The sequence below is a fragment of the Polypterus senegalus genome, chromosome 13 (genome assembly GCF_016835505.1).
Source record: "Polypterus senegalus isolate Bchr_013 chromosome 13, ASM1683550v1, whole genome shotgun sequence".
In the NCBI taxonomy this organism is placed as follows: Eukaryota; Metazoa; Chordata; class Cladistia; order Polypteriformes; family Polypteridae; genus Polypterus; species Polypterus senegalus.
In genome coordinates, this window is record NC_053166.1 from 123,040,572 (window position 1) to 123,327,767 (window position 287,196).

The following is a 287,196-nucleotide window of genomic DNA, read 5'->3' on the forward strand; positions in this document are numbered from 1 at the left end:
CAATTTTTCCTTTTGGTAGTTTTGTATTTATAGTTCAAATAAAAATGCAGCATCTATTGATATAACATATTAGTTTTTTCCTTTTGCGGCAGAGAAAATACTTGCAGAGAACTACTGTAACCTACAGTGCATCCGGAAAGTATTCACAGTGCATCACTTTTTCCACATTTTGTTATGTTACAGCCTTATTCCAAAATGGATTTAATTAATTTTTTCCTCAGAATTCTACACACAACACCCGATAATGACAACATGAAAAAAATTTTACTTGAGATTTTTGCAAATTTATTAAAAATAAAAAAATTGAGAAAGCACATATACATAAGCATATATTCTGCAGCTTAATTGGAGTCCACCTTTGGTAAAGTCAGTTGATTGGACATGATTTGGAAAGGCACACACCTGTCTATATAAGGTCCCACAGTTGACAGTTCATGTCAGAGCACAAACCAAGCTTGAAGTCAAAGGAATTGTCTGTAGACCTCCGAGACAGGATTGTCATGAGGCACAAATCTGGGGAAGGTTACAGAAAAATTTCTGCTGCTTTGAAGGTCCCAATGAGCACAGTGGCCTCCATCATCCGTAAGTGGAAGAAGTTCAAAACCACCAGGACTCTTCCTAGAGCTGGCCAGCCATCTAAACTGAGAGATCGGGGGAGAAGGGCCTTAGTCAGGGAGGTGACCAAGAACCCGATGGTCACTCTGTCAGAGCTCCAGAGGTCCTCTGTGGAGAGAGAAGAACCTTCCAGAAGAACAACCATCTCTGCAGCAATCCACCAATCAGGCCTGTATGGTAGAGTGGCCAGACGGAAGCCAGTCCTTAGTGAAAGGCACATGGCAGCACGCCTGGAGTTTGCCAAAAGGCACCTGAAGGACTCTCAGACCACGAAAAACAAAACTTTCTGGTCTGATGAGACAAAGATTGAACTCTTTGGTGTGAATGCCAGGCCTCACGTTTGGAGGAAACCAGGCACCGCTCATCACCAGGCCAATACCATTCCTACAGTGAAGCATGGTGGTGGCAGCATCATGTTGTGGGGATGTTTTTCAGCGGCAGGAACTGGGAGACTAGTCAGGATAAAGGGAAAGATGACTGCAGCAATTTACAGAGACATCCAGGATGAAAACCTGCTCCCGAGCGCTCTTGACCTCAGACTGGGGCGGCGGTTCATCTTTTAGCAGGACAACGACCCTAAGCACACAGCCAAGATATCAAAGGAGTGGCTTCAGGACAACTCTGTGAATATCCTTGAGTGGCCCAGCCAGAGCCCAGACTTGAATCCGATTGAACATCTCAGGAGAGATCTTAAAATGGCTGTGCACTGACGCTTCCCATTCAACCTGATGGAGCTTGAGAGGTGCTGCAAAGAGGAATGGGCGAAGCTGGCCAAGGATAGGTGTGCCAAGCTTGTGGCATCATAGTCAAAAAGACTTGAGGCTGTAATTGCTGCCAAAGGTGCATCGACAAAGTATTGAGCAAAGGCTGTGAATACTTATGTACATGGGATTTCTCAGTTTTTTTATTTTTAATAAATTGGCAAAAACCTCAAGTAAACTTTTTTCACGTTGTCATTATGGGGTGTTGTGTGTAGAATTCTGAGGAAAAAAATGAATTTAATCCATTTTGGAATAAGGCTGTAACATAACAAAATGTGGAAAAAGTGATGCGCTGTGAATACTTTCCGGATGCACTGTATGTACTGAATGTTTACACATGTGTTTCGACCACCATGTGTTCATCATTTATATCTCATGCCCTATAAGTATTCTGCCATGGGACTTGCCACCAAGCCATACTGCCACTATTGTTCTTTTATATGCACCTTGTACATTCCTTCACACATGTCCCCTGTCTGCTGCTTCTGTTTCTTCTCTCACAGCTCCCTGTCCTTGATCTTGTCTATTGACTGTCTTTTCTTTCCCCTTATATTTATTCTCATAGAATGCAGTGCTCTTACTCTCTATATCTGTGAGGACCTTTTATCTTTGGGCACTTGCTTATTTCTTGACAGTTCCTCACTATCATTCTACCAATTTCTGGAAGTCTTCTTTTTCCAATCTGATCATTTTTTATTTTTTTTTGTGTCATAGCTTAATGTGTCCTCTATCTCCAAAATTTATGGGTGTCTACTTTTCAGCTGATGGAAAGCTGGGTGACCAGTGGCCATTGGCAAGGAGATCTCAATTTCTTTATTGACTGTCTAACTTTTTATTTTTGGCCTGGTGGCCTTATGGTTCTCCAAGCACTGTCTGTTTTCTCCTCTCTTTTAATATCTGCCTCACTTTGTTGGGTAGGCAAAATTTTAAACTATTTTTCTTTGAAATATTATTTATTTCTTTCTACCATTTTTGTACCCAATAAAAATGTGATTAAAAAAAGAAAGAAAAGCCATGGATTGAGTCTGGCTAAACATATGTGGTGGCACAACCGGATGGATGTGGTACCCAGCCGGGACGCCTGAGAAGATAGGAGGAGGGCTGGTGCCTCCTCCAGACCTCGAGGGGGTGACCGCCCTGGAGGCCTCGGGTAAAGAGCTGGGAAGCTCGACCCTTTAGGGACCCGTGGTTACCGCCAGGGGGACCCCAATACCAGGAAGACCCTAGACCTCAGCACTTCCGCCACACCCGGAAGTGCTGGGGAGAAGAGAAAATGGGGACACCCAGAGTGCTTTTAAGGAGACAGCCGGCACTTCCGCCACACTGGGGCATGTCGGTGGGAGATTGCCAGGAACACACCTGGAGCACATCCGGGTGCTTATTTAAAGGGGCCGCCTCCCTGCAGAAGGGACAAGAGTCGGGTGGAAGAGTGACAAGGTCTGGAGAAGGCAGGAGGCTGCCTGAAGAAAAGAGACAGAGAGAGAAGGCATTGGATTGGCCTGGACTGAGGGGTATTGGGGGGCTTGAGAGTACTGAACTGGATCAAAATGATAAAAAATAAACGTGTGCTGGGTGACATGAGTGTGTCTGCCTGTCTGTGTCCGGGGCAATGTTCACAGTGGTCTTTTGGCAAATCATTGAAGTAAAAATGTGGCCGGGAGAGGCGTCATCCCTGTGATATCCGAAGTCAAGCATTAATAGATAAGGAGATGCCAGCCATTGAAAAGTAAACTCTTCATACTGAAAATGTTATCTGATATGGTCTGTGGAAGAAAAAAGCCTCAGAAAAGAAAATGCTATGTGTTTTTTTGCAAGAAGGGAGGAAACACAGGTGACTTTTTGCGATTGCAAAGCATTCAAAAAATGGTGTTGCTGAAATCAACAGTTATTTGCAGGAATTACTGGTCAAAGGGAAAGATTTTGTTTTTTTTATAGCTACTAGCCATGCTACCTGTGTAGAATAATTTAAAAATATTTACTATCTCATTTTTACATATACCTTCAGTGCCTTTCCTTTGTATCTGAATGTCTGAACCTCTCTTGACTGGCACTCCCTTTCTTAAGCACGGTCTCGTAAAGCCATAAAGTCATTATTTTCAAGGTGCCTTTCTTGCCTCCTGTCCGGTTTTATACTTCCCCTCTTTGTCGGCGACTCTCTTAATGTGCCTTTTATGCCTTTTCTCCTCCTTGTGTGTCTCACACTTGTCTTTTGATCACATCTTCAAAGCCAAACATTGCTCTGAGGGTCTGGACGCACACACAAACACTTGACTGTTTTATTATACAGTGGGATGCAAAAGTTTGGGCAACCTTGTTAATAGTCATTATTTTCCTGTATAAATTGTTGGTTGTTACGATAAGAAATGTCAGTTAAATATATCATATAGGAGACACACACAGTGATATTTGAGAAGTGAAATGAAGTTTATTGGATTTACAGAAAGTGTGCAATAATTGTTCAAACAAAATCAGGCAGGTGCATAAATTTGGGCACCACAAAAAAGAAATGAAATCAATATTTAGTAGATCCGCCTTTTGCAGAAATTACAGCCTCTAAACGCTTCCTGTAGATTCCAATGAGAGTCTGGATTGTGGTTGAAGGTATTTTGGACCATTCCTCTTTACAAAACATCTCTAGTTCATTCAGGTTTGATGGCTTCCGAGCATGGACAGCTCTCTTTAACTCACACCACAGATTTTCAATTATATTCAGGTCTGGGGACTGAGATGGCCATTCCAGAACGTTGTACTTGTTCCTCTGCATGAATGCCTTAGTGGATTTTGAGCAGTGTTTGGTCGTTGTCTTGTTGGAAGATCCAGCCCCGGCGCAGCTTCAGCTTTGTCACTGATTCCTGGACATTGGTCTCCAGAATCTGCTGATACTGAGTGGAATCCATGCGTCCCTCAACTTTGACAAGATTCCCAGTCCCTGCACTGGCCACACAGCCCACAGCATGATGGAACCACCACCATATTTTACTGTAGGTAGCAGGTGTTTTTCCTCCATGCATAACGCCCCTTGTTATGCCCAAATAACTCAATTTTAGTTTCATCAGTCCACAGCACCTTATTCCAAAATGAAGCTGGCTTGTCCAAATGTGCTTGAGCATACCTCAAGCTGCTCTGTTTGTGCTGTGGGCGGAGAAAAGGCTTCCTCTGCATCACTCTGCATACAGCATCTTGTGTAAAGTCACGAATGGTTGAGCGATGCACAGTGACTCCATCTGCTGCAAGATGATGTTGTAGGTCTTTGGTGCTGGTCTGTGGGTTGACTCTGACTGTTCTCACCATTCGTGCTTCTGTCTATCCGAAATCTTTCTTGGTCTGCCACTTGAGCCTTAACTTGAACTGAGCCTGTGGTCTTCCATTTCCTCAATATGTTCCTAACTGTGGAAACAGACAGCTTAAATCTCTGGGACAGCTTTCTGTATCCTTGCCTAATCCATGATGGTGAACAATCTTTGTCTTCAGGTCATTTGAGAGTTGTTTTGTGACCCCCATGTTGCTACTCTTCAGAGAAAATTAAAGGAGGAGGAAACTTACAATTGACCCCTTAAATACTCTTTCTCATTATAGGATTCACCTGTGTATGTAGGTCAGGGGTCACTGAGCTTAGCAAGCCAATTTGGAGTTCCAATAATTAGTTCTAAAAGTTTTGGAATCAATAAAATGACAACGGTCCCCAAATTTATGCACCTGCCTGATTTTGTTTGAACAATTATTGCACACTTTCTGTAAATCCAATAAACTTCATTTCACTTCTCAAATATCACTGTGTGTGTCTCCTATATGATATATTTAACTGACATTTTTATAGTAACAACCAACGATTTATACAGGAAAATAATGACTATTAACAAGGTTGCCCAAACTTTTGCATCCCACTGTATAGTAGATGAAAAACTCTTGACAAATATTTATTGATATGTGAGACAGACGAGCCATCAAAATAAGTTTTTAGTAGTGCTGGTTTGTTAAACCAAGAAAGTTGACATAGAAAGAGTATGTTGACTAATATTTTGTTAGTACTATTTATCACTACAGTCTATGCAGGACAAAATGTAAAAACATTTATTTTTTTAAGCTGCTTGTATTTTTTATTTTTATTTTTTTTTTTTGCTTGCAGTAAATCAGTGTGATACTGTTCCACATTACAACTTTTTCAATAAGTGTTTATTACTATTTGTTTCTGCTTTAAGGGTGGTCATTTTATTATAGAGTAGCAGGTTTACTTGGAGGTAACGGGATGAGGAGCACAAACCGGTGCTGCCTGAAGTGGGGGCATCAGTTAAATAAAAAAAAAAAAACATATCATATGATGCTCCCTTGTACAAAAATGAATTTGTGCAAAATTTGGTGTATATAGGTTCATTAATATGGATTTCCATACTGGACAAAGATACCTTAAGCATTATATACCCTGTATGTACTGTATATTACATTTTACTCAAAATAAAACTTATCATCCCACATGACATTCACTAACCAATTTGTTATAGTGCAGCTACCTCCAATTTTCTTTGATTCTTGCACCCCAACAATAAAACTGCCAATCACAATGATTATACACAGCACTGTTACAATAATAAAAATCCTACTTTCATACAGCTATAGTAGTGTAAAATAAAATGACAAAAAACATAATTTGTTTCTTTAATAAATTAACTATTTGACGTTAAAGAAAAACTCAACAAAACTGTTGTTTTTAGTTTTATCTTACTGTATTCCTTTTTGTCTGAATTGTTTATTAAATTGCATTTCAAAAGACAAGTGAAGTTTCTAAGTTAAGGGATAATAAAGTTTGCCTTGACCCTGAAGCCAAATTATTTTGGTTGTATCATGAGAGCTGTATGCTTGAGGGAGAAGGCAATAATGTTCTCATGTCAAAAAAGTGAACAAAATGTCATCATCATTGATGATGATGATGATGATGACATTCCAATTAATAGCACAAACACACTGCATTTTATACAGAATCGTTCTATACTTTCTGTACCAGGGTAATATATACAGGCCTTCTGTAGACTGAACTTGGAGGGTGTGCGACCCTCTTAATGTCCAGCAGTGTCTCAGTGGTGGGATTAATTTGGAAACCTTTTATTAAAATACCCATATAACTACTGCAAGTGAAAGGTAGTAAAATACAGGAAATAATGTAACTTTCTGTCTTTTGCCTGCTGTTCCCCATATTTAGAATCAACCATACTCTCCTAATGGGTGCAGTGCCTTGTATCTTCTGCCTTAAACAGATGCTACATGGCCATTCCTAAAGTCTAAATATAGTAAGCTCATTGGACATGTGTTTGCCATTTTATTCTCCCAAGGTTTCATTTCTAGTTCTACACTGAGCAACTAAATACTTAAAATAGAATCTGGTAATTGCAGGAGTCCTAGCATGATTGCACAGCATACCGACACTACTGTTTTGAAGAAATAAACATAAAGATAATTTAGCTAATTAACATATTAATCCATAAAAAAACTCATTAAAGTCTGTAATGAATGTTTTAAATTTGGCAAATGTATTATGAATATAATTATAGAGCTGGTGTAAGATGGTGCTTTATATCCAAGGCATTGATGGAAACTGTGGCTAGTTCAGATAAAATTTGCTTCATGAGCTCCATCTAATCACACAACCTGCATTGCATGTCAGCTTCTGTTGCCCTCATGGCCACACTGCTTTAGCAACAGGTTTAAACACCTGTACAGTGATGTGCGGTGAGGTTCATGGCTGGTGAAGCACAGACTCCTTCAGAGTCAGATTTGCAAATATATGAACCCAAAAGAGTAGCTTATTCATTATTCAATTGGCAGCATGCACATTGACTACTGGTTATGTTTCATGCCCAAATAACTCAATTTTAGTTTCATCAGTCCACAGCACCTTATTCCAAAATGAAGCTGGCTTGTCCAAATGTGCTTGAGCATACCTCAAGCTGCTCTGTTTGTGCTGTGGGCGGAGAAAAGGCTTCCTCTGCATCACTCTCGCATACAGCATCTTGTGTAAAGTACACCGAATGGTTGAACGATGCACAGTGACTCCATCTGCTGCAAGATGATGTTGTAGGTCTTTGGTGCTGGTCTGTGGGTTGACTCTGACTGTGCTCACCATTCGTGGCTTCTGTCTATCCGAAATCTTTCTTGGTCTGCCACTTCGAGCCTTAACTTGAACTGAGCCTGTGCTCTTCCATTTCCTCAATATGTTCCTAACTGTGGAAACAGACAGCTTAAATCTCTGGAACAGCTTTCTGTATCCTTCCCCTAAACCATGATGGTGAACAATGTTTGTCTTCAGGTCATTTGAGAGTTGTTTTGTGACCCCCATGTTGCTACTCCAGAGAAAATTAAAGGAGGAGGGAAACTTACAATTGACCCCCTTAAATACTCTTTCTCATTATAGGATTCACCTGTGTATGTAGGTCAGGGGTCACTGAGCTTACCAAGCCAATTTGAGTTCCAATAATTAGTTCTAAAAGTTTTGGAATCAATAAAATGACAACGGTCCCCAAATTTATGTACCTGCCTGATTTTGTTTGAACAATTATTGCACACTTTCTGTAAATCCAATAAACTTCATTTCACTTCTCAAGTATCACTGTGTGTGTCTCCTATATGATATATTTAACTGACATTTTTTATAGTAACAACCAACGATTTATACAGGAAAATAATGACTGTTAACAAGGTTGCCCAAACTTTTGCATCCCACTGTATAGTAGATGAAAAAACTCTTCGGCAAATATTTATTGATATGTGAGACAGACGAGCCATCAAAATAAGTTTTTAGTAGTGCTGGTTTGTTAAACCAAGAAAGTTGACATAGAAAGAGTATGTTGACTAATATTTTGTTAGTACTATTTATCACTACAGTCTATGCAGGACAAAATGTAAAAACATTTATTTTTTTAAGCTGCTTGTATTTTTTATTTTTATTTTTTTTTTTTTTGCTTGCAGTAAATCAGTGTGATACTGTTCCACATTACAACTTTTTCAATAAGTGTTTATTACTATTTGTTTCTGCTTTAAGGGTGGTCATTTTATTATAGAGTAGCAGGTTTACTTGGAGGTAACGGGATGAGGAGCACAAACCGGTGCTGCCTGAAGTGGGGGCATCAGTTAAATAAAAAAAAAAAAACATATCATATGATGCTCCCTTGTACAAAAATGAATTTGTGCAAAATTTGGTGTATATAGGTTCATTAATATGGATTTCCATACTGGACAAAGATACCTTAAGCATTATATACCCTGTATGTACTGTATATTACATTTTACTCAAAATAAAACTTATCATCCCACATGACATTCACTAACCAATTTGTTATAGTGCAGCTACCTCCAATTTTCTTTGATTCTTGCACCCCAACAATAAAACTGCCAATCACAATGATTATACACAGCACTGTTACAATAATAAAAATCCTACTTTCATACAGCTATAGTAGTGTAAAATAAAATGACAAAAAACATAATTTGTTTCTTTAATAAATTAACTATTTGACGTTAAAGAAAAACTCAACAAAACTGTTGTTTTTAGTTTTATCTTACTGTATTCCTTTTTGTCTGAATTGTTTATTAAATTGCATTTCAAAAGACAAGTGAAGTTTCTAAGTTAAGGGATAATAAAGTTTGCCTTGACCCTGAAGCCAAATTATTTTGGTTGTATCATGAGAGCTGTATGCTTGAGGGAGAAGGCAATAATGTTCTCATGTCAAAAGTGAACAAAATGTCATCATCATTGATGATGATGATGATGATGACATTCAATTAATAGCACAAACACACTGCATTTTATACAGAATCGTTCTATACTTTCTGTACCAGGGTAATATATACAGGCCTTCTGTAGACTGAACTTGGAGGGTGTGCGACCCTCTTAATGTCCAGCAGTGTCTCAGTGGTGGGATTAATTTGGAAACCTTTTATTAAAATACCCATATAACTACTGCAAGTGAAAGGTAGTAAAATACAGGAAATAATGTAACTTTCTGTCTTTTGCCTGCTGTTCCCCATATTTAGAATCAACCATACTCTCCTAATGGGTGCAGTGCCTTGTATCTTCTGCCTTAAACAGATGCTACATGGCCATTCCTAAAGTCTAAATATAGTAAGCTCATTGGACATGTGTTTGCCATTTTATTCTCCCAAGGTTTCATTTCTAGTTCTACACTGAGCAACTAAATACTTAAAATAGAATCTGGTAATTGCAGGAGTCCTAGCATGATTGCACAGCATACCGACACTACTGTTTTGAAGAAATAAACATAAAGATAATTTAGCTAATTAACATATTAATCCATAAAAAAACTCATTAAAGTCTGTAATGAATGTTTTAAATTTGGCAAATGTATTATGAATATAATTATAGAGCTGGTGTAAGATGGTGCTTTATATCCAAGGCATTGATGGAAACTGTGGCTAGTTCAGATAAAATTTGCTTCATGAGCTCCATCTAATCACACAACCTGCATTGCATGTCAGCTTCTGTTGCCCTCATGGCCACACTGCTTTAGCAACAGGTTTAAACACCTGTACAGTGATGTGCGGTGAGGTTCATGGCTGGTGAAGCACAGACTCCTTCAGAGTCAGATTTGCAAATATATGAACCCAAAAGAGTAGCTTATTCATTATTCAATTGGCAGCATGCACATTGACTACTGGTTATGTTTCATATCTCATCAGTATTCTTTACACACAGATAGGTAATGTACATATTTGGCTAAGAAAGAACGTTACATTTATAGCGACGAGAGAGAGAGCGTATTTGCTCTGTGCCCTCCATGTGTCCTAAATTTTCCATTGCAATTCCACAATTCATACTGTCACACACGTACACATGGGAGCCAGCCACAGGGACCAAAATAGGGGAATTCCATTTACTGCTCAGAGCACTTCTCAGCGAGCTCGCCCAGCTGGCCTGGGGACAGATGGTTAAAAGCATAGCCTCCCTAATCAAAATAATAGGGACATCACAGCGGTTACTTACAGGAGGAAACCAGACCCCTTGAGGTCACCTTTGATCCTCTCACAGGTCTGCATTTTCAGTTCAGATACACTCCGGCCACATTTAAAAGGGAGCAGTGGAATGATGACTCCCTCAAATTCGCTAAAAATGCAGTAGTTCTGATAGACTAGAATATACTATGCCACAAGGTCCTCACTTTGTGATAAATAATGATCTTTTTTATCGGGTATCTGAACATGAGGGGGAGGAACGGATCCTGTTGTTAATCCCCAAGATTTACCGGTGTCAGGTCTGTGAATTGGCACATACCCACCTCCTGGGAGCCCATCTGAGCCCCGAAAAGACACTCAAGCATATCAAGCTCAGATTCTTTTGGCCAGGAATCAATCAATAGGTCCGCTGTTTTCGCACATCCTGCCTGGAATGCCAACTATGACAGATTCCCAGAAGGGACCATGCTCCTCTCATTCCCCTACCCCTGACTGATGTCCCTTTCAAATGTATTGGGGTCGACCTGGTGGGACCTTTAGAGCCCTCGGCCCGTGGACATAAATATATAATGTTCCTAGTGGATTACACAACCCGATATCCAGAGGCTGTTCCATTGTGCTCAGCTAACTCCAAAACTATTACACAGGAATTGGTAGGGGTCTTTTCGCATGTTGGCATCCCTAAAGAAGTCCTAACGGACCAAGGGATGCCATTCACCTCAGAAACGTTCAGGGAAACTGCAAATCAAACATTTGGAAACCTCGGTGTATCATCCTCAAACCGATGGTTTAGTAGAGAGGTTTAACCAAACCCTGAAACAGATGCTACACAAGGTTGTCAGTGAGGATTGGAGGAAGAGGCCCTCCCTTCCACTAACATATTGGAGTATGTCGCGCAGTTAACTTGATAAGTTCGCTAAAATCCAGCCTATATTGAAAGGTCACTTGGAAAAGTTGCAAGCAGCCCAGGCCGGTTGTTACAACTGTGGCACGTCTCTTAGGGAGTTCCAGCCGGGAGATCGTGTTATGGTACTGGTTCCTACCTCACACTCTAAATTGTTGGCACATTGGCAAGGCCCTTATAAAGTTAAGGATAGGAAAGGGCTTGTTGATTATTTGGTAAAACAACAAAATCATCGGCCAATTGAGTGGATATAACATGTCAACCTGCTGAAACTGTGGAAGGACAGTCAAAGATGAGAACTGGAATCAGTTATCTTGTCTATCCCTGAGGTAGTGAGTGAAAACCCGGGATGGATTTCCCTGATTGCTCATGACATAATGACGGAACCCAGGGTAATCATCAGAGAATGCCTTTACCAGATTCCCGAGGCAAAACATGCAGAAGTGGACCTGGAGATCAAATGGATGCTGGAACTTGGTGTGATAGAGGAAAGTCATAGTCCCTGGTCCAGTCCCATCGTATTGGTTGGAAAGCTTGACGGGAGTGGAGGTTCTGCAATGACTTCCGTCTGCTTAACCAGGTCTTTTAATTCGACGCATATCCAATGCCATGAGTAGGCGACCTCCTTGAGTGGCTAAGACAATCTAAATTTCTGACCACTCTTGATATGACTAAGGGGTACTGGAAGGTTCCCTTAACGGATTCAGCGAAGGAAAAGGCCGCGTTTAGTACCCCTAGTGGACACTGGCAGTATTGTGTCCTTCCATTTGGGTTACATGGGGCACCCGCAACTTTCCAACGTCTGGTGGACAAAGTGCTCAATCCCCATAACGCATACTGTGCAGCCTACCTGGATGACATCATTTATTCCAGCACCTGGATGGAACACCTACAGCAGGTACAAACAGTATTGCAGGCACTAGGAGAAGCCCATCTACAAATTAACCCAAAGAAGTGTTTCTTTGGGTTGGTCCAAGCCAAGTATTTGGGCTACCTGGTGGGCTGGGGTACTGTAAGGACACGGTGTTCCAAAGTCAATGACATTTTAATTTGGCCCCATCCAAAAACCAAGAGGCAAGTCCAAGCCTTTTCCAGATTGGCGGGGTACAATCGCCGGTTTGTTCCCTGTTTCTCAGAGAGAGTGGCGCCCTTGACAAGCCTCACAAGGAAGAGGAACCTGAATTGTGTGGCATGGGATAATAAATCGGAAACTACATTTTGTGACTTAAAACAAGCCCTTACGTCAGCTCCGATATTGAAGGCTCCTAACTTCTCCTTGCCTTTCATCCTCCAGACTGACACTTTGGACATAGGCCTAGGTGCTATGCTGAGACAGAGTTGAACACCCCGTCGTGTCACAAGGTGGTTTTTAGATCTACAGCCTTACAAGTTTTCGGTCATCTACCATCGGGGTTCCCTGCAAACCAATGCCGATGTTCTTTCTAGGTGTCATGACCTCATGGCCAGATATCCCCGACCCGAGGGGTCTGGGCGGAGGGGGAGGGGGGGCTGTATCACACACATGCACAAGGGAGCTAGACACAAGGACCAAAAGAAGGGAAGTCCATGCCCAGCCAGTGGGTGGTGGGGTGCATTCAACCCTCTTTTTTTGTCTCCACAGACCAGACACGGGAAATTCCACTTGAATACGAAGACGTCACTTCCACCTCAGCTCTGAGGATGTCACTTCCTGTCCCGGTCCCGAGGACGGCATCACTTCCACAAACCTCCCTATAAAACCCCACTCCCTTTCTCTGTTGATCAGTTCTGTTTTGGACTCCGTTCTGTACATTATTGTGCTGAATATTTTGCTTATTTTGCAGCCAAGGTCAAGTACACAGGTCGCTGACACAAACCTTTGTTTTGCGTCAAGGCGCTTTATTTCACAATACTCATTCAATACAAATGAATGTATTGAGTGGTGTACAAAAAAACGGATATCAATTTTGACCTTAATTGAAATATTTAGTTGTTTTTAAAAGCTTTTAATTCTAATGTTTTAATCAATTTTAATACAGACTGTCCAACAAAAGGATAACAAGAAAAACAATAATATTTTATTTTAAGGTCAAAATTTTGTTTTTAAATATTGGATTGTTTTTTACTTTGTCAGATCCCATTTTTTTACAAAACTGAAAACTGTTTATGGTCTTACCTTTATTTGTAAATGAAGTCCATGTGCCTATCCTTCTCCACGAAAATCTCTGTCAATTTCTTGTAAAAGTCCTCCTTATTTTCCTTTAGTTTAAAAAATCTTAATCTTCCATTTTGGCAGTTAGTCTGAACAAAAAATAAAAATAAATGGGCTGCTGCAGTGCAGTTGACTTTCTGATATTGCTAACTTATTGGCACCCAGAACCTCTGCGCAGAAGAACAGCAGTAACAAACAGCTGTTGGGTGCACATGCGTCCCCATCAGTGCGGCACTGTACTGTCTGCCTCACCTTGTGCCTTTTCACTGCGGTTATATGTACAATCAGCAAGACTAAATATTTCACACACATTCATTAAAGATATTAGCCAGACTGTGGAAAGTCAGAGTGTATAATAAGCTTTGCAAACATGTCTGCAAACATTTTATTGGCGACATACAGAGAGACAGCAACAGGCAGGCACCAATTACATGCATCAACCGAGTGTGTGAGGGAGAGCATAGTCTGAGGTGAGGTGAGGTTTGTCGCTACCGCACCTCACGTTTCTCCCCTGTATTTGAACGGGAGATGCTCCAATTCAACAATTTTGAGTATAAAAATGATTAAAGGTATTGGAATCATACAGTGCCAGGGTTTGTTTCCTGCCTTGTGTCCTGTGTTGGCTGGGATTGGTTCCAGCAGACCCCCATGACCCTGTAGTTAGGATATAACGGGCTGATTAATGGTTGGATTGATGGAATCATACAAAAAACAAATTTATAGCACAGACCAGTGGACAAATTTATTTTATGTTATCATTATTAGTTTTTTTTACTTTTCATGATGACAGGTGAGGCTCTGCCTCCCCTGACCGCACGTCCCTGCCTGTACATAAATAATAAATAACATGATGACCATCAGATGGATGTTTCTAGAGCCTATTTAGACTGTGTGAGAGCATTTGGATTTTTCCTGATAGTGATATTGGTGGTAATACTGAAAAGGTTCTGGAAAATATTTGTTTAACTAATTACTTTAAGAAGCCTTCTTCTCTTTTTTGTTGTGAAATGCATGTGAAAGCTGTTATCCATTTTTTATGTTTTTTTACAATACTGAAGACAAATCTAAAAAAAATAGCATTTATTTCTGACAAATGGCAATAAAGCAACTAAACTGAATAAATTCATAAATATTTCTTTCAAGAATCATTTATAAAGGTTATTCACACCACTTTCAATCCATGTTTCCAGTATCAGTGATTTAGTTAATATTCTTCCCATATTTCCTACTGTTTCAAGTTTCTATTTAAAGAGAGGCCAAAAACCTTTTTTAAGTTGCTTGTACCTGCAATCTCATTCTTTCTGTCATTACAGAGCTCAGATCCACATGTGAGGACTGAATGTAGCTGGCCGGTACATTAAAAGCTGAGGGGAGCTGGCGGGCCCAAAAGGTAGCCACTGGTTTGAAGGCCAGATGTGTTTATGTGTGTGTGTGTGTGTTTGTATGTGTTATGATAAGGCCATTGAGATTTACTCACAACTCTTAAGAGGCTCTGGCACATCCCAAACAATATGCCCCCAGGTTGTTCTCTGCAGGGATTTGCAGATGTTAACTTCAAATGGAAAGGAGTAATTTGAGTATAACCCAAATCTTGGTGATAACACACACCTTGGAGGAGGCAATGCCACATATAATGGTTGAGGTTGGGTTCATTTTTGTAACTGGGGTTACAGTGGTGTATATAAACAGCTACATAGAAGAAAGGCTGTATGATAGATGAGATCTCTCCAGAAATGCTGAAAGTACTGGATAAAGTGGTTCTGTTTTGGTTAACATACCTACTCAGTGTTGCGTGGTAGGAACAGACTGTATCTGAAACACTGGAATAGTGGTCTCCTTTTATCAAAAGAGGAGTTATGAGTGTGTGTTTTAGTTAATGAGGTATCTCACTTCCTGGACTCCTTCAAAGAAGCCTTCTTCCAATGCTTGGACCTCTGACCCAAGAAGAACTGTGCGGAGTCTGTCTTGGCCAGCTATTTATCTTTCTATTTGAGGATTCATGCTATTTTCTCAGTCCTGTCTTCATGTGCTTTATGCAGTTGGGAAATGCTCAAGATCGTGGACCTCATTGTACCTTGTGATAGGTGTTTCAAGAGTATGGGGTTCTGGGACTAATGCTAAATGCTGAATGTGTAGTGTCCTTACGAAGTCAGGGTAGTATTCTCATGTTTTGTATTAAGTGAAGTTCATTCAGTGTGGCTGTGTGATTCTGCCAAGGGCAGTAGTTGTAGTAGTAGTTTTATTGTCGTGTACAAAGAACAAAAGTCTTTCTTGCATGTTTCTTCAACATAGATGATCATGTCATATCACCTCTCTTGTTTCTGATTTTTCTGGGTATGATGTTAAAGTGCACCTGAGGATTGGAGATTATCCAGTTTGGAAGACTAATGGTTGCATCTGTATTGTTTGAGGATGATGATGTCCTCTTGGCAACCTCAGACTCTAATCTTTGATTGCAGACGAGAATGGATTGCAGCTGAGTGTGTTTCAGATAAGGTGGGAATAAGCACCCTAATGGTAAGAGGTGAGTAGCTGTCCCACGTGAAGGAGTTTAAATAAGTCAGGGTCTTGCTCATGACTGAAAGCAGAGTTAATTGTGAGGTTGACAGATAAATTGGTACATAGTCTTTGCCAATGGTCTCAATTGGGGTGAAAAATAAAGCTTTTTACTATTTGTGTGAGAAATATACAATTATTTAGATATCTTTTAAGTTAATTGTGTAAATAAGACTGTGTTGTAAAGGTCATAAGAGAAGTCTAGCATTATTGTTGATTGTGTGTATTCAAACAGGAGTTTAACATGCAAGTGATTTTTTAGACATTAGGTTTGGTTATTGAGCATATGAAAATGACCTCATAGGAATTAAAGAGTGTGTGTCAAGAGGAGTAGGATATTGAGAGTTATACAAATGTAAAAGCAAATAGTGAAAAAGTGTTATAACTACACTGCTCAAAAAACACTTAAATCGCACGTTGGTTCTTGGTGAACGAAATACTCAAGTGGAAAATCATCACTGAGCAGTACTGTGTAATTTGTTGAAAACAAATGATCTAACAACGATCAATGGAAACTAAATAATCACCAACCCTTTGAATGGTGGATTCAGCATCACATAGAAAATCAAAGTCAAAAATTGAAAGCACATGCTGATCCACCGTGCGTGAACTTGCAGCTCATAATGTGACTAAGTAATGTGTATGGCCACGATGTGTCTGTATACACTCCCAATAACGTCTGTGCCTGATCCTGATGAGACAGTTGATGGTGTCCTAAGGGATCTCCTCCCAGACCTGGATCAGGGTGTCAGTGACCTCCTGGACAACCAGTGGCATTACATTGTGTCGGATCCACTGATACATAATATCCCAGAGGTTCTCAGTTGGATTAAAGTCAGCATAAGGTCTGACAATGGCCCTAACAGCAGTCAGGGTATTGTTGCCTAGCATGTAGAGGCCTATGTGACCTTCTAAGAATATGCCTTCCCAGACTGTCAATGACCCACTGCCAGACAGGTCATGCTGGATGTTGTTGCAGGTTGCATGACGTTCACTATGCCTTCTCCAGCATCTTTCATGTCTGTCACGTGCTCAGTGTGAACCTACTCTCATCTGTGACAAGAATGAGGTGCTAATGGCAGAGCTGCCAATTGTGGTAATCACTGGTGTATGCCAATCAAGCAGCATGGTGATGGACTGTGAGCACAGTTACCACGAGAGCAAGTTGAGCCCTCATGTCACCCTCATGGACTCTGTTTATGACAGTTTGGTCAGAATCATGTGCACACCAGCAGCTAGCCAGAGGTCATTTTGTAGGGCTCTGGCAGTTTTCCTTGCACAAATGAGCAGATACCGGTCCTGCTGCTGGGCTCATGCCTTTCTGCAGCCCTGTCCAGCTCTCCTTGTGTAACATTTCTTTTCCTGGTATCTCTTCCTTCAGTGCAAAGTTGCCAAGGTTTTTAATTATGCTGTTTGCCTTTCTAAGGCAGCGAGTGTTGTATATCACCTGTTCATTTAAATTTAATTTTGAGCCAAAGGGGGCAGGTCCCCCTGATGTCGCAGCTGTGGGATTGCCTTTGGTTTGGCCTATATACATTTTTGAACAAAAATATTGGCGCTGCTGCAGTTTTTTCAGGTAATGTACTAATTCTTCCACAAATGACATTACAAATGATTGGTTTTAACTTTTATATATTTCATTTATTTGTATTGGAAGAACACAAAAAGCCAAATCTAATCGTATTTCACACACAAACCACAAAATTATAGGTGAGTTTGCCTTAATATTTGGTGGCACACCCTTTAAAAAGAAAAACTGTAGTCAAGTGCTCCCTGTAAGTATGAATGAGCTTCTTGTACCTCTCTACTGGAATTTTTGACCATTCTTCTTTTTCAAAATGCCCCAGGTTTCCCAGTTCTAATGGATGCCCAGTCCCAATGGCTCTTTTCACTTCTCCCCACAAATGTTCCATGTCAGGAAGCTCCGACACGTGCGACTGTTATCCAGAGAAGCTGTGAGTGGGGGTCTTTGCAGAGTTTCAGTGGATAAAAGAGACTGTGCTATTAACGGTGGCACTCCAGAGGGGTATTGAGCCTGGAAGGTGATCCTTAGATCCCCAAGCGTGACAGTGTTCAGACAATAAAAAAGACTCATTGTGAACAACAGGCCACAGGCCTAGTTTTTTAGTCTTTAAGAAATTAAAGCACAACTCTCAGCCACAGGCAAGAAAGAAAAAACCCACTCCCCACTAAAGCCCTTGAAGAGACTTACATTAAAAGAACTCCCAAACAAATGCTGCCTTATGGTATCTTTAAATATTTTTCCTACTAGAGAGAGAGAGAGGAGAGGTTGGGTGCATGCACTGATACAGTGCATTGTTGCACCCACCACATGACAAAACACCTCAGGATCCCAAATTAGGACTCAAGTGCAGCCGTGCAATGGGTGGCACCTCAGCACCATGGTAGTTGTAGTGGAACAGTGTAACTTGGTGTCATAAGCACGACAAAGAGCCACAAAAAAAAAAGGTTTGGGGCAGCCACCCATATATTGCTCCTGGCTGCGATGGATAATTGTAAGATACTAATTGGTACAGGTTTGAGTCCACAACTGAACTGATCTACTGGCACAAAGATTGTGGCTTTAAGGGAGAGTGGAGGAAGTGACATCATCACTGGGGACGGAACTGAAAGTGGTGTCATTGAGACCCGGGACTGGAAGTAACATCATAAATAGGGCCAGAACTGGAAGTGATGTCATTGGGCCTGGGACCAGAATTGACGTCATTGGGGCCAGACGGAATTTCACATAACTGGTCTGCAGAGAAGTGAGAGAAAGAGTTAGTGCCACCCCCTGGTCTGGCATGGAATTATTCTCATTCAGGTCCTTTAGCTTCCTCCAATGCACACGTGTGTGACATAGGATACTATAAAAATATTCAAAATTATATCTTTCTGCTGTTAATATGTGTTGGTTGTTGGACATCATTACCAGTGTGGTCCTTTCAGTGTCATTGCTGTCTGTTTTTCTTTGAACTGGACAGTGTTGATTCTTTCAGAATTCAGATACAGGGAAATGGATTTAATTGACCCCATGTATTTGTGCAGTTTTTCCCCTCAGTCCAAATACATGGTGTCAGGTCAATAGTGACTCCTTCCTGTCTTTGTTGTAATCTGAGTTTCCTTCTGCCCTGTTCTCATTTCTGTACTTTATGTAATTGTGAAACAATTGTAAGACCTTTGTTTTTCATGGGTGATGCAATTTTGTGGTCATCCTTCATGTCTGTGTTCATATAGTTTGCAGTTATTATGCCTGTTGCCAGTCATGTTATGTGGAATTCTTGTGATGTATTGAGCTATTGAGTTCCATCTGTTTAAGATGGTGGATTCACTCACAAAACATAATATGCATATTTTGTGGTTTAGCTTGGGAAAAATGATTCAAGATAGTTAATGGACATGTTCCTGGCTTTCTTTTGACTGATTTTTTATTGAGCATTTGGCTTTGATATTTGGTACTTTTCTCCACTCTCTCTCTGTGTTATGTAACATAGGAAATTTGACAAACAAATGGAGACAGTTTATTCCATCAAAGCTCTTTGTTTTGTTTCTCTACCTGTTCACCAAATTAAAAAAATGCAGGCCTCAAAGACAAAAGTAAAACGGGTACTGTCACAAAGGTCTAAACAAAAATGCTAGGCCTCACCTCCAAACTGTAGATGCAGGCTTATGGCCTATTCAGCTCCAATAAGCCTTTAAAGACAAAAATGCTGAGATAGAATAAGAAGACCATTCAAAGAAAATCTGAAGCATTTGATATAAGTGGATTTGCCAAAAAAAACAAACCAAATTATAACAAAATGATTCCAAAATCCCCAAATCAGTAGCTTAAATGAAGCCAAAATGTCCATAAACTGAAGAATCCATCCAGTAACACATGAATCCAGAAAGTAAGCAGAAACAAATCATGAACAATATGAAGGGGCCCTTAAATACTGCTAAGGTAGTTCCCCAGTTGCAGACTTCAGGTCGCCTTGACCCCTAACTTCCACATAAAAAGAGCAAGTCCACCAGCAGAAGATATGTGAGAGGTACATGACCAGCGCTGACTAATAGGGTGGACAGAAGAGTGAAGAATGGGAGGTGTACTGGACAAAAAAAAAGAGATGGGATGACAGGAGGCATGAATAGTGAGCCGTGAAGTGGAAGGAGGAAAGTTTGGTGAAGCTCAACAAAAGTGTCATTAGCAAGCACTATAAAGCTCGAGTGCAGGTGCCAGGCACTGTGGCTTTGAGCGTATGTGTTGCTTCTCCAAGGGCACAAAGGTGAGAGGGAGAGATAAGTACAGGAGGATCTTGTCCTGAGGTCCAAGACAAGCCTGCAGCATTGATGTCCCTTGATCAGTGTAAATGCTAGCACAGAGCAGCTAATGGGTCTCTCATGGCCAGAAAAGAAAGGGGGTGGGCACTGTACATAGTTCATGAGGGTGCTTCTTTTCACATGTTCATTTCTGTACAATGCTGGAAATGTTCAGTTTATTGTATGAGACACATAAATGTGCAGCCTGTAAATGTGATTACTCTTTGTAATAAATTAACTTAACACAGTGTTAGAACTTAATTGTCTGGTTATGGTTTTCAGAGTAAATACAATTTAATGATAATATTAGAGTACTACATCTTAGATACCCCTTTGTCATTTGGTTACCATACAACTAGTAATAAACTGAAAAACATATTCTTAAGTGAATGAAGTAAAAACATGCATTTAAAACTGAGTTTAATTCAGCTGGCTTCCTACCACTGTGTTATATGCACTTAGTTTGCATTGAAAGGTTAGATTTGCGGTTTGCTGTAGTTTTTATTTGACTTTCCATTGTTTTCAACTTTGAAACTTTATTTGGGGTGAGTTTAATCTCTTATTAGGTATGAGGTAAACTTTTATTACCATACACCAATTCTCTTCAATTTCCACATGACCTTTAATGTAAACCCCCCCAAAACAACACTTTTCTGGCAAGTTATACAACCCCAAATGAGAAAAATTTGGGATGGTATGGAAAATTAAAATAATAAAACAAATACAGTGATTCTTAAATTTACTTTGACTTTTATTTAATTGCAGACAGTATGAACCCAGGATATTTAATGTTTTGCCTGGTCAACTTCATTTAATTTATTAATATACTTCCATCTCTACATTCTAGGACTGCAACACATTCCAAAAAAGTTGGGATGGGGGCAAATTAGGTGAATAAGGAGGTAAAATAATTAAATAATGATGTGAGTTCAAACAGGCGATGTCAACGGTTGATTGTAATCAGGATTTGGTATAAAAGTAGTATTCATGAAAGACTGAGGAGCAAAGAAGAGCAGTGGACCTCCAGTTTGTCAACAATTGTGTGAGAAAATTATTGAAATTTTTAAAAACAAAGTACCTCAAAGAAAGAGCAAAACAGATTTGCGTATTTCTCCTGCTACAGGGCATAATATCATTAACAGATTTAAGGAATCTGGAGGAAGTTCAGTGCGTAAAGGGCAAGTGCACAAGCCTAAGCTGAACACCCATGATCTCCGATCCCTCAGACGGCACTACATCAAGAACCGTCACTCAATCGCTGATATAACCACATGGGCAAGGTATTACTATGGCAAACCTTTGTCAAGGTTACAGTACAGAGTTACATTCACAAATGCCACTTAAAACTTCATTGTGCAAAAAGGAAGCCTCATGTTAACCAGAAGAGGCATTGACTTCTCTGAGCTCAGAGGCATCTGGGATGGACCATCACCCAGTGAAAACATGTATTGTGTTCAGACAAATCAGTATTCTAGATCTTTTTTGGAAGAAATGGACATCGTGTGCTCTGGACTAAAGACAAAAAGGACCATCCAGACTGTTATCAGCAACAAGTCCAATTTATAATTTATACTTCTGTGATGGCAACATTAATGCAAATAAGTCCATTGAGATTTTAGAGCAATATATGCTGCCTTCAAGACGACTTCTTTTCCAGGGATGTCCATGCATTTTTCAACAAGACAATACAAAATCTCATTCTGTACCCACTACAGAGGCATGGCTGTGGAGGAAGAGGGTACGGGTACTGGACTGACCTGACTGCAGTCCTGACCTTTTCACAAAGGAGAACGTGTGGAGAATTTTGAAATGAAAAATGTGACATGATGACCCCATATTGTTGCACACCTTAAGACATGTTTGCAGGAAGAATGAGACAAAATGACACCTGAAACACTTCATCGTTTGGTATCCTCAGTGCCAAAAAGAGAAGTAAGGATGACATTACAAAGTGGTTAATGCTTTACCATCCCAGCTTTTTTGGAATGCGTTGTAGGCCTGAAATGCATGAATATATTAACAAATGAAATTAAGCTGACCAGACAAAACATGAAATATCTTGGGTTTATACTGTCTGACATGAAATAAAAGTCAAAGTCATTACTTTTTTAAATTTTTTTTTACATTTTTCATACCGTCCCAATGTCGGTCTGATTTGGGGTTGTAGAAGATGGACTGGGATTCCTCCAGTTACTCAGAATAAGCCTCCATACAAATAGTGTGTGTCAACAAAGAAAACAAAAGCAAAAGAAGGTTTGTCGTGGAAGAAGTCAAAGGGGCGAAGCTGATGGTGTCTTGGCAGGAAGTTCAGTACATTCACCAGTAGTCTTCTGGGGATTTCTTCTACACTCCAAAATAAATGGAAATTAAGTCACAAAAAGAGCACTGAGGTATGCAGAGGAGAGAAACCAAGTGCATCCTGGTGTTATGAATTTCAGAAATGTAGTTTGTAAGGAGTCTTAGCCAGATCTTGAGTTTTATTGCCTGGGAAATATTGTTTGTATGGTTTGCTGTATCTTTATAGTATGCTTCCTAATTGTTTAGCGCAGTGTGAACATTGTACATCTCTTCTCTCTATTATAAAAAAAATTTTGGAAGGAGATGAGACGTGATTTTCTCTGAGAGACACTTTCACATCCCACGAGATTTTGTGCCAAGAGATTTAACCATGCCCGGGGCCAGAAATAAAAGACAAAGAGTAGATGTCAAAGTGGAATGTTGTAAAGAATTCAAAAACGTTGGCAGCAGTACACTTGCAGAGCAGGTTAGTGGTAATGGAAGATCAAAAATTTGGATGTCTCAAAAAAAGGATAGTAAAGATCCCATTAGCACAAACAAATCAAAATTATTCCTCTGTGAAGTAACAGAACATTGAAAAGAGATCAAATATATTGTATTGACTTGTAGACTGTCTAATTCGTGTTGTCATCAGTAGTGTAATGTTTCTTCCCAATGAAGAGGCTTATCCACGAGAAAGAGAAGATTTGTTGTTTGGTGAAAGTGAAATCCCATGACAGAAAATTTTAAGCCCCCCGAGACAAGAGCTTATGCAAAGAGGTTTGGAAAAGTCCTGCCCACATAACCACGCACACGGTTCAATCATTTCTCATTTGTGTGAATGCTATTGTCAGACACATTTCTTGTAGAGAGAAAGAAATGATATTCACTCATGGGCAGTTATACTTTGCATTGTCATGATGTAATTCCAAACACAGAATCAAAATTCAATGTGATATTGATGAAAAGGTAAAAGCAAAAAGAGATCGAATATATGGACATAGGTGATATGGCAGAAGTATGTAGATATTGTTTGGCTTTAAAGTTTAAGTTGGAATTAATAGGAAACTAAAAAAAACTCCACGGTGGATTAATAAAGATTTAAAAAAGAAGTTGCAAAGGAAAAACTGCTGTATAAGGCATATAAGACTAATGACTGCAAAGTGAATCGTAGCGCGTATGAGAACATGAGGGCAACCATTAAGAAGGATATCAGAGAGGCTAAAAGACAGTTGGAGAAGAATATAGCAGATAAGGCGAAAGAAGACCCCAAGAGATTCTTTCAGTATTTTAGTAGTAAAAGAACAGTTAAGGAGGAGGTCAAGTTCATCAGGAATAGTAAAGGGGAATTAAAAGATACAGACAATGAAATAGCAGATGCCCTAAACTTACATATTTCTGAGGTGTTCACAAGTGAGCAAGTGGATAACCTGCCAGAGGTAAACGCAACTACTAAGGAGGTACTGAGGGATTTGGAAATTGTAGAGGGAGAAGTGCTGCTCAGATTAAATAAGATGAAATCAAACAGATCACCAGGCCCAGATAATATTTATCCTTGTGTTCTTAAGGAGGCTAGTGATTACATATATAAACCCTTGACACATATTTTTAGGAAGTCACTGCGCACTGGAGATATTCTGAAGGACTGGAAAATGGCAAATATCATCCCATTATATAAAAAGGGTGACAGGGCAGATCCAAGCAACTATAGGCCAGTAAGCTTAACATGCATCACAGGAAAATTAATGGAAGGAATTATTAAGGATAAGATTGAGCAACACATGGCAAGGACAGGAGTTATTCTGAACAGTCAGTATGGGTTCAGAAGAGGAGGTCATGTTTTACTAACATGTTGGAATTCTATGAGGAGGCAACAAAAGGATACGATCAAAGTGGAGCTTATGATATTATTTATCTGGACTTTCAGAAAGCATTTGATAAGGTGCCACATGAGAGGTTGGGCATCAAGTTAAAAGAAGTGGGAGTTCAGGGTGATGTTTTTAGATGGGTGCAGAATTGGCTCAGACACAGGAAGCAGAGGGTGATGGTGCGAGGAACCTCATCAGAACTGGCCGATGTTAAGAGTGGTGTTCCACAGGGGTCAGTGCTAGGGCCGCTGCTATTTTTAATATATATAAATGATTTAGATAGGAATATAAGTAACAAGCTGGTTAAGTTTGCAGATGATACCAAGATAGGTGGATTAGCAGATAATTTGGAATCCGTTATATCATTACAGAAGGACTTGGATAGCATACAGGCTTGGGCAGATTTGTGGCAGATGAAATTTAATGTCAGTAAATGTAAAGTATTACACATAGGAAGTAAAAATGTTAGGTTTGAATACACAATGGGCGGTCGGAAAATCAAGAGTACACCTTATGAGAAGGATTTAGGAGTCATAGTGGACTCTAAGCTATCAACTTCCGACAGTGTTCAGAAGCCATTAAGAAGGCTAACAGAATGTTAGGTTATATAGCACGATCTGTGGAGTACAAGTCCAAGGAGGTTCTGCTCAACCTTTATAATGCACTGGTGAGGCCTCATCTTGAGTACTGTGTGCAGTTTTGGTCTCCAGGCTACAAAAAGGACATAGCAGCACTAGAAAAGGTCCAGAGAAGAGCGACTAGGCTGATTCCAGGGCTACAGGGGTTGAATTATGAGGAAAGATTAAAAGAGCTGAGCCTTTACAGTTTAAGCAAAAGAAGATTAAGAGGTGACATGATTGAAGTGTTTAAAATTATGAAGGGAATTAGTACAGTGGATCGAGACTGTTATTTTAAAATGAGCTCATCAAGAACACGGGGACACAGTTGGAAACTTGTTAAGGGTAAATTTGCACAAACATTAGGAAGTTTTTCTTTACACAAAGAACAATAGACACTTGGAATAAGCTACCAAGTAGTGTGGTAGACAGTAAGACGTTAGGGACTTTCAAAACTCGACTTGATGTTTTCTTGGAAGAAATGTAAGTGGATAGGACTGGCGAGCTTTGTTGGGCTGAATGGCCTGTTCTCGTCTAGAGTGTTCTAATGTTCTAATTTGTAGATCGTCTAATTCGTGTTGCCATCAGGGAAAAGCAGTGTTCCTTCCCAATGAAGAGGCCTATCCACGTAAATTAAAAGTTTTGTTGTTTGGTGAAAGTGAAATCCACATACGCAAGCAACAGTGAATCAAAGTTGCTGGCACGTAGCGCAGGCGTGGGGGTTGGTGAACGAAGTGAGCGGGGGCGAAGCCCCCTAATATTTATTATTTTTGTTTTCATTTGCATCTTCATGACTCCATTTTGTTTCATAAAAGATCTTATTTCACAATCTTGATTGCCTAAACTTCATCCTTGATAGCTTTGGGTGGTTTCATGTGTCACAATGCATGTCATCACAGTGATGGGTTAAATGCTTAAGTGATATTCCATCGTGTGTCCGTAATTTGGAAATTAAAAAAAACATTTCTTTTCATGTGGGCCTTTCTACCATTTCTTGATCTCAAATCCTTGTGTTGCTTTTTGGCTACGATTTGTTATTCATGTTTTGGTTTTAGTGCCACAGTAACTTTTTTGGTTTCAGCTCATTTCTGTCCCCTGACTGTGGCTCATTTCCTGCTCCAGTTCTTCCACTATTTTCTCACTGTTCAGTTCACAGGCAGTACTCCTGGAGTGAAGGGCACTTCGGAGACTTAAAGCTATTCAGACTCAAGCAGAGGAGACCACATGGGGATGTAATTCAGATCTTCAAAGTTCTCCAAGGTATCGGTAAAGTAGTTCCAGCCAAATTCCTTTGGCCTAATAGTGAGAATTCCAGTAGAAATTAAGGGGAAGTGCATTTAGGTCTGAAACCAGGAAGCACTTCTTTATACAAAGAGTTATGGGCATCTGGAACAAACTACTGAGACATGTAGTTGAAGCAGAAACCTTGACAACCTCCAAGAAGAATCTGGATGAGATATTGGGACAGCTTGGGACTGACTGGTCTCTTGTGAGCCAAATATCTCATGTTTTTAAGCATCTTACAATAGAAATGTTATGTTTTACTGTTTCAGTTGCTGATAAACTGTGGGGTATTTTATATTTGCTAGTCTGAGAAAGGTATAATTTAATAATACATTAAACTGAAAATGTGTGTGTGTGTGCATTTTTTTTAAGACAAATTAGAAATTAAGTCAAATTGTCCAGTCGGGAAAGTTATGTCAGGTCCATAATGAGTTAAAGCATAGCATGGGACACCTGAAGAGGATGTGAGGGGCAAAGGAGTGAGAGTGGATTCAATACTGGTGAATAAAGCCATCATCTAAATACCAGTGTAGGAAGGGGTGTAAATGACACCTTGAAAGGGAACACTTGCAGGGGCACCAGAGTGAGAATGAGTGGATGGGGCAGCAGGCCAGAAACTTGACATCATCCAGCATGTGGGACAGGTGGATCCTGCTGCAGTAGATACTTAACACAGGGGTCCCTCGAAATAAAGAATAGACACATGCCTGCTGGGATTGAATAGCATTTAAAGGCTGCTCTCTGCCAATAGCTAATTGAGCCTAAAAATTTATGAAAGGCACAACAGGTCAGGGAGGTAGCAGAGTCCAGCAGATAAGAGGGAATATGAATGTAAGTGAGTTGGTGTTGAGCCACCCCCACGTTGTTTTTTTATTACTTATCATTTTGCATTTCATTTGTTTTTACACAAACACAGACTTCCACTTTTATAGTGTGGCAATGTAAATATTCTGGTCACAAAGCAAATATTTACACATTCAAACAATGCACTGTTATTTCCATGTTTGTGCTTTCCTGCTATGCTCACCATTCCTCCATTGTCCCACAGGCTTGAACTTTGTGACAGAAAATTCTGCCATCTGCCCTTATTTTCTCAGGGCTCTGTGGTTAGCCAGCCAATGACCCTGAGCAGACCATCTAATCTGAATGCACTCCAGCCCTATGAAGTTTACTATTAAACCTAAAATATAACATAACCATTGTGTCTAGACATTTTACAGAATTGTTCATGTGAGAACAGAAAATGCAATCCATGGCCACTAGAAGTTGCTGTTGTTACATTTAACATACTGTACAGGTATATGTTCTGTTTCAATGGTCCTCATACTTGGTCTTCTGGCCGCATGTTTGTTTTTCACTGTAATGTGTTTATTAAATTAGGGTTCATTCAGGCTTATAATTAAACTCCTACTTTCATAATTTTTAAACTTGTTTTTTATATACTTAATATGCAAATGCAGAAACTACCTATCTGATTGTGTCTTATGTTAATATGGAATGTCCATCCATCCATTTTCTAACCCGCTGAATCCAAACACAAAGTCACGGGGGTCTGCTGGAGCCAATCCCAGCCAACACAGGGCACAAGGCTGGAACCAATCCTGGGCAGGGTGCCAACACACCACAGGACACACACAAACGGCCAATTTAGAATCACCAATCCACCTAACCTGCATGTCTTTGGACTGTGGGAGGAAACCCACACAGACACGGGGAGAACATGCAAACTCCACGCAGGGAGGACCCGGGAAGCAAACCCAGGTCTCCTAACTGCGAGGCAGCAGCGCTACCACTGCACCACCGTGCCGCCCTTAATATGGAATGTGGCATGGATATTGAAACACTGAATATAATCTGCTGTATCTATCAGAGAAAGAAAGCAGGGAGAGTAAATTTACTGACATAGAGCCGGATTACATAGCTGCTGTCTGGTACATCCTCATGTGATTCCATTCTTCATTAAATATTTCATCTCCTGTAGGGTACACTGGCTCAGTTAATAAAATAATAATAATAATACATTTTATTTATATAGCACCTTTCCCATGCTCAAGGCACTTACAGAATATAAGAAAGAACAGCAGGGTATACAGTATATAGCATAGTACAAACCAAATAAATAAATAAAGAAGATTAAGACAGTAAATTCAGAGAAAGCCTAACAGACAACATAATTGATGGTCGAGCACACACATTCAGGTTACATGAGCATCTTGACAGAGAGGTAAACTGAGAGAAGGGGAATGAAGTCAAGTAGAGCCTTCCTGAACAGATGAGTTTTGTGTTGTTTTTTAAAAGAATTCATGGAGTCAGATGATCTGATTAATACGGTAGGTCATTCCAGAGTCTGGGCGCTATGGAGCTGAAGGCCCTGCTGTCACCCATGGAGTGTAGATTAGTGTAGGGTACAACAAGATTGCCAGAATCAGAGGACCTTAGTGAGCAGGCAGGCACATAGTGAAGGAGAAGGTCACTGATGTAGTTTGGCGCGAGGTTATTTAAGGCTTTGGAGGTTATTAGTAGGATTTTATTTTCGATTCTGTAAAACACAGGGAGCCAGTGAAGATGGAGCAGGATGGGTGTGATGTGCTCGCTGTTGCTGGTTCGAGTGAGGACTCTTGCAGCTGAGTTTTGAATAAGCTGAAGGTGTGATATAAAATTAGAAGGGGCACCTGCCAGCAGCGAGTTACAATAATCGATGTGGGATGTGATAAAAGCATGGACACGTTTCTCAGCATTAGAAAAGGAGAGAAAGAAGCGAACACGGGATATGTTGAGGAGGTGAACGTAAGAAAGTTTCTTAATGTGATTTATGTGGGCAGAGTAAGAAAGGGAGGAATCAAAAATGACACCAAGATTCTTTGCAGTAGAGGCAGGTCTGATGAGATCACCACCAAGATTGACTGGGAAGGAGCTCATTTTATTAAGTTGCATTTTAGTCCCAATTTGCAGGAGTTCAGTTTTGTTGCAGTTTAATTTTAAAGAGTTCTACTCCATCCAGGTTTTAATTTCACTAAGGCAGGTTGGGAGCTGAGAAAGCTCTGATGAAGTCCCACTTTTAACATTGAAGTAGAGTTGAGTATCATCTGTATAAAAATGATAGCCCAGTCCATAGCTACGAATAATATGGCCAAGGGGAAGCATATAAATACAGAAGAGAAGAGGGCCAAGGACAGAGCCCTGTGGAACTCCTTGTGTGACTGGCGCCGAGCTGAATCTGCTGTTGACAAGACTAACAAACTCTTGTCTATCAGTCAGATAGGACTTGAACCACTGGAGGGCAGTGCCAGAGATACCCAGCATGTTCTCCATTCTGGACAGTAGAATGTCATGTCTGACCTGAGTGTCAAATGCAGCACTGAGGTCTAATGGAATTATTGTTGATCGGGCCAGACTTCCACCGAATCCACCGCTCACCTCACTGTGATGTTCTCTCCACTTCTTGTCCCACTGTGCTGCATATCTTCTTGTGCTTCTGCCTCTAATGCTCAGGGTCTTCAGTGTCCTCCATAGTAGTTGCCCTACATGACTCCAACCTCCACTGGTAGGCACTTCACTTTCCATCTGTTCTCTATGCACTCATCAAATAGCTCCTGCTATTTCCGCTCAAAAAGCTCCTTCATATGCTTTTCCCACGGGACTGTCGGCTCCAGGATAATGATGGTTTTAGCTGTTTTAGACCAGATTAACAAATTTTGGCTTTAGCTCTGTATTGACATTTGTCAATTTAGTCAAATACACTGCTATATGGCTAGGAATGAGCTGGCACCCTCCAGACTGTTTTATCTAAAATAATAAAAAAGAAGGGGCAAAGAAGAAGGCCAATAAACTATTAAAGCTTCCACGGAAACTGATGTAGATATTCACAGAGTCGAGACGTTATAATTCAAACTTCAAAAATTGTTTCTTTAATAAACAGCTATACATATAAAAGCCTGCCTGTGTGGTGGTATTTTGTTGTGGTATGTCTGATGGTGACCCTGCTTTCTCCTTTATTCTCTTCATTATATACACCTGACCAAAATGCCCCCAAGTTCCTGCTATAGCCCTCATATGTTGCACCACCTTTTATATCTGTGACATCAGGCAACAAGATAGAGTACCAGAACTGTCAAGAGGACAAGCTACACATTTATTCACCACATATAGATAATGTGCTCAAAATATAAGCAGAGTACAAATGTGAGTGATGGCAAAATAATATTAATTCAGCCTTGGTAATAATCTGTTCTTCTTGTTAAGGCTACCAGGTGGTTTTCTGTCATGGCCTCTGCTCTGGCTTGGTCCTGCATTGCCCTTGACACAGCATGCCATCTGCAGCGGGCAGCAGAAATGGTCTCTCCTCTGAAGGAAAAATGGCAGAAAGAGCATGGCCATGTACATGACTGAAAACCTAGATGTTTTGCCTTTCTCTCAGCCTTTAATTTAAGTCAAGACTTTTGCACTTGGCACACTTCTTGCTCAGGCAGACTCCGCGCCAATTCCAGTCCAGTTGTGGCATGCTCAAGTCCTGTCACTCATTATTCTCCAGTTTTCAAGGGTGTTTGAGTGTAGTTTCAGACAAACTAAAAAGAAAGGACATGCAGGCAATTCAATCATAAACTGTCCTTTTAAACCTGTTTCTCTTTCAGAGTTATAAATTTACTTGTCCCTCCAAGTCTCATAGAATGTGAAGGCCCACTCTGGTCAACCCTCTGCTTCCCTGTCACAGGTGACCAGAGCAAAACTAACAAAATGTCCTCTCTGATCTAGTAAAGGCTATGTCATTTTAGGCAAATTTTTTTATCAAAGTGAAGGCCATTCACGTAATGTAACATGCCCAGCAACTCTCTCCAACTCATCCAGGAATGGACTTGAATGGACAGGTTTGATTTTGTCTCTATTTGTTGGGTTGGGCTGTGTTTGTTTGAGAGCTGGCAGACAATGAATGCATAGAAAGTAGCAACAAAGGATAAGGAACCCGTGTGTTTTGAACCTTGAAAACAGAAGAGAGCCTCATCTTTCTGAAGTCTCATATTTTACATACAACAGAATGGAAAGTAGAGAGAAAAAGGGCTGAGACTGCAGCTGAGCTTGCTGTGGCCGTTAACTGATCTTACAGCATTGGCTCCATCAGGCAGCAGGTTAGGCTCTCACAAAAAAGGTGAGCTTGACTACACTAGAAAACTGGCACTCAGTCAGTAAAGTAGACAAGGGCAGCAATTTTCAGACATTTAAACTGACATGGCCCAGTGAGGGTGGCACGGTGGCGCAGTGGTAGCGCTGCTGCCTCGCAGTTAGGAGACCCGGGTTCGCTTCCTGGGTCCTCCCTGTGTGGAGTTTGCATGTTCTCCCCATGTCTGCGTGGGTTTCCTCCCACAGTCCAAAGACATGCAGGTTAGGTGGATTGGCGATTCTAAATTGGCCCTGGTGTGTGGGTGTGTTTGTGTGTGTCCTGCGGTGGGTTGGCACCCTGCCCAGGATTGGTTCCTGCCTTGTGCCCTGGGATTGGCTCCAGCAGACCCCTGTGACCCTGTATTTGGATTCGGCGGGTTAGAAAATGGATGGATGGATGGATGGCCCAGTGATGAGATCAATGACTGCAGTTGGCAAATCTGACATACCCCATGACAGAAGTTGGAATAATGTGACATCGGCTCAAGTCATAAATGTGCCAGAGCAGCAACTTGCTTAGCCGGCTTCCTTTCATTTTAAAATTCGATATTTAGTTACACAATTAACATCTCTTGCTGTTTAAACATTTATAGTGTTAGACATTAAGAATAAAATATATATATATATTACCAACCTGCAGTGGGGGAAATAAGTATTGAATGTGTCAGCATTGACCAGGGAGTCAGAAAGAGAGTAGCCAAAGAGCCAAGGACCACTCAGAAAGAGCTCCAGAAAGACTTGGAGGCAGCAGGTACAATTATTACAGAGAAACAATAGACAATGCACTCGACCAGCATGGTCTCTATGCACACTCACCCCGCAAGACTCCATTACTGAAGAAAAGGCATGTTGAAGCCCATTTGACATTTGCTACACAACATTTGGGCAAAACTGTGAAATACTGGGAGAGTGTAGTCTGGTCAGAAGAGGCCAAACTTGAACCTTTTGGCTGTCACACTACACACCATGTTTGGAGGAGAAATGGCACTGCACATACATTTACAATACAATACAATTTATTTTTGTATAGCCCAAAATCACACAAGCAATGGGCTTTAACAGGCCCTGCCTTTTGACAGACCCCCAGCCCTGAATCTCTAGGAAGACAAGGAAAAACTCCCAAAAAAATCCTTGTAGGAAAAAAATGGCAGAAACCTTGGGAAAGGCAGTTCAAAGACAAACTCCTTTCCAGGTAGGTTGGGCATGCAGTGATAAATACAATACAATGCACAGAACAGAACACAAGTAATCCTCAACACATTATAATAGTGCAATAGAAATACTGCAAGTATGGAGCAGAATTCAACGTAAGATGATATTATGTAATACGATTTGGATTTGTTCAGAGTCCTGGAGACCTCGGCCATCAAGCTGCCTCCAACTATTGGCCATTCCACAGCTCAGTCAGCACTGGGCCAGCCAATCTGATGAAAGGACCCCTCTACCCGACGACTCCTGCGATCCTCCATCAGAGATGACTTTACCTTACGCAGGCAAAACAACATGGCAGGTGGGCAGTGGCACCAAGTGCCACATTTGAGTACCGAGAAGAGAAACAGAATAGGTGAGGGTTAGTAACAAATTATTATTTATGTTTTACTGCTAATGACTAACAACAGAGATGCAGTCTGTACAGTTAATCAGCAGCTCTAGTCAGGGTGTGCTAAACTGAAGTGGTGAGTCTTTGAAAGCTGAGACTGAAGGGGCATCTCTTATAATAGCAGGCAGACCATCCCACAGTTTAGTGGCCTTGTAACTAAAAGCTCGACCTCCAACTGTTATTTTATTAATCCTTGGACTCATAAGCAGACCAGCATCTTGAGATCTTAATGTACGTTCTGTTTGTAAGTCATGATAAGTTCAGACATGTAAGCAGGGCTTTGGCCATTTAAGGCTTTATTTGTTAAAAGGATGATTTTGAAATCTGCCCTAAACTTAACCGGGACCCAGTGTAAGGATTTAAGAACTGGAGTTTTGTGTTCGGATTTCGTATTACAGTTCACTATACTGTAGAGGCCCCTATTTTGCCCTGGAATCTCCCCCCTCTCTCCCTCATTCTTTTTTATTTGATGTACAAGGCTGCCTTTGGTTACAAATTCAGTTTCCTACTTGCAGCACATGACCTTTTAAATTCTGTTATAGGGGAACATGCAGACCACTGCTGGGATCACTTACAGGGTCTGGAGTGGTTTACAATGGAGCAGCTCCACTCCAAACTTGCATTCATTTAAAGGTGCTGGCACCAATAATGACTTATGGGTTTAATGCCCTGGACCATAGATGTTAGGACTTACAGTATGTGTGGTCATTTAGTGTCCTGGTATAATAAGGCAGGTTTTCCTTTTCTCCCCTTTGTCATATCTCTTTCTGTTTTGATTCTAGAGAATTCAGTTTAGAGATGTGATCTAAATGTACACTGAATGTCACTCCCGGGGAGCTTCTGTCCACTTGGTTATCAGGAGACCCTTAAACTCCCTCTAATGGTATCCTTCATGTTGGGTGCTGTGAAGAAACACACGCAGAGATGGGCCAGTTATTCTCTTAACCAGCCAGGAGGCCAATAAGATGGAACAATGAAGGGTTGTACGGTTCCAGAAATATATGCCACCCCAAAGCACTAGATGGCAGCATCTCTGGAGGCAGGTACACTGATGGACAACTGTAGGGCATGCAGGGACTTGTAGCGCTGTGAGACGACCTTGATGGGGTCTGTGGGTGCCACCAGAGGGCACTAATGGGAGTTATGCTCCCTGTATTTAACGCACATACGATTGCCCCGGAAGTACTTTATTCTGGTTTTGTCCTGGCAGCGGAAGTACTCCTGGGACCAAGATAGAAGGAGCCGCTTCACCTCATATGAGTCTGGAGAGGAATAGTGATTGTCTTTGGAAAGGAAGGTATTGTGGATAATAAATATCCTGTATTTGAACCTGTGATTGTGTGTTTGTCACTTGTGTCTGGGGTTTGAGGCTCTGTGGTGGCCCCTATCCTTCACAGTGCACATCATAGGTGAACTAATAACATATTAAAACAGCCCCGCAAGTGATAAAATACTGCTTAACAGTAGGTAGAAACAGTGTCCACTCAGACTGACCACAGCACTCACCAGAGTCCACCCCAGTTACACAGAAAGGAATCAGCACATTATGGATGTGACCGTTATATCACTCTGGGGGGCTGTAAGGCTTTCTCTTTCTCTTTGCACATTCAAATGTTTCATGTTTTCAAATTTAAATCTTCCAGACATTTTAGATTCCTTTCTGCCATTGGCATACTTTATAACCATCTAAACGGCTAATTTTATATTCTGAAGCCCTCTATGTGTTCCCTGTCAGAGTGCTGGCTCCTATGAAAGCAGAAGGCCTCTCCTGTATGGGATGCCAGTGTAATGCAGGATATTTATTTTCAAGCACTCAAGCTATACTCCACCTTGACCCCAGTGGTTATATTTATATACAGTGGATTCAGAAAGCATTCAGAGCCAGTCAGTTTCCATACTTTTTGTATTGATGAGTTAATTCTAAATTGATACATCTGCCATTTTCACCCATTAATCTGCACTCAATAACCCATTAATGACAAAGCAAAAACATGTTTTTAGAAACTCCTGCAAATCGAAACCTGAAATCTCTGACTCATGTAAGTATTCAGATCCTTAATTCACCACTTTGTAGAAGCCCCTTTGATGGCAATTCCACCTTGAAGTCTGCTTGGGAAAGTCTCTACAAGCTCTGCACATCTGGATTTGGGCAGTTTATCCCATTCTTCCTGGGAGATCCTCTTAAACTCCTTTAGATTGGATGAGAAATGTCTGTAAACCTCCATCTTCACATCGCTCCATAGATGCTCTATGGAGTTTAAATCTGGGCTTTGGTTTGGCCACTCTAGGACAATCAGAGATGTATTCTGTAGCCACTCCAGAGTTGTCTTGGCTGTGTGCTTAGGGTCATTGCTGTGCCGAAAGGTGACCTGCTGCTCCATTTTGAGGTTGTGTGCACTCTGGAGCAGATTGTCTTCAAGAACCTCCTGTATTTGTCCACAGTCACACTTCCCTAAATTCTAACTAGTCTCTCTGGCCCTGTTGCTGAGAAACACCCCAAGTGCATGAAGATGACATCACCATGCTTCATCATAGGGACGATTGTAGGCAGATGATGAGCAGTATCTGGTTTTCTCCAAATATGGTACTTGGAGTTCTGCCCAAAGAGTTCAATTCTTGTCTCATTAGACCATGAAATCGTATTCTTCATGCACTCCAATTCCTTTAAATCCATTTGACAAGAGTGACTTCTCTCTAGCCACTCTACCATAAATGCTTGATTGATGGAGCACCTCTGAGATGGTCATCCTTCCAACAGGTTCTCCCATCTCAGCAGAGGACTTCTGAAGCTGTTTTAGCCAGGGCCATCTTAATGTATGGGCACAATGGGCACTAGCTGGTGGCCCCAGAAGCATAGGAGCCCATGATGTTTCTGATGCCTATGTATCTATTTTGTTATCAGAACAGGGGCCCCAGCGGACTACTTTGCCCGGGGACCTATGATGCTCTTAAGACAGCCCTGTGTTAGCATGACCATTGGTCACCTCTCTGACTAAGGCTCTTCTTTCTCATTTTGGCCAGATGACCATGTCTGGGAGGAGTCTTGATGGTTCAAGGTTCCTTCTATTTCACAATTATTAAGGCCAATGTGCTCTTGGGAACACTCCGAGTTTTAGAAATGGTTTCATAGCCTTTTTTGTGATCTAAACCCCACCACAGGTTTATCGCAGAGGTCTACAGAGAGTTCCTTGGACTGCATGGCTGAGCAAACACCGTGAATTTTGGGACCTCCTATACACAGGTGTGTGAATTCCAAATTATGTCCAATCACTTTGGTTTGCCAGAGGTGGACCCCCGATGAAGTTCTTGACACATCTAAAGGAAAATTAAAGCATACAGGACACCCCTGTCTATAATCTGGAGTGCCACAGAAAAGGGCCAGAATATTTAAAGAAATGAGAGATTTCAGTTTTAAATTTTTAATACATTTTACAAACCTTTCTGAAAACATGTTTTCACTCTGTCATTATTGGTAGCTGAGTGTAAATTGATGGGCAAAAATGGCAACTGCATCCATTTAAAATTACATCTACAACACAAAGAAGTGTACAGCAAGCATTTTCTGAATATTCTGTATCTAAGTGACCCATTTTATGTGCAGAGTTCCATGTTTATGAAGTAGGAACAGGGGCAAGAGAAGTATTCTGGCTAAAGTCAGATTGTGGGTGACTGGTGACATTGAACCAAGAGCCTTGTCTTTCACAGTCCACCACCAACACAGGGTCCATACTTCACGGTGGACAAACTGAAGGGGTGCCGCCCAGCCTTAAGGACCGAGACACTGCATCTTTAAAGGCCTGAGGTGAGTATTAAGGGCTGAGTTCTTCACGTTGCAGATTGACGGGTAACATCTCATGGAAAGCGTCATGCAGATAAAGAAAGAAAGAAAGAAAGAAAGAAAGAAAGAAAGAAAGAAAGAAAGAAGAGGAAAACGTCTTCTTTGCGTTATTTGTTTATTTCAAATTCTGTGTCAGGAAAGGATGTTTACACAGAGGAGCAGTTCAGCCCGTTTGGGACGGTCATGCACCCATGTGAGAATATGGTCACGACAAAGAGGGTAGGACACCACTGTGCTTGGTCTTACTTGGTCATTTTGAGATCCCTGAAATAAAAATCCTCCCGACTTTTCCTCCGTTCATTCCACAGCGCAGCATTTCCCGGAGCGACCACCAGAGGGCGCCGCACCACCGCCGCTCACTCTCACCGCCCGTCTGAGCAGGGCTGCAGCATCATCTTTAATCACAGGTGCCAAAAATAACTAAATAAATGAACAGCCCTTCATTTAAAACAAAAGCCCTTAAAAGGTAAATTAGTCTTGGTCTACTGGAGGAAGCGAGTGGGTGAATTGAGAGATCGGCATCTCGTCATCCACACTACTGCTGCGTGATATGTCCAAGTGCGAGGGAGAGTTTCAGACCACGGTTATCTCACAGTATTTAGTGACCAGGGCCGGGACTGGACACGGTTCCCTGCAATTTGTCTTAAATTCAGTCTTATTATTTTGTGCTGCTTTCAGTTGTATAATCGTGTGCTTTGTAAAACACCTTGTGATGGTGCTCGGTGTGAAAGACGCCGTATAACATGGAGATTGACTGAGACACAGAGTCACTCACAGTGGCGCGCGGAATTGTCAGGACACAGAGTCAATACGATTCTCAGACTCTAAAACACCAACAAACACGAAGACCCCAAAATATGGAGACAATAAGAAGCTGAGATGACAAGAAAGAAGGGAGCGACCATGAAATCACAGTGTTAATGATACATGAAAACTGTGAAATTCGCAGACGCCGAGACAAGCGATGCTGAAAATCAGGGACATTGTGACACGGAGGTGTGGAAACCGAAGCGAAGGTCCAGGGACGTGGTGACACATGGAGACTGGCAAGACGTGCAGACGTTTAAAGCACGACGAAACCGGGATGTCGCGAGGATGACATCAAAGGTGCTTCTTAAAATAAACATTGATTGGTCGATTGATGGACTGGAATGCTAATCTGATTTCTCAGAAGTGCTGCTCTGTCATTTGAGCCATACGAGAATTATCGGGCAGCGATGAAGTCCTTGTGCTACACCTCATCAGAATTCCAGTATAAACAGGATTAAAATGTCCGCAGTCTCGCCTTGAAACGTCCACATAACTTCAGGGATCTTCCCAAACCAGAGCACTACGTACACTGAAGTGAAGGTGACTTTGAGGTTCGTGAGAAGGGATATGTAAACCCTGACCTCTGGAGGGCTTTGAGCACAGAGCCAAGGAAAAGCGGGGGAGTGAAAATGAACAGGATAAAGAAGGAAGCACCAAGGGCTTAGCAGCTGGGCCACCAGGGGGAGCTGTGCCTTCTCACACCGGGGTGGTCCTCCTATTTGCAGGCTCTTTCAGTTCTTTGGCGAGTGAGTTCACCTGCAGCAATTCCCTGTCAGAGTTTCGAAGGGTTCCCATAGTGGATTTGGAGGGGTCCCGCGACAAAGTATACATGGATATGTCTGTAGACGTAGCTCCGGGGAAGCCTTTGCCAGCTTGTAGTGTATCCTGGGATTGTGGCTCGGTGGAACGTGAACTTGACCTCCGGCGAAATCTGTAGCGGTACGTTGGGATACGGCTGAAGATAGGCTTCTTAAAGAAGTCGGAGTGGGTCTTGGCACGGAGCTGCCGGTGCTTCTCAATGTACATGTGCACTGCTGTGACTCCCACCATCTCCGCGATGATAAAGGACAGAGCGCCAAAGTAGAAGGACCAGCCATAGGAGTAGCTCTTTTTGGAGTCGCTCTGCCCTAGAACTCCTGCGTTGGCCGAGATGTACACAATGATGCCAATGATGTTACTGAGCCCTGGAAAGATGAGAGGAAACAAAAGGTAGTAGAAGAGAACAGCACTACACCCGTTAAGTCCCATCCGGAGCTCTGTCAAGTGGCCTAAACAGTGAGGGTAACTTCCGGAACAACGTCATATTCCGGACATACTGCGCCACAATAGAGCACTCCAGAGGAAAACAACCCAAGTACATCCGTCACCGTGAATGGTGTGGTGGCCTGCCTAAAGAATGATGCTCGATTCTAGTGCTGAGTGGGTACACCGCTGAAGGGCTAACTAAAACCTTGAAGAAGGCGATTACACTCTTGGACATGGTGACTGTAGTCCTGAAAATGCGATTATATTTATAGTCAGTGAGGTGTTTTCTCGAAGAATGACGTTAAAATCCAGAACACAGTGAGCTATGAGCAGCGTGTGAAATAAACCTTAGTAATCAGGGGGTCCTGTTAGCTCTCCAATGGTGAAAGCACACTGAACTCTTACTCTGGTACTTTAGAATAGGCAATAAATGAGCTGTAGAGAGCTCTGTCATTTAGGACAGGCAAACCTTATACAGTAGATAGATAGATAGATATGAAAGGCATGATAGATAGATAGATAGATAGATAGATAGATAGATAGATAGATAGATATGAAAGGCACTATAGATAGATACTGTAGATATGAAAGGCACTATAGATAGATAGATAGATATGAAAGGCACTATATAAGAGATAGATAGATAGATAGATAGGGGACTGTATAATAGATAGATAGATAGATAGATAGATAGATAGATAGATAGATAGATATGAAAGGCACTATATCAATCAATCAATCAATCAACATTGATGGACTGAAAGCCAGAAGTCTACGTGACCATCATCATCAGGTTCTTCCATGAGAACCCTAAACACAAAGAGGACTGTTTGACTTATGTTAGGTAGATTGCCCAGAGGGGACTGGGCGGTCTCTTGGTCTGGAACCCCTACAGATTTTATTTTTTTTCAGTTTTGTTTTTTTTTTTTTTCTGTCCACCCTGGCCATCGGACCTTACTTATTCTATGTTAATTAATGTTGACTTATGTTTATTTTTTATTGTGCCTTCAATTTTTCTATTCTTCATTTTGTAAAGCACTTTGAGCTACATTTTTTTTTTATGAAAATGTGCTATATAAATAAATGTTGATTGATTGATTGATTGACTATAGATAGATAGATAGATAGATAGATAGATAGATAGATAGATGGATATGAAAGGCACGATAGATAGATAGATAGATAGATAGATAGATAGATAGATAGATAGATAGATAGATATGAAGGCACTATAGATAGATAGATAGATAGATAGATAGATAGATAGATAGATAGATGGATATGAAAGGCACTATAGATAGATAGATAGATAGATAGATAGATAGATAGATAGATAGATAGATAGATAGATAGATATGAAAGGCACTATAGATAGATACTGTAGATATGAAAGGCACGATAGATAGATAGATAGATAGATAGATAGATAGATAGATAGATAGATAGATAGATAGATAGATAGATATGAAAGGCACTCTTTTTAATGCTAATGGTCATTTCTTCATGGGAGTATCTGTGAATGAATTCCCCACCCTGCCCCAGACCACCACTGCCGCTCTATTCAGTTAAGCGCATGGAATGGAGAAGAAGGTCATTCTGAGGGCAAAGCAGTGCTGTGCTCCTTTGCAACATGAACAATCTCGATATGACAGCATCAGCAGTCACCATCACATTCTGTTACAAACACTTCAGTGTCTGTGAGACCCAGGCAGGCACTAATTTCTGTGTGAGGCTGGTCAAAAGATGTGCTTTAATGTACTGCTGGACAGGCTTTTGCCACTCAAACATCTAACGTGGCCCATCACATGCCAGTTAAACATCTAGACCCACCCATTCCAAAGTGATCACAGACTGCTGCCTTCGTGTCCTTATTGTCTGCCTGCTGCTGCACTATTTTTTCAGAAACTCAGTAAGGGGCACTGAGCGATTCACACCACCTTCATTTATTTTCAAGGACCCCCCCACAATTTTGATTTTCAGACTTTCAGGAGGTCCAAGCAGTTAACTAGAGGGTCCACACCCCTCCATGTCTATGTGTATTTTGCCTGTTGACTATGAGGTATCATTCTTGAATGTGACAACATAGCAGGTCAGAGATTCCCTCCTGGTAAGTTAGATGTTATTCTAAAACTGTGACATGGCATTCCTACAGAATGTTGCATTCCAGAAATGAATTCTTGAACTGTGCAGTGTTATTTCTTAAGAGCATTTTGGCTTTCCTAGAGAATGATGTCGCATGCTGGTTGGACATACAAGTAAGAATGTCACTGTACTGCGCTCATGGGACAATTCTACTACTACAATGGCTAAGACTACAATGTAGCGTCCATCAATCTCTTTAATTAGCTTAATCCAGTTCTCTAGTCACAGGGAGAGCCAGAGACCACCCAGAAAGAGTGAAATGGCGTGTGTTAGGAATACGGTTATACTGCAGAACAGTCTGATTAAATTCTAAAATAGTGTGGTGCCATTCTTTAAGGATATGGTGGCATTGCAGAAGCTAGTCATTATATTCCTGAAGCTTCATTTACAAAGCGATCTTGATAACTTCCATAAATGTTTCTGCGTTTGTGAAGTCTGATTATTATAAAAGGGTAGAAATACCTTCCATATTATTCTTAAACAGTGATTTAGCATTCCTACCTCAAAGTATAATTCCTAAAGCTATAACTTAGTTATGTTCCAGAACAGCGCCTATTTTTCTAACTATTGTGGTGGCATACGTAAAGAATACTTTCCACTCCAGATCAGAGAGGCTCTGCTCCTAATGAATGAGATGTTTCTTTAGCGTGCTGTTACATCCCAACAAAGAGAGCGTATATATTGTCAGGCACGGGAGACTGAGGTAAACAATACAACTTTAGGACAAAAGGGGGCGCTGTCACTAATGGTATCTTCTCTTTCACCTACAGCCCTGAGAAGACTCGGACTGAGGGCACCCAAACCCGGCCCTGGCACCCAGAGCTGGCCCCAGAAGATGGCTCCTCATTCATGGCCAGGAGTCGAGACGGAACGAGCTCCCATTCGAGATCCAAGGAAGAAAGAGATGAGTTTTATGTCAGCTGTCTTTCTGTTGTACCACATTGCACTTTTTTGCTTGTTTTTTGCTTTGCCAATTAAGCAGGGCTACCAGATTGGTAGCCCAACAATTTCTGTTGCCTGCTTCAGCTGCTTCAGCTGGTCACACCATATATATATATATATATATATATATATATATATATATACTGTACACACACATACATATAACGGATTCAGAAATTATAAAGATCTCTTCACTTCCTGCATACTTTATTGTGGCATAGGATTGATTTTAAATGGACAAATTTGTCATTTTTGCCCAGCAGTCTGCACTCAATAGCCCATAATGATGAAGTGAAAATACATTTTCAGAAAAGTTTGCAGATTTATAAAAAAGTTTGATTTATTTATTAAAAAAAAACAACACCTGGAATGTCTTATTCATGTGAGTATTCAGACCCTTAATTCAGTACTTTATAGAAGCCTTTTGGCTGCAATGACAGCGTCACGTCTCCTTGAATAGGTCTCTGTGGACTTGGGGAGTTTAGCCCATTGTTTCTAGCAGATAGTCTCATCCTTTGTTAGACTGGACAGAAAGCGTCTGTAAGCTCCCATCTTCTGGTCTCTCCTAAATGTTCTATGGGGTTTAAGTGGGAGCTTTGGCTGGACTGCTCAAGAACAGTCTTAGACTTGTCCTGAATCCACTTGGCAGTATGCTTTAGATCATTGACATGTTGAAAAGTGGACAGTCACCCCAGTTTGAGGCTGTGTGCACTACTGAACAGATTATCTTCAAGGACTTCTTTGTATTTGGTGGCATTAATCCTTCCCTCTATTCTGACTAGTCTCCTTGTCCCTGCCAGTGGCAAGCACCTCCATAGCATGATGATGTCACCAGCACGCTTCACCATATGGCATTAGGCAGGAGATGAGCTCTACCTGCTATTCACCAGACCTAGAGCTCGAAGTTTTGCCCAAAGAGTTGAATGTTTGTCTCATCAGTCCTTTGAATGCCATTTGGCCACCTCCAAGCATGTCTTTCACTGAAGACTGGCTATCATCAAGCCCCTCTACCCTAAACACTTGACTTATGGCCGTCCTCCTAACAGAGTCTGTCATCTCAGTACAGGACTTCTGGAGTCCAGTTAGATTGACCATTGGCTTCTAATTTATCTCCCTGACCAAGACCTGTCTTGCCTGGTTACTCAACTTGGCCAGACAGCCAACTCTAGACAGAGTCCTGGCGGTTCCAAACCTCTCCCATGTCACAATTATTGAGGCCACTGTGATCCTGGGGACACTCAAAGCTTCAGAAATGATTTAATACTCATGCCACGATCTATGCCTTTATTGCGGAGCTCTACAGAGAGAGTTCCTTGGACTTCATGTTCTGGTTTTTGTCCTTGCAGTGTGATTTGTGGGATCTTCTCCACACAGATGTGTCCCTTTCTAAATGATGTCCAAATATATTCAGTTTTCCCCAGGTGGACTCCAGTCAGGTTCTAGACACACCTCACTTAGCATTAAAGCAAACTGGATGCCCCTGACCTCACTTTGAAGTGTCACAGCAAAGGGTCTGAGTACTTCTATGAAGGAGAGATTTCAGTTTGTGAGTTTCATTACATTTATCAACCTTTCTTAAAACATATTTTCCCTTTGTTATTATAGGTTATTGAGTGTGGATTGATGGGCAAAAATGGCAAATGCATCCATTTCAAATTAAATCTGCAATTCAAAGTGTGCAGAAAGTGATGGGGTCTGAATACTTCCTGAATCCATTGCACATATATGTGTGTTGGGGGCTCAGAGCAAGACCACAAAACAAGGGTGGGTTATGTAAAGCCGTATGTCCTAACGGCCCGAGAGTGGAGGAGGAGCACTATGAGGACCCATGATGTCACCTCTGGAGGTCCGTCCCCTTCTGGAGTCAACCACAATCGCTGGAAGTTGGGGACCATTTTAGGATAACATGGGCTTCACTGGAAGCCTGACTGGGATTGACTCACAGCCAACCAAATGATTTACTTTTGTTTCTTGCCTCTTTCATTTGATTATCGATATTAGCCTTGTCTCGGGGAGACCCCAACATTTAACAGTGTATTGTCCTATTTATCCTTAATATACTTGTACACTGAAGTGCCTTTCCTAGATATTAAGTTGCCATTTGAGAAGAAAATACGGTAATCCCAAAACATGCTCACTAAATTCCAGAACTGCCATTGTTGATAAATACCCAAACAGAATGGCCATATTCCTGAACACTGTGATCTGTCCTTCCGTCTTTTTCCTTAACCTGAGTAATCTAATTCTAGGGAAGCCAGAAGCATCTTCAAACCAAATGATAACACGTGGTTACATTCCACAACTGTGTGGTCGTTTCCCTGAATAGTGTGGTCAGGGCCATCTTAACAGGATCAGAGGCCTCTGGACAAAGTAGTGTACTGGGACCCCCATTTTTATAGCAAAACAGAAACATACATAGGCATCAGAAACACCGTGGGCCCCTGGGCAGTGCCCATTGTGCCCATATGTTAAGATGGTCCTGAGTGGGGGCATTTCTAAAGGATGTGGTTACATTCTGGTAACTAGTGACAATATTCCTGAGGTTAAGTAATTCCCAAATAATAAGATGTCATTCCTGAAGGGTGTGTGCATTCAGAATTACTAATTTACACTGCCTGGCACATTCCTGATATTCCTTAAATATGTGACGTTGTTCCTGAACAGTGAGGTAACTTCTCAAGTGTGTGACTGTATATATGAACTCTGGAGTTCCTCCTTCATCTCATTACCTCAGCTTGCTTATTCAATTTCTAAGGTCAACGGGAGCTGAAGAAGATGAAGACTTTGTATTTATAAAGCACTTTTCAAGAGCACTTTACATAGAGAGGGGAGGGCCACTTCAACCACCACCAATGTGCAGCATCCACCTGGATGATGTGACATCAGCCATACTTGTGCCAGTGTGCTCATAGCTAGTAGGTGGTAAAGGGGTGATGGACATAGTTAGTTAGAGACAGGGGATCATCGGGGGCCTGAATGGATGAGGTAGTGGACACTGGGGCACACCCTACTATTTTGAAAAAAAGCCCAGGGATCTTTAATGACCACAGAGAGTCAGCACTTTGGTTTTACGTCTCATCCAAAGGACGGCACCATTTTTGCAACACGGATTCACCATCGCTGTTCTGAGACATTAGGATTCACACACAGACCACATGGTAAGCGCCCCCTGCTGGCTTCACCAGCACCTCTTCCAGCAGCAGCCCAAGCTTTTCCTAGATGGTCTCCCATCCAAGCACTGGCTGGGTGTGAACACACTTAGCTTCGGGTCGGTTACCTGTTCTGAAGTGCTGGTGTAAAGGCCATTCCTAAACACTGTGGAGACTTTGGTGAAGAATGTGGTGACATTCCAGTAGGGTGGCAGTGTGGCACAGTGGTCAAGGCTTTGGACTTCAGACCCTGAGGTTTTTGGGGTTCAAATCCTGATACAGACACTATGACCATGAGCCAACCACTTCACCCGCCAGTGCTGCAGTTGGAAAAACAAAAGAAACGTAACCAATCGTGTCTCCAATGTTGTAAGTCACCTTGGATAAAGGTATCAGCCAAATAGCGGTGTGTATATCTTGAAAGCAATAGCTCAAGAGATAAAAGGCAGCATTTTGACTTTCCTAGACAGTGGGGTGGCATTCAGTTTATTTTTTGCATAGCGTTCTTCACTGAGTGCAGGCGCAGAACGCTGTGACAAGTTCTCAAGTAAAATGCAAGTTTTAGGAATGACTAAATACAGACTCGATGCACATAAAGACATAAATACATTTTAAAACAGTGTGGCGGTGCTTCTTAATAATGACTTGGTGTTATTCGGCAGAGCGGTGACCCTCCTATAGACGGAGATTATATTAAAAAACATATGGTGGCTTTTAAAAACCTTGTGTTAACCTTTCTGAAGATTATGAAAAGGTGAAATGTGATATGAGATTGTATTCTTAAATAATGTGAATAAATTACAGAACAGCAGTGTGATGACTCCTGAACACTCTGGTGGAATTCCTAAGCAGCCTGGTGGAAATTCTGAACAATGTAGGAGGTAATGAAATTTCCAGAGAGTAGACGTACATAATAATTGCAATTACATTTCGCCTCTGATCCATACCTGCAGATACAAAGAATATGCCAGCACTGAGAATGATGTTATTACGGCTTTTGTAGAATTCACTGGCAGCGACGCAGAGTCCTCCACAAAACAGCAGCCCCACACTAAGAATCGGAAAAATGCTGGATGCACGCACGGCACCTGCAAAACAACAGCAAGATTAGCCTCTTCTTTCTGCTTTAAGAGGAAAAAAAGGTCAGAAAGTTCAGATTAGCCCCAGGAGAGGAACTTTAACGGAAAAGCCAGTGGGAGAGGAGCAAGGTCACATTGGAACTGCCACCTCGCTTCATGTTCCTATTTGGACCAAGGTCACCTAAGTAATATTAGCCCAAGAACATTTACTAGATTGTGCTACAGTGACACATGCCACGAGCACAATAGATCGATGACAGCTCATCATGAGAGGAAAAAGGTCGACAAGGTCACACGGGCTCATAGGGAGGTAGAGCTGCTATGTCAGTGTCAGAGGATCAAGGTCAGAGCAGAACATCCAAGGTCAGTGAGGTCATCCCAGTCCTCACTAGCCACACTGGAAATGAAAGGACTGCCAAGAGGACTCAATTAGCATTAAAAATCCTCCCTGCTTTTGCCCCACCCAGAGGTGCACAAGTTTAACCAGCCCCAATGCCATCCAGCCACTCAGACTGGAACTGAATCCATAAAGACCACCTGAACCTCTCTCTCAGGAGAGAAGCAAGGTCATCTCAGTTAACCGTTGAATACCTGGTGGCCTTTTTGCCCATAGCCGTCCCCTCCATGCCGAGCACGGTGCCCACTACTCAGTTTCTATGGAGACGCTCCTTCAGAAAGCACAAAACTGGAATTGAGGAGAGGAGACTTACGGAGGAGGTACTCGGCGGCGTCCTGCTCGTGCTCGGCATCCTCGGGGAAGTGGCTGATTTTTCTGCAGATGCCTTTGAAAGAGCCTAAGGGGGTAAACAATTGAATTTAAAATAAAAATGGCACGTTTTGAAGTGAGGGGCCAGCAGACGGAGGATGAAAGAGTCTCCATAAGAAAAGGGTTAAAAGAGACGGGGGTGGAGTTAGGAAAGAAGGAAAGGGGGCTGACGGGATGGAGTGGGCTGGTGTAGGAGGACGCCAAACACACACACACACAACTCCCGAGTCTCACTCACCTTCCAGGCAGCACGTTCTCCACAATCCCGAGTGGGTCATCACCTCCTCGTTTTTGCGGCTCGTGTCGTTGTCGCCGATGGATTTACTCCGGCAGACACCCCGAGAGTACAACCAGTAGTCTGTGCCGACAGCGATGGTCATCAGGCTGAAAGCGGCGAACGCGCCCACGGTAGTGAGGAGCATCTGGACTCCGCGGTTACACGCCCCCATTTCTCCTCATAGTGCGGGTACCACACACGGGGGCCCGCGGCAGGGGGCGGTGCACCTCAAGGCTGACATCACTTCGGGGCTGTGGGGGATCTAGATGGGGGGTGTCCAAAATGTCGCTCCCACTCGAAGAAGAACGAAGTCCACTCGCTGATAGAATATTCCGCCTGCTGGAATCAGTTCGCCCCTTCCTCATGAAAGAAATTGCCGCCGTGGTGCTGAAGTGGACAGCTCCCTCCGTCTCCGAGCGCCTCCACGCTTCTCTCGCGGATCCGCGCTCTGATTATTCGTGCAACTTTAGCATATTCTCTGCTCTACTGCCTGTTATTTTCAGGGTGTCCACTACCGGAAAGACGCTCATCCACAATGTGCCAATTGTTGATAAAGTAGACATTCTTGGTAGATCCGCGGCTGGTCAATTGGGCATTCTCAGAGTGAGGCGGCACTGGAAATCAAGCGCCCAGATGCTCGTCAAGCTCGCTCGCCTGGGCTGGTGACACCACACAGATTAGTTGTATTCAGCAGTGACCAGTCAGCCCTCTGCCTTCTTCTTCCTCTTCTTCTTCTCTCTTTTCCGTTGCGCTCTCACACTTACGATGTCTCCGCTGCCCCGCCCTCTCACGGTGCCCTGCTCTCTTCAGCGCTCCGTCCTGCGCTGATCTGTCCGGCTCCTCCGCTTCTCCCGACCGCCGCTCAGTTCTCGTGCTCTCTCAGCTCCGCTCTCTCCTGCGCCCTCAGCGCTGCCGCGGCGCTGAATGGATGAGTCGCTCCGTCATCCCGCCGCCTTCTGAGCGCCTCCGGCCCCTCCTTCATTATGCAAAGATATTGACGAGTGATGCATAAAGAATGGGACCCTGGAGGATGGTAGTCTCCTTAGAGGAACGTGAACTCGCGCCATTTAATGTCTTTTTTAAATGTCTCCTTAGTATCGCTCTAAGCATGTTGAAAACGGCTACGCCTTCTCTTGATGTGGCATCTCTTTCTCTTGACATTTGGGGGAAATCAAAAAGCCTTAGGACAGTTCACCTGAAGTCTTTTTAAGGGCTCGCAAAGGGACACGGCCGCCCGTGTAAAGCGTCAGATTGACAGGAAGGACTCATGTTAGCAGAACGCTTCATGGTGTTTGTTACTGTAATAAAGAGACCATGCAGCAGGTGAGAGACACGAGGGCTCGACTTGCTAATAATGTGAAAATAGCGACTCTGAACTGTTACTCACCTCCGGTGGCAAAGTTCTCTGAACAAGAACATCATCTTGGCATGGACACCAACAGTAGCCTATGTGTAGAACTGGCTTTAATATAGAACGTTTTCATTGGAATCAAACATTGTGATGTCTCCACGTGCATCTGTGAATCTTCTGAAACTTTAATGCCACTCCTACAGAACATCTCTCTACACTTTTAAAAATGAAGGTGCCAGAGTGGTTCCTCAGATTGATGCCATAAGAACCAGAAAGAACCTTTTGTTTAGGTCTGTAACAGGTTCCATAAATAACCAGGGGTAGATGACAGATTTGTGAAGTACCAGTGGGTTCCTGATTTTTGAAGTACTCTAGTTGCTTACAATAAAACAGGATATGTTCAGGTTTTTTTGGTCTGTTGGCATCCTGCTGGGTAGTCTACTGTACATTAAAGGTTTCTGTTTGATTCATATATGAACCTTTTCAAAGCCAAAAGAACCAAAGTCTCATTCAAAGAACCCCTCCCAGATGTTTCTTTGTCAAGCAAGAGGTTCATAAGGAACCAGACCACCCAGTAACGTGGCATTTAAAAACTGTTATTTTTAAGAATTTATACTAAAGCATCTCTGTGAACCTGAGTAGCATTGAAACACAACATTTATGATGAGACAATGTCCTTTTAAAAATTGTCCAAATATATAGATGCTAGATCTCCGGCTCTTTTATATGTGCCCATGTGAGAACTCAGGACCTTGAGATATGTGGAGTATTCCCAGACCTGTCAGTGCTGCAACTGTCCACTTGACAAGGTCCAGAGCTAAGCCCATATGAAGATGTTTAAGTTATTCTTTACTCCAGAAAATGGAGAAGCTCTCGAATACCTTGTGAGGTGTTCATTTGAGGATGCACACTGTGTTTAGTGTTCTGATGTCCAAAGACATGCTCATATCTGAAAGTGCAAATGTGCTTAGTGCTTCAGTAGGCTTCCATTGGTGGAGATACACAATATTTGCAGTGCCCTGAAATATCTGTGTGTATGTTCCCTGAGATACGTTCAAAGGACAAGCTAAAACCCCCCTCTCCACCTCCCAAACCCATTCCTGGAGATGAACCCATGAAGGAATATTGGAAAATATGTCTATATAATGATATGCAAACCCTATGATGTCCTGAGGTGCATCTGTCTGAGGAAGTGTAGTTTGTCTAGTGCTCTACAACAGCTCATTGGGAGACACACAGTTTATTTACTGCTGTGAAAAGTCCTAGTGATCCAAAGTAGGACCACCTCAGGATGTGGAAATTCTAGTGACCCAAAGTGTGACCATGTGACAGTGCAGAAATTCTAGTGATCAAAAGTTATAATCATTCGAAGATGTGAAATCTCTAGTGATCCAAAGCCTAACCTTGTGAGAATGTGGAATTTTAATGACCCAAAATGCGACTATTTGAGGATCAGGAGGATCTAGTCACAAAAAAGTGTGATGATGTGAGAATGTGGAAGCTATAGTGGTTTGAAGTGTGAAAATACACAGATGTGGAAGTTCTAGTGGCCCAAAGTGTAACATTGTGAGAATATGTACACTCTGGTGGCCCAAAATGTGAAAATATATCAGAACGTGGAAGTACTATTGACCCAAAATGTGAACATGTGAGAATGTGGAAGTACCAGTGACCTAAAGTATGACCATGTGAGAATGTGAAATTTCTGGTGACCTAAAATGTGGTCATGTAAAGCCATATGTGCTCTAGTGAGTCAAAGCATGACCATGTGAGGATGTGAAAGCTCTTTATGAGAATGCCCGAGGGTGTAAAAGTGCACATGTGATGATACATGACTTGTCCTATCACTCAGGATATTTTACTTTTTAAATGCCCTCACTTCAAGGACAGTCTTTGTGTGAGGCCATGCAAGTCCATTATTGTCCTTAGAACAGAGGTGTTTTCCAGCATGCTGTTGCTTACTTAGGTGTCTTAAGACTTGTTAGTGCGAGGATAAAGGTTCACTGATGGCTTCTCCAGGAGTTCTATTACTGACCTTTCTGGTTTTACATTGATTATGAAGGGACCACTGGATTGATCCAAACAGCCACAGTTTCATCTGTCGTACCTTCCATAGGCTGATTATTGTGGAAATCAATTTGCCCTGCGTGGGCTGCATGCTAACACCATTATGTTACTGTCACTGAGAGAAGCTTGCCTGCCAGAAATGTTAACATGTCACTGTCATACTGAGTATTTCTTGTGGATCTGAGATGGTACAAAGGTGGGGCCACACATGCAAACAAAGGGCTAGAAATGAAGGCACTGCTGAGTAGAAACGTGGCAGGTTTGACTGACCACTTGAAGGTGCTTCATCAGAGCACAAGTCATGTTTACAGTGGGGCATCCAAGCTGTTCTATGGCTCCAAGGCTGCATGAAAACCCAAATGAATCACCTCCACAGTTGTCATTTTATGGGTCTTGGGGGGCTTTTCAGGGATGCATACAATATGCTGGATGTTTATAAGGGAGCAAGTGAAATGTGTTGTGTGGTGATAGAAAATGATCATGGGTGGGGAGATGACTTCATGGCACACATGAAGAATCTTCTCTAGGAAGCACTGTCTTCTGGAGGTCAATTGCATGAAATTCAGTGCCAGGTAAGCAAACTGTATGAAACAGGGCACGTATTAGTGTGTAGAATTAAAAATTTGTCAGAAATGTTCTAGAGATTCAAATGGGAGTGGACCATTGTGAGAAATGCAGACTGGACTGCAAGACAGTGGAATTTATGACTGAAAATTTTAAGAAATTAAGGTCACATACCCAGACCTCACAAGTTCATGTCCACTCAGGTTCAACAGGACTGCTTCACACACAAAGCCATCAGGAAATTGAATAGTTGCAGTACTGTTGCTATTACATCTCCTTTCTTTGTGATGCCCCCTGCCGTTCAGACAGAAGGTTGACATGCGGTTCCAACCCCACACCCTCACCCTTTTGGCACCCTTTGAGCCACGTGCACAATAAAGACAAGTTAGACAGAGTGGCAGAGCATGGCCGGCTGTAATAGAGGACACTAAACAGAACATGCTACATCATCCCACTATGGGGGCCTCTGACAGTTAACTAACGTGTAGTATTCACTTATGGAAGCTCGAATCTTCAGGTAGATGTCATCTTCAGTTGTGCAGAGTGTCCATATTGGAGGGCCAGACCTGCAGATGAAGACCTTGTCAAAGTCCCACAAGGTTAGATGAGGGAGTTTAGGACAGCGGAGCTCCATCCACAAGCACAGCAGGAACAGGGGTGGACAGGGAGGTGGTTTGGAATCAGGTGTCCTCAGAATTTGCCCAGGCTAGGAGTTTGCCTGGGACTGAGACTTTCTGCACACAGTTTCATTTTTTTTCCAAGGTATACTTCAGGAAAGGTTCATGTCACATCAGATGGGCAATAAAAATGTAAAAAGACACCTGAGGTACCGATGTGAGGGAGTAGCCACTCCCATGGTGCCCAGTGCAGCTAACTTCAGTGCAGATCCGGGCTGGAAGACTGCCAGGTGCGACCCAATTCCACATCTGTGGGAACTGCAGACTGCCCCTTGAGACGGTGGCTTTGCTCACCTAGGGCAGATGCCACGTAAACAATAAAGGCATGCATAGAATGGACACTGAAGGCAACACAGTGGTGCTGGGGTCACCTGCAACAGCTGGTTAGACCCTCCCACTGGCTCTGTGCAATGGTAAAGGTGATCACTGAGTGAACTGAGACTGGCTGGACGCACCAGGTCATCCCTCTGAGCCTGTACACTGCTAAAGGAGGTTAGTACCATGACAGACACCTTGGCCTTTATGAATGATGGAAATTACCAACTTGAAAGTGATGGAAGGGCATGCAGAATGAATGGAAGTGGACATACATGCATTCCATTGTGCCATCTATCTTCTGCTTTGGACCAGTCAGTGTGAGAACTGTAAATGAGCATGCAACCCAATAGACTGTGTGAACAACACGCAAACTGGAAAGAGGCATGCATGAGCATGGACTGTATGGTCAGGGTAAAAAATAGAAATGGGCATGTATGCCAGCCATACAGTTTGGTTCCGTGGGTAAGGACAGGGAATGAACGTGTACACCTGGCTATTCCATTGTTTTTGCACACTAGTGAGGGTGGTCAGTGTCCAAACAGGGAACAGGCATGCAGGCCAAGTCAACCTCCAGAGTTGGTGCACTGGCTCAAGCAGGATGTTTGCCCCCAGTCTCTCTTGAGGGACCCCAATGTTCTTGGCGTTCAGGATAATCAACTAACTACATGCACCCCAATTAACAGGGGACGGCTCTCTGTTACACCTGAATAACAAACTCTGGGTTGGTGTAAGAGAAGCCAGCAAACTCATTCTGGTCCAGGTTCATGATGAACAGCTTGTCAGTGGGCGTCAGCTCCGTCGGTTGCTTTGTGAACTCTCTGTCGAAGTTGGCTGTGTCTTTCCGGTTTTTCTGTGAAAGGAAGAGAGCCGACAGGGATTGAAGATGGGGTTAGTACTGTCCCCAGTGATGCAGTAGGTGGGTTATTTTTTGGGGGTGGGTGTTTCTGAGGCACTGTCAAGAACAAGATGGATAGATGAACAAACCGCATGTGATCACTAGGGAGGAGGAATAATGGAATACTTGTGGATAAACCAAACACTGCATTTAAGAATCTGGACAGGCAAGGCCCAATCGGGGCCCTCCACATACTGTGGCCGTGATATTAAGTAATCCCAAGTAAAGGCAAGCTAGAAAGGCTGGACAAACCTGACAGACTACATATACATACCTCTGGGAAAGTTGAACACTGAATGGGAATGCTGGACGTTCAGGACCTTGGAGAGCTCCCATCGACATTAAGGACCTCGTTAGGCTCAAGTGAAGCTCCGTACCATGGAAAGCTTTCTTTCCCGTTTCAGGACCCTGGAGAGCTCTCATCAAGAGAGGGCACTTTCGACTTTCAGCACCATGGACAGCTCATTCTGGAAGCGGCTACATCTGCCTAGCACCCAAGAAACTGTGCCACTACCCTTCTGTGCCCCTGTCCGATTTGCACCATATATGCACTCCATTTAACAGTGCTTCCCATGTCCATGCTCAAACGTTTTATAGTATAATATGACTTGAGAATTTTTATAGGACTGTATAATGAAGAGTTTATTACATGTGCAAATATAGTTCTGCTAATGTCTTCCATTAGAAAGCTGCAGGCCACACAGACAAAAATATTAACATAGATATCAATTTCAAACACATGGTGAGGTTTACATCACCCCTTGTTAGATAAAACATTTTCTTTCAGGGCATTTTAAAAGCCAAAAGTTTTCATCTTTCAAACTAAAACTCAAGATAATTACTTATTAATAAAGACAAACACGATCTCACTACCAAACAACCATGTAATGTTGTAAAATAACAAATCGGACATCGTTGTAAAAAAATGGTGTACATGCATGGTGCAAATCGGGTAGGTGGGGCAGATAAACTTTGTGACAAGCTTAACTCAAATACAATGTCCCAATTTGACCTCTAGGGTTGGCAACCTCATCTGCTGTGGCTACACCTGATAAAAATTCTAGAAAGCAGTTCTGCCCTAAAGCTAAAGCACCTGGGGATGGTGTTCATGATGAAAGGCACTATACAAATATAGATATAAATCCATCCCATCCTGGCGAGCACTTGAATCATATAGGTAAATTAATTCAAGTGGAGCACCATACATGGCGGCATAAGCAGATTTTCTGCCTAACGCCAAAATCCTTCTTCACCCCTCTCCTCCACCACACCTTGAAAGGAACTGACAGCAGCGCAGGCCAAACTTCATTGGATGATCTTTGAATGACTTCAAGGTTTAAACAATGGCACCAGTGATTACTGGTGTTTCAGTAGATGGAGGTGGGGGTATTGGGGGTTCGAGTTGCTGTCATCCAAGCAGAGAGCCCGGAGGTTTGGCTTATGTTCAGCCGTGACCGACACTAAACCTCCTGCGTCAGCGGCACAGTGCATTATCTGCTGCTCTTGAATTTGGCTTTTCTATCTTCATTTCTAAGCGCTCCGTTGAATGGAGAGCGGATGTCTGTAATTCAGCTCAGCACCACTTAGTACTTTTACAGTTGCCATGGCAACAAAAATGCTCCAGGGCTTTCTGCTTAATGTGACGAGGAAATCGGATGCATTTGTGAAGCTGCATTGTTTTGCAGAGCTGAAATATGCAGCTGGATGTCCCAGTCATAGACCACACAGCCCTGAGTGAGGCCTTAATAGAGTTACATGGATCAGTATGGACTAGAAAGCTCGGAGATGTGGATGTAAAGGAATCACCGGAGCCCAGGATATCAAGAGCTGAATCAGAGACGACTTGCTGTTCAGAGGCGATGCACACCAAGTGCAGCTGTCAAGGCCGCTGTTACTTTAACCTTGGCAGGGCTGCATGCAGTGGTTGGGTGAAACTGAACATCTGTGAGTTGGGTTTTCCTGCCACCTGCCAATGATGTCCATTTTATGTTAACTGGCAATTTTAAATTTGCTCTGTGATGGTCTGGCTGACCACTTAAACATGCATGATGGTTCCAGGAAGGGCTCACGCCCCTGTGACCCTGAACCTAAGTAAGCAGGTTTGAGAAAGCCATCATATGTACACGCAATGGCCAGTTTATTAGGTACAACTGTTCAACTGTTTGTTTACGCAAATATTTAATCAGCCAATCACATGGCAGAAGCTCAATGCATTTAGACATGTAGACATTGTCGGGTCAAACTGAGCATCAGAATGGGGAAGAAATGTGACTTAAGTGACTTTGGACGTGGCATGGTTGTTGATGTGTCATTGGCTGGTCCGAGTATTTCAGAAACCGCTGCTCTACTGGAATTTTCACACACAACCATCTGTAGAGTGTACAGAGAATGGTCCGAAAAAGGGAAAATACCTACTAAGTTGTAGTTCTCTGGGCGAAAATGCCTTGTTGATGCCAGAAGTCGGACTGTTTTAGGCTGATAGAAAGGCAACAGTAACTGAAATAACCACTCGTTACAACCGAGGCATGCAGAAGAGGAGGTCTAAATGCACAACATGTTGAACCTTGAAGCGGATGGGCCAGAGCAATGGGAGACCACCCTGGGTGCCACTCCAGTTAGCTAAGAACTGAGGCTACAATTCACACTGGCTCACCAGCCTCGATTTCTGCTGCGACATTCAGATAGTTGGGTCACAATTTGGCATCAACAACATGAAAGCATGGATTGATCCTGCTGCTGCTGGTGGTGTAATGTTGTGGGGGATACTTTCTTGGCACACTTTGGTCCCCTTAGTGCCAATTAAGCATTGTTTAAATGCCACAGCCTACCTGAGAATTGTTGCTGACCAAGTCCATCCCTTTACAACCGCAGTGTACCCCTCTTCTGATGGCTACTTCCAGCAGGATAATATGCCATGTCACAAAGCTCAGATCATCTCAAACTGGTTTCTTGAACAAAACAATAAGTTCGGAGGCCATTTGACTATAGTGGACTCATGAGATCCCATAGAGCAACTTTGCCATGTGGTGGAACAGGAGATTCACATCATGGATGTGCAGCTAACTGTGTGAGGATATCATGTCAATATGGACCAAAATCTCTGAGGAATGTTTCCAGCATCTTGTTAAAACTATGCCATGAAGAATTATGGCAGTTCTGAAGGCAAAAGGGGGTTCAAACTGGAACTAGCAGGGCGTACCTAATAAAGTGGCCGCTGAGTGTATGCTCTCTACGTCTATTTTAAGCATATTATCTAGAATACTTGATGAATAAATGAGCAACTTTCACTCCTGCCTATTCAGTTACTTTGTCTTGTTGCCTGAAGTTATGAATATAAGGCGTATTACAACATATGAGGGCTATAGCAGGTATTGGGGGGCATTTTTGGTTAGGACAGGTAAGGAGTATAAAGGGGACAATAAGGACATTACTGTATACGACCTTACTATAACAAAATTGAGTGCAAAACGCTGAAACAGGGAAAGGAACAGCTTGTTAAATTTGGCCAGGAGTCCAATTAGAAACGGTAGTTGTTTGAGACAAAACTTAGCAGCCGCTGAGAGAATGGGTCACCTCTTAGGAGTGGTCTCGTTTCAGCTTTGTGATGTAAATGGTGGGGTAGTGCACTCACAGAATTTGTCCCAGGTTACTAGTATGGCAGGTTCCTAACATGGCAAATCAGACCTCCAATGCCAGGCTGGTGGAATCACAAGTTCTGGTAATGCTGCTCTCTCAGTATTTCATTAGAACACTCTAGACGAGAACAGGCCATTGAGCCCAACAAAGCTCGCCAGTCCTATCCACTTCTTTCTCCCAAGAAAACATTAAGTCCAGCTTTGAAAGTTTCTAATGTCTTACTGTCCACCACACTACTTGGTAGCTTATTTCAAGTGTCTATCATTCTTTGTGTTAAGAAAAACTTCCTAATGTTTGTGTGAAATTTACCCTTAACAAGTTGCTGTGTCCCCGTGTTCTTGATGAACTCATTTTAAAATACAAGTCTCGATCCACTGTACTAATTCCTTTCATTATTTTAAACACTTCACTCATGTCACCTCTTAATCTTCTTTTGCTTAAACTGTAAAGGCTCAGCTCTTTTAATCTTTCCTCATAATTCAACCCCTGTAGTCCTGGAATCAGCCTAGTCGCTCTTCTCTGGACCTTTTCTAGTGCTGCTATGTCCTTTTTGTAGCTCGGAGACCAAAACTGCACACAGTACTCAAGATGAGGCATCACCAGTGCATTATAAAGGTTGAGCAGAACCTCCTTGGACTTGTACTCCACAGATCGTGTTATATAACCTAACATTCTGTTAGCCTTCTTAATGGCTTCTGAACACTGTTGGGAAGTTGATAGCTTAGAGTCCACTATGACTCCTAAATCCTTCTCATAAGGTGTACTCTCGATTTTCCGACCGCCCATTGTGTATTCAAACCTAATATTTTTACTTCCTATGTGTAATACTTTACATTTACTGACATTAAATTTCATCTGCCACAAATCTGCCCAAGCCTGTATGCTATCCAAGTCCTTCTGTAATGATATAACGGATTCCAAATTATCTGCTAATCCACCTATCTTGGTATCATCTGCAAACTTAACCAGCTTGTTACTTATATTCCTATCTAAATCATTTATATATATTAAAAATAGCAGCGCCCTAGCACTGACCCCTGTGGAACACCACTCTTAACATCGGCCAGTTCTGATGAGGTTCCTCGCACCATCACCCTCTGCTTCCTGTGTCTGAGCCAATTCTGCACCCATCTAAAAACATCACCCTGAACTCCCACTTCTTTTAACTTGATGCCCAACCTCTCATGTGGCACCTTATCAAATGCTTTCTGAAAGTCCAGATAAATAATATCATAAGCTCCACTTTGATCGTATCCTTTTGTTGCCTCCTCATAGAATTCCAACATGTTAGTAAAACATGACCTCCTCTTCTGAACCCATGCTGACTGTTCAGAATAACTCCTGTCCTTGCCATGTGTTGCTCAATCTTATCCTTAATAATTCCTTCCATTAATTTTCCTGTGATGCATGTTAAGCTTACTGGCCTATAGTTGCTTGGATCTGCCCTGTCACCCTTTTTATATAATGGGATGATATTTGCCATTTTCCAGTCCTTTGGAATCTCTCCAGTGCTCAGTGACTTCCTAAAAATATGTGTCAAGGGTTTATATATGTACTCACTAGCCTCCTTAAGAACACGAGGATAAATATTATCTGGGCCTGGTGATTTGTTTGATTTCATCTTATTTAATCTGAGCAGCACTTCTCCCTCTACAATTTCCAAATCCCTCAGTACCTCCTTAGTAGTTGCGTTTACCTCTGGCAGGTTATCCACTTGCTCACTTGTGAACACCTCAGAAAAATGTAAGTTTAGGGCATCTGCTATTTCATTGTCTGTATCTTTTAATTCCCCTTTACTATTCCTGATGAACTTGACCTCCTCCTTAACTGTTCTTTTACTACTAAAATACTGAAAGAATCTCTTGGGGTCTTCTTTCGCCTTATCTGCTATATTCCTCTCCAACTGTCTTTTAGCCTCTCTGATATCCTTCTTAATGGTTGCCCTCATTTTCTCATACGCGCTACGATTCACTTTGCAGTCATTAGTCTTATATGCCTTATACAGCAGTTTTTTCCTTTGCAACTTCTTTTTTAAAACTTTATTAATCCACTGTTTTTTATTTTTTGGAGTGAGTTAGTGGGATAATCTGAGATTCCAATATGGTTGGTGGGCTAAAGTCCCTACTGAAGCCTGGTCTGGTCACCAGTGCAAGGCCACACATTCCACTCAACACCGCTCTGCATTATCAAAGACACCCCACACTCTGCACTGGTTTAGACAGAGGTGTTGGGCGAGAGGAGTCACACCCAAGTAAGGATGGCTTTGGCTTTAGAAGAAGTAGTGGTGTTAAGGCAAAGCTTTGGTGATCGAATATTTGGCACAAGATAACAGTACTTCAAAGTAAAAAGTGAGGTTTCGATATTTGACAGGAAATTTACATGAGCAAAATGACAACAGTGATGCCCAATGCACCGAGAAGACACCTCCTACATTGTCCTGTTGCATCCTCTTCCTTCATCCAGCATCCAAGGTGAGTGAGTAGTGAATAGAAAAAGCTTTGTTTTGCTGACAAATGCACGGCAGTACTCCACCTCAGGATATCTCAAGGAAATCACCTGTGGATGGGACCAAACAGTGGGCACACAATGTCAGAGCAATGCCAGGCACCTGGATGGCACAAAAGATTTGCAGTTGGAGTCCTCTGATTAACAACGTTCCGGCCATGGCAGACCTCACCGCGTAAATGAGTCGCCATGAGCTGTTTTCAGCATCAGTCTTTATTTTATGGAAAATACTTTGGCACAGAAACAGCAGTTTACAAACACAAGAGCCAATCAGAAGTGCGGAACAACGGCGTCTACACACAGCCACTCTCATGCACGACAGGGTGAGGAGGGATAGGGTAGGGGGGCTGTTCCTCCAGATCTAGAGGTGCGAAGAAGCTAAGTGAAGAATACCCCCAAAGTCTCTGTTCTGCTTGCACAACATGCATGCACTGGACACTTCCACTGTGCGGTCTGCACTGCGCTAGAGAACCTTACAAAAATAATCAAGCTCTTGGAGGTTTGGCAGAAATGAGAAACGATGATAAGTTGAGCAACGCAGGCTACTGGCTACCAACTGGTGAAAATGACGTGTCAGTGGTTTCCAGGGCGACCACTTACCCTGGCGTCCTACTGGCAACAATTATTCCCAGCAGGGCTCCAGATTTAGGAAGGTGCTATATGAACCTCTTCGGGACTCCCCGAGGGTGGGCGAGGTTTGCACAGCTCACTGGGCCTCTCCCCAGGGCCCACAGGCATCTCACTGCTCAGTGTGAGGTGCTACAGACATCAGTGGAAGCGCCCGAGAGTGTACTGGTATTTCACTGCTCCCTGGGTGCCTTGCTGGGATGTTGAGGATATCACCACTCCATGTGAGCTCCACAGAAGGCAGGCTGTTGTCTCATTGCTCATTGGGAGCCTAACCGTCCCACCTCCCTGCCCCAGGGTGCACTGTTTCTTCGCTGCTCACTGGGTGCCCTGTCAGTCTTACTCTCAGCACCAGTTCGCCCCTGGGAGCTTCTGCAGGGCATTTAGGTGCCTCTCTTCTACAAGGGCACATGAATATGCTGCCTCTTTGCCCACATGATGTTGCAGTAGTGTCACTGCTCAGCTGGAGATCTCAGTTATTATGGTGAATAGGCAGCTCCTTAGAGACCATAAGCAGCTGAATTTGAGATTTGGTTCCGTATACACCATCCACCCACCCCACTCCCCCAATCACATGCAAGTATACACACACTATTTCCCTAAATGTAAAAAAAATAAAAATAAAAATATGGACCCCTTAGCCCAACAGGCATACTCACTGCCATGTTCATGAACGATTACCAGCGGCCATAAGGTCAAATCAGTGGGGTAGACGGAGGGTAAAGCAACAAATAACGGAAGGTGCTTAAGCGTTCTCCCCCTCTTTATGCTACACGGACAGCATGGTGCACTAAATACAGACAAGGCTGCACCCAGGCACACCACGGTCTCTGTACAGAGGAAATCTGAAACCAATTGGGGACAGACATGGACACACCAAAAGGAGCACGACTGGTGGCAAAAGGGCACAAAGTGCAGAGTTAGCTGGTGAACACTGAGGAGCAGGAACAGAGACACCACGACAGGTCATCAGTGGGGAGGAACAGAGACACAGCAGCTGGATTCCAGAGGGGCAGGAATGAATGGAGACTTGGCAGCTGGACACCAAGTGGTTTGCCAGTTGCTCAAATACAGTAATAGCATTGCTTCTTCCCAGCCATGTGGTCACCCTGAGAGCGGTTATTTTTGTTCTTTGATATGACAAGAGGAAAATGGCAAGAACCCCCGAGGGCAGCGCCACTCCAGGCACCCAGGAGACAAGGCCTCGGCTTCTAACTCTTCACCTCGACATTCTTAAAGTGAGGGTTAATATAGGAGAAGCCCTCAAACTCGGCCTGGTCAAGGTTTACGATGAACTCCTGGTCAGGTGGTGTTAACAGTGGCGGATGGCGGGTGAAAAAGCGGTCGAAGTTCCCGGCTTCTCTGCCACACTGTGGAAGGGAAAAGAAAAGATGAGATGGGACAGGTGGCAAAAAAAGGCATACGTGCAGATATGACAAATTAATAAGGTAAATAATAAATAGGCAAATAAATAAATGGCACATAAACACAAACTCAAAAGATGAGCAGAAAAAAGTGAGTGAGTGGAGACGTAAAAAACAAACAAACACACGCACGCACACACAAAAACACACACACACACACACACACACACATAAACACACACACACGCACAGGCACAAGCAAAGAGATCAAACAGACAAAAATAAAGCAAAGCAGCATAAATTGCCTCCCATACACACAGGCGGGTATGTTAAGAGAAACAAGAAAAACACAGATGGGGAAGAAGCAAGAAACAAGAGAATCAAACAAAGACAAAGAGGTGTGAGAAATGGAAATAAAAGAGAAGAGCAGGACAAAAATACACATGTAGGTAAGGGGACGGAGAAAGAGAGAGAGGCAGAAAAAACACAAAATATACAAATTGATGCACAGACACATATATACATATATATATATATATATATATATATATATATATATATATATATATATATATATATATATATATATATATATATATATATATATATATATATATATATATATATATATATATATATATATATATATATATATATAAAGCATTAGGGTAGAGAAACGCGAACAAACACCACCACACATAAAGCAAGCTGAGAAAGAAGACAAACGACACATATAGAACAGGAGAAATACGTACAGAGTCAACAAACAAAAACAGCAGAGACTAAAGGAGAAAAGCATCAGGGAAATGAAGGCCAACACACAAACCCACCACAAGCATACATGTAGAAAGATAAGAAAAGAGGATTGGTGGATGCAATCAGTCACACATGCCCACACAAACACAGCAGAGGAGGCAAAAACGCACGCCCCGTACCCAAACTGCAGTAAAATAAAATAAAAAACAGAAACGTAATGGCAGCAGAATAAAGACAGACAGTATATACAAACACCCACATGCATGCTGGTGTGCGAACAACAAAATAACGAAAAACTTAAAAACTGTACTGAAAGCATGGATGGTCTTTGAAATGAAATCCAACATAGCGGCTTCATTAAAAGTGTCATGAAATGAAAAATGTCGGCCTTCTCCAGCGTGAAAGGGCTGTGTGGTGTAACTTGCCACAATGACCACTGGAAGAGGACTCAATACGATATACAAGCACAGCACAGTAACCAGACCTTTCTTCACAATGTGATAAACAGCGGTGAACCTTCACTGTGTGATACGGTCTAACTGACAGTCGCGTAAAGAGGCACACATAGCCTATCTTTTCATGAAACATTTAAAAGGCACCATTACCGTAGTGCAGGGGTCCCTCCAACTTCAGTCCTGGAGGGCCGCAGTGGCTGCAGGTTTTCATTCTAACCCTTTTCTTAATTAGTGGCCTGTGTTTGCTGCTAATTAACTTCTTTAATTAATTTTAATTGACTTGCCCTTGGAGACTCATACTCACTAATTGTTTCTTTTTTCTTAATTAGCAGCCAAACAATAATTAGATACAAAATGAGCCAAAACACAACCAGTAAACTGTGTCCATCATGCAATATCTGTAAATGAAGAAAGATGGAGGTCTCAGAAATGTTGATCTGCTTAGATCCCCAAAACATTTTAACACTCTTCTTAGAAAAGAGAAAAGCAACAATTTTGGAAATGCATACTGTTGCACAATAAGAGCAGCAACAAGTCAAGGAATTAAAGAACGGTTTTAATTAACGATAAGACTTGGCACGTAATTACGGAATTGGTTGGAGTTTGAGGCCCTGACTTAGTTGGTCTTCTCACTTCACATTTCATTTGTTTGGAGGCCATTTAAGGAAAGAAATGGAGCAATTCTGAGGAACAATGAAGACATTCAGTGGAACAAATCTTAAAAAACAAGACAAAATTAATTCAAAAGAAGTTAATTAGCAGCAAAAGCAGGTCACTAATTAAGAAAATCTGGTTAGAATGAAAACCTGCAGCCACTGTGGCCCTGAAGGACCAGAGTTGGGGAGCCCTGCCGTACAGTATAAGCACACAACAAAAACATGTACCATCGTATACACATCAACATACAGTCTGTCCTATACATACACATCCTCCTCCTATATATACTGTACTGCACAGACACAAATGCCCATACACAGGACAAGTGATGTAGTGGACTAGGAACTAAACTTGAAGTCTGCCAGCTCAGTTTCTCTAAACAAGGTACATAACTTGCCTAAGCTTGAAATTGCATTGGGATGGTGTCTATTACAGGAAAGCACTAAATAATATAAAGACATAAATACACTGATGGAAAAAAGAAACACAGTCTTTTCTGGAATGAGTATGGCTTTAGCTTGTATACTGTACCTTCTGATTAGCAATTTAGGCCGATTGCAGTTTGTGAGATTCAAGGAATGTGCATGTGAGCAACACTGGAGCACCACAAGGAACAGTCCCGTCTCCTTTTCTCTTCACTCTATACACCACACACTATAAATACAACACCAGATCATGTCACCTCCAGAAAGTCTCCTGACGATTGTGCACTTTTGGGGTGTATTGACAAGAGGGGAGCAAGAGAGCATAGGAGTCAGGTGGAAAACTTTGTTCTTGGTGCACCACAGTGCTTCAACATCTAATCACTATTTAGAGAACGGATGAAGAGGTAGTGCACTGCTACAAGTACTTGGGGGTCCACATCAATGACCATGTTTTAGCAAAAGAAATCTTCAGATTTTTGCAGTTGTGTGGTGTTTATGCATGAGTTTGGGTATATTATTGGTTGAACTGGTCTCATAGCATACACATAAAAAAGGGTGGAGAAGACCCTTTTTTAGCACACGTGAATAGTGAAATCCATTGCATCCTCTATAATTCTGTGATGGGTAGTACAATATTCTATACTGTGGTGCGCTGGGCCAGTAACATCACTTCAAAAGAGGCCCACAAAATAAACAAGGTGATTAAAAAGGTGGGCTCGGTTATGGGACACAATCTCCAGGCAGTGGTGGAGGAGAGAATGAAGACAAAACTGTGCGCCATTATGAACAGTGCTACACATCCTCTCTCTGTCACGCTAACACTGAGGACTTTCAGTCACAGAATCATTCAGGAGAAGTGTATTAAGAAATGCTATGCGGGCTCCTTTATATCAAAGGCAATACACCTGCAGAATGTCTTACTGTGACTGTGATGGCCAAGTCAGAAGTCTTCTTTTCTTTTTTTGTAATGTTCTTACTTTGTAGTTGTTCAGCAGTATATTTGAGAGGGGGTTGTTTTTATTGAGCTTCTGTAAAAAGACAAATACCTTCACTGGGAAAGATTCAACTTACTTCTTTCTTTTTCTATCCGTCTAATCCTAATCCTTATCTAGATATCTACCTACCTACCTGTCTGCCTATCCAATGAGGAACAAATGCTTACCAAACAAAAAAAAAAAAAAACATTAGGTATATTTTTATCCAAAAAGGTCCAAACTGAACAAGGGCCATTTTAAATCAGTCAACTTTCACAGCAGGACAATGGCTACGCATTTCATAATGCCTCAGATGTCACCCAAAGCAAGGGAGGAGGCCATTGGCATACTGTAGACACGTATGTCATGCACAAGCATTCCTGGACATCAGGGGTCAAGGTACACAATATAGTCTCATTAACAGACAAGGTTTCAGCAGATTGGCAGACTAGATAGATGATCAATCCAAAATATATTTGCCTTCAAGTGACCACATCAGAGCAGGACCAAGTCATCAGAAGATTTCATACTGCTAAAGAAACTTCCAGCAGACACTATGCCCTTGTCATTGGAAAATTAAGGTACCAGATACAGCTCCATGCTGGTGGCTTTAAAGTAAGACGACCCTGATACCTCAGACCCTACCACAAGACAATGGCAGGCCACAAGCATCTAGAGGAATGAATACAAGTGCTGCACCTTGGTGTCTCTTCTCTCCTGGCCTTAACCACACAGAGCACCTTTGGAATTCTGTGGATTACAATCTCCAGAGACATGTCCCTCTGCTTGTAAATGGGCAACTTTGTCAGGGCCTTCTGTACTAATGGGATAGCACCCCACTGCAGATTCAAGCATTGGTGGCTCCAAGAGGCATGTGATATTGACGGACAACAAGACGACTCTTTTTAATGTTCAGTTGAGATTGTTTTCCTGCTGCTTTTTTTGCTGTCTTGTGCTGTTTTCCTAGGATTCTCATTTGTTTGCAGCTATTTCAGGAATGAAGGTGGAAATTTCAGCCCAGCAAACAGTGTTGCGTTTCATTTTTTCCATCAGTGGAAACACACATTGCCCTATATATGCACACACAACCTCCCACATCCAAAGACATACAGCTGGCAATACTGCTAACATCAGTAACTAACTTTGTATCCAATGCAAGACACCCAGATGGTGATAAACAGCAAAACTGACACAAACCCATCACAGTAGGAAACATGGCCTTTAGTACAACCGGACAAGGCCTTATATGGAAACAAAAGCTTCCAATAAAATGGAAGACATGGAGGGTTAGAGAAAACAAACCCCAAACACAATGCAACGCTAGGCCTCTTGAAACAGAACACAGCCCTGCATGTGCCATCATAATGGTACTGAACTGTAATATAAAGTGCAGAGACTTGTACATCCTCCATCACAAGTCATACAGCCTACAAAAGAAGGAATTACCACTTTAACTGAGCGGTAAAGGCAGCCTCCAATACAGCAGTGACTCACAGCTAAACATATAATTTATAATACACCACAAAATACAGTCTCTAGGAGAGTGAGAGCCTAAAATATAGCTACACACACGTCGTCTAAAGCAGCCTGACACACAAGGCGTTCTCTAGTGTACTGAAAACACACAGAAAGCACTCACAAACAGTAAGGGTGCAAAGGAAAAGCAAATTTTCTATGTGGAGAAGTCTTCTATCAACGTAACACCAAGAGTAGAAACATGAAGGGCTCCCTATATGTGAGAGTACTGAACCTCAAATACAAGTCTTGCAGCCGCAATATAAAACACAGCGTTCAGCTGAGCTGATTGCACTCAAAAGGCACACAACCTAGAAAGAAGCAAGACACAGAGGAACTAGATACGCAAAAACACTGCCGTGCACATTGCAGCACCACCTTAGATGCAACCCCAGGGTGATAAACCACACACGAGGCCAAACACACAAGAAGCAGTAAAACAATCTGCAATTTACAAACAATGCCCATTAATATAGTTACAACATACAATCTCCAGCACACCAACGCTCATACCCTTACATACAAACATCTAGTAGAGCACAACTTATATCCTGAAATACATGCGGATGCACAAAACACAGTCTAAGACAGTGGCGACACAGAACCTGCGGCATGAGTCACCACACAAGGTTACGTATACTGTGAAGCACAAAGCCTCGAGTGTAGAGACTCATAGAGCCGTTAATGCAGAAAGACACATGGATGACATGGGGAACCGACTCAAATACAGTCAAACAGAATTCACACGAATAAAGAAAGGACATACAACAAAGCAAATTCAACCTGCAGCACATCAAAGACTAAATCTACATCTGAAGGAAATATTTAGTGTTTAATTTCTGATCCAATAAATACACTTACTGTCTACATTAAAAAAATAAACACACTCAGCCCTCACTAACAAACAAAACAGCCTCCAATGCAGCACAGCACAGCACCATGTTTAGTGTAAGACAGTGATGACACACAACCGCTGACATACTAGGACACACAGCCTCCAGCATGGCATGAAGCCACCAGTAAGTAAGAGTCACAGCACACGTTTAAATACAGCAGTACTCACAGCCTCAGATACAAACACACATAGAGCCTGTACTACAGGAAGACAGACAGACAGACAGAAGGCACCATCGTTTTACAGCGAGGACAAGAAAACACGCCGCCTCTAATACAGCAACACAACACATCCTGCAATACTGTGAGACATTTAGTTCAAAAATTTCACACTGTAAGACAAACAATATACACTCCAATACAGAAATGATACAGTAAGACACAAATTGCACATCATGGAAAGATGCGCTGGCTTCAATACAAGGAAGCACAGAAACACAAATCATTAGTGAGACATGCAGAGCACATTCTAACAAAAAGATACATAGAGCCTCCACTACAGAGAGACATTAAGCCTGGCAGACAACAAGACACAGAGCCCAGCCCAACCTCTAACACATATGCAGAGTAAGGTCCCAGCAGTCCCAAATGCATCTGTTAACACAGTGAAGTGCTCCCATACCACTTCCTATACCTCTCCTCACACTTGCAGCGCTTTTGAGTTTTTGATGGCTGAGTGGCTGTAGCTCACAGGAAAAACACTTTGTATGGTTTCTCTGTGGGATCCATAGAGGAAAGATCTTACTGCCAAACAGTCTGCCGTCTGTCACAAGCAGATCCTGATGAGTTGCTATGTCTACAAGCATCTTAAAGAAATTCTACACCAGGCAGCCAAGCTGTCAGCCTGAGGCACTTACTAGGGCAAAAGACATTTGCTTCCTCTAAAAGCACCAATTTCCGCTACTTCCAACATCACTTTCACCTGCATTTCATTTCAGCAAACATTACAGTGAGTAGCCAAATCTAGCTCCCTGAAGTCTGATCAGGTCTGCTCCTATCATCCCACAACACCTCCTTGCTGGATTCGGATTCTGTGACATCCTCTATTTTTGCTTAACAGGCATCTCGGCCTATCCACATTTACGTTAGGTGCCAATGAGGCTTCTGAATAAACAAAAGGAAGGCCTCTTAAATCAACCAATGGTCTGGTACATTGGTTGGTAGGGGGTGGGAGGGGTAATTGTTCACGTTTCAACAGTGAATTGCTGATGCTGTTTGTGATGGCTTCGTTCTGGATGAGTTCACCCATACCGAGGAATTCTTCATCTGTGGAAATGGCAAAGACAATGCAGTGTTTGGTTTAGTATTGAAAGCTGCCCAACTATTAGAAGTTGTGTGCCATTGTGCTTAATGCTGTGCTCCTCCCTCCTGATGATCTAAATGGGTGGAGAGACATTAAAAGCCTAAGTGGAGTCGAGACAGATCTCCACTGTCCTTGACAATGCCCGTCAGGAATGATCAGCGTCATGGAGCCCTGCTGCAGGGGGTTTGAGCAGGCTATTAATGATGTTCGCCCATCTTAGCCTGCTCAGAAGCAAGGTGCTGAGGAAGAAACCTATTCTCTAGACCAAGTAAATAGATTTGTTGCTTTTTCTTTAATTTTCAAGCACTAAAAGGACTCCTAGAGGTTGAAGGCAGGATTGCACACCATTACTTTCTTAAACCAGAAATCTCCTTTGATTTATTCAAAAACTAAGCATCATCATGATCACAGGTTCAGCTTCTCATTCCTAATGCATTTTCACAGCTTCTAAGAAGACACGGCTCAAAGTGCCAAAGGATGCTGCACAATGAGCCACAACAGAGACAGTGCACAAAAGGCACAGAGAGACACTAGACAGCAAGGACATGTGAAAGAATAGCAACAGGAACTCTCCTGCAGGAGAGTACAGGGTGATAGACACAAGAACAACTCATTCAGGGACGAAAGGCAGAGGACGGTGCACAGAGCTTGAAGCACAGTGCGTTACTTACAGCTTTTGGCTTGAAGGGTGGCTGCACTTCTTTGTTTTCCAATTTCTCCCAGTCCATGTAGCGGAAGAAGGAATGCTCCTTTATGTCTCGCTCTCCCTCTGGTCCACAGCCTAGCCGCTTTGCAGGGTGCTTAGTCATTAGCTGGAACAAAAGGAGGACAGAAACAAACAAAAGACCAGTGATGACCTCCTCAGTTTGGAGTTTTCCTTATTCGGAAAGTTCACTCTTCAGCAAGGAATGGTTTGGCAATTTTCTATCTTCTACTTTATAATTAAGTGTTTGCTCAGTACAACCTTGAGAAGCAAAACATTAAAAAAGCCCGCACAGAATGTGATACCAGAGGTACTCTCAGTGCACCACATCCATTCATAATTCTGACACCCAAGGAAAGCAATGTGAATGTGGGCTTTTGGAAATCATCTTACTGGATTTTCCTCTAAATCACTGAACACGATCAAGTTTTGAAGAGAAAGTGAAGTAGAAGTGCCACCTTAATCAACAGTGGAAGAGCAAAAGCAGAACTCAAACCCTGTATTTCTTTCAAGCAATTTCTAAGAAACAGTAGGTCATTCTCTAAAACATTAGAACCCAAGGAACCAAGCGGTAACTGTTGGCAACAAGAATGGAAAGAGAAGGCACCTTGATGTGTCAAACCTGTGGTCACTTGTGTCAACCAGACAAGGACTATAAACATTGAATCCTACAGTCACATACCCCTTTGCAGATCCCTACTGCCTCCTTGGACATAATTTTGGGATACGTGACATTGTGCTCCATGATGGACTGGAAAAGCTCATCCTCATCCTCACCATCAAATGGAGGCTGAAAAGAGAGAAAACTATTTATGCAGTGACAGGAAATAAACAATTATTTTGACAGAGAACCTTTTCTTGGGGAAGACCATCTCAGTTTGACTACTATAACACAATTCGTCATAGTGTTTATTTAGCTTTCGTACATACTCTTTATGCACCATTAGTTTAAGCTCCCATATTTCACCCTCTTGAAATCCACTTCTCTGCTCAGTGACTGCTGCAACTGCATTTCCTACTTCGTTTCCTGCATGTGGTAAACGTATCACCACTACCACAACAGATTTCTCTAATGCTCCTCTTGCTCCCCTTTCACCCTCTCATGTATCTTCAATGCCCATAAATTTTCATCCTTACATCTCTCACACCTCCAGTTTCAATCTTTTGTCTGGTCTCCAGTTTTATATTGCTTGGTTTCTGGTTTTCTACAACACATTCTTTCCCATCTCTAACATCCTCATTTTTTTCCCTTTATAATTCTAAATTACAACTTCTCACCTTACTTGTCCCCAATTCATCCCAATTTCTGAAAGCTATGAAGACAACACAGCGAGCCTTGCCAAGTGCACTGGAATGACAGACCGGCAGCTCACCTGACCTGCTAGCATCTCGTACAGCAAGACACCAAAGGCCCACCAATCCACAGACTTCCCATAAGGCTGATAAGCAATAATCTGAAAAAGAAACAAACAGTTGTTCATGGTGAAGTGGAATTAATGTACAACAGTAAAGGGACCCTACACTCCCACTAACCCGAATTGTAAAGGAAAACACAATTTTTGTGAATATCAAATGAAAGCTTACCTCAGGTGCAATATAGTCTGGAGTGCCACAGAATGTCTTGGTGGTTAGTCCATCCCACATGTGTTCTTTGCACATGCCAAAATCAGCTATTTTAATATGGCCTTCTGAGTCTAGCATCACATTGTCCAGCTTGAGATCCCTGAGACAAACAAAACAAAACATAAAAAACCTGTCCTCAGCATGAAATGTGGCCTACAAGACAGAACAACTTTTTGGAAAAGCATGGGAACACAATCAAGATTGCTACATGAAAGCATCTCTGAATCCAAGAGTTTTGTAGATCAGACTGAACCATTTTCTGCTCAAGCCTTTCACACCTTGATGAACTTGGCAAATTCTGTCTGTTTACAGTTCCTCCTTACTAGTTCTTTTTTATACTAGGACCCTCAATTTAGTGGTCTTCAGCCACAAGTCAAGAAAACAATGACTCTGAAACAGACAACTTCTTCAGGGATAACCCAGGACCCAACATTTCAGTTATTTTTATTATTCTTTTTTGATCTTTTACTGAATGTATTAAAAGCGTAACATTCTATACAATCAAGTCAAACTTAACAAAACTAAATTCAAATCCACCCCCACCTACGAGAAAGAGTGAAAAGCCAACAGCCAGAGCAAAACTGTTGAGTGTAGTAAAGAGAGAAAGGAGTCTTTTACCCCAGTATAAATGCTTATTCTAAAATGGTATTGATTAGTTCCTGCCAGGTTTTAAAAAAGTTTTGAACAAATCCTTTAAGTGAGAATTTGATTTTTCCCAATTTCAAATAGTATATAATATCAGTTACCCACTGACTTGAAAGAGGTGAGTTAGGATTCTTCCAGTTGAGCAAGATAAGTCTACATGCTAGTAGTGAAGGAAAGGCAATTGCAGTTTGTTTGTCCTTCTCCACTTTAAGCCCATCTGGGAGTACACCAAACACAGCTGTTAATGAATTAGGAGGGATTGTGACACTGAGGCTGTCTGAAATGCATTTAAAGGTTTTGGTCCAGAATTATGTTAATTTGGTACATGCCCAAAACATGTGGCCCAATAAGGCTGGAACTTGATTGCAACGTTCACAGGTTGGGTCTTGCCCTGGAAACATTTTGGGCAATTTTAAATGAAATAAACACGCTTGATAAAAGATTTTAAGTTGAATAATTGAATGTTTTGTACATATGAAACTCGAGTGAATTCTGTGTGTGGCTGCCTTCCACTCCGTTTCTGAAATGTTGAGTATGAGATCCTTTTCCCACGGTACTCTGGGATCTTTAAAAGAAAGGGACTTTAAAATGGTTTTATGTATCATAGAAATGCTGTCTGGGTCCCTAAGACTGATCAATATATATCTTCTGGAATAGAAAGAGGTGCGAAGTGAGGAAAATTGGGTAGATTTCATTAAGCAAAGTTTCCAATTTGGAAATAGTAAAAAAAATGTGTTGATGGGAGATTACATTTGGAGTGTAACTGTGCATAGGATACAAAGAAATTATTTATATACAAATCTCTAAATGATTTAATCCCATGCATTTTCCAAATGTTAAAAACTGTGTAAATTCAAGAGGGTGCAAAGAGGTGGTTATCATGTTGAGGTGCCACAGATAAAATATTCTCTAACTTGAAGTGTTTCCTACATTGGTTCCATATTCTGAGTGAATGAAGGACAATTGGGTTGTTAGTACATTGACAATAACTTGTATTTACTTGGGTATAAAGCAAGGAATATAAAGAAGTACTGCAGGATTTTGTTTCTATTGCAGACCAAGCCTGTGTGTGTTCATCTTTTTGTGTCAGTGTCCAGGTTTTTATAGCTTGTATGTTTGCCACCCAGTATTAGCATTGAAAATTAGGCAGAGCCATGCAGCCTTCTGATTTAGGTCATTGAAGTGTCGCCTTTTGAATGTGTGGATTTTTTTTGAATTCCAAATAAATGAGGCTATGATTTAATCTAATTTCTTAAAAAGAGATTTATTAATGTGTATGGAGATGTTTTGAAATTGGAACAGAAGCTTAGGGATATACACCTTGACAATGTTAATACTCCCTGCTGAAGTAAGATAGAGGGTAGACACTCTATGCATGTCTTTTTTAATTTTGTCCATGCAAACAGCAAGACTTTGTTGAAAAAGAGCTTTATATGTACTTGTTATGTTAACCCCTAGGTATTTAAACTGATCTCCAATGATGAAAGTGAAAGTCTCCAATCTAATGTTGCTTGCTAGAGAATTCACTGGAAAAAGCACATTTTTGTTCAAGTTAATTTTGAGTCCAGATACTTTTTGAAATTCTACTAGGGCTGTAGGCACAGAATTTTGTGGGTCTGATAAATAGAGTACCATAATATTTGCATATAGTGATATTTTCTGTTCAAGTCTTTCTCTAAAAATCCCCTTTAACTCTTATGTATTTTGAAAGTAAACAGCCAATGGCTCAATGGTAAATTGCAAATAGCAGTGGTGACAAGTGGAATCCTTGTGTAGTACCGCATTCTAGTTTGAAGTAGTCGGAGATGATGTTGTTACTATAAACTGAAGCTTCTGGACTGGTATACAGCAGTTTGATCCATGCACATATGTTTGGGTCAAGCCCAAATTTATGCAAAGTGGTGAACAGGTAATCCCATTCAACCATATCAAGTGTTTTTTCTGGATCTAAAAATAACATGATCTCCGGAGTGTTAGACTTTATGGGTGAATATATTACATTAAATAAGGCATTGAAAGACTGGAAGCCAAATGTCTACCTTTAATAAATCCGATTTGGTTTTGTGATATTACTGAAGGGAGTACTTTCTTACTCCTTCTAACTAGGGCTTTGGAAGAAGTGGGACTGGTCTGTATGATACACATTGTAATAAGTCTTTATTTTTCTTAGGAAAAATGGTAATTAATTACTTACCTTTCTTCCTGATTTTGATGCTTAGTTTGAATTTTAGAAGGTCATCTTGACAATATCAACATACTTAAATGCACTGAGTTGCTGCCATGTGATTGGCTGATTAGATATTTGCATTAACAAGCAAAGAGGGGAGCTAACTTAACTGACAATTTTCTATAAAATTCAGCAGGGTAGCCATCAGGACCTGTTGCTTTCCCACTCTGAAGTGAATTTATAGCGTCTAGAAATTCTGATAATGTCAGAGGTTTATCCAATTCCTCTGCACTTAAGAATATTCAGCTGTGGTATCTGTAATGTATCAAAAAATGCATTAGATTGTGTCTAGTGTTCTTTAAATTGAGCAGAACATAAGGACTTATAGTAGTCTCTAAATTTGTGCATTATATTTTCATGGCCAATGATTCTATCTCCGTCTGTGTTAGCGATTACTGATATTGCATTGCGAACTTCCTGCTTATGGATCTGTTACGCTAAGATCTTGTTAGCCTTCTCTCCACGTTTATAATAATGATGTTGTGATTTAAAAATGAGTTGTTCTGTTGGTTTTGTTGTCAAGAGGTTGAGTTCTGATTGCAAAGCCTCTTTTTTCCTAAAAAGTGCCTCATTTGGAGACCTGGCGCATTCTCGATCTATTGTGGTAATTTCACTGATTAACTCTGATGCTTTCTTAGTTTCTGATTTATTTTTGTGGGAAAGATATGAGATAATCTGTCCTCTTAAAAATGCTGTAAGAGTTTCCCAGATTATTCCTGCAGAAACCTCAGAGGATGCAATTGTCTCTAAAAAGAAATCATTTTGCTTGGATATAAATTCTGTACAGTTCTCATCAGCTAATGACAGGGGGTTAAGATGCCAGATGTGAGAGGAGTATGTGGGACATAGTGATCTGAGCTCCATGATCAGAGGGGCATGGTCAGAGATAACAATAGCGTCATATTTGCAAGATTAGATTATGGGCAAGAAATCGATAAAGAAATAATTAATTCTTGAGTAATAATTATGTACTATACTTGTGAGAAGAAGGAATATGCTCTTAAGTATGGATTTAGAAATCTCCATGGGTCTGATAAGTTATGATCAATTAAAAACTGTGTTATTATTTTTGCAGTGTTAGAGGTTGTCACCATTGTTGCTGAAGACTGATCCAGGCCTGGGTTTAAAACACAATTAAAGTCTCCGGGCCATTATAATTTTGTGAGTGTTCAATTTAGGAATGGATGCATCCACATTGGGTATCTATATATTTATCAAAATCACTTTACTATTAAATAATTACCCAAAACCATCACATATCACCTTTCAGGATCTGATACTACAAATTAAATTGTTCTGTGAATTCCCACAACTCTCGTTTTCTTTGTATAGCTGGAGTAGAATATTTGGCCAGTCCAGTCTCTTTGCAACCAAAATCGATTCTTGTTGATTAAGTGAGTCTCCTGTAAAAATACTATCCTGGCATTTAGACCTGTTCGATGAGAGAATACTTTCTTCCTCTTTAGTTCGTGATCGAAACCTTTGACATTCCAGCTCACAAAGTTTACTGTTTGGTCATAGAGACATTGCTTCTAAACTTTTGATGTAATTTCATCCATCCATCATCCAATTTGCTATATCCTAATTACAGAGTCATTGGGGTCAGCTGGAGCCAATCCCAGCCAAAACAGAGTGCAAGGCAGGAAACAAACCCCGGGCAGGGCACCAGCCCACCACAGGGCACGCACGCACACACACACATTCACACACCAAGCACACACTAGGGACAATTTAGAATCGCCGATGCACCTAACCTGCATGTCTTTGCACTGTGGGAGGAAACCAGAGTACTCGGAGGAAACCCATGCACACACGGGGAGAACATGCAAAATCCACGCAGGGAGGACCCGGGAAGTGAACCCAGGTCTCCTAACTGTGAGGCAGCATCGCTACCCACTGCGCCACTGTGCCACCCTTTGATGTCATTTTATAATCTTAAATTAAAGTTGTACATTATTATTAGTGATGAGCGAGCACCAAAGTGTTCGGTCCAAACACATCGCGATGTTCGTGTGCTCTACCGAGCACCCGTGTATAATGTAAGTCAATGGGAGACAACCAGGCACCCCCTGCTCTGAAGATGGGAGGGTGCCTGGTCCATTGGAAAAAGTCAGAAAGTGACAGAAACACCACCCAAATGGACCGGGAACAGCATGGGGATGATGTCTGGATGCATCTTGGACTCCCAAGTCGCTGCTGGGAACCAGTTTGTCCGAGTTGTACGCCACTTTTACAGACTGACAAAAACACGGCCAAAACCCCCCAAAAAATCAATTTTACAGGAAAAATGATGCTCTAAAACATTATATGTCAGTGCCTGCAGGTGAGCTAACGCTCTAAAACATTATATGACAGTGTCTGCATATATAGCACCCGATGACGTGTTCCGGCCAGCCAGTCACTGTAATGCCAGCACCTGACATGGCTACTGGCATTACAGTGAGTACAGTACTTACCTGCCCCTTGATTGGCTATCTCCATCTGTGGGGCGGAGACTTGAGCATGGCGCACGAGCACATGTAGTGCTCGTTTGAGTAGCGGTATGTTCCAAGCAAAGCGATACTCGAGCAAGCATGCTCGCTCATCACTATTTATTACATATGATAGTGTTAACCTTAATTTCCAATACTGCAAGGACATATTGTTATGAAGCCAATTGTTGTATTGGCAGTTACAATTATGGGGATGAAAAGAACAGATCAGAAATTATATAATTTTTTTTCTTCTCAAACGGGACTGTTTAACATCACATCCTTGGTTTATTGTATTAGGAGTGTACTACCATACATTATCTACATCTCCATTGGTACTGTTTAACATTATACCCTGGGTGTATTCTTTCAAGACTGTTTAAGATCACATTTTAGGCATACAATATTTGGACTGTACTGGCAATAGATATCTCTCTATTTCTTCTGCACCGCTGCTTGGGGGTTTGTTTTGCTCTGGACGTGCTCTGTCTCTAGGCATGTCAGTGGACTGGGACTCGAAGTGTGGTGGGGAGTTTGGGGGAGGATATAACAGTTACTTCATGGGTGCCCAAAGACCCATGCAGAACAGTCTCATTGAATACATTAGGTGAGTCATAAGCCACTGCCCTAGGAACTCACAATTGATTTGATGAGATGATCCTATTAATTGCATATGCAACACACATAACATGTCTAGACCCAGCTTTGTTCTACTGTGTGGATGGATGACTTGGACAAAAATTATGCTAGTGCTTTAACTCTCCAGTCTGAAAGTGCATTTTAAACAGTTAACGTACTGTATGTATAAAGTTCTCAGAAGGCACTCAATGATCTTGCCAAAGATTCATGTGTGTCTCTTTAGTCATAGAGGCAATTTTAATTAAAAAAGTAATAGCACATATTAATATTTTATTCCCCCGAAACAAGTTTGAACAAATTAGGCCCATGTAATAAAGTTGTGAAGATAGGTTTAGAGCTTGGATGAATCTATCTTTTTTGCAATCAGCCCCAAATCTTAATGTTTAGCAGCTAGTTCTTGAGCAGGCTAGAATTGCCCGACAGTTCTTATATTGAAGAAGACCCAGTACTCCCTCCATCTAACCCACTCCAGTCATTATGGATTATGGCAGTTACAATCAACCACTTCATTACTCCAGGAATTCTAGAAAGAAACACTTCACTTTATTTTACATCTACTTGTTCTGGTGAGGAATATTTTGTGGCAACACACCAATCTGGATATAACAGGCAACTTTACCTTCAATAACAGACTCTAACTCCATTTAGTCCATCCCAGCCCAGTCTAGGTGCCTGTGTGTTCTGGGACCTTTACAAGTAAGCCATGCCCAGTAAACTCCTGATGGAATTGTTCCAGAAGGCATTTTAATTATATAACCAAACTACCTATGCTGACTTACAATGATCAAGAGAATCAGAGGCTCTTCTCCAAGGTCCACCAGTATTGAGCTCCTCATGTTTTCACAGAAAGATACCCTAACAACCCTACACAGGAGCTTTGTTTTGGCTATCCATATCCATGATGTCATTTACGTTAGGACTCTAAGGTCATGATCATAGGGCAGAATGGAGAAGTAGACAGAATCAAAACCTTGTTCCAAGGATTTAACTGCCAAATTTACAATCACAGTCCAATACCCTTGTTACTGCTGTAAAGATTCTTAGGTCAATCCCAGGATCACCTCTACCTTACCTCTTAAATAAAATCCCAAGATACTTGAACCTCTCCTCCTGGGTGAACTGCTCTCCTCTTACCTGCATGGAACAAGACTCTCTTTTCTGGACGAGGCCAATGAGCTCAACCTTAGAGGCACTACTTCTCAAGCTGACTACAGCACACTCTACTGTGAACCACTCCAGCACGTACTTCAGCAAAGATAAAACACTCATGTCTCCAAATTGGATAATTAAGGATCAGCTTGAGCATAAAAATATTAATATAACAGGAGACATGCTGCTCTAATAATGTCCTTCAAGTTGTGGGCAGATTATCTTACCATTTGCACCTACTTAAAATGAAGACAGGATACTACTACTTGTATTACTGCAACTGCTGCCACTACTTCTACTGTATGTTTTCAGTACATTAAAAAAATTCTTGAATATGCAACTAGTTTAGAGTACATATATTATCAACTGCAAAGTTGCAGTAAATTGCTCATGCAATCTGCACACTGAGAGCAGAATGACATGCCAAGGTAAGTATGATTTGAAAAATGTCGTGCATTACTCAAGTAAGTGTCACTTACCGGTAGATGATTCCCTTGCTGTGAAGAAAGAAAAGGCCAATGGCAATTTCTGCTGCATAGAACCTGTAATTAAAAAAACAGTATATTAGCATTCCATAGCTGACTCTACTGCATCTGTAACATAGATTCTAATGTCCAAGAAGGCAAACGACTTCAGATCATAGTTCAATGTAAAGGTTAAATTCTGATCACAGCTGTTAATGTAATTCTGAAAATTAAGAAGTGAATTAACTCCTCCATTGACAATCAAACATCATGAATGAAATGAAGCCACACAATGATCTGATCAGAATACAGATTGTTAGAGGAATATACATATTACTCTTCAAAATGTGCAACAAACAAATAGGGATTTGACAATCTATACATTGAGTGATTGGTAACAGAATCAATTGTTGAAACAACTGGATGACCAGGTGGGTTAGAAAGATCCTTATGAATTTTGGGTTAAAAATACAAAATAATTAAGCGGGGATATAGTTTACATAAAAATGTTGCTAATTTAGTCTCTATTAATTTGGAAGAGCAATCTTTATTAACAACAGATGAAATCAAAGAGACAATGTGGGTAGGTGGGACCTGTTTAAGGCATTTATAACAGAGTGTATCGTTAAGTGTTCTTAGACCTGCTTCAACATATAAGAGGTTAGGAGGTCTCAGGCACTAAGAGACACAAATACCCCTCACTGTAAATGGAAGGGAAAAGTCTCCCCAATCCATCTGAGAGATGCAAATACATAACTATTTTTAACTACTATACAAATGAATCCACAAACTAAACATTCATTACCCACACTTCTATTCCATTGAGGGCATAATGATGGATTGCAGCTTTGTGAAACCATCATTTGACAACCAAAGCACATTCAGCTTTACAGTGAAGCTTAGACAAATCAAGCATCTATCTAAATGTTATTTGAAACGAGACAGTGTTGAGAATTGCACACTAGGTTGTTATGCGTCTCCACAATTCTGATACCTCACTAAAATATATGGACAATGAGGTACTTACACTGCATGGGGCTCCTTAAATTTGCCAACTTGCTGAATTTGATACATGAGGTCACCACCATTAATGTACTCCATGACGAAGAAGAGGCGGTCCTGTAGGAATAAGAGGGTAATATGAATGGGGTGCCAGTCTGCTTAAATCACCAACTATAAAGGGTCTAGCTGCAGACATTTGGAGCATTGTGATTTAGGAGGTTCGCTGAACAGCCAATCAGATCACATGTTTATGTCACATGATTTACACACCAAACAAATCAAAGAAGTGTCTGGCTGCAGCCCCCTGCACAACATCACACTACACATCATCTTGTACAAGATCTGTCTCCTTGACATTTATTACCCCTGAGTAAGAGAACTTTCACACAAACCCAACCTTAATGTGTAAGGAGAACAACATGCAAGGTATGCCTTTAAATGGGCATGTTGAGAAAGACGCAAACGATTACCTATGTTGTGTAACATGATTGATATATAACGCAAAGGTAGCTAAATGTTATTGGATGTGTGCAAACTGAAAGGTTTGGAAAAATGCCGCTCAATTCAACTTTACCCATTAGGAACATTCAAGCACAATATTACCATTGTCTGGAAACATGAATGGAGATGTGTAAGAAAGGGGGGTTTTCCAGAAAGAGCTAGCACACGCTTTTCAACCATGGTACATTCTACATCATCATCTTGAATCACTACATCTTTCTTCAGGATCTTGATGGCATAGAGCTCATCTGTGCCCTTCCTCTCTGCTAACATTACCTAAAGAAAACAGAATAAAACAATCTTGGAAACAACAGGTCAAGATGCAGGATTCAGATACCTTCAGACAGTTAGGAGGTTGAAGGTGTAGATATCACACCTTCCATAGCATGGCAATAGGCACAGAACACAAAATAAATGCTAGCTTCTGGCCATGACAGCGTACAATCTGTTTTCAAGCCTAGTTAATTGTGTGAAATCTGATCAAATTTTTTTTCTAGCTGGATGATACCAAGAACCACAAGACTCACTTTTCCAAAGCTGCCCTTTCCCAAGACCATAAGGAAGTTAAAGTCTGTTAGCTTCACACGGTCACGGTTCCCGTTGTTGTCAAATTTAGAAATTGCATTGGAGGAGGAACCATCTGCATGCTCCATACCTGGACCAATCTTTGCTCTCTAAAATACAGGGAAAGAGAAAATGAAATAAAGCTACATGGGTGTCCGTGTTTAGCACAGCCTTGAATTCACACATTAGCAAATACCTCAATATCCCAGAAACTTCAAGAACAATGGCTGTCAGCTTTCATTTCAAACAGGTTAACAATGCAAGCTAGCTTCTTTAATAAAATTCATGTTTAACTGTAATGCTTCTTACTTTATTTACAATTTCTGAACTTGAATACTAACATCTCATGGTAACAACAGTAAACATGTTCACTTTCCATGCCCTACTGTAAAATTTTTGTAACCTGGTTTCTATTTTAGAATTTTTTGTTAATGTTAACCCACAAAAACATGGAAGGCAAACAAATGTAATCTGTATGTTTTAAAACAGATTAGTAATTGAAATTATGTCTGAACTCATTTCACTTCCAATTTACAGCTCAGAACATAAAAGAAGGCTCCACTACAACAAAATGTCCAATAAATTTTGTTAACTAAAATATCAAAGGATTAAAGGAATCTGCTTTCATTCTGGTTATCTTTTAAACATGCTTCCAAGAACTTATAATGTAATTTCAATTTCAATTATTTACTGTCATGTGTACAAGTACAAGTACCATGTACAATGAAATGCTTGCTTGCATGTGCCCCTGCAGACAGTGAACATAGACAAAAAAAAACACAATAAATAAATGAATATAAATATGTAAATAAATAAAACCAGAATCCTAGGAATAAATAGAGGCAGTGGCAGAAGTATATGTGCAAATTTAAACATCACATGTAGAATGCTGCATATAGTATTGCAATATTTCCCTGCTTGAGCATTATTTAACAATGTATATCCTCAAGATGTCTTACAGGTAAACAGGTTAACAAAACACTGGCATAGCTGGAATTAGAAAGCACATGTTGTAATGGATCTGTACTTGTGTACCATTACAGCGTCTAATGAGTGCAGAGGACAATGTGTGTTTAGTTACGCGTGTGGTTTTAGACAGTGTACAGTAGCACATCCAGGGATGCTCAAGTGCAAGTTTAAGAAAAACTGCTATGTTCTGCTGGCACCAGTGTCTGAATCTGAGATCTGATTGAAAAATCAATAATTTCAGAAATAAAGATCGTAAGTTCCTACTTCACATAGCATTACTGCATTTTTTTTATGCCAGCACTGACTGAAATCCAGGGGCACCTTGCAAAATATACAAAATAACATTTCATCTTATTTGTATAATGAAAATTACTTAATTACTTATCAACAGCAAACAAGGTAAAAATTAAGCTGTGCATATCTTCAAAAAATGTTAAAACATAAGGAGTATATTGTTTCAAGCAAAAGTAAACAAGTTTCATATACAGCAAGTCAGTGGTGCTTAGTGTTTCAGATTAAAGATGAATTTACTAAAGTTGATAATACCATACATCAGACCATCCATGGCCATTAGTGACTTGTAAGTTTATTTCTGCTTTTTTATAGTTATCACATTCATTTTACTGAAAGTATAATCTGAAAAATAAATCCAATGTTGCTGGCTTTTCATTTTAAAGCTGCAGATTTTGACCAATCAGCCATAACAATCCCTAGGTCATGAAGATAGTAGAAAACCAGGCAGCAATTATAACAAGCAGACAGGACTAAAGCCACTAACTAAGATCTTGGAGAGCTCCAGTGGCTGAAGGTTTCAGTTCCAGCCATGTTCTTGCAAACTTTACACTTTACCTTAGCTTTACTTGTTTGCTTTTTAAAAGTCAGAATCCTAAGTGGTTTCTTTTTCCTTAACCGTCAATCAGACAATATAAGATGCAACCCTGCCAACAGACAACCAATGACTTGATTCCTTTTGCATCTCTGCATTCATCAAACAATATCTGTTTCAATGAAATACTTGAAAGAAACAAAACTGCAGCTCAGTCAGTTGTTTTCTAAACTGCTTTGTCTTGAATAGGATCACGGGGAGTGCTGGAGCCTATCCCAGCTAGCACAGGGCGCAAGGTAGGAACAAACCATGGATATGGTGCCAGTCCATCGCAAGGCGAACACACAAACCCAACCTCACACTAGGGCCAATTTAGTAACACCAATCCACCAAACCCACATGTCTTTGGACTGTGGGAAGAAACCCACGCAGTCACAAGGAAAACATGCAAACTCCACACAGGGAGGACCCCGGACATGAACCCAGGTCTCCATAGTGTGAGGCAGCAGCGCTACTACTGCGCCGCACCCAAAGTGAAGGCCTGAGAGATATTCATCTAGTCTGTCCACAAAATATTTGATGTGGCTCTCAGAAAAAAGAAAATCAACATGTTTGGAAATGTCTAATGTGGAAGAAAAAACGCACTAACAAGTTACAGAATTAAATAAAGCATTTCACTATCAGCAAGAGTTAGCTCTAATAAGAAACTTCTCTGAAAGATTTTAAACTCTGAATGCCAAAACATCTCAAACAACATAACACAGAATAGCCAGCAGTCAGTTGTTATCATGGCAAAAAGATCTGAAACACACATTCCCCCAATGCAGTCATTGTCACCATGCCACCACCACTTTACTACATCTTGTGGACCATCACTGACAACAGTTTACAATCTGATTTGCTAACGGTGTTTTTGCTAGCATTAGCCAGCTTGTCAGCTACCTAAATTAACCCATAAACAATACATAAACAACCACTAGAGAGATTAACCGTCTCTCACAATGTGTGTACATGTAATGCTTGGCTGATTGGTGCCACACCTGACAGCAATGTACCTATCTGTTTATTTATTTATTAAAGGCACTTATTTTAAATTTTTGCTTCCCCTCTTTCCAACTTCACAACATCACCAGCAGCACTTGAACTTCTGTGAGGGAAAAGTCTGAAAGCCTTGCAATACATCGGAGGTCATTTATAAGCATGCATTTCTACTTAAGTCATCTGAACTTGTGTTTTTGAGCGATTTCATGGTGGTGGGCTGTTGTTTCGGTGGTGGTGGTGGTTATTCTGCTTTGTGTTTGTAGTAGGATTGTCATACAATGGCTACAGCGAATGAGAGCAATTAAGATGTCAGCACACAAAGGTATAAAATGGGTATACATTGAGAAGCTTTTTAATTCAATATATTTATAAAGAATTTAGTATGAGTAAGACTGTCATTTATTAAATAAATGACAATATTGTGTTTAATTATGAGGGAAATTCGTGCCACTGCTCTTGCATTTAAAGTGGCAAGATTTTTATTTTTGCCCTCAGTTATTTTATTTGTTCAGACTCCAGTTCAATCTCTAGTTGGCATGTCTTTTTTACATTGAGTTTTGCTTGGCATCCTGTCCATCTTTGCTTCTTCTTTTATAAAAACAATGCTGCTGGGATAGGCTCTGGCATCTCATAATCCTGTAGAGGAAGCGTCTTTGTAAAATTAATGCATAGACTAAAATATATTTAAAATGTTGAATTTTTTTGGTCTTAAAATTGATAAACCCAAATAAATTATTTTACTCTCTATTTGGCATGCCTTCTAATACACATTGAAGAGCTTACTAGTATTTTACCTTATCCAAAAATTGTAATATACAAGTCTTCCACATACTGTGGCACAATGACTGGATATATAAACTTAGAACTGGAGTGTAATTGCAGGTGCTTTAAACCAAACAAGACTGAGGGAATAATAATAAAAAACAGTAGATCCATGCATCTTTTATAAGAAACTAAGAAAACTTTGTGACAAATCAGCACAGGGACTATCAAAGTGTTTATTATAATAATTTGGAGCACACTTGCACTATAAAGATACTGTATTTCAAGGTTTTGCTTTAATATCTTTGGCAGATTCAAGAACAGCACATTGCATCTTCTCTTTTGCTAACAGAAACAACTATGACTAAGAAAATTTGAGAACTTGGAGCGGAGCACTGTGTTTTCAATTCACCGTGTTCCTTTTGCCAGTTATTTCAAGTGATATTATTTTACAGACAGAGTTGTATGGGGTAACTTGTTTTTTTCCATTCTTTTGTGCTCCAATGTTTGTTTTACCGAAGCACATTACCTTATCTCAGTATTCTGGCTTCAAGGATATGGATATTGAGATTACATTTGTTTGAATCCAGGTAACATGCTTATCATTTGTATATTATTTCATATATTAATTTTCTCAACCAACGCATTCCAGTTAGCTGGGGCTTATTTTTCTAGAATTCTATACAGGGCTGTAAATAAACCATGGGCAGGAAAACAGTTATTTGAATAAAACACTCATATTCATACAGACCAGGCACATTTACAGTCAATGGCCAAACCAACCTGTACATCTTTAGTGGGAGAAATTCAGATTACCCAGAGAAAATCCTGCAAACACTAGCCAGGCATGTTGTCTCTCTCATTAACATATTCTAACGTAAAACTACACACACTTGGCAAAAATGACACTTTTCCCAGTCGAAGTTGAATTAATTTTACAATATGGATCAGAGGTTTGTGGGGTCAATATTGTCTCATGTATGTCAAACCACACTTGCACATGTTAACCACTATTCTTGCAACATGATCTACAGGAGTATTATTGCCTTTCTCAAAACTTGTCTCCCTTACCCAAAAAATCACAGCACAAAATGCACATGTGTACACGTGCCAGAACCTCTGCCTACAAAAAAACAATTCTGACTTAAGTGTATAACTTAAATATATACAGTGCATCCGCAAAGTATTCACAGCGTATCACTTTTTCCACACTTTGTTATGTTACAGCCTTATTCCAAAATGGACTAAATTCATTTCTTCCTCAGAATTTTACACACAACACCCCATAATGACCACGTGAAAAATGTTTACTTGATGTTTTTGCAAATTTATTAAAAATAAAAAAATTGAGAAAGCACATGTACATAAGTATTTACAGCCTTTGCCATGAAGCTCAAAATTGAGCTCAGGTGCATCCTGTTTCCCCTGATCATCCTTGAGATGTTTCTGCAGCTTAATTGGAGTCCACCTGTGGTAAATTCATTTGACTGGACATGATTTGGAAAGGCACACACCTGTCTATAGAAGGTCCCACAGTTGACAGTTCATGTCAGAGCACAAACCAAGCATGAAGTCAAAGGAATTGTCTGTAGACCTCCGAGACAAATCTGGGGAAGGCTACAGAAACATTTCTGCTGCTTTGAAGGTCCCAATGAGCACAGTGGCCTCCATCATCCGTAAATGGAAGACGTTTGAAACCACCAGGACTCTTCCTAGAGCTGGCCGGCCATCTAAACTGAGCGATCGAGGGAGAAGGGCCTTAGTCAGGAAGGTGACCAAGAACACGATGGTCACTCTGTCAGAGCTCCAGAGGTCGTCTGTGGAGAGAGGAGGACCTTCCAGAAGGACAACCATCTCTGCAGCAATCCACCAATCAGGCCTGTATGGTAGAGTGGCCAGACGGAAGCCACTCCTTAGTAAAAGGCACATGGCAGCCCGCCTGGAGTTTGCCAAAAGGCACTTGAAGGGCTCTCAGACCATGAGAAACAAAATTCTCTGGTCCAATGAGACAAAGATTGAACTCTTTGGTGTGAATGCCAGGCATCACGTTTGGAGGAAACCAGGTACCGCTCATCATCAGGCCAATACCATCCCTACAGTGAAGCATGGTGGTGGCAGCATCATGCTGTGGTGATGTTTTTCAGTGGCAGGAACTGGGAGACCAGTCACGATAAAGGGAAAGATGACTGCAACAATGTACAGAGACATCCTGGATGAAAACCTGCTCCAGAGCGCTCTTGACCTCAGACTGGGGCAACGGTTCATCTTTCAGCAGGGCAACGACCCTAAGCACACAGTCAAGATATCAAAGGAGTGGCTTCAGGACAACTCTGTGAATGTCCTTGAGTGGCCCAGCCTGAGCCCAGACTTGAATCTGATTGAACATCTCTGGAGAGATCTTAAAATGGCTGTGCACCGACGCCTCCCACCCAACCTGATGGAGCTTGAGAGGTGCTGTAAAGAGGAATGGGCGAAACTGGCCAAGGATAGGTGTGCCAAGCTTGTGGCATCATATTCAAAAAGACTTGAGGCTGTAATTGCTGCCAAAAGTGCATCGACAAAGTATTGAGCAAAGGCTGTGAATACTTATGTACATGTGATTTCTCGGTTTTTTATATTTTTTAATAAATTTGCAAAAACCTCAAATAAACTTTTTTCACGTTGTCATTATGGAGTGTTGTGTGTAGAATTCTGAGGAAAAAAATGAATTTAATCCATTTTGGAATAAGGCTGTAACATAACAAAATGTGGAAAAAGTGATGCGCTGTGAATACTTTCCGGATGCACTGTACATATGACAGCAAGTTATATATTTTTTTCTGTTACAATCCCATTCAGCTGCTTTATTATATGGTGTCACCCGTTATCTGTTTTGAAGTATAAAGGTGAAGAGTTTATTAAAGGAATAACAATGAAAGAAAACCGCAAAAATGCGTTTATTTCTTTTCACACGTTGTGTGACGTTTCTCTTCATGAAATACTTATTTATGTAACTCTTGTGGTGGATGGCCAGGACGTTCCCATAGTGGAAGGACCACGGGAGAGGACATTCACCGGGCACTACCTCCCCCATAGCACTAGATGGCAGCCCCCCAGGTTTGCAGCGGTACCTCGGATATCCAGAGGGCTTCATGGGAGTTGGATTTTGACACAGCTCTGTTGGGTTATGTTGGGTGTCGCAGGAACAGCAGAGCTCTACTACATTGGGCTCTCACCACAGTACTTCCAGATCATGCTGATGGACCACCTGGAGTGTTTCTGGGTGAAGCATAAAAGGGACCACTTCATTCAAGGAGCCAAAGTTGGAAGGGAGAGGGTGACACTTGCTGGGAGGAGCGGATGTGGAAGATAAAGAGAGACACAGAGACAAAAAGAGAGAGAAGACAAAGGGTGTGCTGCTTCCTGTTTCTATTACTGTGTTTATTGTGCTGTGCAGGTGGGGAACAAAGGAAAGAATCTCCTAGAGAGGAATAAAAAGCGTGTGTACATGAAAGACCCTGTGTCTGTATCTGTCTGTGTCAGGTTTGGGGAGTTGGAGCGCCCCTTGCACTCTGCACTCTACAATCTCACCAAGTGCTAGTGTTGTTTTCCAAAATTGTACAGCATGCTACTTCAAAGTAAAAATATTGAAACCAAACAGGGTTTTGATTACATATTGGGTATAATCATTGGCATTATATTAACTGAAGTAGGTGGCATAAGCTGGCCTGTGCTGATATGCTATATCTTTTCTTTTATCCTTTTTATTATTGCTGCTATTCAATTTTGATAAGCTTGTGATTAAGCAAAATAGAGAAGGTTTTTGTTCAGTGCCAAAACACATAACTTTATGTTCTATTTTTAGTTAATCAAGAAACTGAGGCAAACAAATAAATAATTAAATAAAATGTAAAGAACATCAACAGCCCCGTGAATATTTCACTTCTCAACAGAGAGAATCTGGTCATGTAACCCAGTGCTTTATTAATGCCTCGGATTTTGGAATTCTCTGGCACTTAGCATGACAATCCCAAAAAATCTGCGAGGCACAAAGGAAAGAAAGAAACATAAGTACATTAACAAGGATTTTGGACTTAACATAGTGTATGGTATGTTTAGAGCTTGTTTCACATAATGGAGTGTAAAACACAATCAACAAAGCTACAGAAAATGTCTGTTGCATAAATACTAATAAATGCAAAGAGAGACAAAAAGATTTGCTATAAAACTGAAGTCTTATAAAACCAGACAAATGAAGCAGAGTTAACAGTTGGGGAATTCTAGTCCATTAAAGCTTTGCAAGCAATAAACATTGTTCAAAAATAAATAAAAATAATATAAATAAAATGCATGACTGTAAATCCTGGATTTGCAGATTATTTTACACATAAAAACATTGAATTAAGCCTGAATTTTCATAAAAGCACAAAATCATTTGGTGTAGTATTTGGTAGGATTGGGATTCAACAGCCACGTTTTTGCAAAGATCAGAGTTGGGAAACACTGGAGACATTTTGCAATAAATTAATATCTAAAAAATAAAAACAAACTTTTTAAAAACCCCACTCCAGTATTAAAAGTACAGCTAACATACCCCACTGGTATGGGTTACAGCAATACAGAGGCAGCTTAGGAGGAGGCAATTGGTGTAGCCATTTCATAGAGACTATAGACTGAGGACATCCATACATCCCATGTTGACTAAATCCATAGAAAGCTTTGTAAAGTCACAATAAACAAAAAGACCAACTTAACACTGAAAAGCACAGAACACACTCAAGGTAGAGGGAACATTTTTCAACACCCATTCAAGTGCACTAATCTAGGGTTAAATTAGGATACGAGTTGTGCAACATGACCTTGTTCACCAAAGGTTACTCAAGTCGCTCCCTTAACTCAGGAACAGCTCTACAAAATATGATTGTGTTGTACCATATGCTTCTTCTGAATGGATTGCCAGACCATTGTACTTTAACATCATTTCACACGAATCCACTCCCTAGATCTAATGCAACACACAAAGCTTAACACTCTGATAATAAACATACATAAATGAGGACTCTGTTGTAAAAGAATAACATACCTTCCATATTAATCACCCATCTTCCTTCCACATTTACAGTGGAGGACCTTAAAATTATACATTTGATAAGACACATGTGTCAGATGACAGAGAATTCCCTTAAACCAGACTTAGCTAAACAGCATGAATCAAAACTCCTTATCCACAAACAGTCATAAAGATACCCCCCCTTAACCAGGGGTTCATTATAAAAACAATATCAATTAAGACACACACTTACGTCAAATTTCTGCCTGAGCTCTTCTCGGCCTTCTTCACTTTCAGGTGGAACTGGGACATTAAAATATTCACCCTCCTCCTGCCCCAGCAGCTTGAACCTACAATTAAATTGTCTTGTTATTGACCAAGTAAAGGTATGACTGCATGCCAGTCCAGTTACAGCAGTTTCCTAAAAGGTCAAAAAATCTTGAACTTCTTACCAGCCACTGACACCTAGTTTTTGTAGCTCTGAGATTCCGAAAGACAGTGCTCCCATGAAGTCATTCCGACTGGTGAGGTCCCAGTCCCAAATCTCAACTGAAAGCCTGCGATCTTTGTCGGAGTCTTTGAGGTGGCTGCGGGAAATTGAGCAAGAGAATCAACAACCAGCCAAGTACCAATTAGGCTTCCTCCATGACTATATACAGTACTACAGCACGTTCTAAAGTGCCTACTGTACCAGTCCAACTAACTCTGACTCAAAACAAGCATAAATAGGAGTTACTTACAAGGTAAAACTTTCATTCCATTTTGGGTTCAGAGAGCATTTGATGGTTTTAGTTTTTTGTTTGCTTTCACTTTTGGGGTCAGGAATGAGCTTCAGTTTAACATAGGGATCAGATAGTCCATTAGGGTCCATTGGCACCAGATTCTTGGCTTCTTTGACTGAAACAAAAAAAAAAAAACTTTCTAAGCATGGTACTTCACACCTAACTAGTTATGGCAATAATCTAAGGATGCACTGATATTACTACTCATGCCAGGCCAATAACACATTGTAAGTTATGTTACTTGGTGTCAACTCCATGATATAACTTTTTTCTCAGTACCAAACCCCAAGTTCAAGCAAAAGAAAATTACAAAAGGGACTGGGACAAAAATACAACGAGTTGCTATACTTTGAGGTACCTGCCACAAAATCAATGATAATGAAAATTATAGGTACAAAAAAAAAAAAAGAAATAAAAAAAGAAACGAAAAAAGAACGCTGGCTGGACTTGTCCGTTCCTGTGAATTAGTTTGTCAGGCGTAATGAGATGTTTAATGCAGAGGTGGCATATTATATAATAAACAAGATAGAGTCTGAGTGTTGAAATAATGTTAGCAGATAAAACAGCATCAAACAAAGCTGAAAATTCAAAAGACAAATGGGACATTATGGTTTTATTTATATAGATATAAGCAGTGCACAAGTGGGAGTGACAAAGTCAATGGCGATGTAAAACAATCTCTATTAGGTACACAGTGCTTGTGTACTAGTTTCATTTCATTAACTTGTGATTCTTCTTTCACTGGCAAGTTTATTCCAGGCATAGCAGTTTAATTCTACAGCGGTCTAAATCAGATTCCTGTTTAGAATATATACCTGAATTTCTTTCAGTTTAAACATTCAAAGTTGAGTTGAAAGTTTCAAGTCTCTTCACTCAGCTTCATGTTCCTTTAGATGCCCTTATCTGACATGTTTTATGTTTGTTCAGATGTCCAAAGAAGCTGCGGTCCTACTTCATGCAGAGACAACGCAAAAAATTTTCACAGTTTGTGTGAACATTCCAGTAACAACAATCAATGCATTACCTGTTGTCACAAACTACCCACTAATTCAGTAATTATAATGCAATGATTTTGTGCATTTAGTCTTTTTACACAAGAAATATAATGTGTAAATGAAAGCAAGCCATATAAGTATGTCACTTGCTGTACTCATGTGTTGTGGGAATTTTCAGAGTTGCCACTTGCAAGTTCCCACCTCCCCAACTCACTGTATTCATGTGAATTTCTGGTTGGAGAATCAAGGTCACTGATGAATATTTGCATATAAATCCACTAAACGAGAAAGTGCAGATCAGCTCAAATGTATTTAATCAAAATAAAAAGCCAACTAATATTAAGTGTGCACCGCATAGCTCCAAATACAACACAACCACAAAATGTCACATCTGTTGAAGCTGAATTTAATTTTATATAAAGAAATAAAACGCAAGGTCAGAGTAATACTGCCCCCCAGGTATTCTAAGTAACAAACTTCTCTATAGATTGTCCCAGTGGGGGCTACCCCTCAGGGAGTTATTTACATAAAAGTACCCACTGTGGAAGTTACGATTTTTACACAGCACCTGAATTAAGTATTAGGGCTTGCAGAGCTGCCAAACTCTGTGTGACGTATAAACTGGCCTTGGGCCAAAAAGACTGAAAAAGCAAAACTGAAAAAAACACCACAAAAAGTCAGTCCTGGTCATATTTAGCAAATCTGTTTTGGCTGCATGCTGTGATAAAATTACAAGCGATTCGATTCAGAAAGCATTTATTATTAAAATTGGTATAGACTGTTTTCCTTAGTTCCACTTGGGACCGGTTCACTACTCTTTTCATCAGTCAGGAATGTCCTTTCATAATGTACGTAAATACCAGAAGCAAAACTGCCAAATGTTATGCACATCATCTCTTAATGCTCCCAGAGCAGCTAAAATTCCGCTTACTTCACCTTTGATTTATTGCCAGTTGTACTTTATGTATGCCACACATTTTTGTAACTCTAAGTAGAAGAAGCCTGAGATGCAAACAAATTATGTCTGCTGTGTGAATGTCTCTCTAAATGAGAAATGAAATGAAACAGACTAATAGCAACGTAGCTAATATACTGCTGTATTATATTTAACAATTAAAAAGCCTAGACACATACAGCAGGTATATATTTATTTCAATAGTTTGCAATTATTAACAGTTTTTTGTTGCAATACATATTTGTAAAGAGAATGTCTCTAGTGTTAGCTAAATGTTTATAATATTCTCATATTTTATTGTTAATTTTGATAACAGTAATTCTTTAATAATTGATCAAAAAATAAGTTGCATTGACTGCACCTTATTAAATATGCTTCTACTGTCTCCTTCTTCTGCATTTCTACAGTTGAAAATCTAGCATCATTTTTTTTCTTTTTGAGTACTTGCATTGGTACTCGTTAATGGCCTACGCTGCTAATGAAGTAACAGACATTGGCATCAGCTGTCAAAAAAGGATATCACTGCACTCTTACTCTAGATGACTCCCTTCAGCAAATTAGTGTTTCAACCTGCCCCATTTAAAGTCCATCCTGGAATCATCCACAAGACATTCACATACATTTACAAATTGTAAATTAATAATCCACCTAAAATCATTATTTTCATTGGTTAACCTGAAAAATAGCACAGGACCTGACAATGCTGACAGTCTAGTGATCCCAAAGACCTCCTCTACAACTATCAACACTTGCTCAGTTACCACCACACCTCTGACTCACTGGAACACTTTTTCTAGCTCTGTGTGCGAGGCTCCCTCACATGCAAAGAAGCAAATTACACCTGCAAGTCCACCTTTTGCCAAAAGCACTGTACATCTGACATTTCCAAGAGTCTATATACAGTGTGTTTTTAAGTTGATTCTTGCATTTGCTGTCAGATTTCTGATATGCTGATGCCATCAATTCTAACTGTCAATCAATCTTTGTGTTCATTGGGGGTTCTGCAACCTAAACTTTTATTTTTTAAATCATCGGCTTATTTTACTTGCCATCTTAGTTTATGGGTTTACAGATATATAATTCAAGCTAATCACATGAATTTAAACTGACTATAGACATGAAATATAGTAATACTATACTGCTCAAAAGAATTAAAGGAACACTTTTTAATCAGAGTATAGCATAAAGTCAATGAAACTTATGGGATATTAATCTGGTCAGTTAAGTAGCAGAGCGGGTTGTTAATCAGTTTCAGCTGCTGTGGTGTTAATGAAATTAACAACAGATGCACTAGAGGGGCAACAATGAGATGACCCCCAAAACAGGAATGGTTTAACAGGTGGACGCCACTGACATTTTTCCCTCCTCATCTTTTCTGACTGTTTCTTCACTAGTTTTGCATTTGGCTACAGTCAGTGTCACTACTGGTAGCATGAGGCGATACCTGGACCCTACAGAGGTTGCACAGGTAGTCCAACTTCTCCAGGATGGCACATCAATACGTGTCATTGCCAGAAGGTTTGCTGTGTCTCCCTGCACAGTCTCAAGGGCATGGAGGAGATTCTAGGAGACAAGCAGTTACTCTAGGAGAGCTGGAGAGGGCCATAGAAGGTCCATAACCCATCAGCAGGACCAGTATCTGCTCCTTTGGGCAAGGAGGAACAGGATGAGCACTGCCAGAGCCCTACAAAATGACCTCTAGCAGGCCACTGGTGTGAATGTCTCTGACCAAACAACCAGAAAAAGACTTCATGAGGGTGACCCAAGGGCCCCATGTCCTCTAATGGGCCCTGAGCTCACTGCCCAGCAGCATGCAGCTTCGCCATAGAATACCAGAATTGGCAGATGCACGACTGGTGCCCTGTGCTTTTTACAGATGAGAGCAGGTTCACCCTGAGCACGTGACAGAAGTGAAAGGGTCTGGAGAAGCCATGGAGAACATTATGCTGCCTGTAACATCATTCAGCATGAGCAGTTTGGTGGTGGGTTAATGATTGTCTGGGGAGGCATATCCATGGAGGGTCACACAGACCGCTACAGGCTTGACAAAGGCACCTTGGCTGCCATTAGGTATCAGGATGAAATCCTTGGACCCATTGTCAGACCCTATGCTGGTACAGTGGCTCCTGGTGCACGACAATTCCTGGCCTCATGTGGTGAGAGTATGCAGGCAGTTCCTGGAGGATGAAGGAATTGATTCCATTGACTGGCCACCACACTTTCCTGACCTAACTCCAATAGAACACCTCTGGGACATTATGATTTGGTCCATCCAATGCCATCAGGTTGCACCTCAGACTGTCCAGGAGCTCAGTGATGCCCTGGTCCAGATCTGGGAGGAGATCCCCCCACAACACCATCTGTCATCTCATTAGAAGCATGCACCGATGTTGTCAGGCATGCATACAAGAACACAGGGGCCATACAAAGTGCTGCGTACAATTTTGAGTTGCTGCAATTAAATTTTGGCAAAATGGACTAGCCTGCCACATAATTTTTTCACTCTGATTTTTGGGGCGTCTTTGAATTCAGGGCTCTGTAGGTTGATCATTTTCATTTCCATCAAACGATGTGGCATCCTTTCGTTCCTAACACATTACCCAGTCTATATCAGTATAGATATCCAGGAGGATTTCTTTTTCCCATTGAGATCTGATGTGTTTTCAAAGTGTTCCTTTAATTATTTTGAGCAGTTTATAAACTAATTAAGCTATTCTACTCGGTACCTACTTAGACAGCACAGAATAATACATACATGTGTGATTTCCCATTGAAAATGTACAAACTTAATTCTCCTTCTGAACACTGGGTTTAAATTTTATTTGGTTCGTGGTATGCTGGGTGCAGAAACACACTGTAATCACTGCATGCTCCCAACCTCTTCCTCCTCCTCCTCCTTCTATCTAATGACATTCACAGCACTATTTGATTTGTATCTTGATTTGGCCCAATATCTTTTCGCTTTGTAGTCATTGAAGACTTAATATTTTTTCAATGTTTATTTTTGTAGATATTAAGCTCTATAGAGCATCTTTCTGTGCATTTCACATGAACATATTAGTAAAAATAATAAAAAAAAAAAACTACTTGTGGCGTTTGTGCCGGTGTGTGTCCTCATAGCACTGAATGCAAGAATGGAGGCATATTAGCATTTCATTGTCTCGTTCATTTATTTGGCAAGAAATTACATTACATTTCCTTATTTGGCTGATGCCTTTATCCAAGGCAACCTATAACATTTATGATATAATTGGTTCCATTCTTTTGCTTTTTCAGTTGGAGCCCAGGCAGGTCAAGTGGCTTGCTTGTGGGCACATAATGACATTAGTAGCAGGATTTGAACCCACAATCTCAAGGTCTGAAGTCTAAAGCCTTAACTACTATGCTACATTGTGTTATGATAAAGTTATATAAGTTATATTAAAAAGAGAAACAGTTCAGGAAAAATATTTGCCTATAGTTTAAAAAAAAAAATCAATGTTTGTTGATTATTTTAGGCACATGGAGATGCATGATACTGATGAAATGCATGGTCCATGAATTTTTAAAAGGGCACTTGGCAAGAATACTAGAGGATGATGAGGAGAAAGCTCCACATAATACTTGTAAACTAGCAGCTCCCATGCCATAAAGACTTCTCAGGTATAAACCAATGTAAAATACGGTAATTTATAAAGTTATTATATTTTAATGTGCATATGACATTCCATGTGTGTGAGATGCATTGTGTTCAGAGAAAAAGTAAAACAACTCTGATACTATTTGTAAGGAGATGGAAAGAACTGTTAGAAACTATATTAGTAATACATGTGCACAGATTTTACCAGTCATTCATCTTTTTTACTTCACTCGTTGGTGAAAGTTCATTCACAGAGTTGTATACATTTAAAAATACATTTGTGGCTGCAAGCAGAACCCAGCACTTTGCACTAATAATTATACTTTGCATATTCTTTAATGTTGGCAGTACACAGTGAATTGCTAATTGACAAAATCACTAAGGCTGTAAGCCTAATATCTCATATCGTGACAATGGCCTTCAGAACAAAGGAGATCTACTGCTGTATATGAGGGCCACAGTCCATGCCATTGGGTCATCCTGTATGACAAAGGCCAGATTTTTTTCAGAAAACGGGTACATGCAAAAGTTAAAAGCTTGCACATTTCCTTTGAAAGGAATAGTAATAAACTCCCAATACTTAGCATAGACACTGTTAAAGGAAGCAGCATAACTCACAAGAAAAGAAGTTGTAAAGTTCTCCACTTATGCACTCTCTGTTGCAGCACTGGTGCATTTTTAATACTATTTGGAATTTTTACATTTATTAAGTCTTTTTAATATTATCTGACATTTTAAGTTCTTTGTTCAGTTTTACAAGAGAAGTAATTTGTATTAGTACAGCTTTAAACAGAAATATAAAATAATTGGAAAGAAATGCAGTCATGAAAGTTAAACATTACATATATTTTCCAACAGAGTGTTAGTAAACCTACTTACTTACTCTTTATTTTTTTAAATTATAATTTCAGAGCTTTTTTAAAATGAAACTCTTCACTAGGTGCACTTTTAAAGCTCTCATGTAATACCTGAACAAAACTTTGGCTTAATTCAAAATTCCTGTTAATGCTTTCTAGGAAGGGCGACATTTCTAATTGTTCCCTTCCTCCAGTATTGTTGAAATGTTGGATTATGCATTAGAGTCAGAATTTTGAAGATACAACAGGTTTAGTAATGCAAAGATAGTTTTAAGATCGCAATGTTTAATTAACGAGAATGTGAAAAGGTTGTGTGTTAATTACAAAGATTAAATTTAGATGGCTGTGCATTCAATTAAGGCAAAGTGTTTACTAAATGGCCATATAATGCATTCAAAATAAATCATTGTATTGTAATGATAATCAATTATTCATGTTCTCTTGGGCTTCATGGCTCCAGTCAAGGATGCTTACAATTTAGCACTGACACATTTTTGTGTATGTCCAGAGCCTCTGTATATTTTGATCTAACAAGTTAAATAAAATATCTTATGGTCACTGGCACCAGTTACTTCATAGCATAAGAATTTTGCTTTAACCAATTGCACTCATTATACGCAAGTGCTGATAAACATTTATTTAAAAAGATTTTCACATTATGTCAGTTTTACTACACATAGGCACTTTACTTGGGATTTTATCTCGTATGATATATTAAGTGTGTTTATGCATGTATGTTAGATTTAGTCCAAAATAACAAACAAAACCAAAGATTCAAGGAAATGTATTTGGACTAAATAGCTTACCACTGTAATATTGGATCTGATTTATTAAGCATTCGTGAAAGCTGTAAACTCGCCCATCTTGATTGCAATAGCTTTTAATATGGTGTGTGTGTGATGGTGGGTAAACAGAGCCAGTACAAAGCCAACCTAAGCAGTTGATCCTTAAAAGATTAACTGAATCACCCATATACAGTAATTTATTTGAGACTGTTATAATCATTTCCAGAATCCACTCTTCATAATGATCTCTTGTCACTCGTCAATCCACTACGGCATTCCAGATCACCTCACTATACAACATCGCTTCAAGGCTGCCTTTTCTAATTCTATTCCTTCAAGGCTGTTCTTTTTCTGTCTGATCAATGGCAGTCATTAGCAGATATGTGCTCTGTAACTCTCCCCAAAGCTGCCTTTATATATATACAGTATATATATATATATATATATATATATATATATCCCCAATACACTTTTCTACAGCTCTATTTCAAGTACATTACACCATGAAAGTAGCTGTTCAATATATTCGAAGGTTTCCACAAAAAAAAAAAAAAAGAAAGAAATAACATACAAGTAGAGGAGCTTTCTTCTCTTCATAGTCAACCAAGGCCATCTGGTGGACAGAGTACATCACTGCCTCTATTTTGATATACGGAGCTAGAATCAGAATTAAGACTATTGCTATTTGCAAGCTACACTTCGTAACTGGCACACACAAAAGTGTTCTACATTTCCTCCATAGTCCCATTTTAAAAACTTACAAAAAGGACACTTGTAGTGCCACAAAGTGCAACTAGTAAGAGTTTCAGCAGATGCTGAAAAAGATGCACAGTGTACACCTCTCAACAGCAGCCTTTAGAGACACAGCAATAAAATTTGTAAGCTCACTATGGGTGCTTGCAAATGAAAAGTTTGAAACAAATTTACACCTTAAATGGAAAAAAAGCAGACAGGGGGAGTATTATGTCTGCTGTGTAAAGTCAGTTGAATTACACTCTTGTAAATACACAAAGCAGCCTATAGATATATACACTGAGTAAAACTGGTCGTAATGGGTGTCGATTTCTGTCAATGTATTTTGTCTACTGTTATACACAGGTATTTTAACAAAGAATTGTCAGGTTTGTGATCTTGGAGAAAGGACCAGATTGTCCCAGAAATACTTAGTTCTGTACCCAACCTTCTCATTGCTCATCGCTTACTTGCTATCTGTTATGTATGGAGGAGCAAGAGTGACTATGAGCACAGAGGATAGGTTATCTTGGTTAACAAGCAAAGCAGATGGACGGAGGGCAGAAGCAACTCTCTATCCTGTAGCCAATATAGACAATGTAGCCAATAAAATACACTGGTGCCTTGCTAGAAGAAGGTTTAATTGGATCATACCAAAGATTATGGCAAGCATGCTGTTACCCATTGTATTGAATGGTCAATACAATAAATATCAGTACAAAGAGTAAAAAATACATGCACATTCTTACCGGTCTATTGTAATCAAATGGGCATTATAATAGAGCTAGAACAATTTTGATAAATATCAACTGAATGACAGAAGTAATGGTTACTCACTATGCACCGTAAGAACTTCTTTACTGATTTCAGCATCAATGCAAATTCGTCCTCGACGCTCAGTATGGTCAGTACCACATAGACTAGGGACATTTGCCACACATCGCTTGTGAATATTCATTGTGCATTCTAAATAGAGAAAAAAAGTAAACGTCATACCAAAGACTCCAAACTGATCCCACAGACAATGAAAGATAATGACACTTGTTCAGTATGTCTGAATTAAGCTTTCTAATAACACTAGAAGCCTTGAAAGTACACATTATGTTCTTTGCAATAATTTAATTACACTTGTCTAACTGCCGATTTTAATGTTGAGTTTACAAAATGACACACAGAGTCTTATCACAGTAAGAATCCATCATTACACCTGTATGAAGGAACATTTAAGAGATAAACTAGATGTTAACAATGAAGTACAGGGAGTTTCCTGAAATGGAAGGCAGTAGACAACTTGGATACTCACGATCACATTTCATCCCCTGGTGAAGAAGTCCATACAGCAAGGACCCGCAATGGTCACAGAAGGTTGGGCTAGAGTAGGTGTGCACTTTGAACTTGTGCTTACTCCTTGGGTCCTGAAACAAAGAAAAGACAACAAACATTTCTGTTCTGGGATCAATGTCTTTGGCACTGTCCTGCCAAAGCATGCTGTGCCATTTGACAGAACTGCCAATATCAAACTGAGTTGCCCTGTTGTAGTGCCAACAGCATACTGTGCTTCTCTGTAGCAGCGCCATCACTACTGTGTGTCAATCTGTAGCACTGCCAGTAGCACGCTGTGACTTAATTAACACTCAAAATATCAAAATCTGTATCTCAGTAGCAGTACCCTGACCACACTATGCCACATAGTAGTGTTAATATTATAGAATGGTACTCCACAGCAATGGTAACTGCACACAGTGCGGCCTGCAATAACTGCACGACTGTGCCATGTCTCAGTAGCACTAGTATTAATAACTCACACTGCTGGCTCAGAGTAGTTGCCAGTACTTTATGCTAACACTGTGATTAGAATGACATGACCACACTGTGCCTGAGTAGAACATCAAGAACACACTGCACTACCCTATAGCACTGCCAAAACTCCACACTTGGCAATGCTTATACTACACTAGGCCCTAGCACTGGTGTCAGTGTCATGCCGAAGAAAATATACTAATGAATCGGTGCTTCATTTACTGTGTGGCAATGGCAGTGTATTTGAAATTTACCTGCCTGTTGGGCTGTCGGCTTCCTAAATACAAACAAGTAGAACACACAGCATGTTGAACAAAGAGGAGTACTCACTTCAGAGGCTGGTCCTTTGTCAGCGCCAGGGCAGGAAAATGTGACAAACTCATGACAGCGTTTGTGAACCACAAAGCAGCAGACTGAAACCAGAACAGAAGAAAAGAAATGTTACATACATATTGGTTAGGTGGGCAAGGGGGAAAGAAGATGGGTTCACATGAGCAGAGAGACACCTGAATGGTGTAACAGTACAGCCCAGGGGGTCAACAGGCTGCATAATGACAGGGTGCCTTGTTGACAGGTTGAGGAAACAGAATGCTGGACTCTCTTGACCTGTGGAGAAGTGGGGTGGAGACAGGGGGCAGCAGCCGAAGTTAAGTGCAGGCCGGGGATTCTTCTGATTGGTTCTAATGTGCAGGAGGACACAAGATTTCCTGACTCAGTGCTGAAGGAGATTGGGTGAGAGCGATGTACAAGGTCAGCTGATGGTTAAATGTGGGTGGTGGGAGAACAGTCTCATGAATTGCAGCAGGACAGAGAGAAACTAGTGTAGTTGTGAGTGGTTAGGTCTGGAGCTGCCAAAGTGAATACAGAGTGGTGTGCCACGTGTGAACTTGCTATGAATGACAGGACTAAATTCCAAGTGTGCAATCTACTATAGAGGGAGGAGAAGGATGAGTTGCTGGGCAGCTGAAACACATTGTGATACTATTAATCGAGGCTAAGGGGCAATCTATGGAATGCATGAGGAAAACTAACTCATTTAATAAAGTTTAATTGTAAACAGAAGTCTACAGTAAATCTGCCAATATTGACAAAAACTCTTCTATAAAAACAAGGCTAATGTTGTACTAACCCTATTGCCACAGGTTGCTTAGAACGTACAGAATAGCTTTTTAAGTTAGCAGTTGCTACCAAGGGACCTATTATTGCTAGGAAGTCATTACAGTCCTTCAATCAATCACAGTATACACCAAAAAAGGCAAGATTTGGAGCACAAAAGTACACTTATCTAGGCCTACTCCACTGGAAATGATATCAGTCACACCTTGTTAGAGGAGTTTACATCAATCATGAATCAGTAAGTAAAGTGTGCACCATCACCCATTTAGGTCTTGTGTTAACACTAAAGATTCTGCACATTGTAGGGTGAGGTCCTATGAATGCAATTCTTACTTCAGGATAAAAGGGAATTCAAACCACATGAAAAAAATCTAAATCATTTTTATTCATACATTTATTAATTATGCAACAAATTACACAATTGCACAAATTACTTGCCTTATACATGCTTCAGATTCTATACCTGTAATTAATGACAGAAATACAGTAAATATCCAATGATAGTGAGAAGACCTAACAGGGTTTCTCCATGGCCTCTTTGGTGAAGTGGACAGGAAATTCCCACTGTTCCCAGTAATTGTGTAGTAGAGCTCTTTGGAAATTCCATGGCGAACTGACAGAGGCTATACAAAGTTACAGTCCCAAACATATCTGCAGCTATTGGCTCTACTGGGCCACATGCTCCAAAACAGCTGGACTCATCCTGCAACATTACAGCGATGTAATGGAGTACACATTCTTCATGTTGCTGGGGGTCTCTACTTGGATACACTTTCCTTATTTTGTCAGTGCTGGGAGCTTCTATTGACACAGATCTTCCTCAAATTGAAAGGCAGTACAAGAACATTAGAGTAACTATGTTATGGAGTAGCTCTTCTTCAACATTGGAGAGCTCCGGACCTCATGAAATGCCTTGGTACTGTCTTGTAGAGACTACAACAGCGCACACCAACACATCAGACAGGTGTGGAAAACAAGCTGGACAAAACAAGCAGGTAAATGAATCATACAGATAGGATTACAAGGTGAGTCTAAAAATAAACTGTCTGTCACCCTCAAACAGCTGCTTCAGTAACATACAGACAACCTCTCCAGTTACTGTCAGCCTATGACCAAGTCATCACAGCCAGGTCAGTATTAGGCCAAAACATCACTACTTAGCTTAAGGGAGACCACCTTCACTCCTAGTCCAAAGATGACTTACTGATGGACTATGCTGTCTTATACCCAGTTTTCTCAAAAATGGAAGAAACCGTCTTGGGAACAACTAGAGGATATTTGTCCACACTGTGGCTGACCACACAGTGATACAACCTTCAAGAACTATTAAGAGCTCCAACCAGATTTCGGCTAGGTAAAGAATTGTGTGGTGAAATAGACAGACATTGTAGTCTTAAATAATGCTAAACATTGATTTTAGTAAAACTGCCCCATCCAGCATGCTGTTCCTCTATTGGCACCAGTCCAATCCCAGCAGTCGTGTAAAACGTCAAGTTCTCCACAACATGGCAGACTACAATGAAATACTTCTAAATGAGTCTTCAATTCAGTTTAAGTCAAAGGTGAAACATCTGTGTGTGTTTGGGGTTTTCTACAGTAAGTATGTTTTGGGTTTTTTATCTAGTAGTAACCTACTTTTTTGGATTTCAGAATTGATTTTGTCAGTCTTTGGGCTTGGTCCTTTCAGGGAGCCCTTTTGCCATATTTTGTTCTTTTTGACTTTTCTTTTTCCCTTCTGATTATACCCTTTAAATATATTAAAAATATTATTTTGTTATTTGGGGCCACAGGTTTAATGATTCACATCTCATTTATGTTGAGAATTTTTTTTAGTCTAGGCCATTTTGGCCTGTGCAGGTTGTGAAGCCTGCTTCTTTATTTGGGGGCAAGGCTTATTTTCATTTCTCGGCTTCACAGTGCTGCTTACAGCTAGATTTATGTTTAAAGCCATTTCCCTGGGAGGAGGCAAATCATGACACAAAAACTATAAGAACATGCAAACAGTCACAGTTCAAATATGTGCTGACATATACTGTACAGTGAAGTTGCTACTAAAGGTCAGGGAGACCACCTCATGGCTGCATGGCAATGCTGTACCCTTAATCAACCTGCTTTTAAGGACAGCATAAAAGCCCCGGGTTGCTGTTGGTGAAGAAGATATACAAGGAAGACTATAGGAGCAAAAAGAGAGGTAAGCTAAGCGGTATTTCCAAAAGGAAGGGGTTCAAGAAGGGAGACACAAAACAGAAGAGTGGCCCGGACTGGAGGAATGAATACACACAGAAAGGATAGTGTGTGGTTTAAAAGACAGAAGAAATTTTAGACCATGGCTCCTTGACTACAGGATGGACACTCAATAAGTGGGATACAGCCACAGTGGAAGGGTAGCAGATAGGTTTAACAATGAAGCCAAGAAAGGACACTTGAACAGCAGGGATACTGGGCCAGATAATTGACAGAGCAAAGATGGAATACCAATCAACTGGAATGGCACTAGAGATGCAAGCAAGCAGAAAAGGGTAATGAAGACAGAGCGGTCCAATAATGGGACATGAGGAAGGGCTGAAGCAAGGTAAAATTCCAGATTAACCAATAGGCCCAACAGAGGCAAATTACCACACCAGGAAAAAGACAAAGATGATATGGGAAACTAGACTAGGGGCACAGAACCAAAGAGGTGTATACCAGGCTACAATAAATGTGAAATACTGAACCAGGGGAAGGATGTGGCACAGTTGGAATGTTTGACCATCAGAATGATAGAAGAGATATGGGATACTAAACAGTTGGAAGAACACACAAGAAATAAGGGATACTGGACCAGATAAGAGTTAGGAAACTGACCCGGGGAAGGACATGAGACACTAGACCATGGATTATTGGAAAGTTTAAATACCAGATTAGGAGGAGGAGGAGGAAGAGGATGAATAAGAGAATGATCATAGTAACGAGAATGGAAACCAGTTAGTATCAGATGAGTGTAAACTTTGAGGAAAGATAACCGAGTGGAGGAACTAGCATAGAGAGATAACAAATGGATGGTCTGAGAAACAGCACAAAAGAAACAGGAAATGCTGAGGAAGGACTCTATATTATATATATATATATCTATATCTATATATATATCTATATATATCTATCTATATCTATCTATCTATCTATATATAAATAAATAAAAGCAGACCAGTGCTGTTAGTAGAAATCATTAAGGACCTCATAAAATATTCAGTATATGCAACAGTGGCCAATACTGGGCAGTGGATGCATAACACAAAACCAGAGCCCCTCTTGCCTGAAGGGTACTGAGGAGAACCCCTAAATGAAGTACTGCAAAGCGTGGGACAGGAATGAAGAGGCCTGAAGAGGCAGCTGTGGGCAGTAATCCTCTTCAGCCAGCATGCAGACTGAAACATCATAATGATAAGAGGCGTTTGCTTCTAAGTTGCTACTTCAGGAATGCAGAGTGAAGCTTGAGAGCTGCAATGGTACACATAGTGACACAGATTTACCACTCACAACCCACAAAGCCACTGAGTATTTTATTAACTTTATATGAAGAGAACATGCATTTTCTAAATAATCATACAGAAACAAAAGGCAATACATATGCAGACAAACGTTTAGCGTGTCACATCTGCAGAGTAGGACCCTAGCAGACACCACACATTAACACAAGTTCCTTCCTGTACATGCAAGCTTTTATCCTGGAGGAGGACACAACAATCTTCTTATTCAATATAATTGTAACAGAAACAGTATACATCAATAAAACTAGATATCTAAAGATGAAAGACACTGCAAAAAACTGTACTCATACACACAGAGGACAAAGCTGTAGGATGCAGAGTTCTTACAGCCTCCAACGCCAGGAGGTAAAGTTAGCGTTCAGATCAGATAACAAGGAAGCAAAACTACAGGGCACCCAGACCTAATGGTATCAGATCTCTATGATGTAAAGTTGCAGGAGACTGAGATGATACGGGATCAGACTAGAGGAGGAAACGCAGTTGGGTAAATAAAAATAATGTGGAAAATGAATACTGACCCAACTAAATGTAAATTCTCAAACACAAATTAATGGGGTCTACTTTGAGTAATACAAGACTACAGAAAATGCCTAACTCATTATATACAGGATTCATAAAACTTCCCAATACCAGGAAGTTCAGAGAGAGAGAGAGAGAGAGAGAGAGAGAGAGGGAGAGAGATTATTATTAACCACTCAAAATCCAGGTAGTTTACACTTCTTAATACTGCCCCCCCCACTCTATATTATATAGTATAAACATATCTATATTTCTGCCTATATATATCCATCCATCCGTCGATCCCATTTCTTAACCTGTTTATCCAGGGTGAAGCCGTGGGGAAGCTCCAGCATATCCCAGCAATCATCAGGCACAAACCAGGAGCAACACCCAGATAGGGCACCAGTCCATCCCACGGTGAACACACACACACACACAATTATCTCTCTATTATAAAAAAAAAATCTTGGAAAGGGAGACTAGGGAGACGAGACGTGATCTTCTCGGAAGACAATTTGACGTCCCGTGAGAAACACTTTAACATCACGCAAGACAAGTCAGTAAGACAAAATTTAAAAAGTGCACGGACATCTAACCTAACAGTTGTTGGAATGCTTTTGGCAGACACGCTTCATGTGCTCCCAGCTCTTAAAACAACGACAAGCAACAAACAGAAGACACAGTTTTTCAGCAGCAGTAAGTCAACAGATGATCCGATTGCTACTCCTTCGCGTGCGAAAAGCCAAACAGCAACAGTCACCCCCGACCCCCTTTACAACGCGAGTGGCAGAGATGCGAAGTGGCAAAAGGACAGCTGCTGTACAGGCTTTTAAATAATCGACTTGCAGCGCGACAAGCAGAATACACAGCTCGCCAGCAGTAGCAACAAGCCAGCAGATGATCCAACCGCTTCTCCTTAGCGTTCATTCCGCTCAGATGAGAATAGCAGTAGTTCAGTTGTGTGTTAGCAGTCAAGAAATAAAGCCTATGTAACAAACTGTAAAACTGCATAAATATTCAATTGCCGACATAATCCTTACTGGATCATGCAAGAAATTCGTATTCCTTCTGTGTATTAAATTAGATACTGGTGATACTTCAGTAAGTAGATTACCATTCAACTATTTCCCATAGTTGTAGTATTTGCTATAACTATAAATAAATCTCAGGGCCAAAGTTTTGACCATGTTGTAATATACCTGTGTTTGGGGTGGGGTTGGTGTTGGGCTGCCATAGGTGGCCATGGGGGGCACATCCCTCTAGTATACATATACACAAAGAATATTCTTGAAAAAGTATTCAGTCCTCAAAATTATTCCTCTTTAATATATACAGATTCTAAACTTACAATATATTGAAGTAATACCTTTGCAGCTAATCTACAGAACAGTGTACATCATTTCAAGTCAAAACAAACTAATTTAAAACCTTTCAACAATTTACTAAAAGGGAAAATATTCATACCATTTGTAAATATCAGGCGAGCTTTGCTCAGGGGCAGTGCAGTACCCTACCAACTCACCTAGGTTGTTACAACTGGATCACCTGATCAATTGATTTACGAGGATAAATACCACCTTTTTCAAAGAGATCTAACAGTAGAGCAGAGATTTTCCACACAGGAAATTAAAATGAACATAAAAGAACATTAAGAGATATTAAGTATAGAGATAGGGAAGGGTACAAGACCATTTTAAAGGCATTGAGCATATCTCAGAGCTCAGTGCAGTTCATAATATGGAAGGGAAAAAAATAAGAAACTACAGCCATACTGCTTAGGTCATGTCACCCTTCTAGACTTAGTCAATGAACAAGAATAGCACTGGTCAGAGAGGCTAAAGCAAGGCCTGGGGTAGATTAACTAAATTGGGGATCCCTAGGCCGAGACTAGCTTAGTCCCCCAAATCATGACCTTCCTGTTAAAACAAATGCTCCACCTCTCTGTGCCTTACCTTCACATAGCAAGAATGAAATGCAAATCACTCTGTGACACTTGATGCAAACATTTATTCCTTATTATTTTTTATATTTTTATTGATTTTAATTAGAAACAGGTAACATTCCATACAGTCAAGACAAATTTACCAAATCAACATTTACTCTAAAATAATGACGTAATGATATATTATGGGCCATGGAAATGCCAATCGGGCATTTAGACCAAGCATACAATATCAACAACAGTGACCAAAGGAATAAGCAGTGAGAATCAGCTACAAACAACATGATATGAGCAACAAGGTCACTCCTGCTAGTGGCCTACTGCTGTCTAGCCAGTCCACCCACAACATCCCCAAAACTCAGATGAATGCATAACACAATAGGAAAATGCATGTTCCTGTCTTCAAAAGCTTTTATTCTGGTGTCCCTTGTAGCAAAATCCTTTAGGATTTTTGTGAAACAGAATTGTTGAGGTGTCTCAGATTTTAATGGGGCAATAGTGTTGGACTGTCGAGTCTTTCTGTTGCACTGTAGAACTCAGTCTCTTTTATGCCATAGCCTGCTTTGATAAAGAGCACTATTCATTGGTATTAGTGGCAAGTAATCAGGCATGGACTGGCATCAAAAAAATGGCTCTGGACTTTTGTCCGGACTGGTGTGTCACAATTGGCCAGGCACCAGGTATTCTAGTACCCTTCAATGCACATACGCATGTTAATCTCTATTGATTTATAGTTAAAATCGTGCAGGGTCCTCCTGTTCAGTCCTGTGAACCCATCCTCAAAACCACAGGTTTTTGTTTCATGCAGATTCACAAACAATGCATTATTATTACCTTTTATTGATCTCATTTTTTTAATTATCTGGTCTTTATTCCTTCTCACGCTTTTTATTAATAAAAGTGCAATATTATAATAGCTACATGTTTCCTAAATGCTCATACATCTGTATTTTTGCCATGTCTTTAAATGTTTAACTTTCTTCGGTCATTTTCTTCTCAACCTTGTGGGTTTGCTCTCTTAATTGCACACCAATACTGAGAACTGATAATAAGCACAGCAGACCTCAGGGCCAACAACGAATAGTAATGAAAAGGCAGCTATTTCAGTGTTACCCACTTGTATCCTTTAAACACTGGCTTATATAATAATATTATAAGGGAAAAAAAAAAGAATTTGTATGCATCCATCACACAAATTCTTCATTCAGTAAAAACGTAGCACAGCCAATCTGTAATTTCTGGATTGACACAAAAGATACTCCTGCAGCTGCAAAATTCCTCCTTCCTCTTCTCAGCGGTGCACGGCTCCATTGTAGGTGCTGCTATTGGCCTTACAAAAATTACTTTGTGAGGGTCCACCATAGACAAAGCGGGGATTTAGTCCTAATTAAACGTCTGTTCATGGCTTGCTAGCTAATGTTAACAACACTCCATGTGTTTTAAAGTTGACATCCTTGCAAAATAAAGCATAGTTTAGAAAATAAAATCAAAAATAGATCTTCTGACTATGATGTTGTCTTGTAAACACTCCTAAATCTTCCATTTATCTTTTACCAATGAATCATTGATAAAGGAGTTATTTGCTGTACATGATGATGAAAATATGATAATAATAATAATAAATAAATAAATAATGGAAATAGGATACACATTTTTTGTATTGTATTTTTGTCAGTCATTCAGAGAAGACGTGCAGGAATGAACGTTACTGTACTGACCACTTGTACACACTGACCCTGCTGCAGTCCTTGTGCATTATTGGCAATTTATGCGTTCATTTTCATTTTGCATTGTTTTCTTGTTTGCAGCGGGGTGGGGTGTTAGTATGTGATTGGACAGACATTTGCACGGAGGATGCAGCGTGGGCCACTCACATCACATGCGTCTCTCCCTTTACTCTTTACAGCTTGTGGCTCAACAGCGCTGTTCAGAAGGAGGGCAAGATTTGGTTTGTGCTTTGAGTCCATCCCAGAAGGTAATGCAAGATACATCTGTTAAGTAATGATAGCAGCAAATTGATCTAATTCCCCTAAAACGGACCTCACAGACAGTCAGGCTCCCAACACTGCAGCCCAGGTTGGCCTATTTGTTAATTCACCTCTGTCTGCACCAATTGTCATTTTGACCAAGTTACATAAGTCAGTGACTGACTGGAGTGGATGTTACAGTAACAGCTAAATTACCTTCAAGGCGCTGAACAATATGGGACTTGATATAAGAGTGGCAAAGAAGCAAAAAAAAATTCTTGCTTATAAAGACTTTGCAAAATGTCACTAGGAAGATACTGCAAATATGTGGCAGAAAGTCTTGTGGTCCGATTAAAGTGGAACTTTTAAGCTTGAACACTTGGTGCTATGTGTGGCATAATTCTAACACTGCTTATCGGGTAGGTAACACCATTTCTGCTGTTAAATATGGTGGTGGCAGCATCATGTTGAGGGCATGCTTTACAGCAGTGGGGACTGTCAAGCTGGTTAGAAATGACAGGGAATGGAATATTTCACAACACAGACAGATCCTGGTAGGAAACCTGCTAGCGGCCCCTGCAAGACAGCTTAAACCATGCAGGTAGTTTGTCTTTCCACAGGACAAGGACCCAAAGCACACTTGGCAGAGCTACAAATAAAAAAAAAACAAAACAAAACTGATGGCTTTGAGTGGCACTGTCAGGGTTGCAGGCCTGTTCCCACAAGTCCGAGGTAAATACTTCTGCACAAGATAGATTTTTAAATATATTTGACTAAATTATTTGTCCTGCGAGACTGTATATTTGTTTATGTTTCTGCTAATGTGTGCATCATATTTTTCCCCTTGGGATTAATAAACTTTAATCTAATCTAAAGTATATTGCTTAACAAGTACTTTAAAGTTTCCGTGTATAATGTGAATACACTAAAATGTGGTCAAATCAAATCAAGCGGTTAGTGTGCATTGCTATTTTGTAGTCAATTTTAAACTGCCTACTCTATTGATCAGGAGACATTGTCATTAGCACAAGCTGCTGCAGCTCTGTCACCCAGGACTGCACTCCATTTTAGGAGGGATTCCGACACTTGCCTGCCAATTCCGATTGTTATAATATTGCCAAAAAATGTACTGTCACTACTTGTTATTCATTTTCCTCCCTTAAACTCCCACTTAATTAAAATAAAACTCAGTTGAACTCAGTAGTTTGAATTTCCAGGCAATCGCAGCTTGAACGATTACAGTGTGATTTATTGTTAGTATTCTTTTTTCATTCTTGTTAACAGTTAGATTATTTAACCTGGGGGGTAAAGTTGTGCAGTTCAAAAAAATTTTACTAGCAAAACCCCTAGAAATTTTACTAAATGTCAGCTGAGAATAAGTAACAAAATTCCAGGTAAAACATCCTTAAGGCATGAAGGTAAAAATGTGCCCAAAGCAATTTTCTTCTGTATGTTGAAAACGCTAATTAGCCCCTAGATTTCTATTGGAATTCTTTTTCTTTTATATTATTCACTGTCCATTAATCTTTTGATTAAGCCCTTGACAGTTGCAAATGCCACTGTAAAAAATGTCCCGCAGGATAAATTTGTTTTTTCAAGTCAATAAATATACCCCTAGTGTTTTTTAGTTTTGGGGCATTTTGTTTTGCTTTATCTTTTTAGTTTTTGATTATATTTGACTTACTTTTAGTTTATCACTACTTTCTAATTATAGTTTTTATTGTATTTTTCATTTTTTTTTAGTTTTTATTTAGTTGAATCAAATAATTCTAGTGCTTTGAAATCGATGAGCTGTATGCTAAGTATGGAAGTGTTATTTGAAGAATGTTTCGTTGCACAGAGATCCACTGTCAGAGTTTATTTCAATGTAGGGCAGATCCATCCATCCATCATCCAACCCGCTATATCCTAACTACAGGGTCACGGGGGTCTACTGGAGCCAATCCCAGCCAACACAGGGCACAAGGCAGGAAACAAACCCCGGGCAGGGCACCAGTCCATCACAGGGCACGCGCACAAACACACACACCAAGCACACACTAGGGACAATTTAGGATCACCAATGCACCTAAACTGCATGTCTTTGGACTGACACAGGCAGAACATGCAAACTCCACACACAGGGAGGACCCGGGATACGAACCCAGGTCTCCTAACTACGAGGCAGCAGCGCTACACATTGCGATGTAGGGCAGATTTGGTACACAATTCTTGTTAAAATAAATCTTGAGTGGGACGGATAGGATAGGTATGTTAGAATTAAGAGTTCAGCCTGGTGAGGTCATGTGGTCATCGGGAGTGGACATGGATGCATGTGCTTAACACCTGTCCAACTGTTTATGAAATTCTCAATTAGTTTGTAAACACTCTGCCATGGTAAAACATTAAATCCATATTGTGCCGAAAGCATTCATAGAAGACAAACTTTATTGTGTTGTAGATTTAATCTTAAATGGATGAGCAAAAATGGCAAATACATCTATTTAAAATGTATCAAATATGTTTTAAATTGGAACACAGGCAGATTATGTGATGGAAACTGGGAATGACATGGCACCCTTATTGTTTTGTTTTAGTGTCCTTGTCACTACACCAATAAGTTCCACCTGATTTAAGGTAACCAAGAAATTGGATTGAATACTTAAAACAATGCCAAATCATAAGAATGTGGTCTGTTGGCAAACACTCCGAGATGAGAGCCACAATGTTTCCAGTTCAGTCCCCAAACATGCAGTAAATAGCCAGTGCTACATGTATTAAGCACTTTTAGTTGGTGATCACTCTGAAAAGGTGCTATATGAAATAAAGTTTGATTCAGCAATGAGTGGTTAAGAACATGCACAAAAAACATTTATTGTTTACTTAAAAAAAACATTTTCCTTATTATATATTTCATAAGTCATGCAAAATGACACCTTTTATTGACTAACTAAAAAGATTACAATATGCAAGCTTTCGAGGCAACGCAGGCCCCTTCTTCAGGCAAGATGTAAGTTTCTGTATTACATTTTGCCCGAAGAAGGGGCCTGGGTTGCCTCGAAAGCTTGCATATGGTAATCTTTTTAGTTAGTCAGTAAAAGGTGTCATTTTGCTTGACTTTCCACTGCATTCATAATGGCTAACATGATACAACACCCTAGTATATTTCATAAGAAATGTAATTACAACAAATTCCGAGTGTATTTAGAATTAAAAAATAATAATTGCCAAAAGTTAAGGGTAACAAAGTGGCAGTAATAGTTTGGGCCTATAACAGCTATCAGTCATTACACCCATAGAGAACTTGGTGAATTTTTAATCAGAAGTTTAGGTTTGAATGCACCGTATCAAAAATTAACATCCATCATTTTAAAATTTAGGCTTTATTTGAAATTAATAATGCTTTTATTTATTACTGAATATCGTTGAGCACTTTAGAGCAGCCTTATGTGTGGCATAATATCAACCAGCATGTTTGCGAAAAATAATGAGAAAAAACACAGAACCTTCCATTCAGCAACATACTAAATCATATTTGTGTATGCTGATCCTGTTAATGTGTCTATTTGATTTTTCTTTTTGTTTTTGCTTGTCAAAATAGCACACAGAGGACTGCACATTCTTGTTTTACAATCCTGAGAGCGATTACTCATGACGCAAAAAAGATGAACATGCAAATGAAAACCTCTATTATCAAAGTCCCTACAAAGAACAAGCACAGGCAAGTAAATAAAAACAGTTCCATCATCACCTCATTTTGTCTCTGCCATTAGAGTAACTTGTTACTGTTGGTTAGAAAGATGCCGCCAAATGAAAAGTTAACATTTGCACTGCACCATGCAATGCATGTCTCTGCTATATGCCGTTTGGTATGGTATTTGTAAAAGCAGTGTTAAAGTTAGGAATGATAAATGCAAAGCATTTTATTACTAAAAATGTTTGTGATGCGGCATCGTTTGCAATGATGGAGACACTACGTTAACTTTGGTGAACAGGACCTGAGAAAACAATTACAGTAGATGTTTAAGCTGTGTTTCACATACAAATACTAGTGAGCATTTGCTTCTTTTCTAAGCAAAGGACAGCCGGTTTTACTTGACCTATTAGTATGTTTGCTAAAACCAGTTACTCCAGATTCAGTGTCATTAGGGAGCTAGAGTCTAGGCAAGGCAGGAAACAGCTATTGGGGGTTCTCTCCTCCACACTTTGAACCTACAAATTAAGAACCCAACAATCACCCAAACATTCACATTCAAAAAAGGACGGAAGCCAAAGTATCTGCAGTAAACCTTTGTGGATAGAGACCAAACATCCAGGTCTAAAACTTCACACCAACAGCACAATGAAGTTTTGTGTTTTAACTCTATGAGGGCTGAATATTTCTTTCCGAAAAGCACACAATGCACTGGTTTCAGACATAAATCAACATAAAACGTCTGTTACTACGTGCTGTGGTTGCTGTTGGTGCCTGTTTGGCATCATCCTGCAGCAGTGGCGGCTCGATGGCCAGCAGGAATGCATGGCGGGTTGGCTACCTCTCTGCGCTTGTACAGCAGGTGGGCGACGGCGACAGTGGCAGTCGCTGTGTGACGCAATATGGTTTGTACCTCTTGTCATCATAAGTGGTGGTCCTCCTAGGCGAACGCTGCTGTAGGCGTATCTGGTACACAAACGCATTCAGCAGCACAATCAACTGGGGACCAACAGGCTGATGCTGGTACCTCAATTTCATTTTTGATCTCCATCTCCAGATCACTTGCATCAAACTCAAGAGTCTGAGAAGTTAAGAGTCTGATTCAGCGATAATACAGAGAATGTCCATGGAGTATATTGCTTTGTACATTTACTTTAGTCTCACCAGATGCTGATGCCATTTTTGCTCTTCACTACTTCTGCATGTGCAGGGAATCAAGGTCAAATCAACAAAGCTATGTAACTTTCCTTCAAGCAAAGAGAGTTGAACTAAAAAGTAAGGACGAGTTTCGTCTCAGTTTACAGCCAATTACCGTCCTCTTCCACTGAATTTAGACAAAAGTCAACATCAGCCCTGAAAGAGTTAAAGAAGTAAAAAGGATATCCTAAGTACAATCCAACCTAAAATACTGCTTTGTGACACAGTCAAAAACAAATAGTTTCTGCATAGCAAAAAGAAAAAAACATCATTAGTGTTAAGTAGTTTTGTAAGGAGGAGAAAAGCAGCACATTACCAAGTCGATATGTGGGACTGATCCACATGCATAGGACACATTCAGCTCAAGTCACTGCTGCTAATGGAGATGCCACCAGTTATTACATTTGTGGAGTTTTTCCAGCAGTGACACAGGTACAGAATGCTTGAAGATACATAAAACTACAATTTTTGTATGTTTCCTTTGTAAACTATTAGCAGTATTAAAAAAAAAAAATGGATCAGATCATATTTTAGCTTAAATGACTGCAGAAACTGAACTGCTGTACTGTTAAGGAATTAAAGACTTTTTCCCACCACTCTACTAGGGATTGTAAAAATGTGCTATCAAGTGCCTACTGGCAATATTTCCTCATAATTCAATAATTGTTATCTGCTCATTGTGCAACAAAATGCTCTGCAGTACAGAGACATGTATATTTATTATATTTGAACGTTTAATCCATACACCTGCACTTTGAAATCAAAATTTAAGGATGTCCTGATTACAAGTGAAAACATTACATGTATTTCACTTGGCTAATAAAAAAATACATCTGAAATTTCACAGAGTAAGAACAGTGCAACAAGTAAAAGTTGTTAAAAACTAGAAAAACTTTTAGATCAGCATGCCACTCCTGTTTTAAATTCAGGTTTTACTCATAATATGAACTCAGCACATCATAATCTTTAATCGTACTTCTTCATTCAGTAGCAATACAAGAAATAAATAAAAATGTGAATGTATGCAGAATGGGAAAACAAAGCAAACTGGACTAGTGCACAAAAATATGCAATATGTAGTGTACTAGAACTATAAAATGACGGGGGGAAAATTATCAGAGTGCCTCTGCTATATTCAAAGGCCACCTACTGGGGATAAATACTACTTTGAAACCTGCAGCTCTGAGCTTTAATGGGGAAGCAGTTCAGATAGTAATATAAAATTAAACATGCTCCTACAAGTCATCGATCTGATCTCTTACCCACATTAAACACAATCCTCAACAAGTACTTTAAAGATCCCATGTGTACTGTGAACACACTAAAATGTGTACAAAGCCGATGCAGTCAAATCAAATCAAGCAGGTAATGTACAATGCTACATTGCAGTCAGCTTTAGGCCGCCTAATCCACTGATTCAGAGAGAATTTGTCACTGGCACAGGCTACAGTGACTGTCACACAGTACTATGCTCCATTATTTTAAGGGGGACTCTGATACTTGTCTGCCAGTTCATATTTTTCTTTATCTGAACCTGCAAAGACAGTTGCAAAAATGCAGTGTCACTGCTTGTTCTTCCTCTCTATTCCTTAAACGTTCCACTGAACTGACAAAACTCAGAGTCTGCGATTCCATGTAATGACAACAACCGATAGACACTGAAAAGGGACTGAGAGTCTCTTCTCTTCTTTTTTTTAAGGAATTAATTTCCTTAACAACACATAACAAAAATGAAGCATGAACAGATGGCCCACAACAGTTATATAATCAACGGTTAACAAAAAGTCTTGGAAAATGAAGCATGAAAAAGTTAAAGTGTAGTTCATTGTCAGAGTTTAGGTACATGTGTACAGCTAAAAATTCCAAAACTCTTACGAATACACTATATATATATATATATATATATATATATATATATATATGTGTGTATATATATATATATATATATATATATATTGTGAACGATAGTGGGCGCTCTCGCTCCCTTGAACCCCTGTCCACGACTCCAGACACCAGGTAAAAGTCCTCAAGTTGACTTTATTTTGTTTCCACAGTGTACAAAGCACACTCTCCTCCACAATACTCATATAAATCACAAATAACCAATCCTCCAGCTCCCAGACGTGTTGCCACCCTTCCACCCAGCTCAGCTCACCGTCTGGGAGCTCCCACAGTCCTTTTATATCTCCTGACCCGGAAGTGTTTCTGCCCAACAGTCCACAAGTCCTTATTCCTTCCGGGTCAGGGTAAATAGTCCTTTTCTTCAACCCGGAAGTCCGTCGCTCTTCCTGTGACGAACCTCTGGGTCACAGGGCACGAAGAAGCCCTCGGTCCTCCCTGCAGCTCCCTCCTGTGGCCCCCACGGCATCCAGCAGGGCTTTGCATAAAAACTCCAATGTCCATGATGCCCTGCTGGTCTTCTGGGGACCTCCACGCTGCAAGGAGGGCTCCACCTGGCGGCTTGGGGGTATTGGCCGGGATAAATGGCCGGCCATCCATCACAATATATATATATATATATATATATATATAGTGGCAAGCGGCTGGGGGCAGTACCCAGCCGGGATGCATGGAAGGACCGGGAGAGGGACTACGCCTCCTCAAGACCATGAGAGGGCAGCCGCCCTGGTTGGTATGGGGACCACGGGAACAAAGCATGGAAGCTCAACCCTGTAGGGACCCGTGGTCACTGCCAGGGGGCGCCCAGATGCCTGAAAAGCCCTGGACGTCAGCACTCCCGCCACACCCGGAGGTGCTGGCGGAAGGATTACCAGGGACACCCGGAGTGCTTCTGGGTGATCATGTGGCACCTCCATTTGTCAGCTGGAGTCGGGTGGAAGAGGACAGAACTTGGAGGAGGGGAATGGAGGCTGACAGAGAGAGGTATTGCTGAAAGAGGCCTGGACTGAGGGTGCTTGGTGCAGGGGCACTGGGTTGTGTGTGTAAATATGTATAATAAACGTGTGTGGATTTGAACCATCAGTGTCTGCCTCTCTGTGTCCGGGCTATTCGCATTATATATATATATATATATATATATATATATACATATATATATATATATATATATATATATATACACACATATATATACATATATATATACACATATATATACACATATATATATATATATATACATATATATATACATATACATATATATATATACACATATATATATATATATACATATACATATATATATATATATATATACATATATATACATATATATATATATACATATATATATATATATATACATATATATATACATATATACATATATATATATATATATATATGTATATACATATATATATACATATATATATACATATATATATATACATATATGTATACATATATATATATATATATATATACATATATATATATATATATATATATAGACATATTCACAGAATGCTGGCAGCAAATGCATAGGGTGGATGACATTTAGGGATTTGAGAGGGAGGAGGCCAGGCTGTTTTTATCTCTCAGTGTTTAGTTCTGCATGCCCTTGCTCATTACAATAGGTGGTAAGTGTTTACTTCCAGAAAAGGAATAAATGCTGGCACCTATAAAATAAAGTGGCAAGAATGGAAGAATCAGAGACATTATTACTAATTTTCGTTGGATATAAACCACTTCTATCTGATGAATCCAGTCAAAAATCAGAAATGATAACCCTGAATGATAATATTTGCCTGGGACTGTTAGCAAGGAGCACATAAGTGGACTAACAGCCAGCCCACCACTGCTGCAGTTGACCAATGACACAGGTTTGCCAGGACAGGCTTTAATTGGTCAAGTTTTATGACAGGTCTGAAGTATTGCATAGAGGCTATAAAGCTGGTTGTGCTGTTTTTAATTTCCTGGTGACTAAAGCATTTTTATTTTGTTTAAAAATGTAAACCTACCCAACTAGACCAAAGGTACAAAGGAATGAGACAAATTAGTTCAGCTGTTCCTGGCATATTACATACCCAATTAGACAGATGAAGGTAAAACATCAGCAGGTATGTCAAGAAAATGTTTTACGAAAAATACAAATGTACAACTCAGGTAGGCAAGTGATTAAACAACTGATAACAGATGCCTGTTACACAGTTCCATTCTGTATATTTAACACTTCAGATTTTAGGCAGGAGTTTCATTACTAAACTAAAAACAAATACTTGAATTCATCTGTTCATGAAAATGTATATATAATATAAATGACATAAACCCTTCGGGATCTACCAATGCGTATTATTTCAGGGTTATTCAGGGGCACAGTGAGAGAACACTCATATTAGTAAATATCAAAATTTGGGTTTCTGGTACAGCCTAAAATTTATTACTGACTGAACCAACAAGGTATAAGTGGGCTGTAAGGGGAGGCTTGTCCAGACTAGCACTTTGCGATAAGGAAATACTCTTGCTTCCCATGAAAACACTAGTAAGTGGCACTCCTTGATTTTTTGTTTTTGCTATTGAAATCTTTCACTTTCTGATTAATTGGACAAACGCGTGAGATTTTCCATACTGCATTAAGCAATCTCTGCTTTTAAAGAACAGAGAAGGTCACAAAAGTTGAAAACAACAACATATTTGGTATCATTTACTCTTTACATTCAATAAATTTTGATTTAAAACCTATTACTTTAATTAAGAAAACAAATGAAAACAGCAAGGTCAAAATATTAGCACCCTTAACCTAATATTTTGTGGCACAACCTTTGGAGACAATAGCAGTAACCATTCTTGGGGGTTTTGTGATGCATTTTTTCAGGTTGTTATCCTGCGCGATGACCCAGTACCTGAGACTGAAACAGAGCTTTCCGACACCCGGTTGTATGCTTCACTTTAAGACACCTCGTGTCACGCATGTGTGCAAAGAGGACAGCTGAGGGGCTCTAGTGACTGTAATTTTTCCATAGCTCCAGGGGTTGGCGCTGTGTCCCAATGCCTTTCGTTTTCCTCTCTCCCTCTGCAGACTGCATGATTGACAGCTATAACACACACCTGAGGTCATGTCAGGTGGCTGTCCACTTGGACCCCCCTTTTCCTGCCAGAAGGACAGAAAACCGGAAGCTCTGCCATCTTTGTTAGTTCTACCCTGAACTTGTGTCTGAAAAGACGGTGGCACAATTATTGCATGCTTTTTTTCCCCTTTACTTTGTAATTCAGTTACACGGGGTGACCAGGCTGGTACCCCAACTCGTTATCGTTGTGGTCTCCTTTCTTTTAACATCTGATAGCCATCTGATTTCACTGTGCCTTTCATAGGCTCAAGGCACTCTGTACCAAAAGGCAGCAAAGCAACCTCAAAACAACATTAGGCCTCTTCTGTGTTTCACAGTAGGACTAGTGTGCTTTTCTTTAAAAGATTTGTTTTCTGTAAGCATAGAGTTTATGTGAGTTAACATAATTTTCTAAAGTTGTTTTTTTAGGTCCAAAGGACATTTCCCCAGAAGGACTGCAGCTTTTTGACATACATTTGGGTAAACCCCAGTACAGAGACCATTTTCATTCAGACGGAGATGGATAGTGCAGGTTAAAACTGTTTCAAATTAAAACTGAAGGTCAGCTTGGATTTGTTTTGAAGTATTTCTTGGTTATCCCTCCACCATCCAGACAAACTTTCCCTTCAGTCTTGGCGTTGAAAGAGGTAAATTAACCCATCAAAGGACGTTGGCTACAGTTCCATGGCCCTTAAACTTTTCAATATTGGTAACAGTGGTCACAAGAACGTCACATTCTTTAGAGATCGTCTAACTCCCTTTATATTGACACTGCTTGGCTAATACCATAACATCATACAACACACAGAGACACAAAACAGATAATGCATACTTTACTCCGATTAAACAAGCTGACAAACAATGAATGATTTACTCCGATTAAACAAGCTGACAAACAATGAATGATTAATGAACACACCTGTTTTACAAATTAAATAACACTAGTCTGCCTGAAGCATCACTACAATAAAATTACACCTTATAACTTTTAAAGGGTTCCTATAATTTCGCTCAGGCAATTTTGGAATATCTTGGTTGAAAAAGGAAGAATTTAGTTAATTCATAGCTTTCCATATGTTCCAATGCAAATCAAATCTGTAAACTTCTGCACAAATAACAAAAGTTCTTTTAAATTTCAAAATGTTTCAGGAAGAATGGTGCATTATTTGAATAAAATACAAAGGCCGTATCTGTATTATTCAAAGCCTTTTAAATTAGGAAACTAAAGTTCCACACCCAAGACTAACAGCTTGGACAAAGTTGCTTAAATACATGCTGGGGAGCTCTAATGACCCTTTAAGTGGTAGTCGTGGTAAGCAGCCATATGCAGGTGTGTCTGTGAAATGTAAAATAAAAAAAGCTTTAATGTGTGCTTCAATACATGTAGCCCATACACACTTTGAGCTGTGCAAAGCATCCCTTACAAATCTGTAAGCACAAGTGATGTTTCTTAGCATGAGAGGGTACACTGTAAGCTACCAAGCAGTTCTGGTTGTTGCATTTTAACCAGCAGTGAGAAACCACAGTTGAAATACGTAACTTTCACTAACAAACTCCACTCTGTTGATCAACTACTTGTGAATGCTCTCTTAACATTATTTTTGAACCATGCAGGAACACCCCTGCATACACCGTTATAGCCATCTGGTGACAGCCCCAAATTAGTTATTGTAACAAAACTGATAATGGCAGGGTGGAAAAGAGTGAAGGGCATTCTCAACTGGCTTTCAAAATAACTTTTATTCCCATTCACAAAGGTTGGGCTAAACTGGCTTTTCAGTTACAATGGCCTTAAAGAGACATAATCTGCACATACTCAGAGTCACAGGTAGGTCTCTTTTTGCAACACCATTCCTGACAGGATTTTCTGATTAGCCCTGTAGTGCTTGCTGGACAGCGAATTCACAAGGTGAAATATGAAAAGCACTGCACTGGATACACACCCACATAACCTTTTTTTTTTTTTTTGAGGAGCAAAACCAACTAACAGATTCATAGAAATGCAGCTCTAAAATGAGTGGGCAGGATTGTGCAGCTGTAAGAGAGCAGGTTTCAACTGTATTGATATATAATTATGTTTCATGAAAAGAAAAAGGCAGTGGAAAGTCGAGCCATTTTAGAGTAACACATAAAATTATAAGACACAATCTTAAACTGTAGCTTGCTCGTACTCAATACAGTGTTTTTCTCGTTGCAGCTATATTGGCAAGTGCTGTCCACTCATTATCTAATTTGAAAAAGAAACTGAGTAAAATAATATTTTGAAGATTCTTGACTATAGATGCCATGCTACTCCATCTGCAGGATTAAGACCATGTACTTATTTGCTGTCACTGCAGAGGTGCATCCCATTAAGCAATGTTAAAGTGTGAGACCCAATGCATTACATCAAAAAAGATAAAAACAAAAAACTGTAAGCTGATTTAAAATATCCTCCCACAATTCAAACACATGCATGCAGCTATATGTGTGTGTGTGTGTGTGTGTGTGTGTGTGTGATCACCCTGATGGCTTGGAGCCCTGTACAGGGATTGTTCTTGCCTTGAGTCCTATGCTTGCTGGAATAGGCCCCAGCTTTCCTGTGACCATGCCCGGCATAAACAGGATGAGAAAAAAGGATGGATGGAATTTCAGAGGCATTTAATGGAGTCAGTCTTAATCGTCAGCACAGGCCTAACAAAATATTACAGTTTAAACTCAACATTTACCAGTAACTATAAAGTGTACACAATTTCATCCATGCATCCAATTTACTTAATTCAAATAAGTGTCACAGGGAGGCAGAGTCTAGAAGAAGAGGATGACATTGAATTTACATTGCGCTTTTCACGATGGTCAAAATGCTTTAGATAGAGATGGGGAGCCATTTCAACCACCACTAATGTGCAGCATCCACCTGGGTAATATAACGGTACCCATTTTGTGCCAGAACGCTCACCACACAGTAGTAGGTAAAGAGGTTAGAGAGAGAGAGATAGCTAGCCAGTTAAGGATTTGGGGGTTTGGGTAATGGTTAGGAGGCCTGAATGACCAGGACATGATGGACACTTTAGCCAAGTCTCCTTATGAAAGATGCCCAGGGACCTTTTATGAGCACAGAGAGAGATAGGACCTCAGTTTTACATCTCATCTGAAGGATGTCATCATGTTTGCAGCACAGTGTTCCTGTCACAGCACTGGGGCACTGGGATCTACACTTAGACCCTGCCCCCTGCTGTCCCACCCAGCATCTCTTCCAGCAGCAAACCAAGCTTTTCCTAGATGGTCTCAGATCCAAATACTGGCCGGACCCAAAATGCTTAGTTTTAGTTGGATTACCTGCTTTAAAGTGCAGGTGATATGGCTGTACCATGTAGGATTGAAACCTAAAGGGGGTAACACTCTAACACAGGGTGCACTCATGTACACACCTGCACTAATCACACAGGGCCAATATGGAATTGCTTCTTACCTTATACACATACATTTAGAATATAAGAGGAAAGCAAAAGTACCAAGAGTTAAAACAAATAAACAAAAAAACATGCAAACACAGGGCAAGCATTCAAACTCCACACAATGACTGGTCCAGGATTCAAACCCAGGATGCTCATTCTATGAAGTAGTAACTATTATACTAACCCATTATTGGAGGAAGCATCTGAATAGAATAAGGAGTTCCACATAGCCTATTGACATAGAAGGTATGCATTGCATTAAAATTTAAAGCAAATAAAAGACACTTGTGTCAGATATTATGCATGATGTCCTCTCTTAGCAGGAAATGTGTTAGAAATATAGCCAACAAATTCAAAACTAACTGATAAAAATACACATAGTTTATAAAATGTGGTAGATATAACAAAGGGGAACAAATGAACTTTGTCTGCAATAGCAGGAACTGCTTATTTGGTAAGTGCTTGTTAAAAGCAAGTTTATGCAGTGCATATTAACAAATACCCATGCTTTAATTACGATTATAGCCCTCTCTAGGTGTGCCTGAGCATGTAATGACTGTGAGTGTGAAGTAAAAACAACTATATTTAAGTGCTATAACACCAGTTTTCCATAGAAAAACCAAGTTCCTTATCATTACATCAAAGTGCATTGGAATTTGTAACCTACCTAGAAGCAACATTCCAGATCAGATAAGGGTAAAGTTTCACTGGGGAGGTACTCTGGCATGTCTGTAAAATCTAAAGGGATCAGACGCAACATGCTTGCTATATAATACAAGATGTCCCAGTTACTAAGACCCTTCTAACTATGTTTTCCATTAATTTCTTTAAACCCAGGATTACAAATTCAGAGAGAGACCTGCAAGGCCTACAGCAGTGGACTCACAATCACATAACATTCCTTTGGAGGGGCGCATGTGATTGAAGATAAGGAAAAAAAAAAAAAAAAATGTATGGAAATGCTACAGAATTATTTTTCTTTTTTAAGTATAAGTACACAATGCTAGTGCAACTCATCCAGAGGATATGTAACACTGTTTCTATTGATTTCTTGTATAAGTCACAGCTTTAGCATAATACAAACAATGCATAAGAAAAGCAAAAAGCTTTCATGTTACAATCTATTTCCTTTTTGGAAAATATTTAATAGTTTATGCTGATAATTAAAGGTTAAACACCCATGAGGGTAACACACAACCGTGCAGATCTATACACCAAGAAATGTGTCTATTGATATCTACTGAAACTAATGATTTTTAACAAAATATATGAAAACTATACATAAATCATGTCATATTGTTTTAAACTGTATCACATTTGGTATACTTTAGCTCAAAAATGATCTTGAAAAGAAAGTGTATTAAAACACACACACACACATACACACACAGAGATACAGAATAGATAAGGTGTTAAATAACATACTGAAAGGGCCAAGACAGGAAGAAAGAAAATAAATTTGCTAACAAAAGCAGTCGAACATCTGGTGGCAGAAGTAAAAGAATGAAGAAGTACATAAATATTGATGAGTCAAAGCCTGGTATGTTTAATGACAACTGCAGGGCTCAAAAGAAACAAACAATCTTTCTAATATTCTACCTGGACTTTACTAGCTTCAACGATCTAAATAGTATTGCTGGTCTTCCGTGAACAGGCTACAGCAGATCATATGCCGTTTTTTCTTAAGCCTGCAATCGTCTGCTTTTCAATGATTACGGCTGTACATTTTTACAAGTTCTCCAATTAGTCATAAAGTGGCTTGACTTGCCACGGCTTTCCCTTTCAACACAGGTAAAAGCCACCATTAAAACTTGTGGTTGCCTAGATGAGCTTTGCAAACCTGCGCCCCTGACTGCTACAGGAATCTAATTGTCAGCCGGCTCTTCATGTTTGTCAGCACTTCCAATTCAAGTTTGTGGTATGAAAGCCACAAATGGGACTTGTCCTAAAATTTCGTGCATATCATGTGCTATTATGATCTTCGTTTTATTTAAATAGGAAAGTAATTTATTTTATGTACACTATTTGTTGGAGGATCATTAAGGATCAAATAGATTAATTTTATACAGCTTACACCAATACTATAGGGTGGTCCAGACCTAATTATGCAATTTTCATTATGCTATAACTTAAGTTTATTACATAGAAAATCACCTGAAAAATCCCGGACCATCGAGAAGTGTGCGAACTGACGACATGAAGAATCGTCTTCACTCTGAACTGGAATCGTCTCCACATAAATCAAAGTCATCCAGACGATCTGGATCTGCATAATTAGATCTGGACCACCCTATAAGAGCTGGCATGAACCTGTAAAAATGTAGCTTGTCTATTTTTATACGGAGACATTGTGATGTTTGTGAAATCTTAATCCTGTTTCTCTATTTCTAACTTGACATAGAAAGCTACTCAATATCTCCAGGATGAAACTGCAGGACACAGAGATCATATTCCAGAAGCACAGCTACATAATAATGAGATCTTACAGGATCAAGGCTTTCGGACATAACACTTTACTGGATGCCACATAGAAATAATTCACAAAGCTGTTGAAAGTGACTTGGTGCTGGGAATTCTGACCTTAACTGTGACACAAGTTTTTAGTATGTAATGATACTTCACTTAGAGCACTCTTAAGAAAAAGGAAACATCAAACACTTGCCACCATTCAAAAAGGCATTTTATGAGAAGCGTTTATTTCCTTTTTTTAATAAACAGCACACTACAATAATTTACAAGAAATGATTCTGCTTTCAAACGTTTAGTATGTGTGCATATTGTTTTAGGTCAATAAAGTTAAACCTGTGCACCAATAAAGACAGGGTGGCATGGTGGCACAGTGGTAGCGCTGCTGCCTCTCAGTAAGGAGCCCTGGGTTCACTTCCCGGGTCCTCCCTGCATGGAGTTTGCATGTTCTTTCTGTGTCTGCGTGGGTTTCATCCTAAGACAGGTTAGGTGCATTGTCCCTATTGTGAGCTTGGGGTGTGTGCGTGTGTCCTGCGGTGGGCTGGCACCCTGCCCGGGATTTGTTCCTGCCTTGCGCCCTGTGTTGGGTGGGATTGGCTCCAGCCGACCCCTGTGACCCTGTGTTAGGATATAGCAGGTTGAACAATGACTGACTGACTGACCAATAAAGACACCTCAAGATTACACCACACATTCCCAACTCAAAATGTATTGCAAAGAGGGCAGTTGATTGCCTGACATAAGTCATGCTACTTTTTCTATTTTTAATCGTCTGTTAAAAATGGTGGAGTTTCCATCACTCACAGGTGCTTTTAAAAATTTTGGAGAGCTAGAAACAGAACGGCTACTGGAACGCAATGCTTCACAAATAAACAACAGAACACTGAGGAGCAGTGGAATTTCATGTAAAAACACGAACACTAAGGGTCTAATACTGGATTTCCAGCCCTGTCTACATATTTGTCAGTGTCTGCTTGCTGTCCCCATCATTTGTTTTTCCGACATCCCAATTAACTGTTGACACTCGGCTGGCCTGGTATGTGGAGTTGTGTATGTGTACACCATGGGATATTATTGTTTTATACTGTACTAGCCAATCTGCGGCGTACCATACGCCACATAATCAGGCCAGTTTTTTAATGATTTTTAAGCACAGGGAGAAAATTAACATTTGAAAAATCGGTAATGTAATAAATCAGCAAGAAAAGCAACATTGTTACAATGCACGGAACGAACCAACACACAATCGTCCGTGACTGAAAACTGGCAGACCGCCATCAAGCATTCTCCTGCCAGACGGAGGGATGGGGGTGCACGGCACTCAGTCACGGAGTGTGGAATGGGAGGAGAGAAGAACGTCCATTCAGCTCCCTCCGTCATGCTAGTCTGCTGATTTCTCGTTCAGTATGCACTGCTTGCTCATGTGCCCACCTCCAACTCGTCACTTGAGTCGTTGTCGTCTTTACACAGTCTAGATGTACCTGTGACTCACGTAGACTTTTCAATGCTCTGTGCGGTTTTGGCTGCTTTTCTATATATAATCCACCAAGACACCCGACCACGGTAGTAGAGAGGTGGGAGGGGGGTGTGTACAAAGGGTAGGGACGTAACCAGTGGGAGCGTATGAGTCGCACTTAGTGGGAATTCCACAGTTTGAAGCCCGAATGGGGTTCAATGGCTTACCCACGCCTCTCTACGCCGGGTAGACACACACTCAATCTCATGCATAATTATTTATTGAATGCTAAACACTTCTGGAAAGACACGGTTGTCTAAAACGGGTTGGTGTGAGAATACAACAGTAACTGAATGAAAAGATGGAACTCTGGGGAAAGCAAAATACAACACAATAGTGAACCCGCAGCATAACAAACGCCGCATAATTATTTATTGATGGTTGAACACTTCCTGGAAAGACACAGTTGTCTAAAAAGGGAGGGTTTGAGAATACAACAGAAAGTGAATGAAAAGATGGAACTCTGAAGACAGCAACATATAATTGTCTGTGAGTGAAGAAGACGCATGTTTGTCGCGGATGCGAATTGCTGTATGTAGCGTGTAAAACAGTTTGCTATGGTGCACGTGGTCGTGCGTCGTAACCGAAAACTCGGATATTAAAGACTGCTTACTTCATTGTTTTAACATCAGTTGTAAAGGATTGTTTTAAGGATCCCATGGGATACCCTTCACAAACCGTTTTACATGCTACATATGGTGACTCACCTCCGCGAGAAACATGCCTCTATGAACAGTCAAGGTGGCTCGGAGGTACATGAGGCCTCTACGACAGACGAATATAAATGACGTTGTTCTTTCTGTGTCGTCGCGTCCAAATTGGTGGGCGTGGCTGTGCGAGTTGTCGTCGTATCCAATGGTCTTGGAGTTGGTGGGCGTGGCTCCTCTCTGCGTGCACCACAGGTGTCTTACTTGTCGGTGGCTTAGTGAATCCACGCCCCTTCCAGCATGTTTTCCATGGGTGTCTTGCCTTAGTGAATTATATATATATTTAGATTTGCTAGACACCTGTGCCCCGGGTGACTGAAAAAACAGGACACTTTACAGTTGTTTACATACTGCATATATTTACAGGTGTAGCACTGGAAGGGTAAGAGTCTTGCTCACAATTCAGAAATTCAATACCCGAGACAATATGCAACACTTTCTGCATGACCCAATTCCCTTTATCTGCCTGATGCTATTGGAATAGACTAAAGTACACCATAGCCTTGAAACAGATGATGAAACACATGGTAAGCAAATGGGAACATAAATCATGATGCTCTTCTTTACAGAAGATGGTGGTTGTGCAACAGAAGACAAACCTTCTAATGCCTTAAAAAAGAGAACATACATAACATACCATGGCAGTCTGAATTGTCTCTCATTTGTAAAATATCTTTTGTTTGGAGGTACAAAAGTGCATTTACACCTGAAATCAAGTCATATTAAATGTTAGCAGACACTATCAAGTTCTTTTCTGTAAGCCATATTATTTTTTTTGACAATCAACAATAACCATTGTTTTTACATGTTCTTACCAGATGATTATTGTTAAACTTCTTTTTACTTGGCCTGAAAAGGTCAGGTAAAATACTGCCACGGGCTTGCCCCAGTTGTCTGGTAGCAACTTTCAAGTTCATACAATATTACTACCACTAAAGAATTTCAACAAAGCTTGTATTCACAGTCATTAGCCCCTCTGAATTTCCAGAAAGGCAGGACCAAACTTGTATTCTGTGAGACATTATGTACACTAACTGAGACCTTTGGCCAGTTAAAGTTCAACAATAACAATAGCTGACAACAATAGCTGCATATAAACTGCTGTTTTCTAGACTAGGTTAGTGCAATATCATGTCATGGTTACCAAAACTAAAAACTTTTCTGTGCTTGGACAACTTTTGTTGCAGCCCACTTATCAAGAAAATGCATATATCCGGAGCACTACAAGACCACAGAGAGAAAAGTAAACATTTTTAGCAAGGTTTCCAAAACCACAGGAAACACTGCCAATGAACACAGAAGGTGAATGCTACTGTAGATTATGCCACCCATAGCTTTTTATGAAAGAAATGCTTAACAGGTGTATATATAGGTAAGACTCTTTTATTTTTTAAAGTGAAAAAAAGCATTTATTTCCATCAAGACTCTTAAAAAATCTGAAGAATGTGCATGTTTACTCTCCCTAGCAAGGACGGGCTAAGCTGTCAGAGTTGAGCAATTATCACTGATTCAGAGATAATGGCTGTAGAATCCTCAGTTTCAGACCCGTCATTGCATGGAGGTTGGCCTTGCATACATCATGATTCACTAAAGTAGAACCAGTCTCCTTTGGGACTCACACTATCTGTCCCACAGGGGTTTGCCTTTCATTTGGCCCTTCTAACTAGTACATCTTCTCTTGAAGTGCAAGCACTGCTTATTTTACTCCAATAAATAATAAATTAGCAAGTGACAGCCAACTTGTCTCACCCATTTTCAGTGGGAGGAGATCATGCTGGCACATACAAGTGCAATTGTTTCTAGTCCTACTGTACCAACAAGTTTCATATTCAGGAAAGAATATTGACACTCGGCTGGCCTGGTATGTGGAATTGTGTATGTGTACACCATGGGATATTATTGTTTTATACTGTATTTGCTAGACACCTGTGCCCTGGCTGACTTAGAAAAACAGGACAATTTACAGTTGTTTACATACTGCATATATTTACAGGTGTAGCACTGGAAGGGTAAGATTCTTGCTCACAATTCAGAAATTCAATACCTGAGACAATATGCAACACTTTCTGCATGACCCAATTCCCTTTATCTGCCTGATGCTATTGGAATAGACTAAAGTACACCATAGCCTTGAAACAGATGATGAAACACATGGTAAGCAAATAGAAACAGAAATCATGATGCTCTTCTTTACAGAAGATTGTGGTTGTGCAACAGAAGACAAACCCTCTAATGCCTTAAAAAAGAAAACATACATAACATATCAGGAACATGTAGTGGGCTTGGCAGATTGTACAAGTGCAATTGTTTCTAGTCCTACTGTACCAACAAGTTTCATATTCAGGAAAGAATTGTGCGTAATAAATAAACAAATAAATGCTTTATCAAGGTCCTGCCTATTGGTTCCTAAACTTTTGAGTTTATTCATTCACATATACTTCTGCACTTAGAACCAGGAATCACATGACAAGTGCTGTTAATAGCTGCTTAACTCTGCTTCTGCTTTTCACTTAATACTAACTACTCTTCTCGCCCAAACTCTGGGGTTGTAACAAACATTTTTGTAATCAATTAGTTGTTCATAACTTTTATGGACAGAATTTCCAGGCACAGACAGGGCATTGAGGGGGACCGGTTCGGAGGACTCAGGATTGGGTCACTGCTTTTTGCAGATGATGTTGTCCTGTTTGCTTCATCAGGCAGTGATCTTCAGCTCTCTCTGAATCAGTTCGCAGCCGAGTGTGAAGCGGCTGGGATGGGAATCAACACCTCCAAATCCGAGACAATGGTCCTCAGCTGGAATAGGGTGGAGTGCCCTCTCAGGGTTGGGAGCAAGATGCTGCTACAAGTGGAGGAGTTCAAGTATCTTGTGGTCTTGTTCATGAGTGAGGGAAGAGTGGAGTGGGAGATCGACAGGTGGACCAGCGCAGCGTCCGCAGTGATGTGGGCTCTGCATTGGTCTGTCGTGGTGAAAAAGGAGCTGAGCCGTAAGGCAAAGCTCTCAATTTATCAGTTGATCTACGTTCCTACCCTCACCTATGGTCATGACCTATAGGCAGTGACCAAAAGAACAAGATCGCAAATACAAGCGGCTGAAATGAGTTTCCTCCGCAGGGTGTCTGGGCTTTCCCTTAAAGATAGGGTGAGAAGCTTGGTCATCCAGGAGGGACTCAGAGTAGAGCCACTGCTCCTCCGCATTGAGAGGAGTCGGATGAGGTGACTCGGGCATCTAATCAGGATGCCTCCTGGACGCCTCCCTGGTGAGGTGTTCCGGGCACGTCTAACCGGGAGGAGACCCTGGGGAAGACCCAGGACACGCTGGAGGGACTGTGTCTCTTGGCTGGCCTGGGAACATCCCGGGATTCCCCCGGGAGCTAGAAAAAGTGGCCGGGGAGAGGGAAGTCTGGGCATCTCTGCTCAAGCTGCCGCCCCAACGACCCGATCTCAGATAAACGGAAGAGGATGGATGGATGAATAGTTGGTTATTATTTCAACTAATCAAGGTTTTAAAAAAATAAATAAATAAACGTAACATATGTGCAAAAGTACAAGCAGATTATTCCTTGCACAATACTCTAAGTTCATAACAAAAGTACAAGTATGCACTTAATTTACATTTTATAAAAAGTGCATGACAAATCTTTCCATTAACTGTATGGTCTAAGCTTACCTAAAGGGACAGAAGGCTAAAACCACTGCCAAGTGTTGACAAAAGTTTCCTGCAGTGTATTGTTTAATTTTTATCTGCTAGACGGCAGCAAAGACCATGAGGTGAACCAAGTCTTGCATATTTCACTCCCTTTCTCTTTATACTTCAGCATCAAATATCAGCCATTGTTATCATTAAAAGAAAATACTGTGTAAAAGCAGTATTGTTAACAACTCAGATTCTGCACTGTCAGATAAGAAAGAAAGTGATATTGTGAGTGCTGCTGCATTATCCCCCATTTTGAGTGATGATGCGTTTTCTTTTCAGGTGCGCCTGTTTTTCGATCCTTAACCCTCCTCTCTATTTAAATCCCCCCCGCTCCTCCATATCTCAAAATGTGATTCATTTTATTACTGGATGCAATTAATGGATAACAAAATTCACTGGTAACAATTTTTATTTTAATCAATGACATCAATTAGCTGTTTCAGGCCTAATCAAGCAAAACATATGAGCTGCAACTTACCCTGACCCTCTACCACATATTATGACTGCTTCACCCAGTACTTCTCCTTTCAGTCCAGTAGACTGAAGACAGTATAGATTAGGATGACGTTTCTCTCTTGTGATCTTTTTTTTTTGTTGAGAAGACTAAAAGTTTAATGAACAGGTGAAAGCTTTATAGATAACCATCCAGCATCCATCAAGCTCCAGGTTGATATGAATATGCAGAGGGCCAACTGTAAAATGACATCAGCTCAGGCAATTCTAGAACTGATCACCACACTAAGAATATCAGCAGCAAAGTGGAAGTTCTATTTTCACTTCTAGTTTGAGATGATCGTAATTGCCAAAACTATCTGAGATTAGTTGGTATTGAGACTGGCTTGGAAGAAAACGATATCTTGGACAATCTCATTCATCTCTGGCCAGTTATCTTTACAGGTCAGGTCTCTTTTCACTCTTCTGCAGAAAGCAAATACAGACTGTTTAGAATAACTCTTCACATCGTTGTGAAATTGCAAAGTGATTTTTTGATTATCAAGATCAAAAAATTCTTCATTTTGAATAATTTAAAGTTAGTAAAATGCATGTTTGTCAGAAATGTATCGCTAAAACAGCCACTGCCTGAAAAGCAGTGAACATTCCCATTATGAAGACAAAAGAAACAGGTTGGTCTTTTCTGCATAACAATTCAGCTTTCTGTTGTTGATCAACATGTTTTTGATAACATTTCAGTGGACAGGAACAAAGTTCTGGACCATTTTGAAACCCTCAAGACCATTCTGGTGTAATGATCTCCACCTGTAGACTTCAGGCGAGAGACTTCTGCTGGCTGCTGCTGAGGTTAGCTGTCCTGCTGTAGATATTTTTGGCTTTTCTCTGGACATTTCATAGTTCTACTCCTGAATCAATGCTGTTTTTACTTGTGGTTTCAATTTTTTTTTCTTATGTTCTGGTGACTGTTGGGTTATTTAATTCTTGCTATTAGTCACTTTTCTTGCTAGGCTTGCGATGTTTGCATTGCTTTTTTATTTAGGTTCTAATCTGTATCACCATTGCTGCATGGTGGCATGGGTTTTTTCTTTCTCATTCCTTCCCTGAAGGGTGGTGACCAGATGTGTCATTGCAGCTGCTTGCAATATAGCCATGTGTGAGTTTCTTTGGACTACAACTCACTGGTTCCCTAGCACAGTTGATTTGTTTCGTTCAGGTATGCCTGGATGGTTGGGGTAGGGCAGAGTGATATGGCAAAAAAATTAAACTTCAATTTTTAAAAACATTCATGACTTATTTAAATATTTTAAGTTTTAATTGTCCTTGTAATAAACAAATATATACAAAATTAGAAGGTTATCCACACTTCTGACAACTGAAAATACAACTGTATCCTTCCTAGAAATACAAAAATATATACATAAACTACTGTTCAAAAGCCAGGGGCCACCCATAAATGTTCAGGTTTGTGATAGAAATTGACACCTTTTATTATTAAGATACGATTAAAATGATTTAAAAATTTAGCCAAGGCATTACTAGTGTTTATAATGGCTATTACTACTCGAAATGACTGATTTTTATTTGATTATTCACAAATAAAGGCCCATTTCAAGCTTTGATTCCTTCAGTGTTCTAATGGTAAACTCCCTTAAATAGCCATGTTTACATGTTAATTGGTTATCAGAGGGGAGGCACAGTGACACAGAGACTCCCTGCGTGGAGTTTGCATGTTCTCCCCATGTCTGTGTGGGTTTCTTCCGGGTGCTCCGGTTTCCTCCCACAGTCCAAAGACATGCAGGTTGGGTACATTGGTTATTCTAAATTGTCCCTAGTGTGTGCTTAGTGAGTGTGTGTACCCTGCCCGGGATTTGTTTCCTGCCTTGCGCCGTGTGTTGACTGGGATTGGCTCCAGCAGACCCCCGTGACCCCTGTACTTAGGATATAGCGAGTTGGATAATGGATGGATGGATGGAAGGGTTGGATAATGGATGGATGGTTATCAGAGAAACCTTTGTATTTGCATTAATTCTGCTGAAACCTGTTACTCTGTTCACTTGGGTTATACGGTACTGGTATGCCTAAAGTTCGGTTCTGGGTTCAGAAATGGCCAAAATGAAAGAGCTTTCTCAAGAAACATGTTTTGATAATTAAAGAATTCAATTTCTACCAAATATATGAAAAATTCTTGGTGATCCCAAAACTTTTAAACAGAAGTGTATTTATAATACATTTACAACCTTGTTCCACCTCCCTGTAGCCTCCACACTCTTTTCAAAAAACTTACAGGCAACTTTCTTTAAACTCTGCAGTTTTCTTTACAAATTTTTACAACCCGTCAGTGCTTTTCTCTGTATTTTAGACTTGTCGTCCACTACTACCGTAGCCAGTTGTCCTTTTTTGTTTTCTTCTTGCTCAACAACCTATTTAGCTTGCAGAGCACACCATCCATGTTCTACCCTCTAGTACTACTATAAGCCCTCAGAGTGAACCGCCTGTCACTTGCTCCAAGTGCGTTCCGATAGCCCTCCAACTGCCCGCTACAAACAGCTTGCTCATTCTGCTCCCCATGGCAGCCTAGTCACCACTTCAGGCCAAGAAGGCACAATGGACAGTTTGTGTGTATTCTTCCGCCAGCCACTGGGCATGGTGTGTTGTCTTTCTAACATAATCATGTTGTTTAATGGGATATATATTCTATAAGGAGCTTGCCTTGTGTGGGACATGCTGAAGCAGGGAGAAGAACACGTTGAAGCTGTTGTGGACAGGCTTTATCTTTCATCCTGTGCTTTCTCACATTCATTCCATTCCACTGATTATGTCTGCTGAAATAAACTGGATATGCTGCCACACTGAATTACTATCGTCATTTTGCAAACTTGGCATTTTACATTAGTTTGTTCGACATCTGATCTTTCATATCCAAACCAATTGCAGACAACTGAATTAAAAAGTTATGTCCTTTCTTTGTAACAAGCTCATTCATTAGAATAATATGTTTCAGTTGTACAAACACGAGAAGCTGATCAAACTTAGAGTGATTGGTAGCCTGATGTTCTTTCCTCTCTGTTGGCATATTCATTGTTTGTTCAGCTATTTAAATGTACCAATTGACACTTAAAGAAACCCACATGGTTTTCACTTTTGAATTTTTCTTTAAGCATTAATTTTATTAAATGATCTAATAGAAGACAAATACAAAAAAAAAATCACCCAGTCTTAGGTTGGGAGTAAGTGACCTAGAGCCTGCCATGTTTATTTATTGATTTACGGCTACAGTTTTGAAAGGTTGTGGTGGTGGATATCCAGAGTATGGAGTTTGGGGTTTTATGGCATTTCCTTTGGGAGGGTGGGTGCCTCCGAGTTACATGCACATGATATGATATGATTTACAGGATCCTTTTTTACTTTTCTTTTCCTACCTTACAGCCTTGACATCCCCAGAAAAAAAAGATTTAGTGTTGCAGATTTTTTATAGTGACAATACATTGCTTTTTCAGTGGAGATACATTTATTGAAGCATGATGCTATACAGGCAGTCCACCCCTAAGTACTACAAATTTGTTTCTACGCCATCTGCACCCTTGCAAAAAGTATGAAGTTGCTACACTTCTCTGGAACTCTCCACAGTTTAGGGTTCTGGGCTCTGGATGTCATTCTGATGATAGGTTCTGTTACCTTGTCTGAGCTCAGAGGAGGGAAATTAGTGTTTATTGCTTTTGCAACCTCATCCCTCCCCCAACTCCTTCTTTCAGGATCTGATTAACCAAATTCTTATATTTAATGTTTTTAAACATGTTACTGACACACATCTCAAATGAAGTTCATGAGCCAAGCCTTCTCTCGTTTAGAAACCTGGTTCTCCTTTCTCCTCATTTCTGGAATATATTACTTGCTGATCTTAATCTGGCTAATTGTTTTATTATGAACCCCTTTTTCATCACTTTAAGTCCCATTCATAAAAAGATTACATTTTTCTCTCTCATTCCATAACTCTTGCTGTTAGTCTCCTTTTCTCCACCCTCTCTGACCACAACTATTCTGAACCAAAGATTTTTCCATCCTGCCTTGTCCCTCAGCTGTCACAATGGAGGTTCAGTACAACTTTCATCCAGAATCCAAAAATGTATCATTTATTTGGCTCCTAAGCTTAAAGAATTTACAATGTATTTCTATGCAATACTCTGCCATATACTGTACTGGACAAATGGTAATGGCTTTGAGATGGTTCTATGCATTTGCCAATTGGCTTTGCTCATGAATCTTGTGTGAAGATTTTGGATCTTCAATATGTGGAGAGCATGCACCCACATGTAGTTGAGCAGAGCAACAAAATTCTCACCACAAATAACTCCACTGATTTAAGTGCTCTGTTATGTCATGCTGAGTCCATGGTACATTGCCCAAGGATACGTTCCTGTGTTTCCAGATCCAGACGCTGTAATTAATGGATCTTGTCATTTGCAAATGACTCATTTGCTATTATATCAGCTTTTAAATCTAAAGAGGAGCTCCTTACCTGTAATCAAAATAAAATTAATAACCACATTCATCGGCCTAATTTGACCTATTCTCTCAGTCCCACACCTCTTCAGCTGACAGGTTTCCTAAAGTTTTACCGCTTCTAGAATTTTCAGAGACAGAGACATTGGCTATAGAATGATGCTCTCTCTTGTTGTACTCCAAGTCTAAGGTCTGATGTGCTCCCCTCAGGTTCATATATGCCTGAAACTCTCTCTCCCTCTATCTCTACCCTACTGTCATGTATGCTTACTTCCATTGTTTCTTCCTCCCATAGTTGACTCTACATGTATTTTGGCTTTAATTACTCAATTGCACAAACAGGGTAAAGACCACACACTGAGTGCTCTCATTAACACTGATGAATTCTGATGTCAAGTTGCTTGCAAAGGTGGTCAGCTTTTTATATTGGTTCATTCAGACCATACTAGAAGCCAGCTGCCATTTTGGAACCAGTCCTAGGCCAGATAAATGGGGAGGGCTGGTGTCATGAAAAGCATCCCGCCTGTAAAAATCATGCTGAAACCTCTACTGGAGAAGTCTACTTAAAAAACATAGTGTCTCCTTTATAAAAATGGGAATACGTACAGAAGAAGTATGTCAGCCCATATTAGCTTGCTCATTCAGATTACAATGTATATAGCATTTGTTGCATATTCTTCATATTGCACGTACCCTTCCACTCACCACAGCTTTATATTACATTCTTCTAATTAACAACAGCACTCCACCCACCTCCCTGGGTATTTCAAGGAGCTTGACAGAGCTGCTCTCTCTCACTTCTCTTTAGCGCCCCCTGTGATTACACTTCACAACTAAGACTAGACACCTCCCATATTGGTTACAGATATCCCTCAAAAATCTACATTATAACAATCTAGATAAGAACAGGCCATTCAACTCAACAAAGCTTGCCAGTCCTATCCACCTAATCTCTCTATTATAAAAGAAAATCTTGAGACGAGACAAGACTAATCCCAAGAGATATTTTTCAAGTCCTGCCCTCCTCTCAACCATTTCCAGTTAACGCCCCACGTCCACGGTCCTCTCACCTCTCATTTGTGTGAATGCTTTTGTCAGACACAGTTCCTGCACTCTCAGCTCTTATAAATTTTTACATTTTCCTCACTTTAAGTTCCCAATAAAAGAAGACTTATTATGTCTAAATCTTATTTAAGAAATTTCATCCTGAAGGGTTATCAACAGAAGAAATGAGTACAATCCTAGCACCGAGAAACGAAGTCAAACAAATTAATGTGAAAATTGTCAATTGGTTACACAGCAAATTGGTTAAATGCATATCTATAGACTATGCTGAAACAGTTGGTGGTGATGGTGCGGAAGATGAAAACATCAACTTGCAATATCCCGTAGAATATATACAACCGTTAACACTGTCCAGTCTTCCACTGGCCGAATTACTGTTGAATGAAGGATGTATCATAATGTTATTGCGTAATTTATGTATGAGTGATTTGCTATGCAATAGGACAAGATTAGTTGTATTCAAAATTGGTTGAACAATTCTGACATGTAAAATTTAACAGGTGACAAGAAAAGTAACATAGTACATCTTTCGCGGAAAACATTAGACACCAAAGGAGATCTTGATATGCCATTTGTATTAAAATATTTACAGTTTCCTGTTAGAACAGCTTTTGCTATGACAATTAACAAATCACAGGGACAAACATTCAAAAAAGTCAGTTTATTTAGTAGAGAGAAACAAACGATACTCACTGACAGGCAGTTATACATTGCATTGTCACGATGCAACTCCAAACACAGAATCAAAATTCAATGCGATATTGACGGAAAGTTAATTCTAAATATTGTTTTTACTGAGGTTTTATAGTAAAAATGTAAGTTTAAAAAGTATTTGCATGTTAATTTTAAAGCCAAACAGAAAGAAAACGTATAATGCAATGAATACCTCTAACGCAACATGAAATATAATTTTCTTTCAATTTATTACATTTTACTATTTTTTACTATGGTTAATTACTCGCTGTAATGTAAAGTAGTTAGGTCTATTATGCCTATGTAACAATTCCCGTGAAAATAATAATCTGTTTAAAATTGTACATCTGCTTCCCCATACGCGAGCAGCAGAGCCCGGGGGTTGGCGAGCGAAGTGAGCAGGGGGCAAAGCCCCCTAGTCTCTCTATTATAAAAATAAATCCTGGGAGAGAAAGACTAGGTAGACGAGACGTGATCTTCAGGTGAAGATCACAGAAGACACTTAAAAGACCTGCAAGACGAAAGAGATTGGTGATGAAGAATCTCGCAGGGACCTTAAACATAAGACTTTGTGCCAAGAGAATGAGCCAGGACCGTCTCGTGGTGACGTAGAACATGAGATTCTTGCAAGACACGCCCTATTTACAACCAAATAAGACCACGGGCAGTAAAACACTCAGTCGTGTAAAGGTTTTGAGCACACACAGATCCAGGGCTCTCAGTGCATATAAAGCATAATGACAATACAAGAATATGAAACCAGTAAAATTCGAAAGTATTGTAGCATCCCAGCCAGGTTGAAGCCTTTTTTTGAGTGACTGTTGGGTTCAATTGAGGGAGGGCGGAGCACAGCACGGAAGACTGACAGCGGGGTATTCATTGATGCTTTAAGGGGGGGGTGGGGATTCCCGGGATGGGAGGAGGGGTTGGGGTGGGGATTCCCGGGATGGGAGGAGGGGTTGGAGAGGGTCCTAGAAGGCTGTGTTTGGGGTTACGAAGTCGCCATTCTTTTTCTTGATTGTTCATAAAGAGGTTAAAAAACAAGTGGGCCAAACACATGCAGAGCAGGTTATAGATAATGAAAACAGTGGAGTTCAAAAGACTCAAAAAAAAAACACATTGGCGCGAGACACATGCACAGCAAGATACAGAATATGAAAGAAGAAAAAAAATAAAAGTGTCAAAACAAAGAAAGTAAAGATCACATTAGCGCAAACAAAGAGAAAATATTACTCGGAGAAATAATGAAAAGGCGAATAGAGATTGAATATATGGACATAGGTGATATGTCTGAAGTATGTAAATATTGTAAGGCTTTGAAGTTTAAGTCAAAGATTTCAAAAACGTGGTTTACCTCACATGCATTTATTGGTTACTTTGCAAAAAAAATTTTTAACTGCTGATGATCGTTTTGTCTGTGCTGAAATTCCAAACAGAGAAACCTATCCTGAATTATGGTACAAAGTCATTAAACATGTCTCACGGACCTCACTTAAAAGATTCAGCATACTGGGACTCGAAAGATTCCAAATATTGTTTTTACAGAAGTTCTGAAATAAAAGTGAAACTAATGAAATAGCAACAATTCAAAGAAAAAAAAATCTTAAAAGTGTGTATCTGGAAAACCAAACACGGAGGTTGGCGAGCAAAGTGAGCAGGGGGCAAAGCCCCCTAGTTCTTCTAAAAAAACATTTAGTCTAGTTTTGAAGGTCTCTAAAGTCCTACTGTCTACCACACTATTTGGTATCTTATTCCAAGTGTCTAGGGTTCTCTGTGTAAAGAAAATCTTCCTAATGTTTGTGTTGCAATTGGCCTTAGCAAGTTCTAAACTGTGTCCCCATATTCTTGAACTCATTTTAAAATAACTGTCATGAGCCACTCTACGAATTCCCTCCCTAATTTTAAACACTTCAGTCATGTCACCTCTTAATTCTAATTCTTTTGACTAAACTTAAAAATCTCAGCTCTTTTAATCTTTCCTCCTAATTCATCCCCTGTAATCCTGGAGTCAGCCTAGTCGCTCTTCTCTGGTCTTTTTCCAGAGCTGTTACAGTATGTCATGTTTGTAGCTTGTATGCTGTCTAAGTCCCTCTTTAATGATTCAACAGATTCCAGATAATGTGCCAATCCAACTGGCTTGGTATCATCTGCAAACTTAACCAGTTTGTTCCTATCCAAATCATATATATATATATATATATATATATATATATATATATATATATATATATATATATATATATATATATATATATATATATATATATATATATATATATATATATATATATATAAATATAAATGTGGAACACCACTCTTGACATCAACCTTTCTGATAAGGTTCCTCGTACCATCACCCTTTGTATCCTGTGTCTGAGCCAATTCACCCATCTAAAAACTTCACCCTGAACTCCCACTTTTTTTACTTTGATGCCCAACCTGTCATGTGGCACCTTACCAAATGTTTTCTGAAAGTCCAGATAAATATCATACGCTTCACTTTGATCAAATCATTTTGTTGCTTCCTCACTGAATTCCAGCATGTTGATAAAACATGACCTCCCTCTTCTGAACCCATGCTAATTGTTCAGTAAAACTCCTGTTCTTGACATGTGTTACTCAATATTATCCTTAATTCCTTCCATTAATTTTCCTATGATGCACGTTAAGATTACTGGCCTGTAGTTGCTTGGATCGACCCGGTCACTCTTTTTATAATGGGATAATATTTGCCATTTTCCAGTCATTCAGAATTTCCCCAATGCTCAGTGTCTTCCTAAAAATATATGTCAATGGTTTATAGATGTACTCTCTAACCTACTTAGGAACTTGAGGGTGAATATTATCTGGTCCTGGAGATTTGTTTGATTTCAGCCTATTTAATCTGAGAATTACTTCTCCTTCTACAGTTTTTAAATCACTCAGAACCTCCTTATAGGTCCTTTGTACCACTAGGAGGTTACCCACTTCCTCACATGTGAAGACCACAGAATAGTTTTGAGCATCCATTATTTCACTGTCCACATTTTTATTTTTTTAATTCCCTTTAACTATTCCTGATGCACTTCACCTCCTCTTTGACCGTTCTTTTACTACTAAAACACTGAAAGAATCTCTCTGGGTCATCTTTTGCCTTATCTGCTATATTCCTCTCTAACTGTCTTTTAGCTTCCCTAATATCTTTGCCCTCACATTCTCATACACCCTATAATTCACTTTGGAGTTATTAATCTTACGCACTTTCTACAGCGGGTTTTTCCTTTGCAGCTTCTTTTTTAACTCTTTATTAACCCATTGCAGAGTTTTTTTTTTTTTAATTACCTACTAATTCCAAATTTAGGTATGTACCTGTAACCTGCATTGCATGAAAAAAAAAACATTTTCAACCCTATTCTACTGTTCCTCGACTGACTCCACACTTAAAAGCTTATCGAAGTCGATCCTTCTTAGACTTTGCTGAATCTGCTCCAAATTTGCCCTACCAAAGTTAAACTTAACAGTTTTAGTCTTAGCATCTGCACTCTTCCAAAAGCTAACAAATGTATTATATTATGGTCACCTGACCCCAGTGGTTTAATTTCCTTTACAGGCTTTACTGCGTGTTGGTGCTTTAACATACTGGGTTAAAAAATAGTCACTGACTACTTCTAAAACTTCCTGCTCTTGTGCTCCTCTATTTGCAAGGTTATCCCAGTTAATATTCAGGTAGTAGAGCAGAGCAACGGGCATTAAGCAAACAAACGCCTGTCAGTCATGAAGAATCCACTGCATCCACTGAACAGTGTCATCTCCAGGCAGAGGAGTAGCTTCAGCGACAGACTGCTGTCACCGTCCTGCTCCACTGACAGACTGAGGAGATCGTTCCTCCCCCACACTATGCGACTCTTCCATTCCACCCGGAGGAGTAAATGCTAACATTACTCAAAGTTATTGTCTGCTTTTAAATGCATTTTTATTACTCTTTAATTTAATATTGTTTTTTGTATCAGTATACTGCTGCTGGATTATGTGAATTTCCCCTTGGGATTAATAAAGTATCTATCTAGTTAAAGCCCCTCATGACTATAATATCCCCTGTAAACTTGCTTTTTAATAATACGGAAAAGATGTTCCAGTAAAATTACTGTCTGCATTGGGCAGCCTATAACACATTCCTAAAATTAGGTCTCTTACCTTAATGCTTTTCATACAAAGCCACTTGCCCTCACTAAGATGGGGGTCATCGTCCAAGTGAAGAGGACTTGCATTTCAATTCTGTTGGACATAAATAGCAACCACGCCTTCTTTACTGTTCTGCCTACCCTTCCTAAAAATGTGTATCCTTCTATGTTATAATCATCCCAATCTTTGTTATTTAGCCAGGTTTCCATTATTGCTATAATATCATAATTAAGCTCCTCTACATACAACTCCAACTCACTGGTTTTATTTTTGATACTTCTAGCATTAAGGCAAACTATTTTACTCATTTTACATTTAGACTGAGAATTATTAAAACAAAAAAAAGTTTGCTCACAAAACTGAATTTAGTTACCTCAATGTTAACTCTTCCTTCTCTTCTTCCACCTCCTAAGTACTGCTCTACTTTTAAGTGTCTTATTTCTTCATTCCTCTAGAGTTATACGAGACAAATATCATGCATTCTCCTCTGGTTCACTAAAAGTCCGGAGACTGGGGGTCTCCCTCATTGAATCTGAACAATCCCATCATGCCTTCATCCTCAGGTCCACCTAGCTCTGCATCAGCCCGCCCAACATGCCCCAGTGTCCCTCCGGCATCACCTTCCTGGTTTCTTGTATAAACAACATACATCTCTCCCTAATGTCCAGTCTCTTTCTTTCCCTTTTCTTTGTAATACATTAAAATCCTTCTCTTTTATTGTTGACCCTGTTATCTACTCAGACAGAGATGAGTTGAAAATTGTTGCAGAGACACCCATACTGATATTTTTCTTATCTCTGCCCTAAATATTGGGAGCCATTTTACCTCCACTTCCCCATAGCACTAGTCAGGCATCACCATACTTGGGGGCATGAGTTAGGGCTTGAAATGTTCATCTCTGTCTCCAGTCCAGGCACCCTATCCCTTCCACCTCCTATTTTTTTCTCTCTGGAGCTGAGGTCTGTACTCAGAGTACATGGAGTCCCCCTATCTTACACGTCATCCCTTGTATTGTTTTTAACTTCAGTGCCCTCTTACCAAACATATGTTTGGCTTCTGCTTCCTCCTTCACAAAACATCCCTTACACTACTTCACATCATATCTAACTGGCTGACACACCTACAGTCATGTAAAAAGTATACCCCAAGAAATGCCTTTTTTTTCTTTGATTTGATTTTCATTTAAACAGCATATATAGGTAAAGATAAAACATCATCATGCTGAATTTAAACTATGTTGTCATTTGTATAGTTAAAATAAACAGAAGTGCAAATTACACACGTGGAAAAAGTTTTATTTTACATTAAAATTCAATGTTTAACAAAGGATAACTAAGTTTTGTCTTTCTCAGGGGAAACTATTAGGGTGCAGAATTATTAAAAAATTAAAATTCATTTTTCCCCCTCACTTTTTTTTATTCTCAAATTTTACAATGTGTGTAACAAATAAGTAACTCAAATGACATATAACAATTAATAAATAACATTTTAGCCTTTCAAAAACATTCAGTGACCAATACAGCCACCCTTCTTTTCAATAATTGCCATGACACTTCTATCTATTGAGTCAGGCAGTTTCTTGTTCTGTTCACAATGGCCTTTCACTGAAGTAGCAACCACGGCCTCCCAAATGCTGTTCAAAGAGGTATAATGTCTTTCCTCAATTTAAATCTCACATGTGAGAAAGGCCCACAAATTCTAAATACTTTATATTGCCAAAATTATTGGCGCACCCCTCCAAATCATTGAATTCAGGTGTTCCATTCACTTCCATGGCAACAGGTGTATAAAGTGAAGCACCTCGGCATACAGACTGCTTCTACAAATATTTGTGAAAGAATGGGTGGCTCTCAGGAGCTCTGTGAGTACAACCATGGTACTGTGATAGGATGTCATTTGTGAAATTTCCTCGCTACTAAATATTCCACGGTTAACTGAAGTGGAAGCAACTGGGAACAAGAGCAACTCAGCCACAAAGTGGTAGATGACATAAAATCACAGAGCAGGGACAGCGGATGCTGAGGTGCACAGTGTGCAGAAGTAGCCAGCTTTCTGCAAAGTCAATAGCTACAGACCTCCAAAAGCTCAAAAACAGCGCGTAGGGAGCTTCATGGAATGGGTTTCCATGGCTGAGCAGCTTTATCCAAGCCCAATGCAAAACATTGGATGCAGTGGTGTAAAGCACACTGCCACTGGACTCCGCCAGGAGAACGGTACTTGCCTGATTGCATTGTGCCAAGTGTAAAGTTTGGTGGAGGGGGGATTATGGTGTGGGGTTGTTTTTCAAGGGATTGGACTTGGCCCCTTAGTTCCAGTGAAAGGAACACTTAATGCTTCAGCATACAGAGCCATTTTGGACAATTTCATGCTCCCAACTTTGTGGGAACAGTTTGAGGAATGGCCCCTTCCTGTTCCAACATGACTGTGCACCAGTGCACAAAGCAAGGTCTATAAAGAAATGGATGAGCGAGTTTGATGTGGAGGAACTTGACTGGCCTGCACAGGGCCCTGACCTCAACCCGACAGAACACCTTTGGAATGAATCAGAGCGGAGACTGCGAGCCAGGCCTTCTTGTCAACATCAGTGCCTGACCTCACAAATGCTCTCCTGGTCAAAAATTCCCATAAACACACTCCTGAGCCTTGTGGAAAGCCTTCCCAGAAGAGTTAATGCTGTTATAGCTGCAAAGGGTGGGCGAACTCCATATTAAAGCCTACGTTTTACAAATGCAATGTCACTAAAGTTCATGTGTGTGTAAAGGCAGGCGTCCCAATGGCAATACAGTGTAGGTTTTAAGTTAGGTGAAGAAGGGGGGCCAGGTCATTATTCTGTTATATTTGAGGGCTTTGCTGGCTAGCTAAGAAGAGGAGTACCTGAACGCAGGTGATGGACCATTGTGAATAAATATCATGACCTTCCCGAGTGCTACATATTTCTATGTGTGCCACTGCTTGAAGAAAGCCTCTTCCAGAAACTGGCAGTAGCTTTGAGAGTTGATTTTCATTTTCAGCCCGTCATCAACCCGAAACAGTCCATTAGCGCATCCTTAATGACAGAAGCCCATGCCAGTACCACTCCCTGACTTTGCTGATGCCTGACTTTAACTGATACCCTTTGTCCATTAGTGGATCCAGCCCACCCATCTGGTTCATCAAGAGTATTTTTTTTTCGACGGAATGACATCTTCAGGTATTTCTTGGCCCAATCTTGACAATTCAACTTGTGAATCTTATTCATTGGAGGTCGTTCTTCAACCTTCTTTGTCTCTCAGCACTACACACTCCAGGTAAGTTCAGTGTTGAATATGGTGACACTGGAATCTGATGGGCTCCTGGCAGCTTCACATTTAGTTTTTCTGCAGGGTTTTGCAGTTAATTTGTGCCTTTTCTTCTCCACACCCTTTTCGCAACCCCACTGACTATTCACAACAAAACGTTTACTTGGCCGGTGGTTATGCCTCAATAGTTTAGCAATTTCCAGAATGTTGAATCTGCCTCAAAGGCATTTTACAATTTTGTTTTTTAAGTGTCAGCTAAATCTCTTTTTTGGTCATTTTACCTGAGGTAATGAAGCTGCCTACGAATTATGCACACCTTAATATAAGGTATTTATCATTTTAAGCCACACATTCCCACAATAAACAATGACATTTATCACCTGAAAATGAGTACATCCCATAAGCATTTGGGTTTATACAGGTTTAGCATTAAAAATGTTCCTAGAAATAATGAGAAGGCCAAAATACTGACTTGTCAGATAATTGTGAAAACAGTGAAGAGTCACTGTTACAGCTTGTCTGTCTCTTCTGATTTGCATAAAACAGCAGCGGTTTTATCACAAACCGGCAAACTTTCTTAAATCCTGCCCAAACATAACATGCCAGGGGGGATCAAAAAAAAAATACTGTATGCACATTGTGGGCTGCATCAACAAGGAGACATGAAAAAACAAAATGCAATAGCATGCAAATCAAAAATGACAAATGACCTGCTTATGTAAGCAATGCCAAAAATGTCCTGGAGCCGAGCAATGTCTCCATGCTGCAGGCACACATAGCCGCAAGAGCAAATGAGGGGATCCGCATTCAGGAGCTTTGCTGAACCGTAGGCTTTAAATGATCCAGTGTTGCCTAGCAACAGGAGCTGAACACAACCACCACCATACACCCACCCCCCACCACACCCAGGTGAGAGAACACTGAATCAAACACGGTAAGCCAGAGTAGGACCCCGGGTCACACCGCATATTTTTAAAGGTTACTTCTCTGCAATGTGAAGGTTTCCCACAGAGTGTCTGGGTACACCTAAAATACACCAGGCATGTTTACATGCTGGGTATCCCCCCAGAATATCCTTGGAGGCCTCCCTGGGTCCTTCAGTCTCTACAACCCACATCTCCAACAAGCCATCATGAGTCACAGGGTGTCTAAATAACCAAAAGCTTTTGCACTCTTCATCACTGAATGAAGTCCAAGGATTTTCCACAGAGAACCCTCCTACGAAAAACTGTCTGAATGACTCTCTAGTTAACTATTTGCTACAAACAGCTGCCGCTATCCAGGCACCCAGGGGTTATGTTAATGAGCAAGCCAAGACATAATCTTACATGCAAAATAACAGCAGGGACAAGCAGACTTATTATTTCAAGATAATCTTGACAAAAATCAAGAACACACTGGGTTTTCAAGAAATCATAGTGCTCCTCATAGTTTGCCACTCAGGATGGGACAACTCTGGCTACAGGAAGTTGGGAACAGCTTGCATTCAGCAGGGTTACCGTCTCTCACTGTCAGTATCTGTCATGAGGAGTTACTCCCCAAGTATTCAATGACTAGCCTCCTTATCTTGTGCTGTATTACAAAGTGTTTGCACATGCTTTAGTACCTGGGGGTCTCTCTCTGAGAGGTGTTATATAAAATTAAAATCATTTGTTGATTCACTCCTTCTCTTACCCTTCCTGCAGGCCAAACAAAGTCCTGTTTTTCACTCTGCACATTTCAGGAGGAGGCACAACACCTGTAATTCTAGTTTATGTAATGCTGTGTTTAGTGTTATTCACTGTGAGTATTTAATAATATTAGGTGCAAGTCTGAGCTTTTATTTTGAGGCTGTTTTATGTTCAATAATGTGTCAGCAAGGAACATTACATTCCACAGGTGACAATAAAAAGACCCTGGCATCTTCATTTCTTGCTTTCCAAACCAACCAAAATGTCACCCTCTTCTAAGAATCCTTTACCAGTGTGTTAAAGAAAACAGAACAAACTGTGCAAACAATTTAGGATACACGGGAAGAACACATGTCCTGGTAAATCTTGCTGTCATCATATTATCCCCAGTGCTTAACAACCCAACATTGCCATGTGTTAACTCTATAGTATTTGGGAATTGCTTTTGCTTAGAAAAACAGTGAAATATCTTTTATGTTTTAGGAGTTTTTCAAACACTAATACGAGGTGTGGCAGAAAAGTAATGAGACTGGCAACACTGCAAGCGATCTGGCAACGCTGCGCTGTTGTCCTTGATAGAGCACGTGTATCAGTCCCCTCCTATAGCTCAGTGCGAGTTTCAACCCCTTCCGTTAACTACGTGATTTTTGTGACTGCTATTAGCGAAGTTGTGTTTTTGGTTGTGCGTCACGCAAAATGGAACAGCGGAATTTGGAGCAACGTTGTGCCATTAAACGGCAAGTGTGACGTTTGAAAAGTTAAAACAGGCCTATGGGGAACATTCTTTATCCCGAGGTCAAGTTTTTCGCTGGCACAAATCATTTTTGGAAGCCAGAAAACACGTTGAAGATGAACACCATTCAGGGAGGCCTTCAACTTCGAAAACCAATGAAAACATCGAACGTGTGAACACTCTTGTGAGATCAGACCGTCGTTTAACATTAAGAATGTTGAGTGAACAATTAAATTTGAAAAGATTTACCGTTCATCAAATTTTGACTGAACATTTGCACATGTAAAAGGTCTGTGCCAAAATGGTGCAAAAAAACTGCCCTCTCCATTACAGAATTTTTGACCTCAAAAGGCATTCCTGTGGTTCCCCAGCCCCCTTATTCACCTGACCTCAGTCTGTGTGACTTTTTCCTAAACTGAAAAATGTCCTCAAAGGACGTCATTTCGGGAGTTTAGAAAACATCCAAAAGAGTGTAACGGACATGCTGAAGACCATACCGGTTGAAGACTTCCAGCGCTGCTACCAACAGTGGGAACAACGTCTCCATCGGTGTGTAGCTGCCCAAGTGAACTACTTTGAAGGGGATAACATTGATGTTTGAAAAAAATAACAACTTTGGTAAATAAAAAAATCAGTCTTATTACTTTTCTGCCACACCTCGTAGGCTGCTATTAACAGAATGTCACCTGTTTAGGCAAGACACAGAAGCGCTACACTGCATCCTCACTCACGAAGTATGCATCTGTCTCCCAATAAAGGCACAACATGTCCTCAAATGATCCAAGAAGTGATGCCTCCTGGAACTGTGGGCCCTACCTTTACCATCCTTTAAAATAATATGTTCCACTGTCTCTCTAAAGACCTAAAATCTCTCCTACAATAACACTGTATATGCCAGATGCCTGCACGTTTTAGACTCACATGCTAGGTTCTCTCTTGCAAAGCTTTAATATAACACTTCTAACAGCAGCTAATGGCTGTCGATTCCACATTTTGTTGTATAACTGATATTTTCCAAAGTGTTCTTACACCATCCCCACTTTCATGACTTCCATGGGAAGCTTCTTCAGTCTCAAAGTCCAGCTGCAACTTCTCCACTACCGTTCGAGTGTCACAGTTCCCCACACAATTTTTGACACTTCAATTTCATCAGCTTTTGATGCTGCAGTTTGTTTAATATAGTACTCTTTGTGAAAGTCATTCTGCAAAGACAAACTTTAAGACAGACAAGCCAGGACCACTAAGCTGTACGCTTTTATTATAAAAAAAATCCTGACATCAAATTCATTTTAACTGCAGGTTGAATAACCTCCGAAAACACACAAGAATCCTTGTCATCTTAAACAATGACAATGATGCTTGGTCACTTTCAGGGGGCGAACTTAAATAGTATAAAGAGGCGGTGGGCTACGTCAGAGACAGAACCAAATTGCTGAATATACATGGAAAGATGTGGGTAGGGAACGGTGAGCTCAAACCAGGCTGCTGGGTCCTCGTTACCTCAACCGTGTGCTTAGACACGCACGTTGAGCGAATGCAGCCCCCACAAACGCTGCCATCTTCACTTGAGTGGGTGGCGCTGATTTGACATTTCTTGGTTTGTGAAGCAATTTGCAATAATACATTCATGAAATGCAAATTCAAGTTCCGCTTAGAAAAACATCAGGACACTTTGCACTTTTTATAAATGAAAGGAACTGAGAAAAGCAAAGGGCTCAGAGTCTGCTGCTCTGTGAGGGACATCTGCTATTCTGGCACCCAAACTACCTTCTAGATTATAAGGAAGGTATCTGCTTCTGTGGCATATCAAAACGTATAACATGAACCTCAGAGAAGGTAGGAGTGGTAGATGGAGAGGTCTCATGCATAGAGAAACAATTGATGCCAGTGATGTACAATTTAGTCAGTCTAAATTAAATACAAAGTTAGAGTAGTTAGTACTACTACTACTACTACTTCACAGGCCAGAGACTTGTGCAACTCTACGTGATGAAGCACCAAGCCGGGAATGGAGGCCATGAGCTTTGTGATGAAAAATTTCCCACACCCTAAAGACAACAATGTTATGATTAACTGGCGACTCTAATCCAGCTTAGTAGGAGTGTGTTAATGTATCCTGCAATTGACTGGCACGTACTTTTATGGTTGGCCCTGAATGCCATCAGGATATACAGTAGAAGTCAAGCTTTTGACATGTGTGCAAAGGTACAATGCAATTCAGACTTGAATGTCTCCTCAGATAATTGACAAAAACACAATAAAAATAAGTAAAAAGAACTCTTTGAAGTAATAATCATTACAAATGACTGAACAGTAGCTGGTCCTTGGAAAGGGCAGGTTGGACAATGGGTGGATAGTTATAACCTCTAGTTTCCTTAGACATTAAGAGTAAGAAGTCTGAGGAGTAGGAATTCAGTTGTCTACTTTTCCCAAGGGACAACATTCTCATACATGGAGATTAAACGATTCATTTCTTTTATTTTTTTTTTAAATTTGATTTCTTTTATTTTTTTTTTTTAAAGCATACAGTATAGGATTGAAGGTGTCAGATCTATAGCCATATCAATTTCAGGTTGGTTTTGTGACTTTTATGCAATGCTAGGTAACAGATGTCATGGTAGGTTCCCGATTAGGAATTGGGAAGGCAAAACTGTTCCATTTACTAAAAATCATACATGCAAATTAAGGCAGGAAGATTCCTCTGCCAGACGCTACTGAATTATTTCATATATGTGTGCAGTTTGAAAAATTCCACACTCACATTTTCAGTTCCTAGACCCCACACATATACAGATAAACTTGATTATCTAAAGCCCCTCTTACATCTTCACATCAGTTTACTTTGACACTTCTACTTTATTGTCTTATACATTAACCCAAAATTGCTGCTCAGTAAGACAGACTGCACAAAAGTGTGTAACAACCATGCTGACTGAGCACTTGAACGAAGCGAGGAGCAGCAGAGCAGCTTCCTCTTCCCCTTTTCTATTTTGGGTACAGTCCAGCCTGTCACTGCAGCCCCTTAATAACACAGGCCCAGCCTTGTCACTGTTCCTGTTTTACTTTACCAGTCTAGGAGCTTCAAGACTGAACAGGATGGCCTACAGATAAAACTTTTGTAGACTGATGCTGAAAAACATGGCCTGATAATCAATAGTTATTTCAGCAGATATACCCCATATATACACAAAAAGATCATTTCAAGTGAAACAAGAGAAATGAATTTACAATAGACTAAAGAAGCTGCATGTGCAAGGTGCTCACAACCAGGACACATTCTGCAGCAAGATGCACTGAAAAACAAGAACTTGCATATATACTACGTTTGCATTTTTCTTTTATATGAGCAACCACCCTGTGAGGGTTTGTATCCTACGTTTAGTTGTTTTTGGCAAACATCGGCAGATCATAGACTGCAGGACTGAGCACCTACTGGCAACAGACATTTCTTAGGAAGCAATGCCTCGCTACTCCCTTCTCATCTGAGAGGGGCTCCCCATCTCGCTTCTCCAGAGGATCACCTAAATGGCCAAGGTCCACCAGGTTCTGTATAAAAAAATTTTATTACATTGGAGTTTCTGTCTGGGTTATCCAGCATCTTCTGTCTGATGTGTGTAGCTCAATGACCCACCTTGCTGAAAAGGGAGCATGAACAAATAGAGGAAATCAAGCTCAGAAATATACAAGAGGCAAAGCAATGATAGGGAGGGGTCTGCCACTTTTCCGGCCTCTAACAAAAACCATAAAAGCTCAATATATTAAGTATCTGCGGTGCCACCCCAAATGCACCAATATGTCTCACGGGGGAACACTTCAGTAAAAAAAATGCAAATCAGTAAGCATGTCTTATCAACAAGTACCTTGTAGCCAAAGCTTCCTCTTCAAAGAAAGCCAAAAGAAGCCAATAGTGGGGCTGGAGGTGGGGCATAACGATGAGGCAGTAAGAAAATGAGAGACTCAGTGCACTGAAAATCACTCTTCAGTTTGCATGCCTAAATTTCACTTCTTCTTATAAAACAGGAAGTGGGCTGGGTCAAGATGCTTACTACTGTCAGCATCAATCAAGCTCAAAGAAGATACAACCTTTCATTGTGTGTACGTGAAGGACGACAAATAAGCACCCAAACAAAACACACTGGTGCTGGTACCATAAGGTTACCTTCTAGCCACTGCCAAGTTTCATATGAACTACAGAGTAGTATCTACCCTGTTCTGTAGCTGTAACAATGTCGCACAGTTGGAAGTCGCGTTCTTTGAAGCAAAAAAAAAAAAAAAAAAGATAAGATTCATAGGGTGAAATAAGCTACAACAGAAACTTCCCCAAATGTGTGTGCGTCTCTGCTTGCTCACTGCACTTCCGGACTGCAACAGCCTAAAAAGGGCCTTAGCATCAAACTGTTCTTGCTGAATATCTCTGTTACACATTAATAATGCTCCTCTCATACATTATTTTCTTATTGTACAATCTCAAAGAGTATAAACAATTACAAAACAAATAAATAGAAGCTTGTGTTTTCAACATCTATATATAATCTCACGATTTGAACATCCATATATAATCCCACAGTTCAAGCAAATGTGAGAGGAAAGTGAGCAAAATCAACAAAGTCTGTCATTTTATTAATCATAATCCTTACCCCCTCAAGACTCTGCATCACAATAAATAATCCAACAACAAAGGCCCAAGCCACATTTGCTTGGCTGCAATTCAACCCAGCATGTGCACAAATTAAAAATATACCAATTAGCATCAAACTATCCTGACGTGAGAAATAAAAATATCTATCTTTCAACTCTTAGAGAGAAGCAAAGGTCGAGTTAAGCACTAGGGTGTCCATGTAATGCACATATAGCTTACATTCATTGGACACCATAATATTCAGTTAATTCAGGACTTACCTTGACATTGAAATCCCTGCTTCCCAAAGCCCCTGTGGAGAGGAAAGAGCGAGAGACAGGCTCAGTTGTCTCAAAACAGTATAGACAAACATGACAGAGCAGCTAAGACAGAAGGTGCAGGTGTCTTCTTCATCAAAGAAGACACCTGATAGTCCCTGTCTTACATACAACTGTGTGTTTGCTTTGGTTTATCACAGGAGACTTCACATGGATGGTCTAATTTCCCTTCATTAAGCATTTGGTTTATGTTTTTATGCAAGATGATGACAAAATTGATACATTCATTGTGGGTTAATTTTTTTTTTTTACTGTGTATTCCTAACGTGCCCACATACCCCATCTAATATTTACACATAAAGACACCCCATTACCGCCATTCATATAATGCTGTGTGTTTCAAGCACAACCTTAACTTCCCTTTACAAATAAACACTTTGCATCTTGTTATTCTCTAAGCACATCATGAAGATGCATGCTTTTAATGGCGCTTTATCAAATAAAGACAGACTGATTGATTGATAGACGCAGAAGCCCCATCCTCACAGTATGCACCAAAACTGCGCGCGCGCGCACACACACACACACTCACTCACTCGCGCATACACACACACACACACACACTTGTAGCCTCATCCTGCACACACAAACATAAACCTTCTTTCTGCTACCACCTCTTACAAAATAAGATGCACACTCTATTGCAGTGGTGTGTTTCTGTACCAATGGAATATCGACATTTGTATTTAAATTTTCAAACTTAACTCGGCCAATACTTCAAAGCAGATAAGGTCTGACAAACGGTCCGCTTGTTAAAAAACGCACGAGAGTTGATACCCTTGTGGGGACATTTGCTCTGAGACTCTTTGCAGGTTGATGACAATGGATGTTTACTCTGCCCCATCCCTCTCTGACACGCACAGCCTCCATTTCACACAACGTGCTGGAGTCACAGTGCCCCCATCTATCAAACACACTGTCTTCCATCATTTGCAAAGCAGCCAGCCCCCCAAGCTCCCCCGCGACCAGCTCACCAAATGAAGTCGGTGCAGTGGCTGCAGAAGGTGGGCTGTTTGAAGAAGCGCGCGATGAACTTGTGATTTTTCACTTCATGGACGTTTTTCTGCCTCAGCGCTCCTTTCCTAGCGAAGCGGACATTATTTTCTTGGTCGTCGCTGCTTGCCTGCATCGTATCAGCCATGTTTAACACGGAAGTGTCAATAAACAACTTGTTGTAGCGCAGATGAGAAGGCTCTGCGCCACTCTCCTCGCGCTGCGCTGCTCTGAGCCACTTGCATCCCGGTCTGACGTGTGATGCTGGAAGCCCCGCCCACAAGCGTTGGTTCCACCTCGTTCACGCCTCTTCGCGCGACTTTACCCGCCCCTTGAGCCGTACATTCTGTCTTTCCTTCTACCTTACGGACCCGATGCGGCCCCATTTTTGTCCACCTTCTCGCACTCGGCCCAACCCCTGCTTCTGCTAGGCAGGATTTTTTCCTCCCCTAAAATTAGAGAGCCTACCCTAACAAGCAGATCCCTCCTTTCGCCCCCCTCACCACAACACACGAGCGCGCTCTCACACACATCGACACTCACACCCGACTGCGCTGCTATTTCTGTCCCATTCATTCCTATTATGTAACACATTTTACTCCGCAGATGTGATTTTGATTTTATGAATAAGCTGTGATTTTCTGGAATTTCATTTCTTGTGATCGCTGTTCAGATGCGCCCTCCGCCCCCATGCTTAATGAAAGTGCGGCAGCAGGATTATTGTATTGTCACTACACAACTAACACATCACTGCCTGTATGCTTGTTGCATTACTGACATGTCATTCGCTTCATTCTTCGTGCATCACTGATACCCCGTTGTCTGTACCATCACTGAAGCACTGGCATAGCGCTGTCTACACCTTTACTGTATCGCTATGGTCTGCAACCCCACTATATAACCGACCACCGTGTTCCCCCTATCACCACTGCAATACATACTCCCCACTGTTTGTATCTCTCTATATCATTTAGGTACCTAAGCTCTATCACTTACATCCGTCTGTGCATATCCCACTGTTTCATTCACACCACACTGTAGGGACCCTTACTTAACCACTGCAGATAAAGAATCTGTATCTTACTGTATCACTACGATGTCTCTCACACCTCATTGTCTGTATCTTTTCTATATCACGGACATATTAATCTTTGTATCCTTCTGTATCACCAACAGGCCATTGTGTCTCTGGAACCTCACTCTCTGTATCCCCAATGTATTATTAAACTCTCCACCACTTAAGTCTGTCATTTTAGTGATATCTCACTATTCGTATCTCCGTGTACCTCTGAAACCCCACTTCCTGTGCACCCAGTTATTAACCAACTTAGCATGCCCCACTATCTCCTTTTCCTGCAGTACTGGTTTACAGGTTTATAGTTGTTCTCATGTGTAGAGCAGAGTGAAATTCTTACTTGCATATGCTAATTAACATACATCACTAGTCTCTGATGCCATGATTAAGTAACACATTACTGTCTGTATCTTCATTATATGATTGACAGGCCAGACTATGAATCTTCACTACTATGTTCCAGTGTGCTTTTGATACTCCACCACTCTCTGTCCTCACTGTCTCACTAATTCAGGATTCTCTTTATCTTCATGGCATCATTGACAGATCAATGTCCATATCCTGAATGCATTTTCACAATCTATTCTTTGCACTTTGACTACATCCCTGTTACATTACTCTCTACACCCTCACTCTGTCATTGAGACCTCACTGTGTCTTTCCCGTCACTGCAGCTCATTGATGTCACCTATACTGCCCTCCCCATAATTTACCTTCCCCCACCCAAACACACACCACCTCTGCCCTCCTCACTGTGTCGATAACGCAAAACTGCATCCTCAGGATATCATTGACATGGCACTACGTTCACTGCATCTTTCACCCACCAATGTCCTTGTGATCTGTGACACAGTAACATCTCCTCAGTGTGTCCTCACATCATCCCATACCCACCATTCCCTCCATGTTCACGGCATCATCTCACACTCCAGTGGTTTTATCCTCCTAGCATCCATGAATAAAGAATACAAAATAGAAAGCAGCCCCTAGTGGCCAAGGCCCATAGTGCAGTCTTCTGGGGAGCCTAATTCACCGCTCTGTCGGTTAGAATTAATGATGCGCATTTGGCACGCAGCCAGCTCAGCAGAGAAAGAAAATTCTTTCTTTACTGGGAGTCATTAAAACCTTCTGAAATGCAATATGTTACATAAGAAAACTGCATGGAGGTGCCAGTGCTGAGGTTTAACTTCTTCTCTCAATCCAAGAGGGGATCCACAAGATTCAGGAGTAGGTGGTTCCCATTTTTATTTAGAGTGCTGCTGCGTCTTCCTCAGCTCTAACAGACACAAGTAGGCGTAAGTGAGAATCTGTTCCTTTAATCTTGTGCCTGTGTTGAAGAGCCCCTTCCTCTTCCCCACATGCATGTAACTGTGCTCCAGAGCCCAGGCCAAATCTTACCAACTTCAAGTTGCTCGTTAGGTACAAATCCCAACTAAAGACAACGGTCGGGTTAAATGTTGCAACTCTACAATCAAACCTACATAGAAGCTGCCTACTCCAAGTCAAAAGCTTCCTCTCCTCAGTTGTCCCCTCATTCATAACAGATAGATAGATAGATAGATAGATAGATAGATAGATAGATAGATAGATAGATAGATAGATAGATAGATAGATAGATAGAAAAGGGACTGTATAACAGATAGATAGATAGATAGATAGATAGATAGATAGATAGATAGATAGATAGAAAAGGGACTGTATAACAGATAGATAGATAGATAGATAGATAGATAGATAGATAGATAGATAGATAGGGAAGTGTATAACAGATAGATAGATAGATAGATAGATAGATAGATAGATAGATAGATAGATAGATAGATAGATAGATAGAGGATAGATAATAGATAGATTGATAGATAGATAGATAGATAGATAGATAGATAGATAGATAGATATAAAAGGCACTGTATAAGAGATAGATAGATAGATAAGGGACTGTATAACAGATAGATAGATAGATAAATAGACAGATAGATAGATAGATATAAAAGGCACTGTATAATAGATAGATAAGGGACTGTATAACAGATAGATAGATAGATAGATAGATAGATAGATAGATAGATAGATAGATAGATAGATAGATAGATAGATATAACTTTATTTGTCCCTAGGGGGTGATCTGGTATACCACTAGGTTAGAAGTCAAAGGAGTTTAAGATTGTAGCCCCCCCCCCTTCCCAAAGACATGTATTTGCACGCAGTGGCAAAACCCACAGAAAAACAGTCTACTTTGTTTATTTTACATTTTTATTTAAAAAAAAAAACACTTTTATTTTGTCATTAGAAAACACTGCCAATCAAACCATTTCCTTTGCAACAAGCCTGCCGGACCACTGCGCTGTATACAGTGACCTCTTGTGGTAAAACAAAAAACTGCACAAACCAGAAAGTCGTTAAATACATTAATAAGAAGTGATATCTTGTACCATAGCATTGCCAGCTGCCTCACCAACTAACTTACTGCATTGGCTTGTGAATGAAGCCCAGTTGAGATACCAGTCTCCAGCCTGGTCTGATCTTCTTCATAAAAAGTTGGGGTCTACACCCAATGGGTCACCATCTGGAATTCCTGCTCAGGTACTGACTACCTGTGTGACCCTTATCACACGTGAGGCTCTTGGCTAAAAGCTTTAACATAAACGATTTTCCCTGCCTGGTCACCCTCTCCTCATCACCCCTTCTTCTGCCGTTCAGGGATGGTTCTGCAGACAGACACTTCATATCCCAATTCAGCCACTTGCTTCCCTTATACCCTTGAGCCATACTTTACACTCCGAGCCAGCTGATCAGATTTTTTTTGTTGTTTTTTTATTGGAACGATCAGAGGAAATGAAGTGGGCTGAGGCCCCCAGGCTGGGAGAAGCAAAGCCCCCGCTTGTGAACACTACTGGCTGCGTGGGCGCTGCATATCAGGCCCTGTCTCCATGGCAACCTCAGCAAGGCTTTAGTGGGAGAATGTCGGCATGGATACTCCAGTGATGCTGTTCTCTCAGTCCCTCAGCATCCGTTCACCGAAAAAAAGAAAGCCAAAGTGCCCAAGACATGGTATTACTTGCCCTGCTAAAACTGAAAAGTGTCAAATCAGTTTACTGCAAGGAAGGTTAGAGGTGTCAATCACTTCTGAAGACCTAAAGGTGCCAGTCACTAAGGTTCAGTCCACATGTTGAAGAGTTTTTGGCTGAATGCCTACACTTACGGTCTATGTGTACCCCGAGTATAGTGAGGCAACTGGTCAGTTCAGTGCTAGTAAGCACATGCAGCTTACATTCTGAATAAAGTGTGTCTTCACCCTCAGGTATGGCACAACAAACCCATGAAGTCAGTGAGGACACAAGATAACAAAAGGGCACCTAAGGTCAGTCCTGCCTAGCATGAAAAGGCTGCCCCCATGGAAGAACAAAAAAGATCAGATTCATGGCCAGACTTCACCATGTTTTTGTGCTCAGAAAGTGAGTCTTGGTGTGGATATCTCTCCCAGCACCCTTTATGTTTCACACTGGTTAGTTTTAGGTGTTGTTTCATGTAATCATTGCCCTCGTTTCTGTTAGTTTGACCAGGTGTGTGATGGCTAAGAGGATGGCACTGGTGCAGGAGAGCTGATGTGGCCTTCAAAGATCACTTTTTTCTGCATTCCGATGGCTAAGGAAGAGTAAGTGGCAACTCTCTGATGTAATGACCTCACTTCATGTAGAGACGGGTCTTCTTGTCTCCTAAGAGCAGCCTGTGAAAAGTATGAGAGAAAAAAAGACAGAATTGGCTAAGCGTCTGCAGTCATCACAATTACTGAAGCAGAAGGGCACACCATGGGCATTGCTGGGCATTTAGAGTTTTGTGAGCCTTAGAGGATTCATTCCATTTTACACATCCCGACTCTTACTTACCTGAGCACAGCGGCAGCAACAAGAGCTCCAGCTATCGGGCCCACCCAGTAGATCCACTGATAGTTCCAGTAGCCGCTAACGACTGCAGGCCCAAATGCCCTAGCTGGGTTCATGCATACGCCAGATAGGTCAGCTCTGTGAATGAATAAAAGCCACATCAGAAACAAGCTGGCACAATCTGCCTCATCATGGGCAAGACTTTACACAAGAATCATATTAAGGCAGTAGGATCTTTCTGTGAGATGTTGTAAAACTTGTACTTTGGTGGGCTCAGCTGGTTGGTGCTAAAGCAGTTGATGAGTGAAATGGTGCTGTGCCAGTTTGACTGAGTGTTGTTAGGCAGTCTGGTTTGGTATATTTAGAGGATGGCATGATGCTCCAGTAAAGAATGGATATGTTGGCATACTAGTATTTAGAAAAAGGTCTGACACTAATACATTCAACATTAATTTATTAGGTAAAAAATGAGCTGGTACACTGGCTCTCACTCTGGCATTTATTGTGTAGGCTGGCACACTTGCAATTCAGGAGTAATCTGGAACTCCAGTATTTGGTAAGTGGGTTGGCATTCTAAAAGATAGGGGGCTGGCAATCCAGTTAGTTGGTGAGACAGCTGGTAAGTCAGCATGGTATTCTGGTATTTAGTCAGAGGCCTGGCATACTGCCAGCTCAAAAAAGTGAGTTGCCATTCAATTTGTTAATTAATGAGGTAAGAGAGTGTTGAGAGGCTGGCATTCTAGGGGAATATCATTTTCCGGGATGCACTTTCATAAAACAAGGTCTTGGCTTTATCTGTCATGTACCTGTAGATGAGGGGACACTAAATGCAATGCCACTCTGGCTATTTGGAACTGGGTGCCATGTGGGCCATTAGTGAACTTCCTGCTTTACAGTAAAGTCATTTTCACTTCTGTGTTAGAAATACCATTCATTTCTTTTTTTTATAAATAATTGGGTGAAGTATTTATTTATTTCATTTGCTATTTGATGCTTATTTTCTATGATTGTGTCCTTGTGCAACTTTGAGGACTCTTAAATTCTCCTTTGCTGTTTTTATTTTTCAGTGGCATAATACTTGAAAAATATGTTGCTGTTTGTTTTGGCTTTCATTACTGCTGCTTTTATCAGCTCCATTTATAATCTTACAAGGGTTTTTTATTCCTATTTGCAAGTTCAGAAATTTCCTCTAGGCTGGAAAATTTTTGCTCATTTAAATTTTCCAGTACAGTGATCTTTCATATTTACACTTTTAATAATGTAGGATATTCTTCTATTTCAGGGATTTCCTTCATGCTTTCATTTGTTTTTGGAATATATTCTAAAATTGTATCTTCTTCTGCTGTGATATTTTGTGCCTGAATTCTGCTTTTGATATTGTGTTACACCTTCTCCTCCCCTAACTTATGGGAAGGGAAAAGTATAATGTAATAGCAATGCTGCATCATAGCTACACAGTCCTGGCTTCAAATCCCAGTGACTGACAATATGGAAAATTTTCTGGGTAGCAAAATTTCCCCCTCCATACCAAAGACCTGTGTGTTAAACTAGCCCAGTGCGTCCAGGATAGGCTCCAGCCTGTGTGACCCAGAACTAGATACATGGGTAAACATGATGGATTGATAATATAATATAATATAATATAATATAATATAATATAATATAATATAATATAATATAATATAATGATGGCACCCTGATGTAGTGGAAGTGGTGCTGCCATGCAATAAGGAAGACAGGGTTTATGTCCCAGATGCTCCCATTGTGGAGTCGGCATGTTCTCCATGTGCCCATGTGGTTTTCCTCCAGGTGCTCCAGTTTCCTACCACAGATAAGCAGGTTAGGTAAAGTGGCCCTGCTAAATGGCCTCAGCTGCTTGTGTGTTAGGAAAATGGATGGATGGATGGATGGATCATATAATGTAATATATACTTAAAGCTACATGTCCCTGATTGACTCACTGACTGATTGGAAAACACATCTTTCGAAATTCCTTTGAATTTTCCATTACCATATTCTGCAATGTGTAATTAAAAACTGATCACATAGCCAGTGTGCTTTAAAAAAAATCAGACCCCTCATCATCTCTATCTGTTTGCATTGTTCTCACTTGATCCTGCATGTTTAACTGGGAGTTTAAAATTATCACTCCCATTCTTAAGCACTTCATTAGTATTCTGTAAATTTCTCTGTTCTTTATGTACTGTTATGATAACTATATTGTCTCTATTCCACAAGAAAACAAGAATACTACTAATATAATATAATATAATATAATATAACAGATCCATCCATTTTCAGAGTCACTTATCCGGAAGAGGGTTGCAGAGAAGCCGGAGCCTATCCCAGCAAGCATTGGCCGAAAGGCAGAAACAACCTCTGGATGGGGTACCATATAAAATGATATAATATCTACTATGTAGTGCCACACTAAAGTCTGTGTGTGTGTGTGTGTGTGTCCAGTCCCTCAGAGCAATCTGATTGGTCAGTTTGGCTTTGGTAATGTAATCGAATGAGGAAGTGCAAGTGTGAGACACAAAAGCAGGAGTAAAGGCATAGGAGGCACACAGGAAAGTATAAAAGTGGACAGGAGGTGAAAAAGGCTCCTCAAAATGACAAAGTCTAAGAAACAGGCTTTAGAGAAATGTGTTCAAGAGAAGAAGCTCCAGCCAAGAGAGATTCAGACACGCAAGGATACTGAGGACTAAAGGTACATGCAGGGCAAAAGATATCAGATTTTAAAATGAATGAAATTTAAGCTTTAAAAAGGCATCAGAAAAGGACTCTGCCATGACTAGCATTGTTTTCTGCACTGTTCCCTATATTGCTGGAACAGGCTCTGGTATCCTGCAACATTGTAGTGAAAAATTCCCCCCCACACACACCAAAAGCAACCCTTGCCTCACCCTGCTAAGATGTTCACAATGACGGTGCAGCCAACCAAAAAGGAAATCAGTGGACTCCGGCTCTTCTCATTGACTGCTCCCAGGCACACCACTATCACCAGAAAGCAGGTCATGAGGATCTCACACAGCAGGGCCCCAGCGACCTGCTCATTCACCTGGACCACCGAGAAGGCAGCGCCTGAGGCTTTCGTGAAGTGCTTCTTTGAGGTTAAGGCCTGTGGAAGCATAATATTTATAGAAGGATCTCAAAACATGTGCAGCAACCATACCAGAGTCATCCTACAGGTCCCCTGGTCTACCTTAGACAATGCAGCACCCATCAGCCCTCCCAGCATCTGGAACAGGACATATGGGAACACCATGACAACATCCAGGCCACCAACCAAGTAGACAGCTAGGGTTACCACGGGGTTAAAGTGTGCACCACTGTGGAGATAAGGGGTAGAGATGCGTTCAGTGCTTTGCTTTATTCCCTTAGGCCTACGCTACAACACAGCGAGCCCCTATCCTTTCTTGTTGGAGACCTGAAGGCAGAGAAGAAAAGTAAAAGAGTAGCCTACCTGATTTCCGCAAACACTCCCACCAAGACTGCAACAGCCAATCCATGGACCAGAGCCGGCTGCAGCCGTCCACCAGCTTCCACATTTTCAATGACAGACACACAGCCAACAAAAACAAAGAACAGAGTGCCAACAAACTCTGCCACACAAGGCTGCATGGACTTCTCATACAGGTTCCGCTTCTTTGGGGGGCATCCTGTCTGAGACACAGAGAGGCCAGGTGCGGGGATAAGCTCTACAACCATGTCAGCCATGCCGGCAGCAGCAGGTTCGGAGGGGAGGGGTGCATGTCTAGCAGAAGCCTGGCTTATATATGTGCAGAGACAGGCCAGCAGCACTGGACTTCACCCTCAGATATGAAGGGAGATTGCAGTAAGTTAATAAAGAGAGAGGGGAGTCCAAGGTGCTTCTGTGCATGGCCTTGTACTGGCATGCAGTAATTGCGGCACATGTGCCATTAGGTGGCCAGCCAACATATGGGTTTGAGTATTCAGATACAATATGTGTCTTTGCTTGCACGAGTTAGGTGTGTGTGTGTGTGTGCACACGCGTGCTTGTGTGCTTGTTGGTGTACGTTCATTTTTGTGATCTGCGTGTGTGAACTAGTGGATGCGAGTGTGCATGCATTTGTCAGCTCAGAAGTGATATCATGCTTCTTATCAAGAAGAAACAAGGTCTGAGTCAGCAAGCAGGGTTGGCACAACAACCTGCTGACTCAGGATTTGTGAAAAATACAAGTGGGCCACTTAAGACAATCAAGCAGACATATGGCTGATGAAGGACAGAAAACAGGTGCAGTGCATTGAACTCTGGCTTGTTCCCTTTTAAATGGCTTTGAGAATGCCAGGCAGCAGGAGGCCTACTACAAGAAGCTCCTCTTCATGGGATGTACACTACTCAGAGCTGTAAAAAAATGCTTGAAGGTTTGCCAACTATTGGGATGATGGGATGAGGAAGCAGGTAACCATTCATATAGCATGTACCCCAGTTGTGGGTAGCATACCTTATTAAGACATGATTCAGTACAGGGTCACCTCCACCACCACCATCACCATCATCATCATGACCTGCTGTATTATAGGACTCTAAGATTATTGTAAAGAGGATAAAGACACTATCAGTTAAACCTAACCCACTTTTGGGGCCCCATGTAAAAGACCACTCAAACATCCCACCTTCCTTACACAATGCAGATTTTCCAATCCAAATGCCTGTAGGTCCCATCAACCAGGTCTCCCGATAATCCCAAAGCGATTCTCAAGAGGCTCCTTTACCACAAACCTCTTGAATATTTTATTGATCTAACGAATTGGTACTACCTCACCTTATCTTTAAGAGATGGCTGACTCTTCCATTCCACCCTCCTGTTTAAGTTAACCACGTTATCAACAGACTAAAGACTTCTTTACCCCAACCTCCCAGTTACCTTAATTTCCCCCTACCCCATGTATTCTGATCAAGACAAGCTTGTCCTCAAGGATCTAAAACCATCTTAGTCATGTGAATACTCACCGGCACTCCACCTAGTCCAAACCTTAACACTGAAACAATTTTCACCTCCTCCTTGAGAGACTGCAGTCTCCTTCACTGTGATCTTCTTGCTCACTTGCAGAATGATTAGCACTCCACCTTAACTTCAAAAGACTACAGCAACATCCCCATCACCCCAAATGAATAACACTAGTCACTTGAACACCCTTCACAAATGAGTAGCACTCTCAAAAGACTGCAGATGCCTTCACAATAAATCTTTTCATCGTTTTATGACTCTAAACATTTATTAGAACTCAGTCTCTTCCTCAAGATACTGGATTTTCCATCAGCCCAACATCTTGTGGAATCCATCCTCTTTCTCATCACACAGGAAAATTCTTTACCACAACCCTCCTTGATCATCTACACCACTTAAAGAATTATCTATACCTCACATCATCTGAGTACAGGATGCCCTGCTGATCACAGCAAAAAGTTTAAAATATTCTTCAAAGTTGAAAAACACTCTTAAGAGTGCAGTTTTTCACCACAAGCCTTTCTATCACCTTTACAAATCTAAAGATTCGTCATATTTGTACTCCACCCTCAAGAAGCTGTTGGTTCAACCAGCAAAAGTCTGATTTTCCATAGCCTACACTCCACTCTAACTGATCACCCCGGCCATCTTCAAATTCATGAGAGCTCAATGCCATCCCCAAGACACTGCTAGTCCTTTACTCTTACCTTTCCAGTTCATCTTAAACATCTAAACAGTCACAAGAGTCCAGTAGATTATAGTCTCCTCTAAATGTAAATCCACCAAAATCTTAGCTACTGTATATCTTGAAGACTACAGACTCCTCTCTTCTAATCTTTCTGATCAATTCAAACACTAAAAGCCACCACTAAACCAGGCCCTACCCGGAAGAGGCTGCTGACACCTCTAATTTAATTTTCTTTCTCTCACCAATTCCATTAGTAAAATGATGCAGAGTCCATCACCACCTCCCTGAAAGATATGGCAGGCATCTCTACTCCATCCTGCCTCACCAAAGCATTCATGTTACTTTATAATACCGCCCTAATCTTCATGAAACTGAAGTCTTCACCACACTAAAACCTCTCTAATCGATTCTGCCTTATTCTCAGAAATGATAGCTGTTAAAAACCCAGCACTTCTGATCACTCCAACTATTTAAAGATTTATGAGAGCCCAACTCCATCAAGAGAAGGCAGGGCAGCCCCTTCCTCAACACGGAAGCCTGCTTTATCAAGGCTTTAATGGTCAACCCAAGCTCTTCCACTCTTTCATTCCACTCTCTTGACAATTCCACCCAACAAAAAACTCTACAGCACCCAGTATAAGGGGACTGTGGGACATCATTCCACGTCTTGTGGTTTCTGAATGATCAACAGTACCATTCTTCACTGCAAGATCAATGCAGCTCATGTTGAGATACTGGAGGCTTCAATCCAAGTGAAAGGACCATAGGAACCACCTGCTTTGGTGCATTCTCATTTCCATTTTGCCTGATCGCAAGAAACGGGACGCTAGGAAGTAAAAAGCACAAGGCAGTGGCAAGCTCTGGATGAGATGATGGTGCATCACAAAACACTGTAAAAAGCTTTGAATAAAGGGTTTGCATGTGTACAATGAACAGGAGTGCATCAGGTAACCAGATTTCTGTTTTCTATGATTTAAAAATGAACTTTGGTATTTTACCGGGTGCTCCGGTTTTCTCCCATGGTCCAAAGACATGCAGGTTAGGTGCACTGGTGATCCTAAATTGTCCCTAGTGTGTGGGTGTGTGTGTGTCCTGCGGTAGGCTGATGCCCTGACTGGGATTTATTCCTGCCTTGCACCCTAGGCAGGCTGGGATTTGTTCCAGAAGACCCCCCGTGACCCTGTGTTAGGATATAGCGGGTTGGACGATGACTGACTGACTGACTCACTAGGCATTTTAACACTTTCTTGTTTATCATGACACTGGAGAGGGGCAACATGCTGCATGTTGGTCGGATATGTATAGGAATTTCTTTGTACTCGGTATAAATGACAATACAAATACAACAATTACTACTGCTACTACAATAGCATATACATTGCCACACAGGGTCAGTTTAGACTGAGATGGCACCCTGAACGAGTACTGATCTGGTCTGAAGGATCATTGGAGTATTAGAACTGTTTCAAACCCGCAGGATAATTGCAAGCCAATCATTCCTCTACTGTGGGAGCCTAAAAGGTTGCAAAGCACATACTGTTAAGGCTACAAGGTAACAAGACACCTCAATATAATCCCTACACCTGCCCTTCACAACAACACAGATCATGAGAGATATGCCCCCTGGTAGGACTAGGACTGCAGAAGTAACTGCACAATGAGACTGGAAAAGAAGAAAAAAAAGTCACCTCCAGATTATCTTGGACAGGTTAATCATCTCAAAGTTTTATTGACAAACCCAACATACTGGTGTCAGCTCTGGCTGGCCAGTGAGCAACGATTTCAGGATCAGACAAGTTAAAGAAGAGACCAGTGCATCGACCAGCAGCTGTCACAAGTGCATTTAGTCAGTCAGCTCCCACACTAACCATGAGAACTTCAAAAGCACAGGCAAGACAGTATTCAGTCGCCATTGGCTAGACGGGCTGAAGTGGGCGGAGCTGGTCCAGTCAGGGTGCTGATTTATCAGCGCTCTGTTTTGCCTGTTAGTTCCTGGTATGAAGCCGTCCACCAGCGTTTGAGCAGAGGGAGCATGAAACAGAAAGCAGGCACCACAGAGCAGAAGAGTGGCGACACCAAGAAGTCCATTAGAACTCAGTGCTTCTGAGGTCAGGAGCTATTTCAGAAACAATCTTATTTTCCTGTCTCCCAATATAAACCTGAAAAGCAAAGACAGTAGTGTTGGAAGATACTGGGCAGCTGAGCTTCTGTAAAGAAGACTGAGGTTCAGACAAGTGGACAGGCATGTATCTGCTTTGACAACCCATTAACATTCAAAGAAAGGGTAAAAAGGACTTACCTGAGGAATAAAGCACAGATTAAGGCCCCTGTTATGGGTCCCAGCCAGTAGATCCAGTGATAAGACCAGTAACCTGCAATCACAGCTGGTCCTAGTGCCCGTGCAGGGTTCATGCAGGCTCCAGACACAGCTCCTCTGCCAGGATAAGCATGAAACAAGGTTGTATGAAAGGTGTGAGCACACCAAGCTATGACAAGAGACCTGACAATATGTCAGCCCTTACCCTGCCAGGATGTCCGCTGCCACCGTGAGGCCAATGCAGAGTGGGGCGAGATGGGTTCGGCTCCTCTCATTCACTGCCCCCATGCACACCACTAGGGTCAAGAAGAGGGTCATCAACATTTCAGCCACAACAGCTTTCCAGGCCTGTGCATCAGTCTGCACGGTGTTGAAAGCGGCCCCTGCACTGCTTGCATATGCTTCCTCTGAACAGATCGCCTATCACAAGAAAAAGACAGGCAGAAATAAACGTTTGTGGGGGTCCAACGCTCTGTCCCTGGTCAATTACTGGTTTAAATAATGTCACACGGCCAAAATGGTGGTGGGGTGGAATTATATTTAGATGAACTTTAACAGTTGCCAGATGTCTCCTGGAGATTACACAGAAGGCATACACAAGGGTGCAGGGCTCCATATTCTTCTGTGTTTCATCTCAAAGTCGAAGAGAAGCCTTCTTTGCCACTGCACCTAAGGAATTCTTCTTTAGCAGAGCTGGCGAGGGCCGCTGCTCTGAAATCCCACAGCCTTGAGACTGACTGTCTCGAGGTGAGAATGAGCAGCTGAAATGGGGAGCCTCACCCCGAGTGAATTCCTGAGCAGTAAGTAAAGTCAAAAAGGTAAAGCTTATCGACTGCTTTGTTGGACTAAAGGGGTAGGCATCACCACAGCATTACCTACCTTAGCTAGAGCTGCTCCAATTAGGCCCCCGCAAAGCTGAGCTGCCACATATGGGAAGAGCAGACGCAGCCTCAGCCCTGCATTCAGGTAGACAGAAATGGTCACGGCTGGGTTGAAGTGTCCACCACTAAACAAAGAGAAGATATCACATGAGCCAGACACACAAATTCCATCGTAGAAATGTGAAAGAGTCGCACCATAACCAGAATGTCCCCACTTCTTTGTGCATATAAACCTTTCACACATAACCCCTGAGATACTTGAACTCACATTGGCACACACATGGGCAAACCACTCCCATAGGTACGCATGTACCACCCTATACAGGCTCACAAGTTCAGGCATAACTCCACATTCCCTACAGTTACAAAAGTCCCAAAACTTCACTCCTTTGTACCAACCCACCATCCACATATAAAAAAGGAAAACAGCAGGCCCCCTCAGTCCACAAGTGCACACACCCCTGCATATTCCACTTCGACACAGAGGGAGCATACCCCTAAGCTCCCACTCACCCTTGCACATTCACATGCCCCCAAAACTCTACACAAACATCTCTAATGCACATTCATCCTTCTCAGGCTTTTCACATTGAGCCTGTTCCCCTCCCACCCCCTCTTGTGAGTTCATTGACCTTAGCTGGTTGTTGCCCAAAGGCAGATGGGATGGCACTGACCTGGTAGACTGGGAGCTGATCAGCTGGTCACATGCCCTCGTATCATACATACACTCAAATAGTCAACATTGCGTACGATAGCCTCACTTACTGCTGTCCGGTCCTTCCTCAGAATGGACACTTCAGGTCATCTGTGCAGCACTTCATTCTCCGTCTTTTCAAACGGTTAATTTATGCAAGCCTATTCATACCAGCTGACACCAAGCATTCACCATTTACTATTTGCTGCCCACCTACCTGATTTCCCCAAGCACTGCTATCACGATGGCCAATGCCAGCCCATGTGCCAGGGCAGGCTGCAGCCTTCCCGTGCTCTCTACATTTTCTATCACCGACACACAGCCAATAAAAATGAAGAGGGCAGAACCCAGCAGCTCGGCTGCACAGGGCTGTACGTAGCGCTCAAAGACCAGAGGTGCAGCTGAGACATCTCTTTTCTCCGGCTCACTGGTGCCCACCGGCGTTATTTCATAAAGCTCTATCTTTGATTCACTCTCAGACATGCTGGCAGAGAGGTGATCTGCGTTTCTCATGCACTCTCTCCCGCTACTGCTGATAAAGTCACCACTGCAAACTTTGGACCGTCCCCCAGGTGGGCAACACAAGTAGGCGGCCGATGAAAGAGACTGATAAGGCTAGTGCGCATATGCAGAGCTCCTGCCGTTCACACCATCTGTCAGCAATATGTTAGAGCTGAAGTCACTGTGGTGAGATCCGAGTGCTCTGGGAGCTTCTTCATTCTTGGACACCTAGTCAGTCTTGTGTGACTCTTGGTCAAGGGTCCAAGAGAATGGGGCATGAGCCAATCCCATACATTCTATGCCAGTTGTCTGTTTAGCAATGAGGGTGGTGAAATATACTGGCTCCATGCCAAGTGTCAGTGGTGGAAAATCGGAGCCATTTGAAACTAAGATTTTTGATAAACACAAAGTCCAAAGTGTTCAAATTTTGAAGCTTAAAATATCCCGACACATTGGCACAACCACCACACATCTCCATTTATCTGCCCAGCTCCGAATCAGTAACTGTTCAGCCATCTGGGTCATTAACAACAGGATAGAGAAAGAGTCAGCAAAGGGGAGAACCCTCACTTCCTCCATTAATCCAAAATCAGAATCATGTCCAATTCAAAAGGGGAGAGCATGAGACCCCAATTCAGCCCAGTGACAAGACAATGAAGAGCATTATGACTGGAGTGACTGATAGATGAAATGAAGGAGGGGTGGGGGTTTTAGAAGAATGCCTAAACACTGATGAAACAAGTCGGTACACCAACACAATTCCTCCCAAGGAGATAGGAGACACAATGACCATGTAAAAAGAAAGATGGGGGTAGTAATCCCACTTGACCCACTGCAGAGGCGGCGAGGAAACACAAAGAGCCTTTCAGATTGGAGCAGTCACTTTGTTTATAGTAGTTTTTGCTCTGGGTTCAAATTCCAGTCAAGTACACATAATTAAGTAGTAAAGTCACTTGCACAGACAAGGCTGCCACATGTTTGGCTAAAGCTCTTCATCAGCTTCTGTTTGACAACCCTCCCTGCCACCCCTTAGTTTGCAGAAGATGTCATCCTTGTGAAGTCACCTCTGTCCATTCCTTAGTATGATACTTTAGACAGACCTGGAAAATACAAAACGGGCATCAATTTGGTAAAACTAGTTGTGGCCAAGAGCTCATCTGGGAAACTGAGACACTTGCATGTCCTATGGCAACACCCAGAACCCCCCCTTTCACTACTTCTCACCTAAGGCCAATTGATCTTTAGATGCCCAGCAGATGCAGTAATGCTGTAGAAGCTGCTGCAAGAGTTCTTTCTCATCCAGAAATTCAAGGTGCTCCATCCTAAATGATGAGAAAATGATACCACTGGTGAATAAAAGTCCTACAGACTTGCCTGGATGTCCTGCAGAGTATCATGCAAGATTGAAAAAAAAGAGGCAACATGCCTCTCAACATCCTCTGCTGGCAGCTTGCTATACACAGACATCATGTCTAGGGCTTCCACCTTGTTCCAGCCACATGACAGGAACCGGTCTTTCTGCAAAACACAATTAGATTTTCAAAAAGACTTGGATACAACTGCCACATACCTCAGGTATGATGCACATCTGTTTGAAACCCACCTGTGACTCCAGGGACCTGCAGAATTCCACACCAGCCAGGATGCAATGCCGTCTCTGAAGGTTCTCAATCATGATTTGACCAAAGCGATCCGCCATATTTACCTGAATACAAGGCAGCGCAAAGACTACATTGGATAATGTACAGACAAAGCTAAGAGTATCGGCACCCTTCCACTATTTAAAAAAGAATTTGTTTTCTGTGAAATAAGTTGAAACTGACAAAAGTTATTGGCATCGACCATTCTTTATTCCATATTTCATAGAAAAGACACTTCGCTTTTCACTTTGTTTTTGATCTAGGACAATAGCATATCTCTCAGTTATAATAAATAAAAAAAAAAAAAGTCCCAGGATGAGACAAGACTTTTTAGCCTGGGACGTCCCACAAGGCGAGACTTTGTGCTAAGAGATTTAACCACGCCTGGGGCCAGAAATAAAAGACAAAGAGTAGATGACAAAGTAGAACGTTGTAAAGAATTCAAAAACATTAGCACGGTACACATGCACAGCAAGTTAGTGATTATGAAAGTACTAAAATTCGAAAGTCTCAAAAAATGATGGTAAAGATCGCATTAGCACAAACAAACAGAAATTATAACTCGGTGAAATAACAGAACAGCGAAAAGAGATTGAATATACTGTTTGGATTTAAACTTTAAGTCAGAGACTTTAAGATCATCTAATTCGTGTTGCCATCAGGGAAAAGTAGTGTTTCTTCCCAATGAAGAAGCGCATCTGCGACAATTAAAAGATTTGTTGTTTGGTGAAAGTAAAATCCACGAGACGCGAAGTGGCTGGTGCATAGCGCAGGCCCAGGGTTGGCAAGCGAAGCCTTTTAGTTATAAAAAAAACAAAAAAAAAAAAACAAAATGCAAATGGCACAGCTAAATTTATTGGAACACCTCGCAAGTAAAAAGACATACTGTAACTGGATTGTAGTGATATCTCATGTACAGACATGGACAAACGTTTTGAGAATGGCACAAATATGCATTTTTACAAAGTTTGCTGCCTCAGTTTTTATGATGGCAATTTGCATATACAGTAGAGTCTCGCTTATCTGACATAAATATGCCGACAGAATGTTGGATAAGCGAAAATGTTGGATAATGGGAGGTGTTATGAAAAAGCCCATTAAACGTCAAACTATGTTATAATTTTACACCTTACGAACCTAATAATCATGTTTTACAACAAAACAACAGAATAAATTAACTGAAAAAATGAACTTACACTTACAGAATTGTCTGAAGTTAAATACAGTATGTATTGTACTTAAAAAGTTCAGTCCTGTGATGATTTAAAGACATTCTTGATCGCAGTCTGTTTTCCTGATGAGTGCCATTTCTTCGCTGCCAAGTCTCGCCATCTTTGCAGCATCATTATGTCGATTCCTGTAGCTTCTTCTTGTTGCTCAATGTAATTAATTGCAGTTTCTAGAGCCTTAACTCTGTCACTCATATAGTCAACATCCGTAAGAGCGTATACTGTTTACTACCGCATTGTGACTGCGTGTCCCCGTCTTGCACCCGAAAACACGAAGCGGAGTCTCAGTAGTTAAGCAACATCAGCTTTATTCAGCTTGAAACAGCAACAGCGCGGTTGTTTATTGTACTGGGGTCTGCCACTCTCCTATACACAGACACAGCAGTCAGTCAGGGTCGGGGAAAAGTAATACTGTGCCCTACGCATTTATAATGTTCCTTGTATCACCCATTGACAGCGGGTGCTTATAGCATGTCCGCAATCTTTTTGGATTCACTTTTACGGTGAACTGCTACAGCGCTGGGAAACTGCGTTTGCTTTGGGATGCTCTTCCGCCTGTCGTGCCGTTGGGTGCAATCCCACAAGAGTTTAGAAAGTCACTCACACCAGCCATGATTCCTTTCAAAGGTAAAGTGCAGGTTAATTTGCTTTATGTATTTTTACTTTATATTTTGTATTAATCATTTTTAAATTAATGGTTCTGCGGAACGAATTATCTGAATTTCCATTATTTCTTATGGGGAAATTCGCATTGATATACTGTACGAGTGCTTTGGACTGTGAGCACGTTTCCGGAACTATGCTCACAAACTGAGGTTCCACTGTAATTAGCTGCGCTAGAGTCGGGAGCAACAAAAAATATACTATGCTCACGCTCGCAACTTGCAGTTCTTGTTGCTGATTGATGCATTTTTTGTGGTGGGACGTCAAATAATACAGAATTTCAGCTAAGTGAAGGTAGGATAAGCGAGACTCTACTGTGCTCCAGAATGTTATGAGGAGTGATCAAATGAATTGCAATTAATTGCAAAGTCCCTCTTTGCCATGAAAATGAACTTGATCCCAAAAAAAACATTTCCCCTGCTGTTGTGGAGAAGGCTTCAGGGCACCCAAGAAAGTCTAGCAAGTGCCAAGACCATCTTCTAAAGTTGATTCAGCTGAGGGATCGGGGCACCACCAATGCAGAGCTTGCTCAGGAATGGCAGCAGGGAGGTGTGAGTGCATCTGCACACACAGTGAGGCGAAGACTTTTGGAGGATGGCCTGGTGTCAAGAAGGGCAGCAAAAAGCCACTTCTCTCCAAGAAAACCATCAGGGACAGACTGATATTCTGTAAAAGGTACAGGGATTGGACTGCCGAGGACTGTTGGTGTAAAGTCATTTTCTCTGATGAATCCCCTTTCCGATTGTTTGGGGCATCCGGAAAAAAAGATTGTCCAGAGAAGAAAAGGTGAGTGCCACCATCCGTCCTTTGTCATTGTGTCACGCCAACAGTAAAGCATCCTGAGATCATTCATGTGTGGAGTTGCTTCTCAGCCAAAGGAGTGGGCTCACTCACAATTTTGCCTGAGAACACAGCCATGAAAAAAGAATGGCATCAAAACATCCTCCAAGAGCAACTTCTCCCAACCATCCAAGAACAGTTTGGTGATGAACAATGCCTTTTCCAACATGATGGAGCACAGTGCCATAAGGCAAAAGTGGTAACTAAGTGGCTTGGGGAACAAAACATCAAAATTTTGGGTCCATGGCCTGGAAACCCCCCAGACCTTATTCCCATTGAGAACTTGTGGTCAATCCTCAAGAGACGAGTGGACAAACAAAAACCCACTAATTCTGACAAACTCCAAGCATTGATTATGCAAGAATGGGCTGCCCTCAATAAGGATTTGGCCCTGAAGTTGACTGACAGCATGCCAGGGCAAATTGCAGAGGTCTTGGAAAAAAAACGACCAACACTGCAAACATTGACTCTTTGAATAAACGTAATGTAATTGTCAATAAAAGCCTTTGAAACTTATGAAATGCTTGTAATTATACTTAAGTATACTATAGAAACATCTGACAAAAATACCTAAAAACACTGAAGCTGCAAACTTTGTGAAAACCAATACTTGTGTCATTCTCAAAATGTCTGGCCAGGACTATAGACTAGTTACTCAAATTAGTGTCACAGGTGTCTTTAATCTGATAATCGGCCAACCTATCTGAATACAGCAAGGTACTCACTTAGCTGACTGTGTCACTAATTGCATCACACTGAACATGGACAAGAGAAGGATAAGCAGGCACTTGTCAGAGAAGGAAAGAAAGACAGTATAACCAAGCATGGTCACAGTAAAGGCTACAAGACCATCTACAAAAGGCTTAATGGTCCTGTGACCACGGTAGCTATAATTATCAAGAAGTTTAAGCCTCATGGGACAGTAGTCATCCTTTCTGGGTATGGCCCCAAGGAGGAAAATTGACCCCCAGATTGAACAGAAGGATAGTTGAAAAAGTGGAGCAAGAACTATGGAAAAAATCAAGACAGATTCAGGCTGACCCCCAAGATCAAGATACAACAGGCTCAAATGGTACAATCCATTGTCTGAATGAAAACAGGCTCCACTGCAGAAGAGGCAAAAAGATCACACTGCAAAAATCCAGCCTAGAGTGGGCTAAAATGCATGTTGACTAGTTACAGTCTTTCTGGGAGAATGTTCTTCTGATGGATGAAACTAAATCAGAGATGTATAGTAAATCACAGCATATCTGTAGTCACAGATGCCAAAAGTGCTTGCAAAGAAACCAAAACACCACCTCTACAGTGAAACATGGAGGAGGCTCAATAATGTTAATTGGATGCTATGCTGTCTCTGGTACTGGGTGCTCTGAATGTGTGCAGGACTCAATGAAATCAGATCATCAAGGCATTTTGCAGCGAAACATAATGTGTAGTGTCATAAAGCTCTGTCTCAGTTGTAGGTCCCCCAGCAGAATGTACATCTAAGAGCAGCCAAGAATGATCGAGTAGAAACATTGGAATTTTCTAAAGTGGGTAGCTATGAGTGTTGATCTAGATCCATTTGAACATTCTGTAGAAATAACTGAACCTTGACATATGGAGAAGGATCCATCAAACTTAAGAGAACTGGAGCAGGTTTTTTTTTTTTTTGTTTTTTTTAAGAGTGGGCCAAATTGCCAGGTGATTAGAAGTCTCACTCAGAGGCTACAGATGGGCTTAATTGCATTCAATGCTTGAAAAGAGTGTGCTACAGAATAATAGGCTAGGGGTCCCAGTCATTTTCATTTGTTTCATTTTTTTACAAAAACATGTGAATACGTAAATCAACACTACACTGTGTGCACAATTATTAGGCAAGTGAGTATTTTGACCATATCATCATTTTTAATGCGTGTATTCCAACTCCAAGCTGTATTAACTTGAATGCTTATTGGATTTAAGCACGTCAGGTGATGTGTATTTGTGTAATGAGGGAGGGTGTGGCCTAAGGAGATCAACACCCTATATCAAGGTGTGCAGAATTATTAGGCAGCTAGTTTTCCTCAGGCAAAATGGGCCAAAAAAGAGAATTAACTGACTCTGAAAAGTCAAAAATTGTAAAAAGTCTTTCAGAGGGATGCAGCACTTTTGGAATTGCTAAGATATTGGTGTGTGATCACAGAACCATCAAACATTTTGTTGCAAATAGTCAACAGGGTCGCAAGAAACGTGTTGAGAACAAAAGACGCAAATTAGCTGCCAAAGATTTGAGAAGAATCAAACGTGAAGCTACCAGGAACCCATTATCCTCCAGTACTTTCATATTCCAGAGCTGCAACCTACCTGGAGTGCCCAGAAGTACAAGGTGTTCAGTGCTCAAAGACATGGCCAAGGTAAGGAGGGCTGAAACCCAACCACCACTGAACAAGAAACATAAGTTGAAACGTCAAAACTGGGCCAAGAAATATCTGAAGACAGATTTTTTTTCAAAGGTTTTATGGACCGATGAGATGAGAGTGACTCTTGATGGACCAGATGGATGGACCTGTGGATCAGTAATGGGCACAGAGCTCCACTCCAACGTGGAGGTGGGGTACTGGTATGAGCTGGTATTTTTAAAGATGAGCTAGTTGGACCTTTTGCATTGAAGATGAACTCAAAATCAACTCCCAAACCTACTGCCAGTTTTTCGAAGACACTTTCTTCAAACAGTGATACAGGAAAAAGACCATGATTTTTATGCAGGCCAATGCTCCATCACTTGCATCAAGTTCTCCACTGCGTGGCCAGCCAGTAAAGGCCTTAAAGATGAAGGAATAATGACATGGCCCCCCTTCCTCATCTGACCTAAACCCTATCGAGAACTTGTGGGCACTTCTTAAACGCTAGATTTACGGGGGAGAAAAACAATACACCTCTCTGAAGAGTGTCTGGGAGGCTGTAGTCACTGCTCCACAAAAAGCTGATCGTCAACAGATCAAGAAACTGACAGACTCCATGAATGGAAAGGCTTATGACTGTTATTGGAAAGAAGGGTGGCTATATTGGTCATTGATTGATTGATTTATTTTTTTTGAAATGTCAGAGATGTTTATTTGTAAATTTTGAGGTGTTTGTTTATTATTCTCACTATAACAGATGAAAATAAACAAGTGAGATGGGAAAATTTTCATTTTTCCTTTAGTTGCATAATAAATCTGCACACTAATAGTTGCCTAATAATTGTGCGCACATATGTATTCCCCTGATGATGTTCACACTCACATTTCCGTTGTGAAACATTCAGGTTTCAGGTTTATTAACATTTTGGATTGACTGATAGCACTGCGTTTGTTCCATATTAAAATTATCCTCAAAAATACAACTTGCCTAATAATTGTGCACACAGTGTACAATGTCTTGAAAATGGAATAAAGAACGGTGGATGCTAATTACTTTTGTCAGATTCAACATATTTCATAAATAATTGTTAATGTGTTTTTAAATAGCGGAAAGGTATAAACTCTTTTGGCCACACTTCCCAGAATAAATCAGGTGAAAATTTAAATCCCAAAAAGAATGTATGGCACAGCAGAGAGAGAGAAGAAGGAGGAATCTAGACCAAGTCCAGACTCCGTAAACACAGCAAGCAGGCAAAAACAAATTCTTACTACAGTAAATGAGAAAGGAATTCCTTCATTGAACAGCAGGCCACAAAGGAATGCCTACCAAGAGTTACTGCCTAGTGAAAGGAAGAAAGGTTAAAAAAGATCCCTCACATTAACAAATGGGGGAAAAAAAACAGCAAGAAGGCAAACAGGGCAAGACAGGGAAGAAAGCAGGGAAGCATGATGGTGGTGAAAAATGAAAGAAACCCACAGGCAAGGAGAGAGAAAAGGACAGACGGAGAAGAGAAAACTCAAAGTGGGAAGGATGGAAAAGGTGTGAGGCACACAGGAAGAGGGAGAAGGACTGAATGAGGGAGACAAGGAAAAAGGAAGAGCAAACATGAGGTGCATAAGACACCAATGGGGGAGTGAGGAGCAGGACAGGGAAAATGGAGAAGGGAAAGGGAAAAAAAAACACGTAGTAAAAAGTGATGGGGGATGGGGCCAAAGAGCTAGGACAGTGACATGGGACAGGGGGAGTAAGGAGACGTACAAATTAGACCAATTAGGAAGGTGTGGAGTAAAAAAAAATATGAAAGAGGAGAGCATGGGAAGGAAAGAGGGGGAGCAAGTGAAAGGCAAGAAGCACAGAAGTGGTGAAAGTGAGATAAATGGGAAAGGGGAGGAGGAGAGAGGAAGTGCAAGAAGAAAGTGGAGGAACGAGGAAGGGGTGTAGATAAAAGAATCAACAAGGCTGGAACGAAAAAAAAAACCAGTCTGGAATGCTGAGGAGAAAAGAAGCAAGGAGAGGCTGAGATAAAAGAAGCAAACAGAAAGATAATGGAAAGAAAGGCAAAGAGAAAAGGAAGAGTAATGCTGCAGAATAAGAGAAGTAAAAAGGGTAAAAATATGGAGTTAGACAAGAGAATGAGAAAGAACTTGGGGTGCAAAACAGAACCCTACCTGCTCATAGCTGATAAACATGGCAGTATTAAAGGTGCTTGCTGCCCATTTTATCAAATGAGAGGACTGCTCTGGAGACATGTAGACAAGAACACACTCTGCCACCAGTAGCGTGGGTAACCTGAAAGGCCAAAGCAAGAGTGAAGACAGGAGCGGTGCGTGCAAACCTCTCTGTCAGCTTATTTCTCGCAAATCTCAATCAGTAAACAAGCAACACCTCTCTGTTGAAACATCTGTGCAAGAAAAGGTCACCTGTGCGGTGACCCAAGATAGTGTTGCCTCCTGAAATATTTGCTTTTTCCATTATTACTAGCGTGCCACATGTGTTTTGTCCCACAGTTTCACCACGTGAAGCAAAACTCAAGAAGGTGGTTCAGACTTAAACCCTCACCCACATCACAAAAGCAAAAGTGCCCATAACAATGGTCTGTCTTTCTGATCTCTGTATCTGCTGATTTTCATAAGGACAGCATCCCCTTCTCCAATCAACTCTATAGTGGGCAAGGGTTAAAAACAAGAACAATTAAAATTTATTTAGATGCAATGCCCTATATTCTGCCCATCCTATCCAAACTTTGAATAAGCATCTGAAATTACTAAAATCATCAAAAAATGTAAATCAAAATGACAAAAAAGAAACAACTGCCTAAGTCTTCAAAACCTTTGACTATACACATCTTACTAGAAAGCCACTGAAGCTGAGATTATAGCCATGAATCACTTTGGACAAAAGTCTGCCACCTTTGCATGGCCAGTGTTTTTTTTTTAATATCAAATCTCTCAAATTATCAAGAAGTACACTGAGGAGTGCTTTCTTCATGTTTCAATGTAGGTTTTCTGTTCATGTCTGAGGACTGATTGGGGAACTCAAGGACGTTAACTTTCCTTTGGCCTAACATCTTTTTTTTTTTTTTTGTTCTTTTTTTCGCCTTAAACAATTTCTTGTATTAGGGATTTGTTAGTTTTCACATACCCCTTGGGGTCAGAGCGTCCCTGGAGCAATTGCAGGTTAAGGGCCTTCCACAGGGGCCCAGAAGAGTAGGATCTCTTTTGGCAGTGATGGGGATTCAAACCGGCAACCTTCGGGATACCAGCGCAGATCCTTAGCCTCAGAGCCACCATTCCGCCCCAATCTTAGGAGACTGGAGCAGCTTTTATTCTATAAACTTGCCTCAATAGGTACCATCCATATCTGTTCACCTACATCGTCACAAGGCTCTGACATTCTACTGACGAAAACCTCAAAACACGAAGCTATTTGGCTTCACCATGTTTTACATTCAGGGACGGCGTTACAGAGGTAATTATGAGCTCCTTTTGATTAACATAGTATGTATCACTATACTGTACATTAAGGAAGCATGCCCTAATGCGTGGCTTCCTTCTTGCAACCATGTACCTAGTTAGATCTCTCATGCTTCACTTGGAGTTTGGACAAGAGCACATCAAAGAATAGGCCAAGGGCATCAAACTAAAGTGTGTGTGTGAAATTTTCACATTCTTACTTTGTCTATACGTGTTTATCTCCGGGTACTTTAGGTTTCCTCTCACCTCCTAAATATGCCCCCGCTGTTTCCTACCTTATGGCAAGTGTTGCCAGAATAGGCTCCAGCCTCTGTGATCCTTAAATCGATTTGCCAGGCCTGATAATGGATGGATGGCTATCATAAAAATAATAAAATGTATGTTTTATTTCCAACAGTTATTCATCCATCCATTATCCAACTCACTATATCCTAACACAGGGTTACGGGGGTCTGCTGGAGCCAATCCCAGCCAACACAGGGTGCAAGGCAGGAACAAACCTTGAGCAGGGCATCAGCCCACCAAAGGGAAAACACACACACACACCTGCACACCAAGCACACACTAAGGACAATTTAAGATCGCCAATGCACCTAACCTGTACGTCTTTGGACTCTGGGAGGAAACCGGAGCACCCGGAGAAAAACCAGTTATTCATGTTAAATATTTTTTCTATCATGATCAAAGTGCAGAACATGTGATAATAAAAAAACAATGTATTCTGTTTTGTTATCTGTTGATATTAAGATGAGAATAATATACAAAGGTGGCAAGACTTTTAAAGGGCACTGTATATCAGGTTTTAACATACACAACCCAACTTATTGTCTCCTTTCATGAACTCACTGTGTGTCCAGTTGAAACTTCCGTAGTTTCTCTTCTAGCATGGAGGGATCCCGCAAGTCAGCTCCTACAATACAGTACCGGTCTGAATCCAAGCTCTGGCTATCTGGAGAAGAGTAGGGAACATGGACTGTGATGTTGTACTTTACACACATGTGCATTCCAGAGTGTCTCTTAGACAAATTCATACTACACGCTTACTGCCATGCAAGTATAAAATGAAGAGATGCAAACATCTAACTTTTCATATTTACTTGTCTTGTAACATTGCACTCTGGATATCTTGATCACCAGAAATCCACAGTTCCATTTTATGCTATTGTAGAGTAATAGAGTGCTGGTGCTCATGCAAATAGTATTAAGACACAAGATGATATAAGATTACATCCTAAATAGGAGGCCAATCCATTACATGGCACACTTAAGCACACACTCGCATTTCCTCAACTGAAGGAATTTAATTATGTCAATCAGTTTGACATGAACATGTAAGAAAAATGGAATACCCAGAGGAAATTAGGGATAAAGGATAACGTCAATGCAGACAATTAAAACACTGGGATTGATTCCAGGTCCATGGGGCTATTAGGCAGGAGTATAAATTGCTGCACCAAAGTGCTGTTTAGCTGGAAATGTTTTTTTAAACTCCAAGATGGGAACTCCAAGTTGGCAGCTTGTGAATTAAAGAACAAAACTTCCAAATGCTAAAGAGCTTTCTGTCATATGACACTTGGGTCAGTGTGAATGTGCAGAGTAAGGAGTGGTAAATGTGAGGAAGGCTAATGGGAATTTAGGAGGAGATTCATTCTGCTAATCATGCTGCATGAAGTATTATAGCTAGCAAAGACGTGCAAGAACTTTACGGTTCAAAATTTTCTTGCCCGGAGCACATCCCGGTCAATTGACAAGTCTTAAGTAACACTTACCAATTAGAAGCATGTCTGTTGAGTGTGTCTCTATGATGGGTTTAGAGAGGGGTGGCTTTGACCTGTGAACACATAAATCCGAGTATAAGAAAATTAACAAGAAAGCCTCCATCTTAAAAACAAGGATGCCATCTTATTTTCTTAATGTCAAAAGCCACACCTGTATTCTGTATATATTCATTACCAACTGTCCACTTGCACCATTCTCACATCTACATCTGCGGTCACTGGTGACAAATCACTCAGTACCCCACCTCCACACTGGTCTCTCTCACTATAGTCTTGCTACACTGTACACCCCCAATACAAAATGGCCTTCCTCAAACAATCCCAAAAACAGCCCCCATATTCCCCAGCAAGATATCAGTCAGGGCCCTGCCCTTCTCTATTTCATGTCCTCATTTGTATCCACTAGATGAGAAGTAATGGGCCTGGAGTCACACAACACCTATAAAGAAAATCATCCTGTTTAACTGAGTAAGCAGGCTTCAGAATTTTAATCTGCCACTACAAGGCTGTCACATAACATAGTAAGCTCTCTCTCTTTATTCAGCCTCGTTGCCCCCTCACTGCAACTGCACCCTAAACACAGAATAAAGGAGTTTCTTAAATATTTGGATAAAACCTACCAAACATTCTCAAACTCACTTAATTAAGCAGAGTCATGGGAGACTTGGGTCAATCATGGCTGAGTTGGGTAAAGGGCCAGAACCAACCTTTGATGATATGGTAATCCATCATAAGGATCACAGGATAAAGTTTATTTGCTCTTATGTAGTACTGTGCAAAAGTCTTCAGTACTTGTTGGAAAACTGCTGCAAAGTGGGAATGTTTTCAAAAATAATGCCACGATTAGTTTCTATTTATAAATAAAATAATAAAGAACAAAGCAAACAGAAAAGCATAAATTAAATTAATATTTGGTATGACCACCCTTTGCCTTAAAAAACAGCAGCAATTCTCTTAAGACCAGTTGCATATAGTTTCTGAAGTTACTTGCATGGTTGGTTGTTTGAGGCTCTTGGAGAACTTGCCACAGTTCTACAGCAGACTTTTGCCATCTTACTTGCTTCTTTCTGTCTCTCCAGGCAATCCGAGTCTGGCTTGATGATATTGAGATCAGGGCTCTGAGGGGGACATACCATCTGTTGCAGGATTCCCTGCTGCCAGTTTTGCTGCAGATATTTTTTTTATGATTTTAGCCAAGTGTTTGGGGTTATATGTTGCAGAATGAAGTTGGGACTGATCAGATGCCTCCCTAATAATACTACATGATGGATAAGAATCTGCTTGTATTTCTTAACAGTGAGCTGGGTCATCGATTTGGATCAAATCACCAACTCCATTTGCAGAAATACAGCCCCAGTTGCAGGGAACCTCCAATGTGCCTCACTGTTGCCTGCAGACACTCATTCATGTATCATTCCCCAGCCCTTCGGTGGACAAACTGCCGTCTGTCAACACCAAGAATTTCACATTTTGACTCATCAGTTCAGAACACTTGCTGCCATTTATGTGCACTCCAAACCCCAGTGCTTCAGTGTGTATGTGACTCATCTGAGTTTATTTCCACTTCAGAGGAATGGCTTTTTGGTCACAACTAGATGGGTATAACCAGGGTCTCAGTAGTTTCTGCTAGTTCTGAGCTAATAGCAGCAATGGACATCTTCCAATTTCCAAAGGAAGTGATGTATTTCTTGTTTGCTGCACTCAGTTTCTGCGGCCAACTACTGCGTTTCAGGTCCTCAGTCTGGCTCATTTGTTTGAGCTTCTGTAGAAGAGCTTGGAGGGAACATCTGGAAACACCTGTCTGCTTGGAAGAGACCTTGATGTTGCAGGATGATACATTGTGTCTTGCTGCAATGCTCAATTTTACCATAATGTATGATTTGCAGGTTAAATTACCATGTCTGCAACCTTCCTCACCATTTCAGAATGTCGGTCCGTTGCTGTGATAAATGGTCTATGGTGATGGGACAGTGGGTGTGTGCAAGCACTGAGGGACTAGCGGTGGGGGGCATGAGAGGCTCAGACTGGGAGCCCTGCTGGAAGCTATGGACAGCAGGGGCCCCTGGCCTGTAAATGATGGTTAACTGCACCTGTCAGAGGGCATCTATTCTTACTGCGAAGTCCAGGTGGCATCTCTTCTTTCTGCGATGTCCGAACAAGACAAGGGAAGGAGATGGTGAGTTTAAGAGGAAGCTCATAATTTTTATGTACTGAACTGTCTCTGGCTTTTTTTAATCTTGTTAGTTTTAAGTGGAGGTTTTATATGGACTATTTTTACCATCATGTTCACTACTGATTGTGTCACACACGTGCAATCAGGAGACAACTAAAGGGCCTGAATAATAGTAATTCTGAACTAATTGTCTCTCTCAATCCCTTACAGACCATTCTCAGGAAATCCCGCCTGGTTCTGTCCAACCGATGATGTAACTTCCAGTTCCGGCGCTGCCAATGACATCACTTCCTCCACTTGTCTTTAAAAGCTACAATTTTAAGGCAGGAATTCAGTTCTGTTTTAGACTCGCATGAGTAAAGAACTCTTGACAATTTACCTCTTTGCAGCCAGGATAAAATATACGAGTGGCTGCCCCAAAACATTTTATGTCTCATCGTGCTTTTTGTGACAGCTGTTTATTAGATTATTTATTTATTTATTGAAGATTGAAACACTTTACTTTTTGAACTTTGTTTTGACTAATTTAAATAAAAGCACTAGTTCACTTTTGCACCTACCTCTTGCTGCATGTTAGTGTATCCTCATTTGCCCGGTTCATTTTGGTTAGGACTATTGGCGGTTCGAACTCAAGCCGCTCCCAGATGCAACAGGGAGCATGAAGATGACCCAGACCGTCACACTTGCCCAGTTTTACTCCTTCTACACAGCTATTTCTTTTTCAAGTAATCACTTTGGTTCCACCCACGCATTCTGACAGTGATCTTAATCAAGCCCCGGGATATATGCTTACAAAGATATCACATTTTTAACTGAAACTGGGGCTTCCCTTTTTGCAAAAAGAATGTTTGGAACTCAGAAAACACTTTATTCTGTTATGCTAATTTAGAGGAAATTAAACAACCATCTAAAACAAACATTTTGTGTATGATCTGAAGTGCATAAGACTTTTGCACAGTACAATGTTTGATTATTCAAACACAAATAATGGCCAGTTTGATAACATACAACTAAAATAAAACAAAGTATATGGAATAATTAAAGCTGCACCAGCAAAATTTATGTACTCTGTTAAAAGCCCAGACATTTATTTATATATAATGGTGGTCAAAATGTTTCCTTATGTATGTATGTATATATATATTTTTTCCCATAAACATTCAAGGATTCTCAACTGGCCTGCCACCTTTTTAAAAGGTCTGTGAGTGAATAAATTAATGTCTTTGGGTGTAGGAGTCTGCGCAATGTATTAGTACTTCATCGAGAAACGATTACAGTATAGTGCCTGGTGCTGTTGGGATACGTTTGCTTTTCATGATCCTGAACTGGACCAAGTAAGTCTGGTAATGAAAATGGACGGACATTAATTACCTGCTGACTGAGGGAAAAAAAAAAACGATGTAAACAAGGAGGTATTAACCTGGTATCCTTTTCCACCTTAGTACGTTCCTCATTTGCAGCTCTTTAAAAAGTTTAAGAAAAAGGCATTAAGCACTTTTTTTTCCTCTTTTGCGGGTCACGGTTTAATGAATTAGTACATTCTATTCAGTCATGTGGCCTTAGACAACCAGGACTGGCCAATCCTGCCTAATGGTTTCTTCATGTCTACAGTCCTGAGAAGCACAAACACCGTATGATGCCACCTTCTAAATATATTGTGGATTTAATAAAAAAGGACCATACTTTACCACACTTTAAGGCAAACAGAAGCAACACTGGTCTTACTTGATGATGTGTAACTTTCTTGCAACAGTCATTGGAAAGTCAACTTCAAAGTATTTTCTTGGAAGAAGATTTTCATCCTGAAAGTCAAAATAAATTGGCAAAATTTATCAATATGGAAACGTAGGAAATTGGACTGTGTGGCCTAAGGGAATTATATCTGCACCAGCAAATAACTACTGTGTATCCACAGGAGAAGAAGTATTCATTTTATTTTGCGAGAACTGTTTTACTTCAGGATAAGATGGACCTTTTTAGCCAAGACTAAAACTGTCTTCCAGCTGTCAATCAAATTGACATTCAACCAGTGTTATGTCTTAGCAATTCAATGGAATTAATTGAAGAATGTCTATAACATGCAATATTTTCATGGGCATGTTTGGTATTAAATTAAAGCCAATGTTATGGTGCATATTTTTGGGATATTTCCAGAAAGGTATGTTTCTGTTATTATATCACTGCAAACCCTTTCTGTAATTATGCATACTAATGAAGCAAAACCCAGGCATACTTTCTCATGGTAAAACTTTATGACATTTGAAGTTTGGATGTGTTTAGATCTTTGACTAACCTTAGCTTTTCAGGGTATATAAGGATAGGTTTTCAAATGCGAAAGGGAAAATTCACATTTCTGTCTTCCAGGATGCATATTGTGCATTTCTGGTATTACTTATTTAGTCTTTTTTAATTCATTCAGCTTGTATATAAATTTAGAATTTATTGTATTAATAAATTCTCAATTATTGCACTGGTTAATTGCCTGCTATCATTTTAATTAATCTTGAAAAGGTGTAGCCTTTTTTTACTGTGCACACATGCTGGAAACTCAGCCTCTGAGGTTGGCAGTTGAAATAAGGCTCATTTATACTTCCCTCTCAGAACGCGTATGCGCACGCATCATGGCTGCCACGTGTTCCCAGCATTCCTTTGATGTGTCCTCTGAGCAGGTCCTCAGAAATTAACACAACTCGTGCACGAGTTGCAGAACCAGCAAAAAGTCGGGGGACACAGTGTGATAAAAGTCGGGATGCAACGTCAGAGTTTCTGTTTACTATCTACATGTGACAGAAAGCTGCTTTGAGGATCCTATAGGATCAATGTGCGCGTTTCGGTGTTTGATGAATGGTTCGATGTAGTGAAGCAAAATGCCAACATACAGATGTATTCGTAGTGCTTTTATATTCAAGCGTCGTATATTCCCGATCATAATGACACGATACATTTAAAAAGGCTCACATACCATCTTTTGTGCCGTCTTTTTTTTTTTTTTGCAACTTCACAACAGCAATATAATTTACAGGGCTGTATTTGAGCCACAGAGAAAAAAAATTAAGAACATGGTGAAAACGTGTATTTTGTGATTAAAGTGGAAATTTCAGCTTTAATTTCGAAATATCCACTTTAACCTCGTAATTTACTTTATCATTAAAGCAGACCGTCGTAAACATCATCCCAGTTGCTAATCACTTACGGGCTTCTGGGGCTTCCTCCTGACCTGACAGCAGCGGCAAACAGCAATAGATCACCACACAGAACACATTAAATTGTGAGCAGGGGGGCTGAATGCACCCCTAGAAGACACGGATGCTCCTCAAAAAACCCCTCTTAAAAACAGTGATAGACTACCTTCACATAGCTTGCGGCTGCTCTGTCACGTGATATGCTTCTCATGCGGCGGTACGCATACTTAAAATCATGAACAAGTACCTGTCCTTTTGGCTGATTGCTTTGTTTCTCTCTCCTCCCCCAGACATCCTCTGCTCTTGTTAGGGGTCCCGCTCCCGTTGTGCTTGCCTATGATGTTTGCCTATTCTTTTAAACGAGAACTAACTGCATACTGAGCTCGTTTTACTTCTGAAAGAGACATGTTTGTTTGAAGTGTTTGAATAAAAGTTCCTGCCTCTACAATCTCCTGTGTTTTTGTGCAACTCTCTGCACATTAAGAATCCCTAGATTTATACTTGATATCACTTTCATGATGAAATGCATTAAAGTATGTATGTTACATTTTACAGATAAATCATTAATTTCATTTAAATAATGATTACTGATAATAATTACACACATCGGGTAACACGGTGTTGGAGCATTAGCGCTGCTGTCTTGCAGGGAGTCACATTGCTGATACTCCCTCCCTGGAGTTTACATGTTTTCCTGCTGGGTTTCCTCAGTGTGCTCCAGTTTCCTTCCAAAGATATGCAGATTTGGTGACACTAAAATGACTCCAGTGTATGTGAGTGCTTGTGTTTACCTTGCAATTAGCTGATGTCCCGTCTAGGGATTGTTTCTGCCCCCTGCCCAATGCTTGCTGGAATGGGCACATCCCTGGATTGATGGATTTCATCATTAAACATCCTTTTCAGAGATATTGTGGCAAGGTGTCATGATTTTAATGGGTGTTCCAGGCAATTCACAACACAGCGAAGCCGAACCTGTTCTCACCATGATAATATCTCGCACTGCCACCTGGTGGGTTCTTCCAGATTTCCGTAAACTACGCGTTCAAGTATAAACAGTACAACGTTTGCGTAGCAGGATTGTCCGCTGAAGCATGCGTCACTTGAAGAATAAACCTGGCCATATTCTTATTTGGCAAGTATTTTTAATAGCTAGGCTTTGAATTAAATGTAACACACATTAAGTTAAGCTGTCTAGCATATGAAGCTTTATTCGGAGACACAAGCTTTGGAATGGGGTTTAGCCTCTGAATTTGCATATGAAAATTTATGTATGTAAGACACGCTAAGATAGCTACTTAGCCCCTGAGGTTTCATTATACAGCGAAAGCTTTTACAATGAAAGCAATACACTGGAGTTGGATTAATGGTCCACATTCCTATTCCCATCATTGGTTAGGAGAAGTGACACTGTAGTTAAAATTTAACATGTCTAAATTAACAGCCTGGTAAAAGCACCTACAGAAGGATAAGTAAATAAACATATTACTTCTTTGTACCTTCAGCCTCCAGAAAGTAGTGTCCAGGCCGGCTCCCAGGTTGATTATTTGACAATTCTGTTCACACCTGCGCACAAATGCATCAAGGAGGTAGTACACACCTTTGACCCGTGCATAGTAACCTGAAAGAGACAGCCAAGACCAGGGCACGTGTTAACATAATCCACAGCAGAGAATGTCCAGAGTTAGTATGAAGATTAATGAAATATGAAAACAAATAAACAAAACACTATAACAAATGAAACAAGTAAGAAAACATATGTGTAGCGTAACAGTCAGGTGCTTTCAGTGACTTAGCCTTTTTTTTACGATTTGATATACTTTGTTTGTCTTTTTGCATGACCTCTGGGGGTCAGAGCACAGGCTGAGTGTTGTACAGTACAGCAGCCCTAGAGCAATTTTCAGTTTAAGGGCTTTGTTGTTGCTGTAGGTCCCAACAGCATAGGATCCCTTTTGGGATTTGAACCAGCAACCTTTCAGATACCAGCATAGATCCTTAGCCACAGAGATACCACTCTGTCCATTTTGAAAGTTGAAGCATTTTTAATTTTTCTAATCTTAGTTAATCAAAGACAGTAGTAGTGCATTGTTGTGAATTCAGTATTTTTGCAGCAATAGGCCATATTAAAGATCAAACATGATAGCAGAATGCAAGTATATGTATGGTACATAAAATACATGTTTTTAGTATCATTTAAAATATAATGCACCAATAAGCTTATGGCTCCGGAAGTAGCTGATTCCAAATCAAGTGATATGAAAGCGTTACATTAATTGATGTACTAATGTAAGTTGTTGGTTACGCAGGCTCCATGGCTGGCTGTAATTCAGTTACAGGTTGGTTAGTATGAGTAACAGTCGCACTGTACTCTTTATACATGACAGTAAAGACCCTATATTTCTTAAACATGACATTTTTTTAAAAAGCACTTAATCGACAGTTAAAATCTATACTATCATAGTTAGCATACATACAAGCAGCGGATGAAGCATTGAGTTCCTGGACACTTGTACAACTCTTCTGGTGTTTCAATAACTTGTATTTGGGATCTGACTTCAGGAGCTGCTATCGAACATGTATAAGAGGAAAAGTATACAAACTGAAATATCTTCTCTCAAGGTAAAATTCAAAAATAATCAACTTATCTGTAACTGAAATTTCACAGAAAGCTTCCCTGTTTTACAATCGATGGCTCTGAAAGTTTTCAAATATTGCCAAATGGGAGTTTTGGAAATGTCAATTTTTTTTTTTACAGTGGACTCTACAGAAATACCTCAACAAAAGTTCAACTTTCTCCTGACAGATTTCATTGAAGAATTAGTATACCAAAAGCCAATTAACCTGGTACACTGAAAGACAAGTGAGTTATAAGGTGACAGACAGACAGTCAGTCCTGACAACAACAGCAAGTATTTTGGCATTTCCACGCTTGCTTGGACATCTTAAAGTTTCATGAATTTATATGCTTTTAATGGCTTTTGTTTTTACATTAAGCACAAAGAACTAAAAGTTATCTTTTTCAGTTTATTTATATAAATATTACAAACTCTAATTCAGGATCTCAGGAAGCCTGAGCCCCACATGATGTACATGAGGTGCAAGTGTGGAACCAACCAATGGTGGGATGCCAGTTTAATTTTAAGAGTAAAACTAGCCATGTCTATTCATACTAAGCCAAGTAACTTAACCGATCATACTTGGACAACTAGAAAAACACAAAGACACGAGTGAGGAAACAAACTTGGAACTGCGAAACAAACTTGGAACTGCAACCATGGTGCCACCCACAATCTGACAACCTCTTCCATAACAAGTAAAACAAAATTTTAAAATCTCTTTTTTTTCATACTTATAAATGTTTATTTCATGGCAGTTTTTTTTAGAAAGAAATCATAAGCAAGATTCACTAGAATTAGGCTTTCTACTTTTAGTTATTAAAAAAGGGCCTTAAAGTATCAAGTATTTGAAGGTAATGAAGGGAACACATGGTTAACAAGAAATCAATTCTTAAAATGAAAACATAAAGAAATCACCTAAAAGTAGTCTTTGCATTATGCCAGTGTTTCTTGAATATGGAACTGCGTATATTTGCTTTTCTTTGCACACAGAACAAAGAGTCCAGAAGACGAGTCATCATTTCACATTTACTAATGGCCGTGTGCTTATCATTTAATGGTTACTTTAATAAAAGACACTGCTAAAGACACACGACAGTAAAATGTCAACAAATAAGCACTGGAAAATTTCAAGTTTTATTTTACCCTTCTGTAATTCTGCACAAATGTTAAAAAAAGGGATATGGAATTTCTACACTAAAATAACAAAATGGAAAACCAGCATAACTTCATGTTCCCTAAACTGTTTGGAGCAAAAAGATACTCCCGGTGAGAATTTGGGTGATTCTTGCACATTTCTTCATGTTTAACACTGACCCACATCCAACCATCCATTTTCTGACCCACTTATGAAGTTTAGAGTCACAGAGAGCTAGCACCTATTCTCAGTACTGCTGGTTACAAGGTAGAACTTAACCCCGGATGGTTTGACTGTTCATTGCAGTGCACACAATCACATTCACATCATGGGACCTACTTTGAGCTGCCAGTTAAGCTAACCTCCAAGACTTTGATATGTGAAGAAAACCGGAGTAACCACATGGGAAAAAATATGCAAACTCCATACAGAGAGTGAGCACGCCAGGACTTAACCCTAATCTCCATAAATCTAAGATGACGTAGCACTAACCACTGCATCTGAGACTCTCCCACTTCTAATATATAAAGCAAAATGTGTGTTTGTCCAGTATGCAGATCCACACAGTTGAACCTATTGTGGCGTCATTCCAAACTTTTTCCCCTGGGAACTTTATTTAGTGAACACTGCTGCACTTTATTCCACCCTAAACAGTAGTGCTATGTATGTCTTTATAACACAAAATTCTTAAGCCTTGTGCATTCATATTCTGGATCACATTCATTAAACATATATTTGGTTATTTAAAGTTACTTATTGCTAATAACTTTACTTTTTTCTCTATAATTGCTAACATTAATGTTTACTACCAATTAAGGTTGACTTGAGCAGAAACAGCAGAATACCAGCCATTCTCATGTATTTCACAAATCAGTTGGTGAAAGGATTTGAACACATAATGAAATATTCAGGTAATAACAGTCTGTGTTTTTGTGAACATGCAATTCAGAAGCTGAAAGGGCAACACTAGAAATTTAAGTGAGTTTCGGCAGAGAAATAATAGTGGACGCCAAGCACAAGACTGAGATAAGAAAGATCAAATGGATACAAAGGATTCCCCCGCAAATAAGGAGGACAAATCCAGCGGCAAAAAAGTGCAAGCAGTAAGCAGTAATACGTAGAAGCTGATGGTATTTTGAGCATATGGACCAAATGGTGGAGCATGACATTGTGGAGATGAACACTAGTGATAAAAGTGGAAGACATGGGGCAAAGATGATGGGGATGGCATTAAAAGAATGGGTCTGGTTCTGAAGAAAGTTAAGATATTTAAGTGAAAGCAGCAGCAACCAACCTGCTAAAACCCAGGAAATCTTAAAAGAAAAGGTTTGTTGTAAGTGAAAACAAAAATATATGTCCTTACTAGTCACAAAATAATATAAACACCAGGTTATTACACATTGGTGCAAATAATGATAATCTCCTGGATTAATGTTGATTGACTAGGAGTCTTAACGCAGAATCTTTTAGTTTAAAAATGATGTCCAAGAAGAGAGATGGAACTTGCCTCTGTTGATTTCTGGAGCTTTCCTTTCACTTGTCTGTCTCACAAAATACTGGATAAAGGCATCTTTCCAGTAACCTTTACTGGTAGCATACCTGAAAAAAAGAATGGGAAAAAATTGTACATTTCTTGCATTTATATAGCACATTTCTAAGCCAGTGTGTCCACAGAGCACTTTCCCAAGTAGGTACAACATAAAATCTAGGTAAATGTAAAGTGGTTATAAAAAGTATTAAAACCTCCATGAAAGCACAATGTATTTAACTGAGATTTGTTATTGTCACTCAAAACAATATACTCTATAATGTCAATGTGAAAAATCTCCACATATTATACACATTAATTAGGAATAAAAACAGAAAATTAACTGCATGCATACATACCTCTTGCTCTGACACTCCTAAATTACCTGTGAAGTAACTACCTCTCCTCTTCATCTAACATACTTAATTATTTGGAGTCTATGTGTGTGCAGTTGTGGCATTTCACATGCTTCAGAATAAATACCTCTATGTCTAAGAGCTTCCTTAGTTTGTCAGTGCAGTCCAATGGAAACATGACTACACACCATGAAGGTCACCATAAAACTTGTAACGAAATGGATTGGGTCAAGTAACAAAAAAACCCTGTAAGACTTGTAAATGTGGGGCTTGGAAGACAATGTATCTTCTACACTGGGTAATCTAAACCCAAAAGGCTAGTGTCCTGGAGTGGCCCAGTCAGAGCCCTGACCTCAGTCTAACTGAGCATCTTTGGGACGACTTGACAATTTCAGTTCACAAGTGTTTCCTCTCCAATGTGATGGTGCTTGAGTAATGTTCCAAGAAAAATGGACAACAATTCCAATGTCAAGATATGCAATGCTGACAGAGACTTACGCAAAGAGGCTCATAACTGTAATTGATGCCAAATGAGCTACTTCCAAGTATTTATGGGAGTAATTACTTATGCAATAAATTACTTTCTGGTTTTAGATTTTTAAATTCATTAAAACGTGTAGTATTCATTTTATTCACTTTGACATTAATAGATAAATGCAAAAAATCATAGAAAAATATATTAGTGTTGAATTGTATAACAAAATAAAATAGGTCCATCAAACTGGTAAATGTGCCATCACAATTAAACATGCTGCCATTATCTATCCAGATAAGCGTCCACTTCACTTGACCCAGAACCAGCCATCAAAGAAACAAATTGAGTCCCAGCACTGTCTGAATCCTCCAGTATGCTTAGACCAGCAAAGTTCAGAGCAAGGCAAGAGGCCTCCTTGCAGAGCAGAAGCTTTTGTGTTCTGGACAGACAGACACACACAGACAAACAGACGAGTTGAGTTGAGGAGAGGAGCTGAGGGCATCCTGTGGAGATTGACAAGGCTCACCGTATGAGGAATAAACTGCAAGTAGCAGGATAGAGCAGTACACTTTACATTGGATGGTAGTTAACTGGTCTATTTGGACATGAAAACCTTTAGAAATATTATAACTGTTAGGTTTATACAATTAAATCAGATTTTGATTTAAATCAATCATGGAGCTTCTGTTTACAATATCATATTTCCAGAAAGATGATTTGAGCATTTCATTTTATAAATGGATAGATAGATATGTTAGACAGCAAGACATACATTACAGACAGGCACCATGATAGCTAGCTAGCTAGATAGACAGACAGATATGACAGGCACTGTGACTGCGAGCTACACAAACTGACAGACAGCCAGGACAGGCACTATGATAGCTAGCTAGCTAGATAGACAGACAGATATGACAGGCACTTTGGTAGCCATAGCTACACAAACAGACAGACAGACATGACAGGCACTGTCACAGCTAGCTACACAAACAAACAGACAGACAGCCAGGACGGGCACTATGATACTTAGCAAGATAGACTGACATGACGGGCACTGTGGCAGCCTTTGCCACACAGGCAGCAAGCCAAGCCAGGCACCATGACAGCTAGCTGGATAGACAGACAGACATGACAGGCACTGTGACAGCCATAGCTACACAAACAGACAGATAGCCAGGACAGGCACTATGACAGCTAGATAGCAATGTAGATAGACAGACAGGCATTGTGACCGCTAGTTACACAAACAAAGAGACAGACAGGACAGGCACTATGATAACTAGTTAGCTTGCTAGACAGACAGACATGACAGGCACTGTGGCAGCTAACAGACAGGCATCATGACATCTAGCTAGACAGACAGACAGACAGCAAAGGTACCCTGATAGCTAGCTAGCTAGACAGACAGGCCAGCCACTATGATAGCTAACTAACTAATCGGTTCTTTCGTTGTTGGTGATTTAACACTATCGTACCTCTTACAGACAGAGGCGTCATCGCAGGTGGCTCTGACTGCATCATCCGAGGTTTCCGAGTCAGTGAAAGCCGGTCGAGCCATTCAATTCGGCTAGAAGAACTGTGGACCTCGAGCGGAGACAGGTGACTCCAGGGGGGTGTCAGTCCAAAACAGACACTGGAAAAACAGCACGTGGAACAAACGCACTCTTGTGACAGTTCGTTCACTTTTAGTGGACAGGGGAGCAGTACGGAAGCCAAGATGTAGCCGGAGAGTCCGCCCTATGCTAAAACAGAGGGGTCAGCAGTCTTAGTTTGGGGGAAACTCGATAGTCTGAAATTCCGCTGCATTCGTGGTCTAGGCAATCAGCCTCCTGTCTGTACAGTCTGCTTCTTTCCGCGGACAAAAAACACCGCTGACCAGTTTGGCAATGGAAAAAAAATATTTGTGTCTTTTGCGGTGCTAAAAAAAAGTGCGTTTTATGTGTAAAGACGAAGAAATCGACACACTAAATCTTCCCCGGTAAAGTAGTTAACAACAAAGAATGCCATTGGCTCGTAAGAATGTCTCTGTTTTGGCCTTCTAGCCTACTCGGTTATATGCTACTGCCATCTTGCTTACAGGATGTACCATAGCATTGCACTGCTGTTGTAAAATTCCGACTCTCTTCTATAGTTCAAGATGGACTGCAAAAATGAACTGGAAATGGACAGAAATCTAACGTAGACTGTTGTAGTGTGCAATTTGTGATCTCGTGTTAGTATATATGTATAAAGTAACAAGACTTCAATTACAATTACAATTAATTCCGATTAAATATGCTTGTTAGCTGTGTATTAGCCAGTGGCTGAAACAAAACAATGGAACAGGCGGTTTTCTCTGTTGTTTTGGCTTCTTCACCCTCTTTCTGCATATGCGATAATATTTTAGAGCAGTGGTTCTCAGCCTGTGGTACGTGTGCCCACGTTTTGCCCAGCCAGAATAATAATAAGTTTTGCTCAACGTAGCAAAATGCTTGATGCTCCTGTCATAAACAGAACTGTGACTGCAGCACCACCTACAGATGCCACAGCACAGCTGAAAATATGGTACTGCCACTGGTGATCATCGCTTCAAATGGAACAAGCACACTGCAAAGAGGAGACACTTTTGCACTTTGAAGACTGATCAGTCACATTTTTGGCTCATCTGGCTGAGACGTGGTATCCAGATCTGATTTGGTATACTATTAGCCCAGTGAGGATAACCTGTGAAGAGAAGGTTTCCCGAGTAAAGTGACAAAAACAGTCACCTTCCAGAAAAAAAAAAAAAAAACAGAGCCCAAGAAATAAAGTGCCAGTACCTTGGTCAGCAACACCATCGTGCATACAACCAGTTGCAATCATCTTAACCTGCTGATTCACCCCTCCAGGTACTTCAGTCATACAGTGAAAGCCTGGTTGATGAAGCCATCAGGAGCAGATTCTGCACCCTCAGCCTCTCTGCACAGCTGCAGATGCAGATATTCCACTTTCTTATCCATTCTGTACTTTTGTACAGCAGCACGTTAGGGGCCAGGCTCTGTGAACACACACGTACACACACTCTTCCCAAGAGTTTCCCACATTCACAGCACATTTACAAAGCACAAGTATTAAACAGCACATACATTAATGCCCTTTGCTTTTTCTTTCTCTTGCTCTTCTTCTCTCCATTTCCACTCATCCTCCAGCAAGCTTCGTCACCTTCCTCCTGACTCTGGCTCCTGGAGCAGTGGCTTCTTTTATCCTGCATTCAGGAGTATTTCCGTTGGCGTTGTACGGAAGTACTTCTGGGTGAGGCAGAAGCCAGACAAAGTACCCCACCCGCTGCACCCACAGAACCAACAGGGCTGATCCCACAAACTTCAAGTTCCAGCATGTCCTGTGGGAATCTGGAGTGCTGTAGCAACCCAAGGGGGCTGCCATCTAGTGCGTCCCAGCCGGGTAAAGGCCCCGGCCATCCACCACACCATTCAGACCATGACTTATTTCAGATAGCTGTGCTTTGGCTAGTTAGTCTGTGTAAACAGAATGATGTCATCTACACATTCATTTTCTTATTTTACTTAATCAATTTTTGGATTCTTAGGAAGCTAGGGCCTTTCCAGGCACCAAGTGGGTTCAAGGCAGGAGCCAGCTATAGACAGGCTGCCAATCCATTGTAGAGCACCGTGACTCATGCTAGGCCAATTTAAAATTGTCAGTTACCAGGAGCAGTGAGGCAGTATCACAAATGTATTACTAACTGCTGAAACACCATGCCACCCACAGAAGTAAAAAAAGACCAAACCATGTGTTGTAAGACACATTCAGGCTGTGTGCTGTGAACACATGAACTAAGACAGGCAGCTTTAGGGGACATCATTGGTGACTGGCCAATAGGATGAAAGAAAACTGTGGAGGTGGGGTTGATGGTATTCAGGTAGTAACACAAGGGTGGGTGGAGTTTTCAGAACGGGATAGCTATTTCTGTTGCCTGTCTGGCCACTGTGGTGAATCAAATTACAAAATGACCATCAGCCTTTAACAAAGAAATTAACCTTATTAAACTAATAACATCTTTATTTGTATATTCATTTTAATACAATAACTAATTCAGCTAGCATGTATTCTCAAAATAAACATTAGTAAAAGTATTTTTTTTATAAAAAACTCTTGGTAGTTATTGCTTTATTCCAGTACTTGGACTGGAGTGACTATAGTCTTGACAACTTGAAGTTTTCTAACATGACAATAAAAGCGAAGCATTGAAGACATGAACATTAACATGTGCAAATATGTGTCTCACAGTTCTAGAGTTCTGGGTTAAAATTCTAGCCTGGGTGTTGTTTGTAAGAGGTCTGCATGATCTCCGTATGTCTTTTTTGAGCTTTCCTTCAGGTACTCTGTTTCAGTCTTCCACACCTCAAAGAAGGACAGGTAAGGTTAATTAGTGACTCTGAATTGTCTCAATATGAGTGAGTGTGTCCTGCGATGGACTGTTGTCCCATCCAGGATTGATTCTCACTTTGCACCTGGTACTCCATTCAAAATTCAACTCAATAAGTTATCATGCAGTGCCATTTGCACCTGTGCCTTCACTGCTTGTCACTAATTGTCAGTACTTGGATACAATTACATCCTTTATCAGGTGAGGAACTATATTTGGTAACTTCAATGGACATCCAAAATGGCCTCCCCATGCATCTCTGTGAGGTCATAGAACCACATGGATTTCTTCCAGCCAATCAGTGAAGATCAAGCTACATCACAAATAGTGACATCATGGCATCTGATCAATCAGCAGTGGCCTGCAGCATTTCAAACTTCAGTGTTTTTCCAGGATTTGTGAAGTGCGGTTTTGCGCCCCTACCTACTCCCACAACATTGAAACTAACAATGGTGAGTTGATGAAACTCACACATTTTATGGTTGAGTAGTTGTGCTAAATGTTGAGATAGGAATTGTTTATGTAAAATTTCACACTCATTCACAATGATTTCCACTCTCCCAGGAGCCTACGGGGCACTCGAAGTGTCACGAACAGTGCAAGAAAAGAGGACGCTGCCTGAAACTGGAAAGCTCTCGACCCGGCAGAGCAGCCCGACATTCCACACCTCTGAGCGTCCACTTTGTTCTCACGACGCCTCGCTGCTGAAGGCGGTGTCATCTTCACATTGTTTACAGCTTGGCGCAGTTAAAAAGTAGAAAGATGCAAAGCTGTTTTCATCATCTCTTCTACTATCAAGTACCGCCAATTAAAAAAAAGTTATAATGTGGCAGTTTCTGTGACAGTCATGTGGACGAATAATTAAAACTTCTCTGTCAGAACATGCCTAGCGGTGAACGGTTCAGGGCTGGAGTCCAGAGAGGAGGGCTGGGAGAGGGCGACATGGGGCGCACTTCTATGGGATAGATTGGCATGTTTTTGTTTACTTCTTTTCAATAGCAGTAAAGTAACTCTCACACAAATAACAATTCATAAAGACGATATAAAAATGGCGTCCACAAACGAAGTGATTAGTTCCTGTATTATAATATGTTCTGTGGTCATACATAATTTCCGTATCACATGGTCATACGTAATTTCCGTTTCAAGCGCGAAAAGAATTTTATATATATACATTTACAATTTATATGTTAATATTTTTTGTTTTGAGTAGATCTACACTTTACTGTTACTGTTTTACAAACTTACATTCTTTCTTTTTGCAGCTGTCTACTCTGCTGTTTTACAAAAAGAGGGAGACTGTTGTTGTGCCAGCCCACCCCACCATCACTGGAAGTCAATGACATGGCAGACACTGACTTCATTCCATCCATCCACAACCTGGACACTCCAGGCCTGAGTGATATAGGCCCCTCTGCCAAGAAGAAGTGTGTGTTGCGTGCAGTGGTGGTGTTTGAGGACAAGGACAACAACAATTATAAGAATACAAACCAAGATGCCCACCAAGAAGAGGAAGCCAGCACCCAGGCTAACCACCTGGAATAAGACTGACCTGGACAACCCAGCCCTGCCTGAGTACCAGCACTCAACCCCAACTTCATTGAGATATTTCAACAGGTACTTCATTCATCAGGCACAGAATGTACCAGACCAGCTTATATGCAGTCCACTAGGATATCAACACCACCTTCACTACCACTTAAGACAAGATGAAGAAGTTTGTGGCTATCCTGTTCTACATGGGGAATGCTGAGCTGCCCTCCATTGAAAATTACTGCATAACAGAGTTCAAGGTCGCTCAAGTTACAAACCTTACGTCATCTAAGAGGTTCATGCTAATGAAGAGGCTTGTCCAAATCAATGATAACACTCAGATCCCTGGCACCATCAACTGGTTCTTCAAGATCTAGCCACATTCAGCCTTTTGATTACTGCCTTCAGGAGTGAGCCACAGACTCCAAAGCAGTCTGTTGGTGAGGTCATAGATAGATAGATAGATAGATAGATAGATAGATAGATAGATAGATACTTTATTAAACCCCAAGGGGAAATTCACATACTCCAGCAGCATACTGATAAAAACAATATTAATTAAAGAGTGATAACAATGCAGTGCAAGTTAAAAAATGCAAGGTGGAGAGTGTGAGGCAGGTATAACAGTCAATAATCTTGTACAATGTTAACATTTACACCCCCGGGTGGAATTGAAGAGTCGCATAGTGTGGGTGAGGAACGATCTCCTCAGTCGTCAGTGGAGCAGGACAGTGACAGCAGTCTGTCGCTGAAGCTGCTCGTCTGTCTGGAGATGATACTGTTTAGTAGATGCAGTGGACTCTTCATGATTGACAGGAGCCTGCTCATCACCCGTCACTCCGTCACAGATGTCAAACTGTCCAGCTCCATGCCTACAATAGAGCCTGCCTTCCTCACCAGTTTGTCCAAGCGTGAGGCATTCCTCTTCTTTATGCTGCCTCCCCAGCACACCACCGTGTAAAAGAGAGCGCTCGCCACAACCGTCTGATAGAACATCTGCAGCATCTGTAGCATAGTTGCCTACACTAGTAAGACACCTGGAAACTTGAAGCAGCACATCAAGAGCATGACGGACAAATGGGGCTTCAAAGTGTTTGCCAGGGTTTCTGAGGATGGTTTCATTCATGACATGGTGCTAAACCAGGGGAAGACTACACTGGAGGTCCATGGTGTCCCCCTGATGCCTGAACAGAAAGCCATGGCTGCCACCAGCCAGATAGTCTCCATCCTGGCCAGCACCATGTCCTCCTCCACCACCACAGGTATCGTTGTGGACAGTGTCCTCACCAGCCTGGAGATGGTGCGGAACCTCAAGGACAAGAACTGCAGGTACATGGAGACAGCCAGGAAAAACAGAATAGGCACACCTCCACTCAAGTCCATCAAGGAGATGGAGAAGAATGCTGTCTCTCAAGGTATTTGCGACTACATGGGATCTTGGCCCTTAGGTGGAAGAACAGCAAGATTGTCACTCTGCTGTCAATGGACATGAGGGTGAAGCCCATGTCCTCAGTCTACTGGTTCTGCAGTGACACCAAGAGGCCATCATGGGAAGCATTTACAAGAGTGACATGCTGGTCCACCTCTACCATACCCCCAAGAAATCCAAGATGTGGTACATGTAGATGTTTGCATGTGCAGTTGATGTCAGCCTCACAAATGCCTGGGTCTTGCTCTCGATGGCCTGTCACGGTGCCAGCAGACTGAAGGCTGTGACGTCTTGCCCTCAAAGGAGATCAGCATTTCCAAGTAGCCCCTGCACCTCTGATGATGCCCCCAAGTCTGCCCAGGGACACCACAGCCACAATCCAGATACTTCTGTGCAGTTTAGTTTGACCTGTTCCTGTTCCATGCCTCTGTCCTCACTTAACCACCAGACCTGCAAGCACTGCAGCAGAAAGGGGAACATTTTGAGGTCAAATGTGGTCTGCAGGGTCTGCAAGGTCCACCTGTCCCTCAACGCTGAGCACAAATACTTCATCAAGTACCATGAATCAGTTGCCTAAGTGACTGGACTGGACTTTATGTATGCAAAATTTGAAAGAAAACAAGAAAAAATGTTCCTTAAAAATAAAAAAAAAGTTACTACATGAATGTTTCTTTAGGTTTATATGTGTTTTTCTTATATTTTTATATATACACTTTTAGAATACAGTAAAAAGGAAGTTATGATTTAAAGCCTTAGCAAAAGTTTTTTTTGTTAATGTGAATATAATACTAGCAAATATTTCTGAAGGCAAATAAGAGACATAAAATGAGATTAGTTAGAAGTAAGACTAACCCATTGATTTGTGAAACCAATCAAATAAAAACCTGCAGCTGTCGAGGTACCCGAGGACTGGACTTGAGGACCCTCTGCTTTAGAGTGATGGCACTCAGACTCAGTCCGGAAGACCACCTGTAGTTCGCTTCTTTTTTTAATTGAACTCTAAGTTGCTATTTCCCAGTTTCCATGTATTGGGGTCAATGTAGAAATTTGAAAACTAAGTTTGGTAATTTTTTATTAGAATGTTTTAAGTAGGGCGGCACGGTGGCACAGTGGTAGTGCTGCTGCCTCGCAGTTAGGAGACCCAGGTTCGCTTCCCAGGTCCTCTCTGCATGGAGTTTGCATGTTCTTCCTGTGTCTGTATGTGTTTCCTCCGACAGTCCAAAGACATGCAGGTTAGGTGCATTGGCAATCTTAAATTGTCCCTAGCATGTTTGTGTGTGCCCTGTGGTGGGCTGGTGCCCTGCCTGGGGTTTGTTTCCTGCCTTGTTGGCTGGGATTGGCTCCAGCAGACCCCCATGACCCTTTAGTTAGGATATAGTGGGTTGGATAATGGATGGATGTTTCAAGTATTTATGTATGATATGAGGGAATAAAGTACGTTTTTTTCACTTGTATTTTAAGATTTTCATCATCATCATCATCATTGTCTTTGAGCTTTTGTAAGTGCTCTGTGTATTTAATCCATTATTTGCTAAGGAACACATTAATAGGTCTGATGCCGAAGTAGTTGCAGAATTTCAGTATTCAGTACCATCTGCCCTGGGGGTCTGCTCTGCCTGTAGTTAATTGTAATTATTAGGATACAATTAACATAGTAAACTGCAAAGAAAAAGGCAAAACAACAAAAACGAGTTGAGCATTTAAAGCTGTAGCAAAAACACAAATGTTTCTAAATATCTTAGAAATGTACAATAAATCACACTGTTGTGCTTTTCTGAAAGCAGAATAAGAGCAGAGAAAAAACAAGCAGCTAAGTAAATGAAATCAATTAGAAGGAAAATGAAACTGGCTGGAACAAACACCTGCAGCCATGGGAGGTCTCCAGACTAATATTGAAGACCACTGCTCTAGACAATTGTTTTCCAGCCAGGGTGACACATCCAATTACCTCCTATTATAATATAACTTGACATATAATAATAATCCAAATTAAACTGTTGCCAGGTTAAAATACTGAAATGCCTGGGAATCCTAGTTTGAAACTCCTCCGTCACTTATTATTTTATGTGGTCATTTCAAAAGAAAAAAGAAAATGCAGTACAGAAACAACTAACAACCTGCATGCTGCTGTGTGACATGATAAAATATGCATCTGTTTGGATGTGCCATATTGCTATTTTTATCTCTCATTCAAATTTGCTTCAACAACTGAAGGTTTGTGAACTGAAATGAGTAAACATATTCAAATGTAAAAAGTTTAGTTGCACAATAAGTCAATAGAGCGAGTTGCAGAAAACAATACGCATTTTTTAAAATGTGTTATGCATATTGTTAGTTAAAAAATCTATTAAATACAAACATCATATTAATAAAATCAACATCTCAATTTGTAATGTGCATCAAATTAACTTTATAAAGCTCCAACAAACAATACACAGCGAAAGCAATAATCTGAACAAACACAAAAGATCTTAAAAATAACACAAAGATTGAGCACTGAAGATTTCTTGGTTAAATTAAGAAATTAATTACAAATAAGATGCAGATGTTTGGATCATTTAAACATATGGAATTAAAATGTTTTGAAGCTAAAATAACCCTAAAATAGCTCCTTTAACACAAACTAAGCGGGTCAAGTCAATAATTATCTATGCTTTTGTGATAGTTTTGTTCGGGTTGACTGCACAGTTTTTCCCGTCCATATACTGTACATGTTGAAGTTGGGTGTGTCTGTAGTCACAGTGGTAGTCACAGTGGTAAAGTTTCGACCTGATCACTCAGTTTCTTTTGTTGTTTTCTAGGAGTTAATATGGTTGTTCCACTCTCCATTTTTACCAAAGAAGAGCGGTAAGCAATGATCCACTTTTTATAAGCTGAAGGTGTACCAGGGGCCAAAACCCTTGTCGGTTCATCAGAATCATGGTACAGACTTGGTTAGTGTTTTCATCGGTAGCGGACGTGGATGGACTTCCTGCTTCTACTTCGTGTTTGACACGTGCCTGCCCATTTTTGAACTTCTCAATCCATTCTTAAATATTCTTGCCATGGTAGAACACTGTCTCCATGTTGTGTAGAAAGTCTTCTGTGGGTTGCAGCTCCTGGTATACCTTCAGCTCAAAAAAGCAGATTACTGCTTCCTGTTCTTCTTTAGTGCAAGTGAAGAGTAGCTCAGTCATGTTCATTCCTATAAAATGAGAGAAACTAACCAATCAAGGAAACAACATTACCACTGCGAATAACCCCATTGTGTTTCAATGTGAATGCAGAGAAGTTGCACAACCAACCGAAACAAAATTATAACAAAAAGTGCAGATAAAGTATTAACTCACCATCATATAAATTCTTCATGGATAAAGTATTAACTTACCCTCATATAAATTCTTCAAACCGTCATGAATAGTTAGTAAACAATAATTTAAAATAAATAAAAAAAATTCAATTGAGCATTACTTAACTCAAAATTCTTAATTTACAGTTCTATCAGAATTGAATTCCTTTTGTCCTGCTCATCATCAGCAGTTAATAATTTTTTTTTTGCAAAGTAACCAATAAATGCATGTGAAGTAAACTCCGTTTTTGAAATTCTCTGACTTAAACTTCAAAGCCTTACAATATTTACATACTTCTGACATATCACCTATGTCCATATATTCGCTCTCTATTCGCCTTTTTGGTATTTCTCTGAGTAACAATTTCTCTTTGTTTGCGCTAATGCTTTCTTTGTTTTGACACAGTCGTTTTTTTTCTACTTTCATATTGTGTATCTTGCTCTGCATGTGTTTCGCACCTATGTTTTTTTTGAGTCTTTTGAATTCCACTTTTTATTATCTCTAACCTGCTCTGCATGTCTTTGGCCCCTTTGTTTTTTAACCTCTTTATGACGTTTTACTTTGTTTTCTACTCTGTCTTTTATTGCTGACCTCGCTTTGTCCTGATTTTTTTTTAATTACACCTGGTCCGTGGTGATTATTTTCCTTTTTTCAAGTAATAATTTCCATTTGTTTGCAATACTGCGATCTTTACTTTCTTTATTTTGATACTTTCTAATTTTACTGCTTTCATATTCGTTAACTTTCTCCACATATGTATCGCGCCAACGATTTTTTTGAGCCTTTCAAATTCCACTGCTTTCATAATCTCTAACCTGCTCTGCAGGTGTATAGTGCCAACACTTTAAATGTCTTTATGAAGTTGTCTTTTACTCTTTTGTCTTTTAATTCTGAGCCCGATTAGATGTGTTTTTTTTTTCAATTCCACTTGTTCCGGGCTGATTATTACTTTGCTTATTTTCCGAATTTGCACCTAGATTATTCTTTATCTTTTTTGCATTTTTTTGTCTTCAGAGCTTTTGAGTCTCTTTTCTTCACTTTGCTCTTTCTTCTTCACTTAGTCGTCAATGCTTCATTTATAACATATTGTCCTTTGTGAGACTTGCCCGGACACCACCAGTCGGAAACCACATCTTTATAAAAACCACACGTTTATTCATCCACAAATAAACACAGGAATAAAGTCCCGAACAACACACGATGCACACAGAAATCAATCACCACAATAATCCTTCTTTTCTTACTCTGTCTTTGGCCGCCAATCTCCCCCTGGGAGCTTCGTCCTGCTCCCTCTCCCGACTCTAGCTCCCAGATTGCTGGGAGGCGGCGCCTTTTATTCCCGCCTGGATGTGCTCCAGGTGGCTGATGACGATCTTCCGGCAGCACTTTCTGGTGTGGCGGAAGTGCTGCCCTTTGCCCCGGAAGCACTCTGGGCGTCCCTGGCAGGTTCCTCCACCATCTTGCCAAGTGTGGCGGAAGTAATGTTCTCCCAGGTTCTAGGAGGCTTAAGATGCCCCCTGGCGGTGGCCACGGGTCCCAACAAGTTGGAGAGTTTCTCCTCCTCTCCCGTGGTCCTCTCCTGCTCCAGGGCGGTTGTGTCCTTCTGACCCGGAAGCTTTTACTGCCACCTTCCGGACCTTCTAGGCGTCCCGGCCGGGTAAGAACCCCAGCCGTCTGTGACACTTATACGCTGAGAGCCCTGGATCTGTGTGTGCTCAAAGCCTTTACACGACTGGGTGTTTTACTGTCCATTGTTTTATTTGGTTGTAAGTAGGGCATGTCTTGCAAGAATCTCATGTTCTACGTTATCGCAAGATTGTCCTGGGTCAATCTCTTAGTACAAAGTCTCATGTTTAAGATCTCTGCGAGACACTCCGTGGCCAATCTCTTTCATCTTGCGGGTCTTTTAAGTGTCTTCCGTGATCTTCACGTGAAGATCACATCTTGTCTCCATAGTCTTTCTCTCCCAGGATTTTTTTTTATAATAGAGAGATATGTTGTTTTAACAAAAAGCTCTGTTAAACCAAAATACACTCAGAGGAACACAAAGGCACAGAAGGCAATGCTGTCAAAATAAGTAAACCAAAGGCAAACAAAGTCCCAATGCATTATACAAAGAATGGTCTAAAAATCAGAACAAAAGATGTCAAAAATCCAGTAATAACAAAAATAATCAAAGAACCATGAACACAAGAGAACTCCTCAACTACCAACCACATTCACAATGAACCATAATGGACCGTGTGTTTTCCTCAGCCTTTAGGGATGAGGGCAGTCCCTTGCAGTGATGGGCAGGTGGCCCTGCCTCTTTGGAAACCACCCACAAGACACATGGAGCACAGCAGTAGATACTTAAAGAAATTAAATAATCAACAAAGTTAACATAAATAAGCAAAATAAATACAAAATAAGACAGTATAGAGCTGACATGAAACTGAAATCTGAAGGAGGATTTAGAGGTTTTTGCTTATTTAGAAATTGCAGCTTATGATTCCCATTGGGAAAACAACCTGGAGTTTGTAATAATAATTCAGTAACATTCTTTGTTTTTAGAAACTGAAAATGTCACAATGTGCTCTTCTAACAGAGATGATCGTTTCATCCTGTTGCAAAAAAAGAGCTTTCTCTCTGTTGGCACGGGACATTTTCGAATGAGATCTGACCCTGGCAAGAAATCTTGTTCATTTTCATTTTTTGATTAACAATATATAATTTGCACCGAATATAAAGATGCCATCTAACCCAGCCACAGGGGATGCACAGGGGAAGGCCAGTGTGTTTCTTTGTGCCAGTCCCAAGCCCGGATGAATGGGGAGGGTTACGTCAGGAAGGACGTCCGGTATAAAATTTTGCCAAATTAATATGCGGTCAACAATACAAATTTCCATACCGGGTCGGACGAGCCCTGGGTTAACAACGACCGCCACCAGTACTGTTAGTCAACAGGGTGCTGGTGGAAATTGGACTACTGTTGGCCGAAGAAGAAGAAGGAGAAGAAGAGGGGGGAGACGTGTCCAGAGGCAGAAGGAGAGGAGGAAAGTAAAGAGAGTGGAACTGAGGGTAGGAACTTTAAATGTGGGCAGTATGACTGGTAAGGGGAGAGAGTTAGCCGATATGAGGGAGGGAAGGAAGGTTGATATATTGTGCGTTCAAGAGACTAAATGGAAGGGGAGTAAGGCCAGGTGGATTGGAGGTGGATTCAAATTGTTCTATCATGGTGTGGATGGGAGGAGAAAATGTGGTAGTAGTTATTCTGAAGGAACAGTATGTCAAGAGTGTTTTGGAGGTGAAAAGAGTGTCAGACAGAGTAATGAGTATAAAGCTGGAAATTGGGGGTGTGATGATGAATGTTGTTCATATGCCCCGCAAGTTGGGTGTGCAATGGGTGAGAAAGAAGATTTTTGGAGTGAGTTGGATGAAGTGATGAACAGTGTACCCAAGGGACAGAAAGTGGTGATTGGAGCGGATTTCAATGGACATGTTGGTGAAGGGAACAGAGGAGACGAGGAGGTGATGGGTAGGTATGGTGTCAAGGAGGGGAATGAAGGAGGTCAGAGGATAGTGGATTTTGCCAAAAGGATTGTCATGGCTGTGGTGAATACGTATTTTAAGAAGAGGGAGGAACATAAGGTGACGAGGAAGATGCACACAAGTAGATCACATCCTATGCAGAAGAGTCAATCTGAAGGAGATTGAACACTGCAAAGTGGTGGCAGGGGAAAGTGTAGTTAGGCAGCATAGGATGGTGGTCTGTAGGATGTTGGAGATCAAGAAGAGGAAGAGAGTGAGGGCAGAGCCAAGGATCAAATGGTGGGTTGATAAAGGAAGACTGCAAGGTTAAGTTTAGGGAGGAGGTGAGACAGGCACTGGATGGCAGTGAAGAGTTACCAGACAGCTGGGAAACTACAGCAGATGTAGTAAGGGTGACAGCAAGAAGGGTGCTTGGCGTGACATCTGGAAAGAGGAAGGAGGAAAGGAAACCTGGTGGTGGAATGAGGAAATACAGGAGAGTATACAAAGGAAGAGGATGGCAAAGAAGAAGTGGGATAGTGAGAGAGATGCAGAAAGTAGACAAGAGTAGAAGGAGATAAGGCGCAAAGTGAAGAGAGAAGTGGCGAAGGCTAAAAAAAGGTGTATGATGAGTTGTATGAGAGGTTGGGCACTAAGGAGGGAGAAAAGGGCCTGTACCAATTGGCTAGACAGAGGGAACGAGCTGGAAAAGATAGGATAAAGATAGAAACGTAAGAAAGAGCACCACAGATGCAATGTTTACTCTGAGGATGTTGATGGAGAAGTTTAGAGAAGGCCAGAAAGAGTTGCATTGTGTCTTTGTGGACCTGGAGAAAACATATGACAGGGTGCCTCGAGATGAGTTGTGGTATTGTATGAGGATGTCGGAAGTGGCAGAGAAGTACGTAAGAGTTGTACAGGATATGTACGAGGAAAGTGTGACAGTGGTGAGGTCTGTGGTGGGAGTGAAGGATGCATTCAATGTGGAGGTGGGATTATCAGGGATTGGCTCTGAGCCCTTTCTTATTTGCAATGGTGATGGACAGGTTGACAGATGAGATTAGACAGGAGTCCCCGTGGACTATAATGTTTGCTGATGACATTGTGATCTGTAGCGATAGTAGGGAGCAGGTTGAGGAGACCCTGGAGAGGTGGAGATATGCTCTAGAGAGGACAGGAATGAAGGTCAGTAAGAACAAGACAGAATTGTGAATGAGAGGGAGGTCAGTGGAATGGTGAGGATGCAGGGAGTAGAGTTGGCGAAGGTGGATGAGTTTAAATACTTGGGATCAACAGTACAGAGGAATGGGGATTATGGTAGAGAGGTGAAAAAAAGAGTGCCGGCAGGGTGGAATGGGTGGAGAAGAGTGTCAGGAGTAATTTGTGACAGACAGGTATCAGCAAGAGTGAAAGGGAAGGTCTACAGGACGGTAGTGAGACCAGTTATGTTATATGGGTTGGAGATGGTGACACTGACCAGAAAGCAGGAAACAGAGCTGGAGGTGGCAGAGTTAAAGATGCTAAGATTTACATTGGGTGTAACGAGGATGGATAGGATTAGAAATGAGTACATTAGAGGGTCAGCTCAAGTTGGACGGTTGGGAGACAAAGTCAGAGAGGCGAGATTGCGTTGGTTTGGACATGTGCAGAGGAGAGATGTTGGGTATATTGGGAGAAGGATGCTAAGAATAGAGCTGCCAGGAAAGAGGAAAAGAGGAAAGCCTAAGCAAAGGTTTACGGATGTGGTGAGATAGGACCTGCAGGTGATGGGTGTAACAGAACAAGATGCAGAGGACAGAAAGGTATGGAAGAAGATGATCCGCTGTGGCAACCCCTAGCAGGAGCAGCCTAAAAAGAAGAAGAAGAAGAAGTAAAAATGCCATCTGGGAATTGTCATGAAGACTGCATGAACCCATCCATTTTGAGGGCATAACAGGGAGGTCTTGTGAAGCCCTCTATTGGTGAACTTAAGTAAAGATTTGGAAGTGAAGACAGTCTCAGTCAGCAAGCCGCCTATCATTCGAGGCTCCTAGGGTTGAATATGTGGGGTAGAATACTGGCAGTGAGACAGCTAAGAGGTTACAGGTAACAGCTATGTAGCTGGTTTTGACATTTCTTTCTATCCCTCGTTACGTAAAGAACTACATGCTTAGTTGGTACATTTAATGTTAGGTGCATGTCATAGGTGATCTGATTACACGACAAAACAAGTAGTTCTGCTCATTAATCATGGGAATGTGTTGATTTGTACAAGCAAGTAAGAATTTCACTGTACTCCACCAACTTGACAATAATGTCCTGATAAACTTATAAATGTGTTGCATAATAGTACAACTTTAAGATGCGTAAGATCAGTTCTGCCTGTTTTGAATAAAATAGATGTAAATTATTTAAGAAGGTGAACTGTTCAAGGTGATGGTGCAGGCTTGTCTAATCAAACAAATAGCACCATAAAAGAGTTGTTTGGTGTCAATGACAGGTGCAACATCAATCTGAAGCAATAAAAATTAGAAGGTGGGAGTGACATGAATGCTATAAAATGGACTCAAGGTACAGTGCTTATCAAGAGGCAACAGTTCAAAAAGGCCAATTGTGCATCCCGATGGAAGAGGCCTACAGTGCAGCAGCTCAATCCATTTGTCACTTTCTGAAATGCTTTATTCAGAACTCTTTTCAAATTTGATGTTGGGAAAAGACAGATATGTTTGACACGACTTAGCCTGAAGGAATTCCTAGCAGTGCCTAAGGTATGTGGCAGTACAAACAGGCAACATGTTTTGGTTCTGTGGCTCTGTTGCCTACAAATACATTAGTGGGCAAACATCTTCGCTTCGGCATGTGATGTAGGGGACATCCATCCATGTGTCCATCTATTTCCTGCATTTTCTTTGCCCAATATGGGGACACAGGGTGCTAAAGTCTATCCTAGTATCATCAAGGGTAATCAACCTCAGATCGCTAGGCCAGTCTATTGTAGGACATGCTCTCTACACATGCACTCATTCACTCACACGTGACAGTCTCTGAATAACCTAAATTCAATATTTTTGGGTTGTGGTGAGGAAAATGAAAGCTCAACACAAATACTGACTAGGCCAGGAATCAAACCTTGGTCATTGTTGAAGACGTTTTTGTAATCATGTCAAGTCAAGTCAAAAGTGGTTTTATTGTCATACCAGTCATACACTGTGGTATGAAATAATGTTTGCCAAGACCATAGTGCAATATATACATAAATACAGAACAAGAGCAAGACAATTGACAAACTTTACTATAGTATACTGTAAATAGATAGATAAATAAATAAATAATTACATACATTACATAATTACATTAAACAATAATAACATAAAAACATCAGTAGCAAATATAACAAACTGCAACTGCATGTAAATAAACTACTAGGTGTAGATTTGAGGAGATTAGGGCAACACACAGATCGGAGACCAACCAAGAGGTAGATGTTGTTTCGGAACCTTGCAGAACTGGATTGGATGCTGCAAAACCTACTGCCAGATGGAGGTGGGACAAAGAGACCATGGAAAGGGTGGGAGTGTTCAGCCACAGTGCTGTAGGCCTTATGAATGCAACACTTGAGAAAGATTTCTTTAGTGGATGACAGAGAGGTCCCAATAATAATAATAATAATAATAATAATAATAATAATAATAATAATAATAATAAATTACATTTATATTGTGCTTTTCTCACTACTCAAAGCGTTAGCACACAGAGAGGACCCAGGATGTGAACCCATGATCTCCTTACTATGAGGCAGCAGCACTATGATCTTTTCTGTTGCGTAAACAGGACGGGATTAACTATTAAGCAAAATAAGCACATGCTTAGGGCATCATGGGAAGGAGGGTACCACAGAATTTTACATTGCCGGATTTACCATGGATCATATGGTGCAAAACTGCAAATGGAACAGCTGAACCAGATTCCACAAAAAGGGGCTCCCACATTAAATGAAAAAACTTCATATATATATATATATATATATATATATATATATATATATATATATATATATATATATATATATATATATATATATATATATAAATATATAGTGACAGATAAGTGGCGCTGTCGTCCCCTTGAACCCTCAGACAATATGTCAGACACCAGGTAAAAAAACCAATTATTAATTATTTGGACAATAGTACAGTGCACAAGCACCCTCCACTCCACAATACTCATTTAATAATCAATACAATTCTCAATAAACAATCCTCCAATCCCAGACACGTTGCCACCCTTCCACCCAGCTCAGCTTGACGTCTGGGATCTCCCACAGTCATTTTATAGTCCGTGACCCGGAAGTGCTTCTGAACCCCTGTCCATATGACTTCCTAGCACTTTCGGGTCAGATGAAAACTCCTTTTTCTTCAACCCGGAAGCACGTCATTTCCTTGGTCCATGTGACTAGGACGCACTTACGGGTTGTATGAAAAGTACTCGTTGCTCCTCCCTGCAGCTCCACCTAGTGGCCCCTGTGGTATCCAGCGGGGCTGTGGATAAAAACTCCATTGTCCATAATACCATGCTGCTAATAGGGGCACCTCCATGCTGCAGGGAGGGCTCCACCTGGCGGCCTGGGGGTATTGGCCGGCGGGATGACTGGCTGGCCATAGACCACTATACTGTATATATATATATATATATATATATATATATATCAATAAAAATAATAAAATAATAATAGTAGTAATAATAGAAGTTAATGACCAATCAGTGGAAAATTCTTAAAGGTTGTATGGGAAATGAAATTGTCTTAAGATCCCTCTCTGATACCAGGTGGGAGGCACATGCTATGGCAAGTGCAGCTGTTTTGAAATATTTCCTTAAAATTTCAGAGACACATGGATGCAAAACGGAAACACAACAGAAGAGAAGCAAATAATATTGCAAATAAGATGTAAGAGCTATAATTTGTTTTTATGTTGAATTTTTGGCACACAATTTTGCAAACTTGATGAGTAAGCCAAGTTCTACAGAATGAGAATGTGAACTTACAAACATGTGTAGCTCTGTATGGATCATTAGCTGACCAACTGTGCACTTCGTGAGATGAATCTGAAAGATACGAAGCGGCTACAAAGGACACGCTACCAGATGTTGATTGCAAGGCACCTCAAACTCACAAATGTACCACATGATTGAGAATTATATCTGAATGGCAGAAATAAATTTCATGTCACCAAATTTTACATAATTGTTGACAAACTTGAAACCAAGATGAGAAGAAGAGGAGAGATGTACAAAGATACAGTAGAGTGATTTTCTTTTCTAAGAAATGTGCTATATGATGTCACTTCATCCTCTACTGAAATTGAGAGGTATTCTCAGTGTTGTCAAAAGCTGATTGTTGCTCACCTAGAGGACCTGAACACTAAAGTCTCAGCTGAGCTTCAGCTTTTTCACTCACATGTGTGTCATAAGTTCAGCACAAAAAAAAAATGGAAAAGAACAAGATTCAGTCACGCTGAACTTTGTAAAATATTTGTAGAAGACAATATTGAGTGTGCCTTTCCACACTCAATTGCATTTGCTTTCGTATATTTTTTGTATATTTTTAACAGTAATGATCACAAATTACTCAACTGAGTGTTCATTTTCTCAGTTGAAGTATATTAAAAATCCCAACAGAACAACTATGTGACAAGGCAGGCTGAATGCCTTATCTCTATTAAGTGTAGAAGCAGAAGTGATACGTAAGATTAGGTATAAGGATCTGATCAACTTGCAACTTGCAAAAGTAGGAGAGAACTTTCAAATATAAATAAAGTGTAAGTATACAAAAATAAACATTCTTTTCCATCTTACTGTAAGTTCTGATTCATTTATAAAAGCAAAATTGTATTTTACGGTTTATTATTGTTTACATTTCAAATCAGCATTGCTGAAAGGTCTTAATTCGGCCCTGTGTGTACTTTATCTCTTGTAGGGCCTTGCAGTTGAAGAGAAGGACCTTGCACGGTCTTCCTTCATAGGCTTGGATCGTGAAGTGACGTCAAGAGGGCCAAGTGGAATCTCCCGTGGATGGTCTGCAGGAAAGCGAGAAAAAGAATCAGTGCACTCTGCTACATCCCGGTCTGACTCGGAATTGCCCTTACTCAAGGCCTTTAGCTGCCTCCCATGTGCACGTGTGTGACAACGAAAAGAGTTATGCTTGCTTTTCTTAGCCAGTGTAGGAAAAGAAGTTGCTGCTGTGCCTTCTTGGCTATGAAGCTGGTGTTAATTGACCGAATAAGGTCAAGTGTAAGGTGCACACCAGGTTATTTGGTACTCTTGAACAAATCCAACCACAGAGGCCTTGATCAGCCCCGCTGCCAGAAAGTCTTGGGCCCCTGACAATTATGGCTGAGCACCTGGGCCCTCTGGCTCTGTACTGTCATCATTTTGCCTCCCAAAGCTGATTGAGTGACGTGCCTATGCTACACTCAAGCTTAACATCAATCACACTAAAATTTTCCGCAACCATAATTAAATTTATGTAATATCATGTTTTATGAGTGGAGGGTCTGGTAGCACTAAATTAAAATTAGCAACAGTCAATGTATCTTTTTGCAATGTGTTTATTTCTGCATGTGTATCTCTTGATATGATATCAACAATCACAGTGCCCACCTTCGGACCTTCACATTTGTATCATACAGTCTTGACGTGAATCACCTCATCTTTCAAATGATGTGACAGATCCTTTGAATATTTTGCATCTAAATTTGCATAAGAGGCTGAGATCTCCTCCATGCTCATGCTCCTAAAATTTAAAATTGGACAAAAGAGGTGGCGTCTTCTGAATTTTACTTCCGAATCTTGGGATTCCTGATCACCTGCTTCTGCATCAGATCCATCGGACTCAATAAGACATCCTGGTCTTTTACGATGCCGACCTGAAACACTGCAGGAATTTCCAATTTATTTGCCGCAGCTTTTGCCTCCTGCAAGAGAACCTCCCACTGCTTGGGGCTCCCGACAGGTGTCATGGTTGCCTCCCCTTGGTGGTGGCTCTGGCGTACCTTACCTGTTCTTGAAGCAATTTAGTCCATCCATCAAGTCAGTGATATTATTATGTCATTATGCATAAGAACCCTCTAACATTATCCATTCATCCATTATTAAACCCACTTGATCAAGTTCTAGGATTGAGAGCCAGGAATCAAATCTGTGCTCCTGTAACCCACTGCATCACTGTGTTGGCATAGCACAAGACTGATTGTTGTATTCAATTTTTATGTTACAATAAAATAATATTATTAATTCATCCATCCCTGTATAATTTTTTCCATTGCACTCAAGATTCCAATGTTTGTTCCTGGAGCCTCTGCCCCACAGAAATGGATATAAAAAGGGTGATTGCTTTATTTTCTTTGTACTATAATGCAATTGCATTATTTATACATCCACCCGTCCATTATAAAACTAATTCAGTCCAGTCCAGGATTGCAAGTTTAGCTACTGTGATTGATTTAAAAAACTAATTAATTATACTGCAATGCAGGAATAGTTTAAAGTTTTAGAAAATGGAATACATCACTACTCACGTACATTGGACCCAATAGATATTGCACAGTCAACCCAGTTGAATATCTTTAGACATTTACCAGACACCTGCATGAGCACATGGAGAACATACAAAATCAACACTGAGCTGGGTGCCTACAATGCCACTGTACTTCTTGTGCCACCATGCCACTAATGGGGCGCCATAAGGCCTTACCAGTTTGCATTAATCCATTCTTTAAGGTCACTGCATTATGACAGTGACATAAGGCTTTCTCAACAGAGTTTAACCCAATGCACCTCTGTTCTGAGTGCCAATCTATTTCAGGGCACACATATTCATAGTGTGTTGGTTTAGATTTCTCAGTTAGTCTTATGTGCATCCATCTGGAATGTCAGAGAAAAGCAATATAAACTGACTGGACCCAAATGGAACGCAGGACTTTATACCTGTGAGACAGAAGTGCTCACCACTACGACATTCCGATGATAAACATCTGTTTTATTAATATACTTGACTAAATAGTGCAAAGTTCAGTCCTTAATCTGTAAAAGCAATGTGCGCTTAGTTGAAAAGGAAACGTCCCTGATGTGTTTTGTACAAATCTGGACATTTTGGTTGAAATCAACAGGGTAACACACACCAGCCACATGTCAAACTAGTGGTTTCTCCACACTAAACCAAACTATGATAGCTAATTTGTATACATTATGAGGGGTTTTAACTCTTGTTGCAACTAATGTTATATCTGTTAATGAAATTAAGCACATTTTTCTTCTTTGGACCAATGGAGGGACATATGATACCGAGGCGTAAATAATATCTGTTTTAAACTGCAGCAGGAATGTGTGTGATTCTTTCAGGTTATCTGGTTTTATGACATTTTACAAAGCATGCCAAATTTCTTTATCTGTCATCAAAGAAAAATATATTGTAGGCAATTCATAGTCATAATCATGCGTTAGGTAGCAGGGCATTTTAAGTCACATGCCTTGCAAGAAAACGTGGAAGGCATTGTAAAATCTACATAACAAGAAAGCTTCAAGATGATTGAGTCTCTGGTTCAAGACCAGAAATCTCCGCAGTGATTTTGGCAGTTTACAAGGAGGTGTCTGGGCTTTACTTTCAGCCATCACAAGCAACATTACTGACCCAAATGTGAGACTATTTGTGAGAGTCCCAGGTCCAGCAGGCCCAGTTCATCACTAAAGCCAGGACAAGAGACAAGACAAATAAAACATATGGCACTTGCATTACCCAGCCAGCCACATTATGAACGGCCCCCGCCAATGGTATACTGTAAGAACTTCTGATGTTTTTCCCATAAGTGATTTTGACCATTGCAGCACGTCGAGTACAGAGTAGCTTGGGGACTTAACCTGTGGGCCTTTGATGGGGCTTTTCTTACCTTGGCAGATCATTTATTTCTGTAGCCTTGCAGCAGGGAGAAGCAGATCACAGTGTCTCCTTGCTTTTTACTTTTTTTTTTTTACATTCTTGGCAAAACTCAGAAAGTGTTAAGTGGTGGGGAGAAAGAAGCAAAAACAAATAACCTTGAACTGCAGCCATGAGCTCTGAGAAAACACGAATATGCGCTTCTCATTATAACCCAGCTCATTCAGTTCATGAGATTACAACATGCAGACTTAATGCCATGTAGCGTCATCTTTGTGCCACACTCCTCTTTACTAACTTGTGTGCACTGAATGTTCTGTAAAGAAAAATCATGTCAGCAAGGCCCTTTAAAGATCAGGCAGTGGCCTGCTGCCTCACAGCTCCAGAACACAAGTAATAAATCAACTCAGACCCTGCATGCGTGGAGTCTTCACATTCTCTCTGTGTCTGTGTTTTATTTCTAAAAATTTTCTAGTGAGGTTGACTGGCATTTAAGTTGATCATGTGTGTGAAGTGAGTCCTGTGATGGACTGTTGCCTGTCCGCTACTCACTTTTGACAGGACAAGCCCTGGCCCCAACCAATGCTGGAGCTCATCTTGCCTTGACTCCAGCTTATCAGCACCTGTAGAGGGCACCATAACACCAAATACAAAGCCAGGGTGAGGAAATGCTGGCTTCACTACTTCAGAAGTAAATTGCTAAAAAAAGGAAGAAGATGCATAAGAACTCCTTAGAACAGGGCATCAGAGAATTGTCATCTCTTAGAATACTGAAGATTCCTTTCCTCAAAATCCCAAACACATGAATGTTGGGTGAAATTGTGACTCTAAATGGGCCTGATAAGAGTGAATACGTTGTGTGGGTATACATTTACAGTATCTGGTCATTAATGTCACATGTAGAGTTCTGTGAAATTGTCGTTTGCTTGTGCAAACTAAAATGCAATACATTGCCTTTCCCCAGCACCCTCATCGGTAAGGATAACAAACTACTTTACCTCAAAATGTCCATCTTTGTGTACACCCTCTGTGATTGACCCCTGGGCGTCAGCCAGCCCCAAACCCCAACACAAGCACAGTCCCGGGTTCAAATAACGGATGTTTTATTTATGCAAATACCTCCGAAAACAGATTCACAGTTTCTCCTTCTACCGCAATCTCTCTCCTTTCACCACTGCACTGCCCTCCTCAAGTTAAATGTTGCCTTCCTTCCTCCCATCTCCGACTCGCCTGGGTAAGGGAATGAGGTTCCTTTTATTAAGGACCTGGGAGTACTTCCAGTGCCAGGGCCACTGCCCGATGGAAATATTTCTGGATCATATGAAAGTCCATTACAGCAGGGAGCTTGTCTCCCTGCAGCACCCTCTTGTGGTACCTAGTGACTCCAGTAGGGCTGCTCTGCCAGACTACATCTCTAAGCATGCCCTGCTGGCTTCCCACTGGGCACTGATATCCGGGGCCGCTGCCATCTAGTGTGCTGGAGGAATAAAAAAATAAACAGTAACATCTTCCCTTTACAATGGGCTGACCGTCCATCCCTTCTGGTCCTTCCTTCCGGGTCTGATCTCCTTTTCCTCCCAGGCTGGGATGCTTCTCTGACTGTTAGAACTCTCCCGTCTGGGTAAAGAACCATCCCCTCTTCTGGCCAGGATGTCGGCGTCTACATCTCCAATAGACTGGTGCCCAAGTGTTGGTCCTGATCTTGTGCCCAGTGATTCTGGGGTAGGCTTCCTGCAACCCTTAAGTCACATTAGTGGGCACTGAAGATGGAGAGGTGGCTCTTTACCAGCTGGCATTGTCTCTTCCTGCAACTGGGCTTTTACCAAGTTTTCAGGAAGACAGACTTAGTCAGGATTATACTATTTCAAGTTTTCCATCCTTCATTAATGACTTAGAATAAGTTGCAGTTAAGGTTGACCTGGGCAGGCAGTTTAGATTTCCGGAATACAATACTGTGACTACACTCAGACCAGGCATTGTTCTGCTGATGGAAACAACATGGCAGGTAGCCATGCTAGAGCTGACTGTGGCCAGGGCAGACAGAATAGATGTGACCAAAAGCATGTAAGAATTATTTGAAGACTGATCTGCTTCAATGGGTGGCCTGTACAATGCCTGCCCGTTGAAGTGGCCTGCAGGGAGTTAGCTAGTCAGTCTCTTTATAAATTAAAGCATTCAATCTCCTGGATTTCACTGGGGTTTGTGAGGGGAAAGCAATCAGATCTGTCCGAGAGGCAACATAGAGGACGTCAAGAGGTTTGTGGATCAAAAGGAACCCATAAACCCAAGTTAGGACTCAGTGGGGTCATATCAATCAATCAATCAATCAACATTTATTTATATAGCACATATTCATACAAAAAAATGTAGCTCAAAGTGCTTTACAAAATGAATAGAAAAATAGAAGACACAATCAAAAATTAAACATAAGTCAACATTAATTAACATAGAATAAGTAAGGTCCGATGGCCAGGGTGGACAGAAAAAACAAAAAAAAAACTCCAGACGGCTGGAGAAAAAAAATAAAATCTGTAGGGGTTCCAGACCAAGAGACCACCCAGTCCCCTCTGGGCAATCTACCTAACATAAGTCAAACAGTCCTCTTTGTATTTAGGGTTTTCATGGAAGGACTTGATGACGATGGTCACGTAGACTTCTGGCTTGCAGTCCATCAATGTTGGAGCATCATGATGCTTTGAGTAGGTGGTGGTGGCGCAGGCCGCCACCACAAAGAAACCGAAAAAAGAAACAGAAGAGAGAGTTGGGGTCAGTACGGATTTTAGAGCCACTATGAATAGTTATTATGATGATATGGGTGAGGGTGTCTCTTGATGAAAACCCAGAAGCACCAAAATGCCTCAGATGACATTAGCAGATGTATTTCAATCATTGACATTGCATCTCTAGTCTTTTGCTACAAAAAATCCAATATTTGTGAAATGCAGTGATATCTTGGAATCTGAACTTCATCTGTTCCAGAACCTCGCTTGAGTTCCAAAACAATTTTTCTCCCTTAAAATAATAGAAACTGGATTAATCCGTTCCTGGGTCCCACAAACTTGAATTTTCAAAATGATTTTAACAATAAATACACTGGGTTTTAAGGTAAAATATTAACAAATACCTGTAATAATAATATTTGAATAAAAATGTAAATTAATAAAATTAAAAATATAAAAACCTGCATTTACCTTAAAAAGGAATGATGATGGCGCATGCGGAAGCTGGAGGAGGAGGAAGAGTAGGAAAAGAGAGATTATTGCTTGGAAGGCTTTCCTCTTACTGTTATTTTCCTCACTGCACTTTTTAGGACCCATTGCGAATACACTAAGTTGTTATTATATAAAAAAATAACAAAACAGGCACAAAAGCATAAAATTAGCAGTGAAAATAGCAGAGAAAATCACAAGAGATGCTTTCACTACAGTTTCCGACAACAAACTGGACGACAAAGTGTATGGGTGGCCTGAGCGGTGGGGAAACATATGCACAAACACACATGAACAACGTGCTGGGTGTTCGGATTCCAAAGCAGCGTTCGGATTCTGGGGCAAAATTTGCTCAAATTTTTCATTCGGATTCCAAGTTGTTCAAGTTCTGGGTTGTTCGGATTCTGGGGGCAATACTGTATTTCAGTCTGGCTTTCACCCTGATCACAGCACCAAAAATAGCCTTAACTTCTGTTGCTGATGACATTCCAGTACACTCTAATGCCACCATTATGCTTTCAGACTTAAATGCAGATTTTGACACAGAATTATGCTTTGCAGACTGGAGAGTTAAGATAAATGGTCAGACATTACTCCCTCGGGGTCTTGGAGAACACAACCTGTCCTAATAGTAACCTGTCCTAGAGGCAAGATGTCATCCTGGATGTGTTATGTTTGAAATGGTCAAATGGATTTTTTTTTAAGGATGGCAGATATGAGCAAGTGTTTTCTAATCAGGATTTTCCAAAGAGTTATAGCTGTCATCTGATTTACAACAGATTACCTTCTTATTGTCAAGTAAACCAAATTGCTAATGAAAATGAAACCTCAACAATTAGTCCGATACACGTGTAGTTTGCTTGAGATCTAGTGTCTCACACAATAAAGTGTTTAAAGTTTTTATGATTGCTTATTGCAAGTGACCATCTTAAATATCATAATTGCCACAGTGTCATCTGATATGCTTATTATCTGCCTAGCAAACACACTACATCATAGCAACCACATACAAAAAATGGCGATGCTCATAAGAAAATGGCAATGTGATGAGGTTACCAAAATAATGCAAAGTAAAAAAATAATAATGAGTAGCAACTAAAGCAAATTGTAATAAACACATGAATGACATTTGTTTGTTGTTGGGGTGCCATTTCATCACAGGACCCACTTCTGTGTGACCAGCTTAGAGGTTTCAATTATCCTGGCACACAAAACCTAGGGAAGTGTGAAGAAAACCAAAGTGAAAATTGCCAGGCTGTGAAGGTGGTGATAAGCCAGAAAACTAAAGGAGGTCCAAAGTCATAAATCCAAACTACAAAATGTTAACAAAACTCTAAACCAAATCCAAAAAATAAGTCAATTAAGGGATTGGAATAGGCTGAGGCCATGAGTCAAAAGAGGTATGAGAGAAATTTGTTTAGATGTGCCCACAATCTTGGGCACAAATTTACACAGGGCATGTGCTTTGAAACGTCACATGAAGGACGTGAAACAAATGAAGCAAAGGGCCTAGCGCCTGTATCACAAAAAGCCAGCAACCATCAGGAATATTAATAACAGCACAATAATAAAATGCAAAAAGTTAATACCAACAAAAATAAAGTAATTATAGGAACAATTCAATTTCTATGATGTTTAAAAGTAAAGTGCAAACATGTTTGAAGATGCTAAAAAAAAAATTTTAGAATCCCAAAAAAATGAGCAAACCTTCTGAATGGTACCACCAGAGTACTCAGAGAAAATCCCATACAGAAATGAAAGGACATGTAAAACACACACAGGCAATGGGTGAGCTTAGAACTCAACCCCGTGGAGCTCTGCTGCACCGTCCTGCTGTCCAGGTCCATGCCTCTCAGTTGCTTTCAGTATAAACAGAAGTCTGGGTTACAATTACTCCCAAAGTGGAAGGCCAAAACCATGGAAATCCCTCCTAAAATGTAACCTCTTGTCAATTTATTAAATAATTAAACTTAAGAAGGAAGAAAACAAATCAAGAAATTCAATTCTTTCATTAATAAATACACAAGAAAGTAATGAGAAAGCTTTAGCAGACGCAAAGTATCTGTTTACGACTTAGAGTCGCAAAACACTAGAGCAGGGTTTTAAAAACTTTTTTCTTTTCACGGCTCAATCTTGCCCTTTTTATTGTCTACTTAAGGGGTCTCCATTGGAGAATAAGAGTTGGGTGGGGGGTTCTTCTTGGAGTCGTGAGCAATCGTAATTGGGGAGGTAATTGAAGGTGATTGGTGAAGCAATGTCAATTACTTAAAAGTAACATACGACCCACCGCAACCCACTTTGCATTCCATCCACAACCCATTTCAATGAAATACTGTAGTAACTCGCGACTCAACAGCAGCAACCCCGTGATCCATAGTTTAAGAAACAGTTCACTAAAGAGTTCCTGTGGTGTTATGGGTCCACAGCTCGTGGAGAAAAGGCCATTGATTTTAAATAAATAATCACCGCACCCGAGGCGGCTTCGTGAGGGGGCGTTGTTGTAGCGAGCCGCGGGGCAGTCGTCGATGTGGGCGTTTCTCACCGTGTGCACAGGTGAGGAACTGCCCACATTCGTGATTGCTCCCGTGGCTAATGCTGCAGCTGTGATGGCCCCTCACGTTTTTAAAAGAAGCGCAAGTCGGTTGGAGGGGGCGAGAGAATCGATCGGCGAGAAAGGAAAGGAGAGGACGGAGGTTACAGGGAGCGTGGAAGCAAGCGGTGCAGGAGAGAGACGGACACGCGGAGCGTGTGGTGAGCGCGCGATCGAGCGCGTGGGCAGCTGCGAGGAAGCTGGGTGTTAGGCCGACACCCAGGTGTTTGTGTAGATGTCTCTCCCGCTGAGCGATCTGGTAGCGGGAGTGACAAGGTGAAAGCGACGGGCCGCAGAGAGGCCATGGAAAAGGCAGCGGAAGTCGGGAGACTTGGTGATGGAATCCCCAACGTGGGCGACCTGGCCGTTGAGGGTAATCAAGTCTCGGGGACTGGGATGAGTGCCAGACCGAAGCCAGGGATCGGGAGGTCTCCAGTCTCGAATGTGTGATGTAGGAGGGCAGCTGCAGAGAGCGTCTTGCCTGCTGCGATGCCCAAACGGGATAAGCAGGTGAGACGCATACAGAAAATAGGCACCGGATTGTGTTAGTGTTTAAAGACTGCTTCCAAGAGAAGATTTTAACCTCTCGTTTTTAAGGATGTGTTTTTTTTCTATTTATTGATTTTTAACCTCCACGCGTTCTTTTTATGGATTATTTATTTAATGAATTTGGAAGAACTGCACTATTTATGAACACTTGTTTTGTTGGTTTTTAATAAAAGCACTGTTACACTTTCTGCCTTCCCCTTGCTCAGTAATTTGCCTCCATTGACTAGCTCACTCGGCAACATTATCGACGGTGTTGGGTTCAAGGGTTCCCAAATATCAAAGGGAGTGTGGAGCCAGAACCCACATCGTCACAGTTCCAAAACAACATGCAAAAATGTACACATTTTACCATCAAACCCTAGTTAGATATAAGAGAGCTGTATAAAGTAAAAGGTTTATTTTCACAAAATTGCTCTTCGAAATGAATGAGGCACAAAAAGCAAAAAGGAGTTGCATGAACCAATAAGGCAATTAAATGCAAACAAAGTCCCACTACAAGAATCCAAATGATAATTAAAAGACAGAGCAAACAGGTCAAAACTCCAAAAAATCTCAAAGGCAAAGTGTAGAAAAATCATAGGAGCTCACCCAAAACTCTCAGGTCTGTTCAGATAAGCCACCGGGAATTGTGGGAAACCCTCATCTTTATAGGGCTGAGGCAGTCCCTGGCCATGATGGGCAAGTGGGAACCACCCACAAGTCACAAAGCACATAACAAAGGCATAGAAAACAAGATCATTAACAAAAGTAACATAAACACACAAAAATGAATTAAAATAACATACAAACAGGAGTTGGAACCCTGGCAGCATCTCCCCATGGTGGAATCCCTCAGAGATCTATCCTGGGGCCTCTCCTTTTCTCTATATATACTCTTACCCCAGGATCTATTTTAAGAAAATATGGCATTTGTTATCATTGTTATGCAAATGACACACAAATCTACTTGCCTTAAAACCAGGAAGACAGCAATCCTTCCAAACCATTGTTGGACTGCATAGAGGACGTAAATGCCAGGATGGCCTAAGTAAAAATGAGATCCTCGTTTTTCGACCAAGTGGGGCCAGTGATTCCCCCTATTTTAACCTTGTTAAGTCCTCTGCAAGGAATTTGGGTGTGATCATGAATGACAATTTTAAAATGGACAATCAAATTAGCTTGGTGATTAAGATAAGACGTTGACCCAAAGTCAAGCCCTATTTATCATCTGATGAATCTGAAAAAGTTATACATGCTTCTTATCTCATTGCAGCTCGATCTCTGTAATGCCCTGTATTCTAGGGTCAGTCAGGCTTCCCTCTCCTGCCTTCAGCTGGTATAGAACCCTGCAGCATGTCTCTTAACGGGCACTAAGTAGTGTGACCATATCACCCCAATACTTGCATCACTCCATTGGCTTCCAATGCTGTTTAGGATTAATTTTAAGGTTCTCATCTTTACTTTCAAAGCTATAAAAGGATTGCCCCCCACCTACCTTAATGACCTGATTATTCCAAACACCCCAGCAAGGTCTCTCGGGTCTGCTGGCCTGTTTCTGTTGACTGCCTGAAAGCCTAGGCTGAAACAGACAGGTGACTGGGGCTTTCTCTGTCCTGACTCAGAATCTTTGGAATGGTTTATCCCTGAATGTTAGGATGGCCCCCTCACTGCCTCTTTTTAAATCTCACCTTAAAACTGACTTTTATTCCCAGGCTTTTAACTCAATTTGAGAGTTGTTTGTTTGCCCTTTGTCCTAATTATAAAACTGTGCGTCATTTGTTTTATTTATTGTGTTACCTGGTATATGGTTGATATAGCATTATGCATTCAACTCCTGTTGTTTTAAAGTGCTTCATAAGTAAACATGAAAATGAAATGAACAATGAAATACAACAACATTATGATTTGTAGCGGGTCTTGCCCTTGAGTTGTGTTTTTTTGCCTTTTTAGTATTTTTGTGATTTTTTCTTTCTGTTTATGCTGTTCTGTTTAAGGTCTATTTCTGCTTACTGTTGTGTAATTAATTATTCATCAAGATCTTTTGTTTTAAATGATTGCAGTCATTTGGACTTGGACTCTAACAATAACTGAAACTTCATTTTTTGAGTGTTAGAGCTCAAAGAATCCAGTGTTGCATTTTTTTGTTGAGTGATGCACATTTTTGGTAATGTTAGAAATGAATTGTGTTCTTCTGCTGTGCCATCCTGCTTTTGCTTTGGGTGTCGTCAATTAGCGAATTGTGTTTAGGTGGTTGATGGACAGTTGCTAGGTGGTACAACTGGGAGAGTGGACACCTGATGTCATTACTGAGATGGTATGATGCAGATTAATATTTAGTATTTCGATGATGGTTTGTAAAGAAACCGCTCTCTTTATGCAACTCATTGTGAACTTCCCAAAGGTTTTATACATCATTGATAACAACCTTTTTGTTAAGTGCTGCTTTGAAGTATAATTTGTGGTGAGGGTGTTGGGGGCATTCTCTCTACTTGCAACATTTTCCAAGCCATCCCTCCAGGAACACCATAATCTGGCCAGCTACTCTAGATGGATGGACTTGGACTGAATCTTGCTGAAACAAGAACCGGTATGAAGTAAGGAGTCAGCTTCTGGGTTGTGGCTGATTAGGACTGGCCGTTGGCTACTCTGTATCACTTCACCCCATTGGTCCTTGACAGTATAACAGGAACTGGTTTAACTTTGATGTCTCTGCCTCTCTCTCTCTCCCTTGCCATTCTCCATCTTAAGAAGACCTCTCTCTTGGTGGTCATATTCAGTTAGGCTGTTTGGCTCTGTAGTGATGATGACCTGAAGAGAGCTGACTAGAAATGAGATGACCAGAAAGAATATGTGTAACTGCAAATTTATGTGCCTGCCTGAAGCTACACATCTAGCAATATCAGGTTATGTGGATTGCCAAAAGAGACATTTGTACTTTGTTTAATATTTGGGGTATATTACCTATAATACATAATAAGTGTAATTCTTTCTCCTGTCTGTTCTAAAAGGGAAGTCCAGAATGACAGTACCCGACAGTGTGGTAAGAATATGGGATTTGTGCCTTTCTTAAAAGTCTACCTAATAAAAAGTATAAAGTCACGCTAGGACTCTGACAGATGACAAAAAACAGATGGTATAAAGGCCAGTGCTGTGCACTTTCTTGTTGACCAAGTCTGTGGATTCAACCTTGAAAGAAATTATAGCTCTCATGATTATTGCACTTGATAAAAGTCTCCCTGTTATGAAACTATTTCAGTCCCTGACCTTGATTTACATCTTTTGTTCTGGCTTCTGCATAATTCTGGCTTGACCTTGTTCTGTTTCTATACTATGATTTCTGTCTCACATCTCAAATAAAAGTAAAAAGCAAATTAAACTTCTTGACTATGAGAAAAGGCTTTGGCTCCATAGAGCAGGTCTGTCACTGGGAGTACCATCTTTCCACTAAGTCCGGTTCCTAAATCAGTAGGTGTTGGACTGTTATAGCTCTTCTGCTGGAAGGGGTGGGATTATCTTCCCCAAGGGGTGTCTTCACACTGCTGTAGAGGAGGAAATAAAAGATGAGACTGTTAGTGACAGCGCACCCTCTCAACCAAATGGGGTATTGCATACCTGTGATGAGCCAGTAGGGTGTTCCTCTCATGAAATAAATTGTAAGTTTTCTAAACTCTTTTGGGACTCCCCCCAACAGGACGACACACTGAAGACTGTCCTGGAGAGTGATCACCACATCTGTGCTGTAACGGCTCGCAGCGAAAGCAAACCCAATGGATGTTGCAAGGAACATTATAAATGCAGGGAACAGTATTACTTGGCCACTATCAGCCTCATGTTTTGGGGTGCAAGACAGTGACTCATATGTCACAATATATATATTTATATATATTGTGACAGATAGGGGATGCTATCGCTCCCTTGAACCCCGTCCACGACTCCAGACAGCAGGTAAAAGTCCAATAATGGACTTTATTAAATCGCCACAGTGCACAAAGCACCTTCTCCTCCATTATACTCATATAAATCAACAATAATTAATCACAAATACAATCCTCCACTCCCAGACGCGTTGCCACCCTTCCACCCAGCTCAGCTCGCCATCTGGGAGCTCTCAAAGTCCTTTTATATTCCCTGACCCGGAAGTGTTCCCAATCCCCAGTCCATGTGATCTTGTATCAGTTCCGAGGACCAAAGGCTTAATTGTGCCCTCTAAAGGCGCTTTTCCACTGCATAGTACGGCACGACACGGTTCAGTTCAGCTAACTTTTGGGGCGTTTTCCACTGGGAACAGTACCTGGTACCTGGTCCTTTTTTTAGTACCACCTCAGCCGAGGTTCCAAGCGCGCCGAACCGTTACCAAAGCGTGACGTAAACTCTGCTGGTCACTGATTGGCCGGAGAAAATCGTCATTACTGCGTCACTGGCTATTCTTTTCTTTAAAGGTACACACACGCGGAAGTTTGTGTCCCGCCTCTCCATCGCTGGACGCAGTTTGTTGCATAAGTGGATGAATGTTTCTTCAGACATTTGAAAGTTCTCCAACCACTGAGTGTTTGTAAAACCGGGAACAATCACATCCCACCACTCTGAAGCACGGTTAAATGTCCAAACAGATGGTCTGTTGCGGCGACTTTATTGCAAAATGTGGAAGATCTGTAATATACAGAATCAGCATTTTAATGTTACACTGGCAGTTAAGTTCATTTTATGCTTTGCAACAGTGATAAAAGTTAGCTAGTGATGTGCTTTTTAGATGCTTACCCTTGCGCGGCGTCCGAGCTAAAGTGTTGTCGTTGTCTGCGTGTTGTTGTAAAAGTTCCACGGTGTCACGGCAGTAGAGGCGGCGCAACTATAACGACACGTGAATAATCCCGCCCACTCTAAAGCGGTACTAAACTGCAGTCGAAACGCAAACCGAGCCGAACTGAGCCGAACCAAGGTGAGCTGTACTGAACCGTGCTGTGCCGTACTATGCAGTGGAAAAGCGCCTTTAGAGGGCACAATTAAGCCTTTGGTCCTCCCTGAAGCTCCCTCTTGCGGCCCCTGTGGTATCCAGCAGGGCTGAGGATAAAAACTACAAAGTCCATGACTCCCTGCTGGTCTTCGGGGCACCTCCATACTGCAGGGAGGGCTCCATCTGGCGGCCTGGGGGTATTGGCCGGGATGACAAGCCGGCCAAATACCACAATATATATTGTGGAATATGGCCGGCCATTGCCTTGTCTGATGAGCCTCGATTTCTGCTGTGACATTTGTGTGGTATGGTCAGAAATTTGGTGATAACTTGACAACTTCAGCCTCACTACAAACCAAGAGTGAAGGCGCTACCTACAACCACACGCTCATTCAGGAAGTGGTCCCCTGAGGCAGAACAGGCTCTGAGAGACTGCTTTGGAACTACAGACTGGGATATATTGCTGGGGTCACATATTGAGAACATTGAAGAGGCTTTTGACTGCACAACTAATTACATCAACTTCTGTATGGACATTGTAGTTCCAGTAAGAACAGTACGCTGCTATGCTAACAACAAGCCATGGATTACAAGTGACATCAAGGGCCTTTTGAACCAGAAGAAAAGGGCTTTTAAAGGCAGTGATCAGCATGAGCTCAAGCACATGCAGAAGGAACTCTGAGTCCAGCTCAGGGCAGCAAAGGAGCAGTACAGGAGAAAGCAGGAGCAGAAATTGCAGGATAACAGCATGAAGGAAGTGGGGTGCCACCATCGAGAGAGAAGTGGAGAGAGCAAACCAAATGAACAACTTCTTTAACAGGTTTGACCACCCTAACCTACTCTCACCTCGGAGTACTTCATCCTCCAATCATCCTTCTGCTGATAGCAGCATAGGTGAGACATCCCCACCCACAATTACAGCAGCACAGGTAAGCAGAGAGCTGAGGAGACTTCGTGCCAGCAAAGCAGCAGGTCCAGATGGTGTATCAAGCTAACTGAGATGGGAGTAGACTCACACCTGGTGGCATGGATCGTGGACTATCTTACAGACAGACCTCACTATATGCGTCTTGGGACCTGCAGGTCTGACATTGTAGTCAGCAACACAGGAGCGCTGCAGGGGACTGTGCTTTCTCTGGTCCTGTTCAGCCTATATACATCAGATTTCCAATACAATTCGGAGTCCTGTCACGTGCAAAAGTTCGCTGATGACACTGCTACTGTGGGCTGCATCAGGAGTGGGCAGGAGGAGGAGTACAGGAAGCTAATCAAAGACTTTGTTAAAAAGTGTGACTCAAACCACTTACACCTGAACACCAGCAAAACCAAAGAACTGGTGGTGGATTTTAGGTGGCCCAGGCCCCTCATAGACCCCATGATCATCAGAGGAGACTGTGTGCAGAGGGTGCAAACCTATAAATACCTGGGAGTGCGGCTGGATAACATATTGGACTGGACTGCCAATACCAATGCTCTGTGTAAGAAAGGCCAGAGCCGACTATATTATCTTAGAAGTTTGGCGTCCTTCAACATCTGCAATAAGATGCTGCAGATATTCTACCAGACGGTTGTGGCGAGCGCCCTCTTCTACACGGTGGTGTGCTGGGGAGGCAGCATAAAGAAGAAGGACGTCTCATGCCTGGACAAACTTGTTAAGAAGGCAGGCTCTATTGTAGGAATCTTAGTATTGTCTATTGTAGGAGTCTTATTTTCAACAATTGATCGCCTACTAAACCCAGGTAGCTCAAAGGAATGCCTCCTAAGTGCTTCCAGTGAAACCTGTGAGGCTGTCGCTGTATTTTTCAATCAAAAAATTAATGATATTAGAAATAACATAGTATATCTCCCCAACACTAAGGATCCCCCTAAACCCCAACATCCTGTTATAAACAAATTAAACTCTTTCATTAGGATAGATTTACCTGATTTAAAGAAAATAATCTCTCAATTAAAACCCTCCATCTGCGTCCTTTACCCGATACCAACAAGGTTTTTCAAAGAAGTATCAGGCGTGCTAATTGATAATGTTCTGGACATAGTAAATTCGTCACTAGATACTGGGGTCTTCCCAGACTGTCTTAAGACTGCTGTAGTTAAACCCCTACTTAAGAAACATAATCTTGACCCCTCAGCTCTTGAAAATTTTAGACCCATCTCTAACTTGCCTTTCTTAAGTAAAGTTCTGGAGAAGGCAGTCATTATGCAGTTAAATGACCACCTAAATAAACATGCTATTCTTGATAAATTTCAGTCAGGTTTTAGAACAAATCACAGCACAGAAACTGCACTCGTTAAAGTAGTAAATGACTTGCGGGTAAATGCAGACAGAGGCCATTTATCTGTTCTCATCCTCTTAGATCTGAGTGCTGCATTTGACACCATTGATCACAACATTCTTAGAAATCGCCTTAGTCAATGGGTGGGCCTCTCTGGCAGTGTCTTAAATTGGTTTGAATCCTACCTGACAGGGAGAAAATATTTTGTTAGTTGTGGGAATTACAACTCAAGACACATGATATCCAATATGGTGTTCCACAAGGCTCTATCCTGGGTCCGCTGTTATTCTCAATCTACATGCTTCCGTTAGGTCAGATTATCTCAGGGCACAACGTGAGCTACCACAGCTATGCTGATGACACACAGCTGTACTTATCAATAGCACCTGATGACCCTGATTCTATTGATTCACTAACAGAATGTCTGACTAGTATCTCAGAATGGATGAATAGTAATTTTCTCAAGTTAAATAAAGAGAAAACTGAAATTTTAGTGATCAGCAATAATGGATACAATGAGGCTATTAGAAATAAACTGGATACATTAGGATTAAAAGTCAAGACGGAGGTAAAAAGCTTAGGGGTGATTGTTGACTGTAATCTGAATTTTAAATCACATATTAATCAGATCATTAGGACAGCATTTTTCACTTAAGAAACATAAGTAAAGTTAGACCTCTTATATCACTGAAAGATGCTGAGAAATTAGTTCACGCGCTTTGTTTTCAGTCGACTAGATTACTGTAATGCACTCCTCTCAGGACTACCCAAAAAAGATATAAATCGTTTGCAACTAGTGCAGAATGCAGCTGCTAGAATCCTAACTAGGAAAAGAAAATCAGAACACATCACACCAGTTTATGTCACTACACTGGTTACCTGTGTCATTCAGAATTGACTTTAAAATTCTGCTTATGGTTTATAAAGCCTTAAATAATCTCGCCCCATCTTATATATCGGAATGTCTGACACCTTATATTCCAAATCGTAACCTCAGATCCTCAAATGAGTGTCTCCTTAGAATTCCAAGAACAAAACTTAAAAGAAGTGGTGAGGCGGCCTTCTGCTGTTATGCACCTAAAATCTGGAATAGCCTGCCAATAGGAATTCGCCAGGCTGATACAGTAGAGCACTTTAAAACACTGCTGAAAACACATTACTTTAACATGGCCTTTTTATAACTTCATTTTAATCGTAATTTAACTTAATCCTGATACTCTGTATGTTCAATTCATCATAATAACTATTCATGGTGGCTCTAAAATCGGTACTGACCCCTACTCTCTTTCTGTTTCTTTTTCCGGTTTCTTTGTGGTGGTGGCCTGCACCACCTCCACCTACTCAAAGCTTCATGATGCTCCAACAATGATGGATGGATTAAAAGGAAGAAGTCTACGTGACCATCATCATCATCAAGCCCTTCCGTGAGAATCCTAAATCCAAAGAGGACTGTTTCATTTATGTTAGGTAGAATGCCCAGAGGGGACTGGGCGGTATCATGGTCTGGAATCCCTACAGATTTTATTTTTCTCCAGCCGCCTGGAGTTTTTGTTTTTTCTGTCCCCCCTGGCCATTGAACCTTACTCTTATTCGATGTTAATGTTGATTTATTTTGTTTTATAATTGTCTTTCATTTTTCTATTCTTTAATATGTAAAGCACTTTGAGCTACTGTTTGTATGAAAATGTGCTATATAAATAAATGTTGTTGTTGTTGTTGTAGGAATAAAGCTGGACAGTTTAACATCTGTAGCAGAGCGACAGGCACTAAGCAAATTCCTGTTAATAATGGAGAATCCACTGCATCCACTGAACAGTGTCATCTCCAGGCAGAGGAGTAGCTTCAGTGACAGACTTTTGTCACTGTCCTGCTCCACTGACAGACTGAGGAGATCATTCCTCCCCCACACTATGCGACTCTTCAATTCCACCCGGGGGAGTAAATGCTAACATTATTCAAAGTTATTGTCTGTTTTTACATGCATTTTTATTACTCTTTAATTTATTATTGTTTTTTGTATCAGTATACTGCTGCTGGATTATGTGAATTTCCCCTTGGGATTAATAAAGTATCTATCTATCTATCTATCTATCTATCTATCTATCTATCTATCTATCTATCTATCTATCTATCTATCTAAAGCATAGATCCATCCTGGCTTGTATCAATGGTTCAGGATGGTGGTGTAATGGTGTGAGATATTTTCTTGGCACACTTTGGGCCCATTTGCACCAATTGAGCATCTTTTAAATGCCACAGCCTACCTGAGTATTGTTGCTGACCAAGTCCATCCCTTTATAACCGCAGTGTACCCATCTTCTGATGGCTACTTCCACCAGGATAACACGGCACATCACAAAGCTCAGATCACCTCATGTATAAATGGTGTGTACACACAGAAATATTGTGTCAGAACTTTTCCACGTTCAATTCGTGATGTATAAAACCTAAACTTGGTGTAAAGCCACGCACATTTCCACGGTACCTCATACCCTGTCGTACGCAAGTTCTCCGCTCAGTTTTGCAGATTGGCGGCACCCAGCGTCAAAGCAGTTGCTGTTTATTTCTTAGAACCACATTCCTGATGCGCCTTTATAAATACACTGAAACTAACCACATATTGTTTATTAGTGTAATGCATCTGATTGTAATTAACCTGTAACAATATAATGGTCCAGGGAATAGCCACATCATTCCAAATACCATAACTGCTTTAGTGTTGTTACTCTCACTGCACCTTCTTCTTCTTCTTCTTCTTCTTCTTCTTCTTCTTCTTCTTCTTCTTCTTCTTCTTCTTCTTTCAGCTGCTCCCGTTAGGGGCTGCCACAGCGGATCATCTTTTTCCATATTACTCTCACTACACCACTCAGAGTATTTTTATCACTGTGAGTGGGGAATCACAGAACCAGCTGATCGGAAAGAGAATTATCGGTATACAGCATCAAGCACACGCTGCCTAAGCCACGGCAAAACATTTCAAAGCCTTTCCTGTACGGACCTCGAGGTTCAGAAACAGTTTCATCCCAAGAACTATAAAAAGCAACTTAATCAACTGCTCCTTGTAGAACTGTTTGTACTTATAAGTACAATTACCCCACTGTAAACTTGCACTACAGTTATAATATTGCACAACCTGCGCCACTTTATAAAGCATGTATTTACATATGATGACAATATCATTTTTAAGATGAAATGCAGCAAAATATGTTGATTATATTATACAGATAAAACTTTAACTTCATTTAAATAATCTGTATTGTTAATAATTAAACATGTGAGGACACGGTGCTGCAGCCCTAGCAAGTTCACGTATTGTTCCTGCCTCGCGCTGTATATTTACTGAGGCTGGCTCGACACTGAAAGGATAGACAGATAGAATAATTAAATGTGTACTATGAAGATATTTCAATGTTCCTTAAAAGTTTTGAAGAATCATCGCTGTAAGCTTACAGATGGCTTAACGTCTATTACAGAGCTGATTGTGTGGCGATTGGGTATTTGAGGAAAGAAAAGTAAGGACAGGAATTGAAGGTTAGTACATTTGAAAGAGACAGTACTGCTACAATAAATTATTTCATCGAAGGTTGCGCATGGCACAGCAGCATCTTGTGTGAGACATGAACAACCACTGCGCCGTCGTGTTCCCATGTTTAATAACATGCTTTCATTCCAATCATCATGAAAATGATATTACGTATACATCTCAGTATTTTAATTATTCAGAGAGCTGTAATATCACAAATGTAATGGATTCTGTGTCCTGTCGGAGAAAGAGAAAGAACAGAAGCACGTAGTGATTCACACACATAGAGCACATTGAAGATCAAATAAAAAACAAAGCATTTAATGTGCTACTTTAGTTACGATGGGATTTGAGAAACTAGTACATTAAATGATTTTAAGATGAATTTTATGAAGTTCTACTTTAATGACAAAATAAACTACGTGATTAAAATGGAAATTTCGAGATTAAAGTTGACATTTCGTGCTTTTTTCCCACTGTGTGCCCATTTTTTTCTCTGTACCCTAATAAGCTTTTATATGACACTCAGACGGTGAGCTACAACTCGCCTTTTCACGCCGACTTTGATATGTGACTTCTTTTTTATTTTGGCACTGTGCGACTTTGTGAACTTGAGCTTTCAAGTTTCTCTGACATGCTATGTCACTCGATCAGCTTCCTTTTGTTGTTTATACCACTGTTTAAATCAGTAAATAGTATGTTTTTCCTTTGCCTCCATATGGTATTCACTGAAATTCTTATATTTTCCCCCATGCTTTTCCCATTGTCTTTTCACAAATTGCTGAGCTTAAAGGCTATTTATATTGATTTGCATATTCAAAGAGGCGTAATTCTGGGAGGATTTGGGGCGGGACAGCAGGCGTGTGCACAAGAACGTGGAAGTTGGGGTACGCACAGATTCCTGCATCTGGATTTTACTGTGCATAAGCACATTTCAGCTTTTGTGCTTACGTCATGTTATAGTGCAAATTCTATGCACAGCATTATGCATGAAGCCTCAGATCTCAATATACAGTAATAGAGAATCTTTGGGATGTGGTGGAATGGGAGATTTGCATCATGGATGTGCAGCCAACAAATCTGCAGCAACAGCATGAGGGTATCATGTCAATATGGACCAAAATCCATGAGGAATGTTTCCAGCATCTTGTTGAATCTATGCCATGAAGAATTATGGCAGTTCTGAAGGCAAAAGGGGGTCCAGCGTGGTTAGAACAAAGTGTACCTAATAAAGTCCATCAGAATGCCCCTGTGATGGAAGGACTGGGGGAGGTGATATATTGAGGACAATACGTCCCCCGGAACATGAGAAGACGAACCCCTTGGAATACGTCAGGACCACACCAGGAGGTACATGGACAATTCTGGAGCCCTGGATGAAAGCACTTCCGGCTGCCAGAAGAGAATCCAGGCACACGCAGAGTGCTTGTCTCGGTGTCTGCTTGCGTCCACAATATATATAAGTATATATTTTAGGAGTACTGTAAAATTTTAATTTCCCCTTTTGGGACAAATAAAGTAAAATATAATAATAATAATAATATAAATAAGGTAAAAGGAGCTACAACAACGTGAAAGAGTTGGGACACCACTCTGGTAACCCCATATAATTAGATGTAAATATAAACAAAGAAAACAAGCAAAAAATGCAGAGTATACATTTCAGACTGGAGAGCTAACTTCAAGATGGCTGAACTGCTGATCATATGGCTTTGAGGCCAGAAGGGGCTGGTCCAAGGGGGCAGACAACAGAAGTGACTTCAGAGTTGGAATGGCTGTCAGTCTTCCATTCTGCAGAGGAAGGAAGAATGAAGGCATTAGCAAACAGCACCAACCCCTGGTCCAACAGGTAACTACCATCACCAGAGCCCTTCAGTTGTCTCCCAAGCACATGTGCGTGACAATATATGCATATCTACCGTCATGCATGTGGGATCATCTTACATGCTTGACTGAGGTAAGCGATAACACTCTGGGATGAGAAGGGGTGCTGTCACTAATGGTATCTTTTCTTTTACCCGCAGCTCTGAGAAGATGCCCAGAGTAGCCCTAGACATACAACCGAACAGCCCAGGAAGGTGGTGTCTCATTCGCCACCAGCAGTCGATACTGAACGGCTCTCATGCAGGAATGAAGAGACAGAAAAAAAGAACTGTGGCCTGATTTTCTGGCCAATGCACCCTTTTGATTTTTAATTTCAGTTTGCTCATTAAAGATCTACTGGGTCGGTACACCAAAATGTTTTGCTGTCTTGCTCTGGTATACAAATACAGTATATATATATTGTGACGGACAGCCGGGTCCCATGCCCGGCCGGGACGCCCCTGCTCCATATGTTCCGGGGGAGCCACCATGGACAGCTCAATACCTCCCCTGGGACGTTTGGGGGCAGCCTCCCTGTCCGTTGTTCATTTCCCAGTCTCCCACGTGGCTCCATGGGACATGAAGTCCTCCACAGTCTGGTTGGGAGATGGGGTGGCCGCTAGGGGGTGCTGCCGAGAGTCAACAACCCGGATGGACGAGTTATCAGCCCCACCCGGAGGTGCAATCAGGACCAGCTGGTCAAGCACCTGGAAGACTTCCGGGTGGGCTATAAAATGGGCCAGCCTCCCTTTATTCGAGGCCAGAATCGGGAGGAAGAGGACGAGGTTGCCTGGGAGGAGTGGTGGTGCCAGGAAAGGGTTGTTTGAGCTCTGTGGAAAGTGCTTTGGGACTGTGTTGGGCCTGTGGGACATGGGGAAGACGTGCATCCACAGCCGAAGAAAAAATAAAAAGCCTGTTTGTTTTACACGTGCCTCTGCATAGTCTGTGCCGGGTCAGGCGCTATATAGCACCTTTTACTATATATATATATATATATATATATACACTAGGGGGCTTCATCCCCTGTTCACTTTGCTTGCCAACCCCTCCCTGGCGCTACACACCGTTGTGAAGAGGGGGGCTGAATGCACCCCAAGGAGACGTGGCCGCTCCTCCAAAACCCCTCTTAAACGATAATGCAATGGGAAACAGATTCCTTTTTTTTTACCTCCTCTTTGCTTGATTAGCTGCTGGCTTGTTGCTGCTGCTGTGCCACATGATCTGCATCTCGTGCGGCGCTTTGAACGTTTTAAAGTCACTGCCTTGTCTCTCTTCTCCCCCAGACATCCTCAAACACAATTCGATCTCTTTTCACGGTTCCATTATTTCACAGAGTAATATTTTCCATTTGTTTGCGCTAATGTGATCTTTACTGACATTTTTTTGAGGCATTTCGAATTTTCCTACTTCCATTATCTCTTAACCTGCTATGCAAGTGTATCATGGGACTTGCTTACAAAAGTTGTAAGTATGACGTGACTTGTTCGTCTCGCAGCACGTGAAAGTGTCTCTCTGTCTCCATGTCTCTCTCCAAAAGATCATGTCTCATCGCAGGAAAAAAGTCTCATCCCAAGTTTTTTTTTTTATAATATATATACAGTGCATCTGGAAAGTATTCACAGCACATCACTTTTTCCACATTTTGTTATGTTACAGCCTTATTCCAAAATGGATTAAATTCATTTTTTTTCTCAGAATTCTACACACAACACCCCATAATGACAACGTGAAAAATGTTTACTTGAGATTTTTGCAAATGTATTAAAAATAAAAAAATTGAGAAATCACGTGTACATAAATATTCACAGCCTTTGCCATGAAACTCAAAATTGAGCTCAGGTGCATCCTGTTTCCCCTGATCATCCTTGAGATGTTTCTGCAGCTTAATTGGAGTCCACCTGTGGTAAATTCAGTTGATTGGACATGATTTGGAAAGGCACACACCTGTCTATAGAAGGTCCTACAGTTGACAGTTCATGTCAGAGCAGAAACCAAGCATGAAGTCAAAGGAATTGTCTGTAGACCTCCGAGACAAATCTGGGGAAGGCTACAGAAACATTTCTGCTGCTTTGAAGGTCCCAATGAGCACAGTGGCCTCCATCATCCGTTAGTGGTAGAAGATCGAAACCACCAGGACTCTTCCTAGAGCTGGCCGGCTATCTAAACTGAGTGACTGCGGGAGAAGGGCCTTAGTCAGGGAGGTGACCAAGAACCCAATGGTCACTCTGTCAGAGCTCCAGAGGTCCTCTGTGGAAGAGGAGAACCTTCCAGAAGGACAACCATCTCTGCAGCAATCCACCAATCAGGCCTGTATGGTAGAGTGGCCAAGACGGAAGCCACTCCTTAGTAAAAGGCACATGGCAGCCCGCCTGGAGTTTGCCAAAAGGCACCTGAAGGACTCTCAGACCATGAGAAACAAAATTCTCTGGTCTGATGAGACAAAGATTGAACTTTTTGGTGTGAATGCCCGGCGTCACGTTTGGAGGAAACCAGGCACCGCTCATCACCAGGCCAATACCATCCCTACAGTGAAGCATGGTGGTGGTAGCATCATGCTGTGGTGATGTTTTTCAGCGGCAGGAACTGGGAGACTAGTCAGGATAAAGGGAAAGATGACTGCAGCAATGCACAGAGACATCCTGGATGAAAACCTGCTCCAGAGCACTCTTGACCTCAGACTGGGGCGACGGTTCATCTTTCAGCAGGACAACGACCCTAAGCACACAGCCAAGATATCAAAGGAGTGGCTTCAGGACAACTCTGTAAATGTCCTTGAGTGGCCCAGCCAGAGCCCAGACTTGAATTCGATTGAACATCTCAGGAGAGATCTTAAAATGGCTGTGCACTGATGCTTCCCATCCAACCTGATGGAGCTTGAGAGGTGCTGCAAAGAGGAATGGGCAAAACTGGCCATGGATAGGTGTGCCAAGCTTGTGGCATCATATTCAAAAAGACTTGAGGCTGTAATTGCTGCCAAAGGTGCATCGACAAAGTATTGAGAAAAGGCCGTGAATACTTATGTACATGTGATTTCTCAGTTCTTTTATTTTTAATAAATTAGCAAAACCTTCAAGTAAACTTTTTTCACATTGTCATTATGGGATGTTGTGTGTAGAATTCTGAGGAAAAAAAAGAATTTAATCCATTTTGGAATAAGGCTGTCACATAACAAAATGTGGAAAAAGTGATGCGCTTACTTTCTGGATGCACTGTATATGTATATATATATATATATATATATATATATATATATATATATATATATATATATATATATATATATATATATATATATATATATAGACTGTTAATTGTGTTATCATTGTTAAGAGATAATGTTTTTTAGGATATATTTAGTTTTTTTTCAAATTTTTGTACCTTTCTGTAAATATTTTTATTGTAATTTTCTTTTCTGTTATTTAAGTCAATATTTTGCTTGCATTTCTCACTGCCATTTGGTTGTTGTGAGTACCTCCATTATGTGCTTCTTTCTGGTGCAGCAATTTTATGATCCAACTTTCAGAGACTATATAAGATGGAGAAGCGCTCCTCCAGGCATCCAGGACTGTGCATTCACAACTGTCCTGTCCCAGTGGTAATTTGTTAGTTTTTCAAAAAGTTAAGAACTTTCTTGCTACGACTTTGATTAACGTTTTAGGGTTCACTAATTCATTGAAATAGTTTTCTGGTATACTGTCTACAAAGCTTGTTTATAGGTTTTTGAGTTTGCCTTTCCATCTTCCAGTCCACCAGCCAAATCAATTTTACTGCCTGTTCCCTCATGGCAGGTGTTTGGCGCCATCTGTACGATGTTAGGTCTGGATCCTGAAAAAATACTCAGACATGTTAGCTGCGTTTGTTTTTGAATTTAGAGATAACATTCCTCTTGGAAACATTTAAGTTTAACTTCTATTGAGTGTTTTGGGTTTGACACTCTGTATTTTACTGAATTAAAAGTACAATCTTCTTGACTAGGAGTTTGGTCAGTGATTAGGACCTTGCTGCACAGTTTTGACTCCTGACAGTGTTTCATCACCTGATCTGTCTCCAGTTCTGTCAATTCTCTGTTCTGATAGAACATTGCATCATTATTGATTGTAATCAAAGATAATAGTAATAATAGTACAAAATTGAATGTAATTAGTTTTGATATAATTATAATTGGCTGCCTTAGTGAAACAGCTAATGAATGACAAATATTTGCCCTTAAGCAGCAGAAGTTCCCTTAGTGGATAAAGATTTTGAAGAACTTTAGATTGGCTGATTGCAGAAACAACTTCTTTGTCAACGATAAAATTCCTACAACAAAATCTGCCTTCTCCAGAATAGAAATATTTTAAAATGAATCATTTTTTTTTTTAAATATGCAGAATGTTGACCTGCTATTTATTTCCAGTTTCACTGAGTGGAGTTGACTGTTGTAATGCTTTACTGTCAGGCTGTTTAAATCATCTGTTTGCTACAACTGATTCATCTCGATCCATGCCAAATGGTCTGTGTACAACTTAATTTGTCTTAATTTTAGTATGTGATAGAGCGTTACTAAATTTGATGTTGGTTTCTGCCTCGTGCCTGTGGCTTCCAAGTCTCTGCCGCCCCTAGATGATTCTGAATTTGATTCAGCAAGTCTGAAGATGCTGTGTTATGTTATCGTAATTTAGTCTTTATTATATTACCGGATTTAGTTTTAAATTAGACCTCTGACTTAAAAGTATGGTTATTAGGTTCAGTAAAAGGTTGGATGAATGAATGCATTATATGGTGTCTCAGTTCACTTCACATTCTGAGCAAACTAACTAAAATTGTAGTGGAAGTCACCAGGGTGAAGGCAGAGAGTCAAAATACCTCCCAGTTTGTCCTGGCATTCCAGAATGAAACCTAAAGGCACTCCAACAGACCACAAGCAGGAAGAACATCTCAAGTAAAGTGGTCAAAAGTGACATACAGAGGGCCACCCTTTCTGGTTATGTGGTCTTAGGAGTGATAAAACTGACTTATGGTCACCAACTCTGTCAAGGATGATGTTACAGAACATTACATTCAAAAGAACTCCACACTCGGGGTGACTCACATCGAGCATTGCATTGGTGTCTTTGGTGCTTATTTTTAATAAGAGGTTCCACCAACTGTGATAACTAGGGATCTAAACTTTACCATCAATGCCAGCAATATTTTAACAGTATTCAATCTTGCTTTGCAGAACTCCTGTTAGTAAACACAGGCTCTATAGGGTGCGGAGCCGACCCGGACACAGACAGGCGGACATGTTGTTTTTCAACCACCACACGTTTATTTACAACTATTTACAATAATAATAAATGGTCACTCAGACCTAGTCACGTGCACAAAACCCCCATACAAAGTCCTGTCCACAAATGCCTTTCTTCGGGCTGCCTCCACACCTCCTCTGTGCTTCGTCCTCCCTCCTCCCGACTCCAGCACTGAATGAATGGAGACGGCCCCTTTTATTCAGTCCCCGGATGAGCCCCAGGTTATTCCCGGCATTCCTCTTCTGGCCATGCCCCAGCGTGGCGGAAGTGCCGGCTATCCTGGTTTTTTCCTGGTGTGGCGGAAGTGCTGGGGAAACAGGTCCCCAAGGCATTGGGGCGCCTCCTGGCAGTGACCACGGGCCCCTACAGGGTGGAGCTTCCATGCCCTGTACCCGTGGCCCCCAGAGCAACCAGGAAGGCGGCCCCCACGTGATCCATGGTGGACTCTGACCCTCTTCCTGTCCCTCATGGCGTCCCAGCCGGGTTGTTGCCCCTGGCATCCCTGACAAAGGATAAAGAGAACATATTAAAACATTTGGTCATTCAAAAAATTTGGACAATAAGTAGCCATTTATCCCAGCAAAGCTGGCCAATCATATCCGGATAATTTCTCTAAAATAACATCAATTCAAGTTTTGAGGGTCCCTAAAAGTTTTCTCTACCGTGGCACTTGGCAGTTTAGAAGCTCATAAGTGATTAATCATGATGTGTACTGTAAACTAATACACCAAAAATAAGTGAAAGGTTTGGAGATCCACCCTGTACACTTGAAAAATGGTTTGGTAGATAGGTCTTTACAGGCATGAGCTCAAAACAGAACTGAGAAAAAATGAAAAATGGCTGTCATATATAGCTGGTAAACCGGAAGTAACGTAATGGGATGGCGGATTTCTGGGAACCCGAAATGACATTAGGTGGAGGTGGTGAAAGTGATGTTGGTTGACTTCTGAGAACAAGAAGTGGCTTTATGACGAGGGTTTGTCCGCTCATCTGTAGGGAAAGAGTTAGTGGGCAGCACCAACCTCCAGTCTGGTGGGAGCATACAGGTATTTGAGCCCATCAACTGTGTCCCAAGTGTGTGTATGTGAGAAAGTACAAAACAGGCCAAAGAGCCAATCCGGCAACATGCAGCTCTGGATGGAGCTGCAGTCCATTGCAGGGCTGACTTGCAATTTAGAATTGACAATTAACTTGTTGTCATCTTCTGAGATGTGGCTGAGTATCTGCCTCCTTTGAAAAAATTACAAAAGATTATAACGAAAGCTATGGAAATGACTGCAGACCTCGACACCGGAACAACCAGATGTGGCATTTGAAGCCAAGATGTCAACTCGTGATGCAACACAACTAACTGCAGTGCCATATCACTCGTGCTATCACTGCTTAGTGTAGTTAGCATCATAAGGTTCTGACTACAGCAAATCACAGGATTGTGGGATGGGATGGCTATGGGAAGATGTTGTGTTAGGAAGGGCCAGCATGGCTGAACTTTATGACACATCAGACAGTTGCACTGAGGCACAGTAGAGAACTGCACTTGAGTGCTTTCTTTCTTTCTTTCTTTCTCATTACAACTTTTTATTCTTAGCTATCATTTTTTTCTCTGTTTACTTGATCTGATCAAATTGCACTGAACAGGAATAGGCTTCATTAGTGGAATGAAGTTCATTCAGTCAATCAATATTTAATTACGTATTTTATTATTCAGCAAGATTGCGTAAGTCAAATTGAATTTCCATGCGTATTGATGTTGAAGCAAATCTTAACTCTTTTCTTAACTGCACCTCTTAACTGCTCTTTTGTATCACCATGTCTGTCATTAAACTGACTTACTTTTCTTAAACATTTTTTTCTGCATAATTTTGCAGCAAATGAGGACACAGTCAAAGCAATATAGCTTAGCAACCATGCTTTGAACCTTGATACTCATGAGCCAAGAGACCTTCTTGTTGGTCTGTTTTGCCATCTGCACTAGATTCATTTTGTGATACAATTTGCTTTAAGGGCCAAAGCATGCTTCACACAAACGCCCACAAACCACCTTCATTACCTCTCCGTTTGCTTACTGCCACTCTTCAGTGGTTTAACAGCTTCACAACACGATCAAAATGCTCTGATTTAGACCCAGTGCAATGAGCACATCAGGCTTGAGATGTCATATCATCTGTCGACTTACAAAACTATCAGCCTCAACATCAATAAATACGCAACACACATGTAATCCTGTCCACACAAGGCTCTGTCATGAACTAGGGGTCACAAAACACTTCCAAAAATGTCCATTAGAAGGGGAAATCCTGTCGAATACCCCATCTAGATACATAAAGGCCTACGTAGAAGCTTTATTAAGTAAAAATGTTCATTTCCACAAAAAAAGCTCTGTGGAGCACAAAAGGCAAAATGAAATTGCCTTTAACTCAACAGTAATTCAAAGTAGATTCCAATAGCAAGGTCAAAACACAGAGCAGAAGATCGAAAAAATGTAGCACAGTGAAAGATGCAGGACTCCAGAGTGCATTTACAATAAAGCACCAGGAACTGTGGGAGATCCTCTAGATTTATGGGGCAGTCGGCAGTTCAAGATGGTCCTTGGCAGGTGGCCTCACCTTTTGGGGAGCTACCCACAAAACACATGATACCTAACACAGGCAAAGAAAAAGACAGCAGATAATTAGCAAAAGTAAAAAAATAAATGGCTCAGCAAAGAACAAAAACGACATAAAGCAAAACTTAAAACTCCAGCCAGGAGAGGAGCCCTGGCTGAGATATAACAGGCTCTCCTACTGCTGACTTCTTGCCCTTTCGTTTCTCACTGAACACTTAGTCGCCATTGGGCCTCCTGCTTGGTGAAGCTCTCAGAGTGTTGAGAATGCTCTTTTCTTGAAGTTTCAGGGAGTCTTGTGTTTTCTGGGTTACATTTTGTGGGATTTTTGATCTTCCTTTTGTTTTAATGATTCTGATTTTGGATATCATGTCAGGAACTGTCTGCTGTGCATTTTTTGACAGCTCCTTAGTACTTCTTTTTGCTCTTTCAGCCTTTGTATCTTTGCTATTTATGTAACTAAATCTTTCACTTATAAAGATTTTTCACTTCCCCTTTAAGACGAGGCAAAGGTTTCCAGTCACCCCTCCTTGTTGTGGGACTCGTCTTATATTTTTGTCATATGTGCAGTTGTTTTGCTAGCTCCTGTTTTTTTGGGACTGCTCTTGCTAAAGTTAAGAAGTTGTATTTTGGGCCTAACTGGGTTAAAGTGAGACCCCGCTGGACAGAAAAAGACAGGGATAGAAACCAAAATATTTCACATTTTTATGTGATCCCTTGCAAAAGAGCACAAGAAAGTTGAGAAACTAAACGTTTATTTTGTAGTTTACATTCTGTAGTGCTTTTGATAAAAACATTTATAACTCGATTGTGTTATTCTATAAGCTCAAAAACTCTACAGATGGTGGCAAGAAATGCTTCTTGATTCAGTGAGTTGCTGTGTCCTGCCTTCTACGCCATTCACGATGTGAATATACATAATTTTGTTTTCAAGAAAGAAGTTTTGTGATTTTTTTGGAATTATATGTCAAACGCAAATTTCATTTTTGTCTTGAATGTATGGTGGCAATACAATAGGTAAACACAACATTTAATTAGAGTGTATTGTTTTCATTAAACTAATATTCTAGGCAGTCAGTCATTATCCATCCTGCTATATCCTAACACAGGGTCACGGGGGTCTGCTGGAGCCAATCCCAGCTAGCAGAAGGCGCAAGGCAGGAACAAATCCTGGGCAGGGCGCCAGCCCACTGCAGCACTTCATACTAGTAGTGACAAATTATTTCACAGAATTCCCCAGCCTTTAAATGTCCTGTCAGATCAGTGAGCAACTACAGTTAATAAGTGCAATTTTTGGGAACTATATTAAGCACACACACACAATTTAGTATCGCCGATGCACCTAACCATCATGTCTTCGGACTGAGGGAAGAAACCCACGCAGACATGGGGAGAACATGCAAACTCCATGTAGGGCGGACCCGGAAAGTGAACCCTGGTCTTCTATCTGCGAGGCAGCAGCGCTAACACTGCACCACCGTGCTGCACTAATATTCTAATATTAAAATATTAAACCTTTTAAATTATGCTTATGTTTTATTTTTTATTTTTTTGCTGATGTTCTTGAGCGCTTCGTTTAGTTGGGGTTGTTAAAAAAAAGAAATGCTAGCTTTTAGGGTTTGTGTTTTCTCTACACTGTAATTATAAGGATTTCCATTCAACATGATTCCTTTTATTATTTTTCTACAAACACCACCTCGCTTTCAGGCTAGCTAAGGCTCACTCATATTGTAACTTTCTTCTTTACTTTGTGATTATCTGATTCCAAATCGGTATTCAGAATGCCTCTCATTTACAGTAGCATGCAAAAACCAAACACAGCAGAATAATTTGTATAACTATTAAGATAGCAAAGACACTACTATAATAAAAAGAGTTTGCCATTTTTATATTTTCTTATTGAGAAAGTACATTTTCATAACATAAACTGGGTGATTTACATAGAAATAAAATTGCAGATTGTGACCACCAGGGGGCATTGCAGCACCCCAAACCCCAGACACCACCTCACAGACGCAACTCCTGATAATAAATAAGAGGTTTATTAACACAAATACCTTCTACAAAGGTTTCAAAAGTGACATTAATCAAATGTGATTCATCCGTCTCTTTTTTTATCTCTCCTTTCATACTCCAGACAGGCTTCATCGTCTTCCACGCAACTCTGCCTTGCCAGGACGAGGTCAAGTGGTATCTTTAATCTTGGACCCAGGAGCACTTCTAGTGTTATGTCAGTTGGAAGTTCCAAAAAGTAAGGTTTGTGAATCCCATCAGCTTCTCCTTGGTGACCACACAGAACCCAACAGGGTTGCCACCCTGTGGGCATCCATGTGGGAATCCTAACCTAAGGAGGCCGCCATTTAGTTTGTTCGGGGAGAAGATATTTATCAGTGCTCATCTCCCCCAGTCCTTTCATTGCACTGGCCTCCCAGCCGGATAAAGATTCTTATTGAATCCTAGGCGGGATGCCAGTCCCTGTTTGCCATTTGTTATAATATCTACCTTTTGATAAAACAAAATGCTTTAAAGAGGCTTTAATTTTCTTTGAGATTTCTTGGATGAAAACGATGCCAAAAATAAAAAAAATATATAATTTTTCTATTAAAGGACAGCTCTCTGTTTCTTCAATAGAGACATTCATGTTCATTCAAACAAATCAGCTCAGCTGTGACTCAACAGACTGGTGGCACAGTGGTTAGTGCTGCTGCCTTGTGGACCCAGTGCCCTGGGTCTGAATGACACGACTGTCTCTGCGGACTTTGCTAATTTCGGATTTCCCCCTCACATCCACAAGAGTGGGTAACTGACTACTCTAAACTGGTCCCCCTGTAGGTGTGCTTGAGTGGGAGCCCTGCAGTGGACTGGCACCTAATTCAGGTTTGGTACCAGCTGTGAACTAGATGCAGGTGGGATAGTCTCAGGCCTTTTGTGACCCTGACAGGTTGGAGAATTTTATCTTTTAAAACACCTTTCCATTATCACCACCACCATCTCGGTCTCAGGGTGAACATAACAAATATGACAAACGAGAGGAGACCATCAAGCTCGTTTGTTTTGCTAATACCTAAGCTGTCCCAGTATCTCATCCAGATACTTCTTAAAGCTTGTGGAGGTTAACGTCAAACTTAAGCCATTTTAATTAAGATCTTGAAGTAAGATCTAACTACAAGTGAAGAACACTAACAAACTTTCAGAATGCACAATTCATCAAAGAGGTGGAAAGTAGCCCAGAATCTAAGTCATTTGTTAACATTTCATTAAATGTCACAGAGATTATCTCTAGGGATCAAAAATTTAAATCAATTATATTTAAAAATCATGATGGCTGTATCCATCCAAATTCTGAAGTTGATTTTTCTAAAACTGCAGTGAGGGGAGCAGAGCTTATGATGGTGACAGTGAGTGTAACGTAGGAATCAACTGTGGTTGGGATGTCCAGCCATCACATGGCCACACATGTGCAGAAACACACCACGTGACACGTAATAGGCCCACCTGTAAGTACACACATGTCAACACCACTAAAACATTAACAACACTAAGTCTCTGCTAACTGGCTGAAGCAGACAAGGCTTTCAAGTTCTCTGAGTTGACTATGGTTGGAGGAATGAGTGTCCAGTTGGATGTCTGTAATACTGTACTGATTGCATTTTATCTGAATTATACCTTCTTTCTCTTTGTGCTCTCCTAATAATAATAATAATGATAATATGTGATGAACGGCCGGGACACCCCTGGAATGGAAGGATGGGGGAAGGCACCTACTTGCCGACATTACTTCCCCCAAATGTTCCCACAGGGCATCCTGGGGCTTGGAGTTCAGTTTCTCAACCTTGTTGGGTGCCATGGGTGCCACCAGGGGGAACTGTTGAAGAACCTGGGGACTCATACTTTCCTTTTAGCCCGGAAGTACAAGGTAGTCATGAGGATAGAAGCCCTGAAGTACTTCCAGGCTGAAGAAAATGTCAGTTCTTTATTAGACACGGAAGTCTCTGTCAAGGACTATTTACAGAACTGATGGGAACCTAGCAAGTGAGCCGGAGTTGGGTGGTTAGAGGATAGAACTTGCTGGGATGTTTGGAGGAGAGATTTGGAGATTTAAATATTTTTGTGTTTATTTGTTTATTGTGATGGAGGTGCTTTGAGCGGCGCTATTTACTTAAAGAAAATAAATGAAACTGCTTCTTGGTGTTTTAATAGCGTGTTGTCAGTGTCTGTGTGTCGGGTTAAGTGCGGTTATAGCACCATCTAGTGTTATAAATAGTAATAATCTACTCTATATATACAGTATATATATATATATATATATATATATATACACTAATAAAAGGCAAAGCCCTCACTGACTGACTGACTGACTGACTGACTGACTCACTCACTCACTCACTCACTCACTCACTCACTGACTCCTCACTAATTCTCCAACTTCCGTGTAGGTAGAAGGCTGAAATTTGGCAGGCTCATTCCTTACAGCTTACTTACAAAAGTTGGGCAGGTTTCATTTGAAATTCTACGCCTAATGGTCATAACTGGAAGGTATTTTTCTCCATTAACTGTAATGGAGTTGAGCTGGAAAGACGTGGGGCGGAGTTTCGTGTGACATCATCACGCCTCCCACGTAATCACGTGAACTGACTGTCAACGCAGTGCGTAGAAAACCAGGAAGACCTCCAAAAGCGCTTAAGAAAACATGCATTATATAATTGAGAAGGCAGCGAAACAATAAGAAGCGAGCAAGTGACATATACTACCATATTCATGAGTGCTGCTACCTCGGAAAGAAAGCAAGGTGTAAACCTAAACTTTAAATTAAGTTCATAGACAGGCTACGCTGCGTTTCACATGCCCACAGGTAATGCGGGATACAAGTTTAATGAGAGGACGAGGATATAAACGAGAGTTTTGATCACTTTGTAACTAAGTTAAAATTGTAGGTGAAGGGGTGTGCTTATGCAAATTCCGAGACTGTGTTTGTGGGGATTGACAGTTAAGGCGGGTGGGGAGTCACGTCATCATCTCCCTCCCATTCATCTTATTTCGCTCTGAGCTGAGCTCCGCGGCTAACGCCGTCTTCCGAAGCAACTTCGTCACACTGCCACCAAATACTCACAGAAAAATCCACAAGTTAATACACACGCTGTCTCTAGAGTTTCTCCACACTGAATCCTCCAGGCACTACTTACAAAAGGTTACATTGACAATCGTGTTACGTTATTTTTAAAATCTTTCCTTTTCTTAGCACAAGCACAGCTGAGAAGCTTCATGCATGTGCTCCATAACGCGTTAAAAATAATGCATTTAATCACACTTTGCATTACAAGCAAAGGGAGCTTTTGTCAATGCATGATTTCCTGGTACACGATTACATTGATCAGCGCATCCCGATTCATTTTACCCTCGCACCACCTTAGTTTGAGAAGAAGTATGAAAAAATATGAGGTTAACACAGAAAAACAGATCACCAATTCAAGCTTTATGAATAATCGATTCATCATCAATAATCAATCCTCCTTCCATTTTATAATTTTTCCACCACTAGCCATGATTAAATAAACGGTAAAAAAGTAAGAGCAAAGCGAGGGTGACTTATTTAGGCAGGCATATATATGACAGCAACACTCATGACAATGTCAATCATGTTACGTTATTATTAAAATGTTTCCTTTTCTTTTCATTACTTCTTTAACACACTACTTCTCCGCTGTGAGTAGCGGGTATTTTGCTATATATATAATATATGAATGACCTCCAAAGAGCTGAGACTTTTGATATCATGAACGTGTCTGCAAAACTGGGTCTCCTGCCCAGCAAAAGTCGAGCAGCCAGCGCGCGTGCATAGCTGTGCCGGCCTTTGAGACGCTGACTGCGCTTCTGCCTTAAGTCAAAGTGAGCACTTTTAATTTTTTTCATCCTCCCCCTGCGCTATAGCCCAGACAAGTGCAAACACGGGACCCCTTTTCTACACCGCGGCAAAATAATATTAAGGCGATTCACTTTCTTTTGCTCGTATGCGATTATGAGGTCCTCAACTCGGATTATGAAGACACGCACACGAGTGGAGGACTGACAGTGCCATCACAGCCGATTAATGGCGGGACGTCTCACCAGTCTACACAAGACCCACCCGACTGTCCCCAAAAGGCGATCATAACGTCAGCGAACACATCTCTCTATACTATATAAAAGAAAAAGGCAACTTTCCTTTCTTTACACCTTTTTTCCTTTTATCCCAAACCAAAGCCTTTCTCTCTTAACACTGCAGAGGACACAAAACTAATTTTCTTTAAATGCCGGTAAGGCACATTACCAGAGGCACAAATTTGAACGTTCACATAGAAAATGTAATTTCTATACCACAGCCGTCGTGTAGCGCCTTTCAAAAGGGATCTACTACCGAGAGATGATCCATATACATTTTAGCTGCTGTTAGTTACTTACCTGTTGTGTTACACAGTCTTTAAAATGTAGTTTACCCGCAACCACTCCAGTAGTGCTCAATGTACCTGTACTTCTTAAAACTTTAATGTTTTACTGTTTAATAACTTATAGACTATATTTTATTATTTTTCCCTTGCACTCAGTGACCAAAGCTATACACACACATACAAACATACACACAAGTATATGTATGTGTATATATATGTATGTATGTGTATATATATATATATAAACACACACACCCCTATCTACATTATATATATATATATATACACACACACACACACACACATATATATAATTTGTGTGTGTGTATGTATGTATGTGTGTGTATATATGATGTAGATAGGTATGTATATATATATATATATATATATATGCGTGTATATGTAGATATGTATATAGATATGTAGATAAGAAGATATGTATGTGTATATATATGTATATATATATATATGTATGTATGTATGTATGTGTATATATATATATATATATATATATATATATATATATATATATATATATATATATATATATATATGTAGACTCAAACCCATTATGACAGCAGCAATCCAAGCTGTGAGAAAACACTAAAAAGGAGGCGTGTCAGACGTTGTGGTACATTTTCTGATGCAGCTACCAAAAACAACTTTGTGACGCTGCCGCCAAATACACAAAACAATTACTTTGACAATCATGTTACATTATTTTTAAAATGTTTCCTTTTCTTTTTCATAACTTCTTTAACACATGACATTGCTGCGAAGCGGTATTTTGCTATATATATATATATATATATATATATATATATATCACAGCGACACTCATAACAGTGACAAAACAATTACATTGACAATCATGTTACGTTATTTTCAAAATGTTTCCTTTTCTTTCTCTTTCCTTCTTTAACACACTACTTCTCCGCTGCTGCGGGTATTTTATATATATATATATATATATATATATATATATATAGATAGATAGATAGATAGTGATATATATATATAGATAGATAGAGATATATATATATATAGATATGAGAACAACACTCATATCAATGACAAAACAATTACATTAACACTCATGTTACGTTATTTTTAAAATTTTTCATTTTCTTTTCGTACCTTCTTTAACACACTACTTCTCCGCAAGCTGGTATTCTGCTAGTATATATATATATATATATATATATATATATATGTATATGTATATATACTGTACAGTAAAATCCTAAGCCTAAAAGTGCAATGATTTTGTGCAATTATTTCATGTCACATTTTTTGTCCAACTTTAAATCAGGCCTATTTTAAAACCTACATATATATGTTTGGTATCATTCTTTACAGAATTTATCGATTTTAAAGTAATGTTGTTAGATTTTCAGATTCTTATTCCATTTTTAAATTATAAAGTACAAAATATCAAGAACTCATCTCCCACGAGATGAGACTTTGTGCCAAAAGATTTAACCATGCCCGGGCTGGAAATAAAAGACAATGAGTAGGACAGCTGCTGTACAGGCTTTTAAATGTTCAAAGCGCCGCTTGAGATGGAGATCACACGGCACAGCAGCAGCAGCAAGCCAGCAGCTGATCGAGCAAAGAGGAGGTAAAAAAAAGTATTTGTTTCCCATTGCATCACCGTTTAAGAAGGGGCTTCGGAGGAGCGACTGCGTCTCCTTGTGGCGCGTTCAGCTGACGTGCAGTGCAGTCAAGGGGGGTTGGCGAGTGAAGCGAGCAGGGGGGCACCCCTAGTAATAATAATAATAAAATCACATGTACCTGGAGTTACAAGGACCCTGGAGCACTAAATACTAAGCCACTGTGCCACCCCAAATTAGTTTTTAATTTTTGCCTCAAGGATATTTTATAAACTTTTTGTTCATTTAAGCAACTATACAAAATGATCATACCTTAGGATATTAATTTCCCTGTGTTAAAGTATGGAAATGTCTGTCTGGGATTCCATTTTGCAAAGAAAACAAAATGAAAAAATGATTAATACTCTAAATAACAGTAAATGTTTTTGCTTATGCAGTGCAGGTAAAGTGAAAAGTCTCAACTGCCCCATTAAAAACTTTCTATGATGTAACAAAAAATGAATTTCATTGTTTTACAGTGTACAACATGAAGATTAGCATATGTAGACCTTAATTGCTATTATATATTGTATATCATTTTAATACCATTTATAAAATTAGTTGCTTAAACAAGTCTTCAATAGGAGACTAAGCAGCCTAACTTGTGCTTCACCATTTCCGGTGTAAAATGCGTCAGAGCCTTCTACCAAAATGACTTGCTGAGCAGCTGCTGCATCTTCCCCTCTGATTTACATGGGGTGTCTTTACTGTGTAGGCTACACTCTGATGACTTCTGTTCAGAAAGAACAAGAAATACAAAGGGAGGCAACTCTTACTTTTAAATGTGACTTTCAGATATGGCCTTCTTGTTTCAGATCAGTGGCTGTCAGTTTTTGCACTTTTTCACCTAGAATGGGTTGTGCGAGTGCTCACTGAGATGGACTGACATGCCCCCCAAGACTGGCTCTGTTGCTATTACAGGGGGGTCCTCGGGTTACGACACAGTTCCGTTCCTACAACAGTGATGTAACCCGAATTTTGGTGTAAGTCGAAACACAGCCTAGCCTGAGTGACTTACCTATCCTAACACATTTGCAAAATTATAATCTAGAACATAAAAACACAACTAAGCCACAGAAAAAGGAAAAGGACATAAATATACTGTACTGTACACTGTACTGTAGGAACAGAAAAAATGAGTGTAAAAAAAATCCTTACCTTTATTCCTTCTCATGTCTCAATTTTTTAAAGTTTTTATGGGAGTGTGCCTTGTAAACTCGAAATGTTCTATGTCGAGACGTTGTAACCCGAGGGCCCCCTGTATAATGCTTGAGTAATGTTCTGTTCCTCAATTTATCAATTCCCCTTTATTTCATAAAGAGACCTTCACTGAGCACGCCAGCATAAGGCACATTGCAAACAGGAGTGAGATTCAGGGCAACACCAATAAACGCAAGGTCACTCAATTCATGGTAAAGTACAAGGCAGCAGACTTGGCAGAGCCTGCAGAAGTAAACATGTACTGATAACACTTGGGAGGAGAGTGGCACTATGAAATGAGCATCTAAAAGACATTCATGACCCAAGCAGCATTTCATAGGCCTGCAGGAAAAAATGAGTAAAAGCTGTGTCGTCTGCTGTTACTGTTTTTAGGCAGCTGTCCTCACACATTTAGGCGAAACGCAGAACTCGACAACAATGACATCTATTTATATTGCACATTTTCATATAAACAGTGCAGCTCAAGCTGCTTTACAAAAATTGAGAGAAAAAAACAAACAAACAAGCTTAACATTCACCTAATTGCTCAGACTCTGAAAGTGAATAATGAAATAGCAAATACTATTAGATAGATAGATAGATAGATAGATAGATAGATAGATAGATAGATAGATAGATAGATAGATAGATAGATAGATAGATAGATAGATAGATAGATACTTTATTAATCCCAAGGGGAAATTCACATAATCCAGCAGCAGTATACTGATACAAAAAAAAACAATGTTAAATTAGAGTAATAGAAATGCATGTAAAAACAGTCAATAACTTTGAGTAATGTCAGCATTTACTCCCCCGGGTGGAATTGAAGAGTCGCATAGTGTGGGGGAGGAATGATCTCCTCAGTCTGTCGCTGAAGCTACTTCTCTGCCTGGAGATGACATTGTTCAGTGGATGCAGTGGATTCTCCATTATTGACAGGAGTTTGCTCAGCGCCCGTCACTCTGCTACAGATGTTAAACTGTCCAGCTTAATTTCTACAATAGAGCCTGCCTTCTTAACAAGTTTGTCCAGGCGTGAGGCGTCTTTCATCTTTATGCTGCCTCCCCAGCACACCACCACGTAGAACAGGGCGCTCGTCACAATCATCTGGTAGGACATCTGCAGCATCTTATTGCAGATGTTGAAGGACGCCAACCTTCTAAGAAAGTATAGTTGGCTCTGACCTTTCTTACACAGAGCATCAGTATTGGCAGTCCAGTCCAATTTGTCATCCAGCTGCACTCCCAAGTATTTATAGGTCTCTGCACCCTCTGCACACAGTCACCTCTGATGATCACGGGGTCCATGAGGGACCTGGGCTTCCTAAAATCCACCACCAGCTCCTTGGTCTTGCTGGTGTTCAGGTGTAAGTTGTTTGAGTCGCACCATTTAATAAAGTCTTTGATTAAATTCCTATACTCCTCTTCCTGCCCAATCCTGATGCAGCCCACAATAATAGTGTCATCAGTGAACTTTTGCATGTGGCAGGACTCTGAGTGGTATTGGAAGTCCGATGTATACAGGCTGAACAGGACCGGAGAAAGTACAGTCCCCTGCGGTGCTTCTGTGTTGCTGACCACAATGTCAGACCTGCAGTTCCCGAGACGCACATATTGAGGTCTGTCTGTAAGATAGTCCACGATCCATGCCACCAGGTATGAATCTACTCCCATCTCAGTCAGCTTGTCTCTAAGGAGCAGAGGTTGGATGGTGTTGAAGGCGCTAGAGAAGTCCAGAAACATAATTCTTACAGCACCACTGCCTCTGTCCAAGTGGGAGAGAGAGCGGTGTAGCATGTAGATGATGGCATCCTCTGCTCCCACCTTCTCCTGGTATGCGAACTGAAGAGGGTCGAGGACATGGCGGACCTGTGGCCTCAGGTGGTGAAGCAGCAGCTGCTCCATGGTTATCATCACTTGTGATGTCAGAGCAACAGGCCGGAAGTCATTCAGCTCACTAGGACGTGATACCTTTGGGACTGGGGTGATACAGGATATTTTCCAAACACAGTTCACTTCTGGACCTTTTAGGCTGTGGTAGGACACTTCACAAAAGTGATCAGTCAGCCAGCCAAGGTGAACTCTGGATCAAAACAACATCCAATGCTAAAAAGCAGATAATTAATTAAAAGGGTGAAATAACAAGTAAAAGGGTGAGCAGGTGGCACTCTGGCTGGCATTGCTGTCTCAGAGTTCTATGCCCTTTGCAATGTCTGCCACATGTAAAGTGTACCTGAAAGTGTACACTGTTTCACAAAAAGACTCCAGACAGTCAAAAAGGTTTGGGGCAGCCACCGGAATATTATGATCTTGGCTGCAAAAGGTTTGAGATGAGTGAGCTGTTTACAAGACTGAGTCCAAAACAGAACTGACTTTGTGGAGGTAAGATGGCGGTTTTAAGGGCTGGTGGAGGAAATGATATTATCTATACCGGAACTGGAAGTGATATCATCAGAGGCACCCAAGCCGGAAGCGCCGTTTTCAGAGAACGCCTGAACCTGGTGGGATTTCCCTGGAATCGTCTGCAAGGAACTGAGAGAGACAGTCAGCACACTCCACCACCCCCTGGTCTGATGTTATTACAATTACTCAAGCCCTTTAGCTGCCTCTTAATCGCACGTGTGTGACAACTGTCATGCATGTGCATCAGAGAGTCACCTTCCAGACTCATCAGAGGTAAGCAGTACCATCCTGGGACACAAGGGGGCACAGTTTGCTAATGGTATTGTCTCTTATGCTTCCCACAACTCAGAGAAGACCCCCAATGAGGGTAAATGACTCCGCCCCTTCCAGTCAGAGGACTATAAATCTGAGGCGTTCCCAGAAGGTGGCATCTCATTTTAGACATAGACTCAGCACAGGTCGGAGCTCTACCCCAAACATAATGAGAAGGCATTGCAGCCTGATAGATTATATTTCTTTGCAGTATTTTTGTTACTGGCACCACTATGGAATGTGGTGACCAATCTGGTTCCCAGCATTTATTCCTTGAACTCGTGTCGTACCTCACTTCAATCAATCAATCAACATTTATTTATATAGCACATATTCATACAAAAAAATGTAGCTCAAAGTGCTTTACAAAATGAATAGAAAAATAGAAGACACAATAAAAGATAAACATAAGTCAACATTCTATGTTAATTAATGTTGACTTATGTTTAAGAGTAAGGTCCGATGGCCAGTGTGGGCCTAGTTCATATTTGATTGTGCTATCATGTGTATATTTTGTGTTTTAGCGATGTTTTTGTTTAAGCTTTGTTAGTTTTATTATTGTTGTGCCATCATTTGGTAGAGTGAACAGGGTCATTGAAGTTGTATGTCATGATGTCATCAGCACGATCATATTAACAGTCAGCATTTTGGAAAAAAAAACTACGTCTAAGATTGTAGATACTTCAAAATATTTGCTGAGTGTGCACGTTTCTTAAAAAATGAAGGGCAAAGAAATTTTGACACGTATTAAGGATTTTACGTTCAGGATTGACATTTAGGCTTAGGTGCACAATTGTTTGGTCTTTTTGGCATTAACCCTACACTTTGTTTAACTGCCTCTTCCAGCTCCTGGTACTTTATCTTTAAAGATATTTCCGCCTTGTCATTGCAGCAGGGCACAGATAGTGATGTGTGACCGAGTCTTTGGGATTATTGCGAGTGACTAAAAAAGACCAGGAGGCAATAATGTTAACCAGAATCATAATCAGAGCCAGGCAAAAATGTCATAACCTAGAGATCATAATAACGTGAGCAAACACACTGCAGCAAAACCAAAAATCAAAGTAAAAAGAAGATTCAACAAGCCTATACCCACTTGGTCTACTTGAAAAGAAAACTAACAGTCGCTAAGAGATTTGTTGTTCATCCAACTGAAGAATACTTTCTATTTGTGTCACTGCCATATTTATACCTGAGAATCTGGTGACATCTTCAAGGCGATGAATTGGGGTCATGTGAGACATCAATAGCAGCACATGAATAATTCCAAAAAAACAAGAAAATAAAATACACAGAAATAACACGCATCAGATCAGTTAGCCTCTGGCTACACTTACTATAGTTGTTTCAACTCTGCAATTATCTGCCAGACAATGCAAATTAATCTGCATGTACGCCGGTGTATTTTACTACGCTCCAAACCTTCTTTATTGTCCCTATTTCATATTGCTTCATATCAAATGTCATATTATGACATTTCAGTGCATTTTCCAGGTGTCACTATTAGATTTCATATTTTGGAAAGACCCAGTTAGTCACTGTCATGATTTTTCCCAGTTTTAGTTAGTCATTTTCATTATTTTTCTTCATATTATGGGTATTGACAGTGTTGTGCAAGTTCACACCTCACAAGAACTACAGTTCAGATTAAAAGGAATAAATTCACTTTCATAGTTCACCATTTAAATTTTAAACTAGTTCATGTTTAGTTCATTTTGTATTTTTGAAGGAGTGAGAATAAATGACCCATGAGTTTACTTTTTTTCAGTTTCGCATGCCTGCAGTATTAGGCTATACCGTGTTCTTGAATAAATTACAATAACTATGAAGACTGTTTTATTTAAATAAACTTTATCAAGTTATACCTAGCAACAAACACGTAAAACCATATATGCTAATATCCTCCCGGTCAAAAAAGAAATCAAAATAATGCAAGTAGACATATAAATTACCGCTCTATTTCCAACCGTGTGACACGAATGGTGACCGTGGAACCAGCGTGTTGGTGAACTAACCTATTAGCCTGCTGGTCAAATTACGCTGCCGGTTAAAATTCGCGTCACATATTACATGTCCAACAGGGAAAAATATGAAGTGGCCTCACGTTGTCCTAAAAGCACAAGTGGAGCTTCACCGCGTGCTCGTGTCAGCATGGGTGCAGCTTAAGCACAAGCAGGCAGACACATACAGTGTCTATTTGATTTTGTTATTTTTTTCGAATACAAATAATTGGCAAAAAATTCGTACAAAATTAATATTCGTAAAAATCCACTATTTGGATTACCCCTACATTACAGGGTAAGGTAAACGTTTAATCTGGACCTAAAGAAGATCTAGAAGATCACATAAAACTGAACTGGCTCATGTTCAAGTTCTTTACTTACAAATACGTTAAGTTCACCGTTTTCAGAAAAATAAGCTTGTTCAATGAACGCGCTCTTGTGAAGTAAGTAGTTCGTGCACAACACTGGGTATTGAGACCTGAGAAATCAGCTTTTGTAATTTATTTTTGTTTGAAATCATTTTGACTGTCTTAGAAATATTTCCTATTGTTATGCAATGCCTAGTTAGTTTTTGTGGCCACCACCATTGTTTTTCCTATTGTGATGGTTTAAGTCAGCGGTTCTCAAACTTTCGTATTTCGCGACCCCCCTTTTCTACCTGGAATAATTCTGCGCTCCTTGTATAATATAAAATAGCTGAGAATAACCCATGATACAACTAACAAAGGTATGATACTCGTGCGGTGTCGCGGTAAATATCATTTTTACTTCCATAAGATTTGCATGTGTTCGGCTAACTTCGATGAAATATTTGCAATTTATTTTTTTAAAGTGCTTTAATAACTGTTAAAATGCCTTGTGTGGTTTTTGGTAGTAATTCTAATCCCAAAACAAAATAAATTATGTATGCTTGTTTTAACTTTTTTATGTAAAGAAACAATTAAATATGTTTTAATTTTTAAAAATCTCGTAAACGATGACACCGATGAAGTCAATCTAAGCGAGATGAACGTATTTTCGTCCGACAAATATTATACCGCTGTAAGTTGTATCATGAAAATAACCCAATACGCAGTAAATTATTTAACTCAATTTGACAATATTGGCTACGCTGCCAATGTGGTGCAGACGTGCCGCATTATCACCTGATCTACTGTTACCCGAATGTTCGCGACACATACTGATACGTCTCGAACTTTCTGGATTGGAAATATGCGACTATAAAAGCAGCAGCAGCGGCGCCGCTCGTCATAGAAACACACTTCAAATAGAAAAGGAGCTCAGAGTGTCTCTCGAATATCAAACCAAACCTGGACAGGCTGTGTACTTTAAAGCAGGCACATATTAGTCATTAGATCTATGCCTTAGAAATGTTTTATTTTAATTTTAGTTATAATGCATTCGTTGTGATTATATGCTTGCAAATTTAAATTTGAAATAAAAATGTAAAAAATTCATTTTGATGTCTTTTTCATTTATTCGCGCCCCACAGTTTGAGAACCTCTGGTTTAAGTCAACATTTAAGTCCAAAATTCTGGATAAACCAGAATCTAATAGTAGTAGCACTTTGTGGGGGGAGCACCAGGAGAAGGGGGTTTCTCTGGCATCGCTGTTGTTGGCCTCTCCCTCTGCCTTTATATTCAGGACACAGAGAAGGTTCCAGGAGTGGATTATTGAGTTTCTAAGGACTTGTTTGTGAATATTGCTTTTTCTTTGGACTTTATGAGTTGTGATTTATTTGCATCTGTTGTTGCATTTTGCTTTTGGATTGTGGATTGCTCTTATTACCATTTGAACAAATCCTTTAGCACCTTTTTATTCCTTTTTTCTTATTTTTCAATTTTTGTTAATAATTACCCAATTTATAAAGATTCCTGTTTTTACAATCTCTACAAGCCAGTGTTTTAAAGTTTTCTCTCCCTTGTAATTCATTTTAATTTATTTTGGGACTTTTAGTGTGTTTTGAACTTTTAAAGGTGGAGCCCCATTTTGGGTGTCATCAGACCAAAGACTGCAGGTACGTGTTGGGGACTGGCTGCCTAGGGATGAGGCTAAATTAAGACAGGCCAATGAAGCTCCTGGCCTGCTTTGTGGCTCATTTTGCAAAACGCACACCTCATTTTGCCATTTCTGGAACTCCCTTCAACAACATCGGTTCAATTACAACCCTTTGCATCTGTTTTTTCTAGATGTTGTTGATTCCACAATTTACATAGTATCATTTTACACCATTTTGTGGTGCAGTTTTCACATGGCTGCTGTCATTTTGGATTCTTGTTGGGTGGGCACAGCCATTATGCTTTCAGTAGCAATAAGTGAAAGAAATCTACACTGCTCAAAAAAATTAAAGGAACACTTTTTAATCAGACTATAGCATCAAGTCAGTGAAACTTCTGGGATATTAATCTGGTCAGTTAAGTAGCTGAGGGGGTTGTTAATCAGTTTCAGCTGCTTTGGTGTTCATGAAATTAACAACAGGTGCACTAGAGGGGCAACAATGAGATGACCCCCAAAACAGGAATGGTTTAACAGGTGGAAACCACTGACATTTTTCCCTCCTCGTCTTTCCTGACTGTTTTTTTCACTTGTTTTGCATTTGGCTACAGTCAGTGTCACTACTGGTAGCATAAGGTGATACCTGCACCCTACAGAGGTTGCACAGGTAGTTCAACTTCTCCAGGATGGTACATCAATATGTGCCTTGCCATAAGATTTGCAGTGTCTCCCAGCACAGTCTCAATGACATGGAGGAGATTCCAGGAGACGGGCAGTTACTTTAGGAGAGCTGGACAGGGCCGTAGAAGATCCTTAACCCATCAGCAAGACCGGCATCTGCTCCTTTGGGCAAGAAGGAACAGGATGAGCACTCACAGAGCCCTACAAAATGACCTCCAGCAGGCCACTGATGTGAATGTCTCTGACCAAACAATCAGAAACAGATGAGAACAGGTTCACCCTGAGCACATGTGACAGATGTGAAATGGTCTGGAGAAGCCACGGAGAATGTTATGCTGCCTGTAACATCGTTAAGAATGACCGGTTTAGTGGTGGGTCAGTGGTGGTCTGGGGAGGCATATCCATGGAGGGATGCACAGACCTCTACAGGCTTGACAACGGCACCTTGACTGCCATTAGGTATAAGGATGAAATCCTTGGACCCATTGTCAGACCTTATGCTGGTGCACTGGGTCCTGGGATCCTCCTGGTGCACAGCAATGCCTGGCCTCATGTGGTGAGAGTATGCAGGCAGTTCCTGGAGGATGAAGGAATTGATACCGTTGACTGGCCCCCACGCTCGCCTGACCTAAATCCAACAGAACAGCTCTGGGACATTATGTTTCAGTCCATCCAATGCTTACAGGTCACACCTCAGACTGTCCAGGAGCTCAGTGATGACCTGGTCCAAATCTGAGAGGAGATCCCCAGAGGACACCATCCATCATCTCATTCGGAGCATGTGGGGACCATACAAACTACTGATTATGATTTGGAGTTGTAATGAAATTTTGGCAAAATGGACTAGCCTACCACATAATTTTTTCAATTTGATTTTTGGGGGTCTTTGAATTCAGCCCTCTGTAGGTTGATAATTTTCATTTCCATCAAACGATGTGGCATCCTTTCATTCCCAACATATTACCATATCAGTCCATATCAGTAGAGATATCCAGCAGAATTTTTTTTTCCCATTGAGATCTGATGTGTTTTCAAAATGTTCCTTTAATTTTTTTGAGCAGTTTATTATAAAAGGGTTTGATTTAATAACAGTAAGAATTATACTGTACATATTATAACATTTATGATTTGTGTGACCTTCTATAGCAAAATGAGTATTTGGCATCTTAAAGGCCCCAAAAGGGAAGTGAGACCTTTCTAGCCTGCCTAGAATTTGACCTCAACCCAAGCAGTTTGACCACCCAACTCCATAGGGTGGGTTTGGCCTACTAGGCCCAATACAAGGAAATGACTGCAAAGTTCCAAAAAAACACTTTTGAAGCCCAAAAATCTATTAAATACACAAAAATGCCCTTCTAGGGAAAGGAAACTTAAAGGCTTTGACTAGAAAGGGTAAGACACTGAGCAGAATCTTCATAAATGAACACATTTATTTAGAAATCCCCACAACAAAAGGTAAAAAAGGCAAAGAAAGAAGTTGCCTAAATGGCAATCCTAGGTGAAATGTCAGTACATACAGACAGTCATCAAAACCAAGAACAGCAGCAAAAATCCCAATAAACCAGAAAGTCCAACACTTACAGAAAACACACTTAGAGAATTTCAAGGGAGCAGCCTCAGAAAGATAAAGGCAGAGGGCGGTCTTTCACCAGTGACATCAGGGTGACTCCGCCTCTTGAGGCTCCACCCATAAAGTACAAGGAACACAGTGGAACAAATCATTACACATAGATATTGGAGAAACAATTTTAAGGGGACAGAACAAAATTAATAAATGATAAATTATATCAAGAGAAATAATATAGTAACATGTAAAATAATGATCCAAAGTTAACAAAAACAACAGAGAAAAAAATGCAAGCCAGGGAATAAACCGTGGCTGTAATATACTAATAGCAAAGACACAAATACAGTAATTGTCATTTTAAATAATTCAGTCATTTGGTCTCAGGTCTGTTAATTGATCGTTTTTTCCCTTGGCACACTAGAAATGCATTAGTTGGATCTTGAGTGTTAGATTTGGGGATGGAGAGGTCTGGAGGAGAGTGAAAAGTTCTGTAAGCTTTCTACACCAAAGAGAGAAATGTCGAAAATGAACTCAACCCGTGGCTTGAGCATCATTGCCTAGTTCATCTTTCTTTTAAAAATGCTCTACTGGTAGCAGCAGAGAAGAAGTAAATCTACAAAAACTGAGTTATTGCCTACAACCTCTTGGACATCTCACACTTGGCAAGTCAGTGAACTCTTTTGTTCAAAACAAAAAAAGAAGAAATCAGAAAGAAAATGTCAAATGATGAGAGTGAGCTTCAGCTAAACCTTGCCTCTTCCAAACCAAGCCAACACATATTCCATTACCTCCACTAGTTTATAAAAATGGCATTGAATCATTTTAACAGAGGGCACATTGTTATGAAGTTATCCTGGAGAGTCGGTACAGGATACAGACATCAAAATGGAGGTGTCGTTCTCCTGCCAACTTACCTACATGTCTTGATTAATCTCATTTACATTGTATTTCATAGCTTACCAGAAGCAATCCAGCATAATTATAAAGCGATTCATATGTGATGTTTCATCTTCATTACTGGTGAGTCCTACTACTGTTGCATCATCAGCAAACTTAATGAGATGATTTGTTGGATTTGGCAGCGTAGTCATGTGTTAGCAGAGTAAAGAGCAGTGCACTGAGCATGCAGAACTGAGGGCTCTCTCTCATGCCTGGCTTGTCTCTTAGTCCCTGACAATGATGAACAACACAACAGCATGATATGGATACCACCATGCTTCATTGTTGGATTGGTATTGCACAGATGATGAACACTGCCTGGTTTCCTCTAAAACTGACTGTTACACCTGAGGCCAAAGAGTTCAATCTTGGTTTCACCTGATCAGAAAATCTAAATTCTTACTATCTGAGAGTCCTTTAGAAGCCTTCTTTGTAAACTCCAAGTAGGCATCCATGTGTCTTTTACTGAGAAAAGGTCACTCCATCCTGAAGCCCAGATGTGTAGAGTTCTGCAATGATGGATAACTTTCTGGAAGTTTCTCCCATCTCCACACAGATTCTCTGGAGTTCATCCAGAGTGACCATTGGGTTCTTGGCCTCCTCTCTTTTACCACAGCCCTTCTCCCACATTTGCTTAGTCCGGCTAGGTGGCCAGCTCTAAGAAGAGTTGTGTTTGTTCCAAACTTCTTCCATTCAAGAATTATGGAAGCTACTGTTCCCTTGGGAGCCGTGAATGTTGCAGGCGTTCTTTGGAGCCTTCCCCAGATCTGTGCCTTGACACAATCCTGTCTCAAAGCTCTGCAGGCAATTCCTTCAAACTCATGGCTTAGTCTGTGCTCTGATAAACACTGTGAACTGTGGGTCCTTCTATACACAGGTGTGTCATCAATTGAATTGGCCTCAGGTGGACTCCAAACTGGTTGTGCAAACATCTCATCGATGACCAATAATAAAATGAAGCAACTTTCAAGTGTCATAGTAAAGCATCTGTTAAAAATTTTTATTTTCAAAAAATTTGCAAAAATTCCAAAAGTCCTGTTTTCACTTTCTCATTCTGGGTTTTTGAGTGTTGTTTGATGTGGAAAAAATAATTTAATAGATTTTAGCATCAAGGTGTAACATAACAAAATGTGAAAAAGTGAAGAGGACTGAATAGTTTCTAAAGTCGCTAGACAGGACGTATATTAATGGCAATGTCAAAGGGAACGGCATGCATGGCAGGCTTTTGCACAGTGGTTTTAATGGCTCTGTAACAATGAAAGCAGCTGACTTTCACTTCCTTCATTACATAAGAAGAAGAACTGAATTTTATAAAATCAGTCACAGGACTGGGTTTGGACACTGTTGGAGCTTTGGACCATACAGTTATCTAGAGCAGCATGATGTCCAGGTAATTAGAAGTATTAGCCAAAGCATTTCACGTAGCTGTGGTTTTGCTGGACTATTCCAGCATTTACTATTGATCAAATCAAGTCAGCTGACCCCTGTGAGCTTTACTGCTTTGTAAAAACTAAAGTGCCTCCAGACTGTGAAATCATGTGCACTGCATCATAAGTTGCCCCTGCAGATAACACTTATACCCCTGGTCCTTTGGCAGGAATGCCGGAGCCTTACCAGGGTGAAACTGATGAACTCATCTTTGCTTACAGTCACACTCTGCTTGGAAAGGGAAATACAGTACAGCTGGACGTGTAATGAACTCTACAAATGTTCTGCTGTAAAACCTGGCCAGTTCTCTCCGATTTCAGATGAACTAGACATACATTAACCTTCCAAAGAGTGTACTATGACCACTTCAAGTGTGGTGTCAGCTGCATTGCTTTTTCAGCAGTAAACACGGCAGGATGCCCCTCCACTTAAAGATTTGGTTGACACTACTGTCTTTAGCTCAAGCTCCTCTGGCTTAGGGCGTACTGATAGAGCAAAATATAAGATTCCAACTTGCAATGTGCCGTCTGTTAGGAAAAAAACACATCATACCTCACAACAAAGGCAGGATGTAATCCAGTCACAGGCTGATAATATTTTAGCCAAAGGAATTGTGGAACCCAGCCAAAGTCCATGGGCTGAGCCTGTTGTCAAGGTTAGAAGAAAAAATGGCTCATAGCACTTTTGTGTGGACTACCGAGAATGAAACTCTGTCACACTCTGCCCCGAATCGATGACATCTTAGATACTTTTGGGTGGGACGGTCGTCTGTTTTTCACACCATAGATTTAAACTCAGGATATTGGCAAGTTCGGCTAGATGAACAAGATTCGGTAAAGACAGCTTTTACACCTTGACCAGGACTTCACCAATTCCAGGTGATGCCAATAAGACTGGTAAAGGCACGAGCAACATTTCAGCATCTGATGCTTGTTTGGTTTATCTTGGAAAATATAGTTGGTTTGCTCAATACAATCACTTACAGTATAGAAGAAGCATCTCTGAACACCTCCAGCATTTAAAAGCAAGTATGTGATCATTTAAAGGTGGCACATGTGAAGCTGCAGTCAGCAAAATGTGACTTTGCTCTGAAGAAAGTTACATTTCTAGGACTTATTGTTTCTGCAGTGGATATTCACCCAAATATGGAAAATGCTGAGAAAGCAAAAAAGACATATTATCAGTGTTTTATCTAGCGGTTGGTAAATATTTCCCTGGTTTTGTGCACCTTCATTCTGTACTGCGTCAGCCAGTGTTATGTATTAGCTAGGCTTTATTCTCTGCCTTCTGTTTATTTTAGTTCTAATTCTGGTTTTTGTTCAATATGAGTTGCTATTTTTTATGTCTGTTACTGCTGGTTTTGTTTATTTGTCATTGATTCTACAACCTTTTCTTTAAATGTGAGTCTATTCCTTGGGTTCTGTGAGTGGTACCTCCAAGAGCTGAGGCCACCCTGACATCACCACTCTTGAGACCTCCTCCTAGCTGTTTAAGAGGATCTCAGCAGTGGTGCATTGGTGTTTGTAGGAGTCATCTGTAACTATTGTTCTTTGTGTTTTATGTATTCTTTTTTTTAGATTTAGACTAATAGTATATTTTGGTATTTGCTCACTTTCAGGCAACTCACTTTTATTCTTAAATCAACTTTTTATGTTTGTTATTTGTGAAATACTCTTCTTTATAAAAATTCTTTCGTGAAATCTGTCTCTTCAATCAAAAGTTTTATCACAGTTTCTATCCCTTGAGAAGCATCCAAGATGTTTTGAAATTTTAACCAAAAACGTCTTTTTTTAGGCCTGTGTAGGCCAAAGCCAGCGAGTACATTTTGATGTCTATTCATTGTAGGCTAGGGAGTCTCTAGTCTTTCTTTTTTGGGGTGGTGATCTTTTGCCAAGTCTGAGGCTCTACATCATAACAGAAAGTTTTTAATAAAAAGGATCAGGAGATGAGACAGAGTTTTTAAACTGAGCCGAGCCCAGTGCCAAAAAAGTCGACCCAGTTTGAAACCCTAATCAAAAATCAAAGTCAAAAGTAACTCCTTTAACCACTCGAAGAATTGTACACCAACACTAAGTTTACCCAAACATTGGATAATCTGGGAATGCACATGCCAGCCTTCATACTGTTGCTCTAATGATAAAATGCATCCTACATCTCCAGGTGATTATGGGATGAATCACTGTAGCAACAACAGACTGTTACGAGACGCCGGTGTAAAAGGAAATTTGCCAGCACAAAAAGTAATCAAGAGATGGCAGCGTTTAGCATCAAATGATGGTCAAAAGAGAAAACTGGACAAACAGGCAACCAAAACACAATGGCAAAAATGTGAATCTGAGTCAGAGATAAAAAACGAGTTCAAAAGCGAAAATGAATCCTAGTGCTAGGGCCTACTTGTTATCCATGCTAACTATGCTAGAAAGAGAAGCACAAGAGTTTTATTCGATTGAGAGATAACGTGTGGAAAAATTGGCAACTTGTTTACAGTGACAGAAGCCGGGATAAATCGATGTGCAGTGTGCGGTAATGGAACACGTACTCTTTGTCATATAAGCAAACAAACAGAATGGTAACAAAACAAAACTTTAAATTTGATGTCATTTATTTTTTTTTTAATTGTAGTGGAAAGGTGGGGACTGACACAGAGAGAGACCAGCTGACGTCACCTGGAGGCGCACCGATCACAATATCCAGAGACGAGCTGCGCAATGCTCCGCATCTAGCTGTTGACAGCAAATCCTCAAACTAAAACAAATTTCCAGTTCAGAGGTGAGCGCCTTACAGTGTGAGCTAAAAAGAGAGCTCCTTTGGTCAGAGCTTATCTCTCAGCACTGTGAGTGGTGTGCCTCCTGGTGACATCAGCTGATCTCTCTCTGTCTAGCGCAGCATTGCCACCACGTTAATTAAATAAAAACTTTAAATTTACATTAAAACAATAAACAAACCCCCCAAGAAATTTACTATGATAAAAGATTATATTGGGAACCAAAATAGAAGTATAAAAAGAAGCGATTACTACACCGACCAGATTGTTATAAAATGGCAGTAGCCATAATGAAACCAAATGGCATTGTGGATTAACCGCTAGAATGTTTCCCTTCTTTCAAAATGCCAGAATCAGATTCTTTCAGTTGTGAACTTGAACCCGGACACAGACAGACACGGACGCCAAATGTCCCAAAACACACACCTTTTATTCTCAGTTCTTTTTTGCACAACACAACGAACATAGTGCACCAACCAGCCACAATGCTCAGTCCTGTCCTTTTCTTCTGCCACCTCCACTCCTCACTCGCAAGCTCCATCTTCTTCCACCCGACTCCAGCTCCCTAAGTGGAGTGAAGCAGCCTGCTTTCTACCGCACCCAGACGTTCTCAAGGTGCTTCCCCATTAACATCCAGCAGCTCTTCCGGGTGTGGTGGGAGTGCTGTATGTGAGTTCAGCTCCTCTTCTGGCAGCACTTCCAGGGTGTGGTGGAAGTGCTGCATGCCAAGGCTCTGGAGCTGACCAGGTGGCCCCTGTTAGTGGCTACGGACCCCCTACAGGGTTGAGCTTCTAAGCTCCAGTTCCGTGGCCCCGATGTAAACCAAAGGGGCTGCCCTCTAGTGCCCCAGGGAGGTACTGTTGGTGATATGTCCATTCCCCCGGTCTTCTTCTCAAAAGGGTGTCCCGACCAGTCAAGATCCCCGGCCATCCATCACACAGTCAAAAATCCCAAACTCCATATATACAAGTCCACTAAACTTTACAAGTTACCAATCACACAATGAATATCCATTAAAACACAGATTTGTCTAAACAGACAGCAAACTATTTTGAAATTGATTAACATAAATGGAACCAAATAAAATCTGTCCATTACCATTGAACTATAGCTGGCTGACAGCAGAGGAGAGGAAAACAAAAACTCCAGTCAGCAGCATCCCCTGAGAAAATACACTTCTGCGGGGTCCACAGTCAGTTACAACAGACAAAGTGAAGCACAGTCACGGTCCTGGAGAACTCGGCCAACTGGCCATCCACCTCTTCCTGGACATTCTACAGTAGAGTCTGTGCTGGGTAGTCTAATATGACAACATAATCTTTCTATCCATTGATTCTGATGCCCCCCAGTATCTCAGATGTGTTTTTAATGGTTAATGCTATGTATTAACACATGCTCATCAGTCCTGGCTTTCTCTTTTTTACAGATGCTTCAAATCCTGACATTGGCTGCATTTTCTTTCAAGTGAAGAATGACAAAGCAGACGTTGTGATAGCTTACAGCAGTCACAACGCTAGTCAACATACCTCCTATTCTGACAGATCATAAGCCCTTACTTACGTCTGAGAAAGATGGATTTTGATTGTGACCCAACTGGATAACAAGTAAGATGGCCACCTTTATGACTGGACTGTTGAAAACAGAGTAAGAAAAACAGGCACAACAATACTGACCTTCATTGACATTGTTCTGACAATGGCTAGGAGGACAATTAAATACATTGTGCTCTAAATCTGTCCAGACAGACAGAAAACCTCAGACAAAATAATTTGCATATGAATGAATCATCTGTCAGACAAACACAATCACTACTAGAAACTGCACTTCCTAAATTTAACACTTCAGCAGACTAGGCTGTTCCTCCTGATAGACTACAAACACCAAACTTCACTCCGCTGAAGTCCAAGTTGAAATTTGCCGCAGTAGTATTGCCTAAACAAGCCCAAATTAAGGACTCTATTTTGAGAACTGAAGTCAGTGGGTAAACAACAACAACAACATTTATTTATGTAGCCCATTTTCATACAAACAGTAGCTCAAAGTGCTTTACATAATAAAGAATAGAAAAATAAAAGACACAATAAGAAAACAAAATAAGTCAACATTAATTAACATAGAATAAGTAAGGTCCAATGGCCAGGGGGGACAGAAAAAACAAAAAAAAACTCCAGATGGCTGGAGAAAAAAATAAAATCTGTAGGGATTCCAGACCATGAGACCGCCAAGTCCCCTCTGGGGCAAACAATAGCCCACCTTTATATTGCCTTAAGGGTCAGCCTACAATACTTCATTATTACTGAGAAGAATTTTGTGGACGTACCTTTTCGGATTCTATTTTGAGTCACAGAGTACAGCCTCCTCCTGGTGACTGCATTTTATAGGTTCTTGTTGTCCAAGGCAGTTTAACCCATCCTGTGTTGGAAAGTCTGCATGGTTACTCACTTTCAGGACATTTTAGCTCTTGAAAATGCAAACAGGCAGTTTCCTGTTCTTATTGACCTTTGATGTTAGAAGACAGTGATTTGTGGCGCCAGCAATGTACAGCACATGAAGCTGAAAGGCCTCAAACATCAGTGCCAATATGCCATTTGAGAAGATAGCAGCAGACGTAGCAAAATTACCACCAAGAAGACAAATCACTTCATACTATCCATCCATCCATTATCCAACCCGCTGTATCCTAACTACAGGGTCACGGGAGTCTGCTGGAGCCAATCCCAACCAACACAGGGCGCAAGGCAGAAAACAAACCCTGGGCAGGGCACCAGCCCACCGCAGCACTTTATACTATCCATCCATCCATTATCCAACCCACTGTATTCTAACTACAGGGTCACGGGAGTCTGCTGGAGCCAATCCCAGCCAACACAGGGCGCAAGGCAGGAAACAAACCCTGGGCAGGGTGCCAGCCCACCGCAGCACTTCATACTAGTAGTGACATATTATTTCACAGAATTCCCCAGCCTTTAAATGTCCTGTCAGATCAGTGAGCAACTACAGTTAATAAGTGCTTTTTTGGGGACTATATTAAGCAACATTGGTTGCTTCAATGCCTGCACACCCATGAGAGGCATTAGTTTGCTCTGTTTAGTTACCTTTAGTTTTTCCTTATTAGTTAGGAATCTGACAAACTAGAAGATCTCCATTTCATGCTATATCAGAGAGTATGGTCAAAAGGGCCATTCAGTCCATGTTGAAGCAGACAGAAACGGCAAGGGTACCCTCAGCCCCAAATAAAGCACTCAGAGTCTCAGGACAGGCAGCAGTATCAGGCTTTACTGTATGGCGCACATACAGGCTCAACTCATTTGGAACAATGAGCGTCCAGCCATAAGCACCTGCTACCTTTATTAGAATTATTAAAATTTAAGCCATTATTTTTCCTCAAATGACTCTTAACATTCCACTGCTCTAATCCTGCCTCTAACTAATTCCACCAATAATTCTTATGAATATGATTGAGGGGGTGTCAGTCCCCGATCTGTCTATCTTATCTGTTTGATGAGGGCTATTCTTGCTTGCTACCATTATTTACAGCCAAACAATTCACATTCCCTCTCTAAGTGAGGGGGCCCATCCTTCAGCTCCCTAGCACTTCTGACCTTTGGCTTATGAAATACTGGTGTTTTCTAGCTCATAGAAAATAATAAAGAATTAATCTTTTTTATCCTAACACTCATGTATTTAATGTTTAGTAAAACAATAATGAAACAACACTACTCTTGGTGCCAGGTAAGGTCCTTGCTAGGGTCATACTCAATAGGATCCATGATCACTTGGTCCCCTACCAGCGACCGGAACAGTCTGGTTTTATGCCTAGGAAGTGTACCATTGACCGCATCCTGGCACTAAGGGTTCTCATAGAGTGCAAATGCGAATATCGGCAGAGTTTCTTTGCAGCCTTTATTGATTTTCGTAAGGCATTTGACTCGAATGGAGTTGATCGAGCTGCCCTGTGGGACATCCTGAGGATTCGTGGGATCACCTCGAGGTTGCTGGATATCATGGCCGGCCTGTAAACTGGTATTGAGAGTGGAAGCAGTACCTCTGTTTTTTCCCAGTTGATTCTGGGGTTCGTCAGGGGTGTGTTCTTGCTCCTACTCTGTTCAATGCCTGTATGGACTGGGTGTTGAGCAGGGTCATGGGGTTCAGAAGCTATGGGGCATCTCTTGGTGAAGAAAGATTCACGGATCTTGACATTGCTGACGATGTAGGTTTTGATTGGGGTGCTCGAGAGACTGAGCGAGGAGTGTCTGGGCTTGCGAGTGTCCTGGATAAAAACAAGATCCAGGCCTTTAATGACCTCTTGGGCACAGCCATCAGCAGTGTGTCTGTTTGAGGAGAGAGTGTTGACCTTGTTGAGAGGTTTACTTACCTCGGCAGTGACATTCATGTGTCTGGTGACTCTTCCTATAAAGTCAGTAGACAGATTGGGAGAGCATGGGGGAGTCATGAGGTCACTGCAAAGGGGTGTGCGGCGCTCCCAATATCTGAACAAAAGGAGGAAGGTCCAAGTTTTTAGAGTCCTGGTGCTTCCTGTCTTGCTATTTGGTTGTGAGACATGGATGCTATCCAGTGACCTGAGATGAAGACTCCTTTGGTACCGTGTCTCTCCAGAAAATCCTTGGGTATTGTTGGTTTGACTTTGTGTCGAATGAGCAGTTGCTCATGGAGTCCCGAATGAGGCACATTACCTGCATTGTGAGGGAGCGTCAGTTACAGCACTATGGCCATGTGGCGCATTTCCCCAAGGTTATCCGGCTTGTAAGATCCTCATTGTTGGGGACCCGAGTGGCTGGACCTGGCCAAGGGGTCGCCCACGTAACACCTGGCTGCGGCAGATAGAGGGTCATTTCTGGAGGGTGGGACTGGACTGCGTGTCTGCCTGGGTGGTTGCCAACCGGGAGTTGTTTCGTCGTGTGGTGGGTGTGGAAACACACTGTACCAGTGCATGCTCCCCAACTTGACTTGACTTACTTTCCCTTGTGCTTACATTTGTATATCCATTAAAGATCATCTTGCCAAAGGGGATGATCACCTTCACCAAGTGGAGTTGGCTTACAACACAAGCATTCATTCTAACATTAAATATATCCCTTACAGTAGAGAAGCTCGTCTTTCCACTGATGTTCTCCTTGAAGATGTTCCTGCATTATATAATCCTAGATATAATCTAGATGTCTTGCTGACTATGTCCATGCATTACTTTGGAAGTTATTAATTTGATGCTGTATCTTGAAATAATGAGATGGGTCCAGCTACAGACCTCCACAGCTCCGCGATTCAGTAGCTCCACTGGATAGCCAATTGAACTACAGGTTTCTTACACATGGTTTGCTTAACTTGAGTCAGATAACCCTCCTCCAACCCTATTGCTAATAACAACATAACGTATAATATAAAGTGACAACCTCCTCAATGGAGTGGAGCTCTGGAGGTCCAAAGATAGAGACTATTGAAAATATGGCTGCTAAAGCCCAGCAAATGACTGCCAGACCTGATGCACTCCATATGAACCTGGCGATCTTGTTTGAGTAAAACTTTTATCACAGGCCCAAAATAAACTTTCTCGTAGATGAAAGGGCCAATAGAAGCTTCTAGAGCACCTTACAGGGAACCACTGTAGAAACTGGAGACAACTACCAAATAACAAATCACTTAAATCCATGGGCAAATGGTGCAGGCTATTCACTACAATCAATTATAACTAGCGATCTGTAGGGAGTGTACCTGAAGCCCAAACACCCAGACACAGCCAAACCACACAGCCACAGCTTCAAGGAAAGATATTTTTCTTTAAACAAAATACCCTTTACAGTTTGTTACCACCTGGTAGCCAGTTACAATTCCTTTTCTTTTGCACGTCTACTTTCCTTCAAGTAAGTCTTGTACACCTCCTTCTGACTCTGACCCCCAGATGAGGCAGGGTGTTTGCTTTTCGGCCTAAACCATGGACCACTTCCTGTGTAACAGGACTGCCTCCAGGAAGCACTTCCAGGTCCAGTGAAATCTCTCTATAACAGGGGAGCCTGTTTCCAGCAGCTCCCCCTAGTGACACCCGGGAACCCCAACAGGGCTGCCCAGCAAAACTATAAAACCTGTTACAGCCCTTTGTCCAATCAGGACCAATAGCAGATGGATACTGCCACTAGGTGTACTCAGGTCACACATAGCCCCAGGAGGCAGTCACCTTGTGTCCTTCCCTCATAATGGCCTCCCGACTGATAAAGGTACCACTAACCAATCCATTCAGAATACCTGTCCATCTGTATCCTTCCTTTATTATGGCTTCTTAGCTGGGTAAGGCTGGGGATATACAGTACTTAATGCTATGCGACGTGTGTGCTTGGGGATGTTGCTGCCATGCAAGCAGTGTACTGACTATACTTGCGCGCGTTGGGACCATGCACTGATAGAGCATTGCCGCACCCACCACATGCTGAACCACCTGGATTGGGACCCAAGTGTAGCGGGTGACACCTCGGCGCCACATGGGAACAGTGTGAGGATTTTTGCAATGGCTGGAGTGCCAATCCTGCCACCAACCCGTTTTCCCTGTAAGCTGGAGGACCTACATGCACGGCAGGATGCAGATTAACGTCATACCCAGGACAGAGCAATTGCAGTTTAAGGGCCTTGCTCAGGAGCCCAAAGGAGTACTTCTTTAAGTAAATCTGGAGGACTCCACCAGATGGCAGTGTGAGAAATCATCACGGTGAGAAAACAAACTGTTGTGAGTTGAGGGAAGACGATGTTAATGATAAAAAGTCTTTGCTTTCTGATGCGGCGGCACGGTGGTGCAGTGGTAGCGCTGCTGCCTCGCAGTTAGGAGATCCGGGTTCGCTTCCCGGGTCCTCCCTGCGTGGAGTTTGCATGTTCTCCCGGTTTCCTCCCACAATCCAAAGACATGCCGGTTAGGTGGATTGGCGATTCTAAATTGGCCCTAGTTTGTGTGTGTCCTGCGGTGGGTTGGCACCCTGCCCAGGATTGGTTCCTGCCTTGTGCCCTGTGTTGGCTGGGATTGGCTCCGGCAGACCCCCGTGACCCTGTTTTCGGATTCAGCGGGTTAGAAAATGGATGGATGGATGCTTTCTGATGCTGTTGCGAAGGTGCAAAAAGGAAAAAAGACAGCAGTACAGAAGACACAAAAGATGGTATGTGAGACCTTTAAATGTATCGCATCATTACAATGGGGTATATGCGACACTTGTATTGTCTATACGAGAAATGGATGAATGCTTTCGCATGTCAGCATTTAATTTTGATGATATGCTTCAGCACATTGAACCATTCATCAAACATTGAAGCACGCAGATTGGTTCTTTTGGAGCTGAAGTGCAGCCTGTCATCACATGTTGACACTAAACAACAATGCTGACGTTACGTACCAAAACTTGAACGCACATGTCACTCAGATTTTTGCTGGCACTGCAACTTGCTCACATGTCGTGTTCATTTCTGACGACATGTTTAGAGGACGCGTCAAAAGAACACTGGGAACGTGTGGCAGCCGCGATGTGTGCGTGTAACCATTCTGAGTGTGAAGTATAATCCGGCCCTAAGGAACTATCCACCCTGGCCGGGCTGCCATATATTTCAGCGTGGACAACTAGTTACATATCCACTTCCAATGTGACCCCTTTTTCACTTGGATCTAAAGTGGACCCCTGCAGCTAACTGACTTATTTACTTTTGATCCCCTGTCATTTTCAGCTGCAGCTTCTGTAGAAGAAAATAACAATTTGGATACTCCATCAGTGAAGGTTACAGAGCTGCCTGCTGCAGAGTTAAACAGAAGCAACTGCTAATCTTAGGCACATGATTCATTATTAAAAAATATATAAAAATATAAAAAAATATGTATTTTGTTCACGTTTAAAAAAAGACTAACATTATGTTTCATCATTTTAGGAGGGAAGTCATGAGCTAGAGACATTTTATACTGTAGATGGGTTTGATATGATGGCAATAGGATTAGTTCAGTTCACATAATACATGTAGCATAGACACACACCATTTTGTTATTTTGAATAATTCAGTTCATTTGATTGGCACACTGGAAATGCATTAGTTGGGTCTTGGCTGTTAGACATGAGAATAGAGAGGACTGGAGGAATGTGGAAAGTTCTGTACACTGCGTGCACCAAAGACAGTAAACGTCTAAATGGAACTTGGAGTCCCTGGCTAGAGCTCCATTACTTTATTTTTCTATCTTTCTTTTAAAAACCTTAAAGATGATTTGGACTCCAACATTGTGGATGATAGTTAAGGTGGCAATGCTTGTGTGCAAGCTTTTTGGACTCTTTCTTTCAAAAATTTGTTGTTTGTGATCTTTGTATTAGGAGAGAATGTTTTTTTGAGTTACAGTCAGGACCTTTACGTTGACTTACTTGGTTTCTGATTTTTGATTAACATTTTGACCTTTTCCTGCGGTGGGCTGGTGCCCTGCCCGGGGTTTGTTTCCTGCCTTGCGCCCTGTGTTGGCTGGGATTGGCTCCAGCAGACCCCCGTGACCCTGTAGTCAGGATATAGCAGGTTGGATAATGGATGGATGGATTTTGACCTTTTCACTCTGACCATTGCTTTGACTTACTGTAAAACTGCCCTGCTTACATCTTCTGGTGCTTTTTAACATATTAACACTTTTTTGGGCAGACTTTGCACTTGTGTCACAATAGTTGACAACATCATAACCCCGTTATTTCAAATTATTACTTCGATATGGAGGAGTGCCATACATGGACTTGGCCATTTCATTTAGGTGTGAGCCACATGCCCAGTAATTGTGTGCAATTTAGTCCAATTAACACCTTTTCCCCGCAATTCTTTTCCATGCTTTCAGCTTTTAGTTTTGCCCCTTGTCTGATCTGATTGAGCCTGTCTATTCCTTCGATTTGGCTGCCAATCTTTTTGCCGCCAGTGTTGTGATCTGAGCTCCTCTTTCCGTTTCGCTTTAAACTTTTCGCTTTTCCACCTCACTCCAGACCTTTCAACCCTTTTCGTCGAAAGTTTTTGGAAAGACCAATTCACTCAACATTTGACATCCTAAAACTCCCTGAAATTTGTCTTAACTTGTTAACAATTGTTTGCTTCACTTCATAACGATATGCTTATTTTGAGAACTTATTATCATTTTCTAAGTGACATTTAAAACTAACATGATTGCTGACATTTTGTTTAATTTTCTCAGGGTCTTTGCCATTTTATTTACTGTCACCATGTTACTCACTCAACTGACATCATAACATTGACAGCATGCTATTCCAAGCTTCCACGTTTTTGCATTCCTTCTAAAAACACAACAAGCAGCAACTTGCATTTCTTTTCTGGGATTTAGGAAATATATTTTCTAGTAATGGTTACCACTTTTGGCTTAGGTTCAGTATGTTCTGTACTTGTTATTTTAGTACTTTCAAAACCGCTGCTTATTTTTTGACTATTGTTTTGGGTCTGTCCTACTTCTTTCATTCTCCTGGTTCTTTTTTCCAAACTGTGCTTTTTTGGACAACCAAGTGTGCTTTCGCCTAGGCCTTCATACCACTGCTTTGACAGTAACGATTCCTGCTTCTAGTGATACATACAGCAATATATCTGCATTTCATTTAGCAGTCTCAGTGTGGCAGCTGATACAGAAAGTGAACAAATTAGGTTACACCACGTTGTCCACACTCCACAGATCTCTCTGATGTGGCCAACATGAAGCAGACCTGTGAAAGTGAAACAATATTAGCAACCTACAGTATCATCTTATATCAAAGCTCCGGCTGATTCAAAACGCTGCTGCTAGAGTCCTGACAAGGAGCAGCAACAGCAAGGACATCATACCCATCCTGCTTTGCCTTCATTGGCGCTGAGTGTCCTCCAGGATCGAGTGTAAAATTCTATTAATAACCTACAAAGCTTTAAATGGCTTCACACCAGACTACATCAATGACCTTCTCCATCGCTGTGCTGCTGTTTGTCCACTAAGGTCCTCTGATTCTGGCAGTCTTGTGGTGCACACTGTAACCCTACGCTCCATGAGTGACAAGGCCTTCAACTCCGACTTTGTGACCACCCAAAATCAATGAGATCAGCTGAGTCAATTCATTCTTTTAAAAAGCAACTTAAACTCATCTGTGCAGGAAGGCATTTACCTTAACCTAACACTCTGCCCCTTCTTTCAGTTTACCTCTTTGTCCAGTTGCTCAGGATAATTTATGTGTGTGTGTGTGTGTTATATTACAAGTTATGTTGTTTGATCAAGCTTTTCTTTTAGTATTGAATTTAATGTTTTACTCTGGCTTATTGTCTTTGATTCTATTTAATGCTTTCTATATCCTGTATTTGTCTGTTTTAGTGTCCTATGAAGAAAACATTTGTATGCAATGTTACATATACCTTGCTGTTCTTTCTGAGACTCTATTAAGCACCTTGAGAATGGAATAGGTGCTATATAAATAGAGTGTATTATTATTATTATTACAATAGACAGCTTACCTTTTATATGTTTCATATATTTATTCATTCAAATTTAAGACATTGACATCTTTCTGTGGTGGCACAGTGAGCTGTTTGCTCACAGACATGCTATGTTTAAATTCTGTGGCTTTTGCATGTTCTCTCCTTCTCTTCAATGGTTTTCCTCTCGTGTCTCCAAACACCTACAGGTTAGGCTACCTGGTGAATCCAAACAGACCCCGTGTGTAAGTGGACTCTGCAATGGATAGGAGGCCTGCCTTGTGTCCACTGCTGCTGTCATGGCTCCATCCCTGCACCGTCACCCTCAATTGGATTGGGTGAGCTTGAGAATAAGCTGAGTCCTACTTCTGTTTGAAAGAAGTTATTGTTTAAAGATGGCAGAGCAATAATACAGTAGATACAAAGAGAACAATCTGCAAAAGCATGAGTGGACCAGTGCATGGCCCCAATAAACTGGACTTGTGTTGTCAGTCGTGTGCCTAACACAGAGCCCAACGGTTTTTAACCAGTGGTCAGCTGGCAGTGACCAAGCTCTGGTGTCCTCCACAGGACTTGCTGTGAGTTGTGTTGTAAATCCCCCAATTTGAAGGCAGCTTAGACAGGTAGCACTAAAGATGAATGCCAAAGACATGGTGTGCACTTTTATGACAGCTTTAATGGACAACAACAACAACAACATTTATTTATATAGCACATTTTCATACAAACAGTAGCTCAAAGTGCTTTACATATTAAAGAATAGAAAAATGAAAGACACAATTATAAAACAAAATAAATCAACATTAATTAATTAATTAACAATTCAATGCATAGATAGTGTATTTGTTTTTCTCTCAAAAACAGTGGAAAAAAGCAGGAATTTACTTTAATGGACACTTACAAAAATAATGAGAACATTTGCCTGCCTTGCACATTAAAATGTTATTAGTTTTAAGATTTATGCCTTGTAACAACATGCCTGCTCCTTTTCATAGTTTGTGGATGCCTTCCATACAGAGCTGGAGGTGTCCAAGTATATCCTGCTTAATTGCCACCAGCCATGGCCAATACAGATTTATGGATGGGTACTCTGTTTAGAGTTCGCTTCTTCTGCTGCACTGGGACGCATCATCAGTAATGTACCCTGAGCTCATCAGGGGTCCTCCAACATCAGACACCCAGGGGACCCCATCAAGGCTGCTGCCTGTGTTCCAGTAGCACTCACATTCCATGTTTCACTCGGGTAGCCATCTTGAACCATGTTTCTCAACCTTTTTTAGATTAGATAAGATTAGATTAGATAAACTTTATTAATTTATTGTGTCTTGCTCCACTTTTTCTTATGTAAGTGACTTTGTGATCCATGTTGGCAAGCTCCTCCTTGATGAATGGAGTGCAATCATCAGAGTGGAGAGGTGGTGGTCCCCCTTGGTGAATCGAGGATGATTAAAAACTGGCCTGGAGGAGAGAAACTAAATGCAATCTTCACAATAACCTGTCACAACCCAGTACCATTATAAACAATAGTAACACAAGAACAAAAAGAGGGTCACAACCCAGCAGTTGAGAAACACTGATCCAGAAGAAGGTTCTGCTATCTCTGTTGCACTCTTCATGGCCTTGCTCTTGTTCACCACACCACCACTCCTAGTAAACTGCAGACTTTACTGAAGGACTTGCCCACGAAACCCCTACAGCACTCCTCTGCTGGCTCGAAGTGGCCCTTCACCCTCCGCTGCTCCTTATACTTAAACCATGTTCCTCTCATGAGCCATCTCAATTCTGTCATCCAAGGGGATAAAGTTATAACATAAACCTGCCTTGTCAATTCAGACAGGAAGGAAATGTCAGGTATCAAGATGGTCATGCAGATGTATTATGGATGTCTCAATGATTTCCCTAGGTCAACCATCTGCTGACAGTCCTGTGAAGATGCAAGGATCATAAAAGATGCCCACTTCTGGGACTAGGGCAGCTCCCTTAAGTAACAAATCTGATAATGTACTTTGTTGATTGGAGGTACCTGATGTTAGCAATAGCATTGAAAATGGTTCCAGCTAACTTCTTGAGTAACTGGTCATTTGACATCAATAGCGACCCCTTCCCAGTGCCTTAGGGCAGCAGCAGAGCATATGCTCCAGTGTTCCTCTTCTTTGGCACAAAGGGGACACTGATGCTTCTTTAGGCTGGCTGGACTAAGTAGAACATCATAAACAACTCAGATTATGAGAATGATATGTTGGAACACTGCTTTCCAAAGCTCAGACAATGTGACCTTATGCTCTAATGTTGCCTTCCATTTTATCAATCTCATGGTGAGTACCTTGCTGGCATGATCATCTTTGACTCCTACTCACACTTCTTCCTGTACCAGCCATCACTAACTCTCGCTAACTTCAGCCTGCTCATACCACAACACCATGCCCCTACCAAGACCAGCCCTTCTACCAACCCCTGTTCTGCAGATGAAATTCAGCCAGATTCACCACTTCCTTTGCTCTCCACATCCTCACCTCAAAGTTGACATTTGAAACTCTATGATCACTGGAGTCCTCATACTGCAATAGCACCCTTACATGAACCACCATAAACTCCTCACACAAGTTACCGAAGGGGAGCCAAAGCCTGACTGTGTGGCCATACCAGACAGAGCTGCTAATGCCCTGGAGAAGACGCAGCCAACTGTGGAGGTAATAGCTTACCCTGCTCTAAAGCCCTCCACAGTTGTTAGTGGGAGCTCATGTCTCAGCAATGGCCAGAGGATGTATGCTATAATCCCACAATGAAAGAGCCAAGCAAATCTGACATGATCACCACTTCCAGCCAGGATTTGACTTTATGTGAGGGAATTGGACATAATGTGGCGTTATACATTGCACAATACAATTACCCTTTTATTAGCATGTGCACATTCTTTCTCCTTGCATCGTATTTATGTTTTGCCACATATTCTTTTTTTAACTTATTATTTTTGTAAAAAATAATCCTTCCAGTAAATACTCCAGTGTTAAAAAGTTCAAGAGAAGATGACATATCATCATTTATATTCTATAGGTTTGTCGTGTGATGGTGAAACTGCAACTTTCATATGTTAAGGAGTAAATACAAGAAAATAAAACATGTCTAATATAAATGATGTGGGGCATACTAATCGCTGCATAATAGTTGTAGCTACAAAGAGAGGCTTGAGCTTTAGAGATATGAACAATAAGAACACGCAAATGGACTACTGTGAAATGTGCGTCTATTATGCTTACCATATAAAAAAATACTTTGGTGACCATTCAAAGTAATTAACATAAGAGCATACACTCGGTAACATGTTATATTTGGTGCTCTAAGACTATATAAATCTTTTATCATACTCTAATGAGGATGTAATGGAGGAAATATACCAAGATGGGTTTATCTTACCTTGAATGTTTAAACATTACTAGCCAACCCGTGGCGTACCATACACCGCATAATCAGGCCGGTTTTTTAATGATTTTTAAGCACAGGGAGAAAATTAACATTTGAAACATCGGTAACGTAATAAATCAGCAAGAAAAGCAACATTGTAACAATGCACGAAACGAACCAACACACAATCGTCCGTGACTGAAAACTGGCGGACCGCCATCGCTCATGTGCCCACCTCCAACTCGTCACTTGAGTCGTTGTCATCTTTGCACAGTCCAGATGCACCTGTGACTCACGTAGACTTTCCATGTTCCTGCAGGAGCATCTAAGAAGACGCATGTTTGTCGCGGATGCGAATTGCTGTATGTAGCGTGTAAAACAGTTTGCTATGGTGCACGCGGTCGTGCGTCGTAACCAAAAACTCATTTTTAAAGACTGCTTACTTCATTGTGTTTTAACCTCAGTTGTAAAGGATTGTTTTAAGGATCCCATGGGATACCCCTCGCAAACCGTTTTACACGCTGCATATGGCGATTCACCTCCAGCGTGGCTTCTTCCTGCGTGAGCCATAGGTGTCTTACTTGTCGGCGGCTTAGTGAATCCAGCGTGCTTTCCATGGGTGTCTTGCCTTTCCATGGGTGTCTTGCCTTAGTGAATTATATATATAGATTGAGTGCATTTGTCATTGTGTGCACATTTCCTACACACCTGTGTCATGCATTTGTGGGTGCTCTGTGATTTTCATTACGTTACTATTGCAGAGGTTCAGTTTTCAGTTCAACTGCTCTAATAGTGAGTTCAGTGGTGTAACATATACCTTTGTGTTTGTGTGTGTGTGTGTGCGTGTGTGTGTTTGTGTGTGTGTATTTTAAAAATAAATGAAAACACATGTCAGGGTTGGTGCAGTTTTACATGAACCACGGTGAAGTACTTTGATAGTTAAACATTAAGTACATTAATGGTGCTATTTTAGCAGCCATGTTAGCTCCATGCAATGGTACAACTACAGAAGAGTCATTCTTGAATGTTTATGACTAAGTTATAAACATTGTTTCATTTTATGATATTCCATTGTGCCATTTCATGGTATACTCTGCACCATGTGTTGGGTTGTCTTCAAGCATGGGCCCAGGCACTTACGGGTGTCTCATTGATATAACCTGCAATGTTGCTTCATGTGGGATTAAGTCCAGTAGCTAAAATCTGTTCCATATGCACTTTGGGGCATAATTGTTGTAAATCCAAAGTTTAACGGGTTTTATTTGTAATGTAATCACATATTCACCCCAAGTGTGTAAACCCAATGTTCACTTGCTAATGTTATTCTGTCGTGGACCCTGCAGTCATCATGACCCTACTGGAGCACATTTCTCAACATTGGTTACTTGTGTCATTTAGAATTGACTTTAAAATACTGCATATGGTTCACAATAATCCTTAAATAATCTTGCTCCATCTTATATTTCAGAATGTCTTACATGTTACACTCCAAATCGTAACCTTAGATCTTCAAATGAGGGTCTGCTTAGAATCCCAGGAGCTAAACTTAAAAGAAGTGATAAGGCAGCCTTCTGCTGTTATGCACCTAAAATCTGGAATAGCCTGCCAATAGGAATTTGCCAGGCTAATACAGTGGAGCACTTTAAAAAACTGCTAAAACTCATTACTTTAACATGACTTTCCCATAACTTCATTTTAGTTTAATGCTCTGTATGCTCTGTATATTCAATTAATTATCATTATTATTCATGGTGGCTCCGTAATCCGTACTAACCCTGACTTTCTGTTCTGTTCCTTTTCCGGTTTTCTGTGGTGGCGATCTGTGCCACCACCACCTGATCAAAGCACCATGATGTCCCTACATTGATGGATTAAACGCCAGAAGTCCACATGACCATCATCATCAAGTTCTTCCACGTGAACCCTGAATACCATGAGGACTGATTGAAGTCATTATGTTAGGTAGAATGCCTAGACGGGGCTGGGTGGTCTCATGGCCTCTGAACCCCTGCAGATTTTATTTTTTTCTCCTGCCATCTGGAGTTTTTTTTTTTTTTTTCTGTCCTCCCTGGCTATCGGACCTTACTTTTATTCTATGTTAATTAGTGTTCCCTAATTTTATTTTCTTATTTATTTTGTCTTTTTTCTCTTTCTTCATCAGGTAAAGCACTTTGAGCTACATCATTTGTATGAAAATGTGCTATAGAAATAAACATTGTTGTTGTTGTTGTTGTGGTTACTGTGGATTGTGTATCTCCAGAGCTCAATTTACTTTTAGGCATATTATAATTTAACGCTTTACAGGGAACACTGATATAGTGTCTTTGGATGCAGAAAATGGACAACACAAAGCATGTGGGAACAGGACACGAGACTCGATGCCTGGATGGGACTGCAAATGTGGGTATGGTGTCAACATGATTGATAATCAGCAATGGTGAGTGGCTAAGCAGCTGGACTCTAGACTATGTGGGTAACAATTCAATTCCACTTGCCATTACTGCTTAAGTAATTTAATCAGTTAGTACTCTATTACAGAAATACATTAACAACTGTTACTTAGCATGTAAATATCGCCTAAATAAAGGGACTGATGAGCCGACAGAGCATGCAGAAGAGCACGTCTCATATCTCCACCTCGATTATGCAGAACGCTGCTCTACCCACTATGGATAAAAATAAACAAAAACCTGAAATGTATTTATTGCTTTGCATCTAGAAGAAGCAACTCAAAGACAGACTCTAGGGATATTTATATAAAAATACAGCTATGCACTTTTGTGTTCTTCTTGCATGATTTTAAAAATATTCAGCATTGTGCAGTATAAAATAGAATTTTCTTTAAATAGAAACCAAGCAGATCTCAGCCCAAGACAAGAAATTTCTTTACAGCTACAGTTACATCATGTCTTTGTTTGTGGCCACAGATTTGCTTGAACTTAGCAAACTTGCACATTTAAGGGGACTCCATGGTAAAAAGTCCTCTATTGCTGAATCACAACCCACCGTCTAGAGATCAGGCCCCACCGGATAACTGGTGGCTGGTCTCTGTGTGTGAAGTAAACAGAAGGTTTATATGGTCATTGCTGTCATGTGCAAAAAATACAATGAAATTCTGACTTGCATGTGCTAAAAAGCATGATGCCAAGATAAGTAAGTAGAAAAACCAACCTTCAAAACTTACCTTCAATAACTCCTCACCTAAGTAGAATCTTGGGGACAAAATGATAACAGAGTGTTCAAATGAGCTTCAATGACCTGGAGTCTACACTGGAACATACGACAATTCATGTGGCTTTTACTTTTTCATGCTTTATTTTCTCCAGCCATCTACCACCCTGTTTAATCAAATTTCAGGGTCACTGTCCACTGCAGGACACCTTCACCCACACACCATTGTCCAGTTTAGAGTCACCAAGTAATCTAATCTACCGACCCTTAGAATATGAACAGAAAACCAGAGACAAAGGCACTGGGAGGACAAGCAAACTTCACACTGGCCGGAACTAAGCCAGGATTTGAAACTGGACTCCTGCAGCTGTTAGGCAGGTGGGCTCATCTCTGTGCCAATGTGCCAATATCCACCACATCAAATTTTGTCTTCTGTTTTACTTCAGATTCTCCCAGCAAATGGCATATTTGACAAGGAGTGTGTTTTAAAAAATATTGATTTGATTATTCACATATGACTAAGTGCAATACATATAGATATATATATATTGAGGTCACATTAATAAGTAATGATATTTATTAACGTTCAGTATGCTCTGACCACTTAATGGTGCATCTCCTGCCATGATTTCCTTTCTATCCATTTCCAGAACCTTTGTTTCCAGTACAGGGGTCATAGAGAGCTGGAAGCCCTCCCAGACGTAGCATCAGGCACATTCAGTCACTAACAACAGATCACTTTAGATAGATAGATAGATAGATAGATAGATAGATAGATAGATAGATAGATAGATAGATAGATAGATAGATAGATAGATAGATAGATAGATATGTAAGGAAATATAATACAGATAGATAGATAGATAGATAGATAGATAGATAGATAGATAGATAGATAGATAGATAGATAGATAGATAGATAGATAGATAGATAGATAGATAGATAGATAGATAGATAGAAAATGTATTTTCCCCTTTTGTCACACACGAGACACCTTCCTTTGAGAATTGAGAGAACAGTGGACTATTTACAGAAAGGCTTCCAGGCTGAGAGCTGAGATGAGGTCCATGGGACTGTGAGGTAGCCTCTGAGCCACTATTAACCATCTATTCCCAGTGCTCCACAGCACAAAGTAATATACAAAATGTAATAGACAATAATAATAAAAAAATTAACTTGCATAAAAGTCGCAGATATAAACCACATTTGGCAACACAGATGGAAAAAAAATCTCTGCCATGGTGTGTGTTGAGCCCACAATACTGAATACCAGTGAAACACTTCAGAAGGTCTCCAGTGAGATGTCATAATGGCTGGCAGGCTGATCAGCCAAGTAAGGGCAGTTTGGAGGAGCTTGAGTGAAGCATGTGGTAGGCGGTTAATGAGGGCACGTAACTAGGGACACTTGGGATGGCTCTGGACTGATTATGGAGCCTAAAGTAACCCCATTGCTAAAAGGCAGAAGAAGAGTAGCCTTCAAATATGGAAATGAGGATGGAAGTAGTAATGAATTCAAAGATACACAAAGTGTGATTTGCTTTGACAAGACTAAAGCCCTGGGGCTCAGGACGCTCTTTGTTTTGCTCTTGTGATTGGTACCGTCATATACCTGTACAGCAATCACAGCATTGACTTCACTTGCTCCAGGTGTGGGCTGAAGTCCTCTGAATGTTTGTGTCAGGTTCATGCAGAAGGATACTTTGTTCTTCATCGTCTACGCAACGTCTTTAAACTTTTCTTCTTATTTCTCACTGTGGTAACACATTGATGATTACTTTGTAAATACTTTATGCTAATTCTGTTTTCCTTTGTCCTATTTTTAATTCTTGGTGTCATCTCATACGGTGAATTCATGAACACATACAGACCACTTCATGATCTGCACATTTAATTGTGTTGTACATTTAATTTTAAATGCATATATTTGACATTTTTCTCAATCAATCTACACCCAAAAACCCACATTTACAAAGTGAAAACATGTTTTATGAATGGTTTACAGATTTATTAAAAATCAAAAACTGTAATCTCTCAATTATATAAGCATTCAGACCCTTAATTCGGCTACTGGAATTCATTCAGATTCCGTCTCTCAGGTTTGCAGTCCATGTTTCTACCACAAATCTACCCATTTTTAGATAGCAGTCTTTCTAGTCACTTTCCAGAATTTAAAACCTCTGTCTATTACAAGTCAAGTGACTCCCACAGTTCCCTCTCTACTGCTCATTCCATCCCTATCAAACTCTTTACCTTTATCACAGCTCCTTAGACTCCGCTGCCTCTCCAGTGATTAGGATGATTTTGGTAATGAAGCACTCAGAATGAGGAGTTTCCTCTTTGGTTGAGGATAATCTTCTCATATTGTGGACAGGGCCCTTAATCAAGCCAAGAGCAGACCTCGTAACATCAACTCTAAGAGGAGCTTCAATAATGAAGCCCTCACCCCACTGGCTCTCCCATTCCACCCTAACATACTATCTCTCTCTCTCCCACTGTTTATAATGCACAATTTCCCAGTTTTATAGACAGATCCTTCCAAGGGAGCCTTTTTTCCCTAAACCCCCCTTGATCTCCTGTTGACCATCTAACCTATGCAAACGCAGATGCAGATGAGAGCCACATTCCTCACCAGGCACTTTCTGCTGTAACAGCAGCCATTGTGTCACTTGCAAATATGTCACCAACAATACCCTTGTGTCTGGTCCATCTGGTAAATTCAACATTAAACAATGAGCCTCCTGACAATCTAAAATCATATCTACTGCATTTCTGGTAGGAAGTGTCCAGCCATCCACTTAAATTAAACAGGGAGACAGCGAGTGGACCGTTTGAGGGAGCAAGTTTGAGCCATTAAGGTTGAAGACTTCACAAAGCCTACTGCAGAACTCTTCACATCTGTTGATCATAGCCATGCTGGTCTTTCTGTTTTCTTCCTAGAGCTTCAAAGACAAACCTTAGGATAACACATTTCTCCAGGTCTCAGTTACTGACTAACTTTTTAATCTCTCATGCCATCCTCTCTAATGGCAGCTTTTTCTCACCTACTTTCACCTTTTCTCCTTTCATCTGTCCTGGCTTTGTCCCCTCCTATGTATGCTACTTGCTCTTTTCTTTTCAGTTGCACACATGATGAAGGCTATACAACCGAAATGTTGTATCTTTAACCTTCTTTCTTTTTTCAGCGTGGAAATAACGTTTTAACTTTTTTTGTATTTCATGTTGATGTCCTCCCCATGTGATGCCCAGGATGATCTCACCTACATGCTGCCCAAATGCATTCACATAAATCCTTTCTGCATAATTGTGTAAAGGTCAACTCGACCATCGGACTGCTCATCAACAATCTCAATGTCTTCAAGAGCAGAGAATCCATTTAAACTGGCTGGAAAATCCTTCTGTGTGACAATCAGGATGGTCTCCTCCATGTCTGTTACAAGGGACCTGCTTGGAATGACTTTGCCTGCACAGCACCTGGGAGAGCTGCTAGTTCTTTAGAAGCGGTTTAGCTGCTCATGGTTGGAGGTAAGATCTGTTTCACCAACATAACGCAGGCAACCAAACTCATCCAATGTGCAACACACCGATGGGTTGACCAGGATGATCTCAGTTACATGAAGTTTGGGTCGGAAACTTGTCTGAGGTCTCGTTGCTTGGGTGATCCTGACAGAATTTCTCCATGTGTAACATTCAGAACAGATGCTCATAGGATTTTCACTTACTTGGTACCCTGATAAGTTGCTTAAAAATCTTCTTATTTGATAGACAGACAGACACATAGTGCTACCAGGGATCCAAACCTAGAACTCCAGAAATGCTAGACCACCGTGTAGTCTACAGATCGAATGATCACATATTTTATTTATTCAATTTGAATTAATTTGTTTATTTAAATGCAAGTCCCACACCCTATGGTTTCATATTTAGAGTTTGCATGCTCTCCCTGTGTTTGCATGGGTTTTTTCCTCTGGGTATTTTGGTTTTCTCTCCTGATCTCCAAATATGTAATGGTATAGTTATTTGGTGATTTCAAATTAGCCCAGCGTGGCTGTGTGTGTGAGTGGACCATGTGATGGGCTGACCAGAACTGCTTCCTGCCTTGAACCCAGTGCTGAAGCATAGGCTCTGACCCCACCACCAGGTCCCTGAACTGGACTAAGCTGGTTTGAGAATATTGTACTATCTTTTGCTCATAACTTAGCTATTCATAATGTCTCATCTGGTCTCATCTGGCCCAGGTCTTTAGGTCAGGGGGAATCACTTAGTACCCTGAACAGGTGGTTTGGGATAATTTTATTATCACTGTATTCATGCAAACTCATCTTCGTATCATTGTGTGTGGTATCCATATTAGCTGGTTAGAAAGCCCTCCCCTATGTGATGCTCAGGTGTAATGGCCAGAATGATTTGATCCACTTTAGAATGTCTTTGCCATCATAATGCCTAGCTGAGCTAATAAAGATGCTCTCAATGAGTCGGTGCGCAATACAGCTTCCCTCATATGGTGCCCAAGCAAGCTCATTATGAGAATTCATAATGATCACATCTACAAGCTACTAAGGTGAGTTGTCTGAATAAAATGGTAAGTCATGGGACACCAGTTCTGCTGGTCAAGGTGACGTTGCTTAATTTGGTATTGAAACATCAAGTGAGCCGTTTGAAATCTCCATGTCTGAATTATGCTAAAATGAACTAACCAGAATGTCCTCTCCTGTGTCTCTTGCCCAGGGAAATTGCTAAGGATGATCTTTCCATCATGCTGCTGTAGGACATTAAGTGACAAAAACTTAAATGGATTGAACTTCTTCTTCCATGTGATACTCAGATCACCTGTTCAAGGTGACATCATCTGCATGCTGCCCAAGTGAGCTCTTTCAGGTCTCTTTGCATGTATTCTGCCAAGGGCAGAAGGCTATGACACCCAGGTTGGCTGTTCCTCATATGTTTATGCAGTAGCTGTTTTGAGCTCTCAGTGCACACAATGGGCTGAAATCAACTGGACATAATGTTCTCCACATGATAACCCCAGATGAGCTGGCTGGGACAATGTCACAAACAAACTGCCCATATGACTTGACTGAAATAGATTGCTCTGATGATTTATAGAGTAAGTTGTATGGGTCAGGTGTCTGCACTCACTCTTACTGTGGATACTTGCAGCAAACCTGGAGGGATCACAATGGCTAACCCATACGATGCTCTGAACAGCTGGTCAAGAAGATCTGACTTTATGAGCTGTCTGAGAAGATCTGATTGCAGGCATTGATGCCCAGGTTACAGACCAAAAATGATCTCATCAACACACTGACTAGTGGGTATTTTGCTGTGTTGAGTTGATGAAAATTTTCTTTGCATGACCAGCTAAGTTAAGCTTTTCAAAATGACCTTACAGTACCTGTATGTTGCACTTCAACAGGTCGTCTGAGTTATCATCACATGCATTGAAATGAAGAACTGGCCAAAATGTCCTCTTCGTGTGATGCCTTCATCAGCTTTCACACTGCCTAAATGACCTGTCAGAGATGATCACAGAGAATGCTCCCCATGTGATAATCCAATCACCCTGTCAGAATAACTTTACCTACATGATCCCTGGTTAGATAATGTCTAAGAAGAACTTACTGCATGCATTGAGCTGAACTGAACTGATCAGAAGGTTCTCTCCATGGGATTTCTAGATCAGCTAGTCAGGATGGTCTCACCTTC

At 40.9% G+C, this 287,196-nt stretch overlaps 5 protein-coding genes across 6 annotated transcripts; all 5 read right to left on the minus strand.

Annotated features, from left to right (window-relative positions):
- Window positions 1-37,006: 37,006 nt before the first annotated feature.
- LOC120542652 (voltage-dependent calcium channel gamma-3 subunit-like) lies at window positions 37,007-48,312 on the minus strand. The gene is made up of 4 exons (XM_039775253.1): window positions 47,294-48,312; window positions 47,000-47,083; window positions 46,158-46,298; window positions 37,007-38,916 (listed from the first exon to the last, which is right to left on the minus strand). The coding sequence occupies exons 1-4, from the start codon at window positions 47,502-47,504 to the stop codon at window positions 38,429-38,431; spliced, it is 924 nt and encodes a 307-aa protein (XP_039631187.1). The 5' UTR covers window positions 47,505-48,312; the 3' UTR covers window positions 37,007-38,428.
- Window positions 48,313-51,709: 3,397 nt separating this feature from the next.
- On the minus strand, window positions 51,710-152,968 carry prkcba (protein kinase C, beta a). 2 transcript variants are annotated; one of them, XM_039775251.1, is made up of 17 exons: window positions 152,697-152,968; window positions 151,666-151,697; window positions 99,786-99,868; window positions 98,959-99,070; window positions 98,493-98,621; window positions 89,671-89,827; window positions 89,383-89,517; window positions 89,184-89,280; window positions 80,267-80,413; window positions 79,842-80,015; window positions 79,264-79,355; window positions 78,252-78,314; window positions 70,603-70,741; window positions 70,392-70,472; window positions 69,701-69,808; window positions 68,987-69,127; window positions 51,710-53,159 (listed from the first exon to the last, which is right to left on the minus strand). In XM_039775251.1, exons 1-17 carry the CDS (start codon window positions 152,861-152,863, stop codon window positions 53,007-53,009), a joined length of 2,010 nt encoding a protein of 669 aa, XP_039631185.1. In that variant the 5' UTR covers window positions 152,864-152,968; the 3' UTR covers window positions 51,710-53,006. The 2 variants fall into 2 exon arrangements, with proteins under 2 accessions (XP_039631185.1, XP_039631184.1); XM_039775250.1 differs by lacking the exon at window positions 51,710-53,159 and adding an exon at window positions 59,540-61,342 and having other exon boundaries at window positions 152,697-152,967.
- A 3,113-nt stretch (window positions 152,969-156,081) lies between these two features.
- LOC120543339 (aquaporin-8-like) lies at window positions 156,082-161,394 on the minus strand. The gene is made up of 5 exons (XM_039776376.1): window positions 161,141-161,394; window positions 160,880-161,006; window positions 160,581-160,795; window positions 157,678-157,812; window positions 156,082-157,517 (listed from the first exon to the last, which is right to left on the minus strand). Exons 1-5 carry the CDS (start codon window positions 161,392-161,394, stop codon window positions 157,475-157,477), a joined length of 774 nt encoding a protein of 257 aa, XP_039632310.1. The 3' UTR covers window positions 156,082-157,474.
- Window positions 161,395-165,038: 3,644 nt separating this feature from the next.
- LOC120542259 (aquaporin-8-like) lies at window positions 165,039-168,500 on the minus strand. The gene is made up of 5 exons (XM_039774578.1): window positions 167,448-168,500; window positions 166,535-166,661; window positions 165,861-166,075; window positions 165,638-165,772; window positions 165,039-165,497 (listed from the first exon to the last, which is right to left on the minus strand). Exons 1-5 carry the CDS (start codon window positions 167,741-167,743, stop codon window positions 165,455-165,457), a joined length of 816 nt encoding a protein of 271 aa, XP_039630512.1. The 5' UTR covers window positions 167,744-168,500; the 3' UTR covers window positions 165,039-165,454.
- A 101-nt stretch (window positions 168,501-168,601) lies between these two features.
- lcmt1 (leucine carboxyl methyltransferase 1) lies at window positions 168,602-193,211 on the minus strand. The gene is made up of 11 exons (XM_039774577.1): window positions 192,658-193,211; window positions 190,331-190,422; window positions 186,570-186,691; window positions 183,617-183,693; window positions 179,710-179,771; window positions 178,787-178,889; window positions 176,636-176,756; window positions 169,335-169,436; window positions 169,158-169,249; window positions 168,956-169,053; window positions 168,602-168,831 (listed from the first exon to the last, which is right to left on the minus strand). The coding sequence occupies exons 1-11, from the start codon at window positions 192,738-192,740 to the stop codon at window positions 168,809-168,811; spliced, it is 975 nt and encodes a 324-aa protein (XP_039630511.1). The 5' UTR covers window positions 192,741-193,211; the 3' UTR covers window positions 168,602-168,808.
- Between the last annotated feature and the right edge of the window lie 93,985 nt (window positions 193,212-287,196).

What these genes read in the sequence shown, in the direction of transcription:
- LOC120542652 (XM_039775253.1), bottom strand. Translation starts at nt 47,504, where the DNA reads ATGGGGGCGTGTAACCGCGGAGTCCAGATGCTCCTCACTACCGTGGGC. An exon ending in CGCCGCCGAGTACCTCCTCC is followed by an intron (nt 46,299 to 46,999) that starts GTAAGTCTCCTC and finishes GTTGTTTTGCAG; the next exon opens with GTGCCGTGCGTGCATCCAGC. An exon ending in CATATTCTTTGTATCTGCAG is followed by an intron (nt 38,917 to 46,157) that starts GTATGGATCAGA and finishes TCATCTTTCCAG; the next exon opens with GGCTCAGTAACATCATTGGC.
- prkcba (XM_039775250.1), bottom strand. Translation starts at nt 152,863, where the DNA reads ATGGCTGATACGATGCAGGCAAGCAGCGACGACCAAGAAAATAATGTC. An exon ending in GCAGGGATTTCAATGTCAAG is followed by an intron (nt 99,869 to 151,665) that starts GTAAGTCCTGAA and finishes TTCTGGTTTCAG; the next exon opens with TCTGCTGCTTTGTGGTTCAC. An exon ending in TTTAAGGAGCCCCATGCAGT is followed by an intron (nt 78,315 to 79,263) that starts GTAAGTACCTCA and finishes TTTTAATTACAG; the next exon opens with GTTCTATGCAGCAGAAATTG.
- LOC120543339 (XM_039776376.1), bottom strand. Translation starts at nt 161,394, where the DNA reads ATGGCTGACATGGTTGTAGAGCTTATCCCCGCACCTGGCCTCTCTGTG. An exon ending in TGGGTGCTGCATTGTCTAAG is followed by an intron (nt 160,796 to 160,879) that starts GTAGACCAGGGG and finishes ATGCTTCCACAG; the next exon opens with GCCTTAACCTCAAAGAAGCA. An exon ending in ATTGTGAACATCTTAGCAGG is followed by an intron (nt 157,813 to 160,580) that starts GTGAGGCAAGGG and finishes ATTCATTCACAG; the next exon opens with AGCTGACCTATCTGGCGTAT.
- LOC120542259 (XM_039774578.1), bottom strand. Translation starts at nt 167,743, where the DNA reads ATGAGAAACGCAGATCACCTCTCTGCCAGCATGTCTGAGAGTGAATCA. An exon ending in GCAGCGGACATCCTGGCAGG is followed by an intron (nt 165,773 to 165,860) that starts GTAAGGGCTGAC and finishes TTATCCTGGCAG; the next exon opens with AGGAGCTGTGTCTGGAGCCT. An exon ending in ATCTGTGCTTTATTCCTCAG is followed by an intron (nt 165,498 to 165,637) that starts GTAAGTCCTTTT and finishes TTTGCTTTTCAG; the next exon opens with GTTTATATTGGGAGACAGGA.
- lcmt1 (XM_039774577.1), bottom strand. Translation starts at nt 192,740, where the DNA reads ATGGCTCGACCGGCTTTCACTGACTCGGAAACCTCGGATGATGCAGTC. An exon ending in AACAGACATGCTTCTAATTG is followed by an intron (nt 178,890 to 179,709) that starts GTAAGTGTTACT and finishes ACTCTTCTCCAG; the next exon opens with ATAGCCAGAGCTTGGATTCA. An exon ending in TAAAGATCAATTGGCCTTAG is followed by an intron (nt 168,832 to 168,955) that starts GTGAGAAGTAGT and finishes TGTATTTTCCAG; the next exon opens with GTCTGTCTAAAGTATCATAC.